Genomic DNA, 243,793 nt, shown 5'->3' on the forward strand with positions numbered 1-243,793 from the left:
ATGGAATTCCCTCCCGCTAAACCTCAGACTGATTGAATCAGAATCTCAGTTTATGTCCAAATTGAAAACATGGCTGTTCTCCAGTTACTAACCTCCATGGTCACTACTGCTGCTGTCCACAGCGCCGGGACACCCCCGGTGGGGGTAGCCACGCGCTTAACAAATTTCATAATATAATAATAATAATAGTTCGGAGACAGGCAGACGCAAGGGCCGTGTCCGTAAAACAGATCTGGAGAAAGCTTGGAGATGACCATGACATGCGAATCACCTACAACCCTACACCTACAACCCCACCCTCCTCCGCTGGATGTGGATCTCTTCCTGTCAGCTCCTCCACACCCCTGTGTTTTTCTCCCCGTCCCTCTATTTCCACACAGTGTGTCTCATTGTCCGTCTCTCTTCCGCATATACACGGTTGGCTGTCCCTATCAATCTTTCTTCAGGCAATGCATGTCATTCCCAGTTGTCTATCCCCGCTTGGTGCGCGTCTCTATCCCTTCATGACTCTCTTCCCCTGAGGATGTCTACCTCTCCTCCAATCTCCCTCTCTTCCATGAGTGTCTTTATTTCTGGGCCTTCCTACCCCATCAGCTCATCTCTCCCTGTCATCTTCTTCCCCGACAGTACCTCTCTAGTCCTGTCACTACCTCTCCCTCAACTTTTCTCTCTTCCTTTTAGTCTATTTCTCCTTTCAGTGCGTCTCTCTTCAGGTTCTGCTGTAAGAGCTGTCTCTCTCTCTTGGTCTAGCTTCCTCTATGTATGTCTCTATCTCTGAGAGGCTCTCTAGTCTCTACGGCCTTAGTTTGCGTCTTCCTCCCTCTCTGCTTGTCAGGCAGTCTCCCCCCCATAAATGTTTCTCTGCCTGTCGCTCTCTCTACTCCCTCGGTGTTCCTCTGTATCATCCCCGAGCTCTCCAGGGTGTATGTCTCTCCCATCTCTCTCTCTTCTTTTCGTTGTGTTTCTACCAATCAGAACGTTTCTCTCACCCTCGGCACCCCCTCTCTCCCTTCAGTGTTTCCCTCTCTCTCTTGCAGTCTCGCTCCCTTAGGTTTTGTCTCAGACTTCATCTCTCTGCCAGTCCCTTTACCCCTCACTGTATCTCTCTATCATTTGTCCCCTACGTATCTCTCTCTTCGTGTTTGTCTTTCTCCCCTCTCATGGTATCTCTTCCCTAAGTCTCTTTCTCTCGTCATCAACCGCTCTCGTCCCTCGCACTGACACTCATCTCCTTGCTGATCTGCCCACTCGCTCTCACTCCCCTCCCTTCTCACCTGCCCACCTCCTGTGCCCTGCCCTCTGCTATATAAACTGAGGGAACCCGGCACTGCAGTCACTCAGAAGAAACTCACAGTCGTTCCTCGCTCTCAGTCGCTGCTCGTCCCGAATACAAGACCCCGAGGGGAGAAGCTGCCCGTGAGGATGAGGCGCCCAGAGATGAGTCTGCTGCTGGGGGTCCTCCTGGCCGCCCTCCTCGGAGAAGCAGGTACCCGCTCGCTTTATTAGGACTACTGTGATGATAGTGGGGGATCTGAGGATGAGGAGCGGCCTCTCTGAGCACAGCCACACCTCAGCTACGATAAGGTGACAGCGCCGTCGAACCTCGGGGGAAAGACGGGGGGCCGTGACTTACAGTCTGCTGCAGGGGTCACCAGACACACTTTAAAAATACAAGGATCTGGGAGCAGGTTCAGAAATGCGGAGTCTGATTTGTTCTGGATCTTTTCAATTATTTTAATGTTTTTTGTCCATCGCTCCATTTGCCAATTATCAGACTGCCTCGGAACGCTGGGGATGCTTCCGTGCAGGGGAAGTGTAGGAGTGAGACGTCACAGTAGTTGGTGCTCGAAGCTGGGAATGGGTGTTCGAGACATCAGGCTTGAAGATGAAGTAGATTTTTCTGAATGTATACTACTCCTGTATAGGTAGATAGTGAAGACCTTAGTGGGCTGGTTTCATGTGGTCGCAATGACTTAGGCTGAGTAGTCTCTCTCTTCTAGCACTGGCACAGTTGAACCTTCTAAATCGCCACCACACATTCACTTATTTCATTTGCACACACTTGATCAGGGCCACTAGAATTATGCGGAAGAGGAGGACCAGCTAATGCGCAGAGTTGACTAAATTATGCAGCAAAAAAAGACATATTATGTGACTTAGGGCCTGATTATGATGGCGGTTGGATGAGCTTCCGACCGCCATCCTGTTTGGGAATGGGAGGGCCGACAGGTAGTCCTTGGTCCCGCCATCAAATTACGATTCAACCACCGTGGAGGCGGTTGGAAATATGCCTCGCAGCATTGAGGCTTGTGCTGCGGCCCGAAAAAGGGCTGCTGCCCAAGCCTCACTGCCATGAGGCATGTTTGTAAACATCTCTGCACTATGTTGCATGCACCCCCAGGCACCATGGAGTGCCTGCCACATGGTTCAGGTATGCTTAGGGGGCACAATAGGTGCCCCCCCCAAGGCCCATAAAGGAGGGCCAAGGGGAAAAAAGGTCCTGTATGCGCCCCCAAACATTTGTCTTGTTAAAATCTGCAGATTATGAGTGTAGGTGTTATTTATCGCACCTGATAAATATCGTTGCCACGGGGTACCTAATTTATTGCTTGCAATATTACAAGTTTATGGGGAATAACATGCAGATTTTGGTGTTTAACGTACCAAAATCCACATGATAGTGTAAAGATCGTATTCTTCTCCTCTGTTAAATTTTGGCAGGTTGCCGAAATTTAACGAGCATTGGTATATACTTAAACTTGTAATTCCAAACCGTAAATAAACAATGGTTTACACACTGGTCAAAATACTCCAACCACATCATAATCAGGCCAAAATACTCCAACCACATCATAATCAGGCTATGTAGCTGATGATGGCTTATGCGGCAAATGTGCCAAATACATAATTATGCTTACACCATAGCCACAAAATTGCATTATTCCAGTGGCTCAGCAAAAGACCTAACCTAAATCCAGCACTGAACCCGCCAAAGAAAGACAACAGCCATACTGTGAAGAGGAAGCAAATGCATACTTAATACAATCATTTATAGATGCTGGCCAAATGCTTGATTACCTTGACCTTGCTTCATGCATGAGATTCAAGCTCCAGACTGCCTTTGACGAGGCCTAACCCTGTCCGATACTTGACGGCAGTGCTTGAAATGGAATTCTAAAGGTACTCATTATCCCAGAGGAAGTTTTCTGCTGAAAAATCACGGATTTCTACTAAAAGTATGGCATCCCTTCCTAGAAATGCTGTACTCTTCCTTCCAAATTACAGAAGTGCAGTCATTCAGTACCCGTGAGTACAGCCCATCCAAAACACTGTCTGAAGGTAATGATAGCCAATCAATTCAGATGACAAATAGAATCTCTGATCTTCGAACAAAGCCTGCTTGCTCCTAGCCCAGTCTTACCTGGAGGAGATCCTGGGGTGGAAGGCGATACACCTTGAAGTTTGACTTGCTACCACTGTTCATCGAAGCAGTGCCACTGCTGGTGTCATAATCTTCTCCTTTGCATTCCAGAAGACTTACAAATAATCATTCGAATGAAAAGCTGACTGCTAGAATGCCCCTCCATATTCCAGACTTAACCTGTAGGGGTACAGCAGAGAAGGCGAACACCCCAACTGTCACCTTTGGGAGTGTCAATGGGGAGACAAGCTGTTATAATATGAAGGCAAAATACACCAAGTGATATCTTCAGGTAGATTTATTCTTCAGAGAAAGACCTGAACATCTTCTTGCCAGACACAGCTGGACTAACTGCTGACTGATGCCACTAGCATGACATCAGCATAGAACCTCTCAAGGCACCATAAGAATGCAACATTCTAAGCAGTGTGACATATGAACAAAGGTAAAGTGATAAAGAACATAATATAAAATATAACACATCTCCCCCCTTTATCAATACAACAAATATGAAAAAAAAAAATAATTGAAGCTGATAACACAGAAAGTCAAGAAACATAATCATTCAAATAAGCAGGTAACCTTCTCTCACTAGCGTCCCTCAAAATACGCGAAGCACCAGACCCATCTCCCTCTCTTGCAGGCATAGCATCCACATCAGATGCATTATCCTCATCACAGAGTGAAGACTCACCACCTTGTTGATTGAAAAATTCAACATCCTTCATCAACATCCAAGGTGAACATTGTTCATTATCTTACCTACTCTCCAGCTTTTCTCCATTCTTGTTTTCTCTCCTTTGGTACAACGCCACCCTCATTAAATTCCACACTTGCCCATTAGTCAATCTAACCCAATTACAACCAACAGCTTTCACTTTTTTTTTTTTTTTTTTTTTAAATCTTTTTATTAGCATAGTGGTAAGAGCAGTAACACATGATATTACTCAGTCATTGGAAATCAGAACCCAACCAACAGCTTTCACTTTAAACGGTCCTCTGAACTTATTTACAAAATTAATAATAATAATTGTGAAGCTTATAAAGCGCATGGTTACACTTACCAGTGTGTCCCCGCGCTGAATAAACCGCTGAGGAACCCGTCCTGGCCTGTTCCTGTGAGGCGCCCAACTCCTGGGCACCCCCCTGGTGAAGCCAGGCATCCTTAGCGATTAGGGCCGGTGTGGAGACTAAGCAAGCTATTGCCCAGAGTTATTATTATTATTATTATTATTATTATTATTATTATTATTATAATTATTATTTACAAAATTACAATACCCTCCAGGCTTTACTTTCACCCAATCTCCAATTTGATAAAAACACTTCACCTTCACAGACTGTTTCTCACACCGTGAATCACCCTTTACTGATTGCTTACGCATCCATGAAGGAAGCAGTTTTGAGCCAGCCTCTCTTCCCCGCATCATCACAAAAGGACTTTTTCCCATTTCGTTATTTACAGTTGTGCGATACGCCCAAAGCATGTTACTCACAGACTCAATCACAGATAAATCAGCTCCATGAGCTAACAGCATTGTACCTTTAACCATGCGGTTGATGCGCTCCACAAGTCCGTTTCCTTGTGGGTTGTACAACGCACAACATGTATGTTTTATACCAACTGAATCTAAAAATTCCTTCATTTCTATTGATGTTAGCTGCATACCATTTGTCAGTTAGTAAGATATCTGGAAAACCTTCCCTTTTGAAAATTTCTCTCAAAACAGCAATGGTGGCTTTAGTTGTGATATTGTTCATAAAAGCAACTTCCACCCATTTCGATTTAGCATCAACCAATACAACTGCATACCTCTCATTCTCATTCAAGAATGAAAATGGGCCAATAAAATCCACGCAAACCTTTTCCCAAACCCTATCCGCCAAGGAAACATGCTGTTGCTCATCAGAAGACCCAATTCCTACCCTCAAACTTTTCTCTGATTCCTTGCAGGCCACACACCTTTCCACCCAATCCTTCACCTGCTGATCCATAGATGGCCACCAATAAAACTCTCCCAACCTCCTTATGGTCATTGTTTGCCCTATATGACCCTCATGCGCTAAACTTATAAGTTTTGCATGCAAACCTTGCGGCGGTACAAATTTATGCTTACGCATGATCACTCCATCCTCGGTTACAGACAACTGATCCACAATCTTTAAAAATGGACGCACACCCAGTGGAACTGAACTTTCCCTTATAATGTCACCCTTCATGATTCTACAAACACCCATGAGTGTCGCATCTCCTTCCATCTCTTTAATCCATTCTTTCCTTTGAATGGCACCATCCAAACTCTCTAAAGCATCGTCAACACTTGCCACGACCTCTTCTGTTGAAAAATCTGAAACCATTGCTTCTTTATCTGGCAGTCTTGACAAGCAGTCAGCAACCCTGTTGCGCCAACCAGGAACATACTCCACTCTACAATCACAATCTTGCATTTTTACCGCCAGTCTAGCCAACCTACCAGAACAATTACTTATTCCTCCTGGCCCTAAAACCTTCAATAATGGTTTGTGATCAGTGCGCAACCGAAAGTGACTTCCCCACAAGAATATTCTAAAATGGCGTGTCACCCACGCCGCAGCCAAAGCCTCCCTCTCTATAACTGAATAGTTGCGCTCAGACTCTGACAATGAACGTGAGGCAAAGGCCACAGTCCTTTCCACTCCACCACGTACTTGTGCCAAAACGGATCCAATACCTACCGCACTGGCATCCACGGTAAGTATATTCCCCAAACCACTCTGAAAAGGGGTCAACACACCCGCTTGAACAATCTCCTCCCTGATTGAATCAAAAGCAGATTGTTGCATTTTGTCCCACAAAAGCATTAGAGCACTGAGCGGTAGGGAGAAAGCTATGGGGAAGTAAGCCTTCAGCCCTCACCTACACCTGCAGGAGAAGCAGCTGAGGAGACCAGCGCTGCATGTTTCAGTTTTATAAAGTTGGATGACCATGGCAGACAATGTCTTCAATATGCAAAGGCGGTCCAGCTAGGGCCTGGAATTATTGTATACAGACACAGGGATTTGACTTGGCCACATCCTCTAGTTTGTTACTCAAGCACTTGGTTAGCCTCCAGTTCCAGTCATATGCCTGCCGACCACACACGAGACCCAACCAATCCAAATGGAGCACCAAAGAATTTCGTAACATACATAGGAGCATTTTAAATACTGAACACTGGATGCAAAACTGACTCATTCTAAATGGAACCATAAACAATGAGCTAAAAGAAATGTACATCTCAGTTGAATGCTATTCCTTGGAAGGGCTTGATTCCCCTATGCGTAGAAAATTTTAATTTAATCTAGGAGGCAGGATGTATAGAATGACATCCAGATGGCCATTTTCTTTTACAAGAAGGTCATCATTCGTCTAAGAATGTGGTCTGCTTATCCATCTTATTCCAGGTGCTCTAAGTCAAATTCTTAAAGATAAAGTCCTTTCCACCAAGGCTAGAATATTATTCTCTACTTGTAATTGTAAGAAATGTCAAACTGTCCAGAATGTTGGTATTCTGATGGTCTCAACAGAATACTGTTCACTGCTGTAACATAATACATAGGAATATGTTTATTGTATGTGCATGATTGCAAACAGCTTTATATCAACGTTCTATCCTGTCTCGAAAGCAAGCTTGCCATTCCCTCTATGATTACAAATTGTATATCAACAGGTGAACTATTAATCAACCTTCTCCCTAAGGTGCTGCACATTAGATCACAGTTTCTCTTCCTCCAGTACCTAAAATCCAAAATTGTCATGTGTTCTTCTTCGGTGCAGAACCAACCTGTTCCAAGTTCACAAAAGATCTTTCATCTGATCTTTTTCGCCGTCATCTTGATTATGACCCAGGCTCTTTGCCAATGTAATTATAGGCATCTTGTTGACCAACACACAGACATGCAATGAGTAGAAGCTCCATACTAATGCGATGCTTACTACTCACTTGGGAGAGAATGGGTGAGGGAAGGACTCCGACTCATATCCGAATAATCAAGTACTCTGGTCTTCATCGGTACTAGGATAACTGAGGGGTCAAACTCTTCATTCTTTGACACTGGTAACCATCTAAAGGCCTCAGGATGATCATGAACACACTCGAAGGCCTCAGTACTCCAGTGAAATCCATCCAGGGTCTTTCATTTGTCCATTCCAGGGCACGTCTTGCCCGAGCCCCACCTGGGTCGTGATTGTCAGCTCTACACTATCTCGAGCAGAGTAACATAAATCTGTTGGTCACATTGTTATTAAAATAAGAGAGTGGGTTTACCTCCTTGACTCCAACAATGACTCTTTTTTCCTCTTGTTGTGACCTGGATATAACCCACTACCTTCCCTGTATATTTTTGTTTCAAACTAAACGTAGCTGTCCACGGTACATGAAATGTCTTTCTCCATTTCATTATATACTACACGTCCCTTTACTTAACTATCAAAAAGGTCTGGACTTCTCTTTACACCTGTTTGTCTGTCGAGCATCAATTTTCGCCTCCTCTCAGTTTGCTCCCCTTTATTTTATATTCTCTGTCCAGACTCACCCCACACGGCTTCTTTGAAGCAACTCTCAATCTTTTCAGTCTTTGAGCTCCCGATGGTCTGGTTCATTACATTGATACATATTTCATGGCAAATTGCTCTTCGCTGAAAAATTCACAATTCTACAGTAAACAAACCCCAAGTGTTCTTCTAGTCTCTAACCCATGATATTTTAGTCATTTATGGAAATAGGCCTTAAATTATTTTCCTATGAACTGATTTTTGGATGAAAATGTTTCTATTATTTATACTTGTTTCATATTTACCAATATCTATGCTAGACTATCAATCAACCATATGCAGTGCGTTTGCGTGTGGGGTATCATGCTAACACAGGTCCAGAGCTGTATGATGAACAGTACTGCAGCACCCCTTTAAATGTTGACAACTGATGCCCAAAGAGAATCCAGTGAAATATTTTCCCACAAAGAAAAGTCCATATTTCTGCTTCTGAACATGCTAGAAAACCAGTGAAGATATATCAGGTCCCTGTAATGAGTGCTTCCTGAATTATAACTGACTCTAAATTAAAACCTTCATTCTGAGATGGGCCAGATTTAAGAATTGAGGGCAAGTCAATGAGTGACCAGGACTGAATCTCCAAGGAGCCAGAAACATATGCATCACCAACAAGAGGGACAATAAGACAGACTCTGGTGTTATGGTTAGTGATGACATAAGTGGACTATAAAGTTGGGAACATGGGGAAGAGGCACGAAAAGCTGATAGCAAATGGCAACACTGAAAAGTTGCATTTGATTTTAAATTCGTGCAAATTAAAAATTCACAGCAATGATGACAAATGAAGTGCCGATGTGCGTCAAATGTCTATTTTGAAGGATGAGTCATGTACTGCACTGCCTCCTGGGCTTTTCAAACTGGGGGCATCTTTCAAAAGACTGTTTCAGGACATGGGTTATTTTTTAGTTATTCCCAGAGGAGTATTAGGCTGCTGCCTCGCATGACTTTTTTACCAACACATACAATGTAATAGTAAAAGAGAATTAATAAATTTGACATCCATACTATTTTGAAGTACTGCCAAAGTGAGTAATCCAGAAGGCTTCTTTGAAAAGCTACTTTTGAACTTTTGGAAAACCCTTGATCAGTTTCTGTTCCTCGAAAAAGTTAGGGGTAAATGAAATGTAATCACCGGAGGACACGCTTAACGGGGAATATAATTACGTTTAAACAAACTCAATTTGATCAAAGGATTTTTCTGTAATTTTCCCTCAGTTTATCTGTCACTTGTAAATTTAAAAATCATTCACTAATAGTTTTTACAACTCTGTGAACTCTTTACTACACAATATACAGAAATATAACATTTGAAACTAAAGAACATTAAGAATGAGTGAAAAGATAAATTAAAATCCAATCCACTTAAATAGCCTTGAAGAAGTCCTCTCGGTCCCCTAAACCACATAGGGTTTAAATGTTTTTAAGCAATTGTTAACTTTGGGTCCTTTAGTTAATATTTATTTTCTCGGCAGTAGTCATTTTGTCAGTTGGAACCCCTTTTAAGGTCGAGCATTCAAGACCTCTTGTCTTGTCTTGACTTTAGTATATACTTATATGTGAATGTACTTTGTGGGCTCAGGAGATCAGCCCTAGGAATTGTCTGCTTTCCCTTAGGGACTTTTTTTCTGTTCAATTGCCTCTATTTAAGTGTCTTGACAGAAAACGACCAGTAGAGGTCAGTAAAATACCAGAATTGCTGTCTGCTGAGGGGCTTTTTTTTTCTGACTAATGCCTCTATGTAACTTTCTTGATAGAAAACGACCAGCAGAGGTCAGTAAAATATCCCTTTAGAATTCTCTAGATTGCAGTCCATAGAAATTGTCTTACACGAGCACCCGTAGACAATAATATTTTTTTCAAATGTTGTATTTTCCAGTGATATGACCACTGAAGGCCCTGATTTTATATTAAACACAGCGCTTTGAAATTTACCATTTCCAGCTGAAAGGAAATATTTCTCTCCCTGTAATCTCATACCTGGCATGTCATGCAGTTTAGTGCTTACTTTCCGTCCATGTTAAAGAGCAGTAGATGTTTCAGCACCCAGGCTAATGTGCTGCATAGCTAAATACACATAAGGTCCCAAAGGAGAGACCGATTGCATTGCAAATGTTTGTTTAATCCAGAGTTTGGTCTCATATGGAAAACTGTTGCTTACGTTCAGGTAATTGAAGAGCACCAAACAGTTTGTCTTCGGGGAGATTCCCTCCTATAACCCTCTGAAAGTTCAAAAGGATTCCAGGCCAAAGTTCTTCAGCAGTTGCAGTCATCATAATTAAGGAACTGGTTCCCTTTCTCGGGTTTACTCCTCCAGCACCTCTCATTAACCTCACTTTTCCCACAGTACATTGTAACCAATATTTTCCTAAACAGATTTTCTGGCGCATGTGACAATGTCCTATATCTAGAATTGCCCTGGGGTTGTCTCAGGGAATGCCAAGCTATCATTTATGCTCGTCTTCCCCTCTGGCGCGCCTCAAGTAGAGAAATGTTGCCCTGATGAGGAGCCAGGCAATATATCAGCCAGATCAGCTCCTCATCTGTTTTTATTAAGAATATTACTTATGATGGAAGTAGCTGTATCTGTTCTTTCTGGTCCCCACAAAAGATAGTTTTCATTAACTCTCCTTAATGTAAGGAAGTTGAGGCTTTCTGTCTTGGAGGGGGTTCAAATTTCCTGACTACTTTATTAATCCTGATGAACCAAAAAGGTCTACCAGTATTGTACCACGTTATAGCCAATTAATCCATCTCTGTTTGTTGGAAAGATTCTCTCCTTATTGTTCCAGAGACGATCATGCTTTGTATTCTAAATGTTTAATGTGCAACCTTTAGAGAGTTCACGGCCGGCTATCGGAGCACATGATGAGACGGTTACTTTCTGTTACTACTTTTTGGAGTACACAGAGTCGGTTTGGCATAATGTGCCACCACCTCCAACACCAAACCCCAGTGGTGCAGTCTGGCATAACGGCATAGGATGTTAAATACCACTACCTGATATCCAAGTCATAAATCCAGTACATGTATAGGCTGTGTTCCCCCTCTTCTGTGCAAGGCAATCTGAACAGCAGGAAGTTTTTCTGTTTGGATTTGGTCTCTTTGAGATGCCGGTGTCTGGCCAGGACATCTGCATTGATGGTCTTCTTACCTGACCTGCAATAGAACTGGAATTTGTATGTATTTGGCCCGATACGTATAATGTCAGTGGCATCCAACTTTGCCTGTGTCTTTATGAAAGTGAGAGAGTTGTTGTCGGTTCTCATGAGGAACCTGGCCACACAAAGCTTGAAATAATTTCTCAGCTATGTTCCCTTCTAAAGTGTTGCACTCAAGATTGCGAATTTCATAGTTCTTTACTGACCCTGACACAGTGAGGTTGGAGTATCTGTGTGGACCTAACCCTTCCCTGTCACAAAACCTAAACCCTCATGGCTGTCATGTACATGAAGCAAGCACGGTCATAGCTGGGCGCACCTGAATCTAAAGAGCTCCTGGACCTTGTGATGAAGCGGCTCAAGAGCACCAGTGTTCTGTTCCTCTTTAGTATTCCGAGGAAATGACATTATCTGCTCAGTCGGTGCATGGGGGATTTTGGGTACCCAAGTCACAAATCGTGTGATCATCACACACCCGGAAAAGTTTGCTAGTCTTTCCCCATGTTGAGGTGAAGCAATGTCCTCAGGGCCTCCACTTTCACTAGGTCCCACTCAATGCCTTTCGCTGGGGAAAAAGAGGCCCACCGGCTTGACACAGCAGTGACAAAAGCACCATTTGTTAAGAGACCACTCCTGAGCTCAGTTCATGCAGGCAATCCGGTACATACTAGAATCCTTGCTAGCACTTCTTCAGTGTGTTTCTGAAGACAATGATTTCATTCAAGCAGACTACAACTTCTACGATCTTCAGGACTCTCACCGTGCATTCCATGAGCTGCTGAAAGATTGGGGGATGAAGGGGAGTTCTCTGAATACTCTCTGGGGCCCCCTAAACCTGCAGAAGCAAAGTAGAAAGCTGGACGATTTATGCATTTTGTCAGTTTTTTTATTCATTGGTGTCCAGCATTACCCATGTCTGAAATTCAGAAACGAGAACCAATGAATTCAGATCAGTCGACCAAGGGTATTTACGCACTTGAACCATTGCTGACAAAGGAGCATGTGTGGTTGTTGGGGGTTCAATGGACACGGCACACATGGTCTTCATTCGTCTTCTTCCAGGCTACTAAGATTGGTGCAATTTACAGATTTCAAGACTCCTGGATTATTCATGCTTCTACCTCTGCCTCCTCTCGCCTTCAATAGCAGTGGCTTCATGGTACCTCAACCTTCCTCTGAGAGTGGAATGCGCCTAAAGGCAGATTTTGTATTCCACCTCTTGGGCCTATTTTATATCAAAGTGCAAAAGATTCCTGACAAACTATAGCTCCTTTCACGCAGAAACGGCGTTCTGTGCTATGGCTGCTACATGCACACCTGTCAGGCAGAGTGACATGTTGTTGCTTGAGGTTGGAGATTGGTATAGTCACAATTCATTGTGGCTGGTGGATAAGGAGCACTAGCGACTCATTGAATAAGATTCCTTCCTTCTTGGTGTCTCTGCTTGAAGATGCTATCACAACTTATCTTCTGCAGGTGGCCTCCAGCCAGAAGTTAGGTCACTTGATCATTTGGCACTACCCTGCAGAAATGGTCACAGCATGTCCTCTGAGAAGGTTGACTTCCTCGTTAGTTGCTTCAGTAGGTCATCCTGGCAGCATCGTGGGTGGGTGCATCTATATGATGTGAAATTAGTCGTCTCAGACAGGTCTGGGCACAGATTGTCAGCTGAAGAGAATATTAGTCATTTACTTCTTCCCTTTGAAAAGTAAAATTATTATAGCTTCACACTCCCATGCAATCTGCTGGGGCAGTCTTACTGTATTCTAGGGCTAGATGGGATTTTTCTCCAATGTCTCCAGTGGTCACATGCAGGTGGGAAAAGTGGAGTTCTGCCGCTGCCCCGTCAACTAGATCTCTTAGGCAGCATGGTGGTTTCGGTGTTCAGTTCTCTTAAGCGATCCCCTCTTGAACTTTTTTGCCGTATGTTTTCAGCTTATGCGTCTCTAACTGCCTCACAGAAAACTATCACTGGATGGCCATATGGTCACTCATGTTGAATTCATTCAAAACCAAAATAATCTATTTTCCTCCAACTTCAGCACCTCCTGCTTCTCACCTTCCTGGTAATTTTCTGCCAAACAACATGGCCACAGAATCATCATCCAGGAACCCTATTTCACACTTTGATTCTAAAATGACCGTGTGCACATTCATGACCAACATAGTCTCAGCCACAAGATTCCAGCCACTGAACACAGGTCAAATCCGTTCAGGCATTGTTTTCACGATATCACAGACCCTTATCTTCTCATTAGTCCTCTTCAAGCTGGACTTTTGCAAAGTCTGTTAGTTGACAAACCCCTTTGAAACCACTGATAAACATTGCTGCTAGAACTTTTTACAGTCTTCTCATACATATACCTACATCACATTATGTCACCAAGCCGACATGTTATTAGGGATAACTGTAGCTATTTACAACCACATAAACCTTATTTTCAAAGCCGCAGATGGTACCGGCTGAACGACCTATCTACATTCAAAGTCTCCATATCATGGCAAGACCTCTGTATGCAGCATTCAAATGCTGCTCCTTTCTGCCTACTAGGACCTCTGCTGGAACTCCCTTCCCAGTGACTCTAGCTCATTCTCAGCACTAAACGCATCCAAAATGCCCCTGAAGGATCACTCCACCACACTGATGCTACTGCAGTATCCTCTCAATAGATATGTAGCGGCTTATTTACAATATCCTTGCGTCACTGTTACCCACATTAACAGTGATGCTTCGGTGGCGCAAGGGGCTTGTAAATAAGCCCCTTAATGTTGATGTGTGTAATGTTTTGTGTTGTGCAATTACCAGCAACCAGTCACTACACAATTTATATTTATACCCACCAAAACTTCTTCTGACCTATTCATCCAGAATATTGTTCCTTTGCACAAAATGTCTTATTGATATGCTCATTCTGCTGATCATTAATTAATATAAGGATTCTTTCAACATCAGCTACAGAGACTCTCTGGATACTTCTTTCCCTTAGATCACTCAGAGGAGGTCAATGGCTCTTTCAAGGTGCAGAGCATGTATGCAGTGCAAACGGTAGTAGGCAACATGGCTCAGTGCTCCTCAAGTTTTCACGCTATTCGCTGTCAGACGCCATTTGTCAAGGCTCAAAGCGCACAACATTTCCAAACATGGACTGTCCTGCCAAATCAGCCTCCAGATATGGACTCTTCGCCCCCTGCAGAATAATACACACAGTGGTGCAGACCTTCCAAAAACGCTTGTCTCTAGTTATGCGGCAAAACTACAGACGAGTTTCTGCTCATGCCCGGAAAATATATAATTCTTGATTGTCCATAATCTCCTTTATTTCCCCTGAAGCTAATTGCTTTCTAGTCCGGATAGCCAGAATATGGCCGACTCTCTCGCTTAGCTCAAAAGATTGCTCTTTCTTAGCTAAATATTTTGCTGCTGCCTTACTACTGATATCCTCTAGTACCTCCGCTGGAAAATATATAATTCTATCACACATAATATTCGCCATCTCTCCAGTCTGATTGCAAAGACCTTATGTTAACTTCTGCAAATATCTACGTGAAGTGGTGTAGGTTTCCTGCAGTGTGTGTATTCTCTAACAAAAAAACATAACAGAATTAAGTCATCCACCCTTCCATGTATTGGAACATATGGAGAGGCTCTTTAGAAGGGCCTCTGCTTCTTTGCCATCAGTAGTACTTCTGGCTTGATGAGCTTGGGTCTCAGCCTCACTGTGACTGTAACGTATCGTTGTGACTGTAACACACTTGCCTCCAGAAGAGAATCGCCGTTTTAGTCCTTGGCCTGCCTGCTCCAGAGGGTTTAGGGGGGCTCATTTCATGCACCCTTCAAAAGTTGTAAGCTCTATCCACATCCACTCTATCAGCGGGAGGGCACTCGCTAGACACACGCCTGCACACCATATAGAAACTCAATGTGACAGTGTGTTTTCCCATTGTGTAAATTGCGGCGTGTCCGATGCAGTAGTGAATAAACTCCACCCTGTGGGTTGAGAGTGGTAGCAAGGGTTGCGCACGTCAATGTTACAAAAAAGTTATAACATTGCGTACCGCAGCATCATAGCAGAAACGGACGGCTCTTTAGTGCATGTATTACTGTGATTTGCGTTCTAATCTCTGCCAGGACGGCCCTACAAAACCCTTAAGTCAACCTCTGAAATCCGGGCCAAGATGTGGTTTGATAGATATTGTTGAGTTTTACCACTATTGCAAGTGCTCAGTATTTGAAGTTTGCTTATTAACTTCTTTGAGATATAAATAATATTTATTTTCTCTCTCTATCTACAGGAGCGGTGACATGCTTTGGTAAGTGCCTCTTTTTATCATATGCATGTTGTGCTGGGACTGGGCAATGAGAGTAGGTCTGCACTGATAATGTATACTTTGCAATGATCATTAACCCTTCTGCTGCCGGTGTGAAAGGATGGCTTGTTGGGCATGTAGAGGTCAAGGTGGTGGATGTGCGAGGTGTAGTGTTATTGGAGATGGATGAGCAAGACAAGGACCTGCACCCGGACACTACCCCAGGTCAACCGGGAGATTGGTTGATAAAGAGGGGTGTGGTGGCCTGGAAAAGAAGGTGTGATAAATCACCTCTCCATCACACAGACACCGAATCATAGTCAGAAGCAAGCTTTAACCACAGTAGTACTACTGCAGCTACGAATGAGATAGTAAAAATGTTGCAGCTATACCTATCCATCCGTAGTTAGTTGCAACCAAGGATCAACATTTACAACACCAACTTTTACACATTGTTTTAGGGAGCGCTTGCTGATTGGTATAAGTAAAATAGAGAATGCTTCTACCCATGAGCACTTGGTTGGTGTTTAAACAAGCATTTGCAATGCAATAGGTCTCGCATTTACGCAAGTTTGAGCTATTGGCATTGTAAATGACAATGCACTTTTTTTAATGTTTTGGTTTTTAAAACATAAATTAAAGACATTGTCATTTACAATGCCAATAGCTTCAACTCGCGTAAATTAGAGACCTATTGCATTGCAAATGCTTGTTTCATCCAGCTACTTGGCACTGCCCTGCATGGAAATTCCTACCTGGAGAATGACAATGCTGTCCAGAACAGGAGAAGTGTGGCTCAATGGTTAGAGCGGCAGACCCTGATACAGAGCTCTGGCCTGGGACCAGGGTTCAATTCTCGCCTCGGCGGGTCTTGGGCTCAATTTCCTCAGACCTGATAATTCTCGCCTCGGTGCCTATTCTAATCATGGGTCCCACTCTGCAACTCTGGGCAATAGCTTGCTTAATCTCCACAACGGCCCCAACAGCGCTGGGATGCCTGGCTTCACCTTAGGGGTGTCCAGGAGTGGACATCTCACAGGGAAAAGCCAGGAAGGGTTCCACAGTGGTATGCGTTACAGCGCCAGGACACCCCAGTTGGGGTATTAGTGTGCTTTACAAGTACAAGTTACATTACATTACAATTTCCCATTCCTTCCTGACTTCAGTGACCTTGTAAGGCCTCCACTTTTACCCTTACTTTATCAATACCACAGAATCAGTATACCTCAAGGTTATTTTTTGCCCAAATATTCTTCTGGAGTACTGTTCCATGGATTTATAACACATGGATTTACAACACAGTCAGTAAATCGAGGGCATTACACTACAGGTCTTTGCTCATAGGTAGGACACCTAGAATAACTCAATATTGTGGCCGCCACATTCATGGAGTATTTACATATTTTCCACACTTGCTGCATGATTCAGATCCTCTGTATCAATTGCAAACATTGATTGTAGCTCAGATAGATCAAAAGAAGCTTTAAAAAGCATCTGCCTTGGTCCCCCGTGGGGCAAACGCTTTGCAAAGATTAACTGACACAATGTCGTTGCTGACGGCTGCATTCGGGTGTTAGAGTGCTGCTAATGAGGACAAACGTTTGCCCAGACAGTACCACTGTGTTGTAAAATGACAAAATAGCAAAATATTGCGACAGAATGTGCACTATTAAGCTGCATAATTGCACCTCTTCTGTGTCTAATTACGCTCTCTAGTCCCTGCATAACCTGTTCTGACCTGGGTCTCAGGCTCTACAACAGCTCTGCTGACCTGCTTCTCTGACTCTACAGCAGCTCTGCTGACGTTGTTCTCTGGTTCTAGAGCGGCTCTGCTGACCTGGTTTCTTTGGCTCTACGGCAGCTCTGCTGACCTGCTTCTCTTGCTCTACAGCAGCTCTGCTGACCTGGTTCTCTGACTCTACAGCAGGTCTGCTGACCTGGTTCTCAGGCTCTAGAGCTGCTCTGCTGACCTGGTTCTTTGGCTCTACAGCAGCTCTTTTGACCTGGTTCACTGGCTCTACAGCAGCTCCGCTGACCTGTTTTTCTGGCTCTACAGCAGCTCTTCTGACCTGGTTCACTCGCTCTACAACAGCTCAGGCTCTACAACTGCTCTGCTGACAGGTTCTCAGGCTCTAGAGTGGTTCTGCTAACTTGGTTCTCGGGCTCTACAGCAGCTCTGCTGACCTGGTTTTCTGGCTGTACAACAGATCTTCTGACCTGGTTCTTTGGCTCTACAGCAGCTCTCCTGACCTGGTTCACTGGCTCTACAACGGCTCTGCTTACCTGGTTCTCTGGCTCTACGGCAGTTTGCTGACCTGGTTCTTGGGCTCTAGAGCGGCTCTGCTGGCATGGTTCTATGGCTCTACAGCAACGCTGCTGACCTGGTTCTCTGGCTCTAGAGCTGCTCTGCTGACATGGTTCTCTGGCTCTACAGCAGGACTGCTGACCTGGTTCTCTGGTTCCACAGCGGCTCTGCTGACCTTGTTCTCTCCCTCTAAAGCAGTTCTGCTGACCTGGTTCTCTGGCTATAAAGCAGCTCTGCTGACCTGGATCTCAGGCTCTAGAGCGGCTCTGCTGACCTGGTTCTCTGGCTCTACAGCAGCTCTGCTGACCTGTGTCTAAGACTCTACAACGGCTCTGCTGACCTGGTTCTCTGGCTTACAATGGCTCTGCTGACCTGGTTTTCTGGCACTAAATCAGATTGCTGACCTGGTTCTAAGGCTATACAGCAGCTCTGCTGACCTGGTTCTGTGGTTCTACACCAGATTGATTACCTGGTTCTCTGGCTCTACAACACCTCTGCTGACCAGGTTCGCTGGCCTGGTTCTATGGCCAAGTTCTCTGGCCATAGAGCAGCTCTGCTGACCTCGTTCTCTGGGTCTACAGCAGCTCTGCTGACCTGGTTCTATTGCTCTACAGCAGTTTGCTGACCTGGTTCTTGGGCTCTAGAGCGGCTCTGCTGGCCTGGTTCTATGGCTCTACAGCAACGCTGCTGACCTCGTTCTCTAGCTCTAGAGCTTCTCTGCTGACATGGTTCTCTGGCTCTACAGCAGCTCTGCTGTCCTGGTTCTCTGCTCTAGAGCGGCTCTGCTGACCTGGTTCTCTGGCTCTACAGCAGCTCTGCTGACCTGGTTCTCTGGCTCAACAGCAACTCTGCTGAAATATGGTAAACAGACATAATATCGATTCCAAAATATCGTTTGGACAAAATATCGAGTAAAAAATATAGACTAGCCAAAATATCGACCAGACATAATATAGACTACAAAAATATCGAATAATATCGATAATAATAGCCAAAATATCGAATCAAAAATATAGACTAGACATAATATCGACTAGACAGAAAATAAGGTACGTTTTTAATATTTTTTAATAATTGTGTAATATAAATCTGTAGCGGGTTGTGGGTTTATAGGGGAATAGGGTGGGAAGTAATTTAATTATAATTAATTAATCATGTAATGTAATTGTAATTGTTAATTAATTAATAAATGTTAATTAATTAAAATCTAATTGGTAATTAATTATAATAGAATAATTGATAAATAAATAATTTTTAGTGCATTATTTTCTATAGCGGGTTGTGGGTTTATAGGGGAATAGGGTGGGAAGTAATTTAATTATAATTAATTAAATATGTACAATAATAATTATTGTTAATTAAGTATTAATTTGTAAATAATTGTAAAATAATTGGTCATTAATTTTAATTGATTAATTGATAAAAAAAGTTTTTTAGTACATTGTTTTATATAGCGGGTTGTGGGTTTATAGGGGAATAGGGTGGGAGGTAATTTAATTATAATTAATTAATTATGTAAATTAATTATAATTGTTAAATAATTGATAATTGCTAATTAAATAAAATATAATTGGTAATTAATTATAATTGAATAATTGATAAAAAATTAATTTTTAGTAAATAATTTTCTTTAGTGGGTTGTGGGTTTTTAGGGGAATAGGGTGGGAAGTAATTTAATTATAATTAATTAAATATGTACATTAATTATAACTGTTAATTAATTATTAATTGTTAATTAAATAAAATATAATTGGTAATACAAATTAATTGGTATTGGTAATTAATTTTAATTGCTATTTATATTTATATTAATTATATATATATATATATATAAAGTATTTACTTTCCCTACTGTTGCACTCACTGGAGTGGGAATAGTAATTTTTACCCCTACGCTATCCAGCGCTTTCCCTACTGTTGCACCCACTGGAGTGGGAATAGTAATTTTTACCCCTACGCTATCCAGTGCTTTCCCTACTGTTGCACTCTTCGGAGTGGGAATAGTAATTGTAACCCCTACGCTATCCAGCGCTTTCCCTACTGTTGCACCCACTGGAGTGGGAATAGTAAATTTTTACCCCTACGCTATCCAGTGCTTTCCCTACTGTTGCACTCTTTGGAGTGGGAATAGTAATTTTAACCCCTACGCTATCCAGCGCTTTCCCTACTGTTGCACCACTGGAGTGGGAATAGTAATTTTTACCCCTACGCTATCCAGCGCTTTCCCTACTGTTGCACCCACTGGAGTGGGAATGGTAATTTTTACCTCTACGCTATCCAGTGCTTTCCCTACTGTTGCACTCTTTGGAGTGGGAATAGTAATTTTAACCCCTACGCTATCCAGCGCTTTCCCTACTGTTGCACCCACTGGAGTGGGAATAGTAATTTTTACCCCTACGCTATCCAGCGCTTTCCCTACTGTTGCACCCACTGGAGTGGGAATAGTAAGTTTTTACCCCTACGCTATCCAACGCTTTCCCTACTGTTGCACCCACTGGAGTGGGAATAGTAATTTTTACCCCTACGCTATCCAACGCTTTCCCTACTCTTGCACCCACTGGAGTGGGAATAGTAATTTTTACCCCTACGCTGTCCAACGCTTTCCCTACTGTTGCACCCACTGGAGTGGGAATAGTAATTTTTACCCCTACGCTATCCAACGCTTTCCCTACTCTTTCACCCACTGGAGTGGGAATAGTAATTTTTACCCCTACGCTATCCAACGATCTCCCTAATTTAGCACCCACTGGAGTGGTTACATTAAATTTAAACCTTTTTCTATGCTACAGTAAATTTATTATATATGTTATATTAATTAATATGTATTTATATATATATGTATTAATTTTTTTATATATATTTTTTAAAGTTACATTAATTATTTAATAATGTTACATGTATTTAATAATGTTAATAATGTTTATATTAAATATATTTATTAATATATTAGTTGTAATTTAATTTAAAGGCATATAAATATGTATTTATATATATATATATGTATTATATTTTTTATATTTTTTTAAGTTACATTAAATATTTAATAATGTTACATTTCTTTAATAATTTTAATAATGTTTATATTAAATATATTTATTATTATAATACTTTTCAAATTATTTTAAAGACATAAAAAAACGATATTTTGACAGTCTATATTTTTAATACTCGATATTTTAAACTCGATATTTTTGTACTTACCTTTGTAAAGATAGGAACTCGATATTATGTCCCTCGATATTTTTTCCTCGATATTTTAGTTACTCGATATTTTGGTAGTCGATATAATTTCAGTGATCCCTGAAATATGTCTCAGGCTCTACAATGGCTCTCCTGAACTGGTTCGATGGCTCTAGAATAGCTCTGCTGAACTAGTTCCATGGCTCTACAACGGCTCTGCTGATCTGGTTCTCAAGCTATCCCTCAGCCATACTGACCTGGTTCTCTGGCTCTACAGCAGCTCTGATGACCTGGGTCTCAGGCTCTACACCAGCTCTGCTGACCGGGTTCTATGGCTTTACAGCAGCTCTGCTGTCCTGCTTCTCTGGCTTTAGAGCGGCTCTGCTGACCTGGTTCTCTGGCTCTACTGCAGCTCTGCTGACCTGGTTCTCTGGCGCAACAGCAACTCTGCTGAAATATGCCTGAGGCTCCACAATGGCTCTGCTAAACTGGTTCATTGGCTCTAGAATAGCTCTGCTGACCTGGTTCTCTGTCTCTACAGCAGGACTGCTGACCTGGTTCTCTGGCTCTACAGTGGCTCTGCTGACCTGGTTCTCAAGCTATCCCTCAGCCATACTGACCTGGTTCTCTGGCTCTACAGCAGCTCTGATGACCTGGGTCTCAGGCTCTAGAGCGGCTCTGCTGACCGGGTTCTATGGCTTTACAGCAGCTCTGCTGTCCTGGTTCTCTGGCTCTAGAACGGCTCTGCTGACCTGGTTCTCTGGCTCTAGAGCGGCTCTGCTGACCTGGTTCTCTGGCTCTACAGCAGCTCTGCTGACCTGGTTCTCTGGCTCAACAGCAACTCTGCTGAAATATGTCTCTGGCTCCACAATGGCTCTGCTGAACTGGTTCAATGGCTCTAGAATAGCTCTGCTGACCTGGTTCTCTGTCTCTACAGCAGGACTGCTTACCTGGTTCTCTGGTTCTACAGCGGCTCTGCTGACCTGGTTCTCTGTCTCTACAGCAGCTCTGCTGACCTGGTTCTCTGGCTCTACAGCAGCAGGCTGACCTAGGTCTCAGGTTCTAGAGCGGCTCTGCTGACCTGGGTCTCAGAGTCTAGAGCGACTTTGCTGACCTGGTTCTCTGGCTCTACAGCAGCTCTGCTGACCTGGGTCTCAGGCTCTAGAGCGGCTCTACTGACCTGGTTCTCGGGCTCTACAGCAGCTCCTGCTGACCTGGTTTTCTGGCTCTACAGCAGCTCTTCTGACCCGGTTCTTTGGCTCTACAGCAGCTCTTCTGACCTGGTTCACTGGCTCTACAACGGTTCTGCTGACCTGTCTCTCAGGCTCTACAGCAGTTTGCTGACCTGGTTCTTAGGCTCTAGAGCGGCTCTGCTGGGCTGGTTCTCTGGCTCTAGAGCAGCTCTGCTGAGGTGGTTCTCTAGCTCTAGAGCAGATCTGTTGACCTTGTTCCCTGGCTCTAGAGTGGCTCTGCTGACCCTGTTCTCTGGCTCTAGAACAGATCTGCAGACCAGGTTCTATAGCTCTACAGCAGCACTGTTGACCTGGTTCTCTGGATCTAGAGCTGCTCTGCTGACCTGGTTCTCTGTCTCTAGAGCAGCTCTGCTGACCTGGGTCTCAGGCTCTACAACAGCTTTGCTGACCTGGTTTTCTGGCTCTACAGCAGGACTGCTGCCCTGGTTCTCTGGCTCTACTGCAGCCCTGCTGACCTGTGTCTAAAACTCTACAACGGCTCTGCTGACCTGGTTCTCTGGCGTACAATGGCTCTGCTGACCATGTTTTATGGCTCTATAGCAGATTGCTGACCTGGTTCTAAGGCTCTACAGCAGCTCTGCTGACCTGGTTCTCTGACTCTACATCAGATTGATGACCTGGTTCTCTGGCTCTACAACACCTCTGCTGACCAGGTTCGCTGACCTGGTTCTCTGGCCCAGTTCTCTGGCCATGGAGCAGCTCTGCTGACCTGGTTCTCTGGGTCTACAGCAGCTCTGCTGACCTGGTTCTATGGCTCTACAGCAGCTCTGCTGACCTGGTTCTCTGGCTGCTCTCTCAGCCATATTGACCTGGTTCTCTGGCTCTACAGCAGCTCTGATGACCTGGGTCTCAGGCTCTACACCAGCTTTGCTGACCTGGTTCCATGGCTTTACAGCAGCTCTGTTGTCCTGGTTCTCTGGCTCTAGAGCAGCTCCGATGACCTGGTTCTCTGGCTCTACAGCAGCAGGCTGACCTGGGTCTCAGGTTCTAGAGCGGCTCTGCTGACCTGGGTCTCAGAGTCTAGAGCGGCTCTGCTGACCTGGTTCTCTGGCTCTACAGCAGCTCTGCTGACCTGGTTCTCTGGCTCAACTCTGCTGACATATGTCTCAGGCTCGACAATGGCTCTGCTGACCTGGTTCTCTGTCTCTACAGCAGGACTGCTGACCTGGTTCTCTGGTTTTACAGTGGCTCTGCTGACCTGGTTCTCTGTCTCTACAGCAGCTCTGCTGACCTGGTTCTCTGGCTCTACAGCAGCAGGCTGACCTGGGTCTCAGGTTCTAGAGCGGCTCTGCTGACCTGGGTCTCAAGCTCTAGAGCGGCTCTGCTGACCTGGTTCTCGGGCTCTACAGCAGGTCCTGATGACCTGGTTTTCTGGCTCTACAGCAGCTCTTCTGACCCGGTTCTTTGGGTCTACAGGAGCTCTTCTGACCTGGTTCACTGGCTCTACAACGGCTCTGCTGACCTGTCTCTCAGGCTCTACAGCTCTGCTGAGGTGGTTCTCTAGCTCTAGAGCAGATCTGCTGACCCTGTTCTCTGGCTTTAGAGCAGATCTGCGGGCCTGGTTCTATGGCTCTACAGCAGCACTGCTGACCTGGTTCTCTGGCTCTAGAGCTGCTCTGCTGACCTGGTTCTCTGGCTCTAGAGCAGGTCTGCTGACCTGGGTCTCAAACTCTACAACAGCTTTGCTGACCTGGTTCTATGGCTCTACAGCAGGACTGCTGACCTGGTTCTCTGGCTCTACAGCGGCTTTGCTGACCTGGTTCTCTGGCTATACAGCAGCAGGCTGACCTGGGTCTCAGGCTCTAGAGCGGCTCTGCTGACCTGGTGCTCTGGCTCCACAGCAGCTCGGCTGACCTGGGTCTCAGGCTGTAGAGCGGCTCTGCTGACCTGGTTCTCTGGCTCTACAGCAGCTCTTCTGACCTGTGTGTAAAGCTCTACAGTGGCTCTGCTGACCTGTTTCGGTGGCGTACAATGGCTCTGCTGACCAGGTTTTATGGCTCTATAGCAGATTGCTGACCTGGTTCTAAGGCTCTACAGCAGCTCTGCTGACCTGGTTCTCTGGCTTTACATCAGATTGATGACCTGGTTCTCTGGCTCTACAACACCTCTGTTGACCAGGTTCACTGACTTGGTTCTCTGGCCCAGTTCTCTGGCCATAGAGCAGCTCTGCTGACCTGGTTCTCTGGGTCTACAGCAGCTCTGCTGACTTGGTTCTCTGGCTCTACAGCAGCTCTGCTGACCTGGTTCTCTAACTTTACAGCAGGGCTGCTGACCTGGTTCTCAGGCTCTAAAGCAGATCTACTGGCCTAGTTCCATGGCTCTACAATGGCTCTGCTGACCTGGTTCTCAAGGTCTACAGGAGCTTGCTGACATGATTCGTTGGCTCTACCGCAGCTCGGCTGAGCTGGTTCTCTGGCTCTACATCAGATTGATGACCTGGTTCTCTGGCTCTACAACACCTCTGCTGACCAGGTTCGCTGACTTGGTTCCTAGGCCCAGTTCTCTGGCCATAGAGCAGCTCTGATGACCTGGTTCTCTGGCTCTACAGCAGCTGGCTGACCTGAGTCTCATGCTCTAGAGCAGCTCTGCAGACCTGGTTCTCTGGCTCTACAGCAGCTCTGCTGACGTGGCTCTCTGGCTCTACAGCAGCAGGCTGACCTGGGTCTCAGGTTCTAGAGCGGCTCTGCTGACCTGGGTCTCAGAGTCTAGAGCGGCTCTGCTGACCTGGTTCTCTGGCTCTACAGCAGCTCTGCTGACCTGGTTCTCTGGCTCAACTCTGCTGACATATGTCTCAGGCTCGACAATGGCTCTGCTGACCTGGTTCTCTGTCTCTACAGCAGGACTGCTGACCTGGTTCTCTGGTTTTACAGTGGCTCTGCTGACCTGGTTCTCTGTCTCTACAGCAGCTCTGCTGACCTGGTTCTCTGGCTCTACAGCAGCAGGCTGACCTGGGTCTCAGGTTCTAGAGCGGCTCTGCTGACCTGGGTCTCAAGCTCTAGAGCGGCTCTGCTGACCTGGTTCTCGGGCTCTACAGCAGGTCCTGATGACCTGGTTTTCTGGCTCTACAGCAGCTCTTCTGACCCGGTTCTTTGGGTCTACAGGAGCTCTTCTGACCTGGTTCACTGGCTCTACAACGGCTCTGCTGACCTGTCTCTCAGGCTCTACAGCTCTGCTGAGGTGGTTCTCTAGCTCTAGAGCAGATCTGCTGACCCTGTTCTCTGGCTTTAGAGCAGATCTGCGGGCCTGGTTCTATGGCTCTACAGCAGCACTGCTGACCTGGTTCTCTGGCTCTAGAGCTGCTCTGCTGACCTGGTTCTCTGGCTCTAGAGCAGGTCTGCTGACCTGGGTCTCAAACTCTACAACAGCTTTGCTGACCTGGTTCTATGGCTCTACAGCAGGACTGCTGACCTGGTTCTCTGGCTCTACAGCGGCTTTGCTGACCTGGTTCTCTGGCTATACAGCAGCAGGCTGACCTGGGTCTCAGGCTCTAGAGCGGCTCTGCTGACCTGGTGCTCTGGCTCCACAGCAGCTCGGCTGACCTGGGTCTCAGGCTGTAGAGCGGCTCTGCTGACCTGGTTCTCTGGCTCTACAGCAGCTCTTCTGACCTGTGTGTAAAGCTCTACAGTGGCTCTGCTGACCTGTTTCGGTGGCGTACAATGGCTCTGCTGACCAGGTTTTATGGCTCTATAGCAGATTGCTGACCTGGTTCTAAGGCTCTACAGCAGCTCTGCTGACCTGGTTCTCTGGCTTTACATCAGATTGATGACCTGGTTCTCTGGCTCTACAACACCTCTGTTGACCAGGTTCACTGACTTGGTTCTCTGGCCCAGTTCTCTGGCCATAGAGCAGCTCTGCTGACCTGGTTCTCTGGGTCTACAGCAGCTCTGCTGACTTGGTTCTCTGGCTCTACAGCAGCTCTGCTGACCTGGTTCTCTAACTTTACAGCAGGGCTGCTGACCTGGTTCTCAGGCTCTAAAGCAGATCTACTGGCCTAGTTCCATGGCTCTACAATGGCTCTGCTGACCTGGTTCTCAAGGTCTACAGGAGCTTGCTGACATGATTCGTTGGCTCTACCGCAGCTCGGCTGAGCTGGTTCTCTGGCTCTACATCAGATTGATGACCTGGTTCTCTGGCTCTACAACACCTCTGCTGACCAGGTTCGCTGACTTGGTTCCTAGGCCCAGTTCTCTGGCCATAGAGCAGCTCTGATGACCTGGTTCTCTGGCTCTACAGCAGCTGGCTGACCTGAGTCTCATGCTCTAGAGCAGCTCTGCAGACCTGGTTCTCTGGCTCTACAGCAGCTCTGCTGACGTGGCTCTCTGGCTCTACAGCAGCTTGCTGACCTGGGTCTCAGGATCTTTAGCAGCGCTGATGACCTAGTTCTCTGGCTCTACAGCAGCTCTGCTGACCTGGGTCTCAGGCTTTAGAGCGGCTCCTCTGACCAGGTTCTCTGGCTCTACAGCAGCTCTGTGGAGCTGGGTCTCAGGCTCTACAACAGCTCTGCTGACCTGGTTCTCTGGCCCTACAGCAGCTCTGATGACCTGGATCTCTTGCACTACAAAAGCTCTGCTTACCTCGTTCTCAGGCTCTAGAGCGGCTCTGCTGACCTGGGTCTCTCGCTCTACAGTAGCTCTGCTGACCTGGTTCTCTGGCTCTAAAGCAGCTTGCTGACCTGGTTCTCAGAGTCTAGAGTGGCTCTGCTGACCTGGTTCACTGGCTCTACAGCAGCTCTGCTGACCTGGGTATCAGGCTCTAGAGCAGCTCTGCTAACCTGGTTCTCGGGCTCTACAGCAGCTCTGCTGACTGGTTTTCTGGCTCTAAAGCAGATCTCTTCACCTGGTTCTTCGGCTCTACAGCAGCTCTTCTGATCTGGTTCTCTGGCTCTACAGCAGTTTGCTGACCTAGTTCTTAGGCTCTAAAGCGGCTCTGCTGGCCTGGTTCTCTGGCTCTAGAGCGGCTCTGCTGACCTGGTTCTCTGGCTCTACAGCAGTTCTGCTGACCTGTGTCTAAGACTCTACAACGGCTCTGCTGACCTGGTTCTCTGGCTTACAATGGCTCTGCTGACCTGGTTTTCTGGCACTAAAGCAGATTGCTGACCTAGTTCTAAGGCTCTACAGCAGCTCTGCTGACCTGGTTCTGTGGCTCTACACCAGATTGATTACCTGGTTCTCTGGCTCTACAACACCTCTGCTGACCAGGTTCGCTGACCTGGTTCTATGGCCAAAGTTCTCTGGCCATAGAGCAGCTCTGCTGACCTCGTTCTCTGGGTCTACAGCAGATCTGCTGACCTGGTTCTATGGCTCTACAGCAGTTTGCTGACCTGGTTCTTCGGCTCTAGAGCGCCTCTGCTGGCCTGGTTCTATGGCTCTACAGCAACGCTGCTGACCTCGTTCTCTAGCTCTAGAGCTTCTCTGCTGACATGGTTCTCTGGCTCTACAGCAGCTCTGCTGTCCTGGTTCTCTGGCTCTAGAGCGGCTCTGCTGACCTGGTTCTCTGGCTCTACAGCAGCTCTGCTGACCTGGCTCTCTGGCTCAACAGCAACTCTGCTGAAATATGTCTCAGGCTCTACAATGGCTCTCCTGAACTGGTTCGATGGCTCTAGAATAGCTCTGCTGAACTAGTTCCATGGCTCTACAACGGCTCTGCTGACCTGGTTCTCAAGCTATCCCTCAGCCATACTGACCTGGTTCTCTGGCTCTACAGCAGCTCTGATGACCTGGGTCTCAGGCTCTACACCAGCTCTGCTGACCGGGTTCTATGGCTTTACAGCAGCTCTGCTGTCCTGGTTCTCTGGCTCTAGAGCGGCTCTGCCGACCTTGTTCTCTGGCTCTAGAGCGGCTCTGCGGACCTGGTTCTCTGGCTCTACTGCAGCTCTGCTGACCTGGTTCTCTGGCTCAACAGCAACTCTGCTGAAATATGTCTCAGGCTCCACAATGGCTCTGCTGAACTGGTTCAATGGCTCTAGAATAGCTCTGCTGACCTGGTTCTCTGTCTCTACAGTGGCTCTGCTGACCTGGTTCTCAAGCTATCCCTCAGCCATACTGACCTGGTTCTCTGGCTCTACAGCAGCTCTGATGACCTGGTTTTCTGGCTCTAAAGCAGATCTCTTCACCTGGTTCTTCGGCTCTACAGCAGCTCTTCTGATCTGGTTCTCTGGCTCTACAGCAGTTTGCTGACCTAGTTCTTAGGCTCTAAAGCGGCTCTGCTGGCCTGGTTCTCTGGCTCTAGAGCGGCTCTGCTGACCTGGTTCTCTGGCTCTTCAGCAGTTCTGCTGACCTGTGTCTAAGACTCTACAACGGCTCTGCTGACCTGGTTCTCTGGCTTACAATGGCTCTGCTGACCTGGTTTTCTGGCACTAAAGCAGATTGCTGACCTAGTTCTAAGGCTCTACAGCAGCTCTGCTGACCTGGTTCTGTGGCTCTACACCAGATTGATTACCTGGTTCTCTGGCTCTACAACACCTCTGCTGACCAGGTTCGCTGACCTGGTTCTATGGCCAAGTTCTCTGGCCATAGAGCAGCTCTGCTGACCTCGTTCTCTGGGTCTACAGCAGATCTGCTGACCTGGTTCTATGGCTCTACAGCAGTTTGCTGACCTGGTTCTTCGGCTCTAGAGCGCCTCTGCTGGCCTGGTTCTATGGCTCTACAGCAACGCTGCTGACCTCGTTCTCTAGCTCTAGAGCTTCTCTGCTGACATGGTTCTCTGGCTCTACAGCAGCTCTGCTGTCCTGGTTCTCTGGCTCTAGAGCGGCTCTGCTGACCTGGTTCTCTGGCTCTACAGCAGCTCTGCTGACCTGGCTCTCTGGCTCAACAGCAACTCTGCTGAAATATGTCTCAGGCTCTACAATGGCTCTCCTGAACTGGTTCGATGGCTCTAGAATAGCTCTGCTGAACTAGTTCCATGGCTCTACAACGGCTCTGCTGACCTGGTTCTCAAGCTATCCCTCAGCCATACTGACCTGGTTCTCTGGCTCTACAGCAGCTCTGATGACCGGGTTCTATGGCTTTACAGCAGCTCTGCTGTCCTGGTTCTCTGGCTCTAGAGCGGCTCTGCCGACCTTGTTCTCTGGCTCTAGAGCGGCTCTGCTGACCTGGTTCTCTGGCTCTACTGCAGCTCTGCTGACCTGGTTCTCTGGCTCAACAGCAACTCTGCTGAAATATGTCTCAGGCTCCACAATGGCTCTGCTGAACTGGTTCAATGGCTCTAGAATAGCTCTGCTGACCTGGTTCTCTGTCTCTGCAGTGGCTCTGCTGACCTGGTTCTCAAGCTATCCCTCAGCAATACTGACTTGGTTCTCTGGCTCTACAGCAGCTCTGATGACCTGGTTTTCTGGCTCTAAAGCAGATCTCTTCACCTGGTTCTTCGGCTCTACAGCAGCTCTTCTGATCTGGTTATCTGGCTCTACAGCAGTTTGCTGACCTAGTTCTTAGGCTCTAAAGCGGCTCTGCTGGCCTGGTTCTCTGGCTCTAGAGCGGCTCTGCTGACCTGGTTCTCTGGCTCTACAGCAGTTCTGCTGACCTGTGTCTAAGACTCTACAACGGCTCTGCTGACCTGGTTCTCTGGCTTACAATGGCTCTGCTGACCTGGTTTTCTGGCACTAAAGCAGATTGCTGACCTAGTTCTAAGGCTCTACAGCAGCTCTGCTGACCTGGTTCTGTTGCTCTACACCAGATTGATTACCTGGTTCTCTGGCTCTACAACACCTCTGCTGACCAGGTTTGCTGACCTGGTTCTATGGCCAAGTTCTCTGGCCATAGAGCAGCTCTGCTGACCTCGTTCTCTGGGTCTACAGCAGATCTGCTGACCTGGTTCTATGGCTCTACAGCAGTTTGCTGACCTGGTTCTTCGGCTCTAGAGCGCCTCTGCTGGCCTGGTTCTATGGCTCTACAGCAACGCTGGTTCTCTGTCTCTACAGTGGCTCTGCTGACCTGGTTCTCAAGCTATCCCTCAGCCATACTGACCTGGTTCTCTGGCTCTACAGCAGCTCTGATGACCTGGGTCTCAGGCTCTACACCAGCTCTGCTGACCGGGTTCTATGGCTTTACAGCAGCTCTGCTGTCCTGGTTCTCTGGCTCTAGAGCAGCTCTGCCGACCTGGTTCTCTGGCTCTAGAGTGGCTCTGCTGACCTGGTTCTCTGGCTCTACAGCAGCTCTGCTGACCTGGTTCTCTGGCTCAACAGGAACTCTGCTGAAATATGTCTCAGGCTCCACAATGGCTCTGCTGAACTGGTTCAATGGCTCTAGAATAGCTCTGCTGACCTGGTTCTCTGTCTCTACAGCAGGACTGGTGACCTGGTTCTCTGGTTCTACAGCGGCTCTGCTGACCTGGTTCTCTGTCTCTACAGCAGCTCTGCTGACCTGGTTCTCTGGCTCTACAGCAGCAGGCTGACCTGGGTCTCAGGTTCTAGAGCGGCTCTGCTGACCTGGGTCTCAGAGTCTAGAGCGGCTCTGCTGACCTGGTTCTCTGGCTCTACAGCAGCTCTGCTGACCTGGGTCTCAGGCTCTAGAGCGGCTCTGCTGACCTGGTTCTCGGGCTCTACTGCAGCTCCTGCTGACCTGGTTTTCTGGCTCTACAGCAGCTCTTCTGACCCGGTTCTTTGGCTCTACAGCAGCTCTTCTGACCTGGTTCAATTGGCTCTACAACGGCTCTGTTGACCTGTCTCTCAGGCTCTACAGCAGTTTGCTGACCTGGTTCTTGGGCTCTCTTGCGGCTCTGCTGGCATGGTTCTCTGGCTCTAGAGCAGCTCTGCTGAGGTGGTTCTCTAGCTCTAGAGCAGATCTGTTGACCTTGTTCCCTGGCTCTAGAGTGGCTCTGCTGACCCTGTTCTCTGGCTCTAGAGCAGATCTGCGGACCAGGTTCTAAAGCTCTACAGCAGCACTGTTGACCTGGTTCTCTGGCTCTAGAGCTGCTCTGCTGACCTGGTTCTCTGGCTCTAGAGCAGCTCTGCTGACCTGGGTCGCAGGCTCTACAACAGCTTTTCTGACCTGGTTTTCTGGCTCTACAGCAGGACTGCTGCCCTGGTTCTCTGGCTCTACTGCAGCTCTGCTGACCTGTGTCTAAGACTCTACAACGGCTCTGCTGACCTGGTTCTCTGGCGTACAATGGCTCTGCTGACCAGGTTTTATGGCTCTATAGCAGATTGCTGACCTGGTTCTAAGGCTCTACAGCAGCTCTGCTGACCTGGTTCTCTGACTCTTCATCAGATTGATGACCTGGTTCTCTGGCTCTACAACACCTCTGCTGACCAGGTTCGCTGACCTGGTTCTCTGGCCCAGTTCTTCGGCCATTGAGCAGCTCTGCTGACCTGGTTCTCTGGGTCTACAGCAGCTCTGCTGACCTGGTTCTATGGCTCTACAGCAGCTCTGCTGACCTGGTTCTCTGGCTGCTCTCTCTCAGCCATATTGACCTGGTTCTCTGGCTCTACAGCAGCTCTGATGACCTGGGTCTCAGGCTCTACACCAGCTTTGCTGACCTGGTTCTATGGCTTTACAGCAGCTCTGTTGTGTTGGTTCTCTGGCTCTAGAGCAGCTCCGATGACCTGGGTCTCAGGCTTTACACCAGCTCTGCTGACCTGGTTCTATGGCCTTACAGCAGCTCTGCTGTCCTGGTTCTCTGGCTCTAGAGCGGTTCTGCTGAACTTGTTCTCTGGCTCTACAGCAGCTCTGCTGACCTGGTTCTCTGGCTCAACTCTGCTGAAATGTGTCTCAGGCTCTACAATGGCTCTGCTGAACTGGTTCAATGGCTCTAGAATAGCTCTGCTGAACTAGTTCCATGGCTCTACAACGGCTCTGCTGACCTGGTTCCCAAGCTATCCCTCAGCCATACTGACCTGGTTCTATGGCCTTACAGCAGCTCTGCTGTCCTGGTTCTCTGGCTCTAGAGCGGCTCTGCTGAACTTGTTCTCTGGCTCTACAGCAGCTCTGCTGACCTGGTTCTCTGGCTCAACTCTGCTGAAATGTGTCTCAGGCTCTACAATGGCTCTGCTGAACTGGTTCAATGGCTCTAGAATAGCTCTGCTGAACTAGTTCCATGGCTCCACAATGGCTCTGCTGAACTGGTTCAATGGCTCTAGAATAGCTCTGCTGACCTGGTTCTCTGTCTCTACAGCAGGACTGCTGACCTGGTTCTCTGGTTCTACAGTGGCTCTGCTGACCTGGTTCTCTGTCTCTACAGCAGCTCTGCTGACCAGGTTCTCTGGCTCTACAGAAGCAGGCTGACCTGGGTCTCAGGTTCTAGAGCGGCTCTGCTGACCTGGATCTCAGAGTCTAGAGCGGCTCTGCTGACCTGGTTCTCTGGCTCTACAGCAGCTCTTCTGACCTGGGTCTTAAGCTCTAGAGCGGCTCTGCTGACCTGGTTCTCGGGCTCTACAGCAGCTCCTGCTGACCTGGTTTTCTGACTCTACAGCAGCTCCTCTGACCCGGTTCTTTGGCTCTACAGCAGCTCTTCTGACCTGGTTCACTGGCTCTACAACGGCTCTGCTGACCTGTCTCTCAGGCTCTACAGCTCTGCTGAGGTGGTTCTCTAGCTCTAGAGCAGATCTGCTGACCCTGTTCTCTGGCTTTAGACCAGATCTGCGGGCCTGGTTCTATGGCTCTACAGCAGCACTGCTGACCTGGTTCTCTGGCTCTAGAGCTGCTCTGCTGACCTGGTTCTCTGGCTCTAGAGCAGGTCTGCTGACCTGGGTCTCAAACTCTACAACAGCTTTGCTGACCTGGTTCTATGGCTCTACAGCAGGACTGCTGACCTGGTTCTCTGGCTCTGCAGCGGCTTTGCTGACCTGGTTCTCTGGCTCTACAGCAGCAGGCTGACCTGGTTCTCTGGCTCTACAGCAGCACTGCTGACCTGGTTCTCTGGCTCTAGAGCTGCTCTGCTGACCTGGTTCTCTGGCTCTAGAGCAGGTCTGCTGACCTGGGTCTCAAACTCTACAACAGCTTTGCTGACCTGGTTCTATGGCTCTACAGCAGGACTGCTGACCTGGTTCTCTGGCTCTACAGCGGCTTTGCTGACCTGGTTCTCTGGCTCTACAGCAGCAGGCTGACCTGGGTCTCAGGCTCTAGAGCGGCTCTGCTGACCTGGTTCTCTGGCTCTACAGCAGCTCTGCTGACCTGGGTCTCAGGCTGTAGAGCGGCTCTGCTGACCTGGTTCTCTGGCTCTACAGCAGCTCTGCCGACCTGTGTGTAAAGCTCTACAGCGGCTCTGCTGACCTGTTTCGGTGGCGTACAATGGCTCTGCTGACCAGGTTTTATGGCTCTATAGCAGATTGCTGACCTGGTTCTAAGGCTCTACAGCAGATCTGCTGACTTGGTTCTCTGGCTTTACATCAGATTGATGACCTGGTTCTCTGGCTCTACAACACCTCTGTTGACCAGGTTCACTGACCTGGTTCTCTGGCCCAGTTCTCTGGCCATAGAGCAGCTCTGCTGACCTGGTTCTCTGGGTCTACAGCAGCTCTGCTGACTTGGTTCTCTGGCTCTACAGCAGCTCCTCTGACTTGGTTCTCTGACTCTACAGCAGGGCTGCTGACCTGGTTCTCAGGCTCAAAAGCAGATCTTCTGGCCTAGTTCCATGGCTCTACAATGGCTCTGCTGACCTGGTTCTCAAGGTCTACAGGAGCTTGCTGACATGATTCGCTGGCTCTACTGCAGCTCTGCTGAGCTGGTTCTCTGGCTCTACATCAGATTGATGACCTGGTTCTCTGTCTCTACAACACCTCTGCTGACCAGGTTCGCTGACTTGGTTCCTAGGCCCAGTTCTCTGGCCATTGAGCAGCTCTGCTGACCTGGTTCTCTGGGTCTACAGCAGCTCTGCTGACCTGGTTCTATGGCTCTACAGCAGCTCTGCTGACCTGGTTCTCTGGCTGCTCTCTCTCAGCCATATTGACCTGGTTCTCTGGCTCTACAGCAGCTCTGATGACCTGGGTCTCAGGCTCTACACCAGCTTTGCTGACCTGGTTCTATGGCTTTACAGCAGCTCTGTTGTGTTGGTTCTCTGGCTCTAGAGCAGCTCCGATGACCTGGGTCTCAAGCTCTACACCAGCTCTGCTGACCTGGTTCTATGGCCTTACAGCAGCTCTGCTGTCCTGGTTCTCTGGCTCTGGAGCGGCTCTGCTGAACTAGTTCCATGGCTCCACAATGGCTCTGCTGAACTGGTTCAATGGCTCTAGAATAGCTCTGCTGACCTGGTTCTCTGTCTCTACAGCAGGACTGCTGACCTGGTTCTCTGGTTCTACAGTGGCTCTGCTGACCTGGTTCTCTGTCTCTACAGCAGCTCTGCTGACCAGGTTCTCTGGCTCTACAGAAGCAGGCTGACCTGGGTCTCAGGTTCTAGAGCGGCTCTGCTGACCTGGATCTCAGAGTCTAGAGCGGCTCTGCTGACCTGGTTCTCTGGCTCTACAGCAGCTCTGCTGACCTGGGTCTTAAGCTCTAGAGCGGCTCTGCTGACCTGGTTCTCGGGCTCTACAGCAGCTCCTGCTGACCTGGTTTTCTGACTCTACAGCAGCTCCTCTGATCCGGTTCTTTGGCTCTACAGCAGCTCTTCTGACCTGGTTCACTGGCTCTAAAACGGCTCTGCTGACCTGTCTCTCAGGCTCTACAGCTCTGCTGAGGTGGTTCTCTAGCTCTAGAGCAGATCTGCTGACCCTGTTCTCTGGCTTTAGACCAGATCTGCGGGCCTGGTTCTATGGCTCTACAGCAGCACTGCTGACCTGGTTCTCTGGCTCTAGAGCTGCTCTGCTGACCTGGTTCTCTGGCTCTAGAGCAGGTCTGCTGACCTGGGTCTCAAACTCTACAACAGCTTTGCTGACCTGGTTCTATGGCTCTACAGCAGGACTGCTGACCTGGTTCTCTGGCTCTGCAGCGGCTTTGCTGACCTGGTTCTCTGGCTCTACAGCAGCAGGCTGACCTGGTTCTCTGGCTCTACAGCAGCACTGCTGACCTGGTTCTCTGGCTCTAGAGCTGCTCTGCTGACCTGGTTCTCTGGCTCTAGAGCAGGTCTGCTGACCTGGGTCTCAAACTCTACAACAGCTTTGCTGACCTGGTTCTATGGCTCTACAGCAGGACTGCTGACCTGGTTCTCTGGCTCTACAGCGGCTTGGCTGACCTGGTTCTCTGGCTCTACAGCAGCAGGCTGACCTGGGTCTCAGGCTCTAGAGCGGCTCTGCTGACCTGGTTCTCTGGCTCTACAGCAGCTCTGCTGACCTGGGTCTCAGGCTGTAGAGCGGCTCTGCTGACCTGGTTCTCTGGCTCTACAGCAGCTCTGCCGACCTGTGTGTAAAGCTCTACAGCGGCTCTGCTGACCTGTTTCGGTGGCGTACAATGGCTCTGCTGACCAGGTTTTATGGCTCTATAGCAGATTGCTGACCTGGTTCTAAGGCTCTACAGCAGCTCTGCTGACTTGGTTCTCTGGCTTTACATCAGATTGATGACCTGGTTCTCTGGCTCTACAACACCTCTGTTGACCAGGTTCACTGACCTGGTTCTCTGGCCCAGTTCTCTGGCCATAGAGCAGCTCTGCTGACCTGGTTCTCTGGGTCTACAGCAGCTCTGCTGACTTGGTTCTCTGGCTCTACAGCAGCTCCTCTGACTTGGTTCTCTGACTCTACAGCAGGGCTGCTGACCTGGTTCTCAGGCTCTAAAGCAGATCTTCTGGCCTAGTTCCATGGCTCTACAATGGCTCTGCTGACCTGGTTCTCAAGGTCTACAGGAGCTTGCTGACATGATTCGCTGGCTCTACTGCAGCTCTGCTGAGCTGGTTCTCTGGCTCTACATCAGATTGATGACCTGGTTCTCTGTCTCTACAACACCTCTGCTGACCAGGTTCGCTGACTTGGTTCCTAGGCCCAGTTCTCTGGCCATTGAGCAGCTCTGCTGACCTGGTTCTCTGGGTCTACAGCAGCTCTGCTGACCTGGTTCTATGGCTCTACAGCAGCTCTGCTGACCTGGTTCTCTGGCTGCTCTCTCTCAGCCATATTGACCTGGTTCTCTGGCTCTACAGCAGCTCTGATGACCTGGGTCTCAGGCTCTACACCAGCTTTGCTGACCTGGTTCTATGGCTTTACAGCAGCTCTGTTGTGTTGGTTCTCTGGCTCTAGAGCAGCTCCGATGACCTGGGTCTCAAGCTCTACACCAGCTCTGCTGACCTGGTTCTATGGCCTTACAGCAGCTCTGCTGTCCTGGTTCTCTGGCTCTAGAGCGGCTCTGCTGAACTTGTTCTCTGGCTCTACAGCAGCTCTGCTGACCTGGTTCTCTGGCTCAACTCTGCTGAAATGTGTCTCAGGCTCTACAATGGCTCTGCTGAACTGGTTCAATGGCTCTAGAATAGCTCTGCTGAACTAGTTCCATGGCTCTACAACGGCTCTGCTGACCTGGTTCCCAAGCTATCCCTCAGCCATACTGACCTGGTTCTATGGCCTTACAGCAGCTCTGCTGTCCTGGTTCTCTGGCTCTAGAGCGGCTCTGCTGAACTTGTTCTCTGGCTCTACAGCAGCTCTGCTGACCTGGTTCTCTGGCTCAACTCTGCTGAAATGTGTCTCAGGCTCTACAATGGCTCTGCTGAACTGGTTCAATGGCTCTAGAATAGCTCTGCTGAACTAGTTCCATGGCTCCACAATGGCTCTGCTGAACTGGTTCAATGGCTCTAGAATAGCTCTGCTGACCTGGTTCTCTGTCTCTACAGCAGGACTGCTGACCTGGTTCTCTGGCTCTACAGTGGCTCTGCTGACCTGGTTCTCTGTCTCTACAGCAGCTCTGCTGACCAGGTTCTCTGGCTCTACAGAAGCAGGCTGACCTGGGTCTCAGGTTCTAGAGCGGCTCTGCTGACCTGGATCTCAGAGTCTAGAGCGGCTCTGCTGACCTGGTTCTCTGGCTCTACAGCAGCTCTGCTGACCTGGGTCTTAAGCTCTAGAGCGGCTCTGCTGACCTGGTTCTCGGGCTCTACAGCAGCTCCTGCTGACCTGGTTTTCTGACTCTACAGCAGCTCCTCTGACCCGGTTCTTTGGCTCTACAGCAGCTCTTCTGACCTGGTTCACTGGCTCTACAACGGCTCTGCTGACCTGTCTCTCAGGCTCTACAGCTCTGCTGAGGTGGTTCTCTAGCTCTAGAGCAGATCTGCTGACCCTGTTCTCTGGCTTTAGACCAGATCTGCGGGCCTGGTTCTATGGCTCTACAGCAGCTCTGCTGACCTGGTTCTCTGGCTCTAGAGCAGGTCTGCTGACCTGGGTCTCAAACTCTACAACAACTTTGCTGACCTGGTTCTATGGCTCTACAGCAGGACTGCTGACCTGGTTCTCTGGCTCTGCAGCGGCTTTGCTGACCTGGTTCTCTGGCTCTACAGCAGCAGGCTGACCTGGTTCTCTGGCTCTACAGCAGCACTGCTGACCTGGTCTCTGGCTCTAGAGCTGCTCTGCTGACCTGGTTCTCTGGCTCTAGAGCAGGTCTGCTGACCTGGGTCTCAAACTCTACAACAGCTTTGCTGACCTGGTTCTATGGCTCTACAGCAGGACTGCTGACCTGGTTCTCTGGCTCTACAGCGGCTTTGCTGACCTGGTTCTCTGGCTCTACAGCAGCAGGCTGACCTGGGTCTCAGGCTCTAGAGCGGCTCTGCTGACCTGGTTCTCTGGCTCTACAGCAGCTCTGCTGACCTGGGTCTCAGGCTGTAGAGCGGCTCTGCTGACCTGGTTCTCTGGCTCTACAGCAGCTCTGCCGACCTGTGTGTAAAGCTCTACAGCGGCTCTGCTGACCTGTTTCGGTGGCGTACAATGGCTCTGCTGACCAGGTTTTATGGCTCTATAGCAGATTGCTGACCTGGTTCTAAGGCTCTACAGCAGCTCTGCTGACTTGGTTCTCTGGCTTTACATCAGATTGATGACCTGGTTCTCTGGCTCTACAACACCTCTGTTGACCAGGTTCACTGACCTGGTTCTCTGGCCCAGTTCTCTGGCCATAGAGCAGCTCTGCTGACCTGGTTCTCTGGGTCTACAGCAGCTCTGCTGACTTGGTTCTCTGGCTCTACAGCAGCTCCTCTGACTTGGTTCTCTGACTCTACAGCAGGGCTGCTGACCTGGTTCTCAGGCTCTAAAGCAGATCTTCTGGCCTAGTTCCATGGCTCTACAATGGCTCTGCTGACCTGGTTCTCAAGGTCTACAGGAGCTTGCTGACATGATTCACTGGCTCTACTGCAGCTCTGCTGAGCTGGTTCTCTGGCTCTACATCAGATTGATGACCTGGTTCTCTGTCTCTACAACACCTCTGCTGACCAGGTTCGCTGACTTGGTTCCTAGGCCCAGTTCTCTGGCCATAGAGCAGCTCTGCTGACCTGGTTCTCTGGGTCTACAGCAGCTCTGCTGACCAGGTTCTCTGGCTCTGCAGCAGCTTGCTGACCTGGTTCTCTGGCTCTACAGCAGCTGGCTGACCTGAATCTCATGCTCTAGAGCACCTCTGCAGACCTGGTTCTCTGGCTCTACAGCAGCTCTGCTGACGTGGCTCTCTGGCTCTACAGCAGCTCTGCTGACCTGGGTCTCAGGCTCTACTACAGCTCTGCTGACCTGGTTCTCTGGCCCTACAGCTGCTCTGATGACCTGGATCTCTTGCACTACAAAAGCTCTGCTTACCTCGTTCTCAGGCTCTAGAGCGGCTCTGCTGACCTGGGTCTCTCGCTCTACAGTAGCTCTGCTGACCTGGTTCTCTGGCTCTAAAGCAGCTTGCTGACCTGGTTCTCAGAGTCTAGAGTGGCTCTGCTGACCTGGTTCACTGGCGCTACAGCAGCTCTGCTGACCTGGGTATCAGGCTCTAGAGCGGCTCTCCTAACCTGGTTCTCGGGCTCTACAGCAGCTCTGCTGACCTGGTTTTCTGGCTATAAAGCAGATCTATTCACCTGGTTCTTTGGCTCTACAGAAGCTCTTCTGATCTGGTTCACTGGCTCTACAACGGCTCTGCTGACCTGGTTCTCTGGCTCTACAGCAGTTTGCTCACCTAGTTCTTAGGCTCTAAAGCGGCTCTGCTGGCCTGGTTCTCTGGCTCTAGAGTAGCTCTGCTGATGTGGTTCTCTGGCTCTAGAGCAGATCTTCTGACCTTGTTCCCTAGCTCTAGAGCGGCTTTGCTAACCCGGTTTATTGGCTCTAGAGCAGATCTGCTGACCTGGATCTATGGCTCTAAAGCAGCGCTGCTGACCTTGTTCTATAGCACTAGAGCTGCTCTGCTGACCTAGTTCTCTGGCTCTAGAGCGGCTCTGCTGACCTGGGTCTCAGGCTCTACAACAGATCTGCTGACCTGGTTCTCTAGCTCTACAAGGGCTCTGCTGGCCTGGTTCTCTGGCTCTACAGCGGCTCTGCCGACCTGGTTCTCTGTCTCTACAGCAGCTCTGCTGACCTGGTTCTCTGGCTCTACAGCAACAGACTGACCTGGTTCTCAGGATATAGAGCGGCTCTGCTGACCTGGTTCTCTGGCTCTACAGCAGCTCTGCTGACCTGTGTCTAAGGCTCTACAACGGCTCTGCTGACCTGGTTCTCTAGCTTACAATGGCTCTGCTGACCAGGTTTTCTGGCTCTATAGCAGATTGCTGACCTGGTTCTAAGGCTCTACAACAACTCTGCTGACCTAGTTCTCTGTCTCTACACCAGATTGATGACCTGGTTCTCTGGCTCTACAACACCTCTGCTGACCAGGTTCGCTGACCTGGTTCTCTGGCCCAGTTCTCTGGCCATACAGCAGCACTGCTGACCTGGTTCTCTGGATCTACAGCAGCTCTGCTGACCTGGTTCTCTGGCTCTACAGCAGCTCTTCTGGCCTGGTTCTCTGACTCTAAAGCAGGTCTGCTGACCTGGTTCTCTGGCTCTACAGTAGCTCTGTTGACATGGTATTCTGGCTCTAGAGGAGCTCTGCTGACCTTGTTCTTTGGCTCTAGAGCAGCTCTGATGACCTGGTTCTCTGGCTCTAGAGCGACTCTGTTGACCTGTTTTTTTGGCTCTACTATGGCTCTGCTGACTTGGTTGTCAGTCTCTCCAGCCGCACACTAAAACCCTGAAGACAAATACCAGACAAGCTGTCGCCATTGTGAAAAATAAACATAGTGCTTACCGACTAATGAAGGAGATAGCGTAACGCCGCAAGTAAAAGATCCAGTCCTGATCCAAAAGGAGACAGGGCGGTAACAAGGAGGGACTAAGAAGCCTCATTATCAGACGGAAGCCAGCATTTACCATGGACGATGACGCTAGCCAATGCCTCGCAAAGCGCACAGCACATGCGCTGCAACGCAGGGCTCGACCTAAAAAAGCATGGAGCCACCATGGAAAGCTGGCACAGAGCTGTATTTGAATGCTCATCCCCATGATTTGGAAAGTGAAATAAGGCCTGGGCAGCAGGACCGGTGCCCTATTCACAGTTACAAACATAACTGGATTACAGTTGTCATATGTCCGGGGACGACCACGGCCACAAACTGGTGTGAGCCATGGTGGACTGAGTCAAATAGCACCTGTCCCGGGGTCATACACGTCATTTATAGGTTGTTAGGGGTTAAGTCTGCAGCCCCTGACTTGTCCCTTCGACCCCTGTACCTGCATTTGCGACCCCTGGCCTCAGAGATGGCAAAAGCAGTAGGAAGCACAGAAGATAAACGGTATTCTACTGAACACTTCTTCCTTTCTGCAGATCCCACTGGGAGATCACTTGTTTAGCTACAATTGAAATAAATCCAGAAGTAGAATGTGCACTCTTTATAATCTAAAATAAAATTGAACAAATGTGAGAAAACCCACCTTTTGTCAAATTGTTGCAATAGTCCATTTTTGTCAATATGTGAAAAATATGTTTTTGAACAGAACAGTCACTTGTGTGATTCCACAAGTTCCTTACAAGCATTGATGAGGCAAAACGTATTCACAATGAAAATGAGCAAATACAGCCAACAGCAATATTGAGATGCAAATTATTGTCCCTACAAATTAGCACTAGTGGCCCGAACCACTATTGGTTTTTATAGCTCTATTTGTGCTCCCTGTAATTTTGCAATAATTCCTCTCTTTGAGATATACACTAGGTTTCAGTGACTTCAATTATTAGGATGTCATCTGGATCTAGGTCTTATCACATCATTTCCTGGGATTCAGGCTCAAAGGTCCTATAATGTCACTTCCAGTGAGGTTCTTGAGGTCAACAAGAGTGTGTGTGATTACTTCTGTTGTCTACCCCTGGCTTTTTGATGAACCACTATTCGTTCCCAATGCGCTGGTGCAGATATCAGCTGTCCAAGGTCTCCTTCACATTCAAATATTTGAGATTTACTGATCACCATGATACCTGAGTGCTGCCGCCAATGAAAAATGCAAAAAAAAAACGTTTTCCATTTTTTGTCTCCCAGTTTTCACGAACACTGAAAGAGCTTGATGAAATGATGGGAAAAGTTTGATGTTTCTAATATAAGTGTACTTAGGCAACATTTTCTGCATGAAAATGTTTTAGAATCTTATGATGCTCTCAAACAGTGGCATTAGGGTGTATGATGTTGGGTGCATTGCCCATGTTAGAGAGTTTTTCCCTTCTTTCGCCCAAACATGGCGATGTATTTTGCTCCCACCACCCCACTGTGCTCAATAGCGGGATGGGGGTATGCAGTGCTCCCCTGCTTAAGGGTGTTGGGTGTTTTTGCAGTCCCCACCAACAGCACATTGCCCAGATATTGGGTGCAAGCATTTAGTGCCACCCCCCACCATGCCCAGGGATGGCGTAGAATTATTTATTCCCATCGTTCATGAATTGGCTGACTTTTGGCTTGATGTTTTTTTCATGTGGGTGAAGGAGGTCCAGGACTGCAGACTCGTGCTGCACTGCAGTGTTTGCAAAAATGCAAATAGATCCCAGGGTAGCTGTCAGCTACCTGTGTGGCTAGGGTTTTATCTATTTGTTTAAACAGAAGCCGAAATCTCCATTTGCTTTGGGGTTCCACCAGGAACAATGGTGACAGCAGTCAAAACTCAGAGATTAAAAATAATAAACAAGCCACTACTCTTAGCCAAGGTGAGGCGAGGATGCCTCGAGCAAAAACAGTTCTGCCACTGGGAGAAGTAGGGAAACGGGTTGTAATAGCAATCTCTTTTAGGTCTTAGGCAAGATTTCGACCGTCTCAAGCCACTGTGGCACCTTACAGCTGTTCAGGGGTAAAGGCTTGTTAATATATGCTGCGAGGTGTTGGACATGAATAATTGGATTTCTTTCTTTCTATAAGGCGGAAGGGCGAATCCTGCCTCAAATTTGCAATTTAAACTCTTTGGCAGCCCCACATGTACTGTGCCTTGCATTTGGATTAGTTTCGTCCTTCACCTTATCCCTGCCAGCAGTGCTTAGGTGGGGTAACTCCCTCTTTTTGGGGGAGAAGGGTACACTTGGGGCTGCCCTGAGAATAATAAATTTTTGATACGCTAAAAAACAATCAGTCTTTTGTATGTGCAAATGATACATTCGGTTTTAGTTTGAATTCTGCTTCTCCTATCTCGAAATCTGTACTGAAACAACTTTTAAAGAAGTCTAGATCCCCTATCAGTTTGGCAAGAGAGGCGGCCTCAAGCCAGTCCAGGTCCAGTAATGAGGCGGTCAGAGGGAGTGCTTTGGGGAATAAACCACAGCCTTATTTAACTTGGAATATCCCTTATGGGATTAGAAGGCTGATACTCCTACTGAGATTCAGTCTGCTGTCTCTGGTATCTGGGATAAAACACCTATAGAGAAGAGAATTTGTGAATTGTGCCAGCTGCAAATCCAAGATCTAGATCATGTTTTATTTGTATGCTCAAAGCTGCAAAGTTCCAGGCGAGTGTTTTTAAAGCCAGTTTTTATCAAATTTAATATTCACGAAATGGGGGCGGGAGCACCCTGCTTGTCATCTCAGCGCTGTTTGACCCCGTTGCATACTGGTAAATGCAGTTAGTTTGCACTTTCAAGTTGCTGTAGTTTTTAACCATTGTCGGTTCTGGCAGTGCAGATATCTCTAGACACTAGTGTTTCAGGGTTTAGCCCATCATCAGTAGAGAGCATATAGTTGTTTTAGAACATGAAAAAATTATTTGGGGGTTGCTGAGAAGGAGCCCAGGTCATCGCAGGTTACAGTACCCTTCCAAGGCACACAGGTGCTACACCAGAGAGCTCGTCAGCTCGTCAGCTCGAGGCGGAAGAAACAGGAAATGGGGGCGGGAGCACCCTGCTTGTCATCTCAGCGCTGTTTGACCCCGTTGCATCCTGGTAAATGCAGTTAGTTTGCACTTTCAAGTTGCTGTAGTTTTTAACCATTGTCGGTTCTGGCAGTGCAGATATCTCTAGACACTAGTGTTTCAGGGTTTAGCCCATCGTCAGTAGAGAGCATATAGTTGTTTTAGAACATGAAAAAATTCTTTGGGGGTTGCTGAGAAGGAGCCCAGGTCATCGCAGGTTACAGTACCCTTCCAAGGCACACAGGTGCTACACCGGAGAGCTCGTCAGCTCGTCAGCTCGTCAGCTCGAGGCCGAAGAAACAGGAAATGGGGGCGGGAGCACCCTGCTTGTCATCTCAGCACTGTTTGATCCCGTTGCATCCTGGTAAATGCAGTTAGTTCGCACTTTCAAGTTGCTGTAGTTTTTAACCATTGTCGGTTCTGGCAGTGCAGATATCTCTAGACACTAGTGTTTCAGGGTTTAGCCCATCGTCAGTAGAGAGCATATATTGACCAGAGTCCTTAGGGGCGACACCGCCGGTGTGTGAGTAGTGTGCGACCCCACCCCCATTTGTAAATTTAATATTCACTCTGCCCAGGAGGCACAATCTTTGGTTTTGTCCCCTCCGAATGAAATGGTTTGTTTTAAGATATATCAATTTTTAAAACATTTGTGCCTATTTATTAGGAAATTATTAATATTATTTTCTCTCTCTTTTTTTAACAGTAATTCTATTGTCGTGACATAATATTGATTGGCTGGTCATTTGATTGCTTCATGTATTTATAGCACTATTTGCACATCTCTCAATATGTCGATATAAGAATTTTATTGGTCGGTTATTTGATTGCCTTATGTATTTATAGCACTATTTGCACTCCTCTCAGTATGTTTGCTATAAGAATTTTTACAGCAATGTATAAGGAAGAATTTTGTATTGTATGTAAACTAAACTGAAATTAAAATTGTAAAACTAATATTCACGCTCAGACCACTCTGCAAGGTATGTTGGGGAGTTGATTGCACTTCCAACCACTCCCTGCTCCTCAGGTGAGGAGTTCTTTACTCTTCCCACCCTGGCCTTGCGTAGGTTTAAAGTGGCTTAGCTCAGATTACTCCATTGGTCAACAGCGGGATTTACCCCAGAGCAGCACTGCTTCCTTAGTGTTGGTTCATCCTACCAATCTTATAGGGAGTGGTCCAGGAAGGTGTCATGGCTTTCAGCTTCATTAAAGGTGTAAAAGGGTATTTTTTTAGCTCCACCAAGCCCTTAAGCCCGAGTGGGGACAATGGGGAAAGTGATTTATTCCTAATCTCCAAACCATGCCCAAAAATAAGTGAAGCGATATTTGATGCCCATTCTGCTGGGCCAAAGGGAGTGGGGTATTTTGAGGTCATCTTTGCTCAAAGAGGGGTGCATATGTTTTCTTTCCGGCCTTGCCCAAAAGTGGCATGGATAGCCTGTGCTTCACATTTTATCACAGTGCAGGATGTTCTTCCATTTTCCCTTCCTGATAGCGCCTAAGGCCCCAGAAGGACTAATAACTAATATTGCTTCTCCCCCACTTGCTCAATGGCAAAGATGATATATTTTTTTGACAACTACTCTGTCGGTTTGGCCTCCCAGTCTTGCCAAAAGGCCAAAAATAGGAACAGTCCAGCCTGAACTGCCAGGTCAGTTTCCCTCTGAATAGGAACACAAGCAACTCGGTACGACTCTGGCCACTTTTGACTTCTTCAGTAGAGTGTAGCTTGAGTCTTACGGCAGAGTGAGCGTGGGGCCCACTTTTGATGCATACTCATTGACCTTAGGGCATCTCACTGAAGTACACAAAAAGGTGATGGGTGGTAGCCTGAGTTAACTTCACCCACTAGTGATTACACTGGGCAGCATTCCAGTCAATTGTTCTTCTGTCCACGGTGCACCCTCAGACAGGAACCAGCCATAAGCAAAGCAGTCTTGATCCTCCTCCCATAGGAACAATCCGGACTGGACTGCTAGGCCAGGTCCCCTCTGTGCAGCAACACAAGCAGTATTCAGATGGCTGATCTATGTTTCACAGTTCAATGATTTACTGTCCAATTAGATGTGAAACATATTCCTAATTCCCTCGCAAAAACTACAGCCCCACCAGCTCGCCAAAATAATTTGGTTTTTAGCACAACCTCCATAATGAGCCAGAAATCAAGGGGTCCATTAGGATGGAGTACGGATCGGCGATCCGTCCGCCATCCTTTCCCGTCCGCCACCTTTTTTCCCCCCGCCATATTACAATGGCGGGGGGGACCGTGGCGGACGGGAAGACCATCCGCCGCTTTTCCTGATATGGTGGTGGTGTCTATCAGACACCGCCAGTCATATTAGAATGGCCTGAGGGGAATGCCTTTCCGTGCTGGCAATGCCGCCACGAAAAGGCATACGGTTCCTGCTTTGGGGGACTGTTGGGGCCCCCAGGGTGAAGGGGGTGGGGGTGCACATGAGGGGTACCTATGGTACCCCCCTGCGTTAAACAGCACAACATGGCAGGCACCGCGCGGTGCCTGTCATGTTGTGCTGTGAAATGCACAACATGCTTTTTTCACATTGCGGGGGCCGGTACTTTAAGCATCTTCCGTCGCAATGTTCAAAATGCGGGATGTACCCGCCACTGAGGCGGGTGCATCCTAATTGGGGGCACGGTTCCTCCGCCCTTGTGGCGGACGGTACCTGCCCCCGACAGGATGGCTGACGGACTTTGTCCGTCCGCCATCCTAATGGACCCCTAGTTATTTTTAACTGATGCCATGAGCATTAAGAAATAATACAGAAACTCACCATAAGTCCAAACCAGCACAGAAAATGTAACTAAAGTGCAACTTTGGGAGTAATGAAACATGGAAATCTATAATCGAATCTCAAACCTAAGATATGTTGTAAAGAGAACCAAACCTCGTGCAAGAGACACTCCCAGTTTTTGTAGTTTGCGAAAACTAAAGGCTTTCTTGTGTCTGCCATTTTAGCAAAGCAGTTGCTGGTACGGTTACCATCACAATAAGTGTTGCAGCGTCACCGGTGGGTAGTTTCTTCTTTCTAATCCTTGCAGTACAAAACCAGCCTCTTGTGAGCCTCTTGTGCCCTTGGTATAAGTTTACTCCATCAGTGTCCTCAACGTGAGCTTTCCCAAGCGGTGCTCTGAGTTCCAGCTTCCTTCATGAGCAGTGTCAATGTGAGCTTCCTTTAGCAGTGCATTTAGGATGACATTTCTCCAGCAGTGCTCTCAGTTTGAGCGTCTACATTAAAGACGTGTGTTTATGCTTATACCACCAATCCCTTCATTGAGATCTTCTACAAGGAGTGCTGTACTGACCTACAACCAGCAGTGCTCTCAGTTGTGAGCGTCCTTTTTTAGCTCCGCAGTGTAAATATTCTCTTGCAGTGCTTTCAGTCTATCATTCCCCCAGGATTGCTCTTGGAGTAGTCCTCATAATGTGAAGTTCCTACATGTATACCGCCATTCTGATCTTTCACCGGGAGTGCTGTAGAAGGCTTCTCTGGGTTGCCCTTAAGTAAGTTTCCTCTGGTAGTGCTCATAGTGTGAGCTTCCTACATGTATACTGTCACGTGAGCTCGCTTTCACCAGGAGTCAGGAGAGGCCTCTCTGTGCACTTCTTACAGCAGCAGTGCCTGCAGCCAGGGCCACGGTTTCTTAGGCCTTGTACTTAAGGTGGGCATACTTCAACCGTTCACCCACCATCGGCTTTCTTCTACAGCGCCCTCGGTTTCTTCTTCTCCCAGCATTGTTCTAAGTGCGAGTTTATGCCAACAGTGCCCTCATTATGAATTTCCATCATTATTATTTTGAGGCCCTTATTCTAAAATTCAAAGATCAGATGAGGGCGGGCTTTCAACATAATTTTTGATTCCTACCTGAACTCAAATTGTACCTGCACTAATTATATTAGTCTGTGAAATTCCCCCAGGTGTAAATGTGTTCCTCATTCCAAATGTATGTGCCCGTAATGGGAAAACAGGCAGTTAAAAGGTACTGTAAAAACCACACCTTATTAACCATTTGGGCATGCACTACTCAGAATAAGGAGGTAAAATGAAGCTGATGTAAAAACCATTACGTGGAGAAACAGTTTACCCCCAAGGCAATTTCAGTAGCTGCAGCGACTGCACCACTCAGGATGAGGCTGATAATGTGAGCTTCTTTTTCACCACTATGGACCTCATTATTTATGTGTGGCCCAGAAAAGGAACCAGAGTTTCCCCACCTCGGAGTTACCGATACCGAGACACGGGGGTACCGGTAACTCCAGGGGTGAGTTGAACCCTGAGGGTCCTCTATGAAAGGAGGAATTCCCCTGTTCCCCTGTTATTCCTTATTTTGAGCCAGAATTTCACACGGAAACCTTTTTTACCTGCCGAAATCTCCTGGGTAAAAGTAAACAGATTTGCAGATCCCATAATTCCGATGGGGGCCGGTAACTGCTGTTGAGGGGTTTTGATTATTTTTTTAAAAATATTAATGACATCTGAAATTATAATATTAGTAACACATCAATAGAGTATTTTATTATGCCTATATTGTGATTTTTTTTGTAACACCATCAGTGGTGTCTTAAGGTCTTTCTGTAGAAATATTGGCGAATTTCTCTTATTGATCCTGTCGCCAGCACTTATGAACAATAGGTCGAAAAGCAGAGGGTGGCGCAAGCGTGCGTGTGTGTTTACAGCTCTCGCACCTGTAGAGCTTATGGTTGCCCCTGAAAGCTATTGCAGTGTGTTTATAAACACTTGTTTAACAACTTTTTTCCTTCTTTCTTCTTCTTGCAGCCGGAAACAGCTCAGTGCCCTTGTGCGCAGCCACCGGTTGTAATGGGGGGTGTACTTTTGGAGCCGGGTGTTACTGCGGTGATGGTACCGCCTGCCTTACAAGGTCTGCGTGTGACCCAGTTCATACCCAGTGCTGCCCCGTGGGACTCTTCTGGTACTCGGACCTCTCCTGCTGCTCGGGTGAGTCTCCTTTGGTGTGTGAGGTTATTAGAGTGTTGGAAATGGGAAGAAGGGAATCAAGCTGTCGACTTGTTGCGGTGTGATAAACAATTCAACAAATACAAGTACTGAAAATTCCAGTATTCGGGCTTTGTATATTATTATTATTAAGTTCTAATGTTTACTTACTTTAGACTAATAGCAACGTCACATCCAGGCAGAGACGTTTCAGGGGGACCTGGTGGTGGCAACTCTGTTCGCAGGGGCTTGTCCTGATGACCTTGAATAATTCTTAAGCAGATTGTTTTAAATCCTGTGTCTCTTTAATGTATTTTTAATCTAAGTGATGTGTGAGTTTATTACAGAAGAGAAATGTTGTGCTTATCGTTCATGCAAAATCCATAAAAAAAGTTGCTTTTAGATCAAAACATGACCTCACAGATGAGAAATGGTGGGGCGGGATGGCGGGTGAGAGGGGAGTCACAGACTCAATCAATCAATCAATAGAATTTGTATAGCGCGCTACTCACCCGTAAGGGTCTCAAGGCTCTGAGGGGAGTGGGGGGGGGGTCGCTACTGCTCGAACAGCCAGGTCTTGAGTTGTTTCCTGAAGGCGAGATGGTCCAGGGTCAGCCGTAGGTGAGTGGAGAGAGAGTTCCATGTCTTGGCTGCCAGGTAGGAGAAGGATCTTCTGCCGACGGTGGATTTGCGGATTCGTGGGATGGAGGCGAGGGCGAGGCTGGTGGATCGGAGCTGGCGGGTGGATGTGTAGAACGTGAGGCGGCTGTTGAGGTACTTCGGGCCCGTGTCGTGGAGAGCCTTGTGTGCGCGGGTGAGGAGTCTGAATGTGATCCTCTTGTTGACAGGGAGCCAGTGCAGGTCTTTCAGGTGGGCAGAGATGTGGCTGTGGCGAGGGATGTCCAGGATGAGTCGTGCTGAGGCGTTCTGAATGCGCTGGAGTCTTTTCTGGAGTTTGGCTGTGGTTCCAGCGTAGAGGGTGTTCCCGTAGTCCAGACGGCTGGTGACGAGGGCCTGGGTGACCGTCCTCCTGGTTTCGGTGGGTATCCATCGGAAGATCTTTCAGGGCATGCGCAGGGTGTTGAAGCAGGATGCCAAGACGGCGTTGACTTGCTTGCAGTCATATTAGGTGAGCTGCTGCTGTAGTACAATATTGAAAATACATCACTATCCCTGAATATTAGGTGAAGCAACTTTAATATTTGGACCACTGTGTCTGTGCACTCTCAGTGGTTAGGCCAAAGAGGGCATGAAGAGCTGAAATTGGATCATAAATGTAAAACTGTTCCGAACATGGACCCCCAAAATACATTCGACCGGCCCCCAAAATCCTTAGAATGTTCCTGCATCCAGGGTCAGTGGAGCGAACCTAGCCCAAAAGCAGTGTGGTACTTCAGTGATTCCTAACCTTTTCACTTCTGGGAGCCCTACTGAACTGCAGCTGGAAGAGAGGAATGCCATTTCTACAATTTGTACTGTAACAAAAATACATAACAAGGCACAAATAAGTATACACTCTATGAACATAGCGATTCTTTTCCATGAGACCGACCAGTGGTGTCATGTCCCCCTACCCCCACTCCCCTTTCTGCTTTTGAAGCTAGAGTGGGGTGGAGTTCTTTAGGGGGCTCTTCTGCCTGCAGCTCGTCACAAAAAAGGCTCTTAATTGACATGAAAGGGTCTGTGAGTAAGTGGAAGGATAGATGGATGAATGGACGGATGCTCAGACGGACAAACTGATGTGTGAGTGACAGGGTGGATGGATGGGTGAGTGGAAGGATGATGGATGGATGAATAAGCGAAGGGATAGATGGATGAGTGAAAGAATGGATGGATGAGTGAAACGGAGGATGGATAAGTGAGTGAAATGACGGATGGATGAGTGAAAGGGTGAATAGATGGATACGTGGATGGAAAGGACAATGGATTAATCAAAAGGTGGATGGCTGAGTGAAAGGGTGAATGGATTGATGTATAAGTAGATTGATAGTTGCGAGGGTGGATAGAGGAGTGAATGGATAGATGGCTGAGAGAAAGGATGGATTGATGAGTGGAAGGAAGGATGGATAGTTGAATGGATGGGTGGATGGATGAAGTAGAAGGGTGGATGGGCTGAATGAAAGGGTGTATGGATGACTCAAAGGATGGATGACAAAGGATAGATGAATGATTGAAAGGGTGTATGTAGGGATTGGTGAAAGGATGATGGATAGATGGATAGATAGATTTGGAGATGGATTGATAGGTTTGGATATGGGTGGGCAGATGGACAGAATGATGAAAGTCTGAATGATGGATGAATGAAAGAATGACTGAACAAATGACATAAATTAAAGCTGAAAAGTGAAAATCAGCAGGTGGATGCAAGGATGAATGGATAGATGATGGATGGAAGAGACAAGAGAGCTCTGCTGGAGAGGGTTGCAATGACTTTCTTCGCTTTCTTGGTCCCGAAAGAGCTTTGGTTCAAAGTGGGGGATAATTTAATTTTCTGGCTACTCCCTTGAGTACCTCACTTTCCTAGAGTGAAATTGGGTAAGACATAATTAACCCGGAAGAAGGGCCAGAGCTGGAGCAGCTTAAAAAATCCACCCAATGAAATCTGAAGTTACTTTAGTGCTCTAGTTCCTTGCAAGTAATAGATGGTTTTATGCGAGAATGCATCTAAAACCTGCTCTTGTAATTTGTTTTCTTCAAAACTGCTTATGTCGTTAAAAAAAAATATATATATATATTCCCACGAAGCAGAATCTTTCTTGGTGAATGGCTTTCATCTCAAAAAATTGCCTGCAGTATGTGTTTAAACAAAAAAATGATCACAATAGAGACCTCTCTCCAACATTCTTCTTACATGTAAGCCCTGGGGCATCATGAACGTTACTTTGGCAATATGAATGGGGGTGGGGAGTCCTTGGGCAGTTGTGCATAATGCATAATAGTGTCCAATGAGAAGCTTACGAATAAATCCCATTGCGAGAGAATAGTGTGAAGGAACTGTGTGTGAGAGCACCTAAGGAAAGGAGGGAGGGATTGAGAGAAGAAGTGCGAGAAAAATGGATGGATGGGAGAAGAGTGGATGAAAGTAAGGACGTAGAGAATAATGGATTGAAGGAGAAATATAGAGATGGGTCGATGAATGGATGGAATGGTGAATGGCTAGAAAAAAGAAAAGAAGAAAACTACCAGAAGGATAGGTGGATGGAAAAAATGATGGGAGGCAGAAAAAAGGCTGAAGAAAATGAACTATGAGCGGATACAGGATAGATGTGTGGGCAAAAGTACAGAAGTAAGGATTAGCAAACAATGGATGGATGGGTAAAAAGTGAAAAAATAAAGGAGAACAGAGAGGTGAAGAAAAGGAGGAAAGAGGGAAGGAAAGCTAATATGATATAAATAAAGATATAAAAGGCAAGACTGATTAGAGTAATATGGAAACCAGAAAAAGGAAGCAGCAAAAGAACAGAGACGACAGATATAAAGCAAAATTGAAAGAAACAGAGATTGAAAAAGACAAACAAAAAATAAGGCAAGATAGAAAGGAAGTATGAAATAATGAAAATATAGGGAGAGAAGTTTAGATGAAAATAAAAAAACCTGAAAAATGCAATCAAGCACAGAATTATACAAATATATAATAAAGAAAAAAAGGAAAGAAAGATGGACTAAAATCTATTAAAAAGAAACATGGAAAGAAGGAAATAAAGATGGACATATACAAGTTGAGAAAAGGATGAAAAAAGCAAATCATATGGTAAGAAGGAATGATAGGCTTAAAGAAAAGCAAGGAAGGATGAGAGAAAGATGAAAAGAAGGAAGTGTGAAATGGGGACTCCCTCCCACATCCCTAATATCCCTGGGATAGATACACCTTTTCTTACGCACAATAAATGTAGCAGAGTATTTGATAATTGTCCCTCCACAACTGCAAATGAAAGCTGTAGAGTTTTATCCAATTTATTTGAACATCGTTTTATAAAAAGCACAATATGGCTCAATGTTTTCATATTTTTCATTGGAAGAAAAGACACTTTCAAAATTTTTGAGGATGGTCCATTACAGTGGGTGGCCCATGATGAGTCTGATTAATTCATGGCTTTCCATACTGAATGTTTGTAAAAATCTACTTTTTTGATCACATTCTTTGAGAATTGCAGAGTAAAATGCACCACTCAGCAATTTTGTTTTCAGATTTACCTTTAAGGACATATCTCCCAAATGAATGCCAGGCTCACCTCACTCATCTACTCATTGCAGTTCAAGGTATTTTTCTGGGCACCCCTTGGCCAGTCAACCCTCCTCCTACAACTATGCTTTTTTACTTTTTTCTGAACCCTACTCCGGCTTATATTTTAGTAACAACGCACCTCCCTCTAAACTTGTACCTCTATACTTGTTATACCATAGTTTTCCTAACTTGTGTCTACACCGGTGTACACTTACCTTTAACAACACCATTTAATACATATTATTTTGAGCACCAGAGATTAAGTGATTTGCCAAGCGCCAACGCCGGGACTTAAATCTAGTTCCTCAGATACCTAGTTGAAAGCTCTGGCCTTTAGGCCACAACCATATTCCTTAATATGTTTGCAAAAGTCATACACAAGTGGAATGATTGTGTATGATTATCTATAATGAGCACATTCCTTGTTGAAATGGCTTTATAAAGTAAAGAAACTGCAGCAGAAATACTGGAAGGTTCACCCGGAGCCTTGCTTGGGAATACTTGCAAGTGACAGGGTTCAGCACCTTTGCACTAGTGGTGATGGAACACATATTCAGAGTAGGGGTGCTGCCATTAATGTTATATTACTAAAGTAAATAGGGATTGTGAAAAATCCTAGCTTCACATAAAATGTAAAAATTGTATTCAGCAGGAGAGTGGTATGGGTGGAGTATGTGGTTGATGGTGCATTTTGTAACACACATTCACAAATATATTACTAAAGCATAGTACGGTAGCACACTATAATTTACTATCAGCATATTGTCCATTGAAATGAGCAGTACATTTGTACAGGGATACAGCTTTACTTATAAAACCATATAGCACAGAAATGATAATGTGTGAAAATCTGCTTTTTAGTGAATATGTATCATTTGCTCATCACCAAGTAAATTGTCTTGAATTAGTTTGATACTATTAAAATATTTGTTCCTATAACACTTCAGAATTGCAAAAAATGTGATTCATGTTTGCTTTCCTAACTGCTTATATATTCGGAAATATGTTTATAGTTCATTTTAAGGTATTTAAATTGTATTACATATTACAAAGAAATGATATCCTACAGCCTTTTCTTTCATATTCCTGAACCCCAGCAAGATTGGCACATAGTTCACTGTAAAAACGTCTCTCACTTTGCAGTCAAAGAAAAGTAAACACCAATCACCTTAATAAAAGAACAAAAACTGCAATTTGACCGAAGACATAGCATGACATTACACCTCCACTTTATTGTGTATTTTTTATATAGCGCGCAGCTACCCCAACGGGGTGTCCCGGCGCTTCTGAGTGAAAGCAGAGTGATAATCCTGGGGGGGTTAACAAAAGAGGAAAGTTTTTAGTGCCTTACGGAAGGGTAATTCTTCCTGGATCATCCTAATTGCGATCTGGAGTTTGTTCCAGAGAGTTGTGGCACAAACCTGGAAGGTTTTACCTCCAGAACGTGCCTTCCTGAATCTTGGTATGGAAAGCAGATGTTGGGAGTTGGAACGGAGGTTCCGAAAGTTACAGTAAGGACGGATGCTAACAGAGAGGTAGGCCGATCCCCTACCCCTAGTTGCTCAAGGGCTAAGGTCATGGCTTTGAATGCAGCTCTTTGATGGATTGGTAGCCAATGTAATGCTCTGCGATGTGGCGAAATATGGGTGCGTAGGGAAACCCCACAGACCAGCCGAACCGCCGCATTCTGGACTGTCAGGAGCCAATGTAGGAGGCCCGCGGGCAACCCTAAATACAGGCCGTTCGCATAGTCCAGGTGAGATGTAATCAATGCCTGGACTATGGTTTTCCTGGTGTCACTGGGGAGATAGGTGATGAATTTCCTAATCATCCTGATCTTGTAAAGCACGGTAAATGTAAAAAGAAATACAAAATGGAAAGGCATCTTTATTTATTGTTCTTTTTAGACCCACCATCAATTGAGTGGCGACTCACCAGTGGGTTGCAAGTCACAGATTGAGAAATGGTGCTTTAAAGGGCAGTGTCTTAAATTTCATAGCGCATAACGTGATAGAGTGAGCTTCTTAGTAGAAAAAAGGAGAGTCACTAGTAAATCCAGGGAATATACCAATGCTAGAAAGCAGTAGCTACAAGTAACATCGTTCTTTTACAGCATCGGACGTTTGATAGATTCACATGCTTGAATAAGATCAGCATGCACTTACATGAAAAGTGAAGAAAGCTGGCTCTTTCTACTAAAATAGATTGGGCAGAACTGCTGGGCCCATAAAAGAGTCAACCACTCTATTCAGGTTGTAGTGTCTGATGAACGTGCGCATACATTGCTGCTTTTGAGATATACTTTGTTTGGAATCACGTTCCTTGTGAGGGGATGGTTAACTTTCTCTAGTGCAAGATAATAGAGGCTTAAGATTCATCTCATCTTGCCGTGCTTCGTAAGGTGAGATGTCCATCCCAGATGTCTGAAAGAGACAAGGAGCTTGTTGGGCATAGTTTTAAGTGCTATAACTTTGAGATGGCGATTTTCTTCTATTGTCATTGCCTTAAGCACATCTTTTAACTCGGAAATGAAATGTAATTTTTTTTTATAACTGATTTAAAAAAAGAATTGTCTTTTTTATTCACGGTAGTTTTAAACCAACAGTTTCTCATGTCTTTTGGTATTAATGATTTTGCGTCGCTATCTGACTCTAATTGGATTGTGTGGCATGGACATGGTGTCCCTACACATTTGTACAATCTGATCTGTTCTCTGTAAGAGTTGTCAGACGTATTAGCATTGCGTGTTCCAAATCTTTTACCATAGGTCCTTCCCAAAATGACATCATGGTGTAGGGTGCAGGCTGCCAAACCATACTGCGCTTGAAGAATGAATTTTGTATGCTTATTGTAACATATGCTGCATGAATTGTTACTTTATATTTTTATTTTTATTGCATTGTAATTGGTCTTTTATTATAGCGTTTATGACACGAGTTGCCAAAATAAAGCTTACACAACAACAACAACATGCATTAATATTTATTAAAAGTGCACGTTAATTATGGGTTACAAAAACCCTCCCTCGGTGGCCCTCACGGTATATGCTGTGGCTGGTTGCATTTTGCAAAATACTATGGGTTGGTACCTGTCACACCTGATTGGACTGCAAAGAGGTTATATAATAATCACTGATTGTATAATGCAGATTTCTTTGATTCATTCATGACTACACCTGAGTAAACTCCTCTAGCATATATTGAAGTTGGTAGCATTGAGATTGCTACTCATTCCATTTTAAACCAATCACGTCACATGCTACGGCTGGTTGTGTAATGACAATTCACATGGGTTGTTCGTCTGATGCTCCTTGGTGGACTCTGCAATATACACTCTATTTGATTCCAGCCTGCCTTAAACATAGTGTACCACTCTTCAACTCTGGCACTTCAATGTGGTTTAAGCCCTTATGATATAGACCACTTTTACAATGGTAGGAACCCTATTGCATGATAGTGCAATGTTCACACTTTTCTCTTACACTCATTCATAATCTGAGCTATGCATTTCCTACAACGGAGTTTGACCACAACACTAGAGCTTCATGCATACGACACATTGCACTCACACTCTTTAGATCCATACAATAGAATCTAATGCTTAAGTATCTTACCACTCATTTTGCTTCAAATTCCTTCAAAATGCAAAAGTACAGCAACAAACCACAATACAAGCATATGTCTGGCACTTGGGCACATCCTCGAGACAGACATTCTTTCATCACTAGCATTCCCATGAGTAGTGACTGCCCATTTGAAAAGGCTCTTGGGATCCTTGGTAGGGTTATGAAATGCTTTGTAAATCATCTAAAGTACAATATCAACATTTTAAATGTTGAGAGAGCAGTTCCAGGTTGAAAATTACAATAAACACACCACATTTTATTCAGAGGCTGTGATGGGCTGGTGTCAATGCATCACAGAACACATACAACCAGAACCAACTTTGGGGTCATGCGACTCGTTCAGCCACACCCGCCGCTGAGCTCAGGGGCTGCTGTGTCGATAAATAACTTGTGGGTTTAAAATCACCTGCTGTAGAGTTCCTTTTGTTTCGAAATGTTTTCAGATAATGATAAAAATGTGAAGATATATCTGATGATTAATGTTCCTGCTGGAGAGAGATGTGAGGTTTGTCTAGTAGTTGTTTTGACTCCTCGTGAAGTACCACAGAGGGTTAATATTCCTGCTGCAAATGATGTGTGCAATGCAGCGCACAGAACCAAACTGTATGTCTATAGCCAATGGGTTACTGCTTTTGCCACAGAGGTCCTTTTATTACTTTCACCTCATAACTTACATCCCTAATATAGCACAGTTACCTATGAACTGTCATCAAAGAACTGCATGCAAATTGCATTGAATAGGTTAGAACTTTGTTCCCCCCCTAATCTTTTATTATCCTAATATTGCTAACAAAAGAGTTTGTTTTGGTAGAAATTCGTATTAGTGAAGCCAGCCATTGTGATACCTTTTAAATCCTGGCCAAACAGTCTTAAAGCATACTGCCGACGAGTTAGAATGTTTTATCATTTTTTTAAATGTGTTTTAAATGCACAGATTGAAGGGTACAGTACAGCTGTATGTCAAAATGGTGCTTTTATACAGTGGGGACTTCCTTCACCCCTCTTTAACCTCTTCTCTCAATGTCAGGGATATTGACCTCCAGTTCATCTCTGCGGCTCTCCCCCACTTTGTTTCTCGAGGGGTTGTGGGGCAGCATGGATTTAGCCAGGAATGCATTTGTTCCATGGATCCCTGCAGAGGGAAACAGCCGTTACATCGCAACTTTTACAACGCACTTCTATTACAATGCAACTTTTACAACGCTGGATCCATTACATCGCATGCCTTTACAACGCATGACATTACATAGCAGATGCTATTACAACGCATGCCATTACAACGTAAGTATAGGTAAGTATATAATTTTATTTTATATTTTATTTAACATTATTTAATTAATTTAATTAATATTAAAAATAAAGAAATATATTAATTTATGTTTTTTATAATGGGTTTGGGTTTTGGGGTACAGGGGTATTTTTAGGTTTCAGGGTTGGGTTTGGGTTTTGGGGTACAGGGGTATTTTTAGGTTTCAGGGTTGGGTTTGGGTTTTGGGGTACAGGGGTATTTTTAGGGTTCAGGGCTGGGTTTGGGTTTTGGGGTACAGGGGTATTTTTAGGGTTCAGGGCTGGGTTTGGGTTTTGGGGTACAGGGTTTTTTTAGGGTTTAGTTTTAAAATACAATCTTTTATTTTAATTAAAAAAATTAATTTTAATAATTTTATTATTTATTAAAAATAGTTCTTTATTATTAAAAGTTCTTTTAAAAATAAACTTAAAGTAATATATGTACTAAATAATTATTTAATTTTTTTTTAAATTTATTTATTAAATTAAATTTAAATTACTTACATTTAAAAAAAATATATATACTTACCTATACTTACATTGTAATGGCATGCGTTGTAATAGCATCTGCTATGTAATGTCATGCGTTGTAAGGCAGGCGATGTAATGGATCCTGCGTTGTAAAAAATGCGTTGTAACGGAATGCGTTGTAATATCTCGCGTTGTAACGTCATACATCCCCTGCAGGACATCAAGCCACAATAGGTTCTCCATGGTCCCCACACCCTTTTGAACTTCTTAGGGCACTCCTGCTTTTAAATACCACCTTTTCTGGTTCCAAGCATATGTTCAAGCCCTCTTTCCACCTATTTTTTCTAACATGTTTTTATTGAACATTTCTGCACATATCAGGTGTACATTACAAATATGCATTAGGGTCAGGACCCATCCGACTCAGCCTGAACTATTAAGACAATAAACTGTCAGTCAACATCTATAAGTGATCCAAGCCGGTCTATATGAAGTGCATTACTGCTTGGAACCGTGTTTTGATGTGTATCAAGCAGTGTTAAGTGTGAATAAGAATGGGTTCCTTATTTCTGGGGTTTATGAACCTGCCCAGTGCCTTTGATTGCATTTCACATAGTAAATTATGGAATATAATGGAAGATCTTGGTGTGGACCAGTCCTTAATCAATCCCATCAGAGAGATTAAGAATGACTCGAGCACCTCAGTGAGGTTTGGTCTTGGAGGGGAATGCTCGGAGCCTTTTTGGATTCGTAGGAGGATTAGGCAAGGTTGCGTTCTTGCACCTTTCCTCTTCACATTATACATCAACCACCTGAAAAGTAAATTAGTCCAGATGTGCAGGGACTTGCCACAGATAGTACAACATTGTTTTACAGCGCTGCGGTATGGAGATGACACTGTCTTTACCTTCCTGGTGCTTTAGCTTCTTTTAAACCACTTTTCAGCCTTTATGGACAGGTTTGACCTTAAGGTTAAAATCAGCAAAACCTATGTTATGTCTTGCAGTTCTAAATATTTTCTTTGTGCATTCCAAACCACGTACAATCTCAGGTACCTGGGTCTGCTGTTTAATAATTCTGGGGATTGGCAACAGCAGTAGGAAATCAGAAACAATGGGTTTGAGTGGAGCATTAATGCCCTATTTCGATTTGCCATTATCTTGGGAAGGAGACCAATTCACCACATGCTTGTGATCTACCTGGCAAAATGACTTAGCGTGGTTACTTATGGGCCCGAAATTTAAGGCTTCAACAAAGTATCTGGGTTACAGATAACTTAAAACCGGTTTGCCTGCCACTTGCTCTTCCTTCCCCAAAGCACTGCCATTTTTATTTGTCTAAATGAGTTTGGGTTAACCCCCTTGGAAGACAAAATATGGTTGCTCTCTTTTGTGTTGTTGCAGCAAGTTTGGACCATTGAGGCTTTGGCATTAAACAGAGCAATTATTGAGGATTGCCTGATCCTGGACCTATGCCTCAATATTCCTTGGATGAACAAGGCAAGGTCGAGCACATCTATGACAGTTAAGATTCGGACCCCCATATGGGTTCTCCTTCCGGCTTTGCGTCCCACTCTCTCCTTTTCTTTCCCCTTTTCTATTCTGAAGCGCTCCTAGCTCTGTTTATCAGGGTAAAGTCGGAGTCTCTGGATGATCCTCTTAATCCCGACCTTTTCATAAAGTTCTAGGAGTGTCTCCCACCGGGTGTCTGGAACTGACCAACCTGCTTTTATTTTCTGTGTCGGTCCCAAGCTCATGGAAACACGCAAAGTTGTACCTCTGCTGAAAAAACACGACATTGGATGCTTCTAGGCCTGAAAATATTTGTCCGATCTCCTTGCTCCTGTTCTGTGCTAAAACAACAGAATCTTATGTAAACACTATTGTAACTCATTTCCTGGAATTCAATTCAATCTTGTACCCCTCCCAAAATGGTTTTAGGCTTTGGCACAGCACGGAGTCTGCTCTGCTTGCTGTTACTGAGCAACTGCGGGCCTCTCTGGATAAAGGCAGAACCTCAGCACTGATTCTGCTCGATCTGAGTGCTGCATTTGACTCAGTGTCCCACATGACCCTGCTGCATCGTCTACGGGAGATCAGCATTGGTGGCAATGCCCCCTCCTTGTTTACATCTTACTTGGCTGGTAGGACTTTTCAAGTCATCTCTCCGCCCTTCCACTCCTACACCCATCCACTATGCTGTGGTGTCCCCCAGGGCTCAGCACTGATCCCCACTTTGTTCAATATTTTCATTCGGCCATTGATTTTGGTAGCAAAAGCTTGCATCATTTCTCTGCTGTCATATGCCGATGACACGCAGCTGGTGCTTTCCTTTCCTAATGATCCTAGTCAGGACTCCATGAAATTTCAGGAGGACCTGATCGCCATCTCCGAATGGATGGCTGCTAACTGTTTTCAATTGAACTCCACTAAATCAGAAACCCTTCTTGTAGGTAGGGATACCCATCTGTGGGGCAATCATCAGAGACCTCCTGTGCTTGGCCCATCCCCCTTGCCAAAACCAGAGGTTAAGAACCTAGGTGTCTTGTTTGGACTGCACCTTATCCTTTGATGCCCAGGCTAAATCAAAAGCAGGCACCTGTTTTGGACTCTTACGGGGCCTAAGACCTATCTTGGGACTTTTTTTTTACTCCTACACTTGTCTGATGATAGTCCAGTCTACCGTTCTTGCTATGTTGGACTACTGTAACATGCTGCTCCTCGGTTCCAACAAGTCAGTGATTAAAAGGCACCAGCAAACCCAGAATGTCACGGCCCATGTACTGTTTGTGATTCCTAAGTATTGCCCTGTCTCTGGCCTCCTCCTTCGGCTACACTGTCTGCATATAAAGCAAAAAATTCACTTTAAGGTTCTTTGTATTACCCACAAAATCTTCACGGGCCATGGGATTCAGAGTTATCTGTGTCTTCCTTATGTGCCTGCCCTTGCCTCGCACTCAGATGATCTCCACCTTGCCCGTGTGTTCCGGGCACGCAGGTCCAGACCTGGCGGATGCTTTTTTAGGGTTATCGCCCGCCCTCTGGAATTCCTGCCTCTTTCCACCCGGTGCATTTCTGACCATCAGGCCTTTAGAAGACCTGGCTATTCTATGATCATTAGTTGCCCACTTGGCATGCTCCACCCTGCAGACCTTAGCGCTGGGATGCCCCATTGCTGCGGCAGCCATGCACTTTATACATATTTTAACATACCAACAAGAGAGAGGGAGATCAAGTCCTCAACTCCTGACTTTTCTAAACCAGAGTTGTTTGAAAATCCCTTATCCCTCTATTCCTTCAGAAAAATGTCATTGAGGGGCTTGTCCTACGCTAAGTATGGGATAGCAAGGTGGAACAGAGTTAGAATTATGCCCCCCATTATATCTTATATTTCACTAGCCCCCTCTTAGGGGGTTCAGTCATATTTGCTGCTTAATGCTGAGCAACATCAACATTTTCTTTTATCAAGGTTCAGACTAAACTTATTCTACCCGTTTGGGACATTCCCTCATAGCAGTAACTGGGAGTGTCACCATGCACCTGTGATTCAATCTCACTACAAAGCACTCTACACAGTATGTTTTAGGTAGAATTGACTCTAAACCTAGATTTTGTACCATCAAAGCCCGCTCGAACTAACTCTCTTTAAGACATTCCACACAGGCACTTTATTTCTTCAGCACTGTTTCCAATAAAACCATAATTACTTTTTTTTTTTTTTATTTGTTTTTATTGCAGATTCACTGTAAATCAGTGGCAACACTCAGATACTTCCGACGAGAGACACACATAGCACCTCTCCCAACAGCAGGGGGACACACGGCCATTCAGCCCACATCCTGGAGGTTGGGCAGCAAGGTTTGATAGGGTGTCATTGACATGTCCAGCATACATTTCTGAGCAATCAAAGAGTATTACAAGCCTCTGCGTTTTGTGATAACTGAACTCCCCCCCTAAACAGTAAAGAAACAGGTTATTTTCTTCCATTAGATCATCTACAAAAAACACTGCAGCAGCCACACCTTCCCACCCACTCCCCCTTTCACCCGCGCCAAGGGTGCACTACATAGTTCCGATTCACAAATCGCATTTGCCCCACGCCAGCCCATTAGCACCATAGGGATTTACATCCTGTCAATATCAGTGTCCTATTCACTCCAGCAGTCCATCCCGCGCCCGGCTAAGGAATCCCACCTTCACAACCCCCCATCCAGCCCATCGTATTGTCTCCATTTGGACCAAACTCTGCGGAATTTTTTGGGACATCCCCTGGCCTTATAAGTCACCCTTTCAGCTGCCATGTAGAGGTCCAGCCCTCTCCTCCATTCCTCCAGGTCCGGTGGGTCCGGCGCCCCTCAGTGCTTTGCAATGTCCCTTTTCGCCACTACCAGCGCTAGGACCAGAAATATGAGAAGGGGACGTGTCAGATCTACCTCATTAGTCATACCCAATAACGCTAGCTTGGGGTCTTGTAGGATGGAGGCCTCTAGGACCTCCTCCAATTCTTTGAATATCTGGGTCCAATATGCTTGTATGACGCTACAGGACCATATCATGTGAAAAAAATCGCCCGCCCCTCGATGACACCTAAGACAACCTGGTCCTCTATTTTCCCCATTCTACAAAGCCGCTGCCTGTCATAGTAGGTTCTATGGAGTACATTGAACTGAATCAGCCGTAGTCGGGACTTAACCGCCACCTCCGGGGATGCATCAATACCGTGTCCCAGTCCAGATCCTCCATCACACCCATATCTGCCTCCCACGTGGCCCTTAGCTTTGCCAGGTCACCCAGCATATGGTTAGTTAACGTTTTATATGTCAGGGAGACAGCCTTTTCCGCCATCTGCTCCTGAAGGAGCCGCCCCTCCAGAGGAGCATACTTGGGGATATCCATGAGTGTAATGTGTTGGGCCTTCCACGCGTGGCGTAGTTGTATATATTTAAAGTGTTGTGTGTTATGGAGCGCGAATTCCGACTGAAGTGCCTGGAACGATTTGAGTTCTCCCTTGGCAATTACATCCCCTATCGTGGAGATGCCTATGTCGTCCCACCTCTGAAAGCCTCGCAATTTGTGGAGTTCCACCAGCCACTGGCAGTGCCACAATGGCATCTGTCGTGTAGGCCTTTTATCCCATCCCATACGACGGTTGGCCTTCGTCCACGCAGCAATGGTTAAGGCTGTCGCCGGGAGGAGTGAAGTCCTTCGAGAGGGTCCATAAAGGTAGGATAGCAAGTTTTTGGATGATATTTTCGCTCTTTCTAAAGCGTACGTCGGGTGATCCGCCGGGGCATGGAACCAATCATTGATTGGTATGAGATGCTCAGCCCAATAGTAAGCCTCTAGGTTAGGAAGTGAGATCCCCCCACTGTATTGATGCCTCTGGAGCATTGACAGGACCACCCTGGCATGCATGCCCAGCCAGAGGAAGGATCGCAGGTCCGCATGGATCCTATGGAAGGCCAATGCTGGTATCGGGTAGCACTCATTTTGTAGAGCATATAGGTATTTCGGTAGTGTGACCATTTTAAACATGGCCGCCCTGCCCAGGAGCGTCAGCGGGAGCTGCCTCCACCGATTCATATCTGTCACCGCGTCAAGTATGATCCGTTCTAAATTCTTACCGAAGGAAAGAGTCTCATTCGCGGTAATATAGATCCCGAGATATTGGAAACCCTCTGAGGTTGTCTGGAGATCTTCTGGTATAATACCCCATTGATTCCGACCCCTAGGGTCGTAGAGTACCGACTTGTGCCAATTTATTTTGTGTCCCGCCATCTTACCATATCGTTCCATTTCTCAGAAGAGCTCTGGGATCGAGGTGTCCGGCTCGGTGACATAAAGCAGGACATCGTCTGCATATAGCGAGATTTTTTCAGACAGCGGGTCCGTGGCACTGCTCATAAAGCCGTGAATTGCCACGTTCTGTCGGACCCTGGCGGCGAGCACCTCTATCGTAAGCGTAAACAAGAGGGGGACAAGGGGCACCCTTGTCGAGTACCTCTCTGAATCTGGAATTCGCGTGATAGAGTCCCGTTCACCCGTACCCTGGCTTTCGGGACAGTGCAGAGGAGCTGCACCCACTGGATGAAATTCGGCCCAAAACCGAACTTACGTAGAACTGCAAAGAGAAAGGGCCAGTGTACTGCATCGAACGCCTTTTCAGCGTCCAGGGAAAGGAACCAATGGGGGGTCACTGCGGCCCCTGACTTCTTGGAGCCAATTATGGGTTCGCCTAAGATTCAGCTTACTGGCTCTGTCTGGTAGGAAACCCGACTGGTCCAGATGGACCAGACCCGTAATAACTGTTCTCAGACGGGCTGCCAAGATGGTGGCTAGCACTTTCACTTCCGTGTTCAGTAGGGAGATGGGTCGGTATGAGGCGCAATCATCTCGAGGTCTGCCCTCCTTGTATATCGGGACAATAGTGGCCCTAGTCAAGTCTGGGGGTAGCCCTCCTTCGCCAAGGGCACCAATAAAGAGGCCCTTAAGGTGCTGCGATAGTAGGTCCGCTGTTCGCTTAAAGAGCTCCGCCGGGAAGCCGTTAGGACCCAGGGTTTTGCCTGGTCTCAATCTAGCAATGGCCTCAGTGATGTCATCTATCGATATGTCCGCCTCTAGGGCATCCATGGATTCGGGTGGCAGGGTCGGTAGGAGGGTTGCATCTAAGTACTGGAGCGCCTCTTCTGGAGTGGCAAGGTCGCGGGCTGCATAGAATGCCTCAAAATGCGTAGCGAAAGTGTCGGCTATCTCCGCATCGGTGTTGACCGTGTCGCCTCCATTGGCTTTGACACTGTCAATCCACCTCGCCGCCCGTTCTTTCCAGCTGAGCCACGCCAGTAGCTTCCCTGACTTATCCCCCACGTCATATAGCCTGTGTAGTGTGGCCAGGGATTGGGTCTTCACTTCGTCAGTCACTAGTTCCCTGTATTGTTTCTGTAAATCTAGAAGCCTCCTAAGGGTCTCGGTGTTTGCCCGGGCCAAATGGTCCCTTTCCCTCTCTAGGATATCCTGTTCCAATGCAGCCACGTCAGCCCGGAGTTTCCGTCTTTCCTCACCTAACCTGGAGTTTATCCTGTCCCTAAGTAACGGTTTCATGGCTTCCATAGAGTAACGCTTGAGTCTACCGTACCCACATTTTCGGCCAGGTACACCTTAATGTCAGCCCGTATGAGTATGGTCGTGTTTTGTAAGTCCCATGTCGCCAGGCGCCACGATCCAGGGTGCCTACCCTGAGTCTGTCCTACCCTGACATACAGTGGTGAGTGGTCTGATATACCCCTGGCTTTGTATTCTGCAATATCGTCTGCCTTCAAGTATTGACGGGACATAAAAATGTAGTCGAGTCTCGAAAACACCCCATGTGCCCCAGAGTAGTATGAGTACGCCTGTTGTGTTGGGTGAAGCCACCGCCAGATGTCTGTGCAGAGTGTGGTCTGGTGTCCGCTCCTAGCCACGTCACCAGATCTGTCGTGGCCGGTGTGCATGACATCGTTAAAGTCCCCTCCCACTATTTGTATCGTATCAGAGGTCTCTAGGAGTATATGGGTAAGCGCTGTGAGTGTACGGGGTTGTAGTTTGAGCGGTGCATATACTGAGATAAGCGTGTAGGTGCGTCTGTTCCAGGTGCCCTGCACTCCGGCGTACGTTCCTTGGGGGTCTAGCCAAGTGCGTGTGATGCAGAATGGGGATGTTTTTTTAACAATGACTGCCACCCCTCTAGAGTCTGAGGTGTAACCTGCATGCGCTAAAACCCTGTGCCTCCCCCGAGCGATAAAGGCGCACAGAGTACCCTTGAGGTGCGTTTCTTGCAAGAAAGTAAAGTCTGGGTCCACCCTCTTAATGTAGGCATTTACCAGGCCTCTTTTGATTTTAGAGCCCAACCCATTGACGTTCCACATCAGGATGCTCAACCTCCTATCTCCCCCTTGTGGAGTGACTACAGTACTTGCCATTGGAAAGCATGGTATCTGCCTTTGTCCTGGCCCCAGCATGTGTAGGTGAAGCGTGAGTTCAGTGCGCGCTGCTGTCTGTGTTCAATGAAATCGTGTTTCCCCCAACTTTCCCTCACCGGACCGTCGTCCGAACAAACAAGAGAACTCCCTCTCCCCCCCCCTCCCCACCTCTCTCCCCGTCCGGTGTTATCCTTATACAGGACATAACTTTCCGCAGGAGTAGGCCTGTCGCCCACCCTCAAACACCCTCCCTGTCAAACACCCAGGGAACAAAAAGTCAAATAACAATCAAACTTGTGAAACAAGGAAGCATGTCAACTTTCGTGCTCTCCACTCCTCTGTCTGGATGCCATTCCCATGGCCCGTGTACACCATCGTTCAAAGAGCGTGTCAGAGAGGGGACATCTGCGCCTCACTAATGACATTCAATGTTCCGTGTCCCTGCGGTTTACGATTTAGAGTCTTGCGTCTCCGATTCCGGCGCACTCAGTTGTCCAGAGAGGTCCTGCTCCATCACACAAATCTCCTCCACCAGCGGATGTGCGGATTGGCTTCCTGCCCCTAGGTCCTCTTCTCCAGACGTGCGTCCTGTCAGGTCATCCTCCTCGCCGTCCTCCGAGCGGGCATGCAATCGTAGCCTGGCAGATCGGGAGCCTGTTCCAGCTGTCCCTGTCGGCGATTCCGAGCTTCCTTTCCTCGCGGGTCCCATATCACAGCCGTGGTAAGGTGTCGCCTGGAATTGTCTCCTCGACTTCCTCGCAAGTCTCTGCCTTTGTGCCTTAGGAAGGTCCCAGTGGTCTGCGCCATGTAGGGATCTCTCTGATGTGTCTCTACTGACTCTTTCCCTGCTGTTCAGGATCGGGCGTTCCTCCAACCATTGCCAAGCGTCTTCTGGGTGGGTCAAGAAAAGTGACTGGTCTTTATAGATCACCTTGAGCTTAGCTGGGAAAAGGAGCATATACGTGATCTTTAGGTCTCTGAGCTTCGCTTTAACGGAGTCGAAGGCGCGGCGTTATTTTTGCACCTCCTGGCTATAGTCCGGAAAGACCATAATATGTGCATTTTCCAGCCGTATCTCGCCCAACTTCTTTGCCTCCCTGAGGATAAGGTCCCTGTCGGCGAAATTAGGAAAGCGTGCAATGACTGGTCGTGGTCTAGCTCCCTCCGGAGGTTTCGCCAGGAGAGCCCTATGCGCCCTCTCAATGATGAGGCAGGGGGAAAATTGCACAGTCGGGAAAGTCTCCAGGAGCCAAGTGCGTGGGAAGGACACCATATCCATTTTCTCGATTCCCTCCCTAAAGCCGACAAAGCGGAGGTTGTTCCGTCGTGCTCTATTTTCAGCATCGTCAACCTTCCATAGTAGTTGGCAGTGCGACGCCTTTAGTTCTGCCATGTCCTTGCGTAGGGTGGTGATCGAGTCTTCTGCTTCACCTATTCGTGTTTCAGCAGAGTTAACCCTGTCAGAAAGGTTCCGAAAGTCCTGTCGGAGAAGTGTCACCTCCGAACATACCTCCCCTATTTTCACTTCCAAGGCAGCCCTGGATTCCTAAATGTCTGTTCGGGACGCCTGGATGGCTTCCATCAGTAGTGCAGTGTCCGAGCGCGCACCGGACGTGTCGTTGGGGCCCACTGTGGCCGTACGCGGAGCTGTGAAGTTGTCCATTGTTCCCTGCTTGGGCACTTTAGGCGGGATGTCTCTTTTCCCCATGTTTCGCTGGGTCCGATCGAATATCTCGGGCGGCTCACGCGGCCCCACCAGCCTCGGGTCCCACTTGGAATCCTGGAGGATGTATATTCGGTTCCTCGTCCCCCCCAAGGGTATCAGGCGGGGGAGTCTCAGCTCGCTTCACACAGGGTCTTCTGGGTCAGCTGTCTCCGGCTAGTCACGGCCTGAAGGACTGGCCGTCCTCAGTGTCGTCAGTCGGTGGCCCCACGACAAGGCACAGGAGCCGGACAGATCACTAGGAAGGGCAGGCGGTCACCCGCTGGAGCGCCACTTCGCAATCCGGGGGCTCTCACTCACGAGGGACAGTGGGGCGCCCCGCAGGTCTTAACAGATCCGTTCGGTGTTGCCGGGCGCTCTCCCTACGTGACCCTCAGCGCGGCCTTCGCCCGCTTCCTGGACTCTCGCTGTGCGTCCACTTGTACTTGCTGGGCTCTCCCTCGCTCCGGTCCCGCCTCAGGTATTAATAGTAGGCGCCCCTTCGTTGTGGTGGGCACTGTGACCGGTCAGAAGAGCCCGATGCGCCTCGCACTACCTGGTGTTAGTGGCCGCCATGTTGGTTAAGGCGGTGGAGTGCTAGGGCGATCAGGGGGTGTACCTCCATAGTACCTGCGGCCTCCGGGTGCCACCTAGCCTTCCCCTGTCCTCGCCTCCGGATTACCACAGGGTTTGCGCTCCCCGCGAGCTCCAGGATGATTTCAACTCCCCGACTCCGGAACCGCCGCCATGATGGTAAGGTGGCACTAGACCCGGCGGGGCTCCCTGACACCCCAGCCCGGCTTCCAGCAAGGTCGGATCTGTGCGCGGACACCCTCGGGCGGACCGGGGATCCGTGCTACGAGTCCGTGGGATGTTCTCGTGTCTGGGGGGGGGGTCTCGGGCAGCTCAGATCGCTGATCCTAGGTCACGCCGCCATCTTAAGGATCGCCGAGTCGCTAGGGGGTTCGCTTTCCAGCCGGCGCTGCTCCGTCTTCTGTGGTCAATTCCGTTAATCAGCGTGATCGCCTAGGTCAGGTCAGCCTGGGGTACCTCCGATCACAATTTGGTGTTGCGTGGGTCAATCAGTATGTCGGATTACGAGGCATCCAGCAGGAGCTCCGGAGAAGCACGACTTAGCCCATCATAGTGCTGGCCACGCCCCCCAACCATCATTACTTTTTATACCCATCAAAGATTCGTCAAAAGATCAGGAGGTCCCAGGGCAGTACCGGGGACGCTATCCCCGGGCCCTGCATTGACCAACATCCTTGGACATTGTGATATTGTAGTTCCTTGTTGGTTTACTTCAGGGATCCTCCCCAAGTTCTGTTTTGCTGATGTCACAATGCCTGTGGGAAGAATTTCCACACTGAGAGAGTCCTACCTAAATTGTGCACATTATAATATTATTAATTTTCTATAGACTTGAACCCCAAATTAGTTGACTGTTTATACTGACTGTTATTTATTGTAGTGCACCGCCAACTCTTTAGTTAGAGTCCCCTCATTGTCCGTCCTGCCCCTCAAAACATCACAGGGCTGAAGTCCCTTGTATCTCTTCCTCACTTGAGGTGTGAGAACAAAGATTCTGGTAATCGGAGATGTGGTCTTGATTTGATTGCTACCGCGGGATTTAACTTTGATCAAGGCAGGTACCTACTTCTTGTGGACTTAACACATGCTGTGTGCTGGTCTCTTCGTGCTCCCCCAAAGTTTACTTTAGATCTCTCAGAGGTGATAATTAGGTAGCTAGGAGTGCAAAGCGGACCGTTAGTTGAAATTTTTGCTCTCCTTTACCTCCTTTCAAATCTAAGTTAATCATTTAATGTTGACCTGGGATACTGTGCACTGAGGAATGTCAAGGCTTGATAGTGCTTTTTAAGAATTGCTATTATTAGGTATTGTCAAAGACACTTTTGGATACTATTCACATTTTGTGGTTTTTTCACTGTTCTCTTATGATGTATTTAGTTATATTGAACCCAGCATGGGGGTTAGGGTCATTCCAATATTCAGTCGGGTTTATATGGGTCAACTCTCTCGTGTGGCCTCCCGGTCATTTCCACCTGGGTGGGAGCCTCAGTGCGCACTGCCCGTCTGCACACTTCACTAACGGCCTCTATGGCTCCTCAGTTAGGATGTTGTCTATTACTTCTTGCCATTGAGCAAAGTCTGCGTCTACCACGTGCCATCTAGGGCATTCAACATCAGTGGTATGCATCATCATATTTAGTTGATGTGGGTTGAGATATGTCATGTGTAGGTAATTGAATTGGGGTTCCTGGAAACAGTGTTAGTATATTTGCCTACTAGTGTGATGACGTGATTTCTACGCCTTGTAATCCGAAGTGATCTAACATTTCCTATTAACTTATTTCCACATGTATGATTAATTGTCTTTTTACAATGTGTGTGTGATGTAAAGTGCTCCTACACCCCACACTGGTATGAATACTGCTACAAAACAAATGAAATGCATGTGAAAGCGTGGCTATGGAGATATGAGCGGCACTGTTGGAGGGTGGTAGTGAGGTGATTCAAGGAGAAGGTCAAGGGGGCGGGGCATCAAAAAAGATTGTTGCAGAGGCACCACCAGCACTAAAGCCAGCCAAGCATGCAACCTAAGTTGCACTGTGCAAGTCACCAGTTCAAAGTTTGTCCACTTCCTTGGCAGTGACACACTCACTCTATCCCAACAGAAAATACTTTGATAAAGCCCTCACTGCAACTCTGTTCCTTTCAACCCAGCCCCTGGCCCTTCCTCATTTGCCAACAACATCTTCCAGGTAACACCAGAGGAGCAGTGATGGCAACTTCCTACGTAGGGCTTAAAGGGTAAGGAAAGGAATCTCTGGTCCAGCCTCTATTTGTGTACTGTATAGAGACAACAACGCTATAATTACAGAGTGCCCATGCATGGCATTCGTTACATCCCAATGTAATGAGACTAAAGTTCAAACAACATTGTGCAAGGTGGAAACTTTAGCAACAGAGATATAGGTGGGCTGAACAAGGGTTTTTTGTTGAGTGGCATTGAAACATGCTGCAAAAATATTAAAAGGAAATGAACTCTCATGTGTTCAGCTCTATTTTCAAAATAGGCCGCATGCCACTTTGAAGTCAAGGTTCCTTATACAATGACCATATAAAAAAAGGATATCTGGAAAATGCCCTGAAGAACATCCAGCTATAAAGTCCAATTGTATATCACTCTAACGGTTTTTCCCTTGAGGTGCAAACGTCCAGGTCTGACAAAAACAGGGGTAAAATGATCCAGTCATTCCTGTAACAAAGATTACAGATGCTCCAGATATGCCACTCTATGCCGCTCTACTCTAAGACATTCTACTCCACTCTATGCCCTTCCAATCTACTCTTCTCCATTCCACTCCACTCCCTTTACGACACTCCACAAGAGTCTACACCACTCCATGGCACTCCAGTCTACTCCACTATACTCTACTCTTCTCTACTCTACTCCACTCTATACCACTACATGACACTCTACACCACTTTGTGGCACTTTACGCTAATTCACTGTACGACACTCCACTCCATGGCACTTCCCTCTGAGCGACTAACTTTTAGCCATGCTGAATAGCAGACAGGCACATGCTTAAAACACATTGGCATAGCCTATAGTGCTTGCTAAAGTTGAAACCTTTTAGCTTTGCAAGTACTTGAGTCATGGGGCAAAACACTTCCCTGCCTGCAATGGCTAGACAAATATCCAGTGGTTGTTGACAGATTTCAGGGTTTCTTTAATGCATATGTTTTGTTATTAAGATATATACATTAAGTATTCTGCTGCTGGTATGGCAACTAGTATAGCCTTGCAGCGCTGCTGGACTTTTAGCCTCTTTAAGATCTGGTGTTGAGGATTCTATCACAGACAGGAGTCTGGTTTATTGTTAGTTGAGTAATCAGTGACATGAATGTGGTTTATTTACTGCTTTCGTTTGTATGTTGGTCACTAGTGTATTATATAAGGGATAAAGTACCCCCTGCTTTAAATTATAAATACATTGCAAATCACTGAGGAATTCTATAACCATAGAGAAGAATGAGATCAAATGCTGAATTCTTTATAAGGTTAGGGAACTCCAAGATGACTTGCAATATCCTCATCATATACTTCAGGGGGTACTTTATCCCATATGATAACATGGTCACACCATCACCTTACCCTCAAACCACTTAAAACCTTGATGCGTAGCTCTTTCATATGAAAGAGACAGCATGTTTGCAAACATTAAGAATAAAAATAGAACCGATAGCGCAAAAGTACACACATCTAAATCCTGTTAGATATTTATTGCAAAAAAAATATTCAAAACAATTCCTTTGAAAAAAAACCTGCATTAGTTAAGAATGTGTACAATCATGCAGAATGATTGTAACTTTTCTATAATTATCTATAACATGCAAAAAACAATCATGTTCTTTCTCCTAATCACTTTAAACTAGAAACTAAAGCAATTGAAAGAAAAGCAACATTTCATTTTGTTGCTTTAAGCAGCTGACCTGATCTGCCTGCCGGCATTGTGACATAAGAACTCGACTGTCATAACTTATGATAGTTGAGTTCTCACGTCTTTTCTTTATAATAGGCGACTGGGGGCTGTGGTATCCTGCTTCTAATCCAGAACGATTGCGTGAGATAATGTTGAGATGTGGAATGTTGGATTGCCTGAGTCAGTTGGTGTATGGGCTGAGTAGCAGGGAAGCTGCTCCTGGTGGGATGTATGTCATTATAACGCATGCTTTTACAACGCATGCCATTACGACGCAGGTTTTACAACGCAAGTCGTTACAACGACTTGCGTTGGGGGGCGCTGGATAGTGAATAGTTTAATTTACTATTCCAACTCCAGTCACCATGGATAGTAGGGAAGGTGTTGGATAGTAATTAATTCCCTATCCTAGAGAGCCCTCCAGCGCAATTCGTTGTAATGACTTGCGTTGTAAAAGTTGCGTCGTAATGGTAGTGCATTGTAAAAGTTGCGTTGTAAAGGATGTTTCCCTGGTCGGGCTCTTATTTTTTTTTCCATGTAACCTGCTAATCAATAAATCTTCATGGAAAATTACATGGACTCGACTTCTTTCAGTATACTGCATTTGGTACCAGGAGTGGGATATCTACAGTCTGAAAAGAAAAGGCTGAAGAAACAAGAACCCACAATCAAGCAAAAGGATTCTCTTTTAAACTTATGATGAGCACTTCAATTTAACTGGCACCAGCGATCCCCACCAGTGACCTGTCATCGGTCGTTCACAACTCAACCGTGCCAGTTACAATGCATGTCTACCTGCTCCTCCTGCATACTACCTGCCTGCAGTTCCTGCTGCCTGCCATTTCCTGCTGTCTCCATGACCTGTTGAGCTTTAACGGGACAAAGAGACCAAGAACCGGGGCATGAGGACGAGATCAGTCAGTATTTTTTCATCCTGCTAAGCTTGAGACAACTTTATTTTACAAGCTCCTCCTGCCTGCTAACATGCTGTCTGCAGTTCTTGTGACATCCGTCGCCCTCACTTTGCTGTTTCTTGCTCAGGTTACAGAGCAGGTTACACAGAGCTTAGAACGGGGGAAGTAAATCTGCAGAAAATCTGAACCGGTACTTTCAATACCAGCGAAAGCAATCTGAGACCTGAGAAAGAGACCCTTAATCGGAGATTTTAAAGAACAAGAGGCAATTTGAGAAGCTCAAGAGCAAGTTCACGCTTCTACAATTTAAATGGCGCTCTAATTTTGCTAGTTTCAAAAACGGAACTGTATGGATATCTGCTGTCATCTACTGGAGGTCAGTTTAATTTTTATTTGCCTGCATTTTCATTCTTTAAGGAAAACATTTCCACAAGCACATTTTGAGTCCTAGCCAGTTACCGTCATTTACATGCGTCATTCGTGCACGACCCAGGGGCTATATTTATGTGATGTGAGGAGTGAGACTGCCTAATCTCTCACAGTGGAGGCATCATTTATATTTTGGGGTTGACTGGACAATTTCTCATCTTCGAGTTTTCTTGCCCATTTTGCCTTCGATTTACACTAATGACAGTTTAACCGCTCCTTCTATTTTAAAAGCTGCCACGAGCACATACAGAGCATGCAGTCTTACCTGTTCTCAGCTATCTTCATTGTCTCTATGACATTGTTTTCCTGCCAGCTACAATGTTTTGGAACACCGTGATGCCGGGAGCCATCCGGCGCTGCGTCACTGTGCGTGCCGCCATTTTGAACTTGACTCAACATCTTTGCCAACCAGTTTGCCTTTGCCAACCACGTTTTTACGCCACAATAAAGCTATCGTATTGTGAGGCTGTAGAAGTCTTTTTGCCCCTCCACCTGTTACAGCTTTCTTCTTCTTCCGAGGTGTGCTTTGGTTATGAAGACATCGGATCGCCATAGCATGGTTGTATTTAACTGCAGGTACTGTTTTAAACTTGCTACCCCACCTGTGCTGAGCTTTTATTCAATGACAGAAGCTTCAGAAATGTCCCAATATTCAGTTTTTGAAAACACTTATTGTATAACCCCCTCATAACTCAAAAAAACTAAAGTGATAACAACCTCACAATACAATACAATATTAAAAATGAAGCATAAATTCGAAAAAACAGTTTTGTAAAAAGTTGCACAATTTTGTTACATGTAATTCCATTGAATAATTAATCATAATATAGTGCCATTAAAAAACATTTTATAAAAATGTGTCCATACACATGAAGAACAATAAAATTACAAAATTCAGATGTTGTCGACGCAGCGTTTCGGTTTTTACGATAGTACCTTCATCAGGACAAGGTTCTATTGTTTAAAGAAAACATACAATTAGGGAACAAGCATGAATAATTCACAAAACTTTTCTTTTTTTCTTATATTCTACGGCACGGAAATATGCTAACATTTTTTTGGTTGTTATACATAGTATTTTTTGCACATATATGTAATCCTGTTTTAGTTCTTGAGTTATGGAAGGTTATACTTGGGCTCGAATCAGGGTGACCTATTTCACTATAGGGTAGCATATAAATGTAAGTATGCATACCTACGGTAGTTCGTTAAGCCTCTCGTATCAATTGGAGGGTTTTGTAAATAATGTGGTGCCTCGAAGGATAAGGGCTCTGTTCTGTAAAGTGTGCCACAGTATTCTTACTGGAGGAGAAGAAACAGATTGATACAACGGATCTGTTAATAAGATGACTGCATTTATCAATTGCGGCATTTTTGCCTCACTTTGAGGACGTCTCGTATTTTAAAAAAACTTATGCCCATTAATTCAATATTACCTTTGGGTTTGTCTGTGGTGAGGGTGAGTTCGGAGGGGGGCCACCGTGTTGTTTTTAGTATATATCTATAGAAAAACATATATATAAATATGGAATAATTCAGCACGCTTACTGCTATTTGTCCTTAAGGCATTCTGGATTATAGGAACTTACTGACCTATTATCTTGTATGTTTGTTCTTAAAGTGCTAGTAATCCACAGCTAAGATTTCACAGTGATCTGAAACATTAAATTAAAAAACCAATTTAATATTTGTTATTGACTCCCCTCTATAGTCTATTGAGTACAAGGGAACTAATACTTACCCTGAAAACAGGGATGTTGAATTCTCCAGGTAGCGTGACTGGATTCCTTTTAATTCACCCAGCACTATCCTTTGAGATGCGGTCTTTTGTTCAATTGACCTGAATTTGAAAAATATGTATCTCTTACTCATTTGTATTAAATATCAATTGATAAATTAGCATTATAGATTATTACCGCGTATTCTCGATGTTATATTACACGGTATGTTGCTATATTCTACATTTCTTGTCAGAGTCGTCACTATTTTAGGTGTCTCCCTCTTTTTTATTTTTGAATTCGATAACGTGGTTAACCAATTTTAATGGATCGTAACTAGGGAATCATCCAACATCAAACCCGTAAACGAGCTGTTGGTTTATTACAGTAACACACCGTATTTGTCATCCATTATTTCGTGGGCATTCATTATGATTTAAAACAAGAGCTCATTTGATGGTCTCCGCAACCACAGTTGCCGATTATGTGCTGGGTGAATTAAAAGGAATCCAGTCACGCTACCTAGAGTATTCAACATCCCTGTTTTCAGGGTAAGTATTAGTTCCCTTGTACTCAATAGACTATAGAGGGGAGTCAATAACAAATATTAAATTTTTAATTAATTTAATGTTTCAGATCACTGTGAAATATTAGCTGTGGATTACTAGCACTTTAAGAACAAACATACAAGATAATAGGTCAGTACGTTCCTATAATCCAGAATGCCTTAAGGACAAATAGCAGTAAGCGTGCTGAATTATTGCATATTTATATATATGTTTTTCTATAGATATTTACTAAAAACAACACGGTGGCCCCCCTCCGAACTCACCCTCACCACAGACAATCCCAAAGGTAATATCGAATTAATGGGCATACGTTTTTTTTTAAAATACGAGACGTCCTCAAAGTGAGGCAAAAATGCCGCAATTGATAAGTGCAGTCATTTTATTAACAGATCCGTTGTATCAATCTGTTTCTTCTCCTCCAGTAAGAATACTGTGGCACACTTTACAGAACAGAGCCCTTATCCTTCGAGGCACCACATTATTTACAAAACCCTCCAATTGATACGAGAGGCTTAACGAACTACCGTAGAGTGACATAGGTCACCCTGATTCGAGCCCAAGTATAACCTTCCATAACTCAAGAACTAAAACAGGATTACATATATGTGTAAAAAATACTATGTATAACAACCGAAAAAATGTTAGCATATTTCCGTGCCATAGAATGTAAGAAAAAAAAGAAAAGTTTTGGGAATTATTCATGCTTGTTCCCTAATTGTATGTATTCTTTAAACAATAGAACCTTGTCCTGATGAAGGTACTATCGTAAAAACCGAAACGCTGCGTCGACAACATCTGAATTTTGTAATTTTATTGTTCTTCATGTGTATGGACACATTTTTATAAAATGTTTTTTAATGGCACTGTTAGACGGGGACCTGGAGGGTCGGCCGAGCACAAGGGGAGAGGCCTCCAGTGAGGACCGTCTCCAGCGATCGCACAGACAGGTAACTTCCCCCCCCACAGATGGACACCACACGAAGATCAGATTAATACCTTTTATAGGCAGTTCTTGAAATGAGGCAGTATGATACAAGGAGATCAGGACACGGTGGTCCTCTCAGCTCTAGTCTCTAGTAGGAAAAAGGGGGTAGCGGGACAGTCTTGGTACCCGTAGGTACGGCGGTGGAACGGTGATAGCTCACAATCCTCGAGCTCGGTGTTCGGACGGGTCGGACCGCGGCAGCGCCAGCAGGTCCAGAAGAGGTCGTAGGTGGCAACGGGCCGCGGCAGCGCCAGCAGGTCCCAACGAGGATGAATGTTACAACGGGCCGCGGCAGCGCCAGCAGGTCCCACGAAGATGGAAGGTACAACGGGCCGTGGCAGCGCCAGCAGGTCCCACGAAGATGGAGGTTACAACGGGCCGCGGCAGCGCCAGCAGGTCCCACGAAGATGAAGGTTGCAGAAGGCTGCGGCAGCGCCAGCAGGCAGGACAATAGTTCACAAGGCAGGGCTGCGGCAGCGCCAGCAGTCCGTCAAGGATGAGTTCGTCGCGGGGTCTCTCGACTCCAGGATACAACTGCCTTCCTGTTCTGGGGCTGCCTCAGTTATAGGTCTGGCGCTCTTTGATGTCCGGACCCTCGCTCTTGGAGGTCGGGAGGTCCGGGATGAGGGAGTCCAGACACCCAGCAGGGGGGTGGAGCCGGCACCCGGGGAGGCCGGGGGTGATCGGCACCTGGCGGGAGAGAGCCATCGACACTTCTTACTCCCATTGACCTGCCAAGTGGTCCGTTCACCTCCTGGGTGGATGGTGGTGCCGGGATGTCGGGGCCCGGCCAGGCCCGGGGTTGGGGCCGAGCTGAGGCCACGCGGCCTCGTGGCGCAGTGTCCAAGATGGCGGTTGGCCCGGGCAAGGGTGCTGACGGTGGCCCAGGCCAGGGACACAGGGGATACCGGGGGTAGACGTCCCATGGGGGACGGGTTGCGGGTTGCTTCTGCGGGTAGCACCTGGAGGGCCGGTACCAGGGCCCTGCCATGCGGGGAGGGAGCGAGCCCTTCATGGGGCCTGTCCAACATGTGTCCCCCCCAGCTGAAGGCGGGGAGAGTCACCCATCCTCTTGGGGACTTTCCTCGTCGAGGCGGAAAAAGCGGGACAGGCCGTCCGCGTTGGCGTGGTCTTGACCAGGGAGATGCTCTACAGTGAAGTCCATCCCCTGCAGGGAGATGGACCACCGCAATAGTTTGGGATTCTCCCCCCGCATTTGCATTAGCCATTGCAGGGGCCGATGATCTGTTTGTACCCGGAAGTGGGTTCCGAAGAGGTAAGGTCGGAGCTTCTTGAGGGCCCACACTACGGCGAAGGCCTCCCGCTCAATAGTGCTCCAGCGCTGCTCGCGGGGCAGTAGGCGTCTGCTGATGAAGGCCACTGGTTGGTCGACTCCCTCGGGGTTCAGTTGGGAGAGGACGGCCCCAATACCATGGTCGGAGGCATCGGTCTGAACAATGAACTCGCGGCTGTAGTCGGGGGCCTGGAGCACAGGAGCGGTGCACATGGCGGCCTTCAGCTTCTCGAAGGCCGCTTGACAGTCGGAAGTCCAGTTGACTCTTTTTGGGTGGTTCTTCGACGTGAGTTCCGTGAGGGGCCCCACAATGCTGCCATAGTCCTTCACGAACCGCCGGTAGTATCCGGTGAGCCCCAGAAAGGCTCGGACCTCGGTTTGTGTTTCGGGGGGTTGCCAGGACTGAATGGCAGCTACCTTGAGTTGAAGGGGGGCCACCAGACCGCTCCCCACTTGGTGTCCGAGGTAGGTCACGGACCCCTGGCCGATTTGGCACTTGCTGGCCTTGATTGTTAGGCCGGCCTGTTGGAGGGCCTGCAGGACCTCTCGGAGGTGGTGGAGGTGGTCTGTCCAGTGGCGGCTGTATACCGCGATGTCGTCCAGGTAGGCGGCGCTGAATTCTTCGAGGCCCGCCAATACCTGGTTCACCAGTCTTTGAAAAGTGGCTGGAGCATTTTTCATGCCGAATGGCATCACTCTGAAATGGTAGTGCCCATCCGGGGTGGAGAAAGCGGAACGTTCTTGGGCCCGGGGGGTGAGGCCGATCTGCCAGTAGCCCGCTGTCAGGTCGAAGATGCTTAGGTAGCGGGCTGCCCCCATGCGGTCGACTAGTTCATCTGCTCGGGGGATAGGGTGAGCGTCGGTTCGGGTGACCGCGTTCAGACCCCGATAGTCGATGCAGAATCGGAGCTCAGGTGGGGTGCCCGGGGCCGCGGCCTTGGGGACCAGTACGACCGGGCTGGCCCAGGGACTGTCCGAAGGTTCGATGACTCCGAGGGCGAGCATCTTGGAGACTTCTTCTTGGATGCAGGTGCGTACCCGATCCGGTACTCGGTACGCCCGGTGTCGGACAGGAGGACTGTCCCCAGTGTCCACGTCGTGCAGGCACCAGGAGGTGACTCCGGGTGTGAGAGAAAACAGGTCTGCGAACGGCAGCAGGAGGGCCCGACAATCTTGACGCTGCTCCGGGGTCAGGGCCTCGGAGAGTCGGACCCCGTCCACCGAACCATCTCTTTCACGGGTCCTCAGTAGGTCAGGGAGGGTCTCGGAGTCTCCTTCTGTGCCACTGTCGGTAGCCATCAGCAGGCTGAGCTCTGAGCGCGCGAAGTGTGGTTTGAGTCTGTTGGCGTGGAGAACCCGGAGGGGGTTCCGGGGAGACTCCAGGTCGATGAGATAGGTGACGGGGCTCTTGCGCTCGATCACCTTGAAGGGCCCCGTCCATTTGTCCTGCAGGGCACACGGTTCGATGGGGGACATCACCCATACCTGCTGACCCGGTTCAAACTCGATGGAGGAGGCATGTTGATCGTACCATTTCTTCATGTCCGCTTGACTGGCCTCCAGATTGGCCTTGGCGATCTCCCTGAATCGCCGGGTCTGATTGCGGAGGGTCAGGAGGTACTTGTAGACGTCTGGAGGGGTTTTTAGGGGGGCCATTTCCCATTCTTCCTTCACTAGGCTGAGAGGCCCGCGAACGGGGTGTCCGTACAGGAGTTCGAAGGGGCTGAAGCCGAGGGACTTCTGGGGGACTTCTCGGTAGGCGAAGAGGAGGCACGGTAGTAGCACGTCCCACTGGCGGCGTAGGGGTTCTTCTAGCCCCAAGATCATCCCCTTGAGAGTGCGGTTGAACCGCTCGACCAGTCCGTTTCCCTGGGGGTGATAGGGCGTTGTGAATCGGTAAGTGACCCCGCACTGCTGCCAGAGGGATTTCATATACTTTGAAATAAAGTTCGTACCCCTGTCGCTGACGACTTCCCGGGGGAAGCCCACTCGAGAGAAGATCCCCATTAAGGCTCGACCCACTACTGGGGCTGTTATAGTACGAAGGGGGACCGCCTCAGGATAGCGGGTGGCGTGGTCCACCAGGACCAGGATGAAGCGATGCCCTTGTGCTGTTCGGGGGTCCAGGGGCCCCACAATGTCTATTCCCACCCTCTCGAACGGGGTGGTCACCACGGGGAATGGTTGTAGGGGTGCCTTGAGTTTGCGGCCGCTCTTCCCGCTGGCCTGGCAGGTCGGGCAGGACCGGCAGTGGTTGGAGACGTCATTTCTCATTTTGGGCCAAAAAAAGTGAGTCACCAGGCGGTGGTAGGTCTTGTCTTGCCCCAGGTGCCCAGCCAGGGGGACATCATGGGCCAAGTTCAACAGGAAGTCTCTGAAGTGGAGGGGCACCACCAGCACTCGACCGGCCCCTAGCTTTGCGATTCTCTGCTCGCTGTACAAGAGATCATTGTCCCAATAAACCCAGTGGGCCCCGGGGGTGTCGCCTTGGCCCTGGGCGAGCGCTTGCTGTCGCAGTCCCTCGAGGGAGGGACAGGTCTTTTGCTCCTGCCGGAATTGTTCTTGGGTGGGCCCCCCTTCTTGACGCCACTGAGCCAGGTCGGGAAGTTCGGGGGGCTGTGCGGACCCCTCTGTGGTGGGTTCCGGGTGGTCGGTATGGATGAAGTCTTCTTCTGGAGCGATCGAGGGCGGAGGTGCTGACCATTCCGGTTCTTCTGGTCTCGGGATGGTGCGGGTGGCCATGGACCGGGTGGTCACGCACGCCCAGTCCGGGAGACCCAACATCCCCAGATGCTCTCTTCTTTCAACAGCTGCCCACGGGGAGCTCTCGAGATCGTTCCCCAGGAGGCAGTCCACGGGGGCATCGTCGCGGACAGTTACTTTCAGCATGCCGGACACTCCTCCCCATTCGAAGGGGACGCAGGCCATCCGACACAGGCTCTCCGAGTTGTCTGCCGATCGGACGGGGCAAAGCACGTTTGGCAGGATTTGTTCTGGGGTCACCAGGTGACAACGGACGGCCGTCACACTGGCCCCGGTGTCACGCAGTGCCTCGGCCTTGCGCCCATTTATGCTCACCCATTGGCTGTACTTCCGAGTGTTGGCGGGCAGGGGAGTCCGCGGGACCATGTCTCTTCCTCCTAGGCAGGCCAGGGTCATGGCGGCGGGTTCCCACTCGAACTGCCCCGACTCGTATGCTTCAGAGTCTTCGGAGACCTGTTCTTCTCCTAGGGCGGCGGCCGCCACCTGGCGGGGCCCGGGAACCTGGTTCTTCGGGCAGGTCGGGTCACTGGCATAGTGGCCGACTCGCTGGCATCGATGACACGTAACGTTGGCTCGGAACCCCGGGCGCATCGGGGGGTTTCCCCGGCCTGCTGGGGGCGGGGTGGTGTTAGCGGGAGCGACTGGGGCAGCGTCTCTGCCCCGGCCCTGTCCTCCTCCTCCTCCCCGGGGACGGTGATGACCTTGGTTGGTTCTGTTCTGCTCATTCGGCCCACTCCGGGCCACTCGGGTGCTCTCCCACCGATCCGCCTCGGTGGCGAGCTGCCGTGGTTCAGTCAATTTACTGTCGAGGAGGTGCTGCCTGAGCTCGACGAAACAGTTGTTGGAGAGGTGCTCCCACACAATGAGATTGAAGAGTTGTTCGTAAGTGGTTACGTTGTTACCCTTGATCCATCCCTCGAAGGCCCGGCTGAAATATTTCACGTATTCCAACCAAGTTGTGCCTGGGATCCGGGTGCAGTTGCGGAACCTCTGGCGGTACATTTCGGGCGTAAGCCCATATCGACTGAGGAGGGCGGCCTTCATGTGGTCATAGGACGTCATTTGATGGTCCGGAAGCTGCAGCAGGGCATCACGGCCCTCATTGACGAATCTCCCCCATAACCCGGCTCCCCAGTCACTTCGAGCGACCCGGTGGGCAGTCATGGCGATCTCATAGGCCTTGAACCACTGCTGTATGTCGTCGTTTCGGTGGTATTCTCGGACCACATCCTTGGGGATGTGGACCTTCTGCTCGGTAGTACCCGGGGAGCGCGGTGACTCGGGCACCCCTAGGTTCTTGTTCAGTTTGCGTATTTCTATCTCTGCTAGTTTGCACTCGTGTTCGTAGGCCAGTCTTTTTTCCTCGAGATCCCTCTGTCTCTGTTTTTCCTCTCGCTCTTCTCTGAGCCGTAAGTGTTCTAAGTTTATTTTTTGTTCCGCCAGTTTCAATTCTCCGTCTAATTTGAGCCGTGCCAAGTCTAACTCGTGTAGTCTATTTTTTTCCCGCCCCTGGATCTCTTCTCGGGAGGGGCCTGTTCTCCGTTCTTCCGTCAGGGTGGTGTTGACTTCCGGGGCTTCGGGGTCCCGGGGGGTGGCGGTATTCGTCTCTGTCCAGGCTTCTAGGGCGTTTTTGAAGTCTTCTTTCGTGCTTAGCCCGGTGGTAGCAATGCCTAAGTCCATGCAAAATTGTTTGAGCTCTCGGTGGTTGTATTCTTCCAGCTTTTCCATCTGGAACTTTTCTGCAGATCCGTTCTCTTTGGTCGTCATTGTGGTTTTAGTCGTAGGGTGAGTTACTGTCTGTACGGTACACGTTGGTTCGGATCCCGCCGCTGGCCACCAATGTTAGACGGGGACCTGGAGGGTCGGCCGAGCACAAGGGGAGAGGCCTCCAGTGAGGACCGTCTCCAGCGATCGCACAGACAGGTAACTTCCCCCCCCACAGATGGACACCACACGAAGATCAGATTAATACCTTTTATAGGCAGTTCTTGAAATGAGGCAGTATGATACAAGGAGATCAGGACACTGTGGTCCTCTCAGCTCTAGTCTCTAGTAGGAAAAAGGGGGTAGCGGGACAGTCTTGGTACCCGTAGGTACGGCGGTGGAACGGTGATAGCTCACAATCCTCGAGCTCGGTGTTCGGACGGGTCGGACCGCGGCAGCGCCAGCAGGTCCCGAAGAGGTCATAGGTGGCAACGGGCCGCGGCAGCGCCAGCAGGTCCCAACGAGGATGAATGTTACAACGGGCCGCGGCAGCGCCAGCAGGTCCCACGAAGATGGAAGGTACAACGGGCCGCGGCAGCGCCAGCAGGTCCCACGAAGATGGAGGTTACAACGGGCCGCGGCAGCGCCAGCAGGTCCCACGAAGATGAAGGTTGCAGAAGGCCGCGGCAGCGCCAGCAGGCAGGACAATAGTTCACAAGGCAGGGCTGCGGCAGCGCCAGCAGTCCGTCAAGGATGAGTTCGTCGCGGGGTCTCTCGACTCCAGGATACAACTGCCTTCCTGTTCTGGGGCTGCCTCAGTTATAGGTCTGGCGCTCTTTGATGTCCGGACCCTCGCTCTTGGAGGTCGGGAGGTCCGGGATGAGGGAGTCCAGACACCCAGCAGGGGGGTGGAGCCGGCACCCGGGGAGGCCGGGGGTGATCGGCACCTGGCGGGAGAGAGCCATCGACACTTCTTACTCCCATTGACCTGCCAAGTGGTCCGTTCACCTCCTGGGTGGATGGTGGTGCCGGGATGTCGGGGCCCGGCCAGGCCCGGGGTTGGGGCCGAGCTGAGGCCACGCGGCCTCGTGGCGCAGTGTCCAAGATGGCGGTTGGCCCGGGCAAGGGTGCTGACGGTGGCCCAGGCCAGGGACACAGGGGATACCGGGGGTAGACGTCCCATGGGGGACGGGTTGCGGGTTGCTTCTGCGGGTAGCACCTGGAGGGCCGATACCAGGGCCCTGCCATGCGGGGAGGGAGCGAGCCCTTCATGGGGCCTGTCCAACAGGCACTATATTATGAATAATTATTCAATGGAATTACATGTAATAAAATTGTGCAACTTTTTACAAAACCTATTTTTTTCGAATTTATGCTTCATTTTTAATATTGTATTGTATTGTGAGGTTGTTATCACTTTAGTTTTTTTGAGTTATGAGGGGGTTATACAATAAGTGTTTTCAAAAACTGAATATTGGGACGTTCTGAAGCTTCTGTCAATCAATCCTCCTTGTCCCCGATTGCATTAATTAGGAGACCTCCCTTCTTTTTGATATTTGAGCTTTTATTCAAGCCTTCTTTTCTGGGAATAACTCTAGATGTGAAGCATGTCTAATAGTTTCACTATTAGCACACTCAATGTATTTGCTTTTTTTTACTGTGCCATCTAGTTCTTTAACTTTTCCTGCTGCGCTACAAGTATTCACCCTGTTGCGCCACAAGGATTATTCAACCTGCTGACAACCTGCAATTTGCTTGGACATTTATTCTCCTTCATTGTTTATTTATTCATTTATTTAGCTCTCTATTTATTTTTCTTGCAATGTCCTGCGCAATCTATGTTCACATGACTGCAAGTTTCACTTACATGCTGTTGTTTTCCTGGGGAACCTTTCTTTACGTAATATTATTGCTCTGGTAGTTTCTACCCTCTGCCTTTGCTTCTTATTGTATTGTACTGTGTGGTGCCTGCCCACACATTTCCTGTGTTTGGAGTAGCTTTCCAGTTCCCATTAGTACTGTGCGGTTATTTTCACACCTCCACTTGCAAAGTTTTGCTGTACGTTGTGCTGTGTGGCGTGCTCCACACTTAGTTTTACATTTCCTGCATTTTACATTATTTCAAGTGGAATTTTACATCATACCTTGTGTTTTTACTGTATGATATTTTACATCATACCTTGTGTTACTGTGATATTTTACGTCACACTAGTTTTACGTTTCTGTATGGCATTGTACTGTGTGGTTTTTCCAACACCTATTTTTGTTTTTGCATTTACATATTGCAATGTACCGTGTGGCATTTTCTGCCATACCTAGGATTTGCTGTCTTTCTGGGGACTTTTCTCCATACTCTTGCTAGAGTTAAAATCAACTATCCTTTTGCTTGTTCTATCTATAGTTGTCTTCCACCTTTTTACTGATCTTTTGCTTCTAATTTGTGTTCTCTCCTTCACCTTTTTGCTTATGCCCTTGTATATATTTGTGTTTGCCTGGCCAGCTTTCATATCTTTGTACTTGGGTTTGTTTTGTTATTATTGTGAGGAAGGATGTGGGTTTGTCTTTCTGTGAGAATGGGTGTTGGTGCATTAGTCATTGTTTTCTTTAATCTTTTCTTGTTTGTGTTTCCTACTTTTCCACCTTTCATTTCCATGCTTTCTTCTATTGTATTTTCTTCTCTATTTTCTTGCATATTTTCTGATGTATTTAATACTTCCTTCTTTTCCTTTGTAAAGGAAGGAGATATGTGGTACCCTGCTGCTGAGCCATAATGATTGCGTGAGAGAATGTTGGGATGTGGAATGTAGGAGTGCCTGAGTCAGTTGGTGTATGGGCTCCTGGGGGGCTTTTATTCTTCTTTTCCATGTAATCTGCTAATCAATAAATCTTCATGGAAAATTACTTGGACTCCACTTTTTTCAGTATACTACAGGGGCGTCACAAGTCGCCGATTATAAAGCAATTCGAGACGTGTTTATACAGGGATTGCAGAATCCCATGTATTATAGTGGTTGCTTGTGTTTGGTAAGTGGAGCTCGCAGACTAGCCCTATTTGGGTACATGCCATTTGGGGCAAAATGGTGTGGGTTTGGGTCTGGCTTGCAGTATGTCTGTGAGTTAATGTAAACTGTAGGGTCTTTTAGGAGTCAACAGTTTACATTTAACTAAGCAAAGTTGGGTTGGTGTTTTAGTGCGCTGTTTCATATAATATATTTTGTGCGTGGATTGGGGTGTTTTGTTTTGTGTTTAATGAGCTCAAACTATAGGGGGCCTCAAACCTACTTCCGAATTATGGTCAATATTGTTTCTAATGTTTCCTTTTGGACATTGTGTGCTTCATTGTGGAAGGTTTTTAGCACAACCCCCTCCAATTACACGTGGCATCTCCCAGCGACATATGTCTGTGTGCAGGCACGAAGAATTTAATTGATGTCCTATTTCAGGCACTACAACTTGTTAATGTCGATAAATTCATCTGCGAATGCCAGTGACAAAATAAAACTACAAACCGAAAAAAAATTCACACTGATAACAAAAGCGCTACTTTATGGACGCGCCTTGCCCATTGCTTTATTAGAACATGCCTATAAGAGAAGGTTAGAAGTAATTAAAGATTATCTTGTGAATATTTGTTGAGGCTTCTTAACGTGTTGCTTAATGGTTAATTGACTAGAAGGCCGTAAAGTGAGATGACAGTATTTCATTACACAAACGCGAGGCTGTCTTATCAAGCCATGTGTTGGCGCGAAGACTAAAAGAGAATTCCTTACAAGTTTGTATAATACAAGTGAGGGTGGGGAAATGCGCAAAATAACACTTAAAAGCTGTTTTGGTGCTTTTTTAGTGCTGACATTAAAATTCCTTAATAATTCCGGAGTGTGCCCAGTTTTCACATCTATTGTTTTCTTTTATTCCAGAGGAGCTGAACTGTGAACCTGCGTGTGCTGATGATGAGGTGTGCACTAGCAATGCAGGGATTGCGGTGTGCACATGCAATGAAACCACATATCTACATGCGAGTAAGTTTCATTTTCTCTCACTCTGCATTTCTTCTTTGAGTATAGTGTTTTAATAAAATCATTTTAAAATGATAGTTTGTTTGCAATGTCAAAACTGAATAAGGCATTCTAACACTATAACTCTACGATGTCCAAAACTGTTCAAACCAGAAACATTTTCCCAATGTGCATTCAAATTACATCTGAAGACACTTAAAGGCCTGACGAGAGACAGCTTTAGCTCTCTGTCGACGCAACAATTCTCACCACTACACAGCTCATAACATGCACATATGCTTACAGTAAGTGAATTTTCGTCAGCCCAGGGACATCTTAAGGATTTGGGGGGCCCTGGGCCAAGCATATTTTGGGGGCCCCTGTTCAAAACAGCTTTGAATTTATGATTCAATTCGAGCCCCTGTTTCCCATGCAGTTTCCGCTTCTCCAGCTGCCTTAGCAATCCAGTTTGCATCATAGGCATTATCCTATATATTATATTCCTGATGCAAACAGACGCGCGCAGCTGACAGCAGTAGGATTTTGTGTATCCTGCTACTAGGTTTTAAATACTTTTAAAATTGTATATGTGTGGCTGAATTACTCTGTGCTTTTTAACAATTTCTCTTACCTACGCGCACTTGCACTTTACTTGCTTCTGCTTGTCTTCACCTCCTTAGCTGCTTTGATTCGCTTCTCGCTTTTCCTCCAGTCCTTGTCTGCCGAGGCTTATATGCCGATTGTGCAGAGGGCTGGGGCTACTATTGGGCCCCTCACTTCCGCCCACACAGTTTCTGCTTTCTCAGCTGCATTAGAGATCCAGTTTGAATCATAGGTATTAGGCTATATATTCTCGATGCAAACGGATGTGCGCAGCAGCATGCCACTGGCAAGCCTGTCTGCGCCTGTCAGGTCCTGGAGGTGCTGGGCGCACGCCATGTTGCCCAGTTTCCCTCCGGTGAGTTTATTCCACTATATTAAAATAGGGAAAAACTGCTTAGCCTTAGGCGGCTACCATTATGTCAGTGTACAGCGGCTGATCCGAGCTTGGAGGTAGACTTTCGATGCAATAAGTGCAACTGGTCTCTCCTCCAGCCCAGGAAACTTGCACCCAAGATCCTCCCACGCAACAATAGGTGTAAAAACAATCCGAAAACAGAGGACATAAAGGCCACCCTTTTAAATTGTCACTCTATGCAAAAGCATGAACCACACATGTATTACCTACTTTTAGACAAACAGTCTGATCTTAAATTTCTCACTGAGACCTGGCTGTTTGCAGCCCCCAACCCTACTATCATCTCGGCCATCCCTACGGCTTATAAAATCCTTAGGAGGGACCGAATAGCATAGCTGTTTTTCTGATTTACAGACCTCCCGGTGCAATTGGAAATTGTATTACTATGCCTAATACAGCCACCACCTCCCTGGCCTTAAAATTCAACAACTGCCTTATTCTGGGAGATTTCAAAATACATATGGACAATGACAAAGACCCTCCAACAATTTTCTTGTTGAAGATGCTGCCATCCATTTCCTCGGCCACCCATGAGAAAGGCCGTACCCTAGACCAAATCTTTCAGAGCTTTGACATATCAGTAAGCCTACCTCTTCCCATTACCTGGTCTGACTACCTCCTATTAAAATTTGTAATTCCCAACTCTACCACAGCCCCTTGGGCTAACGCAGGGCAAAAGTACCTAATTACAGAGCATTCTACAAAATATCCATCCCGATGTTAGAAGACGCCCTCAGTCGTTCCTCACGGGAGCTTTCTGGATCTCCCGTCTCATATGCCCTCTCAATAGATTCATGGCTCCGAACGAACATTGGTGCAGCGGTACTGGTTGTTTCCCGCTCATCAAAGAGGTTGGCCCCACCAGCTCCATGGTTTAACGATTCCCTCAGATCTAGCAAAAGAAATTGTAGAAAAATGGAACGGAAATGGCGTACATCCTATCTACCTGAGGAGAGGAAGGTGTATAAAGACACTTTAAAAACTCATTACATTCTTGTGAAGGCAGCCAAGAAAAAAGTCTTTCAAACCAAGATAGAAAATGCCCAAAATAAGAGTAAGGAAATCTTTAGTATGTTTAAATCCTTAATCGCCCTGAAAGCTGGCACAAAGGAAGGACCATGCACGAATGAATGCTCTAAGCAAATAGCTACATTCGTCCACTAAAAGATCTCTGTGATCCAACAAGCCTTCACTAACATCTCAGAGGAAGAACATGACCTTCTACCTTAGTTCTAACAGCAAATTTCACCTCATGGCCTCCATTTTTACTAGCTTTCCCTGAGTTTCTGTTTGAAGAGTCACTGACCCTTCTCCAAAGCATTAAGTATGGCTCTCCTACCGACCCATGTCCAGGGAATATCCTGAACCTATTAAGCTCCCACCATAAACCCCACAGTAAACCAGCTCTTTAATGCTTCCCTCTCCTCAGGCAACATGCCAAAATTATGGAAGAATGCTAAGAGTCACCCACTGATAAAAAAGGCTAACACCAAACCGACAGACCCTGCCAACTACAGGCCAATCTCCAAAGTATTAGAAAAGCATGTAAACAAGGCCCTCCAAAAACAGATTGAAGATGGGAAGCTCCTTCTTGAGTCCCAATCCGGTTTTAGGGCTAACTACAGTACGGCATCCGCTCTGCTGGAAGTGACTGAATTTCTCAAGGGTAAGCAGGACCAGGGAGGCAAGGCGGTTCTGATACTGCTCGATCTGTAGGCGGCCTTCGCTACGGTCCCACATGAGAGGCTCTTGAAGAGACTTCCTAACAACGGACTGGGGGGGATGGCCGCCTTAACATGGATGTCATCCTTCTTGGCAAATAGATCTCAGGACATCTGGCTCCCCCCTTTCTCATCCCCGGTTCCGGCCATGAATGTAGGTGTCCCTCAGGGCTCCAGTCTCAGTCCTACCCTTTTTAATACATATCAATCCTCCCTTGAATTTCTGGTAGAGGAAGAGGGAGCCTAAATTGTTTCCCATGCTGCTGACACTCAGCTTATTTTTACATGTGAAAAAGACAGGGCATTGATTAGGTCTTGCCTCACAAAGGTTTTTTAACTGGCTTAAGATCAATCAGCTGAAGTGCAATCCTGACAAAACTGAAATTGTTTTCTTTGCTAATCCATAAACGCCAGACTAGAGCTCCTGGTGGCCAAAAGATCTGACACCCCCACCCGCAGAAAAGGAGTAAGTAAAAAACATAGGAATTGTCATAAACAAGACACTCTCCATGCGCTTTCAAATCCAAAATGTAACTGCTGCTTGCTTTGGCATACTCCGGATGCTAAAGACATTTCTGCCACTGTTACCGCTTGAGAGCAGAAAGATCGTGGTGCTGGCTCTGGTGACATAAAAGCATTACTTTTTTAACAGCTTGTACCTCGGTCTTTCCAAATCCCTTATCCAGCGCCTACAAGTGGTACAAAGCGCAGCGGCCAGAGCCATCCTGAGACCTATACCAAGATCTAGTATGACCCCTATTCTTAAGTCTCTACACTGGCTCTGCATGAAATAACAGATCGATTTCAAAGCGATGACCATCTTCTTTAACCCCTACCGCGCTACTGCGTTTTCCCGCTGTGCCCTGAAAAAAAAAGGCTTGTTTATGACAAAGCCAGCTCGTCATCCGCGTAGCGCGGGTAACGCCCATGACGAGCTGGCTTTGTCATCAGCGCCGAAGGGGTTAAAGCTTTCCACGACTTAGGAGCCAGCTACCTAAATAAGCAAGTTAATCACTACACAACATCTATACCCCTAAGATCTTCCAATGCCAACCTGGCCATCGTGCCTAAAACTGGAGGCAGATCCCTCGGCTTTCTAGGTGCAAAATTGTGGAATAGACTCCCTGAGTCTCAGAGACTAACCACAGACCTACTCTCTTTCAGGAAGAACTTAAAAACCTGGCTTTGTAATAACTGATGAGTCTTATACGTAATAATAATAATAATAATCTTTATTTAGATATAATTTCCTCCCGGTGTCACGCGCCAGGACACTGCGCGCTTTATTAAATACACTATTTCATTTCATTAGGTCCCTGACAGTGCAAAGGAACACTCGCCCAACTTCTAAAGGCCTTATTTATGAGGCCTTGCTTCACTTTTATTCCACCGGTGTGTCACTTTTTGTGACGCACCAGCAGCGTAAACAATGTGCTATGTGCGCCCTATTTACAAAGTGACACATCTAGACAGATGCGTCACTTTGTAAACTCCTGCACCACATTATACCTGCGCCAGATATAATGTATGCAGGGTGGGTGTTCCCCGCAAAAAGCCTCGTAGAAGTGGCGCATTGAAATCTATGAGAACTCAGTGCGCCACTTCTAGGATGCCATTGCGTCAATATCTTACACCTGCCTCACAGCAGGCATAAGACTGATGTAGGCCCTTTCACATGGGTCGCTGGAGTTGCGTCTATTTTCAGACACCCCAGCAATGCATCACATTTGCGCCTACAGATAAGTCAGAAATACTGACGTATATGTAACTCCTTGCGACATGATGCGTCATTCAGTAAATATGACGCATCCATCATGTTGCAAGGAGGGCGCACTAAGAAGTGATGCATCCCTGTTTTCACACAGCGATGCATCAATTCTCATAAGTAAGGCCCTAAATGTGTATACATCTAAAATTCAGGGATAGTTATGTGTGTTTTCAATATTGTAACACAGCAGCAGCTCACCAATTTTACGGCAAATAATCTCTGTGACACCCTCCCATTTCTTATATGTTAGGCCTTGTTTGATCTAAAAGAAACTTTTTTTATTTATATTGTATGAAACATAAACACAACATTGCTCTGCAAAATGGCTGCACTAGACTCTCACACATTAGGTACATAAAAAATCAATTAAAGGAAAACAGTATTTAAAACAATCTGTTTAAGAAATAATCAAGGTCATTAGGGCAAAACTCTGGAGAATTAAGCTGACTCTGTCTGGGGCCCCCTGAAAGGCTGGGGCCCTTGGCCAGAGCCCACTTTGCCCATGCATTAAAACGTCTCTGGATCAGCCCTCTTCAACCGTTCGTTTGGACGAACTCAATCAAGCCTTGGTTACTGGCTGTCCTGTGCATCGCCTTTTGGGACCAGCCCAGGCATAGCGCGGATGTTTATTTACACAAGGCAGGGGAATATTTACAAGAGCTTTATCTCCGCTTTTTTGGCTTAAAAAGCCCAAAAATCAGAGATAAAACTATCGCCCCATTTACAAGAGGGTACTAACATGCTTAAGTGCATGTTAGCACCCTTTTTCCCAACGCCTCCCTTTGCATCTCTAATGAGATGCAAAGTGGGTGTCACTGGGCGTACCCCGGATGGACTACTTTGCAAATATCGCTGATGTTCACATCGCGATATTTACAAGGCTGCCTCAGCATTTTAGCACACGTTAGCTTTTGGAGAAAACCACTGTTTTCTCTAAAAACTAACATCTGTTAAAATGCAGACTTACCTATCCCTAACATTGGGGTGGATTATGCTGATACGACCCTGTGTAGAGTTTTCTTTCACTTAATTGAGTTTTTCGTGTCAGAGCGTGTATTAGGGCTTAGCAGACAAGCTGAGAGTAGAGTTTTCGGCTCATCTGTTGTGACATTTTTACTTTAAATATCCAATTTCTCATCAATTCTGTCGGAATATTTTCGTGTCGCAATCAATCTTATTGTGCCTTTGCTATCTATTGCCTTTCTGGTATGCGTTGTATGGCGAACATGTACATTCTTGGTTAACGGCAACCTTTTGCTGGGGAAAGTTTTCACTGGGCATATGTAAGTATGTGATCGGTTTGGTTATAGGACATCTCACCGCAGGTGAGTTTCCTGTGGTGAGTACTCGGCTCCATTGGACCATCTCCTTCCCTATGCATTATACCTTTTTTGTCTTTGCAATGCCCTTCTCTGCAATGGTTTCTTAAAAATCAATTCACAAAGGGAGGCATCTATTTGAAGTTTGCGGATGTGGTCCCTAATCTGGAAGTAAAGCAGCATTTAAGGTCCGTATCCGCCTATTGTGTTTTTATGTGGAGTTCCCCATAGCCTCCCTATAATTTATTGTTCTCCTTTAGTGGTATTATACAACAACGCACCCCTCTTCACCCTCTTCTTTAAAAAATAAAAAAAGTCTACACCCCCTCCCACTGCACTATAATATCGTGAAAGTGAAGTGCAGATAGGGTTATGGTCTGGATAGCCCAACCCAGAAACTACACTTACACCAATTCTGTTTGTGAAAAAGGACTCTTTTAATGAACATGTGCGCATCATGGGTAATCAAACTTTTGCCCATGCCATACATGCTACCACCAATACCTCACTAGACATTAACCAAACCTAACAAGAACAGACCCCTCCCCTAACACCAACCCCTCAACAATTATGTGTTTAAACACCCCATCACTCCTCTCCAACCTTTCCATCGGGCATTAGGCAACATGCTAAGATATAATTCAGCTTTCTCAGTTCTTAACTCTCAGTAACTCAACTTTCCCCCTCCTTTCTCCCCTCAGAATGCTTCTCCAGACCATGAGTTTAACCAAACTTAATTATGTGCTGCTTACTCTCCAAAACTGCATATTTAAATAATGCAGCTCTCCATCAGCAATAAACCCTACTGTACCCCCAAATTGAACTACTCACCTGTGTACTACACGCCATACCTACACCAAAGCACTCTCCAAACTCCTTTATAAGGGTGGAGGAAAAAAACTATCTGTCACTGGGGTAGACCGCATGCCCTATTTTATGGCTCAAAGAGGATGACACCTACTGGTCTATGGCTTTTCCCCCTGCTGGTCTCGCCCCCTACCCCTCCCAACTAGTCGACCCCATAGTTGTCCCTGGATCGAACCACCTGCCCAAAAGGCCCACAAATTACCATGATTGCTTGTCCTAGTCTTCTGCAAGCCTACCTCTAAATTCCTCATCATACCACATCCAAAACCATGTCCAAAAAAGTAGTCTGAGCTTTGCAAATTATGTCAATGTGTTTAAACAATGCCTCGCATTGCTCCAGATATGTTTCACAGTTGATACTGGCATTGATTACAAATTCCACCATCCAATTTTCTCTAGCTGCAGGCACCCTAGAGCATCTAGGCATCTCAAATCCCTCTTCATTCAACACTTTTTTCATACTCACTGCCCTATGTAGCAATTTAAACACCTCCACATATTCTCCTTTCCAGATTTATTCCCTAATAATGGTCATTAAATGCACCCCTTAAGGTTTGAAAACCCCAAATAAGGCAATATCTTATGTGTCATGTCTAATCTCTTTACTCTCCTTTTTGCCTGCACTCTTGCAGTATCCCTGGTTTTTCCCTAATGATGTTCTCTTTTGTGCGCTTCATTGCTTGGCCCTGCCTCCTCCTTGCCAATGCCTTAGCACACCTCGTATTTACCTTTCTCCATCCTTACTTCTCTCTCGCCCCTATGTCACCACCTCCAACCCAGTTGACCTATTTGCAGCTCAGATTACCAAGCAGCATATTGGAACTCAACCTCATAGCCGGCCTTAAGATTAAGGCACACACTGAAACGTGACATACTAGTACTGGCCAGTCGTACTCTGTCATTGAAACTCAACACCAAACTTGTTTCCCTTTGTCTGTGTTTTAATGGATCACAGAGGGCGTGCCTGCCCTCTGTCATCCATTGTGCTGCTCCAGCCCTTGCCAGCATGCCCTCTGTGGTCAGCTTGCTATCATTACTCCTGACCCCAACCCCCTGCATTCTATTCTCCATGTTCATGCCCTCTCCTCCCCTCCAAGGTCCAATGTGCTGACCCTGCCCATTCAGGCCTGCTTGCCATAGTCAGACTGCTGCCCCCTTATACCTGTCCTCCATTCAGCATCTGTGTGCCCCTACACCCTCCCATCAGCCCTCTGTGGACAACTAACCCAGCCCACGCCAGCTTACCAATTGTGAGCAGGTTACTGCCCCTGCCCTTCAGTCTGTGTGCCCCTGCCCCCTCCTTCCTTTCATGGTATGTTGTGCTGCCCCTGCAGACCTTTCCTCCATGATCTGTTTGCTGCGCCTGCCTCATACTCCCTGCCCTCCATTGTCCAAGTTGTGTCCCTTGGCCTTCCCTCTTGCACCATGCAGCCTTTTGTGCTTCCACTGCCCTTCTCACTTGTCTTCCATTCTTAGCTTACTGTTCTTACCCTCCTGCTCGCTTTCCTCTGCTATCTGAGTCCATGCCCCTTGCCCTCCCTCCTGCATGGGCAATGTGCTGCCACTGCCCCTCCCGCTTTTTCTCTGTGGCCAGCTTGCTGCCCCTGCCCTGCTCCACCCTGTCCCCTCTTGTCTGTGTGCGTAGCCGTGCCCCCACCCTCCTGCCCTCCTTGGTCCATTTTAGTTGCCAGTATCCCACCTGGCTGCCTTGCAGAGTCTGTTGTGCTCCTTCTGTTCCTCCCACCTACCCAGCATGGTCACCTTAATGCCCCTGTCCCTGCCTCATCCCTGCTTTGCACTGTTCAATTCATGTCCCTATCCCTTCACTCCTGTCTTCCATGGTCCACCATGCAACCACTGCCCCCGCTGCCTGACCTGCATGGTCTGTGGTGTTTCCACTGCCCACCCTGCATGATCAGATTGCAGCCTATCCCATTTCCCCTCCCCTCAGTTGTCTGTGTTCAGCCTCTATGCCCTCCCTTCTGCCCACCATGGTCTTTAGTGCATACCCCTGCCCCCTCATCTTGAGCACTGTGGTTTGTTGTTCTGTCATAATCCTCCTGCCTGCTATACATGCTCCATTGTGCTGCCACTCTGAATTGCCCTACATGGTAAGTTTGCCGTCCCTGCCTCTGACCACCTTCCACCTTCTCTCTGTCTATCTGTGTGCCTCTGCCCCATCTCACCTACTCCCCATGGTCCATAGAGCTGCCACTGCGCCTCTTGCCTATCCTGAGTGGTCTGTTCTGCTTCTACTTCTGGCTGTTCTGTGTGATCAGCTTGTTGCACCTGTTCCTTCCTCCTTGCCCTCCATTGTCTGAGTCCATGGTCTTTCCATCTCCCACCTGCCCTCCATGGCCTGTTGTGTTGCCACTGCCCCTCCCTCCTGCCCTTCATGGTCCAATGCACTGCCACTCCCTCTTCCACTTGCACTTTCCCTGCATGGTCCATTGTGCTGCTGTTGCCACTCCCAATTGGCCTGCTTTGTCAGCTTCACGCCCCTGCCCCCCCCGGCTTCCTCTCCATTGTCCAGGTCTGTGTCCCAATCCCTTTCCTCCTGCACTCCATGGTCCATTGGCATGCCCCCCTTCCTACCCCCGTTGTGCTGCCACTGCTCCCATTCTGCCCTTGCCTCCCTCCCCCAGCCCTCCATTATCTGTGTGCATGTTCTGGCCTCTCCCTCCTGCTCTCTGTGATCTGTGTGCTGCCACAAATTCCACCCACCTGCCCTGCTTAGTTAGCTTTGCTGCCCCTGACCCTGCCCCCTGTTGTGCATGCTCCTGTCCCTTCCCTCTTGCCTTCCATTGTCTGGCGTTCTACCACTGCCCTGCTATAGGAAGGTAGGATTCTTATAGCATGGTTACCCCCACTCTTTACCTGGTGCTAAACAGGACCCCAGCCACTGTGCTTCCTCCCTAAGTTTGACTATTGTAAGTACGTTTGTACTTTCCTAATTGGCTACTGGTGTCCCCTTCTAAGTTCCCAGTATATGGTACTAAGGTACCCAGGGCATAGGTACACCAGGGGTCTCCCTTGGACTGCAGCATGTACGGTACGCGAATTCACGAAAAAGCGAATTCGCATTCCGCATAATCCGCGAATTCGTGCGAATTTGCGGATTTTTTTTTGCGTGTTTGCGGGGTTTTTTGCGTATTTGCGGGCCGCTTGCACCGCACCGACCGCGAAGTTACCCTGCGGCCGTACATGGGCGTGGCCATCTTGTGCGCATTGCGTATTTCCATTTCCGAGCGCTATTTACAAGCTCGCATTGTCCGCGGGGCGCTATTACGTGTTCGCGTGCGTTTTTGCGTGCTCGCAGGGGAAATATCGCGCAAACTTACCCACGCGGTCCTCAATGGGTGTGGCCATCTTGTTTTTCATTCATTGCTATGGTCCTGGGCATGCTTCTTCAATCCTCCCCTAATCTTTGCAATCCTTTGTTTCTTTGAACTTTTTTGGGATCTTTTTTACTCATTATCTATCCCTCTTTTTTTCTACATCTATATTTTGTGGGGTTTTTCTACTTTTGGTTACTTTAAAGCTACTTTTTTAAACTCTTTTCTTTTCTTTAGTTTTTCCCTATTCTTTCCTATTTTTTTTTTCAGCTGTCCAGGACCATGGCAAAGGGAGCCGGGAAGAGCAAGGGGAGGGGTCCCGCACCCCGTACCCGGCTCCCTTGCGGGCAATTGAGGGGGGATGATGTAGTGGCCTGGGACTTTTTCAGCGCGGTGGAGGTGGCCGCACTTATATTTTATCTTCTGCGCCACCTCCCGAAGACCGTGGCAGCAGGGGGCAGGCCCGGTCAAGGGTATGGCCTCCGGATGCGTCACCAGCTGTGGAATAAGGTGTGCCAGGGCGTGCGTAGGGAGTCGGGGGTCCGGCGCACCTATGACCAAGCGAGGCACCGGTGGGTTGACCTCCTCGACAGGGAGCAGGACCTGCTCGACCTGCTAGGTGTGGAAATCCCTGGCCTTGGTGAGTAGCTATTTAATAACTACTTTATTTTCTTCTGCTCTGTGTTATATTGCTAATATATTTTTTCCAGAAGAGCAAGAATGCTGCTGATTCGATTACATTGCAGGTAAAATAATGTTTAAATAGCTTCTGCGATTGCAGGTGCTCGCCTCCTCTTTGGCGTTGCTACTATGCTTACTTGTTTGCAACTTTGTGCTAATTTCTCATTTGGCCTGAATATGTATGAGTGCAGTACTTTACAGAACTGCGTAATGCTAGAGAGACTAGAGACTCAAGTCTAGTCCTTCCTTTGTACTCCTGCTGCCACTAAGAAGAAGAGATAGTGGTGGATTGATAGGTTGAGTATATTATGACTTAATATTAGTAGTAGGAAATTTTTTAGTGGTCTGCAATCATGATGACGGACTGTGTCTGTCACGTCGCGTGCTGCTGAGTGCTGGCAGTCGTAGTAGAACCTTTTTGTTGTTGGTTTAGTTAGTGATTTACATAACTTTCCAAGTAGACGGTCTTCGAATCCAGCAATACTGTACTAGTATCCTCCTAGTTGACCAGATCAGATAGGTCAATACATGTAGTGCAATTGTTGGTAATTTGTTTCCCCAAGATAATTTTAGATTGTGGTCAAGGAAATCAAATATTTAAAAAAAAAACAATCATCCATGTTTGTGTTTATTTCATGTTCACATTCAGCACCTCCCAGGAGCAAGAAGAGTACACCCCAGACTCCGGCGGAAGAAAGTGGGCAGGAACGGTCCTCTGCAGCCTCTTCTGCTGGCCCCAATATGTTGTTCTGTTGTTAATATAATTATACTTCCCTAACTTTTACAGCTCCTATTCATTCCAAACTGTTTCCTTATTCTATTTTTTACAAAATAGTCTTTGATCTTCTGGTAGACTGTTTCTAAATTCTTATCCTGCCTCTCTACCATCACTCTCTGTGCTACTACTATTTACTATTATTATGAGTCGGTCTGAGTAGGTAGCTAAGCTTGCCCAGTCGGCAAACAGTGTTAAACAAAACTCTGATCCAGCAATTGCTCTAGAGGCACTGAGTGCAGTCCTCTGGGTTGCCCTTGCTGTGTATTCCAGTCTTCTTAATGTTAATGCTTTGACAATTTCCAACAACAAAATGTCAATGTCAACCAAGAATAAGCTAGTAGTTGGCTTTTTGATTTGATAGTAGCACATATAATACCGCTAGTGTTTCAGGGACTCTTCTGCACATACAGAAGTATGGACAAGAGAAATAGGTCATTGTTGATGATAGGTGCAGCTCGACTTTCCACATACCTCAGTCAGAAGTAACTGTGCGGGACACGGGAGCCCTCACCTTGTTGGAACTTCAAGTCCTCCTGGTGGTGATGAGGAGTAGTTGTATCTGTCTGTAATTAGAAAAATGTTGCACGTTAAAAAGCAATCATTCATCAGTTCTGCCAAAAAGTGTTGCATGTTATGGCTAAGCATATAAGTTAACACCCTCCCCAAAACCGTGACTTTTTTCCAGTCCCAATAATTAAAAATTGTTTAAGTGTTATAACTTAACATTTTCTCTTCCATTACGAGACGAAATAGGGAGTGGTGTGTGGCATCTAAAAATAGGACTTTTTTTTCTAGGTGTCACAACATCGGATGCGGCACTACCCACCACCAGTGCCGGGGCAAGCAGCGCTGAGGGGTCCACTCCAGGGGCGGATGCGGCGGCGCCACAAGTGCCACCTAGGCTCGCAAAGGAGTGTATGATGTACTGTATAGTAGACAGAACACTAGTGCAAGTACACTGTACTGTTAAGAACAGTTACTAATTTAGAACTACATTTTTGCCAATCACGGAGAAAACAGTCAACCTTGACTTAGTAATAGCATTAGCGGCAGTAGTTCTCGGGTAAGCAATGGCCCCCTCTATTTGACTTCAACTCAGCTGGGAAACTTTTTTCGTGAAGGCAAGTCATATCAGATGATCTTGAGGGATGTGAAGAACGAAAAGGGAAAGAAGGGTGAAAGGAAGGATGAGCTAATCGTAACATTTATGACTGTAAAGAATGATATGTGTTTTTGAGTGCAGGCACAGGTGGCTGATAGGAAGGAATCCGATGCATGGCTGCTTGAAGCAAGGATGGTTAGAGGAGAAAGAAAAGATGACTGCCTGTGTGGGTGAATCAGAAAATGCATGTGTGGTGTGCATTGCAATATATCATTTGGGTCAAACTCAAATGCAAGTCAAGACGGTGGTTTACCAAATAAAATGAAAAGGGTGTTAGTTGGTTGTTGAGATAAAGAAAACTTGGTACAAGTTGAGACATTAAGAAGAATGATAGACGTTTACTTTGGAAGCCTGGTGGTATCTTCTTCTTCCTCATAGATAGCAGAGGTGTATGTATTAGAGCAGACGCTCAGCGGATGAACAGTGTTACTTTGAACAGCATGTCCGTGCCAGAGTAGCAAAGCTGAGGAAATCCAAATACTAGAAGTTGTGATTGTTCATAAAATGTAAATACTCCCTTGACGAACAGTACAGTAGTTTACTTTGCAAGCACAGCATATATTGTGTATGTATTGTATAGTTGACATTATATCAAGTCAAGTCCCTTCCTCTGGCAATTATGGGTATCACACTCACTCCCTATGTTAATAATTTTCTTTCAGCTGTGTCATGGGTGGACTATTGCTGTTGTTCACTTAATCTATCAAAACAAAGCATCTAAAGTCATCCATCATATAAGCAAAGATCATGTGATCGGCAGGATATGTGATCAGAAATCAATATTCTTCATTTTCCTTTTGTAGTAGTAAAGGCCCGGGGTGGCAGTGCGAAATATAAATTACATTGAGCAGTAGCCCTTGATGTAACCAAGTATGGCCAGTGCCACCCCTATAGAAAAGTAAGAGCTTCCTTTCCCCACCTGCATATACTGCTTAAAGTAATGCTAGTCTGTGTCATCATGGCTTGTGTCTGTTTTTCTTGGGTGCAAGCTGAATGAGCTGGCATTATGCCGGCTACCACAAGTTCACGTACAAGTAATTCTTTTGCAAAACAAGATAAAAAAAGAAGAAGACTGGTGTAGTCTCCGACTCTCCGACAATGTAGTAGTGAGTCCATAGTGCTGCTAGTAGAATTCCTGAAACTCCCACTAATGTCACAGGCCTACAAAGACTGCGGAAAGATACATGCCAAAATGTTATACTGTGCTTGCAAGTTGCTAGTTTTACTGTGAGACAACTTTCTGTTGAATTATTTTGACTTAATGTTAAAGACTATTGGCTACAGTATTTTTCTTTCTTTCTTCATAGATGCTCCAAAAAAGCTCACCCACAAGGAGATGGCTGTCCGGGTCAGGGCACGTAAGTTGGAGGCCATTTGCGCTGAATATCGGCGGCTGTGTGCTCGGGAGCAGAAGGAGACGGCAACTACTGCATTCTCCTCCAGTGCCCCCGGGTCCAACAGCCAGCAGTCTCCAGCTAAACGCGCCGTGGCCCAACAGCCTCCCGCCGCCGCCGCACAGCAGCAAAAACATCAGCTGCCCCCCCAGCGCCTGGATGGCACGTCTGTGCCGCCTCCGAAAGCGAGTGGACTACCTGGAGCGATTGGCAGAGAAGCAACAGCGCCAGCTCCGGGACCTCCGCAGAGAGGTGCGGCACCTGTCCACAGGACTCAGAGGACACCGCCGGAGGAAGTGACTTTCCCTTGCCCCTTTTTTAAAGACTGTTGGGGTGGTGGGAAATGGGCCTTGGAGAAAGGGACTTGAAGGACATTTGGACATTGGTTGGGGTTACGTAGGTGGGTTGTGTTGGACTTTGGCCCTTAGGGCAGGTTCACCCCTAGACTTTTTGCGTGAAATGGTGACCTGGCAATGGTGATTTTTGGGATTCTGCGCACTTTCACTGTGTCCCAGTGGAAAGTGCGTGCGCACTCTGAGTGCATGTGCTGAGCTAGGCCTGCCCGCCCATAGGAATGCATGGGGAATGTATGTGTCCCTGGTAGTTCCTGATGCGTGGGGTGTACAGGCTTGAGTCTGGTATGTGTGAACTCGTGAGAGTGAATGCTGCGCAACGGTGTATGCAGCATGTATGTGTCTAGTAGAGAAGCGCCATTTCTAGACATGGCTGTACGTGTGCTGTGAGGGTGCTGGCGTGTGATTGGCTGGAGCTGGCTGGCATGCCAGGCTCCAGGAAGTCTGGATGGGTCTGCCCGGTGGTGAGTGGGAGATCTGCATGAGTAATGTGTGGGAGGAGTGTACCTGTGTCCTGGATGGGCTGGGTTTTCCCCACACAATGCTGGCTCCGCCCCCCTGTGGTGTGTCTAATGACCCAGGCCCTGCCAGTGAATAGAGAGGGTGGTTGAGGTAAACAGAGTACTCAAGAACCAGCTGCGACTGGTTCCGCCCCCACTCTGCACCTTCAGACAAAGGGAAATACTGTATAAAAATGGGGCTGTGTCCCCACTGAAGTTGTTCTCTTCTAGGATCCTTGCCAGAGGGGGCTGCTGCTGCTGCTGGGGCCAGGAGAACCGCCACTTGGACTGTCTCCCTGCCTGGAGACCCAGTGTGCTGGCTCTGGCCCTGCCTTGCCCCTCTGCCTGCCTCCAGACCTTGCTGGAGCTTTTGCTGTGCCTGGAAGCGCTTTTATTGGATTTATAGCGCTAGGAGCGCTTTCCTGGTGCCCCAGCGCTCAATAGCGCTTTGCTTGTCTTTCTAGCGCTGAGCGCGCTGATCCTGTGCTCCCAGAGCGCTTGGGAGCGCTCTGTCGATATTGCCGGTGCCTACCCGGCATTGGCGCCGATTTGCCGATTTTTGGAGCAAGCGAGTGCCCACCTCGCTTTATTTTTAATTTGAAGGCCGGTGCCACCCGGCATTGCCCCATTGTGCGGATTTTATTTCCAGCCGGTGCCTACCCGGCATTGCCCCGTGTTCACCGCCGCAGCCCGGGAGCCCTGAAAGCTGTTGCCGGGCCGCTGCCTAGAGCGACCCGGAAGTCCCGCTTCCTGACCCCCAGGGCCGCGCTGCCATTGGCGGCCCCGGCGGAAGTCAGGCGGAGGGGAGAGCGAGACAAAGCCAGGCGGGAGGCGAGAGGAGCAGCCGGCTCCGTCCTCGAGGCTCCAGAGTGAAGGGGAGCCCGCCCGCGGTCCCAGCCGAGCCGCCGAGGAGCCGCCCTGCCACCCAGAGACCCGGTGAGTGTCTACAAAGGGAGAGGGGCGTCGGGACACATTGTCGGTGTCCGCCCCTCCCCCGTAGCGCGATCTTGCGCGCACTACTGTGTGAAGCCCGAGGGCTTCAGGGGGCATTGCGTGATTCCCGAGTCCCCCGTGAGGGACTCCAACGTGGGCAGTCATTATTCATTTTGAGAGCCATGAGGCTCTGAGGGGGCATTCTGTTCTTTGAGCCAGAGAGGCTCCACGGGCCCCTTTTGTCACGAGCCCTGAGAGGCTCCAACGTCGTGGGGGCAAGTCTTGCTGCAGAGCCCTGAGAGGCTCTGGGAGGGCCATAATTGCTTCGAGTCCCCCGAGTGGGACTCCAACAAAGAGGGGCAGTCTTTCTTTGAGCCACGAGGGCTCCAGAAGGGGGCATAGTTTGTTTTGAGCCCTGAAGGCTCCACCAGTGGCCGCATTTTTACAGAGTCCAAGGGGCTCTTGGGGCATTTGTCTACAGAGCCTGCGAGGCTCCACAGCACCCAAGGGCATTGTTGGTTCTAGAGCCCTGAGAGAGGCTCAAAGGTGCCACGTTCGTGCTTAAGAGCCCAGCGAGGCTCAAGGGGCACATCTTCATTTCAGAGCCCTGAGAGGCTCCCTCCTTGCCCACATTGTTTTGACCAGAGCCTGAGAGGCTCCTCAGTGCCCTAACTTTCCCTGCACCAGTTGCCCAGCACTTTGTGGGCAACTGCCACGTTTAGGCCCTGACATTGGGACACAGGGACAGTCACAGGTGGTGACTGGTGAGTTTTTGCGCAACTGTGTTTTATTGTTACACCTCTGAATGAATGTTATGCATTGCATCATGTGTTTTCCTCTTACACCCCTACAGGTATTGTAATACATAGGTGGTTGTTTTCTCCCTAGTACAGGTGGTGCTAGTGAGGTCCTGTTACCAGTAGTGACTGGTTGTGTGCTCTATTTTTATTGTGTGCTACTGTGATTTTACATGCAAAAGTATTATTTCTGAAAGTGTTACTTCTGATTCCTGACAGTGGTCCAGGTGACCCTGTCTTGTACATAATCCCTTGTAAATTCTGCCCGTGCCTCTGGCACATTGTAAAGTGTGTGTTTTATCTAATGTGTTTTGGTGTAATACAAAGGCTATTTTTATATAACCTTGTGTGGAGTTTCCTTTGTGGTGGGCCTTTGGTTGTTGTTGCTGGGGTGCGTGCGCAAATACTTAGCCTACATCGCCTCCAAGTTTAGCCTTGCTGCTCGCGCCACGTTACCTAGAGGGTGAGTAGGGGTTATCTTGGCGTGTAACTCCCTTGCCCTGACTTGGGGGTGGTGGTCTCTGACTGACTTTGGCGAAAGCCCTGGCCAGCCGGGGATCCCATTTCCAACATTGGCGGCAAGCGGCGGGATAAGGATTTGTGTTTGCGTTGTACCTTGGTAGCAGCTGGCTGCACCACAAAACTCTGCATCTTAGATGACCACATTTTAGGGGATTGTTTTTTTGGAAGTTTCATATTTTCTTCTCCTGAAGGTATCCATTGTGTAATTGTGTCAGTACATTTGTCCCCCTCCCTGCGCCCAGAGTCGGTACCTGTGTCACTTGTGGTCAGGTTGAGGAATCAGGGGTGGTAGAAACTGCCTTACCAGTCCGAGGGGAGGGTTGTGTGTGGATGAATGGTGTGTGGCACTAGGCAAGTGAGTGTGAGTTCTCTGGGGTAGAGAGCTTGCTGATACCTTTTGTGAATTGTGTACTCCTGTGTTAGCTCAGACCCCTAGGTTCCCTGTGTGATCTCTTCTCTAGAACGTCCGCCAGAATGGAGCTGGTTTTTGATTTCAATGATCTAGCCACATACGGTATGTGGGAGCTGAGAAAGTTCTGTGAAGAGAGAGGCATAGGGGCGGATCAGTCAGGCTGGTATGCACTTAGGAGATGCATGGTCAAATGGCAAGAGGATCAATGGGATCTTGAGCGCAGTGAGGAAAGGGCCCGGGCTTCACACCAGGAGGGTGGTGGGTCTGTGGGGAGCCCTGAAGATTCAGAAGAGGAGGAAGAAGATGACAGCACCTGGACGCCAGTAGAGAGTAGAGACCCCATAGATAGGGAGTCCCTTGCTGGGTCCAGTGTAGGAGGCAGCGCCTCATCCCTTTCCCTGTCCCCAGAGGAGCTGGAAGATAGGAGGAGAGAAAGGGAGCACCAGCTGGCTTTAGAAAAGCTCAGGTTGGAGCATGCCCAGGCTATGGCGCAGCTGGAGCTTAGGAAGCAACAGCTAGAGACCGAGATGGTCTTAGCGCAGGAAAGGATAGAGGAGGCTGAGAGGGCCTCCACCAGAGGCAAAGTAGCTCTGGAGGATAGACTATCCCCTGCGCGCAGTTTTAATTTTCTGGATTCCCCAGGGAGGGCTGAGTCCAGTGGTGGCAGCTATTTAGACTTCAGTGCAGACAGTCCCCTACCCCGTGCCCAACGTATGGTCCCTTGTTCCCAAGAGGAGGAGTTAAGGTTAAAGTTCAGGGGCAGTAGGAAACCGCCTCAACAGAAGTGGGTTTTTTTTATGGATGACTGTTCTGATGCAATGTGGGATTGGCTGGCGGCTAGCTCGGATGATGAGAAAGACGGAGTACTGAATATGTTTCTCAAGGAGCAGTTGCTCAGTGTTGTTTGTCCAGAGTTGCGCCAGCACCTGTTGAAGTCTGAATCCCTTAGTCCTTGGGCGCTTGCTGAGGAAGCAGAGCGCTGGGAGAGTGATAAAGGTTCTCTAGGGTCATTAGGGAGTGACTCCAAAAGTAGTGATTCAGGTATCTTCCAGCCCAGCGTGGTGGAAGAGGCTCAGTGTAGCCCAGCTAGGTCCCAGGATAGCGAGGAGGGTGTAGGGGCTCACTGCCTGGCTCAGTGGAGCAGGAGTGAGGGGGAGACCGAGGTTCCCCGGACGCCCGAAGCCCTGCCTCAGGACTTGGATGGTTTCTGTAGGGAACACCAGGTTGGGGACCTAGGCTGTCCTGTTAGTCCACTTGAGGAAGATCTCTTAGTGAGTAGAGGACCTGGAGCGTCTGTAACCAGAGCTCCTGTGGTTCTAGAGGCTGGCAGTACCGCTCCGGTAGGGAGGGTACAGGAGTCCAGCGTGAGGAGTGATTGGGGGATGAGTTTCCCAGTGGATGCACCAGTGGACCAGGGACTAGCCAGTTGGGCTAGATCTTCTTGGGGGGACCCGGGTGGCGCCACTTCTGGTCTGGGGGATCGTCACGCACTGTCAGGTGGACAGAGGGCGGGAGATCTGCGCCAGACAGACAGTCACACAACATATGTCTCATTTGTTAGCCTCAGGGGGATGGAGTGTAAGTCCCCAGAAGTCCTGGAGTGCCAGGCAATTGTTTCACCGAAGGTTTTAGACCAGAGGTTGGAAGGCCAGGTTCAGGATCAGCCTGACCTGAAGGGTAGGACGACTGTAACCAGTGTCCTGACCGGTTCTTCTTCCAGAGGAACCTCTCCAGGTGGGAGAGGGCAGACCTCTGGAAGGGGGTGCAGAGGGTGGGAGAGCCCACCTCTGACCCCGGTGCAACCTGAGTGGATAAGTCCTGGGTTGGAATGGCGTTCTAGGTGTACCCCTCGCCGGAGGAGGAGGAACCCTAGAAGAAGAGGTAAGGGGAGGAGAGCCTTCCCTGAGACTCCTGGTCCGCCTGAGGTTGTAGGCCTTAGGCTGGAGAACCAGTGGCAGTCTAGTCCTGTCTTGCAGACAGGAAAAGTGGAGAATGGCTCCTATGTGCCAGGGGTTACTACCCCCCGCTCTGCGAATTGGCATGGACCAGTGGCACCTGGGTGGCCCAGGGCCTGGTCCTGGCCGCGGACAGCTCGGGAGTACCAGTGGGGTAGCCCAGTTGGTCCGGATAGTGGTTCTAGAAGGAATCCCATGGGTTCACCGTGGCGTAGAACAGGAGGGTGTCCCTGCAGTTGCGGGCCTGCGTCCGTGTTCTATCGCCCCAAGCAGGGAAGTCCATCACGGTGGTGATTGGTCTCCCCTGCGTTTTGGCTGGAAGGGGGTTATGTTGGACTTTGGCCCTTAGGGCAGGTTCACCCCTAGACTTTTTGCGTGAAATGGTGACCTGGCAATGGTGATTTTTGGGATTCTGCGCACTTTCACTGTGTCCCAGTGGAAAGTGCGTGCGCACTCTGAGTGCATGTGCTGAGCTAGGCCTGCCCGCCCATAGGAATGCATGGGGAATGTATGTGTCCCTGGTAGTTCCTGATGCGTGGGGTGTACAGGCTTGAGTCTGGTATGTGTGAACTCGTGAGAGTGAATGCTGCGCAACGGTGTATGCAGCATGTATGTGTCTAGTAGAGAAGCGCCATTTCTAGACATGGCTGTACGTGTGCTGTGAGGGTGCTGGTGTGTGATTGGCTGGAGCTGGCTGGCATGCCAGGCTCCAGGAAGTCTGGATGGGTCTGCCCGGTGGTGAGTGGGAGATCTGCATGAGTAATGTGTGGGAGGAGTGTACCTGTGTCCTGGATGGGCTGGGTTTTCCCCCACACAATGCTGGCTCCGCCCCCCTGTGGTGTGTCTAATGACCCAGGCCCTGCCAGTGAATAGAGAGGGTGGTTGAGGTAAACAGAGTACTCAAGAACCAGCTGCGACTGGTTCCGCCCCCACTCTGCACCTTCAGACAAAGGGAAATACTGTATAAAAATGGGGCTGTGTCCCCACTGAAGTTGTTCTCTTCTAGGATCCTTGCCAGAGGGGGCTGCTGCTGCTGCTGGGGCCAGGAGAACCGCCACTTGGACTGTCTCCCTGCCTGGAGACCCAGTGTGCTGGCTCTGGCCCTGCCTTGCCCCTCTGCCTGCCTCCAGACCTTGCTGGAGCTTTTGCTGTGCCTGGAAGCGCTTTTATTGGATTTATAGCGCTAGGAGCGCTTTCCTGGTGCCCCAGCGCTCAATAGCGCTTTGCTTGTCTTTCTAGCGCTGAGCGCGCTGATCCTGTGCTCCCAGAGCGCTTGGGAGCGCTCTGTCGATATTGCCGGTGCCTACCCGGCATTGGCGCCGATTTGCCGATTTTTGGAGCAAGCGAGTGCCCACCTCGCTTTATTTTTAATTTGAAGGCCGGTGCCACCCGGCATTGCCCCATTGTGCGGATTTTATTTCCAGCCGGTGCCTACCCGGCATTGCCCCGTGTTCACCGCCGCAGCCCGGGAGCCCTGAAAGCTGTTGCCGGGCCGCTGCCTAGAGCGACCCGGAAGTCCCGCCTCCTGACCCCCAGGGCCGCGCTGCCATTGGCGGCCCCGGCGGAAGTCAGGCGGAGGGGAGAGCGAGACAAAGCCAGGCGGGAGGCGAGAGGAGCAGCCGGCTCCGTCCTCGAGGCTCCAGAGTGAAGGGGAGCCCGCCCGCGGTCCCAGCCGAGCCGCCGAGGAGCCGCCCTGCCACCCAGAGACCCGGTGAGTGTCTACAAAGGGAGAGGGGCGTCGGGACACATTGTCGGTGTCCGCCCCTCCCCCGTAGCGCGATCTTGCGCGCACTACTGTGTGAAGCCCGAGGGCTTCAGGGGGCATTGCGTGATTCCCGAGTCCCCCGTGAGGGACTCCAACGTGGGCAGTCATTATTCATTTTGAGAGCCATGAGGCTCTGAGGGGGCATTCTGTTCTTTGAGCCAGAGAGGCTCCACGGGCCCCTTTTGTCACGAGCCCTGAGAGGCTCCAACGTCGTGGGGGCAAGTCTTGCTGCAGAGCCCTGAGAGGCTCTGGGAGGGCCATAATTGCTTCGAGTCCCCCGAGTGGGACTCCAACAAAGAGGGGCAGTCTTTCTTTGAGCCACGAGGGCTCCAGAAGGGGGCATAGTTTGTTTTGAGCCCTGAAGGCTCCACCAGTGGCCGCATTTTTACAGAGTCCAAGGGGCTCTTGGGGCATTTGTCTACAGAGCCTGCGAGGCTCCACAGCACCCAAGGGCATTGTTGGTTCTAGAGCCCTGAGAGAGGCTCAAAGGTGCCACGTTCGTGCTTAAGAGCCCAGCGAGGCTCAAGGGGCACATCTTCATTTCAGAGCCCTGAGAGGCTCCCTCCTTGCCCACATTGTTTTGACCAGAGCCTGAGAGGCTCCTCAGTGCCCTAACTTTCCCTGCACCAGTTGCCCAGCACTTTGTGGGCAACTGCCACGTTTAGGCCCTGACATTGGGACACAGGGACAGTCACAGGTGGTGACTGGTGAGTTTTTGCGCAACTGTGTTTTATTGTTACACCTCTGAATGAATGTTATGCATTGCATCATGTGTTTTCCTCTTACACCCCTACAGGTATTGTAATACATAGGTGGTTGTTTTCTCCCTAGTACAGGTGGTGCTAGTGAGGTCCTGTTACCAGTAGTGACTGGTTGTGTGCTCTATTTTTATTGTGTGCTACAGTGATTTTACATGCAAAAGTATTATTTCTGAAAGTGTTACTTCTGATTCCTGACAGTGGTCCAGGTGACCCTGTCTTGTACATAATCCCTTGTAAATTCTGCCCGTGCCTCTGGCACATTGTAAAGTGTGTGTTTTATCTAATGTGTTTTGGTGTAATACAAAGGCTATTTTTATATAACCTTGTGTGGAGTTTCCTTTGTGGTGGGCCTTTGGTTGTTGTTGCTGGGGTGCGTGCGCAAATACTTAGCCTACATCGCCTCCAAGTTTAGCCTTGCTGCTCGCGCCACGTTACCTAGAGGGTGAGTAGGGGTTATCTTGGCGTGTAACTCCCTTGCCCTGACTTGGGGGTGGTGGTCTCTGACTGACTTTGGCGAAAGCCCTGGCCAGCCGGGGATCCCATTTCCAACAGGTTGGGTTAGTTTAATTTTGTTAGGGCAAATATATTAATTTATTTTACATACTTAAACATAGTATACACGTTCATATTATTTTGTGTGGTGGTGGGCGGGGGTTACTGTACGTTGCTTTCTTCAAACTTACCAGCATGAATTATCTAAACGTCCAAACATGCACAAAAGTGCCACTAACAGAGTTAGTGAACTCAATTGCCCTACTAGTACTTTACTAGTACTACTGTGACACTGTCAGTCTCTCCTCTCCTCCAAGTCCTAGCCCATTATTCTACCTCCCCAAAATGCTTATCTTACCTGTGATTCATGTTTGAGAATAGGGCTAGGCACAGGGCTGGCTGCATGGCAAATGGCAATTAAGGTTGGGTGTTGACTCGAATCCTGGATTGTTGAAATATCATGCTTGTGGCAGGGCCATGCAGACGGTCAAGGCAAGCACCTCTGAGTGAAGCAACCTGATGTAGCATACCTAGGCTCCTTGTCACAGACAGACAAAGCATATCTAATTGTATCCAGCAAGCCACATAGCCCCAATTTCACATGGACTGCTGTCCGGACTTTGCCTGGCATAACAACACTACACTGCCTCGACCACTCCATACCACGACTAGACAGACATGTAGTTCTGCTGTGGTAGTTGTTGTAGACTGGTTTACCTGTTTGCCACTCACGAATTGGCCATAGTTCTTCCGTAAACCAACGCTGATGATCCATCCATCCCAGTGAGTGACTGTAAAGAAAAAAGATATATTATTTAATCAAGACAATCATCATGGTATATTAGCAAACAGTAAGTCCAAGGACATTTTACATATTGGAAAATGCAACGTAGTGGCCCCTGCAGTTGAAGTACAATTTGAATTAAACAAGGTAAGAAAACAGCAGAGTAGACTTGAGTTACATTTATTGTGTAAAAGATTAAATAACAACAGAAGACATATGATTCATTTCATGCACAACAAACAAACAGCAATTGCTTTCATCAGAGCCAGATAGCCATTGCTGTCCACTGCATGCCATCTTCTTCTCATTATTCATTACATGTTCCACTTTTTGTCCGCATCTTCTTCTGAAAGTGAGGGCCCACAGGGCAGCCTCTCATGTCAATTTCAGAAGTAACTGTCAGCAATCAGCAAGCATGTAGTCAGGAATTCCAGTCCCACTTGAGGGGACTCGTCTACGAAGACAAAGTTTCTTTATTCTGCGTAATCCAGCCATCTGCCTTGAGGGAAATGGATAGGGGCAGTCTGGAGGAGGAGGATAGAGGAGCATGATTGAGTGGTGAACTTGTGAACCTCAGGAATGCAGACTGCGGCACCTTCAAATCAATAAGGAAATAAGATGAAGACAGTGCTGCTAATGGACTTGTTGTGATTAGGTGATTAGAGTTTTGTTGTGGTAAAAGTTGCAAAACAAAGAAAGACACACAGGAATAAAAGTGAATAAGGACGAAAAAAAGGAAGTCATTTTCAGGCCTCGGTGTCAGGGAAGTAAAGCTCATCCTCAAACTCTATGAATTGAGACGGGACTAGGTCAGCTAACAGAGAAGAACTTCCGTCACCTAAGTCGGTGTCCTCTTCTTCCTGCGTGCATTCACGTATTTTGTAATCTGGTGGTAAGAAGTGCTGATTCATATTGATCAGTGTTAACCGATCAACATTTTTCGGTGAGAGGCGGGTTCTTTTTGAAGTTACAATGGCACCAGCAGCACTGAAAACACGTTCAGAAGACACGCTTGCGAGTGAGCAAGACAAATAATTTAGAACCAGGTTGGTGACAGTCGCCATACAGGCCTTTTCCCATATCAATACAGCAATGGGTTCTGATTAACAAAGACCTCTGTTGGGTCATCCAGATAGGCCTGCACCATTGACTCAAGGTTCTCCAGGGTTGCTCCAGTTTGCGTACCATCTGTGGCCCTTGCATCACTGGAACGAGCAAACCCTTGATGAGTTAGCCAATCCGCTTCCGACAATATTATGGCTGGGCCTGGTGCAGGGGAGGATGATGATACGGTTTCTGGTGTCATTAACGGCTGTGAGGGAAAGTGACTGCCTTCGGCCACAAATTCAGAAGTGGAACTTGACGCCGGATGGCCTGCTGATTCAGTAGTACTTCTGCCGGCTCCTTCAATTTTCTGCCGCTCTTTTTCGAACCGAGTGTCTGACAGAGCTAGCCAATGTTTGTACTTTGAAACATCTGCTTCATCAAAAGGAATGAATGCTTTGCTGGCCACTGTCTTTTTGTACCGTGGATCCAGAATAGTGGCACAAATGTAATGTTGTTCTGTATGTATGTTTTTAAGCATTTCATTGGCAACTAGGCGGCTTAATAACCTCTGATATGCGTCTTGCTTTTCAGCATCATCTCGGAACGTTGAAGACACCGCCTTCAGTTGGTGCTCTAGCATGCGCAACAATGGGATAGCTTTGCCCAAAGAACAATCCTCCCTGCTGACTTCACGCGTGAAGACCGCAAAAGGACGAAGCATGTCTGTCAGGCTTGCAACTAGCTTCCATTGCTCCAACTCTAGCCTCATGTCTTTCATAGTAGAACCCAGTTCATAGACATACTCATTGATTACCCCCCACTGCTCAGACAGACGCTCAAGCATGTAGAAGGTTGAGTTCCAACGTGTTGCCACCTCTTGGATGAGTCCTTTGACTGGCAGTCTACGTTCATGTTGCATGCTCCTCAGCTTCTTCCGGGCCTTAAAAGAATGGCTGAAATGTGTGCAGATTCTTCGGCAGGTGGTCAGTGACTTGCTGACTGTGATTTCGTTTTTCAAGAAATCCTGCACAACAATGTTAATACTGTGCGCCAAACACGGCACTCTGAAATAGCCACCTTGATGCATGGCCTTAACTATATTACTGCCATTATCCGTGGAAACATAACCAATCATGCGATTTCTTGGATGCAGCCATTCATAGACCTTCCTGTCAAACTCCTCCAAAAGGTTAGGTGCAGTATGAGATTTCTCCATGGCAAACATGGCTACTGTTGCATGTTTCTGAGTAGCTTGAAAAACTGTGTCAGTGTCAACACCTGCTTTTAACTTGTCTTTAACCCCTGCAAAAGAGACCCAGTGTGCAGTGATGCACATGTAATCAAGGGCTTGGCAACTGGTCCACATGTCTGTTGTCAGGTAGATAGTGTGAACAGCACTCTTCTGAATAGCTGCGCCTATCACCTCCAGCACATCTTGATGTAGTGCTGGAACAGCAACTCTGGCAAAATAGGTCCAGCTAGGAACCTTCCATTTAGGGCAGACTGGTGCCACAAATTCTAGAAAACCCACCCCTTCCACGAAAGAAAAAGGGAGAAGGTCCAGCGCTAGCATTTTAGCCAGCTTTGCGTTATACAGACGTGCCATTGGGTGGTTGCGTTCAAATGGCGCATTTGACCAAAACATGCTTCTAATGGTGTGCTGGACCGTTTTACGTGATGATGATGATGCAAACTTCTTCAAACCAGTTAGGCTCATTGATGTACTTTTTCACATTGGTGTCTCTTCCAGACTCTTAGTGTGCCTGATACATGTTGCAGGGGTAGAGGGTGTGGGCGCTACCACTGCAGTGCTGCTGCCAGTGGTACTGGGTGTACCAGAAAAAATGTCTGTCGCTTCTTCGCTTCCCCCCTGCATGATCAGCCCTTCGTCATCATCAGATGCAATATGAATGGATACATTTGGATTTGTTGTACTTTGGCTCCCTGGATCTTCCTTAGGTGCCCCTCCCAAATGATAGTGTGGTGTTTTTGGAGATGACCTCTCTGGCCTCCGGTACCATAGTTGGTACCAAGCTTAACCCGACTAACTACAGTTTTACAAATTGAACAAATGGCCATGTTTTCCGCCTTTTAGCTAACACTAAAGAAGTCCTAAACTGGGGACTGGAAATGTCTGCTGGTGGTGGAGGTGCTACTTTCAGTTTCAATGCCAGATGAAGTGGAGGATGGGCGTGGCTGAATTCAACTCTGTTGTGCACTTACAGCACCACTACTTGAGGTAATGGAGATCGAGCTGGATGGAGGTCCCTGCCGGCCCTTCTGAAGAGAAAATATGGAAGTTGTAGGTCGTGGTGGCGTTGGCGCTGGTGGTACCAGTGCCACGCCGCCCACATCCCGCTCAGCAGCAATTCGGGATAGGGTAAAAATGTCTGACTGCTGCATGCCCGCTGGGGTTGGAGTGACGTCTGTGATGACTGGGTCGTCGTCAGACTGTTCATCAGCAGCATACACCACTTCTTGCTTGTCGTCATCATCAGCCATAAGTGTTATTATTATTATTATGTTAAATTTTTATTCATACAGCGCACGTACGCCCATGGGCTTCTTGGCGCTACTAGAACTTTTGGAAACCATAACACAACACAGAATGACCAAAGAGAGAAAGCCAGTCTATGGGTATGCCTGTCTAAATAGCAGGGTCTTAAAGGCATGTCTGAATGTAAGCAAATTGTCACTGTGTCTCAGAGAAGAAGGCAAGGAGTTCCATAAGGATGCAGCCAAATACTGGAAGGAGCTGCCCCCTTGGCGTTTCCTCTTGACAGAGGAGATAGTCAGCAGATTTTTGTGTGCAGATCTGAGATTACGTGACGGATTGTGTCTACACAACATGTTGATGATGAATTTCGGGCCTTTCCCTTGTAAGGCCTTAAATATAATGCAGCCCGTTTTAAATATGGCCCTTTGATCTATAGGTAGCCAATGGAGTTCGGCCATTCCAGATCTGATAGAGTGCCATTTAGGTAAATTAAGGATGAGTCTAGCAGCCTGGTTTTGAACGTATTGAAGCCTCTTCAATTGGCCTACAGGAAGCCCAAGATAAAGACTGTTGGAATAGTCGAGACGAGATAAGACTAGGGCAGTCACTGCTAGAATAAGGGCAGAATGAGTCAGCACATGGGAGATTTTCTTAATCTTCCGTAGCTGGAAGAAGCTGGAAGATACGACCGTTCCAATCTGAGCTTTAAGGGATAAATCGCTACAGAGCGTGACCCCGAGGCTCTTAACAGTATTGGATTTGGTCGGGGGGACTCCCAGGTCAGAAGGCCAGAAGTGTGGGCCCCAGCTGATTTTGCTTTTCCCAGGCAGGACCAACTCTGTCTTGCCTGGGTTAAGCTTCAGGTGATTTAGGTTCATCCATCTCTGGATATGGTACATGACCTGTTGGAATTCTGATACTGCCTCAGGGGAGTTCAGAGGGAACACCAATTGCAGGTCATCGGCGTAGTTAAAAATTTTGACCTTGTAATCTCTTAATGAGTAAAACAGGGGGCGCAAATACAAATTAAAAAGAAGCGGGGATAGGGACGAGCCCTGAGGCACACCACACGTAGAGATTCTCTTGGGGGCTGTGTAAGTTCCCAGTCTTACTGCTTGGGTACGGTTTGAGATGAAGGACCTCAACCAGCCAAGGGCGGGCCGCCTAAGGCCGGCCTGCTCGACACGGTTGACCAAGATGACATGGTCCACTGTGTCGAACGCGGCCGACAAGTCCAGCAGTACGAGTGCCTGGTGAATGTCCCTGTCTGCGTTGGAGTACAAGGTGTTCTGGACTGCTAGAATCACCGTCTCTGTGGAATGGCAGGGACGAAACCCTGCCTGATTGGGTTCTAGATAGTCTGTACCCTCAATGAACTTTGATAAGCAGCTCGAGACATATGCCTCCAGTATTTTTGACAAAAAAGGCAGCAGAGAAATAGGTCTGTAGCTGGAGGGGTCGAAGAGGTCCAGTCCGGGTTTCTTAATCAAGGGGATTAGGAGCGCTTTCTTAAAGTTACTTGGCACCGCCCCTTGTTCCAGAGATTTATTTAAAAGCGGAAGGATGCTATGAGGAATAGCCTGTGCTACCGCCTTCATGATATAGGGCGGACAAATGTCGTCTGGAGACCCTGATTTGACCCTGACCATCAATTCGGACAATGTTTTGGTGTCAATAGGAGGAAAGGCGTCAAGAGTGGATTTATTATAGAATGTGTCTTCCATGGATGGTGCATTAGGAGGGATAGTGATGCTCTGTTTTATGGTCGCTATTTTCTCAAGGAAGAAGTCGTTCATAGAGTCACATAGTTCCTGCGTGGGTGCTATAGAAGGGGCAGTCCGGTTGTCGTCAGAAAGCTCATTTACGATATTGAATATGTCTTTGGACTGAATCGTAGAGTGAAAGCCTTGCAGGGACCTTCCTTTTAGGCTTAGCTACCTTTGTCGGCTCATGGCGTGCCTCACTCTCAGACTGCATTGGTGGGTTACAATCAACATCAAGGTCATCAGAAGGAAGGGGGCTTGAGGAAGAACTTGTAGTAGTAGCCCTCCTTGACCTTTTTTTTGATGGGGATCTGGAAGACAATGGATCATCATCAGGAGGAGTGGCTTCCTCGGATGATACCTCTGCTTCAATCTCGATTTCCTGATGTGCCCCTATTTCTGGAGGAACAAGCATTGTGGGCAGTTGTGCCGCTCCATGCACCTCTAGCTGCGCCTCTCCATGCGCCTTACCATGCGCCTCTCCTTGCGCCTCTCCTTGCGCCTCTCCTTGCGCCTCTACTTGCGCCTCTACTTGCGCTTGTACTAGTTGCACCTGTGGTTGTCGTTGCGGCTGTGGTTGTTGAACACTCCTCAGCTGAGTTACACCCTGCGTTGATTGGGTGCTACTTTCTTGCGATGAGCCTACATCCCTGGTCGATGGTGATTGAGCAATGACAATGGCTGCCTCTGCAGCACTCATGGGCTTGGACCTAACCTTGCGTGGTGGCACTGAGCCTAATGAAGCGGAGGTGCTGCTCCCAGCTTGGTCCCCTGCGGACCCCGCTGCTGCAGGCGTTGGTTTTTTTTCCCCAAAAAATTGTCTGTGGGCACACCAGTCTCCTTGGTAAGTGGCGCCACTTGCTTCTTCTGCTCCTTCTTACCGGCAGTGGCACTGGAAAATGTCTTTGTAGAGGAGCTACGGCCACCTTTCTTTGGGCCCATCTTCTTCAGATGTCAGAACAGCAGGTCGCAGTTGCACGAGTTGCAGGGTTGTCTGTGGCCACACGTGACGTCACGTGACGCTGTGCTGCACACACCGCTGCAGGACTTCTTCCTGGAACTGGTGGTTCTCTTGTGCACCTAAAAGGAAAGGAAGCCAGAGGAACATCAGTTAAACACCCCAAAAAGTCGAAAAAGACACAAAAATCACCGCAAATTGAATGCCATCCATGCCCTCAATGATGTTTAAATTCAAGACACCCCACAGAAAGACTAGGTCCATGGACCACTGAGTACCCCTGGGCATAATGGTTGAAAGAAAGGCAAACTGGGTGCAGGCCTGAGCACACTGCCTGGCTTCGAAATGGCCCCTTGACCTCCACCACATGGTCAGGCCCTGCCTGGACCAGGCCTCAAAATGGCCCCCACCCACATGGTCAGGCCCCAACAGCACCCACAAAGTCGAAAAACACACAAAAATCACCACAATTCAATGCCATCCATGCCCTCAATGATGTTTAAATTCAAGACACCCCACAGAAAGACTAGGTACATGGACCACTGAGTACCCCTGGGAATAATGGTTGAAAGCAAGGCAAACTGGGTGCAGCCTGAGCACACTGCCTGGCTTCAAAATAGCCCCTTGACCCCCACCACATGGCCAGGTCCTGCCTGGACCAGGCCTCAAAATGGTCCCCATCCACATGGTCAGGCCCCAACAGCACCTAAAAAGTCAAAAAACACAAAAATCACCACAATCCAATGCCATCCATGCCCTCAATGATGTTTAAATTCAAGACACCCCACAGAAAGATTAGGTCCATGGACCACTGAGTACCCCTGGGCATAATGGTTGAAAGCAAGGCAAACTGGGTGCAGGCCTGAGCACACTGCCTGGCTTCAAAATGGCCCCTTGACCCCCACGACATGGCCAGGCCCTGCCTAGACCAGGCCTCAAAATGGCCCCCACCCACATGGTCAGGCCCCAACAGCACCCAAAAAGTCGAAAACACACAAAAATCACCACAAGCCAATGCCATCCATGCCCTCAATGATGTTTAAATTCAAGACACCCCACAGAAAGACTAGGTCCATGGACCACTGAGTACCCCTGGGCATAATGGTTGAGAGCAAGGCAAACTGGGTGCAGCCTGAGAACACTGCCTTGCTTCAAAATGGTCCCTTGACCCCCACCACATGGCCAGGCCCTGTCTGGAGCAGGCCTCAAAATGGCCCCCACCCACATGGTCAGGCGCCAACAGCACCCAAAAAGTCAAACAAAACACACAAAAATCACCACAATCCAATGCCATCCATGCCCTCAATGATGATTAAATTCAAGACACCCCACAGAAAGACTAGGTCCATGGACTACTGAGTACCCCTGGGCATAATGGTTGAAAGCAAGGCATACTGGGTGCAGGCCCGAGCACACTGCCTGGCTTCAAAATGGCCCCTTGACCCCCACCACATGACCAGGTCCTGCCTGGACCAGGCCTCAAAATGGCCCCCACCCACATGGTCAGGCCCCTACAGCACCCAAAAAGTCGAAAAACACACAAAAATTACCACAAGCCAATGCCATCCATGCCCTCAATGATGTTTAAATTCAAGACACCCCACAGAAAGACTAGGTCCATGGACTACTGAGTACCCCTGGGCATAATGGTTGAAAGCAAGGCATACTGGGTGCAGGCCCGAGCACACTGCCTGGCTTCAAATTGGCCCCTTGACCCCCACCACATGACCAGGTCCTGCCTGGACCAGGCCTCAAAATGGCCCCCACCCACATGGTCAGGCCCCAACAGCACCCAAAAAGTCGAAAAACACACAAAAATCACCACAATCCAATGCCATCCATGCCCTCAATGATGTTTAAATTCAAGACACCCCACAGAAAGACTAGGTCCATGGACCACTGAGTACCCCTGGGCGTAATGGTTGAAAGCAAGGCCAACTGGGTGCAGGCATGAGCACACTGCATGGCTTCAAAATGGCCCCTTGACCTCCACCACATGTACAGGCCCTGCCTGGACCAGGCCTCAAAATGGCCAGGCCCCAATAACACCACAAAAAGTCAAAAAACACACAAAAATCACTACAATCCAATGCCATCCATGCCCTCAATGATGTTTAAATTCCAGACACCCCACAGAAAGACTAGGTCCATGGACCACTGAGTACCCCTGGGCATAATGGTTGAAAGCAAGGCAAACTGGGTGCAGGCCTGAGCACACTGCCTGGCTTCAAAATGGCCCCTTGACCCCCTCTACATGGCCAGGCCCTGCCTGGACCAGGCCTCAAAATGACCCCCACCCACATGGCCAAGCACCAACAACACCCCAAAAAGTCGAAAAACACACAAAAATCACCACAATCCAATGCCATCCATGCCCTCAATGATGTTTAAATTCAAGACACCCCACAGAAAGACTTGGTCCATGCACCACTCACTACCCCTGGGCCTACTGGCTAGTGAGGCTTTACAGGCACCCCAAAATAAAAAGAAAAAATCAACATGTAACAGTGAGCTAAAAATCCATGATATAAATGAGATTTAAGTTTTAAAAAAAAATCACAGAAACAGTTGTATCATGCACCCATGACTAACTCTGGGGCTACTGGATACTGTGGCTACCCACAATATATAATTTTTTAACCCCTTCCATGCTGCCGTCTACCTCGCTGGTGCTGCCGTCGGCCAATGGCCGGCGCGGCCCCGCCCGTTTTGGGGACGCGCCGCACTTCCGCAAAATCGGCGGCGCAGCCGAGGGGTTAAAGTTGTGAAAAAAGTTTTAAAATTGTAGTTGCAGCAACTGCAATGCCCCAAACAAACAACACCAACTTACTTGTAAAATCTCATATCCAAAAGTGATCCAAACTCCAAAGTCCAAAAAGTCCTCAAATAAAAATATCCAGCAGCAGCCACAAAAAGTAATCCTTCCAGCTCCAGATCCAAATCAAAAGTGACCAGGACATGGACAAAGCACTGGGAGGAGCCTGCTGGACAGGAACAGGAGGTTGGAGACTCTGGGGCACTTCCTTCCTCCCACCCCCCCCAAAAATGGACTCCTAGCACCAAAAAGAGCAACCAAATGTCAATCTGAGGAGTTATTCTGATCAAAATCATCATTTTCAGAAGGTTTATGCTGCCTGCGGTGGATTTCTTGTGCAGAATTGCAATTTTTGAAAGTTCGGGAAAGCGAGCTGTTCAAATCAGCTGCGCGCCGCATCTACGTGTTCGGCATTGTTTACTCCCGCGATGTGTGATCGCGGGCCCTTATGACGTACTTGCGCTGTCAAACTCTCGCTGTGCAAGATGGCGGGCCGCGATGACGTAATCGCGGTCGAAAAACTCAAGATCCAAAATTGCACGGCGAACACAGAATCACGGTAAGTCAACGCCGCGTGCGCGATATTGTATTTTTTAAGCGCGACCAAGCAAAAAAATCCGCCAGCTTGCGAATTTACGGATTTTTGGGCAAATTCGCGGGATTCGCGGACCTCGAAATTACCAAAAGTCCGCAAATTCCGCGTACGGAACAGATTTTGCGCCCACGCTTATTGAAGACCTCTCAAACTGTGACTACAGGCCTGCCATCGCAGCCCGTGTGAGCTGGTGCTAGCACCACTCACCACAGATATAAGTTTCCTTATATCGGAGGTCTCTGCACTTAAAACCTATAAGTCACTCCTAAGGTAGGCCTTTCAATCCTAAAGGCAGGGTGGTTGGTTTTAAGTTTGAGGGTGCCCCGCATGAGCAGGACATCCCCCACAAACCCAGGAATCTAATCTCCAGCCTTTGTAAATGTGGCCAGCCATATTATACATACAGTGGACATCAAGTTTATTGCAAAATGTCAAACTATATATTGGCTGCACCAAAACCAGTCATGTTGGGTATCAAACATGTTGCAATCCTACCCCAACACCGATTCCAGTGATTGATGTAGGATCCCATGTACCTGGGGCTCCCCTAGGGTGCCCCCCTGTATTCCAGGTACCAGCCTTTCAGGGTCTAACAGCAAGCTAGTGCTGCTGCTGACCACAGACACAATACTACCCTCCTGCTGCTGAGCTAGGCTAGAACAGGTAGAACAATAGGTTTCCTGTCACAGGGAGTAGTGACCACCTCCCAGACAAGACTCAGGGCCATATTCACAAGGAGCTCTAGCCGAGTTAACGGCACTTTATCGCAACCAAAGTTGCGATAAATCGATCGCCCCATTCACAAGCTGGTGTTATCAGCCCACAGCACCAGTTTACCCGTGATAGCAGTTGCAAAAACATTGCCACAGAAGACCCCCGCAACTATCGCTAATAAGATGCAGAGTAGGCGTTCCTGTGCCCAAAGCCGCGACAACACCACTCCACAACATTCAAAATGACCAGCAAGAACTGTGATAAGAACACAAAACAGGCGATAAGGCGCGTTAGCAGCAGGAAAATAACACCTTCTCTGACCTGGTGCAAAGTCGAACCACAGCCTGCACCACAAAAGGGAGACCAGCCCACAGCCTCAGTGGCAGGCCTGAGAGGGTTACTCCAGTGGGTGACACACTCAGTGCCGTTGGCCCATTGGTAGCATTCAACTTACAGGCCCTGGGTACAGAGGGTGCCACTTTACTACAGACTTAATGCCAACTGGGGATGAATCAATGTTACCATGTTTTGGGGAGAGAACACTAGCACTTTATCACTGGTTAGCAGTGATAAAGTGCACAGAGTCCTAAAGCCAGCAAAACGACGTCATAACTGTGGGGTAGGTGGGAAACATCCTTTACAACGAAACTTTTACAACGCAGTGCTTTTACAACGCAGGATTTACAACGAAAACCATTACAACGCATTGCGCTGGGGGGCGCTCTAGGATAGGGAATAGATTTAATTTACTATCCAACACCTTCCCTAGTGTCCACGGGGACTGGAGTTGGAATAGTAAATTAAACTATTCACTATCCAGCACCCCAAAGTGCTATGCGTTGTAAAGGTTTGTGTTGTTAAAACTGCGTTGTAACAGCATGCGTGGTAAAAGCATGCATTGTAACGTCATACATCCGGGTAGGTAGTCAAACGTTGAAGCGAAGACCACACTAAGGCTGTCAGGTCTAACACTCACCAGGCAGAAAGTCTTGTAATAGTTTTTAAGTCCCTACTTTTAGTGTTTCATTGATGTGTGAAAAATGACAGTAACTTGCCATTGAAACACTGGATTAAAATGAATGTTTCACAGTTAAAACCTCTCCTTTTATACTCCAGAGATTGTACCGACCTACGAGAAATGTTGCAGAATTTCCAGTACACTTCGTATGCAAAACTTAAAGGAAGAGGCTGGTGGCCACCTCTTGCCTGATGACTGGTACGAATAATGCTGCAGGCCACCTCTCTGGGATGTGTTCATATAGGAGGACACATCTAACATTTTAATTGGTCTTACGGATTCTGCTGACAGCTAGACTTGAGCACATAGCATCTCAGTCCTCACCCTTTCTGAGCCTAAGTGGTTTTTGGTCTTAGCTTCTTGATGCTGCCTTTAGTTTCCTGTCTGTCTGTCAAACGTTGCGTGGCCACGCTTCATGGCTGCAGTCGTAAGTTGCCCAGTTTCTTTACTTACCTTTAATATTGTCATGCAATTGCCCCTTCAACTCCACCTCAACCTGACATATGTATCCCCATACATCCCCATCCACCGGTCTATCTATCTTTCTCCTCATTCTCTACTATTCCCCTCTTTCTTCATCCATTCCCTCTCCTCAATCTTTTTTCCATACCTTGTCTAGGTCTCCTCCTTCTGTCCCACCAATCCTCCATCCTTCTTCCTTTTGTAATTCTCACTTCCCACCTTTGTCCTGTTTTCTCTTCCTTCCTCCTAAAATTGCCACCTGTCTTTGACTTCCTCCACCTTTTACCCTCCCCCTCTCATTACTCCACTGCCATTCTTTTTACTAGTCACTATATTCTCCTCTGTTTTAAGGAGTTGATGCAACACTTGACTTACCTACCCCAGACCGTTATTGAACCCTCAGTCACTGCCAAGAACAGAAGCGCTCTCCTCGCTGCATGAACCTGGTCAGAGGATGAAGTGTAGTAGATGGAGGGTCTAAGTCATAGGAAGGTGGAGAATGTGTCCCCTCAATTTCTTCATCTAATTCTGGGGGTTACAAAAGACGCCAACTGTAAGATAAAAAGAGATATTGCAACAGCTAGAATAAAAGTAGTGGAGCTCGGCTCGCAATGGTTCCCACTGTCTTCGACCACTGATTTCACTGATACATTTACTTAGGGGCAGAACTTGTAATGTACAGCATGGATATATGCCAGCCTCCCAGTTAAAAACTGTACTTACTGCAAATATGCTGACATGGGGAACCAGGAAAACCAATGTGCGTTTTACGATTATTGTGTTTTCACATGTAGTGTTGCCCAGCCGCAGTGCTAAATACCTGCATTCGATTAGTAATCACCTGATCCTGTTTCGTTTCAGATCGCAGTGAGATCGTCCCCACTGTTCAATGTGAAAGTTCACAAATGACCGTGTCTCTTAAGAAGTGCCTGCTAGAGAGGTTCAAGTACAGCATCCCAGACATGCATTTTACGAATACCTCGGACGTGTTCTGCACCGGCCCTTCTTTTGAGGAGCTGGTGGGAGGTGAGCGCTGGGTCAAAGCTCAAGCCGTACCCCAGGCAGGATTCTGCGGAAATGAGATGATGGTAAGAAAGAACGCACGGTCTGCATTTCACCTGTCCCTGCCAGTAAAAGCGGTTGTTCTGTAAACGTCATGGTATTTATTTTATGTTGTTTAAGTCGAGAGATTTTAGACAAGGAATGCTGACCCAGGAAATGATTCAGACATTAATAGTACTGAGATCTTCCGTGAGTAAATACTACTACTACACAACCATATGAAATATAACAGCTCCACAACGCCCTCCATAAAAATCAGTTTCTCTAATTCATAGGGAGGCTCAGGTATGGGAAAGCAATGGTCGCACATTGAATGCTGAAACTACACTTCAGTGGCAGAACAAAAAACCTTATCCTGGGAAACAGAACCAGATGAAAGGTAATCTTATAATGCCCAAATGTTGGGTCAGACAAAGCTCAGAAGGTGCCATCACACAGCACTTGGCATGTTTAAAAGCAACCCTTCTCCACAGTGATGCAGGTACTTCAAGAAAAGTTGACACCACCAAGCGGAACTCAAAGTGATGATTGTAGCCGCTGTACAAGAAGTCTCATACCTGGGGTGAGAGGTAATGTTGCCACTGTTTATCCGTCGCCAAGAGATGCAAGATAATGTGTGAGAGCTGATTTTCCGGTTCAGTGAACAACAGCGAGATGTGAACTCATGCAAGTGAACTTGACACCTCCTAATCACCCTGTTTCTAACGGTATATATATATATATATATATATATATATATATATATATATTAACACACTTCGCATTTCCTGTATCCAAAGGCACGGACACTGACCCAAATTTCCAGGTAGTTAGGGCTAGATGTATCAACATACCCTTTTGCGATTTCCAAATAGCGATTTTTAAGGAATCACTATTTGGGAATTACAAAATGGCATGTATGTAGAAATTCGCTATTTTTTTGCGATTTCTTAAAATTCCTTATTTGCGATTAGCAAATTGCTAATCGCAAATAAGGAATAATTTCCCATTCATTTCTATGGGCCAGGAGGCCCATAGGAATGAATGTGAAATTATTCTCAATTTGCGATTCGCAATTTGCTAATCGCAAATTGAGAATAATTTCAAGGGTGCAGGGATGTCTCAAGGACACCCTGCTGCACACCTGAAAACAACATGTGTGCGCATATGGCGCACATACATGCCCTAAGGGCATGTATGAGCGGCACATGGCACCTTTACAAATTGCATAAAGTGCACTTGTAAAAGATTTCGCAAATTACCACCAACTACAAGTTGGTGGTAATTTCTTAGCCAAAATTCGCTAAAATGAAATGTTTCATACATAGCATTTAAGAAATGGCAATTTGCGATTTCTTAAATGCTTGCGCAATGTTGAGGAAACGCAAAATTTGCGATTCCTTAATATTGCACACTTTTTGCATGATACATCTTATTTCCCGTTTTTCTTGTCGCAAACGCTGCTATTTTGCGAATCGCAGCGTTTGCGACAAGAAAAAAGCTTGATACATCTATCCCCTAATCCTTTATTCGCTGTGCCGCCATAACGTTTCTGCTCCCAAAGGAGCCTTGATCACGTGACAAGTGCACAGAGTCATAGACATAGAACTTTAAATGTAGCCCAATGTCTGTTAGTCTCATTAATACAATTGCTATAATTAGTGCAATAGCTTTAGTTAAATTCATAACGGTCTGATACCCCCAATTTCTGACCATCCAAGGTAAATGAATAATACTGGGGCATTGATTACATCCACATCATTTGTATATTACATATCCCTGTGCACAATAGTCTATCTATGTCCATCTGTCTCTGATAAAGTTCCCAGTGCAAAAAAACGGTATAATATGTGAGTGTGCTAAAATTCAATGTGACTCCACGTACTTTAAATAACAGAACTCCTGTCTCGTAATCACGTATATTCTTCATTGTAAAATACTTTCAGAGCAAGGGCATTTAAGATTCCCATTCATTGACAGGTAAACTATCAAGCCGAATCATCTGTTCGCAAATGTGTTCATGTATTGGTTATAATAGTGCAAAATAAAGCAATGTCAATTGATTATTCCTGGATGTTAATTCTGACTGTACATAATCATAGTGCAAATATCAGGCGTAATAAATATTCGTGTAAAAACATTAAGAATTTGTTCTTTATCAATAAATAAATAAATATCACAATATAAAACATCTATAAATATGATAAGACATAAGTATAAAACCCTATAAAATTAAATACAATTTTAGATTATGGTATTGTTTTATAATATGTACAAATTATAGGCATTATATAGGCAGTATGTACAATACTGCCTAGACATATCTGCTCATTACTATCTTTTGGTATACTCCATATGCCTTCATGCATAAATTCATTGTGGCACTAGATCTCTACTTGGTCATGAAAATCAGTTGTAGTATTGCTAATATATATTTACTATATTGTACTGTGTGCAACTATTTTCACATAAATAAATATTTATTTATATAAAAATCATTAAATGAAAGTAAGTAGTATATAATTGCATTTAAAAAGCTAAAAACACATTATTTTTCCTCAAAGATTATCCTGCAGTCTACTTATTCCCCTAAGCATGTGTACAGATCCTCCGTGGAATTTAGGGCTTCTGGTGCCTTTGAATCTAATTGCAGTATGAATCTCGTTTCCATTCTACGCAGCTTACTTTCCCTATCACCTCCTCCTCTACTCGCTGGAATGTTGTAAATAACAAGTATTGAGGCCTGAGTTATTGGAATTGTGTGCCTCCCTGAAGTGGCGTGCCACCGGATAAGTAATGTAATGTGTATACTTGTAAAGCACACTGTTGCCAGTCGGCGTCCTGACGCTGTATACCGCTGGGGAACCCGTCCTGGCTTTCCCTGTGGAATGGTCCCTGCTGGGAATCCCCAAGGTGGAGCCAAGCATCCCCGGCGTTGATGGGGCCGTTGTGGAGATTAGGCAAGCTAATGCCCAGAGTTGCTGAGTGGGACCCCTGGTTAGAGTAGGCACCGAGGCGAGAATTATCGAGTCCACTGACCCTGGTCCACGACCCTGCCGTGTCGGGAATCGAACCCGCGTCACAGGGGCACTCCAGCACATAGACAGCATAATCGGTTTTACACATGAGGAATATCTGTATTTTAGAGGGCCTGTCACTGAATGGAGTTGTGTAAGCTTTTTTATTTACACCGCGAACACAAGCTTTACATGTACAGCATTTGAAAAATCCCTTATTAGTCTGTAGCCAACTGTTTTTTTCTATTACTTCTGGATTGGTGTTGACTAAAGTATCCCTCATGGAGGGTGATTTGCTATGTGTGATGGACACCCTCTGCGGCGCAGGGGTCCTATCACATTTTCACTCAGTACTAATGGCCAGTTTTCTTGGATAATATTTCTTATCTGTTTGTGTTGGTTACTGAATCTAGTTATCATCCTAAATGTGGAATCCAATTCCTTCTACTGTTTCTTTGTTCAGTGTTATGTTCTACATTTAGTAAAGATTCTCTCGTTGGAACCATTGATTTGATTATGGCTCTCTCGATGGTTTGCTGTCTATACCCTCTTCCACTGAATCTTTTTGTACTCTCGGCTTGTGCGGTTTTCAAGACTTGTTCATTGCTGCATATTCTGCGTAACCCCAGCATTTCCCCATAGGGTATGCTCTCAATTAGATGTCTGGGATGAGCACTGGATGCGTGGAGAGTAGTGTTACCTGCTGTCTCTTTTCTGTATATTTTGCTTTCCACTTTGTTGTTACAAATAAAGATTTCAGTATCCCAAAAAATACCTGAATTGGCGCTATTGGTCATTGTGAAGTGAAGATTGATATTATTTTCATTGAGTGCTTCCACAAATGACCTAGCTTCTTGCTCAGTGCCTTGCCAAACTACAAACAGATCATCTATAAATCTAAGCCACTTACGAACATGATTGTGCATACTTTGACTATGAGTGCCCATGAGGGCCACCTCCTCTCCGTAGCCCATATGGAGAAAGGCATAACTGGGAGAAAACCTGGGCCCCATGGCAACTCCTCTGGTCTGCTGAAAGAGAAGATTATTAAACTTAAAATTATTGTTAGTTAGACAAAATTCCAACATATCCAACAACATCTTATTATGTTCTTTGTGACCAGACGCTCGTTGAGACAAGTAATGTTTGGTGGCTTTCAGTACATCCGCATGATTGATACTGGTGTATAGGGATGTCACGTCCATTGTCATTAAAAAGTAATTTTCTTTCCATTCCAACCTCTCAATTGGTCTAAAAAAATCCGCTGTGTCGCGAATGTAGCATGGTAAGCTCTTTACAAACTCCTGCAAAAAAAAGTCCACATATACAGTTGTATGCTCTAGGAGACTTCCTATGGCTCATATGATTGGTCGCCCTAGCGGTTGAATGGCATTCTTATGTACTTTAGGAATAAAGTATAGCGTAGGTGTTACTGGATTATCCCTCTTTAGATACTTGTATTCATTGTCCGTAATCAAGCCTTTGATCTTCCATGTTGTTAATTTATTATAATAAGTTGCGTACACAATTTTTAAATTTGGTGCTGTGTTCCTAATGTAGAAGTCCCTATCATCGAGCTGTGAAAAGGCTTCCTTAAGGTATTCTTCTTGTGGCCAGATGCAGTGGCGTCACTAGGAGGGTGCGGACCGCACCGGGTGACACCATCACATGGGGTGACAGTGTGAGACTCTGCTTTAAAGCAGAGGCACACGGTGTCACCCCATGTGAAGGTATCACCCAACCCATTACCCGGACGCAGGCCAAGATTATTATTAGGCCGCTGTACGACGTCAGCGTCGGACGTCAATGACGTTCAACTTCCAAACATCACTCACGCAAGCAGCGGCAGAATGCTTTTGCATGATCCACTGAACCCAGGAGTACCGTGCGGCCGATCCCCACCTGGCCCCGCCGAAGGGTTTAGCTCCCGGGGCTCGGGGTTTTCTTTTACCCCATAGTTTCCTGATTGTGCCCCCACACCATAGCTCACAGGCGAGGGCCTCCGAGACCGGCCGGGGCTCGCGGGACCTCGTGTGCAGACTGAGGTAAGGAACGCGCCTGTGCTCACAGCCCCCTAAGGCTGGTTTCCCCCCTTTTCTCTCCGGCTGCCGGTTGCGCCATGGCGGAGTCTGCCGGCGAGCGTGCTCTCCTTATATAAAGCTGTGGCGGTCGATGGCAGGTGTAGAAGGACCCGCCGGAGAGCAGGCTCTTACGTACTCCCACTCTCCAGCCCCAGGCAGTCTGACCCGAGTTGTGCAGCATCACATTGGGGTGGGAGGGAAAGCCCGCCTGAGCTGCGCCCCTCTGCTTTGCGTGCTGTCACTCCCGCAATTACACATTTCAGAAACTCACTTGTAAACCCTTGCTGTCTGACAGGTGACGAGCGTCGCTTTCTCTTCCTCCCATTCAAGGTGTTTGTAATTATCATTCCTCCCTCATTGACTTCGTTGTCGTTGGCATGTGTATATTAAACCAGTGCTCGGGTTTTCCTTTTTTGCATTTTTACGTCACACGTCTAAATTCCTTTTATCATTTCTCTTATTGTGCTATTTCATATAGTATTTGTCCTGGCTGGATGCCGGCTTTATTTCACAATATTAAGCAAGATCAGTGTGACTTTCCAGTGTGTTCCACATCTTCTAAATACAAACGCTTCCCCGTGAGTTGCACACCCTCCAAATGCAAACATTCTGAGATGGATTTAGCATAAGAACCTTTATAGTAATCTGTGCAACTGTATTCTTTAACTTTCAAACCCACTATATAAATAACAGCTGTTGCATCTGGAACCCATTTCTTGGTTGGTAATAAGGCCTTCTGGTAGCTACTACCTATAAAGGAATTAGGAACCCGTCAGCACCCATGGATAGTGGCTAAAATGTTGGGACTTGTAGATGTAAATTGTGTTCTCAAGAATAAACCGAATGCTGGAAAAGTAAATCCTTAAAATAAATGCTTATGGTAGTTACAAGTTAGTTAAGTAACGGCTGTTTTAAGGTGCGTGGTTCAATGCCAAGATAATGATGCAAAGTGTTTTGAGGCCACTTTCTCATTTAAGTTGTGAGGAAATAGTCCTAACATGCAGTTATTTCAGCCGTGTTTGTGTGTACTGGCGTGGTGGCTCCTTAATTAATGGCTTAGTGGCAGTATCCTATCATTGGAGCTGGAGGTATCCCTCCCCCCATTAATAATGTGTGCTGTTCTCTGTCTTTTGAGTCTGACATGCCGCTATGTCGCTCTGGGAAGTATCCGACATCAGACTTTTTTTTTTAACCCAGACATGTGTGTACAGTAGGGAGAGTCAGAGTGTATTCAGCAGAGAGTGGGGGAGGAGCAGGGCATGGTGACTTCGTGGGCTCGTTTTCTGCTCTGAAAGAGTCCTTGGTGTGCTGAGGATTGTGTCAGTGAGCGCTTCGACCCAACTGACATAAATCAGTATGACAGGGCACACTTAAGTTCCAGTGCTCGCCAGGTATCCTCAGAAGAACCAAGGCCAGCATGTTTGAGAAAGACAACATTAAATGTTCTGTTTCACCCTATGATTTTTGGCCCTGGCAAGCTATCGCATTTTGCTCATCTTGCACAAACATAAAAAGAAAATGGATGCTGTCAGGACCCTGGATCAGGGCAACAGTGCAGAGATAAAAGTGACAAAAACCGTCATTGTTTTGGTCTCATTCTACGTTAGTCTTTATGGCATTGATAACACGATATGGCTGTACCAGACTTTAGTTAATGAGATCAATGCTGTTGTGTCGGATATTCGTGTCTTCTTTACCACGTGTTATGGTGCTTTATTTCCTTTCATTCTCATCATTTTAAACAAAAAGATAAATAAACTTTACAAAAGTGACAGTACAGCAAACTAGAAGGCGGGGATGTCAAAACATCACAGATTGACGAACATACTGTTGCTTTTGGTGTGTTGTCAGAGAAAGCCAAATCTTTTTCAGCAGGACTCTACACATTAGTGTTGTTCTTAAGAAATACCATGACAGCCTGGGGCTGTAGTTCTTATGCTTTTATGTTATGTAGACATCTGGGCCCATACTCGATCAGGTGCACTGGCTCAGCGCGCAGCCGAGTTGCTGCATTTTTGCGTCTAAGGCATCTAAAGTTCATACATGCAACTCAGAAACATTCCAGATTGTATATATGGGTTAGGGAGGGAAAGGAGAACACATAATGGCAAAGGAGGGTGAAAGGAAGGAGTGGACATGGAAGGATAGGCTACAGTGAGAATTGAGAGGTCGGTGGGCAGGCGAGAGAGCAAAAAGTAAAGCAAGGAATATGTATAATAAAGAGAGAACGGATACACATGGCCCCGTGGCCGCTTCAAACCTGTAAGAATGATTCCGGTCTTTACTTGGGCGCTGTGACATTCATTTCACTATCAATGTATGTCAGATGGCACACATTAACTATGCAGGCCCCTCGGCGCTACTGAGTAAATGGAACCATTTACAATAAGGCGATCATTTTAGTTTGCTTAGTGGGCAGTGGGTTGAGACACAGAAAACTGCCTGGCAATGGTTGTATCAACACAGAGTTAGTGGTTATTAAAAGTGGCTTTAGGAAAGGCCTGAACCAGAGAATAATTCAATACGGTGGAAACCAGTGAACTAAGTATAACGCCCAGACGCAGAGTGAACCAAACTGCAGTTGAGTGAGTTTATATTGAGCAAATACAGGCACAAATGCTCGCAAAATACAAGGGACAACGCTGGACACGCAGATGAGCGTCCTGAAACTCGCGCAGGGTTACCCCTAGGTAAACAGTGGAAAGGGTGCAGACTGGAAGGCAAACCCGCTGATGGCACATGAGGTCCATGCGGTAAGTGGTGAGGGGGTGACACCATGAGTTACCCGCACCGGGTGACACCAACCCTAGTGACGCCACTGGCCAGATGACCACATTGCCTCCTTTGTCACTCTTTCTAATAATCAAATTCTTGTCCTTTTTCAGCTTGGTCACAAGATTGTAGAATCATCGTTGTTGATTGTTGTATTTAATTTTGGTTTTTCCCATATATTTATTGAGCTTCTTTAATTGTGCTGTTAGAGTCTCATGGAAGACATCAATTGCATCCCGGGGCATTATAGGATTAAATGTAGACGCTTGTTTGAAAGGAGTTGGTTGTAATTTTTCTTTTGGCATTCTCATTGGATTTTGATTTCTAACTTCAAGCAGGGAGGCCTCCTGACTTATTGGTGCCTCTGTTTGTTCTGTATTAACCCATAGGCTTTCAATTTCATTAAACAATGGTACATCCAATTGTGATAAGTTGGGGAAATCTTGCAATAATGTATGTGCTTCATCACGTTCCCCCTCTTGGGCGTGCTTCAAAACATTGTATTTTTTGAGTTTCAGTTTTCTCACTGTTTTGTACACATCTATTCTTATTGACGCATAATCAAAGTTTGCTCCAGGTGCAAAAGACAGTCCTAAACTCAAAATGTTTTCTTCCTCAGATGTTAAGGCTATTTTTGAGAGGTTCCTTACAGTGTTGTTTTGCCTGCTTGCCATCATATTCTCATTTAGTTCTTTTTCCAGTGTCCCCTTCCTCTCTTTTTGGGATAGTTTTGTGCTCCATTTATTTGCTTTTCACCTCTGCCTGCGCCTGAAGTTGATGATTTTTCGTAGTTTTGTCTGGGTATTCTTGGGCGGAGTGTTTGTCACCGTTGCTCGGATTAAAAAAACAGTTCTTCACTTGGTAGTGTTTTTTTTGGATTGCCTGTGAGGTCTGGATTCCTCATTTCTGTTTCTGACTCACTGCCGATTCCAGAACTTAAATCAGGCTGTGATATTTCAGATCGTGCCTCAGTGCATCTGTTAGTATCACGTGTCTTGATTGTTGGCTTGTTCTTAACAACCCTGTACCTACCATATTTCTTTGAAAAGGTAAACATTTGATCCAGTTCAAAATCAGTTCGGTCTCTTTGAAATTTATAGGCCTTCCTTTCTTTTATTTTATCTTCCTCTTTTTTCAGGCATGTCATCATCTCTTTCCTTAGTTTCTCCATTTCCTCTGTCTGTTTCATTTGCCCCAGCTCCTCATTGATGTCATCTATATCTTTTAGAAGCTGTGCTCTATCTATATCAGCATACTTAATTAGTATTAACACCAGCCTTCTAGACGAGTCTAAATTACTCTCTGCCCACTCTCTCATTAGATCAGGGTTTGGGTCTTCATAGCTCGGGGGGTGAACAGCCTTTACGACGCGGCTGTTACACCGCCGTGCCGTTACAACGCGGTCTTTTTAACGCAAGTCGTTACCACGACTTGCGCTGGAGGGAGCTGCAGGACAAGGACTTTTTTAATTTACTATCCAACACCTTCCCTACTGTACGTAGGCTGGTGTTGGAATAGTAAATTAAAAAATTCCTAAGTCCGCACCCCCTCCAACGCAAGTCGTAGTAACGACTTGCGTTGAAAAAAACGCGTTGTAAAAGTACGCATCGTAATGCCGTACATCCGCTCGGGGGCATTTAAAATTCTTAAGCCCCTCTGGATTCTGCCCACGTCAATGTACTTTTGGAGTGACTTCGACTCCCATCAGTTGCTCTGCTCATTCTTCATCTTTTATTCCAACTTTTTAAATATTTCTTTTGTGGAGTTTAAATCCTTAATATTTCTGCTGCTGGCCTCTTGTTGATTAGTGCCTGACGTCGATGAGGGGCTGTCAGAAAACATATCATTAGCTGCAGCCTCCCTGTCCCTAACCGTGTCGACTGACATCTCGCAATAATGTTCCTTGTGGTAGCGTGGTGTTTGGTATAAAACTAGGAAATCCTATACCTATACACCCGCTCTCTGGTACTTTCTCACCCCCAGATATGCTCCCTTGTTCCTACCTTGGCTCTCACAGTGAGTTGCCACGTCCTCCTACTCGGTTCCTCCGTGCTGTGCCGATGGTAACCCATGCCTGCCAAGTGTCACGCATGGGGTGTGACACTAACGCATTTCAGTGTGGTGTTTCGCATCACCGCACTGAAATGCATTGTCACCCATTTTAATCCCATTCTCACTCTGCCATACCAGCGCTGATTGAACTGGCTATGCCAGGCTGCTAACACCTGCGCCGGCGCCTGTGACACACTTGCACTGGCTCTGCTGCTCCCCCAGACTTGCCAGCAGGCTCAGTAAACGGTTAATGATCGTGTGCACTACTGTCCACTTAGTGCTACAATGTATCTTTTAGTCCTGCTGGCTATCCCCACCCCCCCGAGTGGGGCGGGGGGGCCGGCCGAGCACTTTGCCAGGGCCGGTTGTTGTTCCCAGTCCGGCCCTGTGTGTGACAGAACTTGCTGTAGCTCACTTACAATGTCTGCCAGGCTCCGAACAACTGTGTTTTTCTGGCCCCCTTAATATCTTTCCGGTTTATTTCGCAAAAGATCCGCTGATAATTCAAAAGCTAGTTTCTGACAGTACTAGCAAAAGGCGTTGTTGTATGTGAGAATACTGCTCTGACCTCAGTCAGCTTGTGAGAATAATAAATGGTACGAGTCAGCTGAGACTCTGACACTTCCGCAGCCGAGATGCCTGCATCTGTCTGTAACTTCTTCATGTTGGGGCCTAGCACATCCTTCCTGTTGGACCCGGTCCCACCTTGACAGATAGAGGCCCTAGAATGATGCTCCCCCGATTGATTCCGACAGGGAGGGGCCCTGCTCAGTAAGTAGGCAAAGGCTGGCCATCTCTTTTAATTTGTTTTTCTGCTGCCCATCTGCCAACACTAGGCACCAGTGAGAATGAAGAGTGTTGTTGGGGCCTCACATCCTGTTTGGAATTGGCCGGGCTCCACCTGGGACAGAGAGGCTCTGAAGTGATGTTCTAAGCAGCATCATATAATTGAGAAAGTGGGGTCCGAGGAGGGGCAGTAAAGGTGGGAAAATTAAAGCAGAGGAGGGCAGCTTGTCACTGAAAGATCCGGCAGGATTTCAAACATCTGCACATGGTCACAGGCTGGTCGGCCTACTAAAGAGGTAACACGTGGAGCAGATGTTAATAGGGATTTTTTTTAAAGTACTGTGTTAGTATTTATGTAGCATGTTCTATATGATAGACCTGAGCCACTTTTGAATTGTGGAGTACTTTGGTGCCCCTTCATGTTTGTCTATCATATAGCGCTTATACTCACAGCGAGGTTTCTCTGCGCGCTCTGGGTGCATGGTTGATAGGGTGTTGGTAGTGGTACTTTGTATGTGCCATTAGGATAGATTGAGGAGCTTTACCAAACTTCAGATGGTTTTTAATCTTTATTAAATAATAGTAGCAGCTGAGATCCGCTCTTGTGCCTCTCAGCTCGTAGGTCGGGTGGGCAGTTTTGTGTTCTGCAGAACCCTTTAGTTATTTAAAAGTCGGAGGAACTTCTGGGTTTTTCTAGTGATGAAATTATGTAATTTAGGGCATTGTACAAGAAGGCTATTTCAGGTACAGCAAATGTAGGGGCAGGTGCTTATCTTTGTTACATCTTCATGTACTTGTCATCTGGGACACGTTGATGAGTAGTTTGTATTGCAAGGTTTCCACTTGTCTGGCCTTGACTGTTAACTACAGAAGCTGGGTTTTTACCATGCATAATAATCGAAAATTCATAGAAAGGCACAAAAATACTAGTTACTGCTTAGATTTACTTGCTAGAAATTGTCACTCGTTAGGTAGTGAATGCCACTTATTATACGCACATTGAAACTACCCAAATGTAACACATTTGGCAGCTATGCTGGTCAAGGTGATATAAGAATTAAACACACTTACTGCAGTGTTTCGTTGGTTTATTGTCTATCCAGCCACGTGCTGCTTGCTGCAGAGAAATAAGTGTCACTAGTACCTTCACCAATCCTTATTTAATTTGCTTTCAGCACGTCATGCTCATGAGCATAAGTAAACTGGGCTCTAGGTTAGTGCCCTTCCGAATCTGGTGTTTGGCAAGAGATTTAAGATATTCTTTGAGTTTCTCGAAAGTTTCACTCGTACTTGTTGAAATGTCACTCATAATTAGACTGAAATTATCAGTCCTGCCAAGCGTCACGCAACAGGCGTGACGCTCACGCATTTCAGTGCGGTGATCCGCATCACCGCACTGAAATGCAATGTCACGCATTTTTAACCTGCTCCAGGCGAGCCACCAGCGGCGCCTCTGTCACTATGCTCGTGGCTCTCTCTGCTGCTCCGAGGTGCGCCTACTAAGTTCCGTGCTGTGTCCCTAAATAGTTAACCAGAAAGCGGCAATGCCGGTGCAGCTGTGGCGCCAGCACTGCTCATGAAACAGCGGGGGGCGGGCTGCCTGCCCTCTCAGTCCGTAATTAGAGAGCCAATCACTGACCGTGATGTCACCAGGGGGCCGGGATTTTAATCCGGATGTGCGGCGGTGAGTGCCGTCACGTCCGGACCAGGAACAGGAAGTTAAAACGGCGGGCGAATCAATCTGCGAGTGCAGGCAGGCTGCCTTGCCTGCTGCTCACAGAGCCTCTCTAATGATGGCAGGCCGGCCGCCGTTATGTCCACGTACGGCCAATGGGGCTCTGCGGCGACACAGAGTAAGTCACGCACTGTTTCTTCCTACTCTAATTTACTTTTAGTAATACGTAATTCAGCCTGCGTACAGTTACATACAGCAGCTCTGCATGTAGTCTGCACAAACAGGTTGAATTCAGCTGAGAAAGTAAAGTCTGTCTTGATTGGAACTTACGGTTTAAAGGTCACATATACATGCCCTCAATGCCTAATTATCGCACACATCAAGCCGAACCTGCCTCTGAGGGAGTGTACCTTAAGGTCATTTTCACAGCTCCGGACCGGCAGGCAGTTTGGTCTTGTGGCAGCAGTGGCACCTTTAGTTGTCCGGTTAATGTCCTGATGCGCAGTGTTGTCCAACTGCATGTTGAGCAGTTTACAAGCGCTAACTCGCCCCGAAGGTAGGTGCTCAGTGGCTGGCTCGCACCAACCACGCTGCTTTTCGCCGTGACCTCAGACCCTGTCCTGCCCTGCAGGTCTGCCCACACTGGAGCAGGACTGACCGGCCAGGAGATGAATTATTAGCGGCCACGCCACCCGCCGGCGAATTACTTCAGAGCAGTCCGGGCCGGCCGACTGACTCGAGGCCATGGTGATGGAGAGTACTGCTTGATCTCATGCGACCGCTATGAGAGGGCCCGTCGTCACTGAGAGTCACGCTGCCTCAGCCTGGGGGCTGCAGAAGAAGAACAGAACACACACAGTGGATTGTGCCGGCGGGCTTCAAGGAGGTGTGCTTCAAGGGGTTCTGGGAGGAGACGAATACGTAAGTCAACATGTAACAAGAATGTGCTGCATTTTTCAGTAAGAGGACATTAGTGCCACACGCGGTGAAATGCTGTTGCTCATCTTTATACATAAACAAACAACGAATAATTGCTCATGGAGCACTGAATCATTTTTCTTTTCGTTCTTGTTTTCAATGACAAGGGTGCATATAAACTTTTGTGTCTGAACTGTACCATCGGGATAAAGGTCATAGTTAATATATTGTTAATCTAGGCAGCAATCACTACATTTGTGCGTTTTTCAATTGTGATTATCACTATTCATGTTCATTGACTAAGGAGTTGAGTGATCGGTATCATTTTCACATTGTAGGCATGGTGAGCACGTTATGATTCACTGCAGAGGGAGGGTCACAAATTTCTTATATTCCTTGACACGTGTGTGTAAATTAACTCTGCCGCATGTTTAAAAGGATTGTTTCCACCTGTATTGTTTATGACTAGTTTGATATCAGTTCGCTTGGAGGATAACTTTATTTGTTTTAGGGATGTTATAAGGGGGCGCTCAGTTGCCAACATTGGCACATGGTGTAAATATGCTGGTTTCCACACTGGATCTCGTCTCTACACATACCGTGAGACTTTGCTTATTTTGTTTTTAGTTTTCGTGGTTGCTTTTACTCAGGCCGCCACTCAGCACGGGCAGTATTGATTGGCAGTGCAGCTCGCTGGCGCTCTACGCAGGCAGGCCCGCTGTTAGCGCACTTCTTAGAGTTTGTTGTTGCTCCAATGAGTCTCATTTCTGATATTTATATGTTTCTCCATATGTTTCATTGCTTGATTGTTGCTTGCGATGAAGTGTCACTCATAGTTGTTGAAATGTCACTCATAATTACAATGAAATTATGAAAATGTCACACATAGCAATTTGAAACCTTGGCAGCTATGAATTATGAAAATGTCACTCATAGCAATCTGAAACCTTGGCAGCTATGATGGTATCCGGAAGTACAAGAGCTCAGGGGGTGGGGGGTCAAGCGCTGCGTATATTTTCGGGATGGAAGTTTCCTGACGAGCAGACTCAGCGTTGTTGCTCCACTTGCGTGCTGACACTCCTCGAGAAAGGGGCTCTGTGTGTGGTCGTGCGAAACAATCAATCAAATTATAGTAACACACTCTGTATTTTCTGTATCCAAAGGCACGGACATGAACCCAAATTTCCAGGTAGTTAATCCTTTATTCGCTTAGCCGCCATAACGTTTCTGCTCCCAACGAAGGCTTGATCACATGACACAGGTTACTATTCTCCGGACATTTTTAAAGTGACAAGTGCATAAAAAAACTTTACGTAACGTTTCACAGTCATAGACATAGAAGTTTAAATGTAGCCCAATGTCTGTTAGTCTCATTAATACAATTGCTACAATTAGTGCAAAAGCTTTAGTTAAATTCATAACGGTCTGATACCCCCAATTTCTGACCATCCAAGGTAAATTAATAATACTGGGGAATTGATTACATCCACATCATTTGTATATTACATATATTACATATCCCTGTGCACAATAGTCTATCTATGTCCATCTGTCGCTGATAAAGTGCCCAGTGCAAAAAAACTGTATAATATGTGAGTGTGCTAAAATTCAATGTGACCCCACGTACTTTAAATAACAGACCTCCTGCAACAAGCCGCCATTAATGTCCACACACCCTATTAGATATTTTAAGGCTTTCTTCAAAATGCCACTAGTAGTGACTCAATTCATTGCAACAAGTGAACAACACAAACATTTTAGAAACTATTTGGTTGTGATGTACAACTATTAACCACATGAGGTTGGATTACTCTGTATCCAAGGCTCATGCTCAACAAACATGGATGCATACCTGTTGCTTCAACTCCACAAAGGAAGGCAAAATCAAAAACACGACTCCGCTCGACTGCATAAAGGGGCGACTATTGCTTCATGCCATACAAACAAAACTTTAGATGCATATTTATTTAGATGCTCATGGATGTTTAGGGTGTGCTATTCTCAAGATTTCTGGCCCTTCCTTCCTGCCCTCACCCCCCCCCTCTTACATGCGCTCCACTACAAGCAAGCAAGCGTAGAAGAACAGCGTGTCCAGTTATTGCGCGTATCCCTCTGCCTGGTGGCTGTTACCAACATTGCTGCCGATTCGCTGAAGGCAGTACAATTCCCGGATGTAACTGTTAAAATTATTCAAATTGACCACAGATTGAATTAAAGTACATGGTAATAAACCAATGTGGCAAAAACAAAGAGCTACTGCCATCCACCTAACATAAAACCCACGGCTCCCAGAAACAACCTCGGAACATGACAGCCTATCTCAAGTAGCCACTTCCAGTAGGCCACAAAGTGGGAGCACAGTCTTGTTGCCATTGAGCATCAGGAGACTGCTCATCTTTCATCCCGGAATGATAGAAAGAGGATTGGGGAGTCTGCTGAAACAGAGTAAAGGGCTGTCATAGCGTAGACATGGCATAGGGTCATTAGCATATGATACTGACTTGGCTAAGGAATGTATGTATTCCAGAATGTAACTGTCATGGCCGCCAACGGGGAATCGAGGAGCTATTGAGGTAAACAAGGTAATTCTCCAGAAATTGTGCAATGGCGATGCATGTAGCCATCATTCCCTTGCGCTGAGTCATCCCTGCTGTCCCCGGCTAGGCTAGGGTCGCATGATTCCTTCCCCATTTTGGAACATTGAAATGGGAAATTTTGGTTGACTTTCAATCCTGCTAGTGGGCGGCAGTCCGGGTGAGCGCATCAGGAGACTGATTCTCTTTCATGCCAGAAGATAGAAAGAGTGATGGGAAGTTTCCTGGAACAGATTAAAGGGCTGTCATAGCGTAGACATGGCATCGGGTCATTAGCATATGATACTGACTCGGCTAAGGGATGCATGTATTCACGGATGTTACTGTCATGACCGCCAAAGGGGACTCGAGGAGCTATTGATGAAAACAAGGTCATTCTCGAGAAACTGCATGATGGTGATGAGTGTAGCCACCATTCCCTTGCTCAGAGTCATCCTTGCTGTCCCCGGGCTAGGTTAGGGTCGCTCTATTTCTTCCCCGTTTCGGAGCATTGAAACTGGAAACTTTGGTTGACTTTCAATCCTACCAGGGGGCGACAGTCCGGTTGATGGTTAAATAGAAAAAAAAGCCAGGGCCAGCCAGACCGCCATCTGTTTACAATTAAAGCAAGCGCGAGACGTGGGCACGATAATTAGAAACAGATGGTGCTGCTGCTCGCTCTCACAAGCCTAAGGCCGTGGGCGGATACAAAGGTGGGACATGCACCCGCTTTGTCCAATTGCGTGCTGTCTTTTTATAAAAACGCACTCAAAACCCAATAGCATGTGACCACCACACGCACGAGCTTGAAGAAAAGCTTCAGCGATGCCAAGGCCCTCTCCTAGAGCAGGCGATAATCAGGTCCTATACATAAAGGATTATGGATGTTTATGTCAGAACTTTAAAATTTGTATGAATAAAATGAACAGTTTTTAACTGCTTAATGGTAGTACACTGAGCTTGTGTTTATACACAGGCTCAGTGTACTACCATTAAGAAGTTAAAAACAGTTCATTTTAATCATACAAATTTTAAAATTCAGACATAAACATCCATAATGACATAACAATAACATCACAGACAATATACCAACACATGTAATAAAAATAATGAATTCACATACACTTATGGAGCGAATAGCTCAACAACTTATAAGACAAACATTCATATTAGAGTGGTATAAACCACAGGTGGCTAGTCTTTGTAGATGTAGATAGTATTCTCTATGCGCGTTTTGACATGACACACGCCTTTTTCAGGAGCAGCCACATAAATATCTGTATAAAAAAATCATATAACATGACATAAAACATATGGCAATGAAGTACAGTGAGTCTGTTAAAGCTGTATACTATACATACATGCAGTGAACTCCATGTATAACTTAAGGTAAACCTAAAAAAACCAAAGAACATCCAGTGCATCAAGTATATAAAAAAGAGAAAGAAAGGGATACCCAAAGATTCTACACCCAGTAGAGTGATGCAAAGGCAAAACTTTTTGTATGAAAAAAAGTAAAGGAGGGAAGAATAGTGAATACTATCAGAGGACCTTGTAGTATAGGTACAACTTACCCAAGGACCAAGTAGCAACTAGGTACTAATAGTAAATCTTTAGAGGATGAGTAATTCTGTAAAGGAGACCAACAAAAAGGAACTATAAAAAAAGTCGTAATGAAAAGAAATTACTAAACACCCAGGTCGAGAGCCCTGGATCCGCAGAATATATGGTTTGACTGAAAATGTTCAATGATGAGAATTTCAAAAAAGAATCTAGAGAATATAAATATAACCATCTTTTACAAATGGTGTGAAAGAGTGAACTCTAAGAAGTTAGTTCGAGAACTGAATAACAGAAATTCACATGAAGAGTAATTATACCGGTCTCAGCAGCCGCGGTCGGTAGGGGAGTACCTGCCGGGGCGGTGACGTGGGGAGAGGGAGGGGCAGGGTGGGGGTTAGTAATGTATGGATAATAGAGGTTTGCAGGTAAGTAAACATATAAATAAATCAAACGAATTTCGTTGTGTGCACTGCATCCCCAAATGCAATGCAGTGCGCGCAACAAAATTAGTTTGATTTATTTAAATGTTTACTTACCTGCAAACCTCCATTATCCATACATTACTAACCCCCACCATGCCCCTCCCCCTATCCACATCACTGCCCCGGCAGGTACTCCCCTACCGACCGCGGCTGGGTCTCAGAAAATATGGACAGGATTACGGAGGTGACACTTGAGCCCAAGACATCAAACCGACCATACTTCGGGGGTGATGAACATTTCAGACCTCTTTCATATATATCTGCCGGAGGTAAAGTAATACATCTTAGAAAATCCTCAGTTTAATACTTTACATAATGCGGTATATACCTACCTAGTGTAAAAGATGAAAATACTGGTTTGATGTCTTAGAGCATAACTTCTTTACCTTTCTTTTGAATGGATGGCTTGTATCCTTCCACTGCTTCAACTGTATTTGACCTGGCCCTCACTTCCATATGTTTTGCCTACACCCCTCCTGTTTTCTAAATACGATTTTGCTAACATTAGGATTCTCTGCACCTTACCACTGCTAACCAGTGTTAAAGTGCTTGTACTTTCTCCCTTAAATATGGTAAAACTGGCATAAACCTCATTGACACTCTTATTCTACTAGTAAGTCCCTAATAAATTGTTCCTACATATATCCAGGGCCTGTAAATTAAATGCAACGGAGGGCCTACAACACTCATTGTGCAACCCACTAAAGCAGTCATTTAAAATATGTTCCAGCCCTGCAATTGCAGCCTGTTGTGCAGTTATAAACATCCGTTTTGGTCTGGCAAAGTATAACTTTTACTAGGCCCAAACCTTCCTTTTTAATGGCTACAAGTTATCCCTTTGGTAGGTCTTAAAGGCCCATATAAGAGAGTGCATTGTATTTTAGAGGTAGGACACATAGGTTTAAGTTTTACATGTTCTTGTCGTGAAAATCTCCTACATTCTTTTTTCACGACTGTGAGGCCTATCTCTCCCATTGAATGACATTGGGTTACCTTATTACATTTAATAAGTACTAACTTTGGTTCACAAGCAAATAGAACTATTGTGTTTGGATTCAAATTGCAATTTAAAATCCTCTTTAAGGGTAAAGTCGAAATTTAAGTTCTGCTTCTAAAAAGGCCACTTTTAGAAAGTTGGAATTTTCTTTCCCTAGGAATTTGGTGTCAGTTGCCAGTGTCCTGAGTCTCTTGACTGTGACTGGTTCTGCTGGTGGGCTTTGTATATTCCTGTGAGACAAAGGGGACTGGGATTAGGCAGGATGGGCCATCCTGCCAAAATTGCTCTAGGTGGTGCCCACTTACACTTCTCTCCAGCACACACAATGGAACTTGATACCAGCCGTTGTCACCACAGACTTCTTGGAACCGTGGCAGGAGAAGCCAAGAACTTTTCAGAACCAGATGTGGGGGTAGCACAGGACGTCCTCCCACTTCAGAGGGTGGCATCAGGTATACATATTGGACCCTCAGAACACCTCTTCAGTACACTCCTAGGCCTGTGGAAAATTTCAGAAGGATTGCATGGCCCCACAGAAGACGGCCCTGCTGCTTGATGATCTTTCTTGATGCTTGAAGGGGTGACAGATATACACCCAAGTTCTTTTTATTGATATACATAAATATTGAGTTTTTAATATCGTGGGGACGGAATATCGATGTCAAGAATATTGTCGACAGAATATCAAATGGAATATCGAATGTAACCTCATTGCTGCTGGCGACGGCCAACGGCCGTCGCGTGCACTACCTCGGTAGTGTTGCGCACGTGCGTTGGCCGTCGCGGCCCCGCCCGCGCAATAGGACGTTCCACACTAGCGCGGACCGTTCGGCGCAGTAAAGGGGTAAGGTAAGACATATCGAAGTTATTAATATTGATACAAAAATATCTATGTTAATAATATCGATGTTTATATTGCTATGTATTTTATATGTATGTATTATGTTTTTTGTTAAATATTGTTTTTTTTAACATATATGTATACATTTTTTAGAAGTTAGTATTTTTTTTTAAAGTAAATTATACGTTTTAGTACCGTAGCGGGTTGTGGGTTTAATGGGGAATAGAGTGGGAAGTAATTTAATTATAGTGAATTAAATATTATTTTTTATGAATTATTATTTATTTTTAATTACATTTAGCGTTTTAGTTCTGTAGCTGGTTGTGGGTTTATAGGGGAATAGGTTGGGAAGTAATTTAATTGTAATTAAGTATTTATTATGTTTTGTTTATTGATATTGATAATTAATTTATTGTTAATTAATCAATAATTGGTGATTTAATTATTATGAATTGCTAATTATGTTAATTGTGTTAATTATTGGAGCGGGTGTGGGTTTATAGGGGAATAGGGTGGGGAGTAATTTCATTATAGTCAATTAAATAATATTTTTTTGGAATGAATCATTATTTGTAATAAACGTTTGCGTTTTAGTTCCGTAGCTGTTTATTAGTTTATAGGGGAATAGGGTGGGAAGTAATTTAATTGTACTTTAGTAATTATTATTTTTTGTTTATTGGTATTGATAATTAATTTATTATTATTTAATTAGTAATTGCTTGTCAATTTTAATTAATTGATAATTATGTTGATTATATTAATACATTTTTGGAGCGGCATGTGGGTGTATAGTGAAATAAGGTGGGTAGTAATTTATTTGTAATTGTTAATTATAATTTATTGGTGTCGTTAATTTATTTATTGTTTGTTCATTATTAAGTGTTTATTAATTTTTAATAATGTATTAATTGATAAATATTTTAATTGTTTAAAATTGTATGTGGAGTGAGTTGTGGGTGTAGGGTGGGAAGTAATTTAATGCTGTTAAGGTAATTTATATTTAAAATGTATTGGTATTTTTAATTAACCCCTTCCACGCTCATGACGAGCTGGGCTCGTCATGAGGTAGCCTCCTCGCACGCTCATGACGAGCACAGCTCGTCACGTAAAGTGCGATTTAAAAAAACTCAGCGTACCGGCGGAATTCCGCCCGCACGCATGCGGTTAATTTCTTGATAATTAATCAATTATTATTTTAATTGGAGTGGGAATAGTAATTTTAACAGTTACACAATCCAACGCTTTCCTTACTTTTGCACTCTTTGGAGTGGGAATAGTAATTTTTACCTCTACGCTATCCAACGCTTTCCCTACTGTTGCACTCTCCGGAGTGGGAATAGTAATTTTTACCCCGACACTATCCAACGCTTTCCCTACTATTGCACTCTTTGGAGTGGGAATAGTAATTTTAACCCTTACGCTGTCCAACGCTTTCCCTACTGTTGCACTCTCTGGAGTGGGAATATTAATTCTTACCCCTACGCTATCCAACGCTTTCCCTACTGTTGCACTCTCTGGAGTGGGAATAGTAATTTTAACTCCTAATCTATACAACGCTTTCCCTACTGTTGCACTCAATGGAGTGAGAATAGTAATTTTAACTCCTACGCTATCCAACGTTTTCCCGACTGTTGCATTCACTGGAGTGGGAATAGTAATTTTTACACCTATGCTGTCCAACGCTTTCCCTACTGTTGCCTTCACTGGAGTGGTAATAGTAATTTTTACCCCTACGCTATCCAACGCATTCCCTACTGTTGCACTCACTGTAGTGGGAATAGTAATTTTAACCCCTACGCTATCCAATGCTTTCCCTAGAGTTGCTTTTTATGGACTAATTATATACATTATATTTTAAATATATATGTTTAATTTATTTTTACAGTATATGTGTTAGTTATTATTTTTAAATACTTTTTAATATTTTTAACTATGTTTACTTTAGTTATATATATTTACTATCTTTTACAATAACTTTTAAACATTTAAAAATAACGATATTTATTACAACAATATTTTTGAAGTCGATATCTTATTTCAGATATTTTTGTACTTACAATGTTGTAGATGGGAAGTCGATATTCTTGATGTCGATATTCTGGCGTCAATATTTTGCCTACTTGATATTTTGTTGGTCGATATTCTGTCAGTTATCCACTTGAATGAGTACTAGACCATCTCTTTTAGCACATGACCACCAAAAGTGACTGCAGGGAATAGTTGGCTGGCTTCCTGTGTGAGCTATAGGGATATAACAAACTCTTGAGCCTTGTACCCTAAGTGAGTACTAACTACCCAAATGGTGCCGTCCTCCCCCAGGATCTGGACCCTTGGTATTGGTATTCGTTGTACATCTCCAAAAACCTAGGACTCTGAAAACCTTTCACCAAAAACTGCACAGAGAACTAACATTATGAAATCTCCAAGTGAAAACTTAAGGGGAAAATGAGGATACACTTTTTTTAGTAACTCTCAGGGAACAACTCAAAAGGGGTTGGATATTCCCCATTCCTGGATTCACTGGTATCGCAAACTTCAAATGTAAGACATACCAGCCTATTTTCCGGGGCACTAATCATGTGGAGCATAGACTGTAATGTACACACTCCCTGAAATAAATCAAATAAATAACAATATTGGTTGTCAATAATGTTGTCAGGTTGTCAGACAACTCCACACCATTGTTGCCAAACTGATCAAAAATGTTTCATTGTTGTATGCAATTTACATATTGAACTCTCCAGCCTGCAAATTGGCACCACTTCTGGCACTCCGAGTCTGTATTTAAATTTTAAGTTTACTGAAAAATACCAATGTGGGGTCCATAGCTAAAGGTGTTATGTGGTAAAACCACCCCACCCAGTTCATTAAACATCTGCAAGTGGTGCTACAATTATCCCCAGTCACAGATCTGGGTTGAATCCATAATCGTTCTTTGGCTCACTTCGCCAGCTCAGTTCAGACACAGCAATATGCAAATCAGTCTTGACCCTGTGCCACATGGTAACAGTCCAGCCCAAACGGCCAAGCCAGGTCTTCCCTGAACCAGAACATGCATCCAGGGACCAGTTTTGGGGTAAAACCCCTCATCAGCCAGGCTAGCTTGAATCCAGTGGCAAAGTGAGCAAGGGACCCAGGTCTGGGAATACCCTGCCAACTTAGGGCGAACAAAGCAAACACAATGAGTGAGCTAAAGAAGGATGATGGATTTAACCCAGATCTGTGACTGGGTGTGAGTGTCTGAAAAGTTTCAGCGCTCCATCCATTATCTCCTTGTGTTTGCTTTGTTCAGAATTGTCCACGGTCACAATTTGGGTATAAATTGTGGGGGAAAATGAAAAAACAATTAAGTTAAGGGCCCTGCCACAAAACCCATTAATTCCTCAAACTCTGACCAGGCCACCATGATCAATCCTTGCAGCAGAGAACTTAATGCCGAAGAGTAGACATGCACCTCAAGTATGCAATTTAACTACCAATAAAGAATCAGGAAACTAGATTGTTTTGTCACTCAGTATGTAAGTATTATAATGTTATATGTACAATGTATTCAACAAATTTTACCACGTAGATCCTACATGCAGAGAAAGTGGGAGAATAGTGAGATGTGTTTTAAGTGTCCATACTTTGGTGAGCACCAGGTGACTCTTCAGTCTGACTTTGAAAAAGGCAAAGGTGGGTGCCTTCTCTTATATTAAGAGGTATATTGTTCCAGATTTTAAGGGGGAAAACTGAGAGAAGGTGAGACAAGGTGAAAGTCTTGCTGCAGCATTTGGTTAGTGCTCAAAGATTCCCCGAGTGTCTGTTAATAGAAGATTCTTCCTCAGTAGTGAGAAAAGGTGTAATTGAACTTGTAATCTGCCAGTGCTCTTCTAGATAGACTGCATAAAACGGCCTGTCTTCTCCTTTCCATATTAAGTCGAATGGTGCAGCAGTGGTACAAATCCTACCATCATGATCTACCATATTAAAAGCCACAGAGAAGTTAAGAGCAGGAAGTATACCCCACCCTTGTCTTGCATGTAGAAAGAGTTGTCAACAACTTTTAACAATTTATACACCTACAGCTTAAAACCTATACCATCACACTTCAGACAACTTCGACTGTCATTTATATTAAGAGCGCCACAGTTGGCTAAAGATGAATTACTTGAATCATTTTATACACTCTTGATTAGAACTCCTGCACAGAGAGAAAGCATCCACAAACTGCCACAGGAGTACTTCACATTCATCTCCACCACCTCCTACAGAGCGATTGAGTGGGAGGCTTTTAAGTGTTGTATCTATGCTCTTTGCACCTCTGGTGGATGCAGCATCCATAAATCCCTATTGACCCTGCTGTCCAAACTAGAAATGAGAATTCATACCACAGTTGAAGTGGCACTTACAGGAAATAGTGTTGAATATGAGAAGGCGGTGCACTCAGAAAGTCATTTGACCTGTTATGATTCTAAAATTAATGGATTTGCTGAAACAATGGGGGCAGCATGGGGTCAGTATTGACCATTTCATACCAACCTGAGATTAACAATGTATTTTTCTTATTATTGAAGTCCCATTATTTAAAGGGCCTGCCAATATCTGCCTTTGTTTTGAAAAATCTACAGGATGAAGCCTCCCCATTACACACACTACCGATCAATATGCCACCCTAGAAAAATCCATTGACATAAATAATATGATTTGCGCAACAACGTTTCTTAATGTGGACTCGGTTCCGGACCACAACCACCTAGGTGCCAGATTCTGCCAGTTTATATGGAGCTGCAAATTTAGATTTTAGCTCACTCCACTTCTACCAACCTACACTATTTATGTGTGGTCAACATTATAATAAAGGCACAGAGCAAGCACTTACTTTGTAGATTAGGAATTTATTTATCCTGGGATACTTCTCTCACTGGCCCTATCTGGGGTATGGTGTTAAAGAAGGCCAGGTCCAACTACAGCTTACTCAACATTTGATACAACAAGAGGCCCAAGAAACGATTGCCTACTGTCTCCTTTACTTTTTACCCTATTGAAAAAACTACTTTCCCAGCGTTTCTCCTGCCTAAGCTTCAATGGCATAGGAACAGACACTGTCACAAATATAAGGGCCTGGTCACAAAGGTTAATAGTCATGCATGTACATTTGCTCACATGTATATTAATTACTACACCTAGGGGAGACTGCAAAACAGGCACACAGCACTTTTGCCAGCGCCCCTGGGTGAGAACGCACAAAGCACTTTGCTCAGGTCCCTGGAGGGGCTTGAAATCGACGAAGGTGGTCCTGCAGCGCGGGACGCGTGCGGGGCGTGCCCGGGCTCAGCCCGGGCATAGACCGGGCCAAGACGTGCCCATCTTAGCCCGTCATAGGCCAGCAGAGGCTGGGCTGGGCCACGTCTCTTCGCTGCTCTATGGAAAGAGTGCTGATTTTTTCCCTCTGGACTCCCTTGCTCACATTATCAAGGAGCATATGTAAAAGATCCCGCTGAGATAGTAAAACTGTTTGGTTGTGCTGTTTTCTACATTTTTGTCTTTCATCTTTGACACTGTTTGTACTGTTTTTACCTGCAGCGCCGCCTTGTAATAGGGAAAAGGAAAACTACGTGTGGCCCTAAAAAAGCCCTTAAGCAGGGGGGAACCACTCCCTCTTAACTTATCTTACTGGCGCTATGGGGGCAATAGACCAACAGATTACTTCAGTAGAGGAGGCCATAAACATTAAAAGATCAGGTGTGGTCCTAGCTTCCCCTTCAGGTAACTATGAATCAGGCACCCCCACCCTTACTACGGACACCATTAATACTAAGGAATGGTGTAATCACCAATGGCTGTGTCCTGAACCTATCGGACCAAATATTTGTTCGCGATTTAGATAGCGACTCACAGCCTCCAACTAAACGTCTAAAAAATATGATCAATAGTTTTCCCTTACCCCCAGAGTCAGCAGTTAATTAGAATAGCTCAACCCCGTGTTTAACGTGCAGAAAAACGGCAGCTAAGGGTAAGCCATTACCAGCTGCGAAACAAGGAAGTAAAGGTAATATGACCTTAGGCCCTAGACTCAATCCCGCCAACAACTTGGTGCTGTTAAATCATAAACTTGACTCATTAGACCTCTACCTGAGAGAAACATTGACTAAACTATCCAGCGAAGTAAGTGCTATTGAAGCAATCCTAACAAAACGCCCCAGTACTCGACAGTCCTCTGACTTTGAAATAATTGATTCAGCTAGTTGTAGGAGCAGGCATATGGTTTCTGGTGATAACAATCGGCCGCAGAGTAGGGCGACTATCTCTAGTAACCAGCTGGCGCTATTGGGTAGAAATGAGAGCAGGGCTTGCCTAGATCCATGCCCTTTTTTTCATTCCCCCCTCCGGCGCCTTTACTAGGTGGACTAGCCTCGAGTATCTCAGACACCTTGACTAAGGTTCCATTACCTCCACCAAAGATTAGAAGTAATGACCCTAAGCTAGGCTATCAAGCTCCCATGCCTCAGGGATCCTTTAAAGTGCTTACTCCTACACAAATTCTGAGGTATAAGCAGGGAGTTAATTCGTCCTCAGTAGAGCTGGACTTACCTCCAGCTGTGACCCCATACACGGTCATCCTAGCTAATGTCCCTGTTTTACCAGCTGGGACAGCAGAATCTTGGGAGGAACTCAGGAACAAAACACTTTCTTGGTTGGGTACTAAAATTGGGTTATCACAGAGTCTGTTTTCAAATTTGAAAATGGCCAGGTGTGTTAGTTGGCTAGGGAATGGCCAGGAGTCCTTACCAGGGGATTGTGTGATACTGACCTTTAAATCTCCTTCTCTGGTACATCAAATTTGGACATGGGCAGGTACCCACTACATTTCAAACCACAAAATGAATGTGATCCCTCTGGGGTTTTTCTACCAACTATCCCGCCCCAATTGTTTAAATTCTTCTATTGGGGGACACTACTACCCAAATCCTTCTCCTTTGTACAACGTCCCAGTTTACAATGGTTTTGACCCTGTTTCCCGTTTAGATCAGGTGGATTGACTCCCTATTACCCCCGAGGAGGGGTCATGGCAAACTGTGGAACCACTTCAAACTTAGGCACCTCCTTTTTAGGAACTAGAGAGAAGGGCGGGTTAAGACTTCCGCGAGCATTGCACCAGCTTTAGACTCTGGTCTATTGGGGTACCAGGGGCACAACAACTTTTGTTCATCAGTGATAGCAGGCTCCATGATTGAGCTTAACACTTGCCTCCATCTACTCCCCCTGTCCACCTTACAGCCGCTAGTTCAATAATCCCTCCGGTGGCCCCTACTGTTCTTTCCCTTGGAATTTGTTCCCATGTTGCAAATAGAGCTAAGAGGGACATTGGCCGTCACATCATGTTTTGGAATATTGCTGGTCTTAAGGCTAAGATTGTGATCCCTCTGTGGTCAGAGTTTGTTTTGGGATTGGAAATGTTGTGCCTACAAGAGACATGGTTGATTGACCCCATCGACATTAACGGCTTTAAAACATTCCATACGGCTGCGGTTGCATCAATCCATGGAAGAGCCATGAGAGGGTTGTGTATTCAAATCTTTTTAACTTTAGCATAACTGCAACCCTGGTGATGAATCGTTATGTCCAAATTCTAGTGGCCAGCGTGGATAAATTAACAGGTTTTGTTATAGTTAATCTTTATAATAACGGGCCACGTGAGGCTCTTGCTGGTTTGCTGAGTGTTATAAATTTGCACATTAACAGATTGATGTCAGCCACCTCAAAGTATCTGTTTATCATCTGGGGGAGAGGGGGGGGAATTTTAACATCACGCTTTGTCACCAGGAGGATAACAGGGTTTGTGGCCTTGAGCAGGACATTCAAGTATTTCCCATCTTACCCACTCTACACAGGGAGACATGATTAATGAAATAATGTCTACAGATTATCTGGGATTTGCTAATAACCTCTGTAGTCCGTCGATCCCTTTTAAGCCGACCTTTTGTGGCCAAGGGCTGTTCTCTCTAATAGATTTTATTTTAATATCTGTCAGACAGGCATCCAGACTAATAGAATTTCATATCCAAGATATTTCCGTCAGTGACCATTTTCCACAGAGTATAAACAGTAAGGTCAACCACAAGGTGGTCAGTAGGCCTGTAACTACCACTCCTCTCGGTGCAGACATTACCCTGGCCAGACAAAATGGTTATTCCCTGAGCTGGAAGAATCTTGACCCAGATGCGTTTATGACCAAGGTCATCACTACTTGTAGGGATCCTATCAAGATGTGTCAACCCCCTGGAAGATATTGTGGAGGGATACTCTAAAATAGCTGAGTTTGTGAATAATGCTCTCCATATAAATTCAAGAAGTAAGCTCCCACAAAAGAGGGGCTGGATTGATACACGAAAGCTCATTGTGCTCTTAAACTAGCCCTCCACAGAAATGTTAAAATCCAGCAAGAGACAAAAGAGGCTAGAAGGGAATACCATCTTGCACAGGCATCTAGGAAAAACTCTTAAAGCGTGGAAAGCCTTGCGTGAAGCTTCCGAACAGAGACATTCCTCAGCTTCTTGGAACGCAGTCAACGACCACTTTTTAGTCAATTCAGAGAGGACAACTATAGAAAATGCAATAATGAGGGGCGAATGGGTTGAGCATTTTTCCAAATTATATAATAATAATAATTCTCATTCTGATTTACTAAGTCATGATCTGGTAGGGTATAGGGAAGAACCACAGATTATAAGTACCGATTTATACCCCCAATGTGAACTGAGTGAAATCATGGAGTCCATATCATTGAGTAAGGGGGGAAGGCACCCAGGCCAGACGGAATACCCGTGGACCTTTTTAAGTATAATACTGAGTTCTAGGGACCCACTCTAACGCAGGTAATCAACGCATTTAGTTCCTTTGGTTTTCCCTCAACCTGGAGCAAATCAATTCTGGTGCCCATTTTTAAAAAAGGGGACAAGCATAACCCGGGCTGTTACAGGCCAATTTCACTATTGAACTCTACAGTTAAAATAATTGGGAGAGTTCTTTTAGCCCGTGGAAAGGATTGGGCAGATGACCATCAAATAATCAGCAACATCCAATATGGCTTCTGTAAAGGTCTGGGGACCATTGATCAATGTTTAAATTTGGATCTTACAATCGGAAAATATATTAAGGCCAAGGGGGGTAACCTGTATTTTGCGATTGTGGATTTAACCCCGGCTTTCGACTGCGTCATCCACGATAAACTTTGGGTGATCTTGGAAAGCATGGGAGTGGACCCTAGTCTCATTTACTTTATGAGACAATTTTATACCAGGGCCAGGACCAGAGTTCGATACGGGGTAGGAGGTGAGCTCACTGATCCCTTTACCATTGGAAGAGGGGTGAGACAAGGTTGTGTCCCGGCACCCTTCTTATTTACATTGTACATTAACAACTTAGGAAGGGTTTTGATGGATGAATGCCAGGACCTTCCAAAGGTAGGGAAGCACCCTCTCCCTGCGCTTATATATGCAGATGACGCTGTCCCTATGACCCGCTCCCCGATTAGCCTACAGAAAGTTATATCTAGTTTAGCTAATTTTATGTCAAACTTTGTTCTTTCAGTCAACACCTCCAAAAACTTTATTTTAAAATGTGGAGTAGGGAGTAAGAGCTCTTGCTCGTTCTTCCTAGAGGAAAACCTTTTAGAATGCTCTAATACCTTCTTTTATCTCTGGGGGTTTTATTTGATCATACTGGTACATGGTCCCAGGCCGTTCACTCTAGGAAATTGTGGCGGTCTTTCAGACACCAGCAGCCATATTAGAATGTGGTATTGTGAATGCCTTTCCGTGGCATTACCACGCCGGAAAGGCATGCGGAGTCTGCTTTGGGGGCCCCCTGCTGGCCCCCATGGGCTCCGGTGGGTTGGGGGGTGCACATGAGCGGTACCTATGGTACCCCCCTGGCTTTCAAAGAAAAAATGCACAAAATGAAATGCACAAAATGTATTTTAGCATTGCAGCGGGCGGTGCTTTTTGCACCGCCCGCCGCAATGTTAAAAATACGGGATACGCCCGCCACTGTGACAGGTGCATCCTAATTGCGTCCACGGGACCCTAGCCCTTATGGTGGGCTGTCCCTTTCACCGTGAGGATGGCGGGCGGACAAAGTCCGTCCGCCATCCTAATGGGGGCCTTAGACTCCGAACAGAGGTTTGTCATAGCATTTTAAAGTAAAGTATGTTAGTACTACTATTGCAGAACTAGCAAGGGTACTACAAATTGCAGTTTGTAACTGGTCCCTTTTATATACATTTTCTCTGTGGAAGTCTTGTTTCTTTAAGTCACAGCTCCCGTGGTAAGCTCAGGAACCCTTAATGAAGCCCTCTTCATCTGACAGGGCACTTGTTACTCGATTTGTTGAAGTTCATTCCTTGTACCTGACTCAGTTAACAATACAGTTTCTCAACAGCTACAAACAGTTGCACCTACTCATTCAGTATCACATGTTCGAACACCCATTTAATATTCTCTCCCTTAGTTTCTTATTGTCTCTACCCAGCTACTATCACAATCTTTCTTGCGATCTACACTATCTATTTCATCATTAACCCAATCGGACTTTCATGTCTCCCTCTTGTTCTTCCCCAAATGCCTGGTTATCTCAAACTCGGAAACTCTCTCTTTCTACATCAGAGGCAAACTTGAGTGGAATCTGTATTCACCTACTTTTACACTTAGTGTTATTTAATATTTTTCTCTGCAACACTAAGAGTACCTCCTGCTCCTACCCCTTCCAGACCATCACTTGTGGAAGGTGTAAATAAGATGTAAATGAGAGACTGAATATGTGAATTTATTTGTCAAAATATGTGTGATGGTGCAAATTAGCACAGAAATTAAATTCTGTTCCTCAATTTTTTTATATTGTGTGTGATGATATTTTATAAAAGTATCTGTGAATAAGGATATGTATGTTCACTTTCTTGTTATAGTCATTATAGGGAATAGTAAGTATGAGATGGTCATTATAGGGTTGTGTGTGATAGCACAATTTGTGTTGGATTGTGTTGTAAAGCTTTTGCCATTATTGTAAATACGGGTGTCCATGCCTTTTAACTGTAGATACCATTCACGATATTACAAATTATGTAATGTGGTATTATATGTGTGAAAAAATATTTGGTGTTGGAAAGAGTAGATGGCAGGAATGGAAAATAGGATGGCTTTGAAGCAAATATTGAGGCAACACCTTAGCTTGTGATTTTACCGCCTTTTCAGCTTTAATGTTTTAGCCACTATTACACCCTCATCAACTTTCATTTCCCTTTAACAAGGTTTTCCTCATAGAATGTTTGTGATTTTTAGCATTATTGTGAACAAGGTGCCAAATTAGCTGACAGGTGTCCTGACCCCCTGGAGCCTCATATTTTTGTGGATGAGTAAGGACTTGGACTAGAGATAGTTGCTTAGCCTTTGCGTCCCTTGCCAAGAGCAGATGGATATAAATGACTACCCCTGCCTTGTACAGTAGTGGGCATGAGGGCATCAGGGGCTTTACTCTCCTCTGCCATACTGCGTGTGGGAGTGTATTGGTAATTGCCATGCCCAGTGGCAGAGTGGGTGCAGTAGGATCCTTAAGTCCTTCCACTCTGCCCAAGGGGTGCAGGTTATTGCTCTCTTTGCCTTAGCCAAGTGCATGTGAAACAAAGTTCCACGAGCATATACAAAGTTGGATGGGTCTTTATTTGTCCGACCGTGTCTATTTGTGAGTAGGGTTTTTTGAGCCCTTACTTAATCGAAATGAAGTATTTGAAAGTCCACCTTTGGTCTGCCAATACATAAGAAATCATTTTTTCCAAACCCTGGCAACAAAGAAATTGGCCTTTGGATATGCCCAGCAGGCGATTGCCATGCACAACCCACCAAAGGGTCAACACCAACCGAGCATGACAGAAGCCATGAGCAGCTGATGTTTGCAGCCCTGGTTAGGGACTATTTTCAGCCTTTGCTGTGCATAGATGAAGCCCTGCGCCCATCCTACAGTGCAGCCAAATGCACAGGAGGGCTTGGTAGCTATCCTTGGCATTTGGTCAGCCCTGAGTCTAAATCATTTCACAGCTAACTTCTTCTGTGCACGATCAGAGCCCTGCACTAGTCTACCTGCAGCCAATCCATACTGCATTAAGCCTTTGGCCTTTTATAGCACAATCTCTTTCCCACCCCAAAGCAATAAAGCATGGCTCTTTGCGGTATACACTTGGCTTTGAATGTTGGGCCTGGCTGGAAAACATTTACAGTATGTTCTGGTGTCACGGCTTGGGGTAAGTCCACGGCCCTGTCCTACCACTGCATCCTGCGAGTTTTAGAATATTCAAATCTGTGGTTTTATGTTTATTATTTCACCTAGATGGGCATCCCTTTAATAGAAGGTTTCCCTCACCCACTGTTGGCGGCATGCTTCATCATTGGGGAACCTCCTCATATTTCCCAGGCCTGAACGTATCCTCAGGTTCGAATCGATGCTCTAGGGGTTCACCTCTCAACAGCCTCGAGGTTGGATCATAACCATACACAGACTAAAGGGTGGTTAAGCGGGGGAAGGGAAGGATGGGGATAGCAGGGAGGGAGACCTGTGTTAATACATACAGAAGAAGAATTATTTAGAAACTCCTCTGCCTCTTTTCCTCTATCTTACTGAACCTTAGTACCTTTGGACCCGGTCCTTTGGGCAGGTTCACCCCGAGACTTTTTTGCTTTTTCCTAGCCTGTTTCTGGAACCTGGGTTGGTGATTTTAGGCATCTGCGCACTTTTTCACTGAGGTGCAGTGTAAAGTGCGTGTGCTCTCTGTGTATGTGTGGTGAGTTACCTGACCTCCCATAGGAATGAATGGGGAATATGTATGCCCATGGTAGTTCCTGATGTGTGGGGAGTGCAGGGTCGAGTTTGATATGTGCGAACTCATGAGAATGAATGCTGCGTAATGGTATATGCGGCATGGCTGTGTCTAGTCTAGAAGCGCCACTTTTAGAAGTTGGCATATTTGTGTAGTGAGTCTGCTGGCATGTGATTGGGTGATGAGCCTGGCCCAGGAGTGCCTGGGCCTGCTTGTGGATTTACTGTCTGGTTTGAGTGGGACAGGGGCTGCAGGGCCCCCGGAGGGGGTCGGAGTCAGCCCAAGGATGAAAGGCCACATCTGCTGCCCGGGGAAGCGGGAGGAGATAGCGTCTGATGGTCCGGGCTGTGCCTGCCTGACCACCATGCTGGCTCCCCCTCCTGCCGGCCAACTGTCACCTCTGACCCTGATGCTGACAGGAGAGGGAAACCAGAAACCACCCAGGGCTCAGGGCCCGCTTGCACAAAGACTTCAAAGGACTTCAAAGACTTTTCTGTGTATAAGAAGGGTCTGTGTCCCCTTCCAAAATGTTCTTGTTCTTGTTCTTGTTTCTGGCTTGAATGTACCAGGGGCGGGCGCTGCCCAGCCCCTAGATGCCTGGAGGACTCCGGAGGGACTCTCCTGGATCCCTGGACTCCTGGGGGACCCCTCTGCCACTGCCTGGGCTGATGGGGGGACTTGGCTTTGCCCCCTGGGAAGCTCTGGGGCCTTTGCAGCATGGAGGAGCTGCATTTTCCTGTGGAGAGCGCTGGAACTGTATTTCTAGCGCCTAGAGGCGCTGAGCTTCCCCCTGAGCGCTTGGGAGCGCTCTGCCTGTTTTCTAGCGCTTTGGAGCACTTCATTTCCCCCGAGCGCTTGAGAGCGCTTTATCTGGACTTTTCTAGCGCTTAGGAGCGCTTTATGTTCGCTTATAGCGCTGGACGCGCTGAGGTTTCTGGCCCGTCTTTATTTAATTATTTACGAGTGCTCACCTCGATTTGCCGTGGAGAAAACAACCACAAAGGGGCCGCGACCGGATTGGCTGAGACCCGAGGAGAGCCGTGCTCTGATTGGTCCTTTGAAGGGGGCCTGGTCCAGGAGCCGCGCTGTGGTTGGCTGGCTCCTGGATGCTGCATGATGTCGTGGGGAGGCTCGCCGAAAGAGTCGCGATGGGATTGGCCCATCGCCCGTGACCTGCGTGAGACGAGGCGACGAGGAAGAAACGTGGCGGCCGGTTAACAGGGCTCCCGTGTGCCGAGGGAGCCCTGCAGCGAGAGAAGAAGTACGGCGGGAGATGGCGCGGGGCTCCCGTGAGGCTGGGAGAGCTCCGCACTGCCACCGGAAGGAAGCCGCCTGCCGTGTCTGCCCCGGGGCTCCTGAGTGAAGGGGGAGCCCCGGGGAGAGAGAGAAGCTCGACCGCCCCCGCAGCCAGTGAAGCTGCCCAGATGAGGAGGAGAGGCGGAGAGCCCTGCCGAGCCCCGGCGAGAGAGAGGAGCCGCATGAGACACCGCACAGAAGCCCCGGTGAGTGCAGCTCGGTGGGAGGCGGTTGGGGGGTGTGTCGGAGCACGCTTTCGGTGCTCGGCCCCATGGCCTGGGCCTCCTTCTCCCTTCCCGCTGCCCCGTTGAGCAGTGGGCAGCGGCCGCATCATGGGGCATTCTGTCCTGGGTCCCCCGAGAGGGACTCCCCGCCCGCAGTTGTGTGTTTTGAGCCCAGAGAGACTCGGGTGCGAGGTTCTTGATGTCGAGCCCCCGAGGGAGGGCTCCAACGACCCCTCAATTGTGTTAAGAGCCTGCTAGGTTCAGGGGGGGTATTTTGTTGAGGAGCCAGAGGGCTCCAGAGAGAGGGCTTGATGCCGAGCCTGTGTGGCTCCCCCCGCTGTGGCGCAATTCGCCAGAGGGGCTACTGAAGGCCCTGCCACAGTTTGTCGGGATTCTCCAGCTACCCAGCAATTAGTGGGCAGCTGCACCGTTAAGGCGCAAGATGGAGAGTGAGTCCCTGAGAGGGATAGAGATGGCACAGAGGTGCCCGGCCAGTCACAGCTGCGCAGCACTTAGTGCCAGCTGCAGCGTTTAGGCCCTTGTGAGTGTTCCCAGGTGCCCAGCAAGTAGTGGGCACCTGCATCGTTTAGGGCCCTGACATTGAGACTCAGGGCATCTTTGCCCCTACAAGGCCAGTTGGCCTAGGGACTGCCACAGGTGGTGGCTTATGTAAGGCTGTGCGCAATTGTATGGTTTTTATTCCTGCACCTCTGAATGTTTTTAGACATCATGTGACTTTTGCGCTACTCTATGGTTATGATACCTCTGAATGTATTTTTATTGCATCATGTGCTTTATTCTTAACACCGCTGAATGTGTAGGTTTATACATTATGTGTTTCTCTTTACTACTCCTCTGAATGTATATTTATGCATCATGGGTAATGTGTTCTTTCTTAGACCCCTAAACGCTGTGTGATACTTAGGTGGTTTCCCGTTACTACTCCTCTGAATGTGTTTTATGCATCATGGGTAATGTGTTCTTTCTTAGACCCCTAAATGCTGTGTGATACGTAGGTGGTTGTTCTTTTTAGTACAGGTGGTCCTAGTGAGGTCCTGGTCCCCAGCGTGACATTCTCCTAAGGTGTTTAGGGTTGCGTAGGAGGTACTTACCTGTTCCCAGTAGTTACTGGATGTGATCTATAACTGTTACTTTGTGTTACAGTAATTTTATACACTTTTATTCTAAGTTCTATAAGTACTATTTCTATTTCAAAAAGTGCTGATTATGACAGTGGCCCATGTGGCCCTGTCTTGTAAATAATCCCTTGTGAATATTGCCGTGCCAGTTGGCACCATGTACATGTGTGATTTCTATCTGATATGTTTTGACAATACAAAAGTTATTTTAATATAACCTTGTGTGGAGTTCCTTTTGTGGTGTGCCTAGTATGTTGTTGCTGTTGTGTGCTGGCGCAAATGCTTTACACATTGCCTCCGAGTTTAGCCTAGACTGCTCGTGCCAAGCTACCTAGAGGGTGAGCAGGGGTTATCTTGGCGTGTGACTTCCTTGCCCTGACTAGAATGGTGGTTTCTGCCTGGCTTTGGCGTCAGCCTTAGCCTACCAGAAATAGCCAGTTCTAACATTGTTGGTCAGCGGTGCGGATGTGGACTTGTGTTTGCGCAGTGCCATAGCAACAACTGGCTACATTACAAAACTCTGCATTTTTCAGATAGTCACATGTTTGGGATTATTGTTTTTGATTTTGTTTTTCCTCAAGAGTGTCATTTTCAGACGGTGTTCCTGCGCTTTATGTTTAGTGGCAGATGAGAGAAAATGACAGGGCGGGACGCCAGTAGAGAGGGGAGGTTCCCATAGATTAGGAATCCTTTGCTGGGTCCAGTGTCCAATTCCTGTTCCTGTCCCTGTGTGGGTAGATGGAAGAGAGGGAGTGTAGAGGAGAAATTGCTTGCTCTGGAGGGTGGTTATTCCCTGAGTGTAGTGTGTGTGTCTGGATTCCCCAGTATGGTAGGATCCAGTGGTGGCAGCTTAAATGTGTCCAGTGCGTGAAGTCCCATTCCCAGTTCCCGGAGTATGGTGCCTGGTGCTCAGTAAGAGGGTGACAGGTTGAGAGTCAGAGGCAGTGAGGAACTGTCTCACCAGTCTGGAGGGGGAGTGTGTGGATGAGTGGTGTCTTAAACTGGAGGAGTTTGTGTGAGTTTTTTTTAAGGAGCTTGCACGTGAGGTGTTCCTCTGGTGGTGTGCAGGAGGTCCTGCAGAGGCATTGGACAAGAAGGTGGATGTCTGGCGGTGTGCTGGATGTCTTGCAGAGGCATTAGGGAAGTGATTCTAAAAGTAGTGGCTTGTGTATCTGATGATCCTGTGTAGGTGAAGAGGTTCATGTGTAGCCCAGCTAGGTCCCATTAGGATGGTAGGGGTGTAGGGGCTCACATCCTGTCTCAGTGGAGGCGGAGTGAGGGTGTGACGGTGTGTCCCACGTTGGCCCGAAACCCTGTCTCTGGGCCTGGAGGGTTCCCTAAGGGAGCGCCAGGTCAGGGGCCTAGGCTGTACTTACAGGTCATATGAGGAGGATCTTCCTGTGTCTAGAGGACGGGGAGTGTCTGTAACCAGAACTCCGGCGGCCCTGGTGTTGGGCTGTACCGCTCCTAAGTGGAGGGTGCAGAAGTCCTGGTTCGCTGGGCATTTGACTGTCTAGAGTGCTTGACCATTTGTGGGGCCTCTGGAGTTTGTTCCCTGAGGAGGGGGGAGGCCAGGTTCAGGTTCAGCCTGACCTGGAGGGAAGGGCATCTGTAATCAGTGTCCTGACCGGTTGTTGGCTTCCAGGGGTAACGCTCCAAGGTGGGAGGGTGCAGAACTCTGGAAGGGGGTGCAGAGGGACGTGTCCTTACTTCTGACCCCGGTGGGAGGAAAGTGTGTTGCTGATACGCTACTGGCGTGTGCTCTGTCTAGCCTGAAACATACTGAGAATCCCACTGTGATAGGGAGTACTGGAGGAAAGTGTGTTGCTGATACGCCGCTGGCGTGTGCTCTGTCTAGCCTGGGACATACTGGGTCTGTAATCATGGAACTGGTAGGGGGTGCAGAAGTACGGTGTACTTCTAACCCCGGTGCAACCTGAGGGTTTAGATCCTAGGTTGGGAGATTAGGAAACTTCTAGGTCAAGAGGAATCTCTACCAAATTGGATCAGCTGAAGAGATTGAGGGGGCTGCCCTTACTGTGTGTCCTGGGGCCCACCTGCAGTTTGTTGTTTCCACTAAGGTAGAGGAAAGGGGGCATTGCTGTGTGCTGTGTCCCCCCACCTGTTTGAAGAGGAACTGTGCTGTGTGCTTTGTACCTCAGAAGTGAAATAGTTTCCAGACCAGTGATGGAGTGAGGTCCTGATCTGGTAGGAGAATTGTGTTCTGGTGAGTGCTTCCCTGTGAGGGTGTGAAAACCCAGAAGTAGAGGTAGGGTGGGGCATTCTTGCCCGTGACCTCTGGTCAGCCTGAGGGTATAGACCCTAGGTTGTTGGATCAGTGGAAGTTGCAGCTACACTGAGAGAGAGAGTGGAGAATGGCTATTGTGTGCCAGGGGCTACTGCCCCCCGCTCTGTGGATTGGTTAGGACCTGTGATATTTGGATGGCCTAGGGCCTGGTCCTGGCTGTGGATGACTAGTGTGTACCAGTGGGGTATCCTAGTTGTGCCAGAGAACTTTTGTTGAGGGAAATCTATGGGGGTTCAGAGTGGCGAAAAACTGGAAGGTGTCCCTGCCGTGCGGGCCCGTGTCCGTGTTTTGTCGCCCAAAGCAGTGAAGCCCATCAGTGGAGTGATTGGTCTACCCTGTGTTTTGGCTGGAAGGGGGTTGTGTTGGACCCGGTCCTTTGGGCAGGTTCACCCCGAGACTTTTTTGCTTTTTCCTAGCCTGTTTCTGGAACCTGGGTTGGTGATTTTAGGCCTCTGCGCACTTTTTCACTGTGGTGCAGTGTAAAGTGCGTGTGCTCTCTGTGTATGTGTGGTGAGTGACCTGCCCTCCCATAGGAATGAATGGGGAATATGTATGCCCATGGTAGTTCCTGATGTGTGGGGAGTGCAGGGTCGAGTTTGATATGTGCGAACTTGTGAGAATGAATGCTGCGTAATGGTATATGCGGCATGGCTGTGTCTAGTCTAGAAGCGCCACTTTTAGAAGTTGGCATATTTGTGTAGTGAGTCTGCTGGTACGTGATTGGGTGATGAGCCTGGCCCAGGAGTGCCTGGGCCTGCTTGTGGATTTACTGTCTGGTTTGAGTGGGACAGGGGCTGCAGGGCCCCCGGAGGGGGTCGGAGTCAGCCCAAGGATGAAAGGCCACATCTGCTGCCCGGGGAAGCGGGAGGAGATAGCATCTGATGGTGCCGGGCTGTGCCTGCCTGACCACCATGCTGGCTCCCCCTCCTGCCGGCCAACTGTCACCTCTGACCCTGATGCTGACAGGAGAGGGAAACCAGAAACCACCCAGGGCTCAGGGCCCGCTTGCACAAAGACTTCAAAGGACTTCAAAGACTTTTCTGTGTATAAGAAGGGGCTGTGTCCCCTTCCAAAATGTTCTTGTTCTTGTTCTTGTTTCTGACTTGAATCTACCAGGGGCGGGCGCTGCCCAGCCCCTGGATGCCTGGAGGACTCCGGAGGGACTCTCCTGGATCCCTGGACTCCTGGGGGACCCCTCTGCCCTGCCTGGGCTGATGGGGCGACTTGGCTTTGCCCCCTCGGAAGCTCTGGGGCCTTTGCAGCATGGAGGAGCTGCATTTTCCTGTGGAGAGTGCTGGAACTGTATTTCTAGCGCCTGGAGGCGCTGAGCTTCCCCCTGAGCGCCTGGGAGCGCTCTGCCTGTTTTCTAGCGCTTTGGAGCGCTTCATTTCCCCTGAGCGCTTGAGAGCGCTTTATCTGGACTTTTTTAGTGCTTAGGAGCGCTTTATGTTTGCTTATAGCGCTGGACGCGCTGAGGTTTCTGGCCCGTCTTTATTTAATTATTTACGAGTGCCCACCTCGATTTGCCGCGGAGAAAACAACCACGAAGGGGCCGCGACCGGATTGGCCGAGACCCGAGGAGAGCCGTGCTCTGATTGGTCCTTTGAAGGGGGCCTGGTCCAGGAGCCGCGCTGTGGTTGGCTGGCTCCTGGATGCTGCATAACGTCGTGGGGAGGCTCGCCGAAAGAGCCGCGATGGGATTGGCCCATCGCCCGTGACCTGCGGGAGACAAGGCGACAAGGAGGAAACGTGGCGGCCGGTTAACAGGGCTCCCGTGTGCCGAGGGAGCCCTGCAGCAAGAGAAGAAGTACGGCGGGAGATGGCGCGGGGCTCCCGTGAGGCTGGGAGAGCCCCGCACTGCCACCGGAAGGAAGCCGCCTGCCGTGTCTGCCCCGGGGCTCCTGAGTGAAGGGGGAGCCCCGGGGAGAGAGAGAAGCTCGACCGCCCCCGCAGCCAGTGAAGCTGCCCAGATGAGGAGGAGAGGCGGAGAGCCCTGCCGAGCCCCGGCGAGAGAGAGGAGCCGCATGAGACGCCGCACAGAAGCCCCGGTGAGTGCAGCTCGGTGGGAGGCGGTTGGGGGGTGTGTCGGAGCGCGCTTTCGGTGCTCACCCCCGTGGCCGGGCCTCCTTCTCCCTTCCCGCTGCCCCGTTGAGTAGTGGGCAGCGGCCGCATCGTGGGGCATTCTGTCCTGGGTCCCCCGAGAGGGACTCCCCGCCCGCAGTTGTGTGTTTTGAGCCCAGAGAGGTATGGGGGCGAGGTTCTTGATGTCGAGCCCCCGAGGGAGGGCTCCAACGACCCCTCAATTGTGTTAAGAGCCTGCTAGGTTCAGGGGGGGTATTTTGTTGAGGAGCCAGAGTGCTCCAGAGAGAGGACTTGATGCCGAGCCTGTGTGGCTCCCCCCGCTGTGGCGCAATTCGCCAGAGGGGCTACTGAAGGCCCGGCCACAGTTTGTCAGGATTCTCCAGCTGCCCAGCAATTAGTGGGCAGCTGCACCGTTTAGGCGCAAGATGGAGAGTGAGTCCCTGAGAGGGATAGAGATGGCACAGAGGTGCCCGGCCAGTCACAGCTGCGCAGCACTTAGTGCCAGCTGCAGCGTTTAGGCCCTTGTGAGTGTTCCCATGTGCCCAGCAAGTAGTGGGCACCTGCATCGTTTAGGCGCCCTGACATTGAGACTCAGGGCATCTTTGTCCCTACAAGGCCAGTTGGCCTAGGGACTGCCACAGGTGGCGACTTATATAAGGCTGTGCGCAATTGTATGGTTTTTATTCCTGCACCTCTGAATGTTTTTAGACATCATGTGACTTTTGCGCTACTCTATGGTTATGATACCTCTGAATGTATTTTTATTGCATCATGTGCTTTATTCCTAACACCGCTGAATGTGTAGGTTTATACATTATGTGTTTCTCTTTACTACTCCTCTGAATGTATATTTATGCATCATGGGTAATGTGTTCTTTCTTAGACCCCTAAACGCTGTGTGATACTTAGGTGGTTTCCCGTTACTACTCCTCTGAATATGTTTTATGCATCATGGGTAATGTGTTCTTTCTTAGACCCCTAAATGCTGTGTGATACGTAGGTGGTTGTTCTTTTTAGTACAGGTGGTCCTAGTGAGGTCCTGGTCCCCGGCGTGACATTCTCCTAAGGTGTTTAGGGTTGCGTAGGAGGTACTTACCGGTTCCCAGTAGTTACTGGATGTGATCTATAACTGTTACTTTGTGTTACAGTAATTTTATACACTTTTATTCAAAGTTCTATAAGTACTATTTCTATTTCTAAAAGTGCTGATTATGACAGTGGCCCATGTGGCCCTGTCTTGTAAATAATCCCTTGTGAATATTGCCGTGCCAGTTGGCACCATGTACATGTGTGATTTCTATCTGATATGCTTTGACAATACAAAAGTTATTTTAATATAACCTTGTGTGTAGTTCCTTTTGTGGTGTGCCTAGTATGTTGTTGCTGTTGTGTGCTGGCGCAAATGCTTTACACATTGCCTCCGAGTTTAGCCTAGACTGCTCGTGCCAAGCTACCTAGAGGGTGAGCAGGGGTTATCTTGGCGTGTGACTTCCTTGCCCTGACTAGAATGGTGGTTTCTGCCTGGCTTTGGCGTCAGCCTCAGCCTACCAGAAATAGCCAGTTCTAACAGTACCCATACTTCACTAACCTGTAAAGGAAAATAACGATGTCCTGCTAACAGGGGCGTTGAGCGTGTATCCTCTACTCATTCACAATGCTGGAATAACATAATGATGCATTAAAAACAATCCTGTTCAAAATAAGGTCCTCATAAGACATTATACCATTCTCCATGTATATACCTGAGAATGCGAGGAACACGCCAATGCCCAATAAGATACTATATCTGTAACACCCCTGTGGAGGATAAAGAAATAAGCAAACTGAATAAATGAAGAGCAGTAATATCCAATGGTTCACTGAAGAATACTTTGATTCAAAAGAACAATTCACGAATGTACTCCAATGGGAATTCAGCACACAGCCTGTAGAGTTACGTCACTCCTACAAGCGTTTTCCAATGCAAATGATCAAAGTTTGCTAGGGAAACCCCTAGTATCCTAGATTAAAGAAACTTTCCGTCGCATGAACTCTTTAAGCAATCAGGGAAGAGCTCGCCAACGCAGGGAAAGATGACTAATAAGTTGTAATAAAGAATGCTTCCCATCTACATACAAGTAGAGGAAGAGGTATGGGGATTCAGGAAAACCTAGGAATAATGATGCAAATAGTGAGAGCGTCCGGAGAGTTATAGAAGTGCTCCCAGCCCAGGGTACATCTTTAAACACAAAGTACTTCCAACGAGGGATCCACGGGCAACAGCAAAGAACGGACAAAGGACCAGCAATCCAGGTAGAATGGAAGAGAAATAAGCGGTGTCCCTAAGCTACTGGCTAAGGCTCCCTTACCAGACCAAATAATCAAAGAACGACCATCGGAGGATAATCACTTCAGAATAATCGGCAGCGTTCTTCCCCTTCTCTCGCCATTTCAGGACTTCCACATCACGTGGGTCGCAGAGTCCTGACGCAGCGTCCTGCGTGTGCTGCGTGCCCGAGCTCACAGGAATTGTAGTTCTTTTCCCGTCTCAGCTTCGGCCTGAGCGATCCGTTCCGCCGTGCCCCCTAACACATATTGTGATGTCTAGTCACGATTCCGGCTACAATCCCCTAATTGAGAGGGAGGAGCTGAGGGTTTTTTGTACTAAGAGGGGAATATGATAATTATCTAATTGTGGGGCTAGGGGTGGTGAGGTAAGCAGAGCAAGTGAAAAAAGTTAATAAAACTGACTACAGGGTTCACAAAAAAACTTTATTTGGGCACCCCTGGTAAGGATTAAAAACAACGTAGTACTGCAGGAATGATTAAACATGCTCATGTGTCACAAAGGTCGACATGTTTTAGTCTAGGACACAGACAGTGTCAGGCGTTTTTCAGGACCTAGTAGTGCTGCTGCTCAATGTGGTCAAAACAGAAAAGCATAAATCATATTGACTGAATACAAAACCTTTCAGTGATCCCATGGAGCACCGGAGATCGAAGGTTTGACTGGCAGTACCCACTGTGGTCGAGTATCACGCCACAACTGACCTTGGTATACGACGGCATGCCGGCACTTTGTTAAGAGGACTGAGACCCCCCCTCCTCCATTGAACGCCATGCCAAGGTCGATTGAGGCGTGAAACCCAACCACAGAAGGTACCACCAGTGAAACCTTCGCCATCCTGCCATGAATGAGGGTTTTAAATGTTCCTTCGTCTAATAGGATTGTTTTTTTCCTGATTTTCAATCTGTGAATGCAAATCTGGAGGGCATCTGCAACTTTAAGAAAACTATACAATTGATAAATCCTTTGTAGCACTCCTGACATGTTATTGTAACACAGAAATCACAAAACCTACCGCCTGGATTTATATCAAACCTCAAAATGGCCCGATTACGGATAAATGTCTACATTCTTGCAAACATTGTTAAGCAAACGTTTCTAAGGAATGTTGATTGGAAACACAACGTATCTTTCCTTGCCAGATCTGCATGAAAAACAGTATGCCAAAATTTAGCCAAATGCACCAAGCAAGTGTGAAGTTCCATGCAGACTTGTCAAACCTGTGTCAAAGTTATAATCTGATCAAAAAATGATTTTCACTGGAAACTGGCACTTAGTCATGAAGACTCATTCACTGTCACTGACTGAGTCTGACCACTTACAGAGTTACAGGTGCTATGGCAACACCGTATATGTGCAGTCAAAGTCCATGCCCTGTAGGGGCTTGCGACGGACCGCATATGCTGTAGTCAGGCACTTTCCGTACACTGCCAAAGACCATTGGCAGTGGTTGTTCAACGTGGTGGAAATGAGGGAAGGTCCATGACTAGTTCGACAAGGCCTTCTGGTCAATCCCTGCTGCACTCAGTCAAATGATGATATATGTAGGGGTTTTGGCTACACAGGAGGTATTATGCTGAGTTTGATGTAGTATATCATTAAACAAAAAAGATCACTGGAAAATATTTTAAAAGAAAAGTATGATTTATTTTGTCCATAAGTCATTTACATAAAATATAAATAAATTCACTGAAAAAAATCACTGTTAAAAATAAAATAAAAAACACATAAACCAGCCGGCTGCGGTCAGCTGAGTAAGTAATCACTCGTTTCATAGTGCACTGCACATGACCAGGAAGCAGTATTGTACAAATTTACCAATGTGGAACTAAAAGTCGCAAATCAGATGACAGAGCAAAATGCTTTTTTTCGTTTTGTAACTGGCATTGTTTATTTGTGATTGGATTATTTTTGGTTGTGGATCAAACTCATTTTTATAATAGCGTTCCTCTTATTTTCATCGAAATCAAATGCAAATCTGTCGGTTTTGCATGACCTGGCAATTAAAGAATGAACAGATTGCGCCAGAAAAAACATTGTTTAAGCTGAGTAGTAAAGTAAACAAAATGGACCAATCGTGAGTCCTAAGGGCCTTAATTATGAAGGTCTTGCGCCGCCGGTGCGTCACTTTTAAAATGGGGAAAAGTGACGTACTAGTGGTGCAAGGCCTTCATAAATGAGGCCCTAAGAGCCTAATAAGAGGACCGACAAGCAAAGATCACATCTGAGGCGACTGAGAAAACAAGCGAGCCTGAAAAAATGCAGGAGCAAGAGGGGCAGGTTGAAAGGTTATGCAGGGAAACAGCTCTTTCATCTGGTCTACCCAAGAATGGGAGCCGCATTTCTGAGCCCAGAATGTGCTCCCTTTGAAGCAGGATAGTTGCCAATTGGAAAACGAGACAAAACCTCAGTGGATACTGAATTTGAAGCTATCTACCTTGGTCTTTAGGGATAAGAAAATTGTTGCTAAGGAGTGAAATGCAGTCCTTCCAGCTAAAGAGCGAAACTAAGTGCAATGTTCTTGAGATAAAAAGGGCAGAGGAAGATGGGCATATTGGGTCTCAAAGCCCAAGGTGCGTGGAGGCAGCAACAAAGTGGTCTATGAAGCACCAGCAGTGGGGTCTTTCAAATTCCCACTTGCAAGCCTATGCTGTACCTGGCTTTGTGGTGAGTGATGACATAGAGAATTGTTTTCTTTCTTTTAAGTTGCCATTAGAGATGCAAAGAAAAAGAGGCTTTAGAGGTTCATATTGTTTTTAATGTTATATACCCAGAGGACGGATGGATGTCTTACCTTAGATGAGACAACAAAAACAGAGCTCTTAACTGAATGGAGTTCTCAACAGGAGGTTCTGGCATCTCATAAATCTCAAGAATTCAATGGATAGCATTAAAGAATCTAAACGGGAGGATTTTGTGGATACCTCATTACAGTAAGTGGAGGGCTGGATTAAAGGCAGAAAGCATCAATTTATGTTGAACTCTATAATTTGATAATGATGGAGCACCTCTAGAATAACAGTTTTACTGAGTTGTGCCACTGTTTAGAAGACACCAAGCTCAATCACCCCAAACAGCTTAGAAAGGAGATTGACATGATGACCAGCATCAGGGTATCTGAGAAAACGCAAGGGACAAGGGCCAATATCAAAAAGATTTGGTCAGCCTTCCAGCAAAAAAATGAAATTGATTATCCTAGAAGACCCCAAATGTAGATCAGGGTAGGGAGAAGCACAGCACTTCCGGTCGTCTTGAGTGTTTTTAGGCTTCAGAGTGGAAGAGGCTGAATAAAAAGGGATGGTTCCTAGCCTGTCATCCAATGGGGCACTAGAGGAGAAATTTCTTATAACACATGAATGCCCTCAATACTGTCCAGTCTGGGCTGAGGAAGGCATTTTCCAGTAGAGTCTGGAAGAGTAAGAGCGCGCGGGTCACCCGACCAATAATTTCGCCACTTCCGGCTTCGGGCCCATATATTTCAAATCACCATATACATTGATCGGATGACCTCACGGTCTACTACCAATAATTGTGTGAGTCCCTTACGTTATTCTTTAGAGTACCCGACTTACCATCCACCGATGCGGGTACCTATGACCACAATGGATCAGGGAGCTAGCTGTAAAAGGAAAGGCAGCAAAATACAAACCCAACAAATAACATTCAAACTCTTTGTAAAATGACCACGGACAACTGGAAGTTTTAAAGTCTTTATCTAACTTAGAAATATTCAGAGAGTATCAAATTCACAGTAATTAAGCAATCAATAAACAGGATAACATACAGTACACAGCTAAAGAGCAAATAGGTCAGTACAACCATTTATACTACTAAGGAATCAGGGCACATTCTATAGTTGAAGGGTCAGAAAATAGAACATCTAGGATGAATCACTAGAAATGGGGTAGGCTTTGATTATGACTAGTATTCTAGAATTATCTCAAGGAAATGAGACAGGATTTCGGGACATATATATATCTATAGGAGAGACTATGAAGAGAAACACGCTATGCATCAAGGCAAAAGTTCTTTAGACAGTTTAAGTAAGGATGTTCTAGACCATATCAGGAAATAACAAAATGCAATGCAAAATATAATTCTAGCAGGTAGGGTAACATAGGAACCCGTTAATGAGTTAAATGCAATTGACTTTATGATTCAATGGTTGCGGAAAAGCATGGAAAATTAACATATGCAAAGGTATGTCTTTATTTAAAGCAAAAGACAGAAATTCAGAAAGGTGCAAGATTCAGAGTTTTCAGAGCAATATTTACCTAGACTGGTGTGGAAACCAAACCCTGGCCACGGGTCAGTTAAGGACAGGAAACCCTCAAGGAAGGATACCCCTCGATGGACAGCAGGTGCAGAATGGACACCCAGGACAGGACAGGAAGACCAGATTAGGATCAGGACAGGAGACCCTCAGGACAGGACCGGCACCCGCAGTTCGGAAGCAACGCCTGCGCTCCACCCTCTTTGCAGCTATCGATCAAGACCCCGATTGGGTCAGCGAACTCCCAGCAAAGTGCTCCGCCAGCACTTTAAGGTTTAGTAAAACCTTAGTCTATGGTCAAATTTCGGACAGAGTGCTCCGAAGCGCTCTGTATCTTCAGTCACCTATTGAGTGCGTTGGGTCAGTGACAGGTCAGCTAAATCAGACAAGTCGGACAAATTCCCTAGGTGAACCCAGGGTAGATATACTGTTTTGGGACGGTGTACCACCCCCCAATGTTGCAAAGTGTCAGAATCCCTCAATCTGGATTGGTCCTAAGGTAGGATTTGGGTAACACACCAATCAGAACAGACTATTTGGAAGCCTAATTTGCATCTCTGGGTACCGCCTAGCAAGATTGGGGTTCCCATGGGAAGTCGCAGAGAATACAATGGAAAGAATACATTTCGATACAATAGAACATAATCATGATGCTTTTGCTGGGCGAAGGTGCACTTTCCCAGGGTGGCTCTGGCATCAACCTTCTTTGGCCTGAGTTCAATGTCATGGCAGCCTCTAGTGATTCTGCGCAGAAATACCCTCCAAGATGGACTCCCCAGCCCAGCACCCCTCCGAGTCGAGGATACATGAAAAGTAAGCGAAAACAAATTAAAACATAGAAGTGAAGGTATGAAAAACACATAATTGGTTTTGTACTTTAAACTTATCATTATAAAAATATGCTATGCAGTTTAAACGTTAGCAACATATACACGAACACAAGAGCATTCACCACGTTATTCACGAAAGCTGTGTATTACGCATGCGCACCTTTTCCCACCAAACCTATAACTACGTCAGGTCACGTGAGTGTGACTGACGCATGCGCAGAAGCCATTTCAAAGCGGCGGCCATGTTTAGGGACACGGATTAGTTGTATTAGAAATACACATAAGCAAGCTTCATCTACTTCGGTCGGATATGAAAAATATATTAGTAAGACGAACACACGGGCGAGGTTCATGACTCGAGCAAGTCGCAATGCAAAGCTTGCTCTATCAATCCCCTCTTTGATGATATTTACTATCATCACAAAATAATGGAACCAGATGCCAACTTCTCACACTTTATACAACTCTATCTCTTCCAGCAAACGATTCAGTTTCTCTTTCTCATTTTTGGTAGGGTGAGAATTTTTCACCTTTTTGTATATCTGATTATTCATTTCCTCTAATTCAAGCTCATCCACACTTCGTTTTACTCCTCTTGCATTCACTTGATGCTTTCTGGTGTGCTTTCGGCATTTGCAACAGACAAATATGAAAAATAGGATAAGACCTATAATTCCAATTGGCATCAGTACCTTAAACAATAAGCTTTTACCTAAGCTAGCAAGCCAATGACCTACATTTGAGAGGCCATCTACCAGTCTCTTCCAGGCACTATCAACCTCGAGTGGTTTGAGTTCTTTTTCCAAATTAGTAATATTTTTCACGTATCTTTTGAGCTGCACGCTTTTGTCCGGAATATAAGTGCAACAATGTTGCGCCTTCAACATCCGGCAGACTCCGCCCTTTTTTGCTAATAAGGTGTCAAGAGCAAGTCTGTTCTGCAAAACCATTGATCTGATCGCAACCATTTCGGTATTGACCAGCAGAAATCCATGAGCTGTGTCCGTAGACAATACATCTACTATTGTGGACAATTTGCAAATTCTGTGAGTGTTCAGAACCACTCCCACTCCAGGTATCAGTGCACTGAAAATACTACCCATTATTTCACCTACGCTTTCTCTTTTACTACGCACTAAGCCATTAGTATTTTCACTGCTTCCAGCAACTTCATTCACATGGTATATTTTCGGGAAGACAATGCCAAAATAGCAGCTTCCATACCAGTGATCCGGCAATTTGAAAAAAGCCTTGTCTCCACATATATAATAGATTCCAGGAAACACAGGCTCTGACCCATTTTTGAAACCCCATCCTCCAATTACCTTGTAAATATGTTCACATTCACTGGAACCAATGAAAATGTTATTATAATAGCTAGTCTTCTCGCGGTGAAGACATAGCTTTCCCTTCCTTTCAAAATCCAGCAACAGAGCAGGTCCCGCCCCACCATTTGAGGTGCCCTCCATGTCCTCAGCCCATTTTGGCGTTTTCTGTCTTTCGTCATCTGCCTTTCTTTGTATTTTTATTCTTCTCTTCTCTGCCATGTTCAGGAACATCTTTTCCTGCTCACGCAAAGAACAGGTCAAGTTATCTCTGTGTGCGTCACCTATGTCTATATTACCTATAGTCAGAAAGTATTCGCCCATATAGCGAGTAACGTCACTTTTGGTATGTACAGTATTCAGGTTCCCACGTATAGGAAGTTCAGAAAAGATCACGTCATTGTTAGAGTAATAGTACTGTAACGGTCCTCTTATGTAAAATAAGCTTGCTAAAATGCTACAGGATATTCCGTATGTCAGGGGCAGGTGATGGTATGTCACGCCTTCAGCCACAGAGGTAGGTAGCTTCATGCAGACATAGCAATCCTCAATTTCCATAGTCTCTACATAGTGTACTAACAAGTTTGCGAAAACATTTAAATGTGTCTTATTCTTAACTTCATGATAATGTAGTCCTCCCTCATCTGATGCTTCTAGGTCTCGTTTTGTTTGTTTGAGTGCTTTCTCATGTCTTGCTACACTTTGTGTTGTCAGTTCTTCAATGTCAATATTTACAATCTCAGTAGGGTCAATATCAGTACTTTTGCTCACCGCAAAAGGAATGAAAACTGTTAGTCCTATCCAAACTAATATCACTATAATTATACTACATACACATACCTTGCAGCATGTTTTGCAACAGCTGCGACTAGGTCTACCACTCACGTTTGAATCAGACATTTTGGCTCAGAAGAAGTTTCTCGACCCCTCTTTGTGTCTCTGCACGAGTAGCTTACTTTGTGCAAATTCACGGTGGCTCGTCTTCTTCTTCGGCAGAGTACTCAGCAACTGGTTCTCCGTCGCTTTCGTCAGTTATATCAAGATCTTCAAATTCTTCCAAAACGAGCGTCCATTCAGGAGACTTGTACTTTTTGTTTTGTCTCTTTATTCGATCGCTCCTTCTTTTGGAAGTGTCTTCTGGTTGCTCTGCTATGCGAGCACTTCTCCTTTCTTCTGCACGTTTTTCTTCCACCGTTTTTATCCTCAGCCTCAATTTCTTTATGAATCCAGGCTCAAGGTGCTTTCTTTTCTTAAGTCTTTTAGTTGGCACTCGGATTTCGTTTTCTTTTATTGCCCTTTTATTTTCATTTGTTTGTGGCAATTCTGCTTCCTTTTCTTCCCTTCCTATCTGACTAGTTCCAGGGCTCGTATCTGTTTCTTCTGCCTGGTTGCTAAACTGGCCTTGTTCAGGAGAGTTTTGTTTTTGCTTTTCAAATGTCTCTGTTTCTGTTTCCCGAACGCGTTCTTCTATCCCTATCTGATCCTGTTCGAGCACTTCGATCCCTTGATTTTCTTCTGCTCGAACTATTACACTATGTCTAGTCTGTCCCTTTTCGACATCAGGAGTCAGTGGAGGTGTATCAATTATTTGCTCAGTCCCTGTCTGACCTTCTCCTTCCTCAGTTTTGATGTGAATCTCAATAGCCTGAGGTTCTTCGCCTGTGCCTTGCTTTTCCTCTCTATTCCACTCTCTACCTTCCCAAATTCGCTCTCTTGTTCTGATGGGGTCTTCGGTGAGGTCAATCAAGGGTATCCACTCATCTGGCCATATGCTTGGCAGCTCGTCATCAGCTACTTCTGGACCAACTTCTGGGAACCACTCAGCAGGCTCGACTCTCGGTAGCTCGTTATCAACCACCCCTGGACCAACGTCTGCGGACCCTTCAGCTTGACTGGTACTGGGCTGTACGTTGTCAGCTACTTCTGGTCTTGCTTCTGCAGGCCCCTCTGCTGGACGGTCTTCTTCTCCAGGCTCCTTGTCTGGTAGTACCTTCTGGGTGTGGCTGGCGTGGATCCAATGGGGAACACCTGCACACTTTACTGCTGTGGTTGTTACCAGGATTACTTGGCGCTTCTGTCCCCACCTTGGTGCCAGGCAGCTCGACCGAGTATGCTTCTTTATTTTGACCCAGTCCCCTGGAACCAGTTTGTGAAGAGGAGTCGTTGGATTGGCGACGGCGTCTTCTCCGATCTGGCGAGAGATATAACGCACTTGGTCACCTAATCTCTTGCAGTATTCAAGCACCAAATCATCAGTAATACTCAACAGTTTGCTTCCTGGTACCCACGCTTGTCTCATCACTCTTCCCAATAGGATTTCATGGGGGCTCAGGCCTGTCTTCCGGTCTGGAATACTTCGGAGTCCCATCAGAACCAGAGGCAGGGCCTTTACCCAGGTCATGCCAGATGCATCACACAATTTCGCTAGTCTTGTTTTGATAGTCCCGTTTATTTGTTCCACCACTCCAGAAGCCTCTGGATGATATGCACAGTGGAGTTTTTGCGAGATCCCAAAGGCCTTACAGAGTTGATCAATCACATCATTCTGAAAATGTCGGCCTCTATCTGATTCAATAGTGACTGGAACCCCGAACCTAGGTATCAGTTCTTTCAGTAAACACTTGGCTACTGTCAGTGCGTCATTTTGGGGAGTAGGGTAAGCTTCCACCCATTTTGAAAATAGGCAGACAATGACAAGGACATATCGCTTCCCCTCACAACGTGGCATGGTGATGAAATCAACCTGTATTCTCACAAAGGGACCCCCTGACCTCCCAATTCTCCCTAGTTCCACCATTGTTCTCTTGCCTGCATTGAACTGTTGACATGACAAGCACCTCTGGCAGAGGGACTCTGCTACTTTCCTGAACTTTTTGCTGTACCAAGTCTGTTGGAATACCAAAATCATGGCGTCCCTACCAATGTGTGATCCCTCATGTATCAATCTAGCCATTGTGCCAAGCAAGTGTCTGGGTAACACAGGCATACCAGTTGGGCCCAAGATGACACCATCCTCACGTCTTGGTCTACACCCTTCTTCCTTCCACTTCTCTCTCTCTTGCCAGGGTGTTGCCTGCTGCCATTCTCTCACTTCATCCCATGTAGGCACTTCTTCAAACACTCGAAGTTGGCAGCTGTTTCCGGCCCCCGCCCCCGTTTCGGATTGATTATCAGTCGATCTGTGGCGCAAAATTTTGCCACTCGATCAGCGAAATCATTTCCCAAAGATACAGGGTCAAGGCCCTTCTTATGAGCAACACATTTGACCACTGCCAGTTCCTTTGGTAACTGGATTGCCTCTAAAAGGTCTTGAACAACTTTTCCATTTCGAATAGGGGTACCTGATGAAGTCAGGAACTCCCTCTGTAGCCATAATTGGCCAAAGTCATGCACAACTCCATAACAGTACTGACTGTCAGTATACACTGTTATGCGTTCGTTTTTTCCCAATTTGCAAGCTTTTATCATGGCGATCAATTCGGCTACTTGTGCAGACTTTACTCCAAATAAATAACCTGCTTCTTCAATTCTTGTTAAGGAGACTACAGCATAGGCAGCATTCAGGCCTCCTTGTTCATGTCTTAGGCACGAACCATCCACAAACAATTCCTTGTCATGTATAGGCAAAGGTGTTTCTTTAATGTCTGGGCGTGGTTTTGTGCTAAATTCTGTTAAATCAATGCAGTTATGCTCATCTTCCTCCCCATCTTCCATATCCATTGAGTTAGGAAGCAGAGTGGCGGGGTTCAGAATGTTGCACCGGACAATTGTTATATTTGCAGCACCCACGAGAATCCTCTCGTATTTAGTCAGCCGACTAGGGGTGAGATACTGAGTTTTCGTTCTTGTTAGTAAAATCACTACTCCATGTGGAACATACACAGTTACAGGATGTCCCATGATGATGGATTCACTCTGCTCTAAACTTGTGCACGTAGCAGCTACTGCTTTCAGACATACTGGTAATCCAGCAGCCACTGGATCCAGGGTGGCAGAGAAATATGCCACTGGCCTTCTGGTTGTGCCATGCTCTTGTGTTAGGACTGACAACGCGCAATTATCGCGAGTGTCACAGAACAGGGCAAATTCCTTGGAATAGTCTGGCATTCCCAACGCAGGGGCTGTACACAGACAATCTCGCAGTTTTGTGAAGGCTGTTAAGCTTTCATCATCCCATTCTACGATATCCAGTGTTCCTCTCTTGGTCATTTTTATCAAGGGCCTAGCTAGGACTGCAAATCCCAGAATCCATTGCCTGCAGTATCCTATCACTCCAAGGAACATTCTGACTTCTTTCTGAGTACGGGGCAACTGCATCTTTTGAATTATTCTGACTCTCTCTGACGTTACTTTCCTGATGCCTTTCTCTATCTGGTGTCCCAGATATTTCACTGATTTTGCACAGAACTGTAATTTTTCAGGGGCCACTTTATGTCCCTTCTCACTCAAGTGATTCAGTAGGGCAATGGTGTCAATCACACAATCCTTATGACTTTTGGACGCCACCAAGAGGTCGTCAATGTATTGCACCAAAACAGAATTTCCAGGTAAGACCAGAGTTTCCAAACATTTTTTCAAGATCTGATTAAAGATAGAGGGGCTCTCTGTGTACCCCTGGGGGACCCTATTCCAGACATACACGTGACTGTTGAAAGCAAATGAGAAAAGAAATTTGCTGTCTGGATGCAAGGGAATGGAAAAGAATGCATGACATAGGTCTATCACAGTGAACCACTCAGCATCCCAGGGAATCTGGTACAGAATCACTGCTGGGTTCGGTACAATAGGACAGCAAGGAACCACTATTTTGTTGACCTTTCTTAGGTCCTGCACTACTCTGTACTTGCCACTAGGCTTTTTGATGCCCATAATGGGTGAGTTGCATGGGCTACTCATTACTTCCTGTATGATGTTTCCTTCTAGCAATTTCTGTATTTCCAGGGCAACACCTGCTCTCACTTCTGCATTCATTCTGTAGGGTTTAGTATTAGGGTACACTGCATTGTCCTTGATGGCTATCTGTATGGGGTCTACGTTTTTCATTAATCCTACATCTTTTCCAGTAAAGTCCCATACCTCTGGCTTCACTGTTTCTTGGAGTTCTTTGTGCAAATCCTGCATATTCATTCGTTTAATTTCTGAGTCGGGTCTGATTAACATTAATTTATAAATGCCATCTTCATCTGGGGTCTGAATTTCAACACCCTTTGGTGTGCAAAAGATGGTACAGTTCATTTTGCACAGCAAATCCCGTCCCAGTAAGTTCACTGGACTGGTGTCACAAACGACAAATCTATGCATTTCTTTAAAGTTTCCAATTGAGATCTCCATGGGCTCGGTAACAGGAGTACTAATCAATTGATTAGATACCCCCACTACTTGGATTGCTTCTCCCGAGAGGGGTAGGTTTGGAACGTCCACTGTTCTTACAGTAGAGCGGGTAGCGCCAGTGTCCAACAGAAAGGTGACATCATTTCCGTCAACCTTTCCTTCAATGTATGGCCCTGACTGGTCTACCGGCAAGGAGGCGCCAAGTACGCACTCCTCGTCCTCCCCTCTCAGGCCCCGTCAGTACTGGTCATCACAAAAGAAGGTATCACTTAGTAAATACTGCGAAGTTGCTGCATTTCTGTTCTCATTGCTCCCCCAGACTTCTACGTCATCACCCTGCGTGGATTTTCCCTTAAATACTGGCTTTGGTGCTCGGGGCAACTGAATCGTTTTTATCTGTTGTTGGGTCTTTCTTGGTCTTTCATTCTGCGTCTGTGGAGTTAAATCAGGTGTTTGGGAGTTATCATCCTGCAAATAGGGACACTCGTCTCGCCAGTGTCCAATTTCTCCGCACTGGTGGCAGGGAAATTTCTTCTTTGCCTCCTCCCTGCTCATTTTGGGCCGGGGCTTTCCTCCACCCCCACCCCCAGGACCTGGATTCTGAGTAGTTTTGGCCATTTTATTCAATTGCTTTTCCTGCTGTTCTGCGAGCTTCACTTGAGCCCACATAACCTTCTCCTTGAGAGCCTTTTTCTTCTCTGCCATCTCGTCCTCACAGTACTTTGCGTACCGTAGGACCTCATCCATCTTTTTAGTATGCCAACAGATTTTGTTATCTTTTATCCATTGACAAATTTCGGGTCTTAAACCATTTACAAACCTGTAAATAAAATGTGTCATATCCTTCATCTCGATGTTATCTATACCACTGTATGTTTTGAACACCTGCAACAGCCTTTCATAAAAAGAGTGCACAGTCTCGTCTCTTTCCTGCGTGGTTCTATCTATTTTGGTCCAATCAGTTTCCTTTGCGGGCACTTTTACCTTCAGATGCTGAATTACTTGTTCATATTTTCTCATCACCTCTTTCGATGGTTCCCCTGTTTTTTCGTCTCTCTGGTATTCTTCACTCGGCCATGCTATGGCAATTTTACACTCGGTCCACAGATCTACCGGGACCACAATGTCGAAAAACCCATCCAGGTCTTTCCACAGGCATTTTTGCACCTTTACGAACCTTTCCACCTGCCTGTACCAGTCAACTGGCTTTTCGCGCAATTTCGGGAAATCGTTAGTAAAGGACACAATATCCTGTCTGGACCATGGAACGTGCACATATTTTCCACCTGGTACTTCGCGCATAGGGCATAACTGTTCTGGTTTCTCAGCTTCCCATAGAACAAATTTGGGAGTTGCCTGTCTAGACCAGGCCTCATCCTTTTTCTTGACCCATCTGGCTTTCCATCTTTCCACATCTCCCCATTTCTGCAATACTGTCAATAGTTCTTTGACCTGTGCTTTCTTCCCTGAAACATTCAAGTTTTCCAAATCTTTGTCTGAGAAATCTGCCCTATATGGTTTCTGCAGCGGTTTTGATCTTGAAATATCTATTCCCATGCTAGCAGCAGTGTCTGTCAGTTTTTCATGAAGTACTCGGGTATTTCGGGTGAGACTTTTGCAAATAAACAGAATTTCGTCTTCAGAGTAGGTATTTAGTCTGTCTAATCCTACGTTTCCTGCCATCAATTCCTCTATTTCTATTTTCAGTTTGTAGAGATCTAAAGGTTTCGTTGAGGACGTTTGTTTTTCCAATTCTTGACTCCATCTTTCGATTTCTTCAGGAGTCACCAATGTGACACTCTTAGTACCCGAGGTCGATTCCATCTGAATTTCCCTCGTACTAAACGTGTGCGGCTTCGGTATCATTTTTCCGGTCTTTCTAACGGGCAGATCTAGCAGCGAAACCTCCGACTCACACTCACTTGTCTGGTCATCTATAATTAATGGTTCTGGTCTGGTCGGTGCAATGACAGGAGTAATTACTGGAGGTTTCGGACTCCCTTGACGGTCCCCATATAACGGAACCACTGGTCCGATAGTTACTGGGATCGTCAAGGCTTCAGGACTTGCATTTAGTTGTGACATTTTCCGTATTATCTCAGCTCTCTGATTTTCTAGCACTTCCCGCTCTTTCTCTTCTAATAGCCTATCCAACGAGTTTCCGTGTAACACCTGCGGTGTTAGAATGGGAGCATAACTCGGGGCAGTGGGATGAGTCTCACTCGGCCCTCCGCCATAGTTAGGCTTCTGAAACAAACTTCCTGTGCCCAGGATTCTTGGATCCTCCTCACTCTGGGACTGTAATAACGGCATTTCTGAACCTAAGGACCTCACCTCACCTCCGTAAGGGGGACGAGAGCAGAAATCTCCTTCCCGTGAATATCCCGTCTCCCCACCTACAGGTCTCCTGGGGTAAATGTTTCTGGTTTCTACGGGTCCTAGATTTTCAGTATAAGGAGGAATTAGATAATTCCCTCCTACACTTACGGACCTGACCTCTTCCCTTTGTAGAGGTCTCCGGGGAATATCTCCTGCACTTGCAGGTCGGTGTCCTTCATTATAAGGAGGCGGACTTCTCATGCATAAGTCATCTAACAATTCGTCATCTGATTCTCCGGGGGGCCCCCAGTGTTTGGATTTCTCTGTCCTTTTTCCCCCCCCAGGAGGATCTTCTGCTGGCATCATGGGAAACAGTCCCTCAACAATCATGCTCTGTCTCCATTCTTTCATCTTTTTGTCTCGTGTTTCCTGTTTCAGTTTTGGGTAATACTTTGTCAGCCCTTTGTCCATTCGGGGCTTTTCTCTTTGGAAAGCCTCAATCTCCCATTCCTCTAATGCCTCATACTGCGTTAGTCTCGGTCTGGGATGTAATTCATTCATTCGTGTTCTTAAATTGAATAGGATTCTACCATTAAAGGTACCTTCTAACGGAAAAGCCATGATTCCGTCATATTTTGTGTATTTCACCCAATTTTCTAACCACACACATGTATTGTACCCTCTGTCAAACATCATGAAAGAGGCGGGAGTATTTGGTGGCGGAATAACAATGCCCTCTCTAGTTTTAATCGGCTTGTCCTTTTTGAAGTAATTCTTTACCTTATTTACAAGGGACATTTTTCTCTTATTTCCGTACATAATGTTGTATCTATTAGCTTTCCACTGATCTCTTTCGAACCCTAGGTGTCTTGGATCAGGTCTAGTCTCTGGAGTATACGAGTGCCACATACGATTCCTACGCTTAGCTTTGTTTACAAAATTACTCCCAATCAAAATGCGTCTTGTAGTTCCGTGCGACCAATTAGGTGCACGAGTTCAAATATTTTCGGCCAATGGGTGCGCGGCCCTTTCGCGAGACAGTCCTCACGCTCCGGCGCTCACCCCTCCTTCACAATTCCAGGCCCGCTACCCGCCCGCTGCTTCTACCAATCCCAGCGCGGCACGGAGTGACGTCAGAGACGCTTCGCGACTGACTCCCTCCTTCACAAGGTAACGGAAACTTTCTTTCTAAAGTGCTCAATGTTTGGTTATTTTACAACGAATACACATTCGCCACAGTGCTCAAGTGTCTAGACAGGAAAGAGTTATTTTACTGCAAGTAAACTACTTCCATTTACTTTTCACACACTGCGGGTAGATCTCTTCCGCCTACCCTTCACTCTAGCATCAGTGAACCTGTTACTTCCCCAGACCCATCCACTCTTTCCGGGATATATCCGAGTCTAAGGTTTCCCAGCGGACCCCTTTGCTTTTACCCAAGCTCCGATGAACCTGCTACTCTTCCGATGTGACCCTTATTAGGTTACGCCACTATTGGAATTTTGCCAATGGACTTCGTTACTAACATTTATTCACACATATATTCAGAAAAAACCCTAGTTAGTGCTTCCGGTTCTGCCTAACCTGCACCTAACCTTCCTTGAGCCTGCGACCTCAAGGCAAGTGGATTCTATTCACCAATTGCCATTCAATTCCCCGGGGATTTCCGACAACACTTAACAAACCGTTTTACATACGCATGGATTAATACATATAACAATATAAGAACAAGAATAACAATTTTAAAACAATTCATAAATTTAAAAGCAACACATTTCACGAGAGTGATCAATTCCTCGAAACGGCCGCTCTTGTAGCAGCAATAATGTCAGCAGCTACCGACTTGGCTTAGCCTAACTAGTCCTACCTAACCTTTAACTATTCCCTAACCATAACTCTGCTACCAGAAAATTACTGATAGAGCGCGCGGGTCACCCGACCAATAATTTCGCCACTTCCGGCTTCGGGCCCATATATTTCAAATCACCATATACATTGATCGGATGACCTCACGGTCTACTACCAATAATTGTGTGAGTCCCTTACGTTATTCTTTAGAGTACCCAACTTACCATCCACCGATGCGGGTACCTATGACCACAATGGATCAGGGAGCTAGCTGTAAAAGGAAAGGCAGCAAAATACAAACCCAACAAATAACATTCAAACTCTTTGTAAAATGACCACGGACAACTGGAAGTTTTAAAGTCTTTATCTAACTTAGAAATATTCAGAGAGTATCAAATTCACAGTAATTAGCAATCAATAAACAGGATAACATACAGTACACAGCTAAAGAGCAAATAGGTCAGTACAACCATTTATACTACTAAGGAATCAGGGCACATTCTATAGTTGAAGGGTCAGAAAATAGAACATCTAGGATGAATCACTAGAAATGGGGTAGGCTTTGATTATGACTAGTATTCTAGAATTATCTCAAGGAAATGAGACAGGATTTCGGGACATATATATATCTATAGGAGAGACTATGAAGAGAAACACGCTATGCATCAAGGCAAAAGTTCTTTAGACAGTTTAAGTAAGGATGTTCTAGACCATATCAGGAAATAACAAAATGCAATGCAAAATATAATTCTAGCAGGTAGGGTAACATAGGAACCCGTTAATGAGTTAAATGCAATTGACTTTATGATTCAATGGTTGCGGAAAAGCATGGAAAATTAACATATGCAAAGGTATGTCTTTATTTAAAGCAAAAGACAGAAATTCAGAAAGGTGTAAGATTCAGAGTTTTCAGAGCAATATTTACCTAGACTGGTGTGGAAACCAAACCCTGGCCACGGGTCAGTTAAGGACAGGAAACCCTCAAGGAAGGATACCCCTCGATGGACAGCAGGTGCAGAATGGACACCCAGGACAGGACAGGAAGACCAGATTAGGATCAGGACAGGAGACCCTCAGGACAGGACCCTCAGGACAGGACCGGCACCCGCAGTTCGGAAGCAACGCCTGCGCTCCACCCTCTCTGCAGCTATCGATCAAGACCCCGATTGGGTCAGCGAACTCCCAGCAAAGTGCTCCGCCAGCACTTTAAGGTTTAGTAAAACCTTAGTCTATGGTCAAATTTCGGACAGAGTGCTCCGCAGCGCTCTGTATCTTCAGTCACCTATTGAGTGCGTTGGGTCAGTGACAGGTCAGCTAAATCAGACAAGTCGGACAAATTCCCTAGGTGAACCCAGGGTAGATATACTGTTTTGGGACGGTGTACCACCCCCCAATGTTGCAAAGTGTCAGAATCCCTCAATTTGGATTGGTCCTAAGGTAGGATTTGGGTAACACACCAATCAGAACAGACTATTTGGAAGCCTAATTTGCATCTCTGGGTACCGCCTAGCAAGATTGGGGTTCCCATGGGAAGTCGCAGAGAATACAATGGAAAGAATACATTTCGATACAATAGAACATAATCATGATGCTTTTGCTGGGCGAAGGTGCACTTTCCCAGGGTGGCTCTGGCATCAACCTTCTTTGGCCTGAGTTCAATGTCATGGCAGCCTCTAGTGATTCTGCGCAGAAATACCCTCCAAGATGGACTCCCCAGCCCAGCACCCCTCCGAGTCGAGGATACATGAAAAGTAAGCGAAAACAAATTAAAACATAGAAGTGAAGGTATGAAAAACACATCATTGGTTTTGTACTTTAAACTTATCATTATAAAAATATACTATGCAGTTTAAACGTTAGCAACATATACACGAACACAAGAGCATTCACCACGTTATTCACGAAAGCTGTGTATTACGCATGCGCACCTTTTCCCACCAAACTTATAACTACGTCAGGTCACGTGAGTGTGACTGACGCATGCGCAGAAGCCATTTCAAAGCGGCGGCCATGTTTAGGGACACGGATTAGTTGTATTAGAAATACACATAAGCAAGCTTCATCTACTTCGGTCGGATATGAAAAATATATTAGTAAGACGAACAAATCTTATTAATTGGTTACACACGGGCGAGGTTCATGACTCGAGCAAGTCGCAATGCGAAGCTTGCTCTATCAATTAGTTAGGAGGTAGAGTGGGAAGGTAAGCTAGTGGTTCCCGAGTGTTCTAAAAAATCATTTCAGGAAATCTCTCTTTATGTGGCCTCAACAATGGCACTGATTGATAATTGTACCAGACACATTGTAATGGTTAGTGTCTCCATAGCAGTAACTGGAGGTACAGATCGGCAGAGTAAGGAATTTTCATGGTGGGAATCATACCACCCTATAGAAACATTAGATTGGAGTGGGTAGTTTCCTGGAGGAGTGTAACTAAATGTCAATTGTTGCCTGTAGACTGTATCCTAGGCAATGAGTTATGATAGGTGGGGAGGTAATCAGAGCATGAGCAACAAGGGTGCTCCTTGATCGATCTCCTAGGAACTGGCCCTTAGGGTAGGTTTCATACTCTCAAGAGAAGAGCAAGATATGGCTGAGTATGGGCCTACTAGGCAAATGCTCAGGTTCAATATATGTATGTAATCTGAGTTAAAATACCATTCTCATGGTTCAACCCTGCCATGAGATGTCAAAAGTGCTGGGTGGAGAAGGGTGTCTGTGGTTCAATACCGCATACACCCAAAAGAAAACACCAGGACACCTGAGAGCATTTAGCCAGTAGCTTAGGGAGAAGAACATTTTCCCAGAGTGAGGGATGTCAAACGTTGATTTCATTGCACTCTAGCAAGACTTACGTAAACACCATTTGGGGTTGGGTTTTTTATTACCATGGGTCATGTAGCTGGGCCACCTGGGGTGCTTCCTCTTGTAAATCTGATGCTCAGTGACCCTTCTGCTGTTCCTGTTATTAACCGATTTTCAGCCCTGGCTTTCCTCTGTAATAGTGACTGTCTGGGTCGTCACTTACCCTCACGACTGGACTGTATCGAGGGAATGGATAGCCCCACCAATGGCCCCATTCCGGTGGTATTCTGTCAGGGCATTGCTTTGCCCCCATGCCAGTCCAGCTCCAAAGAAGGGACAATGATGCGTTGCCTGCTTCTTGTGATCTTGCAGGAGACTTTGGCCACAAGGGCCATTTTTTGTGATGGCTTTATTTGTTATTTTTTAAGAGGCACAGACAGGTTATTTGTAGGAAGAACTTTATTGAGTTCACTGGAACAACCCCTAAACACGTCCTCTCTCAGCAACTGCCAGCTCTCTTTTCCCCTGGCATGCTCCAGAACTCCCACATCCTGGTTGCCAAGGAAAGAATGCAGAGCATGTTGCTAAGCCACCATATCAAGATACAAGACATCTCCCTTCCTTAATACAATGCAAAAATGGAAAAATTTGAAGTTGTACATGTTACCACAATAACTGAAAATAAATAAAAGAAATAGACATCAGAATGGTGAAGAATGACATCAGTAAATTAACATCACTTTAAAATACGGCATGCATTAGGTTTGTCAATATAATAACACCTGGACTCAATGGGTTATATAGTGACTGTGCCATTTTGGAACCCTCCTAACACGTTTGATATCTCTTCCATCATTTCTGCTTTTCACGGAATGATTAACACCAGTTTTTATTTTCCAAGCATCTAATTCTGTATCATTGCACAAAGTGACACTTTGTATATTCCACCTTTTACCATCACTTAGCCAAACACTGATACCAACAACCTTAGATATTTGTTTTGGTGCTAACCATTTTGATAAACCTCTTCTTTGTACTCATACAAAGTACGTCCTCACCCAATCTCTAACACTAAATATACGTTTGTTCCTTTTCAGATTGTCATTGTGGCTGCTCACATATTTTCCCTGGTCTTCCTTGACTCTATACTCTAAACTCCTGTTGCATACAGTTCGTGTATGACCCTTTAGCATCCACCCCGGGACAACCCTAGTTCCCGGTTGTCTGCCTTTGAGGAGTCTAAATGGAGATTCTTTGGGGACCGAATGGGGTGTGGTACGATAACTCCACAACATTTCCTTCACTGCTTCTTTGCAGTCCCCACCACATTCTTCAGGTAATTGGATACACTCTTTCGAGACTCTATTGAACCTCTCAGCTAAAACATTTTCCCTGAGACTGTAGACCACGGTAGTGTGGTGAATAATGACCATTTAGGACAGGTATGTTTTGAATTCATCCACAATGAACTGGGGTCCATTATCTGTGACTAACATATCAGGACACCCCTCCCTAGGAAAAAATGTTGTCACAAAATTCAATAACATTAGATTCTTTAATGTTACCAGTAAATGCCACCTCTGGCCTTTTGGAATGGTAGTCAATCAGTACCAAGGCATACTTATTGACAATACCCTTGGTCGAAAATGGACCGCAAATATCCATGACCACTTTCTCCCATGGTCTGCTTGGACAATCGGTGGATGAGATAGGTGATGCCTCTACTTAATGATTTTTATCACTGCCCATGCACTCCACACATCCACATACATGTTCCTCTATGTTCATGTCCATCCCTGGCCACCAAAATGTTTTTCTGGCCTTTCTCTTAATTCCTAACATGCCACTGTGCCCTTCATGAAGTAATTTAAGTAACCTGGGCTGCAAGCTGACCGGAACTACTAGTCTACCACTCCAGCGCATCACACCATCCACTACAGAAAGTTCTGTCCAGACTGTCCAAAACTCTCCAAGTTTTTTCGGGAGAACAAAACTGGGGCCCGAAGGATTGGACAGTTCAATCATAATCTCTTTAATGGTGGAATCATTCGTTATGGCATTTTTCCATTCCTCAATGGAAATGGCACCCTCACGCGACTCAGTCACACTTGCTACCACACAATCATCATTGGAGTCGACATCATCATCGTTGCATTCAAATGGTAAGCGGGATAGACAATCAGCATTGACATTGTGAATGCCTGGAACATACTGTAGTGAGAAGTCATACCCTTGGAGCCTGTATAACCATTTGGCGATTCTGGGGGTTGCTTTAGCTGCTCCCTTAGTGGTGAATAATTCTATGAGTGGTTTATGGTCAGACCTAATTTCAAAATGGGTTCCCCAGATGTAAGTTTTGAAGTAGTTCACTCCCCACCAGCATGCAAGTGCCTCTTTCTCAATGACCGAATAAGTGGCCTCTGCACCCTAGAGGGTGCAAGATGCAAAATGCTACTACACATTCATGTCCCAGATGTTTTTGCATGAGCACTGCTCCTAGACCATAAGCACTGGCATCCACTACAATTATGCTGTGAAGTGATGGATTTAAAAGCTTCAAGGCTACTGCTTTGACTATTTGTTTTTTAATGGAAATAAAGACTTTTTGGCATTCATCCGTCCACTCGAACTTGACCCCCTTTTTCATTAATTTTCTGAGAATATGGACTTTGTCAGCAAAATGCTGAACAAACTTGGAATAAAATTCCGCAAGACCCAGGAATGCGCTCAACTGCTCCTTGTCACAAGGTGATGGTGCATTAGTGATAGCATCTAATAATTTTTGGGGGGGTTTTACTCCATCCCTAGATAAGGTGTGCCCTAAATAATCAATTTGCTTGACACCAAATGTAAATTTTTTGACCCCTACGGACCCCTATGACCTGCATTTTGCAGTTTATCTAGTGTTTGTGTCAGTAAAGAATTGTGTTCAGCACGATTGGTTCCCAACACTAGCACATCGACTTGAAAAACGAACACTTTCGGAAATCCCGCTAATAGCTTACACATTACTCTTTGGAAAACCACCGAGGCGGATGCCAAACCAAAAGGCATTCTAATAAACTGGAAGGCTCCTTCGGGTGTGATAAATGAGGTGAGGTGCCTTAAAAAGGGAAACAGTTTGATTTGATGGTAAGCACTGAACAGGTCAATCAGTGAAAAGTAGGTAGCATCAGTTACAGAGAACACCATTTCGGTAATGTGAGGTAATGGGCTTTAACACAATGCGGTGTTCAAATTTTACTAAACAACCCAATTTTTCTTCAGTTTTGGAAATTTGATGCTCCATTTGCTTTTCTCAATATCTTCAGTGACCAAGACTTGTTGAGGATGATTAGGGTCCAATGTAATGCCCAACATTTTTTGTTCACACCAACCCAACAATGCTCTCCCTTTTTCCACTACATATACTTTGCTCGTAGCTGCTTTACCCTTGTGAGACAACGTGCATTTGAAAAAACCTAATAGTGGAAGTTTAATACCACAATATCACACAGGTTCAACATCTGGCACATTCAACTGATGACATCCTACCTTTTCCAACGTGTTTTATCTATTATGGTGTAGGGGGAGCAAGAGTCTGCCGAAACCATTATTTTGGTTCCATTGATACTAAAGTCACATTTGGGTGGGTTGTAGCATTCTGATACATAATTGATAACATTGTCACAAATAACCATGACTTCAACCTCCCCATCATTGTCAGAATTATCATCTTCAGAATTCTCTCTAATAACATTCCCAGAGCGTTTCCATTTTGGGATGGGTAATGATCCAGCCTTACACATGTGTACTAAGTGATGAATCTTTTTACATTTATGACATTTCTCCCTAACTGCAAAACATTTGTCTGAATCAGCAGTGTGTTTAGTACTACCACATCTGTAACATACTCTGTTGTTTTTGGGGATAGTGGTTTTGATATTACTTTCTTTTTTTTTTAGAGGAGTTTTCTCTAAGGCTCACACTTTAGTAGCACTGGTCATTTCCAAGCTTAGTTCGTTGTCATACTTAGAAGTGTTCTCTATCCGTCTTGCCACTTGAATGGTTTTCTGCAAGGAAGGGTCTTTCATCTCTAGTAATCCTTCTTGAATGTTAGTATTGTTCGTTCTATTTATGAATTGGTCTCTTATAATCTCCTCGTGTAGCTCTCTAAATTTGCAAGTGGAAGCAAGGGTTCTCAAAATAGAAATGTATTGCTCGACAGATTCCCAGGTAATTGGGATCTCGAGAAAAACTTATATCTTTCTACAATGATACTAACTTATTTACCGTAGTTCTCTTCTAGTGCTTTAATTACCTCAACATATTCATCACTGTAAATGACCTCACCATACTGTAGACATACATCTTCTTTTTTACTCCCTTCTTCACCTTTTTCCTTATTCTCATTTTTGCTGGTATTCTCTTTAATAATTATCTGTTTCTTATCAATACCTTCCTACCTTCTATTCCTAAATTATGTTTAAGTAATGCCACCTTCCGGGAAGCTACAAAATCCTCTCCACTAATGGCCTCTAAATCTATTTCGAATGACTCTATCAAGTCTTCCCAAGGTAAGGTGGGTCCCCCAGGATTTTGCAAAAACTTGGGCGGAGCAGTGATAGGTGACATGTCTATGCTGACAGTGCTACTTGACTGCAAACTTAAGGGATGCTTCTCGGGAAAATTATTATTTGTAATATTAATCTATATTAACGGTGTTACTGATCTGTAGAAATAATTATATTTCAAGGTAGTGTTCCACTCATAAAATAACCAGTGAAATGGTTAATATTGACAATAACTATAGTAGGACATTCAGTTACTGGGCTTGAGGTATCTGAAAAAATATATTACTAAAAACAAGAAGCTAACAAAATTAACATAGTCAACGTATTCCAGAGAGAGGGATCAGTAATAATCTTATGTTGCTCCTTTAATATAATTTCATATGTGCCGGCCGACAGTTCATTCTTAACTGCAATATCTCTCTTAATTTGTTGATATCTTTCTTGTGATTACGTTGTAGTCTTGTCCGGTTGTTATGACAACCAAACGTCGTTCCTTGTCAGGGTCAATTACGTTCCACGTCACAAAACGATGCAGTTCCACACTGCACTGCGCTCTTGTGACGTGCAGCAATTCTCAGAGTTCCTTTGTAGAACACCTTGATGATGCGTGAAGCAAGGATGAAGAACAGAACACCACGAGCAGCAACCCGTAAGGCAATCTAATAACAATGTTGGTACTAGTGTCCAGGAATAGAGCTCCCGTTCTTAACGGTCGGCCAGTCAGCTCTCACACAACGCCAAAGATCAAACATGACTTGAATCCGGAAATAGAGCTCCCGCTCGTAACAGTCCGTTATCGAGCAGTCCCACAGCATCAAAGATCGAATCTGACCCGAATATTAAACGTGACCTTCCACTCAGTCCCCAGGCCCTCCAAAGCGACTTCAGCAATTATGACACACCGTGCAATGCTATCCTGTCTATGAACTCACAGCGCAATGCAGACAGTGCTAGGTTTCACACAGAATCCAGTCCCTGAATACACAGAGCGGTTAAGCCAAACAGCTCTAAGCTTCACACACAATATGATTCTTACCTGAGATTTATGGAACAGGTAACAACACTGAGAAGATTTTAATAACAGTATACTTCCAGTCTCCTCTCTTGTTTTTCCAAGCAGGATGTCTTCAACAACGTAGTAACTGTAGAGAGCCAGGCGGGCTCTACCCTACAATGTATCAACATCCATGCATCCACTCCACCCCTCAGGGCGGGCACGCCCCGAGGGTATAATAAACCCCGGGGAAGATCGCTCGTGGTCTTCCCGGCAACCCGATCCCAGAGTGTCTGTCCAGTCATTTTATCCCAATGCCCCAAGTGCCAAGGCCCTGACCCCATCACCACATTGGCGACGAGGCCGGACTGCCCTGCGCGTGCTGGATACGACTAGGAGTGGCGTCTCATCACGGAGCCCGCTCCCGCTCTGCTCCGGTCCGCGGCCTGCCCACGCGCCTTCCCGTCGGAAGCGCTTTCAGCTGGCAGGGCCGGGACCGCGGAGCGCCCAGGGTGAGTGCGCGATCATTGCCCCCCCTGCGAGCGCCTCTTGGTTACCTTGTTGGTTGTCCGGGCGACGGCTGCCTGTGTCGAGGCATACGCCGGACCGAGAATCCGGCTGCTGAGGTCGGTGAGGCTCCGCGTCACGCCTCCGACCCGCCTCTTGGACACCTCGCACCTGTGAGTGCGTCAGGCGACGCTCTCCCGCCTCATGCGCACCTCGCTCCAGTGAGTGCGTCAGACGACGCTCGCCAAGCTCCCTCAGGAGTCTCTCCCTCAGGCGACGCTCTCCCGCCTCATGTGCTTCATGCTGTGTTAAGTGCGTCAGGCGACGCTCAACAGACTCCTGAGCCTCTCCCTCAGGCAACGCTCTCCTCTGGAGTCTCTCTTCCTGTCAGCTGCCCTGGGCCCAGCGCGGAGAGCGCGAAGAGCGAGATCGTGCGCGTGGCGGCCCCCAGTGGCTGCCAGTGGTACTGCACGCGCCACCATCTACACGTGACTTTGTCTGAGGAAAGGCGCGAGGAGCGCGACCGTGCTTGTCAACTCCCTCACAAGGTGTACACTGAGCCCCAATGGGTGTCGCAATTTACAAATAAAGCTCCTATCAGCATACTGGTATTAAAAGAAAAAAATAAATAAATAAATAAGTAATTACATAATTGGAAATAAATAAAGGACGCACCATGTCCCAGAACGAGGGAGCCCCAGTGTTGCAGGATGAGGCACCAGCACAGGCTGCACAGCCTCCACCACCTGTCCAAGCAGGACCCATCCCAGCACAGGCCCCAGCCGCAACACCAGGCCCGCAGACTGGCCATCATACCCATGCAGGAGCGGCGCCGTTGCCGCCGTTCAGTGAAGCGTCTGACCCGGCCACTGCGGCGGTGAGATGGAAGGCGTGGGTTCGCAGGCTGAATCATTATTTCAAGGGCACCAGGGAGACAGATGGCGAGGTCAAGAGGTCCCTTTTGATCCTATATGGTGGAGCAGAGATAGACGAGCTTTTTGAGACGCTCCCCAACACAGGAGGTGACGGCGACTACGAGGCCGCGGTGGCCGCGCTAAACAAACACTTTGACCCCCAGCTAAACAATGATTTCGAAAAGTTTAAATTCAAACGGGCGTGGCAAACGGGCTCCGAGTCGGTAGACATGTTCTACGCACGGCTACGCCGGCTGGCGAACACCTGCCCGTTCACAGACCCGCGTGAGGAAATTCGGGATCAAATCATTGTGGGGTGCCGTTCTAAGCTGCTCAGGAAACTAATCCTGCGCCAACCAGGGATTTCGCTCGATGAGATCCTGATCCTCGCAAGGTCGCATGAGCTGTCAGACGTGAGGGCTGAAGAGATGGAGGCGGCGCTATACACCCCGGTAGCTACCCCCGCACAAACCAAACCAGTGCAGATCAAAACGGAGAGAGTGGAAGCAATCCACCGGAAACCTGCGGCGAGTCGGCCGCATCAGGTGCCTACGACAAGGAATCTGTGCGGGTACTGTGGGGAGGTCCACTCCGCCACCGCAGCGTGTGCAGCAAAAGGGCGCACGTGCTCCAAATGCGGCAGGATGAACCACTTCGCGAAGGTATGCCGAGGCGGAAAATACAGGCCAGCAGGGTCAAGGCCGAGAAACATACAGAGGAGAGTGCATCATATGTCACTTGAAGAAGATGCCAACCCGCCACCAGACAGCCATGCTCAAGAACGGCCTCAGTGGTACGAGGATGATGAAGACGACGAAGTCTACGTCGTCTCATACGTGGGCAGAGCATCCGCAGCGTCCACGAGGAGAAGACCCCCACCGATGTGTTCAGTCAAGGTGGATGGCACGACAGTACAAGCACTCATAGACACGGGGGCATCCGTAAATGTTATGGACTCGGAGCAGTACAACCAAATGATGCCGAGGCCCGAACTGGTACCGTCCCAAGCGAGAATATACACTTATGGAGGAACGGAGCCCATGCCGCTGCGCGGAGTGATCACGACAACAATCAGACAAGGGGAATACTCCACGGTAGCTAAGTTCCACGTCACGGAAGGAAAGAAAGGCACGCTACTAAGCTGCCACACCGCCGAGGACCTCGGATTAGTTTTTTTCGCTAATCAGGTGCACCAATCACATGCAGAGTTCTTGATGGAGGAGTTTCCAGAACTGTTCCGAGGACTAGGGAAACTCAAGAACAAGAAGTTCAAACTACACATAGACAAGTCTGTGCGACCGACAGCTCTAAGGCACCGGCGTGTCCCGTTCAACCTGCGGCCGCAGGTGGAGGAGGAGCTGAGGAAGCTTGAAGAACTCGGTGTAATCGAGAAGGTGACCGGGCCCACACCGTGGGTCTCTCCACTCGTCGTGGCGCCCAAGCCCAAGCAACCTGGAGCGATACGGCTGTGTGTGGACATGCGTCTGCCAAATGTAGCGGTGAGGAGGGAAAGGCATATCACCCCTACCATGGATGACATCATAGCGGACCTCAACGGTGCCAAATGGTTCTCCAAACTCGATTTAAACGCAGGTTACCACCAGCTGGAGCTTGAGCCAGACAGCCGCTACATTACGACCTTCTCCACACACGTCGGGCTAAGGAGGTATAAACGACTAAGCTTCGGAGTGTCCTCGGCAGCCGAAGTATTTCAGAATGCGATCAGAGAGGTGCTATCCGGACTGAGTGGGGTCATCAACTTGAGTGACGACATCCTGGTGTACTCTGGATCGCTTGAAGAACACCACGTACACCTGAGAGCGACCCTCAAAAGGCTATCAGAACAAGGCCTGACACTCCACAAATCCAAATGTGCTTTCTACCAGGACTCGGTGGACTTCTTCGGCTACATCTTCACCCGAGAAGGCCTGAAGGTTGACCCCAGGAAGGCCGAAGCCATCCGGGCTGCCAGCACCCCGCAAAACCCCACAGAAGTCAGGAGTTTCCTCGGGATGGCAACGTATTGCGGGAGGTTCATCCCCAACCTTGCAGACCTGGCCGAGCCACTGAGGCTACTCACCCGCCATGATCAAAAGTGGGACTGGACCGTGGCGGCGAACGTGGCATTCCAAGCTATCAAGAACAGCCTCCTGGACACCACTGTGATGGCGTATTTCCAGCCAAAGAGGAAGACTGAACTAGTGGTCGACGCGAGCCCGGTGGGCCTGGGAGCGGTGCTCCTTCAAGAATACGGAGCTGATGTCTGGAAACCGGTGGCGTACGCCAGCAAGGCTCTATCGGACACCGAGACCCGCTATGCACAGATCGAAAGAGAAGCCCTGGCCATCAAATGGGCGTGTCAACATTTTCACTTGTACCTATGCGGCCAGGAATTCCGGGTGATAACGGACCACAAGCCCCTTGTGCCCCTCTTTGCAGGATCAGCGAGGCTGGCCCCTCCAAGGATCGAGAGGTGGGCCGTCCAGCTACAGGGCTATAACTTCAAAGTCATCTTCCGCCCGGGGGTCAACAACCCGGCGGACTATCTGTCAAGACACCCGGACTGCACCAAACCAGCCACTAGACTTGAGGAAAGTCAAGAAGCAGACGCTTTTGTGCGCTTGATCTCAGAAAACGCGTGTCCAGAGACAATGACTCTGAAAGAAATTGGGGAAGCAACGGAAAGAGACGAAACACTATGCCGAGTCAAGCACGCGCTCAGGGGAAACCAATGGGCACATTTCCTGGATGGAATACATGGGCTCAGGCCGGAAGTCAGTCATGCCCGCCAGCAGATATGGCAGATCAAGAATGAACTGAGCATCGGGGATGAAGATGTGGTTCTACGAGGGCATCTAATAGTGATACCGGAAAACCTCCATCCCAGGATTCTGTCCCTCGCTCACGTTGGGCATCAGGGAATGGCCAAAACAAAGGCCAGGCTGCGATGCCGAGTCTGGTTCCCGGCGATGGACCTCAAAGTAGAAGAGATGGTGAGGGCCTGCCACGCGTGTCTAATCACCGGAGGAGATCCCGCCCCGGCCCCCGTTATAACGGAGCCCTCCCCGACGCTGCCCTGGACCAACCTAAGCCTGGACTTCGGGAGTTTCCCGGATGGTCGCCATACCCTGGTTCTAGTGGACTCTTTCTCCAAGTTCCCGGTGGTGGAGGTGATCCCCTCCACGGCTTTTCCCCATGTTAAACGGAATCTAGACAAGATCTTCGCGACCATGGGATTGCCGGTGGAAATTAAAACGGACAACGGTCCTCCCTTTCAAGGCCGAGACTTCCAAGCCTACTTGGACGCCCTCCAAATCAAGCATCGGAAAATCACCCCCTCGTGGCCGCAGGCCAATGGAGAGGTGGAGAGACTTATGAGGACTATTAATAGAGCCCTGAGGATTGCCGTAAGTCAAGGAGAAGATCCGGAATCAGCTCTAGACCGGTTCCTGGGAGCCTACCGACAAACGCCCCACAGCACAACCAAGTGTGCCCCGGCCCATTTACTGTTCAAAAGGGCCCCCAGGGACATCATCCCGTCCGCAAGCACTTGGACACCACCTGAGCGAGATGGGGATGCCATTCAGTCCAGAAGAGATGTAACTAACCAGAAGGCCAGTGCGGCCAGACGTGCGAAGACATCAAATCTACAGGAAGGTGACACCGTAGTGGTCCATGACCGACACCCCGGATGGAAGTATAGGACCCCCTATGAACCAGACTTGTGGACCGTTGAAAGGATCAAAGGAACCATGGTGACCGTCAAGAAAGGCGAACAAAGAGTCACGCGAAATGTGTCATGCTTTAAACCAGCAAGGGGAGGAACAGATGACCAGGGCGAGGAAGAAGAGGTCGGGCCACGACAAGCCGGTCTGTCTCCAACAGCCTCGTCATCGGTGAGAGGATCTGATGATCCAATGTCGGTCGAAGACCAGAGGAGAAACCAAGATCCATTGCCGTTGCCGGGCGCATTGGCCGACATTTCCCCGACCTGCGGAGCGCAAGAAGAGGTGTCCCCGGCTGGGGACACTCAATCACCAAAGGGCCGAAGCCAAAGATACAACCTTCGGCCAAACCCTGGCCCAAGCCACAAGTTACGGGACTTTGTGTGTACCTCCCCCTGAAGACCAAGAACTGGTGATGAAGCAGACTGAAATGAAGGAGGGATGTAGAGAGCCAGGCGGGCTCTACCCTACAATGTATCAACATCCATGCATCCACTCCACCCCTCAGGGCGGGCACGCCCCGAGGGTATAATAAACCCCGGGGAAGATCGCTCGTGGTCTTCCCGGCAACCCGATCCCAGAGTGTCTGTCCAGTCATTTTATCCCAATGCCCCAAGTGCCAAGGCCCTGACCCCATCACCACATTAACAACGACACAGTAGGGAAAGACTTTATCCGACAGTTTAATCATCTATCACTTGTCTAGGGGTGATAACTTGCACATCTGCTGCTCAGCCTGTCCTCAATAAGAATTGCATCCCATCCTCGTCGCCACTTTTAAGAGGTACAGACAGGTTATTTGTAGGAAGACACATCCTCTCTCAGCAACTGCCAGCTCTCCTTTCCCCTGGCATGCTCCAGAACTCCTACATCCTGGTTGCCAAGGAAAGAATGCAGAGCATGTTGCTAAGGCACCATATCAAGATACAACATTATTCAGTTCCTGCTGCCTCATTGGGGATGGACAGGGCAGGGCGCAGGCGGGGCTCGCTGTATGGTTCAAAGTCTTCTTTGAGTGTAATATTGTCCCAATATTTATGCACAGTATGCTCTTTCAAGCTTTTTTGGTTGAGTGGTCAAAGTTTTTTAAATTTGTGCTAGTTCACTTTTATAATGATAATTTCTCTGCTTGGCATAATCCAAATGTTACTGCTCTTTTCGATTTCATTAGTGATCTGGAATCAAGTCACGTCTCCCAAGATGGTGGTGTTCCTAATATTTTGACCGGGGACTTTTATGCTAAAGTGGATGCAGGGTCGGTGAAGGGTTTGACCTTGACCCCACTCTCCTGAACATAACTTCCCTGAACATTGTAACCCAACCCTGTGACAACAGTGGCCAGCAGCTCCTACTTTTTCTGGCCAGGTCTGATCCGTGCAATGTATTTGACTGGGCTGCTCCTCACTGTTTATCTGCTTCCACCTTTGTAGGCTGTATTGGATCCTCTGTTATTGATTATATTTTGTCAGCAGGTGTATACATTACCGAGGGGGTGATCGCAATGTTATTTCCAGCCTTTCAGCTGTCATAATACTTTTGTTGTCACATTGTTCTGCCCTAAACCTGGAGTGCGTGATTTTGCCCTAGCGGGGTCCCATCTTCTGCCAAGCCATGATGGGTTAAGACTAGCCTGTGAGTATGCTGATATGTGTGATATTATGTGTTGGCTTTGTGTAGCACACCTGGGAAATATGTTTAACTGTTTGCAACTATCCTACTCTTCTGTCTGTAGTAACCATGATTTTAACCTCCTGAGGTCCCTCATCAAGGCTACCTTGATGAAGCCTGTTCACCCTCTAAACATTCAGCTTCTCCCTTATTCAGAAAGAATAGTAGGGAAGCTAGCACACATGTAATGTGGGCTGTGAAAGCCTAACTCTAAGGCCCAGTAGAGATCACTGCATGTAGGAGGACATATAAGTCAGCTATTCATAGCAGGAAAGCTGAACTCAAGGAGGAGGTTTGGGGCACATTGATTTTGGCATGTAGCACAGGCAATTCCGTTCTTTTGGGGGAGATAGTCAATCACATAATGCGGGCTAATACAGACACTAATCACATATGGGATAACATTGGTGTTGATTACTGGGTCGCATATTTTAAGCAAATACACCATTCGAGTGATTGCTCTGAACTTGCCGCACCTTTGGTTGTGTGCTGTCTTTTGCAGACCAGCATCCTGTGATTACAGGCAATTGTAGACGATTGCAAATTGCCACATATCTAATGAATATAGATATGCAGGTCATTCTGCAGCCCAAGTGCAGTTCTGTATTTTGTGAACTGACCTAATAGTTTGCAAAATGCTATTCCATTTGCAATCGTCTGTGTGTAGTGTGCAAAGACTTTTTGCGAATGAAATAATAATACACCAGGACAGTAACTTGCAAAAGATGATGGATGCCCATTGTCTTCATTTCTGATTTGCCGTTCTCTCTGGTAATAAGTGCCTGTTGAAATCTGCATATGGCATAATAACACAAAATATAAGCTATTTCCATGACTAATGAACAAGTGTGCTATTTAGCTACCCACCAGGTGAGTGATGACATTTTTATTCTTATAGCAAGGCCACCAGCCAAACAGTAAATACTTTTTGCTATTTTGCCAGCAGCCTAGTAAGTGCTTTATCTACAACCAACTGTTGAGGTTTAAACCCACAAATTTAGTTTTAAAATTAAAATATGGGTGAACCAGCAGAAATGAAATAATGACTTTTTTTTGTATTTGCGAATTCTGTCTCCTGACTATGCAACTCCATTACCCTTAACTCATCATCAATGTGTTAGGGATGACATCTTTAACTCAACATGATTCCTCTGAAGGTAATTAGCGTGTCAACCAAAACAGAGCTGAAGCTTTCAGAGGGAGCACACCCAAAAGGAAAATAATAGAGGTGTCTAATAGTTAATAATCAAAATAGGCCAATCATCTGCCCTTCTTAATGTGCTTGACAGTTTGTCTCTGAACTCCTAAGTTTTATTGTTTGTGGATTTTGAATTCACTGCCCAACTTCCTTCCCTGGCACTACTGTAATTTCATCTGTAATTCCTGAAACCCTTCTCCAAAATCTCAAAGACCTATGAACATGATCACTTGCTAACACAACCCCTAATCAGTCACTTTTTACTTGCCTAGCAGCCCTTTCTCACGCTGCCTTATGGCCCTTTTTCACTTCCCAGCTGTCACTGCCATCCAGCTACCAATGGCTTAAAGCACAATAGTGCCAGCGTTACACACAGTGTGTGGGTTGCTGGGTCAATATCAGCCTTTTCCTAGGCATTCCACCGGTGCATGGGAAAGGCCCAAATTAGGGTGCATGTTGGTCATTAACAGGGGTTTCTGTAACAGGGCCTGCTGAAAGTGTTTGCATCATGCCTAAACTGATGTCCAGTTATTGATGGTAACCAGTTCCTTCATTTTCCATGCCAATACCAGTTCCTTCTACTTGGACTCCTCCTTTGGCCCAAATATCCTATGCAGTTATTTAAATACATCCACAAATCCCACTTTCCAAATCTTCTTTTTTGTAAACATCATGAGTGCCTGGAGCTGTTTGCTGATGTCTATGTGATGGTATGTAATGGTTTACTTACTATCTATCTATCTATCTATCTATCTATCTATCTATCTATCTATCTATCTATCTATCTATCTATCTATCTATCTATCTATCTATCTATCTATCTATCTATCTATCTATCTATCTATCTAATGACAGAATGTATCAATATGATGTTGGTGTATCGTTACATTATGAGCACAACTGCGTCAGCCCTAGTGTAATGATCGTATTGACATATTGATAATTGTCATTGTGTTTAAACTGTTACAACTGCTTTTTGAGGCCACAGCCAGTAAAATTGCTGGAACATGTTTGTGTCAATCTATGCACTCACCAATTATGCCATTAATCTATCTAGAAACTCACTCACCCAGCATTATCCATGCAGCCAGTCACTCACTTTTGGTCCATGCTCCCTCTCATTACCCCAATCACCCACTAACTGATCCCCACCATTACATACAAAAAGTCACCAATCAATGAAGAATGGTTTACACCTTTAAAATGTGGAGTGGTTCACTAGTTAGAGGCGGCAGACCCGGCAGCAGAGAACGGCCCGGGACCAGGGTTCAATTCCCGACGCGGCAGGGTCGTGGACCAGGGTCAGCGGACTCGACAATTCTCGCCTCGGTGCCTACTCTAACCAGGGATCACACTCGGCAACTCTGGGTATTAAGCTTGCCTGATCTCTACAACGGCCCCCCACAGACGCCGGGGATGCCTGGTTTCACCTTGGAGATACCCAGAAGGGACCATCTCACAGGGAAAGCCAGGACGGGTTCCCCAGCTGTCTCCAGCGCCGGGACGCTTACGGGCAGCTGTGCGCTTTACAAGTCCAACACATTACATTACATTACATTACATTACACATTACAAATACCCAGAACGAGGGCCTGTTATTGCAGACAACAGGACTGCCATACATGCTGCAGCATAACAAGGGTTTCAAATAGAAGGACATTTACCTGGTTCTTGTGGCAAAGCTATAAATAATTAATAGCCGCTAAGAGCCCTACCAGCAGAGGAACACTGCATTCTCCCTAAAAGCAAAACAGGAACTCTTGCCCTCCTTTGACACTTGGTAAAATGTGAGGATTTGGCATTTTTTAAATTACACTGTTAAGGTAAATATTCATGGCTGTGAATTTAATCTACTCTAATATTCTTAAAGCCTGGATTTTCTTGCCTGACGCTCCCGGCTCGCGTACTCTTCCCTACTAGCTGCTGTTGTGTATTTTCGTAAAGGTCGTTCATTGAGGTGATTTCTATAAATGTATTTTTGTATGACGCACTGCGATTTTTGTGCTATGCAAATAGAATGAGGAGTAGATCTTTTCACAACATTCATTTTTAATTTCTCTGTTTTTAACCGTGACTATAATTTCTGTTACAGATAAATACAGTTGATAAGAAACTGGTCTTCTCAAACGTCCTCTTCGTTCCTTCGGACACTCCAAGTGGCCTTGTAATCAGCAGCACCCTGCAGATCGGCTTCTCGTGCACCTTTAACATGACAATGCAGACGAGCCTGCAGACGGTCCTGCATCCCATTATCGGGTAGGTGGATGTGGAATTGCTTTATGCTGAAGGAAACCATTCCACTTAAATACCCTTACTTACTTTTTCTTTATGTGTTTATCCTGTGCTCCTCTTTATCCTGAATTGTTATTACTCTCTTAATTATGCCGTATCAGACATTTTGTATAGCAATGCTTGCCACCATACAGTCACCTCAAATCACCGAGCAGGAATGGAGAAAAGGGAAGAAAGATGGAACATGAGAAAGCAAAGAAAGGAAAGGGGAGGGGAGGCATGATTTTACAGAAAATTGGTAACAGCGAGGAGGGCGTGTGGTGGATTTGGTGACTGTTCAGAAGGTAAGGAGAAAGCAGGGTAGCCAAAAGGAAAGTAAGAGCAGAAGATTTGGAACTCAGAATGCAAGAAATCATCTTGACAGAAAGTTAGAAAGCATGGTACATGTATGAAATTGAAGTATTGATTGAGAGGGTGAGAACCCACCTTAAATAATAATCACAATCCTTGTCAGAGTGAACCGCTAAAATTACTAAATAAACCTGTGCTTCACCCTTGGGTACCATGGCTCAAAGCAGTCAGATTTACTTGCAGGCAATGTGTATAGTATTTATATAACACTCAAAAAGTAATAAAGTGAAAACACAGCTCAAGGAACATCCCAAACCAATTTTGAAAAATAAAGAATATTGTAAAGAAATAAATGACACAGTGGATCAGATGCTGCTTCCCCTCGATATGAGTGAAACCATTGAGGAAGGTTGTCAAAGTTCGTAGGTGCTGCTCAGTGTCACCGGTGAATCTGTGGATCAGGTGCTATTCAGCCTCAATACTTGGCTAAACCATTATTCGGCTGCTGTTAGATGCTGATGCTCGGTGTTGAATCTTGTGAAGTTTGCAGTTATGCAGAGAGGAATTCACTCTGGTCACAACCAAAGGTCCAGGATCCTGGGGACCGTACTTTGGGGTCTGGACTCATTCTCAGAGATGCCAACACAGGGGACCAGGTCATGTCCAGTTCACACTGGACTGGTCAGCTGGAAAGCAGGAAAAGACCTCTGGCAGCTTGGAAGCTTGATGCATCCATGTAGCTCAAAAAAGGAAGCCAACCAATTGACCCTTGGAGTCACTTCTGGGATCCTGGGGTCTATACAAGCAGGTTCAGACTTCCTTCAGGTTCATCAGGCAGCATGGCAGTCCTTCTGATTCTTCTCAGGTCCAAGGGTGTTCTGAAGAGAGGTTTATGGAGTCCACTTTTATGCCCAGTGCCAGTCTGTGGGTGGAGGGCAAGCCATTGTATGCCCCCTAAACCAGTTCTGGTCAGTTTCTCCCATCCCACTGGGTTTGGTGCCACCCAACGAGAGAGACGAAAGGGAGATACGCCCAGGTGTGTGCTTTATCTACCAGTGACAAGGTAGGCATCCTTTGAAGCTCATGAAGGGTCTGGGCACCTCCACCCAGACCCACCCCAAACCTGGTACCCTTTGGCCACTGTCAGGAAAGAATACATATCTCACTGCAGGGGTCAGGTGATAGTTGAACACAAGCCGGAAAGTATTTTAGTTTTAAGTAGGAAAATGACATTAAGTTGGATTTCAAATTACCACTAAAATGAGTCACTGAACCATTATTCTAGCTACTCCCAAACTGGATTGAGCAATTATTAAGTGTACTAGTGTAAAGCAATGGTAACTTATGGGAGAGCCAGTCAAGCCACAGTGAAAAACGACTTAGAAACTGTTTTTCACTGCCAGGGCATGTAAACCATTAAATACCAAGGGCAGCTCTTCCATTGGAGGTAGAGAGTTGCACGACTTAGATGCCTCCCAAATCCCCAGAAATAAAAAATAAAATGGTAATTGATTACCATTTGATTTTTTATCTTCCCATTCTGAACTGAGCGTCACAACGGGGCGTGGCCTGCTGAGTGAGCGGGGTGGGCTTAGGGCTGCCTTTCCCCTTTTTTTAAAGGCACATGTGTCTTTGGTTGGCTGTCTTGAGAAGGCCAGCTAAACATGCGCACTTTAAACCTCTCAACCCAGCTGTGTTAAGAGAGCTAGGTTGAGAGCAAGTTCAGGCATCCACTGGTCACTGGAGTGCCGAGAGAGGCAACTTCCACCAATCAGGGCACTGCTCACATAATGGTTAACAGCACGTGAGCAGGCCTGGATTGGTCAAGTACGTTTCCTAGGACCCGCACTGCAGTCCCAGCAGACAAAGTCAGAGGTGGGAGGATGTCGCCGTCAGGATCCGGTAAGTGCTTTTCATTTTTCTTTTATTTTGTTTGCCGACCCCCCTACATTCAGTAGATGCCATCCGCTACTGTTAAATACACATGCCCTTCTATTTAAATGCCATGCAAACTCCCTCTGAGCATTTAAGGCCTACCTGAGGAGTGATTTATAGCTCTTAAAAAGGAAGGATTAGTTCATGCAGAAGGTTTGTTTTGTCATGTTGGAATGGCAGTTTAAATGCAGTGACAGGCCTGGAGATGTGTTCTTGTGCTGCTGTGGTGGGTGACACAATGAGTGCTGAAGCCCACCAGTAGCATTAAATTACAGTCCCTAGGTATATGTTTCACCATATACCAGATATGTATAAGTAATTTAAATGTGCCAATCAGGGGGATATCAACTTTAGGAGGTTTGAAAGGAAGGGCACATCATTTTACCACTGGTTAGCAGAGATAAAGTAAACAGAGTTCTACAGCCAACATAAATAGGGTTCCGTAAAAAGGAAACAAAGTTTTGGGATGACCTTGCAGGACGGGCTTATTTTCAAGAGTACATAACTGGAAAGATACCTCGCTAAGCCAATGAACTCAAATGCAAGGGAATTTAGAAAAATGACTGTGGGGATGGGGAAGACAGTGTTTGCAGTCAGACCTTTGGTACAGGATTTTCCTAATAGATAGATGTACATCTGGACGCTGAGATGAAGGCAGAAAGAAGGAAGAATTAGGTATAACTATTTCTCCAGGTGCTGCCACTTTTAGGAGAACCAACGGATATTGGTTTGATAAGTATCTGTCATATTGGAGTAAAAGTTTGTTTTTTACTATACACCTAATCTAGTATGGAAAGATTTCACCCAAACCAGCTGGTGGTCGCCCTAGGTAAACACTACTGTATTAAAGTCTATGAGAGACATTTGACAATGGACAGAAGAATGTAATAAAGTTGATGATAATTTTAATGTAGCTCACAATGATTTTCTTAAGAACATTAAGATTTCATGTCATAAGTAACATTGGGGGCCATATGTATAATGAAGTGGCGGAGAGAAGCGTTAGCCTGCCTGGCTTAACGTCTCTCTCCGCCACTTCTGAAACGCAGGGCTGCACCATATTTACAAGAATGTGGTGCAGCCTTGCATTTCCCCCTGAGATTGCGCTAAGTTTAACAACTCAGCACCAAAGCAGGCACCCTTGCACCATAGTGCAAGGGTATCTGCGTGCAGGGTAGGATTGTCTATGAGTAGGAAGGTGCCCCTTCCTTCACATAAACAATCCTAAAATGACATTTTGTCACTTTCATATGTGCTGCTTCATTCTGCACAAATGAAATTGACAAAATAGCATTTAACGTTTGTTTATGTACAGGAAGGGACACCTTCCTGTACATAAACAAATCATGGTATTTTGCTTTTTCCATGTCTGCTACACAAGGCAGCGCACATGGAAATAGCAAAAACGAGGATAAATAATGCATTTCTCCTTGTTTCGCCAACTTAAGACCAGGGTTTACCTTGTCCTAATTTTGGCGCTGCCTCCTATGTACACCATCCTTGTACATAGAGGGCAGCGTCAAAATGAATGGTTGTTGCGATGGAACACCCACTGCCCAGTCCTTTCACGCTAACTATAGAGTAAAGGGGGTCTTATGTACAAGGCAGCGTAAAGCCATGTTAAGTGGCTTAACGCTGCCTTGTACATAAGCACCCCCTATCGCCACAACAACATTGGTAAAAGTGACATTGTGGTAGTGATGGGGGCTTGTACATATGCCCTTGGGTTTTTAGTTTGTGTTTTACAAGCGCATTCATTAGAAACAGTATGGAAGCAGCGGCGAGTAGTCGAGCTGCCTGGAACAGATGCAAAAATTGAGAGCTGTTCCTGGGGCGCTGCTGCTATATTTTTAAACTACTGCACAATGCACTTTAATTATCACTCTTGTGGTGGGGGAGAAAGCAGCAGTCTAGAGTACTTTTTGTCCTGGATCAGCTTTGGGAGTGCCTCCTTTCCACTAGCTCCCCTTCAGTTGTTTGTTTACGTGGGGTGGCACTAAGGCCTACACAGTGTCACATAGGTAGACAAACCATGACAAACAGACACAGCAACTTGGGGATTTGGCGGGGTGGTCGAGATCTGGAGTGCAGTTTATTGGCGTTATTCACAAAGAGAAACTTACACGTTAGTGTAGGTTTGAAGGTATTTTTCGAGTAGTATTGTTACGATGGTGGAGTCTACATACAAAAAAGATAGGACAGTTCTATCTTTTTATGTCAGAAGAGTACACATTCATAAAGATCCTACTCATAAAATACTTTTGTGAACAGCAAAAAAATCATAAATGTATTAAAAAAAAGTGTACGTTTACCTCTCTGTAAATCAGGTCCAAAAGTGTTATTTTAATATGAGACTCATTGTGCCCTTTGTGATTTAAAGTATAATGAGGAGTTCCAGTTCTAAAAGCAAACTCGCACCTCGAGTTTCCAATGGTAGGCATCTTTTCTACTACTGAACAATAAAAACTGCTGTTCACAATCATTCGCAAACAGGCGACTTATTAACACATTTTGATTTCCCTATTAGTTCTCTGCGTTTGTCTTCCACTGTGGTAAATAAGAACCAAGGCCACTCAGCTACATCCTGCATTGCTCCTTAAAGACCACCCAACCTTTGCCGCAGCAGTATCAAAAGATTGATTGATTTTGAATTTATAAAGTACACAATTACCAGGAAGGGTGTACTGTTGCTAATAGGAGAGAGGTGGACTACTCATATCAGGTTAAGTTGAGTTTTTAGCAACTTGCGAAAAATCTATGGATTAGGGGCCATATGTATGAACACATTTTCCCATAGACACAGAATGTGTAAAACCCTTTGATACATCTGGTCCTAGGTTCTGTACGAATTACTAATAGGCGATTGTTCAATGGTTGAGCAGTGAACACAGAACAGTCTCAGCCACCTGTGTACCTCTTGCTAACTTTAGGATTGTTTACCAGACATAGAGTGCTCCATTGGCCCTATACTAATCCTCCCCGCTCTAGTAATTGCCCTAATGGGACACAGCCATCCTTCTCGATTTTTCCTTTTGGCCTAACACATGCTGCTTATCATGGCATAGATGCTTGTCATGTTAAGGTGGGTAGATCGTAATTTTTCTCTAGTGTTGAAGATTTTGTTGCTTTTAAGTTATCTTCCTTCAAGGCCATCTAGAAATAGATTTTGGACACTTTTTACATGGATTCACATGGGGTTGACTTCTTTAGCTGATAGTAAGCTGACAGCCTCTCCGCCTGCACCACCGTTTGTACAATTATGCAGACTATCTCCAGTATACACGATGAGCTAACTTAGCCACCAAGCAAACTTAAAGAGCAGGTGCCTATACTGCAGTCTTTAGCAGGATCAATAGCAGCAATCAATAGGAAGTTTCAGTTATTTGCCAATTATTTGGAGAGTGTTGAATCAGTAAGCCACAGTTATAAAACCATTCGCAGTTATAAAACCTTCCACTATATGGAGACCTCCCATAGTAGAAAACGTTTCAGCACTTACACCTACTTTGAAATCTGTGCTAGATGACTATAAGGGTCATCACTGAACTTAATCTTTGCAAGAATGGGTCATTCGCCCTTTCTGAAACATCTAAAATGTAAGTCATTTTCATCTCATTGGTTCACCAGGCCATTCACTTTATAGCCACAGAGTCTTTCTCTTGTGGTTACTGGTTCTAATACAGAGATTCCTGATTTTGAAGGAGGGATCTCTATATCAGTGTACGGTCATTGCATGATTGATGTGATGACCTTTGATCCATTTGATCATTATTGTTTGGAAATGCTTAATCACATGTGTTGTGATGTCATGCATCTCAACACATGTACGTATCTCTTAGGGAAATAACGGTACGGTCACCTTATGTTTACCTAAATATAGCTACCAGGGTATCCATGATATTCTAAACGGTGGTGGGGAGAGGGGGTATCAAGATCGTTTCTTTGGCAGGAGCATGCTGTTTATAATATGTTGGTTTATATCATGGCTGTAAAGTTTACTTTTTATGTGTACACTTTCGTCACGGAACAATGAAAGTCACGTGGGCTAGGCCACAGCTGGTTGACACTATTTTAAAGGAGTTGGGTGTATTTGCTTCCAGCTTCCTGGGCTATGACTATTCAGTAAACCACAACTGAGCCTTCTCCTCACATGAAATGTAACACCCATAGAATGCATAAAATCAGATCTCTCATGTCTTAAGTTGCCTTGATGTTATATATATTTCAGCCATTAAATAAACTCCTAGACGTCAGCGGTAACTACTGTTTCAAAAATAAAAATGTAATTGGCAAAAAGGATCGTCCGAGCTTGTATTGATCCTATGAGCACGGACAGATTCTAGGGTACTAGGATAAGAGGAGACTCGCCAAGGGCCATGGATGCACTTTTCCTGGACCGGTATCCATCAGTGCTCCTAATGATAATATCATGCTGAAGCACTTGGCGTTTGGCCTTCAGCGCCCAAGTCTCATGTAACATAGCGGCAACAAAGAGACTGGCGTGGATTGGGATGGACATGTAATATAATGTGTTTGCAATTAACAGGTCTTGACGAGCCCACCCTGTTGGGGACCATAAGCTCTACCGGATCTGAGGTCTCTACCTTAAATCCCATTGATGAAGGATGGGTGGTCTTTCCACCTATGTATCCACTGAGATGGATACTCAGGTTGACCAGCTACCTGTTTTAGCTTTGGAAATTACAATTTTGAAGATTAACCATCGTTATGCAGAGGGTCCAGATGCCTGATTTTACTATAAAAACTCTACATTGTTCTATTAGAATAATGTTTGCCCAAGTTAGATGATTACTCTGGTGGGAGAGTTATGACATAGGTTCAATGTAGGATTTAAAGCATGGTATTAAATGAACATGATTACCTATATTGGGAAGTGTAGAGTAGAAATGAATAGAATTAAACTGGTGTAAATGTTTCAAGTCAGGGTTTCCTGCTTGCTGGGGAAATTGCATGGCATTCGTGCCTTTAGATCCGACAATCCGAAACACTTTTCTCAACGATCATTTAAATGGAGCGTGCAAGTGCCTTATACCTTTATCTGATTAAAGTAATGAAGTTACATTTGTCATAGGCTATAAAGTGACCACTTTCTCCAAGTGTTTAATTTGTTTCTGTCAGTAGTATGGGGGACACGTTTTGAACACAGTGGGTCAGGTTGAATCTTGGGAATGTTTTAAAAGAAGTTGTTGTTCTCAATATGACTAAGGCAACCTTCTGCTTATAGGAGCCTCTTCTTAATTTTTGGCACGTCAAATGGGTGCGAGAAAGCAGCATATCAGATGTCAGCGAGTCAGGCCTCATATAGGAATTGATTATTCACTGCTTAGTTTTGCACTTTTTCCAAATCTGAATGAACCCTGAATTCACACACTTAAAGCCGTCCAACACAAGGTTTACATTCAGGCTGAGGATAAAAGAGACTCACCATTATCTGAAATTGTGCCCTATTCTACTTCTACACTTTGTCTTCTCCACCTGCGGTAGTAATCCTAAAGGAGTACAAAAATTCAACATTGGAAGTCTGGGAAAACTGACAGGAAGGCTTATTTATTCAAGTTTTTGAAATATGCATCTTCAAAGTCACCATTGTTTTTGGAAGCCCAATAAAGCCCTAGATAGACCAACAAGAGCTACAGGTTTCAAACATGTTCCGATGTAATATTGTGTTCAGCGTATTCGCACATTATACACTTCAGAATAGTTCATACTTTCAGCAGGTCAATTCTAAGTGACAAAATATTGTTCTAGTAAGGGCCATGTTTCCATAGGAAATGGATTTGTTGGTTTGCTAATACACTTTGGCACCATTTCATGAACTTTCACAAAACTTTCCAGAACAATCCATCCACCTCAGCTCCTTCCTTGAAATGTGTTTTTTTCGTTCAATATCCTGTAGGAAAATTTAACAGCAATATTGCAAAAATGGTTAAACGGAATTACAAAAAAATTGGCAGAAAGCTAGATCTTTACTCAAAGCACGCTTTTTGTGATACCTTGTAAATCTGTTCAGTAGTTGTTGAGAAATTAAGGTTTTGAATTTATGCATATATTATGCCGCAAAGGATCTGATTGGCTACCACTACAGAAACAAAGATGTGGCAGCAGTCCCTTTGGGACTCGGGGACTCAGTCCCCTATCCGGAATGTAATTTATTTTAAAACACATATTTGGGGTAGGCCTGGTTACTATTCATGAAGGACCTTCCACAGAGCCAAAAAGTATTTCTTTTTTGTAAAGGGACCAAGGATCTGCAGAGTATCTGTGCATTCATGGTCCAGTTTAAAATAAAAAGTCTGGCCCCTCTCTTTTTAAAATAAGCCCTAATGGGGGGACCAGGGACCAAGAAGTCAGCTCCGTATATGTAATGGGGAGGAGGTGTGTACTCCCCCTCCCTGAGCCTTAAGAAGGCTGAAGGGAACCCATCTCCCAGAGCAAAGTTGTAATTTTAGGGGAAGGGGCCTGTAGTCCCCCTCCCCAACCCTCAGAGAGGCCATGGAGGCCCCATCCCCCAGGGCAAATCATTTTTTAGGAGATGGGGTATTGCAGCCTCCCTTCCAGATCCTCATAGAGACTCTGGGACTCCAGTCCCCGGGCCCGAGTTTGAAATTTTTGGTGAGAGGAACTCGTGCCTCCCCATCCCGAGTCATACATCAGCCCTTGGAACTTTCTCCCCCGTGGCCCGATTTGTGCAAAGTCCTGGGAACTCCATTAACCAGGAGACTGGTGTTCCTTTCCCGGGTGAGTGCGACAGAAAATGCAAGTTTTCCCTGCCCACAATCGCCATGGCAACAGAACAGAAATAAGCTGTCCCACCGGGGCGGGAGATCAAACACACAGAAGCTGATGGAAGGGTGCTTGCAATAGGTTTAAACACTGGCAATCGCTCAGAGTAGCATTCTAACCATACATTATGTTGCACCCCATGCACCTCAGATTAGAACCAGCCTTATGCAAATTAATCTTGACCCTGTTCCAGTGGGAGTAGTCCAGCCCAAACTGCCATGTCAGTTCATCTCTGAATGGGAAACCAAGCAACCCAAGACTGGTTACATCCTGACTGGGACTCTTCAGTCAGGAGTAGCTCTGTTCCAGTGATACAGTTAGCAAGGTAGCAAGGTACTTACTTCTGGGCATGCTCATGGCCACTTAGGATGGTACATCAAACACACAAAAGGTGATGGAAGGATGCTTGCAATAGGCCTAACTACTGGCAATTGCTCAGGGTAGCATTGCAGGGTGGGAGCATAGAAATGAACTTGGCTCCCACCACTCCCAGGATGGGTGTTGGCTGGGGAGCTGGCCGGGGCCTTGGATTGCCTTGGGTCTTTTGCTCTAGTGATACCCATGCAATGAGTGCCCCAGAGCACTAAATGTAAAAAGTCATTGCTGACTCTCGTCGGAACCCACTATGGATGCTGGCTGGGGATCGTGTCATGTCTCACTGGGGTGTTGGGGCTCGCCAGTACCCTTCCAATGATGCCCATGATATGGGTGCTCCAGTAGGACACAAAGGCACCCATAAAAACGATATATAAAAGAATAATATATGAGAAGCAGGAGCCCTCCATGCCCTCAGCCCTAGCCTCCCCTCTCCACACACATGAAAGGATCCTTCACCTGCACTCTGCTTCACCTTCACCACAACACCCACTAGTCCATTACCCCCTGCAACCCCACCAACAGCACCCAACACCCGCTGAGAAACCACACTCACCCGCACTAAAGTCCTCACTATCATACATGCTCCTTAATACCCACTCTATCAGCAATAATGCCTCAGAGATTTGGGTCCTACTGGGTGATGATGCCCCGGACACCTTTTTTCACTTTAACATGAATGACCACAACATCAAAACTAGACACAGCTTAAGCTATCCCTGCCATCTACAAGATCATTGACTGGACTGCCAATACAGACCTGGAGGAATAATAGCTATAATTTAAAAGGATACCATAAGATACAGCACTAACTCAGAAACTAACACCAACTACATGGAACACCTCAACTTCAAACTAAAAGCCACAGTTAATTTCACTCTAAGCAGAACCTTGATCTACCATTCCCCGGGACCTCAAGCCAACTTCACCAGCAACTTCAATGCCTTTGTTGCCCTATGGACTCCAGTGCCTATATCTCTTAGGAGACCTTAACTTTCACCTAGTAAATCAGACAAACCCCAACTCAGCTGCACTCATCAAATGCCTCAGAAACCTCGCACTCACCCAACACCTAATTGCCCCTACCCATGCCGTCAGACACATCTGGTGCCCAGTTTTCACCTCATTCAATTGCATCACTATTAACACGCCTGCTTCCGCCACCTGGACTGAACATGCCATTGTCAGCTTCTCAGTCAACATCCCCCACCACAGAAGAACCTTCACAAATTGCCATGACCACCAATACTGGAATAACCTGTCAGAGGGAGACCGGGCCTCCACTCTGCACATAAACCAACCAGAATCCCAGGCCACCTATGAAGCAACATCAATAACTGGATCCCCATCTGCTCCAGCACCCTGGCACCTCATGAAAAAAGAACTCAGAATAACCAAACAGCCCTGCAAACATCTGAAAGAGAGATGGAGAGTGATCCAGGAAGAATCAGACAAGAAAACATTTAAATCTGCCAAGAGACACTACCATCCGCAAATCCGTCAAACCAAAAGGAAGTCTCCAGCTGAGAGCATCAGCAACAGCGCACCAATAGTAAAGACATATTTTGTTATCGAGAACTTCACCAACCACAGCAGCAGCAACCACCAGCAATATCACCCCAACACAAAAACTGTGCAATGACCTCTCAGATTTATTCTGCAACAAAATCACAGCCACCAACATCAGCTTTGGCCTACATCAGACACCATCACCCTTTCAATAAATCGTCCAGTATCAGAAAAAAGTGACATCCTGAGAAATGGAACCCCATCACCAAAGAGGAAACCATAGCCCTCCTGAAGGCCATCCATTTTGTAGCTTCGTATTACCCTTTCCTATATTACACCTTCAGCAAAGGCTCTACTTCATCATCAACATTCTCACCCCTACGCTCAGTACCTCCATCAGCCACATTCTCAGACGTCTGGAAGCATGCAGCTATCAATGCAAAAGAAAAAGCCCTCATCAGACCCAGCCAAATTCACGAGCTACCAACCAATCTCCCTTCTTCCATACCCTGTCAAGATCCTAGAGAAAGCTGTCAATTAACTACTCTCCAACCACATCACCAACCACCAGCTCCTTGAAGCCACAGAATCAGTTTTAGACCTAACCACAGTACAGAGACGACCCTCATAGCAACAATAGATGAAATTGAATGGTCTGTGACAAAGAAGAAACCACCGCATTCATACAACTCGACCCCACTACTGCTTTTGACAGTCTGCCATCTCATCATGATCAGATGACTTCTTGAGGCAGTCATTTAAGGGCCTACTGTGCAAAAGGTATACACCTTTCTTCCCCGAAGGACACAGTCAACATATGACTTTACTCTTCAGATGCCCATAAACTCATTTGTACAGTCCCGCAGGGTTCCTCACTTAGCCCAACCCTTTTAAACATCTACATGACGCCACCGGATGGCATCATCCGCACAGACAACATCGACATACTCACCCATACCGACAATACTCAACTCATAATGTCTCTCTTGGACAAAACACATATCATACCAGGAACAACTTCAACTCGTGCATGACCAAATTTGTCACCTAGATGAAATCCATCTGCCTCAAACTTAACACAGACACATATCTGCCAACTCACACGGTGCCTCTGTGTGACACACCTTATTGGCTCCCATCACTCGGTCTCACAATGAGGAGCTGATATCACACGGTGGCACTGAAAGCGAGCTGAAAACCACTGTAGATAGTGTTTTTCCAGCTCTTTTTCCGAGGCTTTGAACTGCCAACGTCCATTAAGGGGTGTGAAAACACCCCAGGGCATTGGCAGCAGCCTTAGTAAGCTTTTTTTGTGGGAGGAGGGGTCTTGGAGGCGGGGTGGGGTTCAAAAGTGCCTCGTAGGTACTCTTCGGCATGAGGACCCACCCCCTTCAAGGTCTCACCCCCTCCTCACACAATGAGATTGTTCTTCACGTTGGCTACCGGGCAAAAGTTGTGGTACACAGCTTCCACCCACTATTTATACAGGGTGAACACCGTCTGCCCTGCAAGAAGTGGGCCCCACTGAAATATGTTGAACTTGTCTTTGTGTAACATTCAGACACCGGGGCACATTCAGCAGCCCCTGCAGGTTGTGTGCGTTTGTTTCAAGCAGCAATGTGCAGGTGGCGATAGAGCTTTCATATTTCGACTCCAGCTGTGGCCATCAGGCTTCCTTTCTTTCCACTATTCTGACTGGGAGCTGTCTGAGCCTCACACCTACATGCAAATGCAAAAGAAATGAAACAAAGGCACACAGCTTGTTATCACTTCACAAATACTTGAGAGGCATGTTTTTTACGTTGTTCGATCCATGAATATGAGATATAGGCATACACTGTAAGAAGGTCAGATGTGGTGGTCTGTTCCATTCTTTACACAAATAACAATTTAAATACTATTATTTTGTTTTTTCTTTTATAGCGCTACTCATCCAAACGCACAATGTCAGAGCGCCTTACATCACACGTGCATAAAATACATTAACAACAAATCCTATAAATGTGTAAATCAATATACAAAATGTGTTACATAAGACGTGAGAGTTACAAGGTGTAGGCGACCCATCTAGCTCACTGTGCTACATTAGAAGGATTGCAGTTTATGAACTGCGAGTAACACAAGGATCTCCGTGTTAAAAACAGTAACTCGCTTACCTAATTACATAAAATAAAAACCTGTCATCTGCATGTTAGATGATGTGCTTTGCATAAGATACATTAACCCGCTACACTACTTTGACTCAAAGCTGGGACAAGAGAAAACGCAGGTCTCTCCAGCAAATGCGGTACCCTCCAAAGTTATCATACCATTATTGTTCACTGGGATTTATGGGGCACACAAAGATCTCTGCCTCAGGTGCCCTAACCCCGTAAGATATTTTAAATCGACTATGCAACCAATTAAGCAGAATAGATTTACTGCTAAATTCCTCACCGGCGCCAGCGTGCCCTGACGATTTCAAGTGGGTGCACCTCATTTCTTGCTGGTAAATTTCAGCCTCACACACCCTAACATTGTTGAGTAAGCTACACCCCTGAGAAGAGCTCACACTGGTGAGCACACTGGTGAGCAGTGCAACGCCATTGCATCAAGCTCCAGTTCTTTCAACCAGGCTCTATTGGCAAGCACTAACAGCCTGATTCATCAAGCCGAAATCGGCTCGCAAAGGGCCAGATTCTGAGAATCTGGCCCTTTGCGAGCGCTATTTTTGCATTTGGGATTCATCATCCCAAATGCAAAAATCGGTAATAGCGATTTCGCTATTTTGCGAGGAATTACATTTAAGGAATCTCTATTTGAGATTCCTTAAATGCAATTCATCATCCATTTAAAAATTGCGAATTCCAATTTCGGCCCGCTATTTACCGCGAGGTCAAACGTCGTGGTAAATAGCGACAACTTAGAAAAATGCTTTTAAAAGCATTTTTCTAAGTTGCATGTTGCACACACACATGTCCTTTGGACATGTGTGTGCGCAACACCTGTTTCAATTTGCATTTAAGGGGTGCTACAGGGTGTCCGTTGGACACCCCTGGCACCCTTTAAATCGCTATCTAATTTGCGATTAGCAAATTGCTAATCGCAAATAAGGAATACTCCCCATTCATTCCTATGGGCCTTTTGGCCCATAGGAATGAATGGGGAGTTATTCCTTATTTGCGATTAGCAATTTGCTAATCGCAAATAAGGAATGTGTAGGAATCGCATTTCTTTATGCAATTTCTACATGAATCGCGTTTTGCAAGTCCTTAATAGCGATTCGTTATGAATCGCTATTAGGGGCTCGCAAAACGGGAGAATGATGAATCAGGCTGTAAATGTACTCCTACTATGCAAAAGATGCATTGACCTTCACAGGAAGACACTAGCGATCAAAGAGCACACATCTGAACGCTATTAGACCAGTAAATTAATTACCATCCTTATGACGCCAAAGCAAAATGTTGCGTGAAAAATACAGAAAGCCAGTAAGCCGCTTTATTTTAGTGTTTCATAGATTTTAATCTTTGCACACTAGCAGTGTTAAAACCATTGGCATCGGTGCTTTTGTGTGCATTTTTTTAATTTTACATTTGAAGATACAGGTTGCAGGCTGTCTCTACACTTGTGTGTGTTTGAGGAGAATGATCGACATACACAGCCGGTTCTTGTCCTGAAAGATCAAGATGCCACAGCAGAGCTTTTTGTTTAGTAATTTTTTTTCCTGAAACATATTTGGTTTTCCATCGTTAGACCGACTTCCACTACAAGGAAACGTTTTTTTAAATGTGTAGAATCAATTCTTGCACGCTTCTTGCAGTAACAAGGCAATTGTTTGTTCCTAGTGGCACTAATACACCAACATGAATACAAAAAAAGTCCTGAGTGTAATGCTACTTTAAGCAACTTTTGTTATGAAGGCTTGTTTACACAATATGCTGACAAACTGTGATATTTTAGACTGTTCAATGTTGGTTCAACGTCAAGAAGCAACATAGTGTCAGGCTCCGTTTGATGAATTCTATTTAGCAGGACGCAGTCCCTTTATTCCTCAGATGTGTGACTCCTCTTCCCATCAGTTATAATTAATGCCAGCATGTCTTTACCAACCGCTCCGGTTCTCTAAGGTGCCACCTGCATCACTTCCACAGTATGTGTACATACTAGGCTCCTGTAGGTTATCCTCAATCTCCTGGATGGAGATGTAACATTCTGAGCTTACATCCATTAAGGTTTCAAATGAAGTGTAAATATATTTCTGATGTGTGCAATTACTCTCATGTACTCCCTTCCCCTGAATCTGCGCTTAGAGACATCTCACCTCACCTTCCAGAAGTGTCCTAAAACTTGCCTTTTCCAGAGCATTATTTAGTAGTCACCTCCCTACTCCTGTTTTGCCGTCAGCGCTGGGATGCCTCAGGGTAGCCACGTGTTAATTAACAATGTTAATAATAATGTACTTACCGTGATGTTTTTTTGGTACATGCAGCACAGTGACTCTCCCATCAGTGAATGGCTCGGGACCCATCACCGTCACCATGGCTGCCTACATGTCCAATGCCTTTACTGATCCGTACACAGAGAGCAAGGAACTGACGGTGGGAACCCCGCTCTACATTGGCATCTCCACTACATTCTCGGATGCAGACGTGTTTTCGTTGAGAGCAGACAAGTGCGTTGCATCTCCCAGCAGCAGCCCCTCTGAACCCGGAGTGCCCTTAATATCAAACGGGTAAGTGGATCATTCTAAGCATTGCTCTGTCTTTCTCTCACTTCCTTTTTGTAGCCTTTTCTAACTTGTATATGAAGAAATGTGGACCCTTAAACATGCTGGATACAGGAAGCAAATAAAAGGACACCGTGATCACCGGCAGCAAAAGTGGATGAATAAAAGAGAGCAGGCCATTCACAAGTAATATTGTAGAGATGAAATGTCAGTCACTGTTGCAGAGTATGAGTCCTAAGTGAGGTGTTCACGTGACAATATTGGTGTTGAGAGCGGAAGGTTTTCTCTGGTAGTGTGGCCAGTTCAAGAAGCTATTACCCAGTCCCCAGATAATCATATGTGGTTAAAGTGGCTTCTAATGTGAGTGGAGAGTTTCACGAAGAGGCTGTACTGCTGAATATCAACTCCCAGAATATTGTCATATCAGAATATTGAGGACAGAATACCGAGGGACAGAATTTCGTAAAGTTGTAAATATAAGGAAATGTAGATGTACAATTACTAACTTTGCATCTACACACCATATAGCCAGTAGGTATATATAGTTAGGACCTAGTTTCCATAGGAAATCCCCAACATTCTATTGGGAATAACTTTGGCGCTGGTTGATGAATCTTCTCAAATTTGTCAAAGAAGATGGCCCGCTCCGCTCCTCTCCTTCCCTGAAAGTTTTGGGGGGATTCGTCAAGTGGGGGCTGAGAAAAAAGGGGGGTCCCAAAACGTGTTTTCCCCATGTTAATTTCCATAGGACCTTTAGACACGGCTACAGCTTGAACCGCTGAACGGAATTACACCAAACTTGTCAAAATGGTAGTGTCTGGTACGCAGACCACGCTTTTGGTTAAATAGTGTAAATCCCTCCAGTAGTTCCTGAGAAAATTAAAAGAGAAAAAAATTATATATCTGTAAGCGCGCACCGTGCGTGCACCCCCCGATTTTTCGGCAAAAAAATTTGGGGGGGGGGCCTTGGGGGGATTCTCTCTTTTATTTTAATGTTTTTATTTTAATATCGAGGGTGGTCATCCCTCGTTTTGCCCCCCGAGATCACCGCCGCGGCCCGAGCCGCCTCAAGATGGACGTGGTTTCCGCTTCCCCCTGTCTGGGGGAAGCCTTCGATGTGCGGTCTCCCGTGTCGAGGGGGAGACCGGGTGATGCTGGCCAGAGCTGGTGCGATCGGTCAGGTCTGAAGAATAACTAAATAACCCTTTTTGGAAAGAATGAGCTGGTCGCTGCGGGGACGCACACTGGAGAGCAATGTCAGTGGGACAAACATAACTTAAAACATATTACAAAACGGCGGGTATTCAGAGGGTTTCAGAGGAAGAGACAGTAAATACTAAAATGTCACAAAGGGTTAAAAGGTGTCAAACGCGTCTTTGGGAGCACGGTTCCAACTTCCGATGCCCCGGTGGTTGCTGGGTCACCCAGTGGAGGCTCAGGGCGCTCAGGTGGCGCAGGGCATCCGTCTCTCCCTGGGCCTCACACTGGCACTCTTCAACCAGTGTCACCACCTCCTCCCGCACCAGCACCTCATTCTCGCAATGCAGGGGGACGGTGATTGTGCGGATACGGCTGGGGGCGCAGCCGGAGCACGGCCGGGACGCGCCCGTCAGAGTGCCCGGGACGTAGAAGGAGCTGCACTGGCCGAAGCAGAATCGGTTCTGGATCTTGGCGGGGGCACAGCTCTCTCTGGAGATTGTCTGTTTAGGGAAAAAAGATACCGTCATTTAAGATGTCATCAGTGATGTCATCAGTGATGTCACTGACCATGTCATGAATGATGTAATATGTGACATCATCAGCAGTGGATTGCGGGTGCGCCAAATATAGTTAGTCCAACTAACTATATAGGAGCAATTTCAATGGTTTTTTATATGTTAATTCCTAACTATATAAGGCCTGAAACCTATGCTTTTTCAGTGAATTTCAATGTTTTTTAAAATGCTAATTCCTAACTATATAAGGCCTAAAACCTATGGTTTTTTCAGTGAATATATATATATATATATATATTCAACGTACATATATGTGGAGTTAGGTATAGAAAATCTAGACTTACTTACCTGTCAATATTTTATTTTCGATATTTTGTCCTTGATATTTTGGGCCACCGATATTGCGGTGTCGATATTCAGGATTGACACCTCACAAAGACACAGCTTTGTATAAACATCAAATAAAGAAAGATGAAACACACCAAATTTGTTGTGCACCTAGAGTCCGGACAAGAGCTGTCTCTGATACTTGCCATTTGTATGAGACTTATTCAGACTGATATACACAGAACCTTTTAACGGGTCATAATTACTCAAGGGTGCAGTTCAGCAGGTGGTGTAGATGAAGGGGTGAAGTCAGTGGGAATGTGCATTCCCCAAGCTACATTCAAGTGCTAGTCCTCATTATCAGCGAGTCTAGCACCTTAGAGCACTGCCTCACTCACTAAATTTAAGCTCACTTATTAACACACAACCTCCCTGGTTTTGTGTTAACCTCACACCTTGGAATAATCTCACTCGTTTGTCAGTCTCTCTCACTCCTTAGAGTGCAGTCTCAACGGTGACCAGTCTAACTGTCCCCAACTGATTTTAATGGCGTCACAGACAGGTGAGTAATTTTCTTTTCTTCTAAAAACCTCTCCAAACCAATCAGATGCCACTTGCGTGGCTTCTTACATATCAACAAGGGTGGCTGATTGGAGGAAAAAAATGAAAAGGTGGCAGCAGTTGAGGACCGGTTTCACTCGCTGGTGGCGCAATGAGTACATCTCACCAGGAAGGTACTCTTGGTGGACTCCGACACATGCACAGCAAGACTCTAGTGGTGACTTGACTATGACATTAAAAGCAGTCTTTGAAATCTAACTCCGCGCTCTCTTCTCTTCACAGCTGCCCAGTGACGGAGGATGTGGACGTACAGATTATCCACAACGGTGATTCCCTGCAAGTTATGTTTCAGATAGAGACCTTTGCCTTTCAAGACATGTCTGCAGTGTACATGAGCTGTGATATATCCCTGTGCAAGAAGGCAACACCAAACACCTGCGGGGTAAGTGATGAGGGTTGATACAGAAAAGGAAATTAAATAAGCTACCAAACCAGCAAGTGGGGAGGTGCCAGAATGAGCAATTATGAGTATAGGAACGCAGTGGCCTGAAGAGGAATCAAGAGTTTGCTTCGTTGGACAAACATTTCAAAGAGCAGGTGCAGCACTAGAATCAGCAATGCATGCTTACCTCACACACAAGTACACCACAAGCAGCAGCAGCAATACAAGCTTACATCACAGTCAAGATAGGTTTTGTGAAAGCAACAGAAAAGGGAACATGGTGACAGGAATGTTGGGACCACCAGTCCCATAAGGGTGTGCGGCATGATCCTTCTGTCCCTGACCATGTGTGCTGGAAAGAGGGTGCCAGCAGGGAGTTACTCTTAAGACCTTCTGATCAAACCGTGTACTAGGAGCAAGGAGGATGGGAACAGTGGCTGGTACAGAAGAGCTCTGCTGATAGGATCACTGTCATTCTGGAGAACATCTCTGCCCTTCCTTGCCTCTCTGCAGTTTATTCAGTAACTTCAACTTCTGAGTCGTTTACTCATAGACATCCTCAATTAACTCCTACTGCCTACTTTCCCAGCCTTTTTTATGTTTTGCCACCCTCTCAGCAGTTTCCCGATTTACCCAGTTACCTTTTGACAGGTGGGAGAAATTCTGCAAAGTGTATGGACTTGTAACACTTATTTGCGATCTGGGCAGTGTACCGCGTGTAGTTTGGACGACTTGAAATAACGGCTTTGAAGTGTCGCTATTACTCATTAAGAATCAACTTATTTCCACCTATATGAGTTTTAACAAGAAGCGAATAGGATATATCTTGGGAAGACAGTCAATATTTTCCTGATGAAGGCTGCCATATACTAGTTGTCCGTTGAAACGCGTCGAAATTAAGGGAATAGCACAACACGCATTGATTTAGGAATATTCTGATTGCTGCTGAATATACCTTTTGTGTACCTCCCTGTATAGCCTTAGGAAATAGATTGGATGAATTCATGTATTTGATTTGTTCCTTTGATTTATTCTCTGTGTTCCCAAGTTTTACATATATATTTTTAATCTATTTTTTTTAAATTGCTGTTTTATGTATAAATAAACTGTGTATACTGAATTGACCGTTTTTACATCATTTTGTTACTTATGCATTGCTCCTAAGTTTGTTTGAATATTTGTTGTCTAATTTGTTTAGATTAGCTGATGTCTTTACATCTAATGTGCCCAAAGGGAATTTCTATTTGACATTAAGTCTATTACTGATACCCTATCCCTTTGGTATTTGGGTCCCTCTCTCTTTTATTAGAGACAGTCAGGCTTTCATCCTTTTCACTGTACCGAGAGTGTCCTAATATCCATTCTGGAATTCATACGTATTAAAGTGGACCATAACCAATCAATAGCCTTGGTCTACTTGAATTCTCAGCACATAAAATTCTGATCTCACATCTTCCTCAGGTCGAAATACAGGGCAAGGCTTTGCCATGAATCTCTTCCTTTCACTATGACTCAGGCTTTCTACTTTCCTCCTATCATTCCAACTTCAGATAACCCAAACAAGAGCTCCTCAAAGTTCCTCTTTAAGCTATTTAATGTTGAGGACTCCGCCTTAGCACAACTCATTTTGTGCTATTGTCTACATTATTCATGACAAATCGGACAACACCCAAATTCTGTTTAGACTCAATGACTCTCTACAAGCAATAAACTGAATTTTCATAACTGTCTTTTATATGTTGTTTCTTGAATGCTTTTTGATGCGCAAAACAGATAGGACTGAAATTCATCTGTTGGGAACATGGACCATACTTTGGTGCCATCTATTCCAATTTTGAAAGCCTACACTCTGAGATTTTGAATTGGCAAAGATCTTTTGCTGACTACTGAGGTCAGCAAAGTCTCTTCTGAATTTTTCCATCAACCATATCTCCTTTGACAAATGTTTCCATTCTTACCTTTCACTGCGAGGGTGTACTGTAGACCTTAATTCCGTCTATGCTGGGCTACTGAGACACACTCTAAAATGTATTTCAAGAAATATATTTCCAGAATTCAAATAATTCAGAACATGCACATACAACCAATTTTTTTTCTTCCCCATAGTTCGGCAATTTCTCTTTACATGGCTACACTTCACTGGCTTCCCATCTCATCCAGTATCCTCTTCAAGACCCTTTGAGTGGTTCATTGGCCTTTTATAATTTTTGTCCCCTTTACCTCTGAACCAAATTGGTCAGAGATCAGCCGCTCTTTGTCTATTTCCGATTCCTCACTTTCACTGTCAGATATTGGGGGAATGAGCTTTCACCTAACTTGCTATCATGTGATACAATTGCATATAAGTTCTGACTCATCTCCAATCATCTTGTCTACCAGAAGTCCAAAAAACCTGGCTTTTCCCAGTTGATTTTTTTTTATCGTAGTCTTCTGCTTTCTCATTGAGGATTCACTAGTGCCAGTATACCATTTTGAGTGATTTTCATGCTACATAAATGTGTAGAATAGAATGGAATATCACACAATATAGTCCTAAAACTACACCATGGAAAGTTCACCATATCTTAAGGTGCTATAAAATGGGAAAATGTCTAAGGTGGTTGAAGGCAACCCCAAACATCTTTCCAGGCAGTGATTTGGTTGTCAATACTGCCAAGGGTGGTTTTCTTCCCGGGCAAATTTGGTCTGGAACATTTGTCCTGGAATAAATCAAACTTTTTAAGAAAACTGGTAAGGACTATTTGATGTAGATGCATTACTCATTTAGCAGACCACAGCATCCACCATACAGGTCTGTCAACTATTGTTTTTTTTCTATTGCTCTTTATTATATTTTCTGTTTTGAAATCAAATAATACAATCAGATTGCAGCACATTGCACATCATCATATATCAGCCACCTGACAGTCAATATATACTGTGCAGTAACCCACTTTTAGGATCATCTCCCTTCACTTATTTCAGAAGCAACATTTAACTTTAACTATCTTGTCTTAGTCTAACAAATCAAGCAAAAGCGTCTATCCCACACATTTCCTGCACAAAATACAAAAAATCTCTTGACCTCATAAACTTTCAATTATTAATCTGTGTATATTGAATGTAGCATTTTTCTCGCTAGCACTTTGCTGGGGGGGGGGAGTTGGTGGGAGCCCAAGTAATCCCTAAAAGGGAAACCCAGAAGAAATACTGACAGAGGAAGGGGAATAGTGGAGAGGGGGTGAAGGAGCGGAGAGGGCGCTTTTTTCTTATCAGGCTTTTCTCAGTGTAACACTTGACGTTTGGTGTTACCTCCAAGCATCTCCCCTACATTAACGTAAACATCACAGACACCTGCAAATCTGTTAGCACCCAGTATCGCCATGGCAAAGCATACAGGCTACAGGGTAGCATGATGGCATTGAAACCATAATCCTCGAGGAGGTCCGCAATCATCTTTGAAGAATCCACCAAGTGCTTGACCTCCTTGGAAACTGCTGCCACATTCATGGAACACCGACACTTCAAACTAAAAGTCTCTGATAACTTCACCCTGCCCTGGACCCTTGCCTACTGACCACCTGGACTGCAAACCACCTTTACTAATCTCATCACGGAATTTGTTCTCCCACTCACCATCAACTCCATAGCCTATTTAGTGCTCTGCAACCTCAGCTTCCACCCAGAAGACAGGTCTGACCAAAGTTTCACTGCACTCTTCACAAGCCTGAGCAACATCGGCCTTACCCAGCTCGTCACTGCTCCCACACAAAATGCAGGACATACACTGGTACCATCTTCACCACTAGAGACAGCATAAAATACATAGCCACCCTGCTGCTTACATGGACCGACCACTTCATAATCCACTTCAAGATCGACACACCTCAAATCAACGCCCCTACCAGCACCAGCCTCACGAGCTGCAACTCAAGCAAAATCTTCAGAGCAGACTGGCTCGGTGCCCTCACCACAGATCAACTGAACCACATGAATGACTTCGAAAAGCATATCACAAACTCAATATATGGACCAGGAACTGCGCAGACTCCCATGCACCCATCAAACCCAACAAACCAAACATCATCCAACAAGCAAGCCAACTGGTACACAGAGCCCTCTGAGAATCAGAACGAAATTGCAAACAACTAGACAGGTAATTGAGAAGTTGAACCAGTCACTAAACCACCAACAAATCCACATACAAGACTGCTCTCTGACAGCACCATCAGCAACTACATGACACCAAGAAACGTGCCTAGCTTAACGCATGGAAGGAAGCTCCAACAGTAACAAAGAAATCTTCTCAATCAAGGAAGGACTACACCTCACCCTCCACGAGTGTCAACAACATCCTCCTCTCACAAGAAATCTGCTATGACCTATTAAACTTCTTCCCTAGCAAAATCTCTGTTATGTGCATCATCTTCCCACACCAAAAGGCTCTGCCGACCTCACTGCAAAACTACAAATCACCAACCAAGAGAACAACCTGATTGAATAAACACAGCATCAATCATGCGGACCATCCACAGAGGCGCCCCAATGGATGCATGTCCTCACTAAATCTACAACTTAGGAACTTCCCCAATAAACACCTTCCTCTCCCACATCATTAACACCTACATCGGATCTACCATATTCCTGGACGACAGGAAATACATGGAATTCAACGTTGTCCTCTAAAAAACATCAGCTCATCCAAAATTATGTCTAATATGTATGCTCCTGTACCCAGTCAAAGTGATGGAGAAGGCTATCAACAAATAACTCTCAACTCACCTTGAGGCCCACCATCCATTGGAAAACACCCAATCTGGATTCCGAAATAACCACAGCACTGAAACAGTACTCATTTAAGCCACCAAAAACATTAGGACCATCCTGGACCACAGAGAAACAGCAGTCCTCATCCTACTCAACTTATCTACTGCCTTCAACATCGTCTCCCACTGCCCTCAGATCAGAAGGCTCCACAATATAGGCATCCAAGGACCTACACTCCATTGGATCTGCTCCTTTATTATATGAAGAACCTGGAGAGTTAGTATGCCACCATTCACATCAGAAACCAAGAAACTGGTCTACAGAGTCCTCAAGGCAGCTTCCATCAGCCCCACCCTTTTCAACATTTACATGAGCCCCGCTAGCAAGCATTATTGGATCTCGAGGCATCTCCATCATCCCATATGCCGATGACACCCAACTAATTCTCTCCATGACAGACAAGACTACCACCTCCAGAATTAACATCACCAACTGCATGACCATAGTAGCAGACGGCATGTGAACAAACTGCCTGAAGCTCAATTCCAATAAGATGGAAGTCATGATTTTCGGTAACAGGACCTCCCACGGGACTCCACCTGGTGGTCGCCAGCACCAGTGCCACAGACCACGCTAGAAACCTGGGAATTATCTTAGATGACAAATTCTCCATGATGTCAAAAGTCAATGCAGAGAGCACCTCCTGCTTCCACATCCTATGCATGCTATGTAAGATCTTCAAGTGGCTCCCCAGAAGACCAGACAGACCAACACCCAAGCACTTATCACAGGCAGGCTTGACTGTGGAGGGGCAATGCATGTTGAAATCTCCTAGCAACTCCTACAAAGACTCCTGACCGTCCACATTCCACAACACTTATACCAGACCTTCCACTCTGCACCCACATTACACTCCAGCTAAGGATCTTCATTGGCTTGCCATTCACAGACATATCCAATTCAAACTACTCACTCACACATTTACAAAGCCCATCACAACATAGGACCAACAACTTCATACACTTTCATCAGCCGACAACACATCTAAGCTCTACCTCACTCTCACATATACCCCCTGCATTCACAAAAACAAGGCAGGAGGTCACTCCTCCTACATCGCACCCACAATTTGGGAAAGTCTCCCAATGCACATTAGGACCTCTCCCTCACTTCTTGAGTTCTGGAAAAGCTGGAAAAGCCTGAAAACCTGTCTCTTTGAATAACGAGGCTGGGGTCTTTCCCCCACTCAGCTGATCAACCACCTGGACACCCTCATGAGTGATTATTGTGCTCTACAAATGTACCTAACATAACATACCATAACTTAACACCTTAATTAGTTCTGGACCCATTCACTGTAACAGGATCTGGGTTAGCTTCTCTTAACTCCGGGCCTAACCGCCTATGTGCTTCTAGATCCTGTTCTCTATATCTAGAACAGAGTCATATGGAACAAGGAAACCTGCCTTCAAAATCTGCCATAATGCTATATAGCCCTTACAATGGCAAAAACAATCAAATCCTCGACTCATAGTTTCATCTGAACTACTGCATATTCAGGCAAGATATGAAAACTATCTTATTTTCGATCTAGGCATGATAGTGTGAAAACTCCCCTTCTACTGACAAATCCATGAGCCTAGGCCTGCATAGAAACACTTCCAATTAAATAAAACAGGGTCTTCTGTGCTGGAGCCACGCATACTGTGAGGGTAACGGTCTCTGCTCCTTCGAACAGCGCCGTGAGGGAAACAGCAGGTCCTGACAGCTACCGCCAAACTACATTTCCCAGAAGCCCCGGGGGCCGCGCACTACTGTGACGCCACCATCGCGCCTGGAGGCGCTTAAGAGCTCAGAGCGCTGAGCACTCCTGGGGGTCTTCTGTGCTGGAGCCACGCATACCGTGAGGGCAACGATCTTTGCTCCTTCAAACAGGGCCGTGAGGGAAACGGCAGGTCCTGACAGCTACCGCCAAACTACATTTCCCAGAAGCCCCGGGGGCCACGCACTACTGTGATGCCACCATCGTGCCTGGAGGCGCTTAAGAGCTCGGAACGCCTCCCACGTCGCAGGACGCGCGCGGGCGACGCTGGGAGAAGCCCGGGACAAGGGCGGGGCAGTCTGTGCAGTCCGGGCAGACCGAGGCAGGGCAGGGCCACCCCCCCTGGTCGTTGCTATACCTGAGAAGTAAGCATCTGGACATATTTGTATGACTGTTTATTCTTGTTTTTAATATTACCTTTTCTTTCACACTATTAGATAGGAAGTACTTTGTAAGGTTATAGTTATAGTTTTGTCTGCCTATCCCCAACTAGCCGTGATTCCTACGGTATTATTGTTCTTGGGGTTCATACTCAGTTAATACTAATGGCTAAGAACAAATCAACTATGGACAACTATCTAGTTAAAATGGTGAGCAAGATCAATAACGATAGAAGGAAATCACTGGGTCGGGAAGATCCGCCAGTGATAATTACTACACCCCCTGGTGCCAGTAGTGGTTCGATTTTGGCCTCTGCTCCTATTTCTGATGTTGTTACTGATGTCCCACTAGTGGAGATTCCGACAGTATCAGTTCTAGATCAGGACGTACCAGATCAGGATTTACAAGATGACTCCATGGACGCATCACTACGGTGCTCTCCAGTTAAGAGAGCGGTAAGGAAATGCAGGAAAACAAAGACTAAGCGGGGAGGAACACACCACAAGAAAACACCTGAAACAGTGCAGAGGAGCACTATTGGTCACAAGGAGACCATGACTATTATCAGTGGCACCAACATGAATTCGGACCTTCTGGACCATATAGCCAAGATGCTTGAGGCTAAATTAGAAACTGTTGTTAAGCCTTTAGTGGCAAAAATAGATTTTCTGACAGCTGAAGTGTCTAGATTGGGAGGTCTTCTAACCCAGACAACTAGCGATGAGAGCTTGAAACCAAGGGAAAGGGACATTCTACCTGATAATGTTGTACAGAAGCCATTGGTGGGGAGGGAAAGCACGGCTAAAGTTAGGGAGACGGGCCGATCGGATGGTCAGACTACACAGATTAAAGTGGTCCCAACTAATATAGTGGGGTCATCAGCCCAACCGAGGAAAGTACGCCCAATTAATCTCCCACCAGATTGTGAACCATATGTTGTCGTACTTTCAAATTTCCCACCCTTAGACACTACACAGCCCAATTTCAGCCAGGAATCACATGATTCGCTTAAACATAAAACTGTTTCGTGGCTGAATAAGAACTGTGGGTTCCCGATAAACTATTCACACCAGATATTAACAATGAGATGGGTACCCTGGATTGGTAATGCCAGGAAAACTTGTAGGGGTGAATGTATTATTATCAATTTTAGACACCCTCAACACGTTGTGACTGTGCTACTTAGAGCAGCATCCCTGAAACTGGGTGAGAATAGTGTGGGTGTGCATCCCTTGGGATACTTTTATAGCCATTTAGCCAAGGGTTCTTTGCATAATACCACAAGTAGGCCTCCAAATTCTAGCACAAGTCCAACCTTCGAGATCCCAACTCATAATAAATACCATGCATTGAGTACTTTGGATCAGAACGATTAACTCTCGTCGGTTGGCAGTCTTGGTTTGGGGGCAACTCCTAATACTCAGGTTGGGAAATTACATACGAATAATCGAGAGTTTGAGCAATTACGGATAGGGGTGCCCACTTTGATCAATAATGATAGCCCTAGACTTGGTTCTGCTTTTATGGCAGCGGTGAGTGATCAGATTCCTAATTGTGCTGGGGATAGCAATGGTAGCCCAGGAGATGTAGGATTATGCTGTACCAGTAGTACCGCGCTTGAGGGAAATATCACTGGAAATATTCCAATGGAAGGATTAAGTATTATAACTATTACCCTAGATAGTACATCTACGCAAGATACATTGTTGAATGCAGCCCCACTCAGTCCCAAGGAAAATCTAACCGTAGGATTAATATCATGGAATATAGCAGGCTTAGCTAGAAATCTACGGGACCTGGTCTGGTGCACCTACATTGAGGATTATGATGTCATTCTCCTCCAGGAGATTTGGGCCTTAGATACCCCGCATAGACTTGGGTATAAAACTTTTTACTGTGATGCAATTCCGTCAGTAAGAGGGAGAGCGTCGGGGGGGCTGGTGATCTGGGTAAGAGTAAATTTAGAAATAGAAGTTACTCGATTGTCCATTCCTTCCCCTGATTTATTGGGATTAAAGATGGTGACAAGGAAAAAGGAATCTATATATCTAATAAACATATATAATAGACCACATCCACCAAATAAGGAATCAAAGGTAGTAGAGCTACTGGACTCCTTCTTAGATACATTAGGACCAAATGCGCTAGTGGTAGTAGGGGGGGACTTCAACTGTAAATATGAACCAGTGTTGGGCCTCGATAACCTACTCGATGAACAGGATATGGCAAATGATATCCCGATTTTGGATTCCACTGGGTCAGTTAAATGCACCGTAGCAGCAACTCAAATTCTACAGTTGACCGTGGGGCATGACTTAAGGGCATGTAATGGCCGCTTACAGTCTGATAGACCAGCAGCGCCAACCTTTTGTAAAGGTAACTGTAAGTCACATATAGATTTTATATTGGTCTCTCTGAGTCAATGGTATTTAATTATTGACTTTAAAATAGATATCAGGACAGAGAGTGACCATCTTCCACTGCAACTATGGCTAAACCCTCAGCCTTTCATATCTAAATCACCTGAAGAGGTCGCATTGAATAGTTCTTTTGGGGAACTGCAGGTATCAAATAATAGACGTGCTCTGAGATGGCCTTACATCCTGGTTAAAGATTAGACGATGCTAAACATTTATAACACTTTCTCTGACACCATTGCATCTTGCCAGGAGCCCTTATTGGGCACGCAGGGTGTGTTAGACCTACACTATCAACTGGTAGATGCTCTAACTCCCTTTTTGAGTAAAATTTGTAAAAGGGATAAGAACCCAAACGAAATTCACTTAGAGTTAGCTAATCCTTGGTACAATAAAGAATGTCGTCTAGCAAAGTCCCACTTGATTCAGGCTGTTAAAACCAAGAAGTCCCAATGCATAAGAGACAGCAGGCATGCATATAATAAAACCCTGACTCAGGCGAAAAAAGCGTGGGATGACGCAGTATGGGATGATCTACTAACTGCAGCTAAATTGAGAGATCAGAGTACCTTTTGGAGTTTAATATCAATGGGGAATAGAAAGGGTAGATCATCTAAAGATCTCTACCTAGACGAAAAAACATGGTGTGACCATTTCACTAAACTCTACTCACATGACGAAGAGGGGTTGCCCATACAAGACCAAGAGAGCAACTTAGCATTGAGTATTGTTCCCTTACGATTTAGTATAGAGGAGACCATGCAGGCACTACAGGCCATCAAAGCAGGCAAAGCCCCAGGACCTGATAAGATCCCCGGCGACTTATTGAAGCACGATGTGGAAGTATGGGGGCCTTATATTAATTTTTTATGTAACTCCATAGTGGCTGGAACACCAATTCCCGGTAGTTGGAAAGGGGCAGAAATTGTAACAATTTTTAAAAAAGGGGATCGTTATGATCCGGGTAATTATCGCCCAATTAGTTTAATTGATCTTTTACAGAAGGTTTTTGCCAGACACATTTTAAATAGACTTTTAGAATGGATAGAGGAGACTCAGACATTGACCAAATATCAAGCAGGGTTTAGGACAAAAACCAGTACGGTGGATCAAGTATTTAGATTCACGTGCATCTGCTGGAAGTATATTAATATAAGAAAGGGCAGCCTGTACGTGGCGTTTATAGACTTGAGGGCCGCCTTCGACCTCGTCCCACGTAATCTCCTGTGGACCACACTAAGAAATATGGGGGTCCCCGGTGAGCTACTCCAGGAACTCATTAGACTCCACACAGGGAATTATGCTAAAGTCAGATGGGGGAAGGGAGGTGAAGTATCAAAGCCCATACCTGTGAGTCGGGGCGTGCGCCAAGGCTGTGTGCTGGCGCCTACGCTCTTCTCACTATATGTTAACGATATACCTACATATCTAAGGGAATGCGATCACGACTCCCCCGAAGCTAGGAGATGAGGCAATCACGGCACTTCTTTTTACCGATGATACAATCCTCATCTCTCAGAGTCCGAAGGGTCTCCAAAATCTGGTGAATTCATTCTATCGTTACTGTGTAGAGAAGGGGTTAGAAATAAATTAGTCTAAAACTAAATATATGTCCATAAACCAGCAAAAGTCCTTTAGGAAGAATTGGGCCTTAAATAATCAAAAATTGGAGTATGTGGGGAGTTTCAACTATCTAGGTATTATGTTAGATAGTAACCTTTCATGGAAGGGGCATCTGGTAAAAAGTAGATTGTCCTTTAAACAAAATTCGATGCCCATTCTAAAAGTGCATGGCGCAAGTCATTCTAAAGCTATCACGCCGGCACTTGAAGTATTTAAGGCAAAGGCCCAATCAGCGGCACTTTATGGTGCTGAGGTTTGGGGGCATTGCTGTAAAAGTAATTTTGAACGAGAAGAAAATCACTTCATACGTAGGTTGCTAAAATTACCAACTAGAACTCCCCTAGTTCCAGTGCTCCTGGATATTGATCTTAAACGGACAGACTACCAAGCAATTTTAAGGCCATTGTTGTATTGGGTAAGGCTTTGGACAACCCCGGAGCTGTGTAACTATAAAAGTGGATTAATAGAAGTTATTCAGATTGATGAGTATAAGAAAATCGCATGGTTAAAACATATTTCCTTTTGGTGTACCAGGCTAGGGTTGTCCCATTATTGGGAAGAACCTCAGAATATGACACTCCCGTTTAAAAAACTCCTAAAGTCCACTTTCTGGTCTTATGTCAATGGTGAGCTACTCCATAGTTCATCCATTGGCATATTGACCCAGAAATTCCTGAATGTAAAGGATAATGCTGCATTTGAACCATTTATGGACGAGATAGGACCACCACTAGCAAAAACTTTATATTTGCAATTTAGATATGGGGTGCTCCAGACGAATGCAAATACCTGTGGGTGGGGGGGGGTAAAAATGATAGTGGTTTTTGTATCCTCTGCTCTCTAAAGGCAAAAGAAGACGACGTCCACCTAATGTTTTTTTGTCCGGTCTATAAGTCACCTAGAGACCGTTGGATTAGACCCCTCTGTAAAAATATGGGTGTTAGATCCTATAAAGAGGCAGAGCGTATAATTAAGTCTAATACCTCACAACTGGTAGTGGTCTGTATAAGCAGGTTTTTATTCAACGTGTACTTAATTAGAAAACAGCTTGGCCACAAGCTGTAATGTAATAATGGGGTCCGTAGTCTTCTCCACCCTGCATAAGTTACCATAGATAGCACTGATTTTATCTTTTAAATGTGGTTTTTAAAGGTTTTAAATTCTGGCTTTTATATCATGAAAAATAATTCTTTTATTTAAATTATAAAGTGAGATCTTGATTTTAATGTGGTATTTGTATAATTACTGATATGGATTAATTGTTCGTTTGCCCCATTTTATCCATTGTAACCTGATCATGTGACTATTTGCTGGTATAGGGTACTGTATATATTTGTCTGTAAATGTTTTTCTTTTTGTACTTCCTGCTTTTATGGCTATATTAGCCGAAATAAAGTTGAAACAACAAATAAAACAGCAATACATACAAATACTTTTACTTAAGTAAAAGCTACTTATAATATTGACTGTCCCTCATTGAAATCTTCATAAAAGTTATACACACTTAATATTCCTGAGCCTGTGTGGGATTCCATTTTACATTTCCAACCAATAATATTTTTTATAATACAGACAATTTAATGAAACACATTTTTTCAAACCTATCTGGAGATAGGAGGAGGGTGGGATAGTGACCCTGGTGGAGTGTGCATTTCCTGTGGGAAGGCTCCACAAAGCGCCAGTTCACCCACTACCCATTGTACAACTTTGTGGCAGCAGGAACGTTTTTTCAGTGATAGTCAGAATGTGTACAAACATGCATAAAGATTCTAACTTTGCTGTAATTACTTAAGAATTGCAAACAAACAAGTTGCGATTAATATCTTCTTGCTGCATGTTACTGCACAGCTAGTTAAACAGGGCAGAAAAAGAAAAGCACATTTTTGTTTTCACTCTTTAAACAGTCACTCTAATTAAGCTCAGTGACCTGACCTGCATTTCCCCTCAGCTGCTGGCTCTGGCAGTAGGCTTTGTGACATCAGAACTCAACTGAAATAGGTTTTTACAGTTAAGCACCTATGTAGCATCACAAGTAGCCTTTTATATAACCAATAAAGTACCCATAAGGCTATTGCAATTCACCGAGGAATTCCATAATCATTTAGAGGAATGACTCCAAAGCCCAAGTTCCTTTATAAGGCTATGAAACTCCCATGGGACTTGCAATATCATTATCATGTGCGCTGGGGGATACTTTATCCCATATAATATATGTACACTGTCATCTTTCCCACAAACCACTTAAAACCTTCGTGTGTAGCTCTTTCATATGAAAGAATGAGCATGTTGGCAAACATGAAGAATACAAATAAAACCTGTAGTGCAAAATTAAACACATCATTAGAAACAGTTCAACACAAGTCAGGTTTTTAAAAAACAATTGCTGTAGTAGCTCAGAACATGTAGAAACATGCATAAATATTCTAGCTTTTCTCTGTCTATGCATTGCAAACAAATAAACACATTCTCTCTGGCCCTTATTGTATGCTACTGAAATAGAGCAGAAGAAAGAACTGCAACATTCTGGTTGTTGCTTTAAACAGCTGCTTTATTTATGCTCTGTTACCTGACCTGCCTTTCACCTCGGCTGCAGTCTCTGGCAGTAGACATTGTGACGCCCGAACTCAGCATTAATAACCTTAGAATAGATGAGTTCTGATGTCTTTTCTTTACAATCATCGACTTGGTATGTCACAAGTTGACAATTTTAAAGAAATTAGTGACTGTTGTTTGTTATACTGGAGTTGCAGAATCCCATGTATTACATGAATAGATCTCCAGGTGACAGCCTTGAAAATGTTTGAAATGTAAACATTTCTTAATCACTTTTTACCCTCAATGAGCTTCTGGTCCAAGTAGGGACCTAATAGTTTTAGACAATATAGAGCTATATAATGAAATACCCACTTAGAAATGAATCGTTTAGAAGGGGCTAACTTCGTATGACTGGACCCACACTTAGCAATGAGCCTTTGGACTTTTTTAGGATCTTCAGTCCTATCCAGACAGACATGAAGGACCCTTTAACATCAAATGAGAACAGATATCCTTCCACTTTACAGACATATGGTTTATTTAAGCATTGCTCATAAAATATTACAGAGATTTAAATCAATGAAGAAAACATGTTTCCCATTAAAAATGTCCCAGCACAATGACAGCATCACAATACAGCATTTTCATAAGTAGTTTTACAGCGGCAGAATCACTATTTTCAGGCCTCTATTTGATAAACAGTGCGCACTGAGGCAAACGGCCATATGTAGTAAAATGAGGGCAATTCCTTAACAGTTGTTTGAAGGCCCTATTCAGATTAAGCAAACAAATACAGTCATCTTTATTGGACTTTGTTTGAGGCATGACACTTGCAAAATGCCACCCTGATTCTGACACCTCTCCTGAGTGGAAATCATTTGTTTTATATTCATACACTGTAGCAAGACTCATGATAACAAACAAACTTCACATCCCGAAGAGAGCTCGGAATCTTAATTATGGAAGCTTTGTATTGGAGGCGATTGAGATTTTGTGCAGAACTCAAATGGCTGAATAACAAAGGGATTTGTACCCATAATCATATGTTTACAGCCAAAAATGGCAGAGTTTATACCTGCTCGGTAATCACAGAAGGATGCCTACAGGGCCGGCTCTAGGCTCACGGAGGCCCTGAGCAGGGAGTGTAGGTAGGGGGCCCGAGGCCGCCAAATCTCTGCCAGGGGCCGCCACGCAAATATGTATCGAAGGATATATATTGGCGTGGCGGCCCCTGGGGTTTGGGGGCCCTGTGCAGGTGCACAGCTTGCACATGCCTTAGGCCGGCCCTGATAGCAGATGTAAATCCATTTACTACTAGGGGAATGTACGCCATGACTGGGTGAAATGATGCTGCAGTGACACCCAAGTGAGGGAATAGGAATTGTGGCCTTGTGGATTTAGGAGCAACCACAGCTATGACAGTTTTACGACCCTTTCCCTCCATGGAAATGCACTTGTGAAAAGGCTGGAGTAAATCCCTATGCAGCGTGAGAAGGGGAGCACAACTCTCCCAGACATCGGGTAGATGCATAGAAAGGGGCTTCTTCATTGACAACACATTATTCCTCGTGGAGAAAAAAGAAAATAATTGCGAGGATGATGGAATGCTTTTTATGTGCTCTACGAAATCTTTAGTCACAGCAGGCACTCTGGAAAAGGAAAGCTGGGAAGGGTTCTTTCTGTACCCTCTGTTTGCCGCCAGCTCCTGCAGCATTGAGGCCATCAGCTGCAGTGAGACCAGGACTTGCAGGGGACACAAGGGGGCATATTACCAACGTTAAGCGATATTTATCGCTAACGATGCTTAGCAACGAATTTTTTAACGCTAAGCATCGTCAGAAATTATCGCAGATAAACCTTGCTATTATCAAGGTTTATCGCAAATGCGATAAAAAACGGCCGCAATGCATGAATATCGCTGAAAAGTCAGCGATATTCATGCATTACCGAGCTAATGCTCTTAGCCATGTTATCCACCTCCCATTGGATAACATGGCTAAGAACTGCTCAGGGCAGGTGTTAGTTTTTGGAGATATTCGCGCTTAGCGCGAATATCTCCAAAAGTTGGTAATAGGAGATAGCGATGTTAGCGACTGTTTCCAGTCGCTAACATCTTGGCACGCCCACTTTGCATGTCATTAGTGATAAATATCACTGACATGCAAAGTGGGGCCCAAGATGGTCGCTATCTCCTACTAGCTGTCGCTAACTGGTGTTAGCCACAGCTAGGTAATAGGGAGATAATTTTATCTCCGCTTTCTTGGCTTTTAAAGCCAAAAAAGCGGAGATAAACCCCCTTGATAATATGCCCCAAGGTTTGCAGAGGCAGGACAGGTGAGGTGGTGACCCAGAGGTTGAAAGGGGTCCTCAGACCAGGAACTGCAGCACGGTTTGATGCAAAGCAGAAGGCAGAGGGGCGATATTCATGCATTGCGGCCGTTTTTTATCGCATTTGCGATAAACCTTGATAATAGCAAGGTTTATCTGCGATAATTTCTGACGATGCTTAGCGTTAAAAAATTTGTTGCTAAGCATCGTTAGCGATAAATATCGTTTAACGTTGGTAATATGCCCCAGAGTTTTTTGTGCTGGGAATTAAAAACACCGGTTATACTTCTGGACAATGTACTTATTAGTACCGTTAGGTAGTTAGGGGTTATTTAGCACTCAAACTATATTTAAAGTAATTCAATAAACCCTGTGTAATATGATGATTAAGGAAGTTAAGGTAATATGTGAAAACGTGTGTACTGTGCAGACTGCGTATAAAGTAATGTAAGTGACCATGTCTACAGATTGGGGCTAATGTAAGTAACCTTGTTTACTGTATAATCATCTGTGATCAACGTATTGTAGGCAACCATGCCTACTAATCAGACTGTGTTTATATTAGAATAAGTGAACAGTTATTATTAATCCTCCCGTGCATAAGGTAATGTGCGTAACCTTATGTTGGGAATACTTGGTGTGAGCGATTGTAAGGTTGCAATGGATGCGATGGGCTGACACGTGGGAAGCGGGAAGCAGTCCTGGAAGGCGTCGGTCGCCTGTGTGATGGGTGAGGTTTCTGGATGCCCTGTAAATGGGGCTGGTGCGTGAGAAGGTGCTGATTGTAAAAGAATGCTGTATATCAAGCCCGCCAAAGGAGACGAGTGTTCACACCTAATAAGAGCATCGGCTGAGTTTGGGATCCAGATGTGAGTGGGAAGTGATGACTGTGACGTCTCATATGAAGGTGGGCCTGTTCGAATTGCTGCGTCATGTGACAAGAGTATCGAAGATGCAGTGATGGCAGAAAGTGTAACTGGGGGGATTTTCTCGATTCCAGCTGTGGCGGGGGCTCCTGATGTGAAGTGAAAGCTAAGGACTCTACTTTTTTTTCTTTCCTTTTAGTGTTCTACGTCTCGCTCTGTTGACCCGAGCACTGTCACCGTCAGGATGCCTGCAATTGGCATTTCAGGTATAAAACATTGCTTAAATATCGTGATACATTGGCTGTTTTGTAGCAGCTGCGCACCAGTAGGCTGCATTATGTAAATTGGTGGCTGTTGCTTTTTGTTTGTGGTCTGTGTTAATGTGCATAGAGATGTAGATTTACATCATATTATATATATTATGTGTGTGCTATTTTGCTCCAGTTCTTTATGTGGTCAGCGTTGTTGTGCAGCAGCAAACGTCATTGTGCATATTTAGAATACAACATGTTATATGGTTTTTTTCTGGTGCCCAGTGGGTGCCTTGGGGTCCTGGCACCTTACGGCTCAGGTTAATTTAAGATGCACTGGCAATGTTAAAATACACGTTTCTTATAATCTGCAGGTAGCAGACCAAATTATCTTGTGCACCCAGGATGCCTTCGGCTTCTGACAAACCAGTTAGCAATAGAGCCACTGTGAAGTTTTACAGGATTTAAATTCAGATTTTACCAGTAAGAGTTTCTCTTGACGAAGTGGCGACTCTAGATAGGGACTAGGAGGCTGCAGAGTGAATTTTCAATGATCAGGATCACTGGTTCCTGTACAATGGTTACCGGTTCCGGAACTGGTGTAGAGCTTTCTAGTAGTATAATTCCCAGTGAAAGAGGCATTTAAAACGTAGACACAATCCACCCAGGAAAGGAAGTATTTTCCTAGGCATATGCGTGAATAAATGCTGAAGGCTGGTTGCATTATTCACTTCAATTAGCATAAAGTACATGTACAGTGTACTTACAGTTAGGTCAGAGTTGTTAGAGTGATTTTTGTTTTGCCAATAACTTTGGTGCGGTTGACCAATCTTTTCAAAACATTAACAAAAATGTCCATCGACCTCAGATCTTTCCGGAAAAGTTTTGGGGTGATCCTCCAAATGGGGACCAAGAAAAAGAATAGCCCCACAATGTTAATTTCATATGTTACTCCAGATAGAAAGATTTGGTTACAGGTACAGAAAAAATGGCTCAACAGAATGACACCAAATTCGAATTCTGGAACAGTGTGTTTTAATTGGTGCTTGTGGTAGTGATGAAGGGGTTTACAAAAAATAGGAATACATAGGTGGTTGGTTCAGCGAAAGTCACGCTGGGGTCCTGCCACTGTCCCACTGTACCAAAAACTAACAAAAAAATAGGACCCACTGATTGACAGAGTGGGCTTATTCTCTCGTGCAATTCCGTTCAGCAGTTTGGGCTGCAGGGGTGTCTAATTAGTCTATGGAAATTAACATGGTAAATGCACTTTTTTGATCCCCCATTTTCTTGACCAATACTTAACGAATCACCCCGAAAATGTCCACGCACAACAAGACTCACTGTCACACTTTTTTTGGGAAACTTTCTTGAAGATTTGTCAAAAAACGCCAAAAGATATATGCAAGTCAAAAATGCTTTTTCTATAGAAGCATGATCCTAAGTACACTGGGAACGGCCAGTAGGTAGTATATAAATATATACTGAAAAAACACCAAGGTTAGTTTAACTATAACTCATTTCAACTTCATCAGTTAATGGCATTATTGATGTCATAGAACTTTTTATAAGTGATGTCATTTGTAAGGTGATACCAAGCAGTGCATGGCGAGGCCATGAGTTATAGTTTATTCAGTTAACTATGACTGGTGAATATCAGTGTTTTTTTTGTTTAAAATAATATGTTGTAGGAGACATTTTAACCTAACTATAATGTCAATTTAACCTTTGATTTTTTTCCAGGAAATTTTAAGGTTTTTAAAAAAATGTAGAGTAAGATAATATTATCGCACCTAACTATAAACTCACTTTAACCTTTCTTTTTACAGTGAAGTTAATTCTTTTTTTAACATAACGTAAGATTTTATTATTATGCATAACTATTTCATCCCCCCGTCATACACAGCACTTGGCCAAGTACGGTGTGAGGTTGGCGGCCAGGCCCTGTGCCCAACCTCACGCAGGTGGCCAGTCCCCTATCATGCCTTTGCCATACCAGAGGCCAAACCTCCACAGGTCATCAAATCCCCCTGCACGCAATCTTTTTTTTAAGGAATATTTTCTCTGTCCGCAGGACTCTTGCAAGACATGGCCAACCAGAAAATGGCCAATGGGAAAAAAGACCTTCCCGACAAATCAGATCACTCCATTATTAGAAGTTGCTTGCCCTCAGTAATCTCTTGAAACTCTTTTGAAACTCTCAATATCCCAACCGTCCATCTATACATTTTTAACCTTAATTTCTCAGAAACTACTGAGCAGACGCACACCAAATCACAAAAAGCATGCCTTCTAGGTGTAAATCTAACTTTCTGCCAACTTAGGTGTAATTCCATTCAGCTATTTTGGCTTTAGTGCTGTCTAGGTTTCTCTATGGAAATTGCATGGGGAAATTGCATTTTGAGACACACCCTCCCCCCTGTTTTTTTTGGCTGCAGCTTGATGGATAAGCCCAAACATTTCCAGGAAAAAGATGAGATAGCTGAACCTTTTTAAAGAAAGGTTTTGTGAAGATTCAACCATATGGCACCAAAGTTGTTAGCAAAAAAAGCTTCTGCCTGTCGATCAAATTGCATGGTCATGCCCGGATATCTATTAATTTTGATCCTTAATTTCTCAAAAACTACTGAACGGATTTATATTAAATCACAAACAGCATGCTGTGTGATTTCAGTCTTCTGCCGAATTTGCTGTAATTTCGTTCAGTCATTTTTTCCTGAATTGCTCTTCAATTTTTCTATGTAAACTTTCATGGGAAAAGCATGTTTTGGAACCCACCCTTGTTCTTGACCCCTCCTTGATGGATCACTCCATATCTTTCCAGGAAGTTGATGAGGTGGATGAGACTTGTTTTAGGAACATTTTATGAAGATTTGTCAAACGCCGCCAAAGTTACTACCAAACCCAAAAATCGATCTCTTTTGATACCATGGCCCTAACTATAAATATCATGTGGCGACATCCACTGTGTAATATACAGAAATATCTAGAAACACACACACACTTCCTTAAAATGGTTAAATATCACTTTTTATGTATGTGTGCATATGCATCTATATGTGTATATTTGGATATAGATGTATGCACACAAATATATCCAGTCAGATGAAAACCTTTTTAGCAAACAACACTGCTGCTTTGCACTGAAAGGTGGTTGGACACATTATTGTGTGTGGCAAAATGCAATATTTTTTTTCTGTATGGATTCCTTCTACATTCAACAGTTCTCCCAGTGAGATACAATGGAATGTACATAACATCTTCAGATAATGGCAAGAATGGGATCAGCAAAATAAGTGACAGCCTGCTATGTCATGGCTTGGTGCATCAGCATTGCAGTGCTCAGGCATTATAGCTCTACCGGCAGAATCGCTCTATATAACTATTGGTGCACATTCATATAGTTTCTCTATAGCACTAATTGTGTGGCATCATTATTGCGCCGCAGATGCAGAACCGCTATAATATTGTTTGTGCAGCATCACTAGTCACTACTTGAAACTTCTGAGACAGCACAACTTCTACATTTTGACCAAAGTTCAAGGAATAAAATATAAGATAATGCTCTGTTTTTGTTTCTTTTCAGCAAACTTCGATTTGAGCTCTGGATCACCCGCAGGTAATCAACACATTGCGTTTTGCAACCTTTGTCTATCCTTCTCCTGCCTGGTGTGAATATTATCAACCTTAGTTCTAAAAGTTAGAGATGTGGCCTTGAGGGTAGCGCCGCTGACGTTGACACTGTGGAACCATGTTCGTTCCCTGGCCTCTGTCAACATCCTGTGAATCTGGGCAAATCATTCAATTATCCTGTGCCTCTGTGTAACCCATTCAGATGACCATGTAAAGTGCTCTAATGCCATTGAGCAAGGTTTGCCCTAATTAAATTGCAAAAAGAAAAAATAGAATCATGTATCACACAGATATATCTGAATGGCAGCATTCTCGCTAAATACTAAGGGTTTGATTCACAAACAAAAAACTTACACTTTTGTGTAAGATTACCATCGTTTGCTATTCACAAAATAACTTTTTCTAGTAGTAGCTTTACAACGACAGAGTTTCTGCACATAAAAACATAGGCTAGTCCTTTCGTTTAATGTGCAGAGAAGCCGCAGTCGTAAAGATACTACAAGTAACACACCTTTGAGAATAGCAATCATAAACTAATACAAAAGTGTATGTTTACCTTTGTTAACCAGACCCTGTGTCTCTCAGTACGAGTGGCCTGTGAATTCCAATGGGTCTAGTATTGGGAATTACAAGCCTCATACGAATTAAATGTTTTTATTTTTCACATGGAGGATCCAAAATATCCAGGTGAAAGTCTGATGGAAAACATGGGAATTAATGCGGAAACACCAGTTCCCACAAATTATTCCCCAACAAATGTTTGTACTCCCTGTTAAATCCCACCACCAGAAATACCATGGTGTGGAAATAAGATCATTTTAACGAGCCCTTTGTAATGTAGCCCTGAGATGTGTGTCACCCATTCTCCATCTTGTATATACAGGGTGCTTTCTGGTCGGCATGGAGGGATGGCAGGAGACAGGAGAGTAGATCCAGTGATCACTGATTCAATAATCCTGGGCTGAGAGAACAAGCACTTTCCACAGGAAAGAGAACTGAAGCGTGGCTGCTCTATTCAAATCATGGATTGTCTTTGGGGATAACTGGATAAGGGTTAGTGGTTTCTTCAACTGCTCTGCTTCCGCAGACTGCCCTCAGAAGGAAGTCAGGCCTGGTTCAATTAAAATGACAAATCCTCCTGAAATGAAGTGGACAAAGGACTGGGACTCATAATGTCAAAGAGGATGATGGGGACGATATATTGCTGAGATGTTTTTACTTTCTCATGTTTTGAATCATCACCTGAGCATTATCTTTTTTTCCTCTTTTTCTTCCAGATTTCTCCCTCTGGACTGTGCTCGGGAGCTCTCTGCTGGCACTACTCAGTTTAAAGATGATTTGAGAAATACTGACCACACCCAAGGCTGGATATAGACCCATTAGAGAACATTCACAATTAACAATGTACACATTTTCCGAGAATTATTCGAATTTCTGTGTTCTGCCTGTGATGATATGCACAGGAATCTGATTTATGTGTATTTATTTTCTATATGGTTTAGGATTAGGTTAGGTGTAATACCAGTTACTGTCTCCTTTATCATCATTGATCTGAGCTCCATCTTACTTGCACAAGGCAGGCTGGAAGAGAATTTATACTCACCTGTAAATGGAGGAAGTTGAGAACCGACCACATAATCATTGAACAAGCTGTATGAAGATAGTCTACACCCGTCTGTGAATAAAGGAAAAGGAAACCAATTCATTGATATAAATATTGAACTAGATTTAGGGATGGGGTGATTGCCATCTCTCTACAGTCATCACTGGAGCAGTAAACATGACTCAATGTCTCTGGTAACTCAAGAAATCGGCGTTTGAAACCACATCCTGTAGCCAGATGAAAGAGCACTTGCCCATTGCACCAATTTACCACATGCTAAGGTCAGGTGGTTATGAATTTAACTGTTGGCAAGGGCAAACGTTGTAGGTACCAATATAATATTGTTGTATATTTCCGTGACAAAATGGGAACTGTACAATGCATGAGTCAATGTAGTGACAAATACACAATAATATTCGAGGCAGTGCAAAATCTTCCCTCTGGTGACCACTTAAGATATGCAACTGGTTGGTACACCTGTGATATATGTCTGCTTTTTCTGCTCTTTCTTCTTCATACTATGCACTTTCTTAAACGAAATCTGACATCTCTCTTCCATTGCATCAACGTATTTATCTCCCCCTCCTTTAGGTTTCTTCTCCTTCTCAATCTTTCACATATATCTCTTTGATTCTCTTGCACCTCTTGCATTCCTACCACTTTGCCCTTTTCCTTGATTTGTCTCACTCCACTCCCTTCCACTGCTACTGCCTTCGAATTCCCTACAAAGTTTCTCATTCTTCCTACATTCCTCCCACCAACACATTCTGTCACTCTCTCATTGCCTTGAATACCTGTTTGTGTTTCTATATAGCTCTTATTGTCACTGCAGTTTGTTCTCTGTGCAACACTATTCCATGTGTTTCACTTCAAACACATAGACATGATTAAAGTCTCTGTATAGTCCCCAGTGTTGCACAGCCCTTTTGACATTGAGCCAGTCTGTGTGTCCTGGATGGTAGCTTTCTTCTTTCACCCATTCCCCCCTGTCCCTGCTGTTAAAGGTTCTCATCAATCTACTCCCTCATTACTTACTGCCTCACCCTCAACAGATTCACTCCCTCTCTACTCCTGCTCTCCGATTTCTACACTGCTTCTCCATCCACTGCTGCTTCTCACAACACCTCAACCAATTCCCAGACATTAATGCTCTTCACCAGAGCCTATCCGGTTTTCCACTCATTGATGCTTTTCCACTTGCTTGTAGTGCTGCTCCATCAATTGCTGGGTCCTGTATGCCCCACTGGTTCTGCACTCATTGTTGCTCCTCCACATGACAACAGTGCTTCTTAATCTTTTGCTACTTCTAGTGACACCCCACTGATTATCCAGGAATGGAATCTCCCCATGCACTCCACAATTTTCATCATGTTTTCACTATTTAACTTGTAACAGATTTTTATTCAGATTTTCTGGGGCAATCTCTGTCTCAGCACAAACTGTCCACCTGATTTTCCACCCTTTCGTGCATTTCTCCATGCTTCCCATACAGCTGCTCTACAGGTTGCCATTTCTGCCTCTACCCTCACTCCTTTCTGACACGTTCTCCCTCATTATTTCTCCACCCTACATGGGCCACCACTTCTACTCTCTTCAACTGTTTCTACTCGTGACCACTGCCACTCTCCCTATCGGTGTGCTCTCCCATGTTCACCTGTTTTTCAAAATGTATTCTTCTTTCCATGCCCCACAAAGATCCATTATTCCTTTCCTTTAGATGGGGCCTCCATTCTCACCCTCTACACTACCCTTCGGTGGCTTCCATCCATGCTCACCAACTCTTTCTCTTCCCCTTTAATCCCTTTTACTAACCACCTTTGTTTTTCTCTCTTTCATCAAAGACATCTCTTGTCCTTTTAAGCTGATTCTCACTTTGATTACCACCACTTCATTTTCCCTCTTCAGCTGCTTCTTTCTACGCTCTCTTCTGCCTCCCGTAGCTGATTCTCCCCAGAGCTCCTCTTTGGCTTTTCACAAGTCATTGCAATTACCTTGACCCCCTGCTTCTCTTTTCACCTGTGCTCCTTTACCATGTGATTGCTGCTCATGCTCTTAGAATAAGCTGCTGCTCTAGTGCTCCCATTCATCTTGGTCGCCCCACTCTTATCTTCCCAGTCAGTTGCTTCTGCGCAATCCTGCTTCTCCTCCAGCACTGCTTCTCTCTGTCTTCAGGCCATTTTAGGTAGGGTGTCCTAGCACCCTCATGTTTTCCCCTGAAGCTGCTTCTTTGCATTCCCTCTACCATGTATACCCCTTTAGCTCTTTCCTGCCGTGCTCCCACAATGCTTTTCTTTTTTTAAATTTGAAAAATGGGGACCCCTATATATCTAATAGACTCGCTATACATAGGGAAGAGAACATTATAGGTCAAGGTCTATAGCTAAGTCAGCCAAACTATTTTTAATATATAGCAGTGGTCATGGACTAAAGATGTGAAAATTACATTAAATGTGACAACGGAACATCCCCTCATAGACCCCACAATGCTTTTCTCCACACTTTAGCTAAATCTATGCAAGCTTCCCCATATCCCTGCTTTCCTTGGCCTCACCAATGGCCCTGTTTCTCTGCTTCTGTTTTGATAGATTTCCCATATACCCATAATCCCTATCTTGCCCTGCACAGGATTTCCATCTGCCTGTAAATCCTTAGGTAGCGTGCACATCTCTTTATGCCCTTGGAAGACTTCTCGCATTTTTTCGAACTGTCCAGCTCCTTCTCTCTCTCTTTACCTTCGCAACATCTCTCCCTCTTCAGTGGTTTCTCTACTTTCAGTCTGGCATCTCATCTCCACGGTCTTCCCCTCCTTGCTGCTCTCTCACTGCTTGCGCCCTTCATGAATGCTTATGTTCTAGCACTCTGGCTATCCCTTATCAACTCATTCCTTGTCAGATGATTCTCTGTGGTGGCCTCAGGGCTTCTTCTCCCCACAGATTATTTCCCTTGGACCTGCTTCTGCATATCCCCTTCAGCTTCTTCCCATCATGTTCTTCTGTTCTTTCCATGTTCCCTGCTGCTCACCCTCTGCTTCTTTCTGCAGGGCCACCTATGGCCCTTCTTTTTCTTCAGCCATCTATGTTTCCTCCCACCCCTTTTCCGAGCCATGATGTTGTGCTTTGGTGTACTCTAAACCAGTCTATTAATGAACATATCTTAGGTCATTGGGATACACTGTTTTATGATCCAGGTTCTGACTTATTCTACAGTGTGTACCACTTGGTATTAGTGACTCACTGGGCCACTTTGGGTCTTTGGTGATGGGGATAAATGATACATGTGGGGATTCTATCTCTGAAGTTCCTATGTATGTAATCATTTAATAAATGTAATAAATATATTTTCATTATCAGCAAGTGCTATCGTTGCAATGTTGTGTGATATTTGACCATCCTTGCGTCAAGAAGTGTCAGATGACAGGTAGAATGAACATGCTCAGCAGTCTTTTCCTGCCATCATATCTTCCTAATATGTAAAAGGGATTATTAAACTACAGTTGGTGATTGATGCTATGAGCCCGAACCCTCTATTAAACACCCCACCATGTATTGAAAATACCCTCACACATATTTACACAAGGCAAGTAAGAAGAAAATGTGCCAACATTGACCCCT

The 243,793-nt window shown here is 46.0% G+C and overlaps 1 protein-coding gene across 1 annotated transcript; it reads left to right on the forward strand.

The window, feature by feature from the left end:
* The first annotated feature begins 1,349 nt into the window (after positions 1 to 1,349).
* LOC144823826 (uromodulin-like) lies at positions 1,350 to 243,531 on the forward strand. Its single transcript, XM_078682687.1, has 11 exons — positions 1,350 to 1,486; positions 15,446 to 15,463; positions 48,197 to 48,376; positions 86,445 to 86,546; positions 122,570 to 122,796; positions 199,111 to 199,274; positions 214,696 to 214,938; positions 217,818 to 217,977; positions 234,895 to 234,961; positions 238,533 to 238,565; positions 239,857 to 243,531. Exons 1-11 carry the CDS (start codon positions 1,423 to 1,425, stop codon positions 239,919 to 239,921), a joined length of 1,323 nt encoding a protein of 440 aa, XP_078538813.1. The 5' UTR covers positions 1,350 to 1,422; the 3' UTR covers positions 239,922 to 243,531.
* The last annotated feature ends 262 nt before the right edge of the window (positions 243,532 to 243,793 follow it).

The sequence above is a fragment of the Lissotriton helveticus genome, chromosome 3_1, assembly GCF_964261635.1.
Source record: "Lissotriton helveticus chromosome 3_1, aLisHel1.1, whole genome shotgun sequence".
NCBI lineage: Eukaryota > Metazoa > Chordata > Amphibia > Caudata > Salamandridae > Lissotriton > Lissotriton helveticus.

Bases quoted from the DNA above. Each gene is read 5' to 3' on its own strand.
- LOC144823826 (XM_078682687.1), top strand. From the start codon at position 1,423: ATGAGGCGCCCAGAGATGAGTCTGCTGCTGGGGGTCCTCCTGGCCGCC. The intron at 217,978-234,894 runs GTAAGTGATGAG...CTTTCCTTTTAG, and splicing joins CAACACCAAACACCTGCGGG to TGTTCTACGTCTCGCTCTGT. The intron at 234,962-238,532 runs GTATAAAACATT...GTTTCTTTTCAG, and splicing joins GCCTGCAATTGGCATTTCAG to CAAACTTCGATTTGAGCTCT.